Source organism: Centroberyx affinis, unplaced genomic scaffold, assembly GCF_046629955.1.
Source record: "Centroberyx affinis isolate AG114_WGS23_722 - 3 ecotype Tasmania unplaced genomic scaffold, CSIRO-AGI_Caff_v1 ptg004244l_1, whole genome shotgun sequence".
Taxonomy (NCBI): Eukaryota; Metazoa; Chordata; class Actinopteri; order Beryciformes; family Berycidae; genus Centroberyx; species Centroberyx affinis.
This window is the reverse complement of record NW_027281981.1, coordinates 40,115-328,472: the sequence shown is the minus strand read 5'-3', so window position 1 is coordinate 328,472 and position 288,358 is coordinate 40,115. Positions and strand designations below refer to the sequence as shown.

Sequence of the window (288,358 nt, the reverse complement as noted above, 5' to 3'; positions counted from 1 at the left end):
ATGTGCTCCTGCCTAGTTTTTTTTTGCATGTGCGAGTGTACTTGAGCTTGTTTTGAGCACAGGATGGGCAAGCGTGGTCAAACATGGCCTGCTCTCAGGCTGCGTTTCACACTGCGGCTCAAAGTGTCCCAATTCCTTTTTTTTTTTTTTTTTAATTCTCTTTTTATTGAGGGTTCTACATAAAGACAGAAACAGGCGAGCAGAAAAAGAACACAATTCGGTAACACTTTAGATTAGGGAACACATATTAACTATTATCTATACGTTTTCCCTAAATAGTTTAATAATTTCCCTCAATAATATGTGATACTAGCACTTTATAAGCCCCATGAGCAAAGAATACTAAAAACCCAATTCATGTGCAACAGCTTCCTTACTGACTGACTGATTACTGCTACAAGCACTAATTAGGAGGCTGTTGAGAGAAAACTCATAGTTTATGGGCTATACTTGTAGAATACAATAGTACAGAACAAGGTGCTAATAAGTGGTTTGTAATGACTAATAATAAACCAATACACTACTAATATGCACGTTAATAAGCAATTTATTAATAGATAATATGTGTTCCCTAATCTGTTACCCACAATTGATACGGACACTAAATGTACTCACACCTGTCTGCCAATTCCCACACCCCCATGCATGTTCCCAATCTCATACACCCACATCCTCGCCCCCATCCCCCCTACACATGGACTGACAAACAAACATAAAAGATTGAAAAATAATACAGATAATGGAAATAAATAACATAGTAAAAGTAATACAGAAGACTATTAAAGACTTTTAGAAAAGTGCTATACAAATAAAGTTATTATATACAAAGTTATTATTATTAGGGCTAGGCGATAATTCAATATTATCGTTTATCATCTTTCAGTGGAATCATATCGTGATGATATGAAGATATTTTGATATCGTGACACGCATTTCTGCTGTCTGAATTGATGATGACAAGCAAATTTGACTTAATAACTCTCATAAAATGAGGTATGGCAGGAATATTATTTTAATATTTCTGTTTTGTTTGACATCACACCTAACATTACCATTCGGTTCAATGAGATGAACATTCATTTGATTATTTCACGTGATTTTGCATACATGAACCATATCGTGATATATATTGATATTGAGAAAAATCCTTATGATTATCGTGATATTGATTTCCACCATATCGCCCAGCCCTAGGTTACATTCTAAAATAGATAGGAACAGTTATCCAAAAAAATCAGATATGAGTAGCAAAAAGAATTGAGCCTGAAATCCTGCAGTGGGACTGTCACCTTATAGATCATACTTGCCCCTAGCTAAATCACTACATAATGCATGTACATACATACACACACACACAGTAGCACACACTCTCCTGTCGATGTGGAATGCCAGTGGAGGACCGGATGAGTGTTCAGAGAGATTCAAGCCTCGTCTGGATCTTCCTCCCCCATGGTCTTTGGCCCAGCGCGAGCTGCCAAATCATGGATGTGCATTGTCAGAGCCCGAGCCCTTTTATCTGAGTTCACCCCCATGCAGTTAATACATGGATCATTTCCCCTCAAATCTGTGTCTGCACTCTGCGGCGAGATGAAAGCCGCTTCCGGCGAAAGTGGCATGCAGGGCAGAGGATGGCAGATGGCTGGGAAAATCTTGGTTTAAAGTTCAGAGGGAAGGGGGGTGTATTGTTCTTCCTCCATGGAGTGGCAACCTCCTGACCAGAGCATGTTTTCTCCAGATACAGAGATTATGTTGTAGTGTACTTTTGTGTCTCACACTGGCTTGGCTCTTTTCGACTCGGCACAGAGCCTATATTGTCAGTTATTACATAGAGCCTTATGGCCATTTAATTGACGGCTTGGAAATCTGTTTGAGGAAAACACACATACAGAAGCCCTTTAATCACTTGGTACAACAAATATACAGGAGGCACAGGAGTTTCCATCTGTAGCTCACACTGTCTCATGCTACAGTGTAAGGACCATGTGTGTATATTTTTGTATGCGAACATATTTTTTCACATTGTATTATGACATCAGATGTTTTTTACTGCTGGGCAGAGCATGATGTACCAAGGCTAAAAACAACATAACACCATTCCCATATGTTAGGCTCCAGGTGTGTGGCTCCTTCAGATGGGAACATTTCAGTTTCAGTTCACATGTGAAAATTTAATTTCCCATGCAAAAAGACATGTGGGTTTTCACATGTGAATTCAAGCACATGTGCTTTTTGGACAAATGTTGGTTTTCATATGGAAACATGAATTTGCCAAGTGAAAAAGGTTATTTGGTAACACTTTACAATAAGGGTACATTAATTAAGAGTTAGTTAATGCTTAATAAGCATTAACTAACCCTTAATTAACAGTTAACTAATGTGTCTGGTAATCATTTACTAACTATTTAATAGTTTATTATTTAATAGTTTATAAAGATGACTATTAAATAATGTATTAATACCTTAGCTAACATGAACACCATTAGTAAATTATACATTAATTAACTGTTAATTATGGGTTAGTTAATGCTTATTAAGCATTAACTAACCCTTAACTTAGTGACCCTTATTGTAAAGTGTTACCGGTTATTTTATTTTATTTTTTTATAAGGGACAATAATCTATAGCCAGAACACACCTATACCTGCCAGAGCTCCCATTCAATGTATCTAGGCAGGGTGCCAAACCAGGAAATGGCACAATAACATGAGAAAGCAGAATCCTAGTTTCTTGACACGCCATTCAACACAACCCCCAAACCCTCTCATCAGAGGAGTTTGCAGTGCAAGACAGAACAAAGCCATGTTTTTAACAAATGGCCCGGGCATGGAAAGTCTATTGTACGCCTGGATATCTCCTCCTCCCCTGCCATTTGCATGACAGGCCACATTCCTCTTGTGCCAAACTCCAGGCCAAAGGGGAAGGAGACTCTCCCACTGGGGGGAAACTCAACTGGTTGCTGCGACTGAAATGACAGATGGTATCATCGCGGAAAGCCATCTATCTCCCGCCACTGATCAATACATGTAATAAGAGCTATAACACCTCCTCGGTTTCCCCTCTCAGGTTTTCCCCCTTGCTATGAGCTACCTCTGATCAATGGCTCTTCAGCATGCGATGTAATGGACGCCATTCTTCTAAACAGGGATGTGTTGTCCCTCTGGGGAGCAAAGCTACCGCCGAGCTGCATAGTGTTCATACGGAGCGGAGTACACCTTTCCTCGTTGAATGGCACTTTTTTTTTTTTCTCCCGTTTTGACCGACACCAAGGAAAACCTCCCCTATGGCAAATGAGAGCTATAGAAAGCTCTCATAGCCGGTGTGATTGAGTGATGGCTTGTATTGATCCGATGATGGCTGCGAGGCCCGAGGGCGGAGGTGGATCAACACTCGAACCTGAGAGATCGAAATTTCAAACCCAATCAGCGGGTTTTTATACAGGCGGCCGATAGCTGTGGTTAGGCGATGCAGGGGTGCGTGGAGAATTGACAAGGAAGATCCTGCTTCAAATGTTTACATCTCATTATACACGCACACGCACACACACACACACACACACACACATATACACACACAGAAAAACGCAAATTCAACCCTGCAGTATAGCTAGGAGGGATGATGTTACAACCTTATATTGTAAAATATTCATGCCTTATCTTTCTGTAGCGTGAGCACTGATTCATATACTACGTTTCTTTTACACACATTTTTCACATTTTCTTTTTTTTTTACCAACTTGTAAGTGTATTTTAAAATAGCTTTTGTGTTATCTGCATGCCTGAATAATTCCTAAATGTAATAAATTGAAGGTACTACTAGTATACTTACTAGTATTAAAATGACTTAAATATATTAATTAGAAGTTGTTTTTTTCAAAATGTTATGCAGGTTTATTCATGATTCAACTAAAATTAGACAGCGGTACTGACAGATTCTTTACATTTGGTGGTATTTAGTTGAGGCAGAGTTGGAAAATAAAGCAAACGAAATAAGGTTATGCATGTCCATTCTTATGTAGATTCATACAGAACAGGGTTAATACAATATGACATGAAACTTCATGTCCCTAAACACTTAATTTCCTGGTGTCTTTTTTCTTATTCTGCACATTTATAATTTCATAACTTTCATTAGCTATGTTCAAGCAGAAATAGTCTAGTTTATTTTGGTCAAATTGGTCTTAAATTCAAGTCCTGATCACATTAAAAAGGTCTTAAAGAGTCTTAAATAGCTGAAAATCCCTTCTCAGTACATTCTTATAAGCATCGCCACATTTCATACGTGAACATTGTTTCAATACCAGCAAAATCAGCAATCAATATGAGACTTGGTGGAGTGGCTGGGTCTAGCCTGTCCTCATAGATTAGCTGCCTAGGAGCATAGCGTTCCACACGGCCAATCATCTGTCAAAGCTCTTACCGAGGAAGAAATGGCCATTTTCCTTCAGCGTTAAAAGTGAAGGTCATCCATTGCATCAGATGAAAAGCTCTGGCAACAAGCCTGTCTCTCTCTGGATGCTTATATCGAGGGATTTTTTTTTTTTTTTCTCGCCAAATCTTATCCTCAGACAGGACAGTTGAAAGCTCAAGTTGGGAGTGAAGAGCAGCGAGCAGACATAAGGCCACAGCCTAATGCCCATCTTTCACACTGATCGGGCCTCTAAGCTTACTCTCATTCAAAAATCCAATTCACCCCCTGCTCTTCTTCATCTTCACTCATGCATTTTGTAGGTACAACCCTCTTGCTCGCTGTCTGTCTCTATTGTTTTCTTCTTCTTCTTCTTTTATCTGTTTCTCCTCTCGCTTTGTACCACGGCTCGCCTTGCTTCATTTATTCCCATCACACGGACCAGGTGGATGACTCACACCACACTAACCTTTTCACTAGATAATGGTCAGTGGGAAGCAGAGGTTATGTAGCTCTGCTCACTCACTTAAGTCCGGGGTTGGCTGGGACCAGTGCTTTGGTGGAAAAGGGTAATGCAAGCTGGCTGCCTGGAAACAAACGGCTGAGAAGGAAAAAAAACACGTTGTGGTCTTCTCCTGGGGGGGGGAAGCAGATTATATATGTGTGTGTGCCTTGGCTTGAAGGCTGCCATTATTGAATAAACCAGCCATGGAAAATGCATGCATTACGTGTCGTCGTTCTGCGGCAGATTACTCATCGGCTCCCTCCGTTTCCCGTGTGGCTCAGATGTATTTTTGCATTATTTGTTATGAGATGATTACCTATTGGGAAGCAGGAATGTTTGCCATGCTTATTACGCTTGCCAGAAGGGCCAGCGTTTCCGTGTCCTGATGTGACTTACCGCTGGTTCATATACTTCACACGGACACGGGGATGCAAAATGACATTAATTGCAGCAATTGCGACTAAGTGCGTTGGCCGCGTTTGGGAGTCGCGCACCACCTGAAATTTGAAACAAAGTGGCTGGTGCCACAGTTAAAGTAAATCCGTCCAAAATTGCCATATCAATGAGGAACTGGAACCGCTGCCCGAATCTGGTGGGGTTTTTTTTATTGTTAGAGGATTTGGAGAGCTGAATTCTCCTAGAGTGGCACTAAAGAACTGGAGTTTTCGGTGCCATGCCATTGTTCCGATGGCCCATTATTCCGAAACCCCAGTAGTCCAAAAACTCCATGCCTGGCTCCATCCACAACCGTGGCTTCTGACAGCATTGACCGTAAGCTTGCTCTAACCCTAACCTCAGTGACCCCATGCCTCAACCCAACCACCTCCGGGATGACGGGCTGTCAGACAAATGGGCTTTCTGTCCAGTGGGTGGACATTTTTCGGACTATTGGGGTTTCAGAATAATGGGCCGTCGGAACAATGGGCAGTCCCCGAGTTTTCAGGGGCACGGTCATCAAGAGCACGGGAAGAATGAATTCCATGGTGTGCTGGCAGCAAGTCTGCATTCATAGGGACAGAGCATGAACTAAGCCTAAGAGCCTATAGTATTTTTATTAGGTCCTTGTTGAACTGCAGTGTCTGAAATGCCTGTGGTAGTAACATCCATGGACAAGTTGATGCTCCTGCTGATGCTAGTTTTCACTGCAGCTGCGTTGGACGATTGATTTTTCCATTTCTCTGTAATTCAAATTGCTTGTGAAAGTGTTTGGTAGGTACTAGAAAATTAATCGTAAGTTCCCTGATAAGCTAAGTTGTGTCATTGTTTAACTTACGTTTTGCATATTGTTTGTTGGAGTTTGTTGTAAGTGGGTTAAATCTTTTGCTGTCCCCCACCAAAGTCTGTTAGTTCGTTCGTTAGTTTGTTAGTCACACTGTAATGTTGATTTTGTGCCGCTAGGGGGCGGCATTGACAATGAATGGGGACTCAGTGGTAAAGCAGGTCATACAGTTATCATACAATGTGGGGGACAATGAATGGGGACTCAGTGGTAAAGCAGGTCATACAGTTAAAGTTATCATACAATGTGGGGGACAGTGAATGGGGACTCAGTGGTAAAGCAATAAAGTTAAAGTTATCATAGGTAACATAATAGTCTACACATGCTACACACTTTGAGACATCAGACTGGGTTGATGTGTTGAAGTGAGAGTCAATGGAGAATTTTTGGGCAAACCTCTAACCACAAGACACTGTAGTTATTGTACAGTTGTTGGACTGTTGTACTTTTCACATGTTTATAGGTACATTCCTTGTATGCAGAGCTGTATTGTGTTTGTCATACCAGTTTGTGTGTTCCTGGGTGTCCTTCTTCCAATATAGCTATGCTCTGAAGATAGAGGCATGAAACAAAAACCAAAAATATGAGCTTGACCTGGAGGGTCTTGGAGATTTGGTGGGATTTTGCAGTTCTTTGACTGCCTTGTTCCTTTAAGAGGCTGGGTTGCCCCTGGCAAATAGGTTGGCAGCAGTGGATTCACTATATAACTCGTAGGCATTTAAGAATAGAAGTTGCTAAATGCTGTGACAGTTTTCTAGGTCCTCCAGATGAATGATCTGAACAACATCACATAGATCTTCACATCCCACATAATGAGCTTCTCAGAGCTTAAATTCAGCTCTAAGAAGGAAGTGCTTGCCATTGCTTGATAGTATTAAGATTAAAAAACATCTAATCTTGACATTTTTGGAGATTCATATTGTAAAGATCAAGATTCTGATAGAATTTAACATATCTCAACCCACTGAGAATGAAGGCTGAATGTACGAAATATGTTTGGATGCCTGCAAAGAGGGTTGTTCATGCTGCTTTTAAATTTTAAATGACCTAGAATCAACTTGTTGTGTGTCTAACAATTTTCTGAGAGCAATTCTCTGCACAAGATTGTTACTGTGCAGTGCTGCTTCCCTCAGCCTAACAACCATAACACGATAATACACCGCAGGACAGCTTTGGAATAGGCTCTTATTGTATTATTGTGCAGAAAGTAGTTCAGCAACCACAACAAAATACTTGAAAATACCCCAGAAATACCTGACTCAGCGAGCTTAAACTCATCAAATGTCCCAGTGAATTCAGGCTGAGACATTTGTGCATTGTCTCACCCTCTTTCTAATTTCCTACTGCAAACACAGAACAGTCTTGCAGAATGAACATTAAAGCAACGGTGGGCCTGAACCATGCAAATGACAATCCAATGGACCGTTTAAACGGCGGTCCCGGTTGGCGCCGGCATCAGCATGCCATGCGTTTGTGAAGTCTAATTGCTCAAAATCCTCAAACATGTGCATCTACTCACAGTGACAGACGTGATTGGGTTTGACAGTGAGGAGGCATGTGAGGATTCACTACTGACACACAAGGGCAAAGGCAGCGTGCGGCACCGCAAGAGTCATTAACACCTCTAATGGATTTTCAAAGAGTACATCCGTGGCGGCCGCCGATTTTCCAACTGGTCCCAGTGAAAGCACAGAGAGAGAGAGAGAGAAAGAGAGCGAGAGTGAAAGCAGTGGCCTGATGTTGTCCCTGCTATATTTTGGCCTGGGATTCAGCTTTGAGCCTTGAGACAGAGAATTAGTGCTTCTGAGACTCTCCCGGGGGCAGAGAGCACTTTATTTCATGAGCATTTCAGCTCCTAAACCCAGCAAAGGAAATATTTTATCGTCCTTTGCCTGCCTCCAAATCTTCACCTCTTAAAGTTTCAACATGGCAAAAAATTGACTTGTTAGACTTTCTGACTCTTTTCCCAAAGCATTTTTTAACCTAACAGTACTTACTTTTCCCTCTAACTGACCTGAGCTGACATTTTTCAAACTAACTGTTTCATGAGAAACGTTTGGGGAAATTCTGTTTTTCTATAAAAGAAAAATAACTAAAAGTAATTCCGTAAAAAGTCAAACTCTGTGCATTTTTGATAAGCAGGGAGAGTACACAGTAGTCCACATAATAGTGCTATTACAGCTGAGGTCTTATTGGGGAAATTCTCTTTATATGCATATTCATACCCCACTCAAATACAGTATATATCTGGATGAACAAACAGTATATTTTGAATATTACAATGGAAATATACATAGACCACAAAGACAGTAAACAGAATAAGCCACAGTACCTAAGTATTCCACTTAATATTGGTACAGTACATCCCGGATATCTTGTTTGGTTTTCTCATAGTCAGGATAAGAGGTTTTTAGCATTATTCTAAATGGTATGATGAATATGATGTTTACAAGCATCCACTCCCATTCTGAATACTTGAGTAACCCAAATACGGGAAAGTGGCGGGTATGCAAATGCACTCACTGTCTTGTAGATACACCAGAGAGTTGTGCAAAGAGAGGCAAAGAACTACTTTAGTTGCAAATCTTCGGGAAAACAAGTCTGTCGCTTGGCAGGTAATTTGTGATGCAGGAGAGTGAAGAGAAATGAAAAGCCAGACAAAATATTATCAGGGCTGTTAATGAGCTCTGAGAGATAGAAAGAGATATGGAGAGATAGGTAGAGCTATGGAGAGATAGAGAGACCATTTTTATAACTTTCCATGAACATATCTGATGCCAAGAAGCAAATCTGAAAGGTATATACCAGTGATTCTCAACCTTTTTCATATCAAGGACCCTAATTTAGTCCACATTAGAGCCACAGACCCCCATTTGATGAGATTTTGTCTCTCTGACCCAAATCTGAGAATATTTTTATTGTTAGATATGATTTTGTCCAGAATCCCATGACTCTCTGTATTGTAGGTAGAGAGATAACAGAGAAACTATGATCAAAATAGTCATTCTTCTACATTCTCTAATTGTGTTAACTTCTTATAAATTAAATAATGGTGACGTTTAACAATTGATCAATTTGCTGGGGACACCCTGGATCTCCCTCAAGGACCACTGGTGGTCCCCGGACCCCATGTTGAGAACCACTGGTATATACCACCAAAGTCATAAAGAAAATAAAAGCAGACACATTTGTAATTGGCTTAAAGAAATCAACACAAACCCGCAACTTAACAGTTACAAATTTCTTTAAAAGAAAGAAAGACTTGACAGATAAAGAAGAGATGAAAACTGTATGAGGTGATGAGGTCTATTTATGTCTCAATTTTCAGACTAAGAACAGTAAACATGAACCTGTCCAACAGAAATATCCACACATTTGGATTTCACTTTTAAAGGAATAGTTCACCCAAAAATGAAAATGTTGTCATTATCTACTCACCCTCATCTCAGTTGAAACACTGGTGAAGTTTGTTTGTCTATATGACACATAATAACTGGAATGAGGAGACGTTTCCTTTAGAGCAGTGGTTCTCAACGTGGGGTCCGGGGACCACTAGGGGTCCTTGAGGGCATTCCAGGGGGTCCCCAGCAATTGTTAAACTGTTAAACTTCATTATTTTGTCATTTTAGAATGACTACTTTGATCATAGTTTCACTGTTATCTCTCTACCTACAGCACAGATCATGGAATTCTATACAAAATCATATCTGACAATAAAAAATATTCTCAGATTTGGGTTCGAGAGACAAAATCTCATCAAATGGGGGTCCGTGGCCCTAATTTGGACTAAATTAGAGGTCCTTGATATGAAAAAGGTTGAGAATCACTGCTTTAGAGTTCCAAAAAGGACAAAAAAAATGACCGTAAAATTACTCCAAACAGCATAATCCAAGTGTTCTGAAGCCAAACGATTGCACTGTGGGTCCAAAAGTCCAATATTTACCTCATTATATCCTAGTATCACAAGTATCCTGCTAATAAAGCCATTCTGATTCTGATGTTAATGCTGATTCCGTTTGAGTTACAAATATTTTGAAGCATGCTCCTAGATTTGCATAAGGACGAGATCTTTCTCTGAGGGACTAATCCAAAATCAAATCCTCTAAGCGTAACGCTGTGTGATGTACTCTCTGTGGAGGAATCCCCATGCTGCCTCTACTACAGGGAGCGTATAATGTATTTCAGACTATTATTGTCTGAATTTGAATGGAGATATTCCAGAGGAAGGCACGCCAGCAGGGAAATGATGTTTGTTAATCGCCAGGTACCACATACTTAATTCATGAATACATTGACCTAGTGAATGCAGTGCTAATGGAGCTGCTGGGTGTCATTTACATCAATCTCAGTATGGCAACGTCGATATTGTGAGGGAGAGGATAACTTACTTAGTCATTTCCTGATTTCTGACTGTGTGTTCACACTGTTAGCAACACAATCAACAAGCCGCCGGAAGTCCATTCATTTCCTATAGAGCCGAGTGACAAGGGAAGCTTGTATAGAAGCTCAATAAGCTTGGCAGGCAATAAAAAGCTGAAGTTTTTACTATCTTCATCCGTAATTGCCTATGATTACTTAACATACTGTATGCTACAGAGTTAGCGTGTTATTTACTGGAGACAGAGATGATTTTGGCACCAACCCACTCGTCACATAAGGTAAACTGACCAAAAGGCTAAACTCCCACAAAGTTAGTGTAGTCCTTTAACCCAGTGAATCTCAACCTTTTTCATATCAAGGACCCTAATTTAGTCCACATTAGAGCCACGGACCCCATTTGATGAGATTTTGTCTCTCGGACCCAAATCTGAGAATATTTTTATTGTTAGATATGATTTTGTCCAGAATTCCATGACTCTCTGTATTGTAGGTAGAGAGAGAACAGTGAAACTATGATCAAAACAGTCATTCTTCTACATTCTCTAATTGTTTTAACTTGTAAATGAAATAATGGTGAAGTTTAACAATTCATCAATTTGCTGGCGACCCCCCTGGAATCCCCTCAAGGACCCCTGGTGGTCCCCGGACCCCCGATTGAGAACCACTGCTTTAACCCTTACCCTAAACTAATTCTAATACGAAACTTAATACTAATCCCTTAACCCTTAACCTAACCTAAACCTAATGCTAATTCTAATCGTAATCCTAGACTAACCCCTTGTAAGTGAAGAATGAGCAAATTGTCATCACTCCAAAGGTCTAAAACTACAAAAACAAACACACACACACACACACACAGAGAGAGAGAGAATATCAAAACCAAGTGCACTACATCAAACTTTCATTCGCATCATTGCCATGTCTAATGTGCATTTCCATCAGCTAAAGGAACATGGGGCTGATGAATCAGCTCCAATATGGGACTGAGCACTGATCCCAGCACTGTTGATGAACGTCAACACCAATCCTACTTACTGTTCAGTTGAGTCTGTGTTCGATTCTGCCTCCTCGCTGTGTGCGCACTTCTCCCGGGTTTAGATTAATGGAGGCTTTCAGTCAAGGGCATTGCGTGTGTGTATGTGTGTGTGTGTGTGCGTGTCAGTGTTAGGCTCATTACTTTTGATACATTTATTGATGTACTAGCAAGAAAAAATGTCAGACCTTGCTAAGGCATAGGTGCTCAAACACAGACAGTGTCAAAATGGATGCACTTCCGACCAGACTAACAAGATCTCTTTTTTTTTTGCCCCTGAAAGAAGCAATGAAGATAGTAAACAAAACATCTTTATGAGTATTGTGGATAGTAAACAAAACATCTTTATGAGTATTGTGGTGTCCCATTCACAATGTAAACAAGAGCTAATATCAGTAACACTTTATGATAGCGATCACTAATAATGGTTAATTAATCGTTATTTATTAATTAAAATGTAATGGTTAACTATAACAACTAATTGTTGATTAGAATTGTTGATTAAACAATCATTGTAAACATCAATTGCAACTTTCTTTGAAGACCCAAATAATTTTTATTTATGTTTTACAATCCACTTATTAACCATTTACTAACCATTGAAAACATCAACTTTATAATAGCAGCCCACAGAATGCTTATTTATATTTTACAAATCATTGTTAATCATTTACAAATACTTAACTATTTAAAAGTATTTTAACCGGGATAGTAACAAATGACATTTAATTTTTTAACAGTTATGAAAAAATAAACATTTAAATTATAGATAGATTTGTTAATTAATTTAATAATGGCCATTAATTATTTACTGTTAGCAAACAAAATACAAAATTAACTAACTCTTTTTACTAAATATTCAATAATAAATAATAAATGCTGATTAATTAACCATTTATTAATGGTCATTATTATAAAGTCTTGTCAGTCAATACTGATGTACTTATGAACGCAAAATATCAATGAAAAGAGTAACACTGAGTAATGTAGTTATTTTGAAAATGTTACCATATTGTGATAAAAAAAAAAATTTAATTCTTTTTTTAGGGATAACAGGGATTTAAACTACCAGAGACATACATCAATACAGTAGAGATATTGATAAGCAGAGGTTTTACACAGTTTTACACAGAGGTTACACAACTTTCCTTCCCGAAATCCTTCTAAAAAATGTTTATTTATTACAACAATTGTAGGTTTCTAGAACTTTGTACAGGCTGAGAAAGGTAGGTGTGTCTATATAGAGTTGGGAGAGGTTTCATATTGTGATTGATTTAACTACAATAGTGATTCATATATTATCACAAAAAAAAAAAAAAAAAAATCTGGGTTACGCTGCATTACAACTCAGGCATTGTGTGCCTTTGCTGCCTTTTGCTGGCTTCCTCACAGCCTGTACAGAGGCAGACTGTAACCACTGGTCATTCGGTATGAATCTCACGGTGCAGCGGCCAAAAGAAAGACACAGGGGGTAGGTCACCGGCAGCCCTGGGCATCTGACCTATCTCTCCTCCTTAGATCTGCTCTCCAGTTCCTGCTGTCAATCAGAGTACGCTCACAGTGTCTGGACCCATGACTTGGTTGGTAAGGTCAGGCCGATTCGTGTCCCGTATCTTCAGCGCACACAGGAGTTTTTGGGCTTTGAGCGTTGAGCTTCATACCTTGTAACGAGCGGTTTGGACAACAATGCGCAGGCACACCCTCGAGATCAGAATTCGCAGTCAATAACAGCGGTGTTTACTGAGTGAAATAAAAAGAGCGAATATCGTGATAACTTGCCCCAGTGAAAAAGTCCCTCCGATTCGAGAGACCACGGCGGCCATTCTCTTTGCAGATAGAGCTTGTCTTGCGGCACGTGGCAAAAACCGCACCGTGGCATTTTCCCCCCGGTTCCAGAAGCTCGGGTAACAAGCTGTGAAAAGATTTATGGCACAGTTCATCGCTACTTACATCACACTCAGTCTTTCCTGGCAGGGCATTTGTAGTACAGGAGAGTGGACAGGAGTTCAGGGAGCAGGAGGCTGTGAATGTAGCCTGACACCGGTATTATCGGGACTGTTAATGAGATGGAAGAGGGTGTGCTCTCTGATAAGCTCCACCACTCCTCCCGAAAGAGAGGGAGGGGGAGGAGGCAGAGCGGGGGATCACCTTGGAATTTTGGACTTGTGGATAAATCAGTCCATTCTTCAACGGCGGCTTGAGGTGGGAGCGATGTTTCTAAGCCAGTGGGGTTCAGTCTTTTGTTTTCATTGGGTAGTTAGCATGAGCAGCGATAGCCACCATGGCGGAACAGACAAAGAAAACAGCGTCACCTACAGAAACTCAAACTGAATCAACAGAAAATGCAAGGAAAAAGGTGTGTCAGTACTGGACACCTTTGGTGGGGGAAAGGGGGGGGGGGTTGCTCTCGAGGTGAATTGTTAAAACTAACATATATTACTAACAAATCTGTGTATAATTATAATTAAATAATAGAATTATAATAATCTCTTGAAATCACGCAATGCCCAATGGCTTAGTGGGGGCCCAATATATCTTTTCATGGGACACAAAATCCCTGGTGGGGCCCCTGCTGGCCACACTGTTCGATTGAGAAATGATCTCTGGAAAGTGCGGTGCAAAAACGCTACAGCAATGAGCGCTTAGCATCAACTAAAATAGTTAAAAATAACTAAAAATGAAACAAAACAAAAAAAAAACACAAACAAACAAACAAAACTGGCAACTTGGATTACCACCAGACTTTGCTCATTCATGTTTAATTGCGTTAGTATTTCACATAGTTTGATTCTCAGAGTTTAACCGCTCCCTTTTGGGAGTCATTCCTATGTTCCCAGGGTCCTATGTTCCCCAGTTCTACATATGTGCTCTCCCAGGGTCCTATGTTCCCAGGGTCCTATGTTCCCCAGCTTTATATAGCACATAATGGGAACCTGAAAAAGATGTTCCCCAGCTTTATATTCGCTCAATATGGTTAGTTAGGGTTAGGGTTAGAGTTAAACATAGGACCCTGGGAACATAGGACCCTTTGTCAAGTTCCCATTATGTGCCATATAAATCTGGGGAACACAGGACCCTTTTTTTTTTTTGCATAACTCAACCTTTCAGAATCTACTCAAAAAATGTTTACAGTTCTCACCCACAGAATGGATCATGTGAATCCACCAAGCTTATTTAAAGATCAATACACAATGAAGCAAGCAAATAAAAGCTAATTAAGCATGCAAAAAAGTGACAAGTTTTGAATTTAGAATACAGGCGTTGATGAAGATAGCATACGGAATCTCAGCCACATGAACTGAGTCCAATCAAAATATCAATACGCTTGCCTGGGTGACTCTGATTTACAGTCGTCATCCACATTAGATTCTGCTGCAGTAAAATGTGCAAAAAAAACCAAAACACAGATCCCTATTGATTCGCTGGTGTTTTTCTTTCCTACTAGACGCCCATTGATGTGTCTGGCACTGTTTTAAGAAGAGGATTAGGCACAAAACGCTGACAGCTATCTCCAGAGCCTCCAATCAGGCTTATTCTAAACCTCTAATTTATCTCTTTAATGCATGGGGGAGTTGTGTTAGGAGGCGCAGAGATTTACGTCTGAGCATCAGGACCCGAAAAAAAACCCAGAATCTTTATCTGTTGCACACAGAGTATTAGGTTGGATAAAGTCTTGTTTGATTGCTGACTTACATAGCACTCCTCATCTCGGGGGATACTGGCGGCGGCAAGTGTTTGCGGTGCGAGTCGTTGCCACATTCCCAATCTGCCGCATAGACAACTGTGGAGTCAGCTGCAACGAAAATGTTCTCGCTATTTGAATTTATTCTGCGCCGGTTGACATAATTTGACACCATGCTTCGTTTTTTTGTCCTGTTTGATTGGGATTCAAGCTTCAGTCTTCTCTAAATTCAGATCGACTATCTGAATTTACCAGCTTTGACTGTGATTAGAGTCAGCTAATCAGCCTGGAGGATTTTGCACACCCTGATAAAGGGTGGAGTCAGTCCTATGTTCCCAGGGTCCTATGTTCCCCAGATTTATATGGCACATAATGGGAACATGACAAAGGGTCCTATGTTCCCAGGGTCCTATGTTCCCCAGTTCTACATATGTGCTCTCCCATGGTCCTATGTCCCCAGGGTCCTATGTTCCCAGGGTCCTATGTTCCTAAGGTCCTATGTTCCCAGGGTCCTATATTCCCAAGGTCCTATGTTCCCAGGGTCCTATGTTCCCCAGTTCTACATATGTGCTCTCCCAGGGTCCTATGTTCCCAGGGTCCTATGAGACCCAAGGTCCTGTGTTCCCAAGGTCCTATGTTCCCAGGGTCCTATGTTCCCCAGCTCTATATAGCACATAATGGGAACCTGAAAAAGATGTTCCCCCAAGAGTTTGAGTCAAGTTTGAGTACAATTTTATCCATCAAACCACCCAGACTCTTTAATATTCTCTACCGGTCAGATTTGACCCAGAACCTTCAAAATCAAATAAAATGATAACCATTGTTTTTTGTTGTGTTTATATAGCTGTTTTGAAGCCTTGTTCCAATAAAAACAAAAACCTGGATAATATTTATTAAAACATTTTAACTTGAAACGGGTCAAATTTGACCCGAACACAATAGGAGGGTTAATGTGTGTTAACAGAATATTGAACTGGGGAACATAGGACCTTGGGCATATAGGACCTTGGGAACTTAGGACCCTGGGAACATAGGACCTTGGGAACATAGGACCCTAGGAACATAGGACCTTGGGAACTTAGGACCCTGGGAAAATAGGACCCTGGGAACATAGGACCCTGGGAACATAGGACCTTGGGAACTTAGGACCCTGAGAACTTAGGACCCTGGGAACATAGGACCCTAGGAACATAGGACCATGGGAAGTTAGGACCCTGGGAACATAGGACCCTAGGAACATAGGACCATGGGAACTTAGGACCCTGGGAACATAGGACCCTGGGAACATAGATACACTCCCTGAAGGATCGCCATCATTGTACTTCGCAACCCTAGGAAATGAAGATGAATCACACCCCTCCTCCAAATCACGTGTTTGGCTTGATAGTTTATGAGGTCAAGTAGCGATCACCTGTAAAGTGTCTCCCAGTAAAAGAAGCTGGGTTTTGTTTTTGAGGTCTAGCTAATTGTCCCACTCAGTTGTCACCTTGATAGCAGAGTGCTGGGCTTTGTTTTCCAGGGTTTCTAAAAGGCTGCCTGCTCTCCGCTGCCTGCTCCAATAAGCTCTCATTAATCTTCCTTACAGCCTTCATTAAAGCTGCCATCACTACACCCCTTCCCCCTCTCACACCTCCTACAATATCTTCACTTTATACCTTGTAATTTTGTGTACACAGCATACATGGACTCTCTTTCCTTGTTACCATCCACTGTTGTCTTCTATACATCATGACTTACTGATTGATCAATCATCTTGGCTGGTTGTGAGATGCTTATGAATACTTGGGCTTAAATGAATAAACACAATGCATCCACTTCAGTTGGAGTATCATATGGTTAAAAATAGGAAGTCATTATTGTATTTTTCTAAAGTTCCCCACAGCAGGCGGCCAGTTTCTTTGAATTTAAGCTGCTATAAATCTATCTCTTGAAATTTCAGCTGATCACTGGAGCTATGAGAGAGACATTTTAATGATATTCTAAAGGAAGCTGGTAGGTTTCTTTTGCAGGATTTAAACAGCCAGAACCGTCATTCTTTTCTATCCAATATTTTAGGACAATTGGAAATGCTGACTTTTATATGGATTATTGCAGTTAAACTCAGTTTCATCACTCAATAAGGAAGTAGACTCATAATTTACACTTCATTTAAACATGTAGCTTGAATCAACCATAACTTGCAACCCTATCCTCACAGTAGGGAAGCCACTTTTGAACTTACCTTTCACACTCACGGTACTCATTAAGTAACATCAACTAAACTATGTCAATTTCACGCACACTGTTTAAAGGAATAGTTCACCCAAAAATGAAAATTCTGTCATCATCTCCTCCCCCTCATGCCAGTTGAAACACAGGTGAAGTTTGTCCATATAACACACAGGGAGGTTGCCAGCACAACTCCATAGCAGCCTTCTCCAAAACAACTGAAGTCAGTGGGGACCAGTTCTTCAGAGTTCCAAAAAGACCTACAGTATATTTACACCATCATTTAGTGCAAATCTTAACTACAGCTGATTGATTTGCAACAAATAATGGTGTATAGGTCTTTCTATTCACAGTGTGATTGTTTGGCTGTTTTTGTTTTGGAACTCTAAAGAACAGGTCCCCATTGACTTCAGTTGGTTTGGAGAAGGCTGCTACCAAGTTGTGCTGGCAACCTCCCTGTGTGTTATATGGACTAACACATTTCACCTGTGTTTCATTTGGCATGAGAGTGAGTAGATGATGACAGAATTTTCATTTTTGGGTGAACTACTCCTTTAACAACCAATTCAACAATAACAACTTTAACCAAATCATTTCCATAACTTAATTAACACAACTTATTTGCTGAACAATGACGGCATTCTGGGAAACATGATGCCACAGTGCCATTGGGCTAGCTGCTGTATGAACCCACTTGCTGCAAGACACTGAGCAAGAACCAAAGGATCTTCTCCGTCTCCTTGCTGCCGTAGATTGCTAACATTCTAATGTTGACTAGAAGAGCTAGAGAGAGAAGTACAGTCTTTGATAAAGCTACATTAGCCTCGTTGCTAATGTTTAGCTTTCAGCTGAGTTTTGACAGTTTGCTAACGGACATATCTGCACCGTTCTCAAGCAAGTGTGGCAGACTTTACAGCCTTAATGCCCAGACTTGGGTTGTCGCCATAGCAACTAACCCTTAAAATTCCATCATTGCCATTTTATGCTGTATAGCCAAATTACCATGGCAAATAGTGGAAGGACAGTTCTATCCATTCAATTTCTGTGGTTTGTTTGCTTTTTTTTTTTTTTACTTTCCTCCATAAAATCCATAAATCATTGAACCTTTTAAACCTGCAAGGGGGGGAAAAAATGCATTTTAAACTGTGAACAGACTGTAAAGAAACATGACACGTATCTCCCTTTGATTACCTTTGTTTTTGCCTTTTGTGCCGAGCCGAAGTTCAGCCGTTGCAGTTGTACATCATAGATTATTAAAGGTGCTCTTTTCCTGAGCCACCTGTGGCATGCCTTTATTGCTGACGCCTTATTAAATCTCGGAATTAAGGTCGCTGTGTAATATTTCTTCTGTCAGTCCTCTCTTGGGTTCTGATGGTGACAAGATACACAAGAGATTGTGAACAATGGGGTGTAAAAGATAATTTGTTTACTCTGATCCAGCAATGCACAGAGGGAAAAAAAAGAACCAGATTTTATTTACTGAATTTGTTAGAAAGTGAGGAAAAACGGGGAGAAGCATGTTTATTTTCTTACTGTTTGGCACCTTTACAGTCGAGACTCCGGAGTCCGTCGTATTCAGCAAAACTAACTCTCAGAGATGTTTTCTGAGGTGAGGCATATTTGTCACCATATTGTCATTTACCATTTCGAATCTTCCCCGGGAGAAAAACATCCTTATAATAATAATGAGAGCGCACCGTGTTATTACACCGTGTCAAAAGTGGGAATGCAATTTCATTTCTTTCCCAGCCGCTCTTTGTGCTAACACATTCGGAGAGACTACCTCACTCCCGCCAAGGCTAATGGTCTGTCTGTATGCATGCTACATTCATCCAAAGGTCATGTCTGTATGATCTCGGCTGGTTCAATTCCTGTCAAATAGGACTCAATACAACTGAACTCACTTTACACATCAACCTTGTAGCAACTAATAATGTATTAAACGTAAAGCAAGAATTGGTCTAAAATGTGTGCTCAATATTTTTTTTATTTTCAACAGTAACAAAATGATATAATACAAAATGATACAATACAAAGACCTAGAATTAAGACAAAACATACCGAAAACCACAACATAAGAGCAAACACAACCACATAAACATCTAAAAAACAAACAAAAAAAACAAAAAAACAGCAGTAGTCACTTATTCTGTTATATTTGTTACCCCCATGCTTATCACTCTTGACAATTCTTCTTTCAGGTATATTGCTATTGGGGACCAGCCCCATACAAACTCCTCAAGAGTACCTCTTAACACATGTGATAGTCTCTCCAATGCCAAAATGGACATACGTTTTTCATACCATGCTAAAATATCAGGGGGCTGTTCATCCAGCCATTTTTGTAATATTATGAGGCGTGCAGCATATAAAGCAATTCTAAGAATATACCTGTACCTGCGTTCATAATTCGAGTCTAATCCCAGTACAAAGTGATGTGGATTTAGAGGTATATCTATCCCAAATATTTTCTTAATCTCGTTTTGGACTGATAGCCAAAAAATTGCAATGTTAGGGCACGACCACATAAGATGACTATATGTACCACAGCTATTTTTACATTTCAGACATAATGGAGAGCACATAGGATCATAATTACATCGAATAGCTGGGGTTACATGTAGTCTGTGAATAATCTAATATTGGGTCTCATAGGATTTGTTAGAACATGTCATTTTCTTTGCATTCATTCAAATGTTTCACCACATCTTATCATCAAGATGGGACCCAAAATCTTCCCCCCAGGATGTTTTACTATTGATAGTAGGGATATTAACAAACATTTGATCATAAATATAACCTATAACTTTCTTCCTTCGAGAAGAAGCTTTCAATAGTATATTTTCCAAATGATTAATGTAAAGACAACTCTTATATATTGGTATGGATTGAATGTAACTCCTAAATTGTAAATAGCAGAAAAAATGGGCTTGAGGAAGGTTGAATTCAGTCCTGAGTTGTGAAAAGGATTTAAGAGTTCCTCCTAAAAAAAGCTAGTCTAAAATGTAATACAAACTGTTAAAGCTGCACTAGGCAAGATTTCTATGTAAAAATACATCCATCTTATCAACCTAAATCACAAAGTGGGGTTTGAGAGAGAAGAGCGTCCCATTGTTTTTGTCAAAATCTTCTCCATACAAGTAATGGCAAATCAAAACTTAAAGGAGAACACTGGTGTCATTTAGAGTTATAGCCCATTTAATATGGTCTACGTCTAGTTTACTTTTCCCCCAAGCATTTTCCAATGAAGGCCATATTTAATTAGGTTTACACATTTTCAGCCGTTTTTAAAATCCAAAGTTTAGTGTCAAACCTAGCTTGAAATTATCTGTTGTATAACTGTGCTAACAAAGACACCCCAAATAAAAGCAGATGGATTTCACAATAACATTTGTAAGGCGACATGTTTTTTAGAGATTATTTCCTGGCGGAGACTTCCATTTCTTTCCGTGGGTGTCAGATGATTGACAGGAAGCAGAGCGTAAATGTAATGCAGCACTGATACGCTCAACTTGGGCACAATGAAATAAGCAGAAAACAGAAAGTTTGACCAAACAAAAGGAAGACTTCATATTTACTGTGATGGATTCTCTCGCTCTGTGGAAGTTGTTTTTCATACTGTACAAGAATGAATGGCAGCAAATGGTTTCTTCTGAAGGGAGGAAAATGAGCATGTGCATCGTCAAATTTTCCTAATCTCCGACCAAACGGAAACAAAGATCAAGAAAAATTGTCTAAAAAAGGGGGCAGCCTCCATCATGTGGACATGGTTTGGATATAAAAACAGAAAGCTATCATTTGCAAGTTTTGTACCATGACTGTCACCAGCACCAGCAACCTATTGTACCACTTTAAGACCAAACATGAGTAAGAGTATTGTAAGTTTTTATTTCAAAGTTTAGGTGAGTGTTCCAAATAAAAAGTGTCAAAATACTTCGGTGTGATATGTACCTGCTTTTAAATGAACAAAATGGTGAAGTGACTGCACTGTTGAAACCTCAGGCAAAAAGCAGGCGACCAGAAAAACCAGTAGATATGAACAACACCTTGAAATTGTGATGCATATCATGGATTGTGATCGTGTTTGCCTGAAAAGATTGTGATATGATATTTTAGCCACATTGCCCACCCAGGTCCAGCTAATGAGTAAGGGGGGCCATTTCAGTTGTTCCATGTTTAAACAGTTTTCAACAGTTGTACGTTTTTTCGGCTAGTGCAGCTTTCATGTAATAAAGTGCCAGATAAAGTAAAATCAGACAAATTTTGTAATAAGGGTCACTAAGTTAAGGGTTAGTTAATGCTTAATAGGCATTAACTAACCCTTAATTAACAGTTAACTAATGTGTAATTTACTAATGGTGTTCATGTTAACTAAGGTATTAATTTATACTTTATTTAATAGTTCATAAAGATGACTATTAAATAATGTATAAATTAATACCTTAGTTAACATGAACACCATTAGTAAATGATTACCAGACACATTAGTTAACTGTTAATTAAGGGTTAATGCTTATTAAGCATTAACTAACCCTTAACTTAGTGACCCTTATTGTAAAGTGTTATCAAAAGGGGTTGTACTCCTTATAATTGCCAGTTAACATAAATTGCATATTAGGCCTACATTATTAAGAAAAAAAATATGATATCAGTGAATATCATTACATTATCAGTTGCTACAAGCTTCCACAGTATCATTGTAGCTTCCTGCAGCGATCTATCAATGTTCTGTGTGAATGGCAGAGCCAAATGAAACCTGGTTTGGCCCGGTGAGAGGCCTTAGATATGCCCCCGATCCCTGAATGACTAACACTTGCTCTGTTGTATGAAGAAGGAACACTGTGTTCAGTGAGAATGACAGGGTGAGTGAAAACAGTGGTTTTCCTGGAGTGGGTTCTATTAGAGAGGGCCATCCCTGGGACTCAAACAGAGCAGCTCTCTTGCTGCGATGCCACTCTCCGATATCAGAGCCTCTGAGCCCATTCATTTGCTTTCATTCAAGCGCTTGCTCATATAATTTCTAAGTAATGGACGTTTAGTGTAACAGCTATTGGCAGCTTATGTTATAGTGGCTGATGTTGTGCCGTAGTAAGATGTACCGCTGCCAGACATTAACACAATAGTGTGACAGTTTAGATTTCATGTTTTTATAATGAGAGTATAATGAGAATTAACAGACATTTAGATGTAATGTTCACAATTAATCACTGTAATGCGTTCCGTTCTGAAATGAAAAGATCTAGAAGCGTTTTAGGACTCCATCAGCCTCCCACTGGGTTTTCTTCGCTTGGGCTGAAGACGACATGCAAACCCACCGATCTGCACTCAGCTGTTCCAGTATTCATTATGTATCATTCTTTATGGATCTAATAAGAAGGAACATTCTTCACCCAGACCGTTGTCCTATATCTATAATTTAAATTCCTCGAGAATAACACATAAAGTAACATAAATCCAATCCATAAGGTATACACTGATGCAGTGCTACTCACAACTACCATTTTTAGATTATTTGATGATTATTCCAGCTCTTTTATTTTAGACTCCTTCATACATCCACATGCATTTGTGAGCAACTGCCCTCATCACTAGGGCCTGCTTGCCGTACCAAGTGGCAGCGGAGTGCTAGACCTCTGTAGGTGATGATGTAGGTGTGTGTCTGCTTCAAATCGCCTCGGGAACACACGGCGATGCACCGATGTGGAAGTTCTCCATCTGCTCCTATTACTCACCGTAAGGTTTGAGAACTGCTTGTAAAATTATCATCTATACACTAAAAGCCTCAGCAGCTGCACAAGGCGTGTCAGACCTCAGATTCAATAGTAACTGCCCTTGTATGGTGGTACAAACAATCCAACTCCAGGCACTTGTGTGGGTTTAAGTTATTACAAGCTATTTTTAACTAAAACCAAGTAGCTGTTTTTCTGCTTGCCAGAATGTCCAGCATGTCCATGTGCTGCTGTGACACAAGGTCCTACATGCCGTTCATCTGTTGGACAGAACATTTCTGAGAGAAAATCACTTCCTGTCAATCACATTGTCACGGACAACAATGGAGCAACAGCAGCGTATTGCGATTGCGATAGTAGCTTTGATTGAGCGCTTTTTGTGAGGAGAAATGATAACGTCACCTGATGTTAGCTGAGCAGCTGCTAGCTCAGTAATCAGCTGGTTAGCACTTCTAGCAGACAATGTTGTGGAACAAGCAAAGGCTTACCAGATATTTCCAATACATGTCTGGTATAATCCATACTGCCTTTATGATCGCTGTTACAGTAACGTAAATTCACTGATTACAACGTCCTATTTCTCCACCGGCACTTTCACTTTCTCCATATTTGTTGTTGCTATGGGAAACTGCCAGTGTCAACAGATGTCAACATCCGTTTTCAACCCACAATGCACTGTATTTTGGTTTGCTTCCTATATTAGGTCCTATACTAAGTCCGATTACGTTCTCACCTAAAGCGAACTGAACCGTGGTTCACTTGGAAACAGACTGAGTCCCGACTTTTCAGGAGGACCATGGTTCGCTTGTTTGGTCCGCACCAGAGTTCGAATGCGTGTTCTCACCTCTCCAAACGAACTGGACTTACGGAGTAAACGCACCATGGTTCGATTAAAACAGACCAAACAGGGTAGGTGTGAAAGCCCCCTAAGAGCCTGTAGGATTTTCATTAGGTCCTAGTTGAACTGCCCTGTCTGAAATGCCACTAACGTTTTGTGAAAATAACATGCCTCGATTATTTACAGTCTTTGGTCTTTGCCTGTTCTCAAACTTTGTCCCTGCTGGCTACTGTACCATGATCCAATCTCATCAAAGCAAAGCAATGACTCTGTATCAACCAGGCTCCTTATTGGCTGGCCGTTACGTTGCTCTACACAAAGCAGTAGCATCTAATCTCGTGTTTCTCCACTGTCTGGATGGTTAACTAACCTAACGTTAGTAGAAAGTTAATGTTATTCCCATGCAGTGACACATAGCAGGTGTGAGGCCACCATAAAGAAAGAAAAATAAGACAAAGACAAAAAAAGATTAATTGTATAAGCAGTGGTGGAAAGTAACTAAGTACATTTACTCAAGTACTGTACTTAAGTACAATTTTGAGGTACTTGTACTTTACTTGAGTATTTCCATTTGATGCTACTTTGTACTTATACTCCACTACATTTTAGAGGGAAATATTAGACTTTTTACTCCATTATATTTATTTCACAGCTATAGTTACTAGTTACTTTTCAGATCAATATTTTATATTTAAAACATTTGATCATCTTTATAAAATAACTATAAAATAGCATTGTTATAGATTAGACTACCCAAAAGTATAGCTAAATTGTTAAGATTAGCTTCACGTTGACAACTTTAAAATGCTGCTTACATGTACATGTATGTCAATAAATCAGTATTAATATTCCAATAATTTATGAAAAATATAACTCTCTAAATGGGGACAGTTTGCATAATGAGTACGTTTACTTTGATACTCTAAGTATATTTTGCTGCCAATACTTATGTACTTTTACTTAAGTAAGATTTTGAATGCAGGACTTTTACTTGTAATGGAGTATCTTTACATTGTTATTGCTACTTTTACTTAAGTAAAAGATCTCAGTACTTCTTCCACCACTGTGTATAAGTGAGCGAGCAAACGTTAAATTAAACTACTCATACTGTACCTGAATCTGTACATGAAAAAACTTTGAAAACAGGTAGGGTCTCCAAAATTGTATAATTGAGTTTTACCTGAAGTAGCATTGAAAATGGGTACATATGAAAACTGTTAATTACTTTTTTTTTTTTTTGTTTACTAGCCTTTTGCAGGGAAGTCAATCAGTTCATTTCAGACACTTTCAGACACATTTCACAGAGTAAAAAAAAAAAAACGGCTTGAATCCAGACAGCTGCATGTCGTCGCAGGTGAGGCTCGCCTGAAGTGTGCTGAAATTAAACTCCTCTCCTCTTTGCTTTCTCACTGGGGAAAAAAAAAAGAAGGGAAAAGCAGGGTGAGGTCACGGCGCTTCACCCGAGATCTGCCCAATTACAGCCGGCTAGGAGGGCGTCTTCTAATGAGGCAGTGTTTTCTCTCAGGCACATCCTCAGACGGGGCCTGAGTGGCGGCCAGATGAGAGAACCAGACTGAGGAGGTGTCCTTGTACAGCTGTGGAGGGAAATAGGCGCAATTATGTGTGGCTGAGGATTTCATATGACCCCCTCCTCACCACTGACAGCCTGACCTCGGGGACTGCTCATAATTAAATATCGATATGCTCACATAAAGTTTTGTGCGAAGAGGGCAATAACCCATCAGACTGGTTTCTGGGTTCTGCACTCCATTCCTGATTCACTCTGGGTTAAGAACGGAGCCATTGCGAATGTGTAGATCTGGATTATTTTTTTGCCTCGGTTTGATGGTTTGCCTTTCAGAATTAAGGTCAGAGGGAAACTGGTGATATCATTCCTAATATTTGTGATGTGCAGATTTACTGTAGAGCGGTTCCTCTGTGGGGGAGTAATGAGCAAAACAACCTTACAGGAGATGATTGCTGCCATCGCTGCCGGTGTTCTCTCTGTTTCTGGGGTTGTGTGTGTGTGTGTGTGTGTGTGTGTGTGTGTGAGAGAGAGAGAGAGAGAGAGCATCTGAATCAGTCAGTGATCAAAATAACTTCATTTCACAAAGTACACTTGTGCAATTTGTGCCGGGGGAAGATAAAACCAAGACATATAAACAGACTAATATTCTGGTGAGATTGGAATAGATTGGGAATTCAACAGAAATTGTGTCGTGGATTATTATTTTGATCTGTAGGTTAATTATCTCCTGAAGTACAGTTATTTTTGTGATGAATTTACTGTCTGCAAATTACAGAAGAATACACCAAGAGAATACAGCAGATTTATTAGCACTTTTTTTTATTCAAGGTTTGCTACCTGTGTCAAGGAAATTATTTTATTAAGATTTTTAAAATCAAGGTTACATTGTTCGTCCATTTGGTTGAAGTGTTACATTACCGCCAGTATATTTAATAAATGACGTTTGTTGAGCAGTCTAATAGTGAGCAGATATTGCTTTTTTGATGATGACTTAAATTGTAAATTCACAATGAGTGAAGAAATCAATCATGTTTTTTTTATACACGGATGAAGTTTGTATGTCCACATAACACACAGCAAGTTAGCCAGCATCACTCCATGTCAGCCATCTCCAAAACAACTGAAGTGAATGGAAATTGGTTCGTTAAGAGTTCTAAAAAGATTTACCATAAAAAAAAATCAATAAAATGAATTGTGCAGTGTTCTGAAGCCAAACAATTGCATCAAACAAGTGAATCAAGTCTTCACTAAAACTGCTGCAATTGAAGCTTCTTTTTCCATCGAAAGACCCTATCTTCATTTACCTAGGATCAATTTGATAACGTTTTATGTCAGTTTGAGAAGGTGGGTAAACTCTTTTCTGGAGAGAAAAAGGTGGGGAAATGTTTACACTGATCAAGTTTGTATGTCCACATAACACACAGCAAGTTAGCTAGTGCAGCTCCATGTCAGCCATCTCCAACACAACTGTAGCGAATGGGAATTGGTTCTTTAGAGTTCTAAAAAGGTTTACCGTAAAAGATTTCAATCAAATGAATCGTGCAGCATAATCCAAGTGTTCTGAAGCCAAACAGTTGCATCAATCAAGTTTTCACTAAAACCACTGCTTTTACGGTTTTTACTCTAAAGAACCAAGAACCAATTCAGATTCACCTCAATTGTTTTGGAGAAGGCTGACATGGAGCTGCACTAGCTAACTCGCTGTGTGTTGTGACTGACATGAGGGTGAGTCTCAACTTTCAACTTTATTGTCATGTGTATTAAAATACAATGAAATACTTGTGCTCTGGCTCTCTCTGCCTTAACACAAAGGGCACCAACAACAAAGAGAAAGACACTACAGACCTACACAGACTATGTACACAATATTTGTATGTATACATTATATACACAATATGCAGTACATGATAACATTACATATTATACAACAACAGTGTGCGGTGAATATGGGTGCATCAGCTGTTCAGCAACCTGGATGCAATTGGTGTTAAGAGACCATGTGATGGTGTCTGCAATGTGTATACCAAGAAATCTAAAACTATCAACAATTTCAACAGATGGCCCATTGATGGAAATAGGAATGTGATTTCCTCTGATCTTTCTGAAGTCAACAATGATTTCTTTTGTCTTATTGACATTTAGAGAGAGGTTGTTATCATGGCACCATATGGTTAGATCTTCCACTTCCCTCCTATAGGCCCTCTCATCGCTGTCGCCTATTGGTCCAATCACTGTGGTGTCATCTGCAAATTTTATGATGCTGCTGTTGTCATATTTGGCAACACAGTCGTGTGTAAACAGACTGTACTGACAAAATGTTCATTTTTGGGTGAACTTTTGGGCCAACAAGCGATTGAAGCTTCTTTGTCCCTAGAAAAGACCCTATCTTCATTTACCTTGGATCAATTTGATGACGTTTTCTATCAGTTTGAGAAGGTGGGTAAACTCTTGTCTTCGGTCCAGAGGTTTTTCTCTGATGTGTACATCTTTCCCTCACGGAGACGGACATCTCTTCTGACAGGGAACAGAGAAACCAGCTCGTCGGCTCGTCACTCTTCCCAGTTGACTCTCTCCGGCTTTACCTGTCTCACCCTATCGCCTTCACCTCCCTGTCTTTTGCTTCCCCCTCCTCCGCCTTTTGTTTATGCATCTGTAACACGCGTCCCTCTTGGTCCCTGTCATGTTCTCCATGCCGACTCACCCCCCTCCTCCACCCTCATCAGCTATTCCATCCGCAGTGCTTGGTTTGCTGGGTCTGGCCCTCAGGCGTTGCCTCTCCTGAGTGATTTATTGTCTTTCCAGGCTGTTCTCAAACGCTCTCCGGCTCCCAGTTCCTCCACTCCTCCTCCCAGCTCTCCTGACAAGAGAGAGGAGTAAACTTCCACCACTGGGACGCCGCTGCACAGTTTGCCGAGCTGGCGGAGGGAGCCGAGTGTTTACTTCAAAGACATGAAGGACAACAAACGTCTGATATGGGGGCTTCGGTGTTTGTTTTGTAATTACCTTGTCATTTCGAGTCAGAAGTTTTGTTTCCACTTCCACGGCAAAGAAATTATCATGATGAAACATTCGCAGCAGTGACAATCGAATACTTCCTATAAATCACTGCGAGTTACCCTGGTGAGATTCGTGATCTAAAGTTAGACTTTGAGATTGCATGAGAGGAAGAGGAAAAAATAGCGAAACACAGCATAATGTGCCCAGGGAGGGAAGACAAATTAATTAGAGGAGCACCAACCCAGCTCACTAGCTTGGCTTGCCAGCATGTTTTAATCACTAACAGTATAATTAGGAGGGGGCACGGTGAGGCACGTGAGGGTTCCCTAGCAATGAGGGAGAAGAGCAACTCCAAATTGCAATTAGAGGAAAACACTCTGCAGATTACGACCTTGGATAAGATCTTTGACGCTGCACACAAGCATATGCCTCCATTAGTGCTTGGCGAACAATGTTCTTTTTTTTTTTGTGCTATCCTTTTTCCCAGAAGATGGATAAATAATGGTTAGGGTTGTCAGCCCAGTGCCTGGCAGGTACAGTATGAGTGTTTCACACCATCAAGTGCCTACTGGTAATGGATTTGAGTCGGGGCTGCAGTGAGGAAAACCTTAGTCGAGTCTAAGTCTATTCCACAACCAGGTCCAGTTGACTTCCGAATTATGGATAACACCAGCGTAATTTTAGTTGTTTTTCCCATTGCCCATTTTGTCCAGAATTCCATGACTATCTGTATTGTAGGTGGCGAGATAAAAGAGAAACTATGATCAAAACAGTCATTCTTCTACATTCTCTAATTGTGTTTTTCTGTGTGTACTTCTTGTAAGTGAAATAATGGTGAAGTTTAACAATACATCAATTTGCTGGGGACCCCATGGAACCCCCTCAAGGACACCTGGTGGTCCCCGGACCCCACGTTGAGAACCACTGGTGTAGTATGTGCTGCAGTCAGAAGCTGCTGCTGTCTGCTCTACTGCAGGTTTGCCTTACAGAACTTCTAGGAAATCATTGTTTTCAAAAATCCATTAAAAGCAGCTTGCAGATACATACTGCTGCATTGACAAACATGATCCATCATTTTAAACAACAAGTGTATTATATATTTTTTCCTAACATGACTTTATAGCACCACAATCATTGCACCTGCAATGGTATCAAGAGTAGTTGCATTCTGCCAGAATTGAACGCGAAGAGATCATTGTGCGTATTTGCCTCCCACTCACCCACCCAAGGTTCATTTTGTAACAGTGCACAGTAATGGAAAAAGTGAAACTAGTCCCCATTAAATGTTATAATTAGCTGCGTGATAAAGCCATGTGCTGTTCAACATTATGTAATATGTTAGTCAAGGCAGCACATGTCTCTGCGAAACAATAGGAGCCTATAACTTCAAACTGTAGGGCAAACCTGCAGTGGAACAGAAAGTAGTAGCTTCTGATTGTAGCAGTGGGTTTACACTTTTCATGGGCATTAGTGGCGATAGGAAAAAACAAAAAATATCAAAAAGTTATCATTTAAGACCAGGTCCAAAGGGGGTTGAGACCAAGTCAAGACCGAGACCAGAGCAAATCAAGTCTTTCCAAATGTAAAAATAATGCTGAAGGAGTTTCTCATGGATCAACAGAGATGTAGATCTATCTGCAGGAGCTCTGCACTAGTGCCTTCAACATCCAGCTAATTAATGCATAGGACATTGAGTTACATTACACAGGTGTAATCCCATAAATTGTTTGCCATTGACATCAGAAAGGCAGAGACTGGACTTGAGTACTGCAGTCCTAAGTAATGAGTAATGAGCCGGCTGATCCAGAGAAAGTAAAATGAACTGTAAAGAGTGAAATGAACACTTCAAAACACAGCAGAGCTTAAGCAAGCGACAACAAAAGCCAGTTGGAAGATATTTGGCATGAGGAAGTCTCCCTTTGGCATTGTGCTGCATTCAACAAAAGGAGTCTGGCAGAACCCAGGATTAATAACAATCCGGAGAAGTGGGTGGTGGACCACAAAGGATTTTAACGCTCAGCACTTCCTATAAATGTTCTCCTTTTGTCTTAGGGAGACTAATCTCTGCGCAGCACCATTTGTTCTTCCTGTCGCTCGCGTTCGACGGAGTCACTCCGCTAGCAGGCCCGAGCTGCAGCCAGAGGGCCTGAACCAACATGTTCAGCTCAGTGGCTCATGTCATTGCAATATCCACATTTACTTTAAAAGGAATCTCAACATCTGATATAAAAAGTAAATGGCAAACAAGCTTTAGAAAACCGGTCAGTAGGGATGAAACAACAGATTGCGTCCATCTTTATCTCTCTACTGGTGTTGCCCAGTGACCGCTTCAGTGTTCACAATGCATCGGTCTACGCTATACCAGTGGTGCTCAACGTGGGGTCCGTGGATCACCAGGGGTCCTTGAGGGGGTTCCAGGGGGTCCCCAGCAAGTTGATGAATTGTTAAACTTCACCATTACTTAATTTACAAGAAGTTAACACAATTAGAGAATGTAGAAGAATGACTGTTTTGATCATAGTTTCACTGTTATCTCTCTACCTACAATACAGATAGTCATGGAATTCTGGACAAAATCATATCTGACAATCAAAATATTCTCAGATTTGAGTCCGAGAGACAAAATCTCATCAAATGGTGGTCCGTGGCTCTAATGTGGACTAAATTAGGGGTTCTCGATATGAAAAAGGTTGAGAATCACTGGTCTACGCTATACCAGTGCTTCTCAGCGTGGGGTCTGGGGACCACCAGGGGTCCTTGAAGGGGTTCCAGGGGGTCCCCAGCAAAATGATGACTCTGAAATGTAGACTATTTTGGTCATAGCTTCACTGTTATCTCTCTACCTACAACGCAGATAGTATCGTAGAAAAATCGTATCTAACAATAAAAATATTCTCAGATTTGGGTCAAATGGGGATCAGTGGGCCTAATGTGTGCTACATTAGGGGTCCTTGATATGAAAAAGGCTGAGAATCACTGCGCTATACTGTATGAACTATACAAATGGGTCATGATGAGAGAGGGGGGGGGGGGGAATTGATCATCTTATTTGCTTGAAATTAAATATCTCACAGAACAGAGCATTTCTGCCGTGCTTGCATCACTAATTTCCTTGCCCGGAGAACAATATTGTTAAAAGTAAATGCTTCTATTAGAGTAAAGAGAAGCGTTACGCTGTCCAATTGCGCTCTGCCTTTTTTCTTTGGATTTGCATAATAATTGCTTTTTAGCAGCGTCGGTGTAACCACGGCTGCCCGGCATCGCGGCGTTGTAATTTTTTCGTTGATTATCTCATTAATCTTGTCGTTGAAGTATGTCCTCTACTTCAGAGCCGCGCAAAGTGGAGGGTCAGGCCCGTGATTTCTGCCGGGCGAGCAGAGGCTATGATAATGCGAGGGGTTATTTGCTCTGTCAGTCACCATAGTTAAATAGATTAACCCACTTTCCCCCACCTCAGCCCGTCAAGCACTTGCCTCTGTAATCCTCCGCCGTCAGACAGCCGAGACAGGCATGAGGTCAGGATCAGATATAATAAACGATCCGCGGTTCTCGTCCCTTTCAGTTCCGTTCAGTTCATTTCGAGTAAGCTTTATTGGAAGCTTATGAATGGAGGGGAGCCAATATCGCCGAAGCCATACATCATAGTGATATAAAAGTTTAAAAAAAAAGAAAATGCTGTCAGTGCAAGAGGTGGATTGGTATAAAATCAAACTACTGAACTTAAACAATACAGGAAGTTACATTAGATTTCCATTATCCATATCTAGAGACGATATTAAAAGGTTTACATTAGAAATAAATGAAATAAATCACATTTTTTTGAGTTTGTAGCCACACACACAGTTCTTTCCACTACTGAAAAGCGGATTTTTCAAATTCAGGGTTGTACCTGTCTCTTATTTCCACATATTTCGGAAATAAAAATCAAATAAAAATGTAATTCTGTCCGTGTCTCATGCAGTTCACATTGTTGACACAGTGTCAGCCCTCTAGCCAACCCTATCAGTTCTTTTCCCTTCTACTTTGTTCTGTTGGAAAGCATAACATGGGCATTGGACAAATGTGTTTCAGCAATGGGACTCAGTCAACAGTTATTCCACTCAGCTGTCAGCTGTCCCATAATGAGGATACGCAGAAGTCCGACCACCAAACTAATTGGTGGTGCTGCTGATTGCACTGTAATTTAACTTAATAGGACCTGAAGGAAAAATATATTCATTATGCAAACACACCCCCAAGAATCAGCTCTTTGATATTAGATTGGTACTGGGAAGTCTGTCCCCCACCCATATGCCGCGCGACGTGTCTTGTTTTATTCCTGGCGTACATCTAAACAACGGGCCCAAGATAAACCCAGGGACACATTTATTAAGTGGCTGCATCACTGAAAGTGATGCTCCGAGCCTATTTGCATTTATATGCTCTCCAGTTGAATAGCTTAGAAAAAACCTGAATGTTACATTTATAGAGGAAATATATTTTCTCCTTCATGTCAACGAGCTGTATCTGATTTACGGTGATAATGGTGTGTTTCTGAAGGCGTGCAGGGGGGAAAAAAACGCAAGGCATAAATATAAGAAGCAATATGCCTGCACAGGGGAGAAGAGGCCTGCACGCAAATATAATGTAACTCGGGGAACTATGTGCGTTTGATTAAGTGGTTCTCAAGACTTTTAGTGATTAGCATTATCATAATTCACCTGAAGAAGAAGACAGTGTGAACGCAGCATGTAAATGTGACAGCCCCCGGCGATAGCGGAGTAATTAACCATTTTAACATCAGCCATGACAATCAATGAACCTTTCACTCTTTCCATAACTCAGTATTTGCATGTGCCACTCTGCAGCGCTGTGCACGGCATACTGAAAGGGGTTAGGACGAAGTTATAAAGCCCAAGGATCCCTCAGGATAATAATGGACCATGAAAGGGTTTTAAAAAATGCAGCAACCCGGCTCCCTGGTGGAAGCCATGCAAAGAGATACGATCTGATAGTTTCAGCATCTTTAGGGGACTTTTTTTCCAGGAAAGATTATGATTACAAGCATGTGAATATTTGTCTTTGTTTGTTAATTGGGTCAGATTCTGACACAAAAATAATATCCCATAATATCCTTTTATGCTTGTAACTGTATCTCGACTGTGTGTGGTTTCTTTTTATAGCCGCTTCCACAGACTCGGCAAAGAATAACTGCAAATTGGATTTCTTTGTCAGAGGAAGTCACAAACTCACTTTGATGTTCCCTCATTGAATTACCCTTCATGAATGCAATCTTGTGATCCAGCGAGGAAGAGAAGAGAATATATTGGAAAGTGTGGCAGGACATCAAAAGCCTTAGCATACTGAACAAATTGTTCCAGGTGATCGTCCGCTCGTTCACATTAAAATGTTTACACAATGGATGCAGATTGGGGTTTTAGTTACACAAAATGTTTCTCGGCAGCAGAAATAATCTCATTGGTTGAGTTAAACCCAATCTCAGAACCCATCGTCTATCGGTCTGATGATGATTAGACTCTGGGGGCCACGGCTAATATTTCGGGGTTTCCAGTGGAGCCAGCGGACATCCGGGCCAAGACTTCCTCTTCTGTTTACAGTCCGATTAGCAACTTGAGACATGAGAATGGAGTTGGAGTTGAGTACAATACACAAACATTGATACTTTTTGTAGGTGTTTCAGGTCCGGATGACATTTCGGCTAATCTCTATAAACAGATATCTGCATATGAGACGTCGTCTCTCAACTCCAACTCCATTCTCGTGTCTCAAGTTGCTAATTGGACTGTAAAAAATGACCGGCGCACAGAAGAGGAAGTCTTGGCCCGGATGTCCGCTGGCTCCACCGGAAACCCTGAAATATTGGCCATCGCCCCCAGAGTCTAAATCCGAGATTGGGTTAAACCTCAATGGCTGGAGCCAAAGAACCACAGTTTTTCGGTGCGCAAGTTAGCTAACTGGCAAACGTGAATGGCAAAGGAGGAACTCTGGTCTAAATATGAATTAAAAATATGAATGGTATTCACAACTTTAGGTCAGCCAGCTAGCTAACTAGTTCACATAGGTATGGCTTGTTTGAACTTGGAAGGTCAGCTAGGCTAACTAGCTAACCTCGATAAGCTATTTTTTCAGTTAGTACCAACAGCGTTAGGCTTCATAATATTAGCTCCCTCCTCTCTTAACCCATTGCCTTTTCACTAGGCTTCAGTCTAATAGCCAAGCCATGCAGGAGTCATCGGGTATCAGGCATTGCCATTGGGTGTCAGCCATCAAGTGAATGCTCCCTTTAAAGTCAGTTGACCCTGCTACACTGGCTGCGTTGTGTTCGATGGCAGCAACCAGAGAGCGTCTAGTAGGGTCAAGATTCACCTCAATCTATTTCCCAATGGCTGACGCTAGCATTCATTCCATTTGGTGAATGGGAAAAATGAACAAAGCAACAACAATCCATTGTTTCTAGTGGCATACTATAAACCAATTTAGCATATAGCCAACATGTAAATCCTAAGAAATGTTTAAAGACCCCATATGGTACCTTTACTTCTTTGATTTGATGCATTTCCTGTTGAAACAGGATGTTGGGGCAGGACATAACACAGGGAGGGATCATTCAAAAGTCTAAATCAATGGAATATCATTTAGGGAGAGAAAGGCATTTTTATTTGATGTGGGGGCGGAGGGGCGGGATTGTTCAAAAATATGTGATGGTTTTATTGGTTGAAATTTATATTTGTGCCTACTGGTGCAGCATGAGGTCACCATTAAAGATACAATAATTTCCAGGAAGTCAAAGAAATGGGAGTTCATTTCATGGGGACTATAAATTCAAGGCTTTCTGGTGATCTTAAATGTCTAGTATTTTCAGTTTTATGGTAACTAACTAGCAAAATGTTATATAACCTGTTGCCCATCTAGATTATGATGATTTACATAGAATGCATTAAAACATCATTACTCAGGCACGATGGGTCGAGAATAGCTGATGAAATTAGGGCAATGGAGAATCAGAACAGTGTGGAGTTGGCGCACTCTGTGTAGGAGAGGGGCGACACAGCAGTGAATACTGTCACCTTACAGCAAGAAGGTCCTGGGTTTGATTCCGGGCCCTGGTCCTTTCTGTGTGGAGTCCATCTCAAACTGTACGGAAGCTTCTCTGTGCTTCCTTTCATGAGAAGATCGTTTTCCCCAGGAGAACTTGGGAAGGACGTTCTCCACAAGGACACAAGTATCGACTTGCCGTTCTCGGACTTGATAATCAGCCACTGAATAGGAATAAAAGGTATATGGAAAATGAATCAAGCAAGTAGAGCGTCGTCACAACTAGAAGCGCTCGCTCTTGTGTAGCTTCTCTGTAACTTTGCTTAGCCAGAAAATATGGTTCTTGGGCTCCACCCACTGAGGTTTAACTCAACCAATGCAGAGGTGGAAAGTAACTAAGTACATTTACTTGAATACTGTACTTAAGTACAATTTTGAGGTACTTGTACTTTACTTGAGTATTACCATTTTATGCTACTTTACTTCTACTCCACTACATGTCAGAGGGAAATATTGTACTTTTTACTCCACTACCTTTATTTGATAACTTAAGTTACTAGTGACTTTGCAGATTCAGATTATTAATACAAAATATAATCAACTAATAAATTGTGATGTATTATTATAGATTACTGTAAGCTACCCAGCAGTATCTGAAGTAGTGGAATAGTGGATAATATAATATATACTGTATTATTCTGAAATGGGCCATTCTGCATAATGAGTACTTTTACTTTTGTTGCTTTAAGTACATTTTGATGCTAATACTTTTGGACTTTTACTTAAGTAACATTTTGAATGCAGGACTTTTACTTGTAACAGAGTATTTTTATACTGTGGTATTTCTACTTTTACTTCAGTAAAAGATCTGAGTACTTCTTCCACCACTGAACCAACGAGATTATTTCTCCCTCCAAGAAATGTTTGCCGAACTAAAACTCCAATCTGCACAATGCGTACTGTCTATTAGCCTCTGCTCTCAATCGTCCAACCCGCAAATATTAATCATTCAGCATGTGAAACAAATCTTCAAAGGGACCTTCAAATAATCTACAAATCTAGAGAGAGCAGTTTTTGGGGAAGCGATTGCGACTGAGGTAACTTGAGATTCCCGTCTTTATGTACATTGCACAGTGTTGAATATGACGACCTTCAGGGCTTCTCCTGTAATTCCTCTGCAGGGACAAGGAGGATGCCCTGCAGCATGATTAAGAATTCCCTCCTGGCTGCTGCCTGGCGCATTAGTATGGATGCCGAGTAGGTGCGAGTCCTCTCCTGACGCTGTGACCCTCCACTGCTGTCAGGTATGCAAAAGGCCTTCATCCAGACAGGGAGAAACTGCAAACACTAAAGGACGATTACAGACAGAAACTTAAAAAAGTAAGAGAGCGACGAGACCAAAGAGACAGAGCCTAAAAGTCGTCCGACACCCTATAGGCAATCTCCCCCTCCTTCCCTCCCTCTCACTTTCTCCCTCTCTTTCTTCTTCCCTCCCCACACACACACACACACAAGCTCTCTCTCTCACACACAATCTCTTTCAACCACACTATCACTCTATCGGCCCGAGTTCATTTCCATTCCGAGCGCTCCTTGCTGGTGGGTCAAAGCCCTGATTGTGTGGAGAGCTGATGGAGGCAGGAGGCTCTCACTTCCCAGTCCCTTTATTATGGAGGAGGAAGCTTCCCTCAGGCTCCCTTCGCTTACATCACAGCCTCTTCGCTGCAGGAGAGAGGATATAAAGTCATTCATACGAACCGCACCGGTCCCTGGATTGTTTTAAATGATCTCTGCTAAGGCATGATTCAGGTAAAGAGCTGGTGGAGCTGGGGAAAAAAAAAAAAATGCAGTGGGTTGGATGCAATTCAGCGAGCCAGGCGCCTTTGTTTTCCCCAGCCAATTACATTTGACCATGGGCAAAATGTGAGGAAACTGTAAACCTAAAGGGTTTTTTTTAAAATCAGGTTTATTTTCCATCCAATTGCCTTCATAGGAGCGCCAAAGAGAATGAACATGAAAAATTCAACGCAAATCGATACTCATTCAAAAAGCAAGGTTTTGGGGGAAAGTGCTACATGAATTACTTTGCAGACAAGTGTAAAAATTGGGGGGGTTTTTTTTGGTCGGTTATAGTGGCGCAGTAGTCGGGGAAAATTAACTATCGCATGTCAGCACATGTAATGAAGGGCGCCGGCCGGTGGCTGCTGAGGACGCCGGCAAATAGAGACAGATGAGGAAGGGTCGCGCCTCAGTGTCACCTCATTACTCTGATGGCTTCCTCATTATTCCGGTGTCACATCCGTGCTGGAGAAATCAGACGGTGCATCGCTCGCCTTGGACTTACTGATCATCTCCATTCGTCAATACTAGGGGCCAGAGCGAAGAAAACAAAGAGGCGCGCAGGTTTAGATAGACGTACATATGTAGATAATTCTCATTCATCCCGCAGCACCGGTGACATTCACACGAACCCATAAAAGCAAGCGAGACAATTCTCCATCCCTGACCCCCTTCCGCTGATATTTTCCCCCGGTAGAAATGTCCACAGCACACAAACACCCGCCGCCGAACAAACCGAGGGGCTTCGGGAGTCGAGTCACGTATGCAACCTTCACATCGGGCCCTCTGAGGATGTGATCAGATAGAGTGTATGCATCTCAGAGCCGTGATGATCCAACATCCCGGGTGCCCTCGCGTCCAAATGAGAGCTCTTATCTCTCGCAGTTCATGGCAGCGGCCGCTTCGAGTTGGGAGCAAAGGAGTAAAGGATTGGATTTGTTCCTTGAACTCTAGCGGGGCAAAAAAAGAACCTATTAAAGAAACTCCAGCGTTCATGTTCAGGGTCTTATGTTAAAGGAATAGTTCGCCCAAAACTGAAAATTCTGTCATCATCTACTCACCCTCATGCCAGTTGAAACACAGGTGAAGTTTGTCCATGTAACACAGTGGGGACCAGTTCTTCAGAGTTCCAAAAAGACCTACAGTATATTTACACCATCATTTAGTGCAAATCTTAACTACAGCTGATTGACTTACAACAAATAATGGTGTATAGGTCTTTCTATTCACAGTGTGATTGTTTGTGTTTTTGTTTTGGAACTCTAAAGAACAGGTCCCCATTGACTTCAGTTGTTTTGGAGAAGGCTGCTACCAAGTTGTGCTGGCAACCTCCCTGTGTGTTATATGGACTAACAAATTTCACCTGTGTTTCATTTGGCATGAGGGGGAGTAGATGATGACAGAATTTTCATTTTTGGGTGAACTATTCCTTTAACGCTATACTGTCTTGCATGCTCATTGAATGGTAGTTAGTGGATGTGTCGCTCTATTCTGACTGATTGTGGGCGGGGCCAGAGGCTCTGATTGCATCTATGTAAAGGACGGCAGCTACAAAGTTTTGAACAGGCAAATCATGTACTTTTGCTGCTCTGGTATTGCCTTTTATAACATGACATTTATTTAACAAGTAGACATTAATAGCTGCCAAGTGTTAATTAGGTAGCATCAATCAAAAATAAACAGAAAAAAATCCATAAAATCGGATGCAGCTGTTCTGGAAGCAGCGTTTTTGAGACGCTTGTCCTATAGCCTTTCAAATAAAAGTTGCAAATAACTGGGAAGGTTTGAATGGCTTTGAATCAACTTCTCGCACATTTTGTGCTTGCCAGGTGGAACTATTGTTTATTCAACAAAATCATACTGGTAGGGGAACGAGTTAATTAAGGGTTAGTTAATGCTTATTAAGCATTAACTAACCCTTAACTTAGTGACCCTTGTTGTAAAGTGTTACCAATATTTTAAGTAATTTCACTTTATAAACAGTACAAATTGCTGTCCAAATCAGAAATTGTTAACATGGCGACCAAGCAAAAAAGTTGAATACGTAAAAATAAGTCCAATATACGCCTACAGTAGCTCTGTGATTGATTTTCCAGCTCGGCTGCTGCCAGAGGCCACAATCTCTTTTTCTTCTGTGTTGATATCACATGTGAAAATCAGGGGGGCTTAAATGAATCTCCCAGTCAGAACGGAGGCAAAATCATAAGGTCGATTTTGAGGATTGCCGTCGGACTATCTGGAATGTTTGGGTGTAAATTGCTGATGACCTCCTGACCACAGTGGTTGTATCTCCCTGCCCTAAATGGTTAGCTCTATGGATAAATCCTATGAACTGGCTTTCCATTACGGCATGGGACACTTTATCTTCTCTGCAACAGCCAAACAGAATTCAATCCAAATTGAAAAGACCATAATCTACATGCTTGGCCCTTCTATGGTTTTTAGTTTTCATCCTGTTTTTTTTTCTGTTTGCTTTTTTAGTTTTGATCATGGATAGCCGCACCACTCCAAGTAAACACTCTCTAGACTCAATGAAACTTCAAAGTGGAATTGATGCAGATTAGAGAGGAATGCGATGCAATACAAAGTGGGCTGTACACTAGTTCCCATTAGGCACTTCTCTTAATTATCGTTAATACATACATAATGTTTAATTATAGCTTGTGCGCTACTGGAATGCCAGTCAGCAGAAATCCAAGATGATAGGAACCAGAGGTGGGGACTCGAGTCACATGACTTAGACTCGAGTCATAGTTTTAATTGCTTGAGACTTGGCTTGATGCATGGAGAGAAGACTTGAGACTCGACTTGACTTGGGTTCTGGTGACCTGGTACTTGACTTGACTTGGGTTCTGGTGACTTGGGACTTGACTTGATTTGGGTTCTGGTGATTTGGGACTTGACTTGACTTGATTTGGGTTCTGGTGACTTGGGTTCTGGTGACTTGGGACTTGACTTGATTTGGGTTCTGGTGACCTGGTACTTGACTTGACTTGGGTTCTGGTGACTTGGGTTCTGGTGACTTGGGACTTGACTTGGGTTCTGGTGACTTGGGTTCTTGTGACTTGGGACTCAGTTTTGACTTGGGTTCTGGTGACTTGGGACTTAACTTGTACTTTGATGACTTGAAAAGGTTTCTAAAGTCTTGACTTGAGATCTTGTGTTTGTGGTAATTGACTTAGATTGAAAGTGATGAGATTTGTTCCAGTAGACGACTGAATTTAATTTCTGTTTTTTTAATTTGTATGGAATGATTGAATTTATTGAAGTTGAAACTGATTCTAGAAATCAAACTCATGATGCTCTTACCAAGTTTTTATCCTATTAAAACCATATTGCATTGAAAAGTCCCAGATATTTTGTTTTCTCTTGACTTGATTTGTTCTGACTTGATTTGGTAATCTACATTTAGACTTGGGACTCGACTTGAGACTTGTGCCTCAAGACTCGAGGCTGACTTGAGCAAAGTTGACTTGGTCACACCTCTGATAGGAACTTAAAGATTCCCCTTCCTATATTTATAGCTTGCCGGGGCAAGGTGACTTTGCAGCGTTGGATTGCGGCAGCAGTGACTCAGTTTCATTGGTCTGGATAATAACTCACTATTACCCTGCAGGGACAGCATTTAAAACAAATCACTATCACCGAATATAAATATGTATCCCAAAATAAAGCATGTCCTCCCACGTCAGCTATATATCAGGTGTCTGATTCCTCAGCTATGCATCAAGAGTAACATCAACCAAAGCCTGAGTTATGGCTTTGAGGTGGCGTAAATTTTTTTTTGAGCATGTGTGAGTTGTGATTGTTGTTTAAAATATGACAAGGGCGATTTCAATCGGGTGGACAACTCCGGAGACTCCGCTGGAGCTTTATGACGTCGTTTACCCACAACTTTTCAAAGTCAAGGCTTCCTCTCTCTCTATTTCTAACTCTCTCAAGGATACGCTCCGTTTTTTTCCCCCTATTGGTCGAAAAACAGCATGCGGTTTAATATGTGCGTGGACCCATTCACAGCTGACATTGGGAACACATCAGTAGGCTCTTTTGTTGCGGAAAATAATTGCAGTGTTCCTCTCGGGCATAAACATAGAGATGGAACCACTGGGAGACACAGCTGAATGTGGCATGTGTTCGCATACAATACAAATGTAGCCTGCGTATGTGTATGTTGCGAAGCAGCTGGGATGATCCAGTTCAGCCAAGGCGTAACAGAGGCTTTACTTCATAAGGACGTGTCATTTCTGATTTTTTTTCATATACATTCGCCGTAATCCGGCTGCTTCCCCCCCTGCAGAAGCGGTGGCAGAATGAGTCTTAGTTTGTATTCCACTGAGGGAGATATCCATCCTAGTTATAGAGAGATAGGGGGGTGCAATAGGCGCCTTTATGAGTTTCCTGTCCAAAGCAGGGCGCTGCCATTACTCAAGCCATGTCAGCGCCGATCTCAGCTCCAACGCCGCTGTCCCCCGCTGAATGAGGAGCCAAATAAAGGAAACACACACATATCTTCCAGTTTATCAAGCCTGCCAAACACCACGGCGAAGGGTGTGAGGTCTCACCCGTCCCGGCAATGGCAGTTCTTCTCTTTCCCCTTTACGCAGCAGATTAACATCGTCGCGAGTGCCACAAGGAATAAAGGTCATATGAAAATGACGGTGAATGTCAGTGCGCTTTTACCAAGTCTCTAATGAGTGGCAGTTATAACCCGCCTGGCTGTGCCCTATTGGACAATTCTCATTCGTACATCAGGCTTAGAGGCTGTGATCAGGTAGGACACTTTTTTCTCAGGCTCAAACGCAAAGCTCAGCTGTTAGAAAATCAAAATGATCAGTTATATTCACAGTAATAAGACCAACTCTACTTACAAAAACGAGCATTCTGCCACAGTTCCTTTATGGTTGATTTTAAATTTGTAAATAAAAATGATTTTGGATATGGGTGTTCCAATGAGTTAAAGGAGTCTAAAACACAAAAACTAATTTTTTGAGATGTTAACTGATATCTAGGTGTTGTTTGAGATGGGAGACAATAATACTAGGCATTACCTCCACATATAAATATGATGACATATAGCCCCTGCCTTGTTGTAAACCGCAGCCAAAGCAAAGTGTGTACCAGGTTCTTGTAAAGCCTGTAAAGCACATATGGCCGTTGTTTGGCTTCTGAAATTGAATGCTTATCACGTACTATCTAACTGTAGTGTATCATGGTCGTATTTATTTGTTTGATCATATAAACATATCCATTTTCTCCATTTTGACTTATGTTGTGTATCTTCTCATATTCAGTTCCTTGTCTTGGGCGATCTGATTGATCAGTCAACCAGAGGATTGACACTGACGTAATGCACAGCAAGGGTAAAGTTGAGACGTGCAACTTGGAGGGGCCAGGCCAGTGTCCCAAAACGTATCACAGCCAAGATGCTAGGTGCATAGTTGGGAAGAGACATGCATGATGGCACAGTGTTTGGAACTGTTGCCTCACAGCAAGAAGGTTGTGGGTTCATTTGAATCTCCTTTCTACGTGGAGTTTGAATTTGTTTGTTTGAGTTTCCTCCCACAGTCCAAAGACATGCAGGTTGGGGGATTAGAGACTCTAAGACAAAGTTCAGACTGCCAGCCCAAATCTGAATTTTGGCATATCCAGACTGAAGTCATTTTATCAAGTTTGAACAGTACAAAAACACATGGAAACCAATTTTTGCAAATCATATTTCAGCTACATTTGTGGTTTGAAATGCGATCCAAACTGTCCTTTACGTCACTCGCAAGACAACATCAGAGACAAATTCTCCACCGCAGATAGTGCTATGGCGAGAAGGCAAAGATGACACATCTCCATTCTGCATTTGCAGCTTTTTGTTTTTGTTCCGTATTTATGTTTCCGTATTTATATAAATGTGCCATCAGTTACTGTATGTACACACGCCTACGTCGTTACCACAGCAACCAATGCAGATAGCTTAACGGTGCCTGAACACACAAATCTGACCTAAAGGTCGGATTTGAGAAACGAATCGGATCGCCTGCAGTCTGAACAAAGCCTAAATTGCCCATAAGTGTGAGTTTCTGTGTAGTATGGTATATGTAGTATGTATATATCATGTAGTATGGTATATGATTTATATGTAGTATGTAGGCTATATATGATGTAGTATGGTATATGGTTTATACTGTATGTGGTATATATATGATGTAGTATGGTATATGATTTATATGTAGTATGTATATATGATGTAGTATGGTATATATGTAGTATGATGCATGAACATGCATGATGTCCTTTGAGACATGCTTGTGATAAAAGGCAATACAAATAAATATGTTTTGGCGCATGATGTGCGGAGGGCAAATCATGCACATTCTATGTGATCATGGCTTTATATTTCACTCACTTTGTAGTCACGGGGCTATGGGCTTCTCCACCACTGAAGTCTGTATTTCATGTAATTTCCTCATCAGCCTCTTGGCCAGTTCTGAGTCTCCGGTCCCATCAGCCTGTGATAAGTCTGTAATGATTAGCCATGCAGGGTAGAGGTCTCCGGAGAGACCAAATGAGCCTTAAATGAAACCATGATTTCACACCATGACAGCGATGAGCTGTAGTCGTGCCCGTCTAGTAGGTGAGCCATGGCTCTCTCTGAACTCGTGCTCGGTGCATCTGCATAATCTGTATGGATCCATCTCTGAAATGCTAATGTTAACTGAGGGTTAGCTTCAAATGCTTTTGAATTCTCTAAAAGGTCAGCAGAAATACAACAGGCAGCGTGAGGCCCCAAAAACAAATAGGAATCGCATTAGTTTGCTTCCCTTGAGGCCTCATTAAGACTAATTGATTGATTTGCTGAATAGTTTAAGCGCTACCCATTGCATGCCGGTCCCAAATAGTATTCCACCAGAAAGACCCTCCGCTTTCAAGACATTTGTCAATCTCAAGCCGTCTGGTTTGTCCATTAATCCAGACACTGAGATCAGAGGATTGAACGGTACGGAACAGTAGGTCCATGCAGATTGGCTCTCTGTTGTCCCGGGGGGGATTAGTGTGAAACGTATGAAAGGTTGTCGGGGGAGGACGTCCAGCATCCCCCCCCCACCCCACCCCCACCCCCGTTTGAGGCTGCTGGGCTGGATCTCCCCACCAGTCTGCAACACAAACCAATCTCAGTGGGAGAGAAACCAGGGCCTGTTTACATCAGCAAAGCCCTCCTCTCTCTTTGGTCCCTCGCTATAGGGAGCTTTCATTCTGGCTGTTTGATTTAATATCACATGAGCAAGAGTGGAGTACGTGTGTGTGCCTGTGTGTGTGTGTGTGTGTCTTACACAGTTGGTTGTAATTACTCCCCGAGGGACCTCTCGTCCCCCAGAGATATTTGCCTCCAAAGGAAAACAGAAGCAACCATGGATTTCACCTGAATTACGATCAATGCCAACGAGTTTAACCACATTTAGGTGTGCTATCTGTGTCTGATTTGAGTGCGTTCTCACTTTTAATTAAACCAGAGTGTTGCAATAGTCAACATGCTTTATGCACCTTGGTTGGTCTCTTCTATAAGGCACCCGAGTGCAGAATCCTCTGAAAGTGCACTGTGGATCAAAACCTCTGCTCTGCTCTGCTGTTTCTATATGGAACAAGTGAATATCAACTATATGAACTTCTGTTCTCCTGTTTGAATGCCTGTCATTCATCTGCTTGGTGTGGGGAGCAGGAATAGTTTTTATACTCTGGATATCCACTATGTACCAATAGGATAGAATAGAATAGAATGGAATAGAATAGAACAAAATGGAATAAAATAGAACACAACACAACAGAATAGAACTGAGGAGTACAGTATTAGGAATGGGACAATATATCGAAATTCAACATATCGCGATACAAAAATGTGACAATACGTATCGTGGGGCAGAAAAATGAGTCATGATATTAGCTCCAAATATTCTGCTGTAGTAATCCAAAATGAGACGACTTGACCATCACAATTTCACAAGCTTTCAATCCAAATTGTAATATTTACACTTTATAATGACATTTTTAAATTGTTGTTTACATTCTAGCAAGACAGTGCCATTGCAAGATTTGAAACATAATTCTGCACAGTCAGACTTTGTTGTCATTTAACTTTTATTTGTGACACTGACACTGTATCATGGTTGTAGCGAATCGTGAACCCCATATGGCGTACCGTAGCGTATCGTATTGTATTGTAGCGTATCGTAGTGTAGCGTATCGTATCGTAGTGTAGCATATTATATCGTTCCATATCGTATCGTATCGTATCATATGGTAGCATATCATAGCGTATCGTAGTGTATCGTAGCGTATCGTATCGTATCGTAGCGTATATCGCATTGTATAGAGTATCATATGATATATCGTACCATACCGTACCTCATCGCATCGCACGGCACGGTGTCTTGTCATATTGTATCACATCTAACGTATTGTATCGTATCATAGCCTATCGTAGCGTATATCGCATTGTATATCATATTGTATCATATATCGCACCGTACCATGTCTTGTCGTATCGTATCGTATTGCATCGTATCGCATTGTATCGTACCGTACCGTACCGTACCGTATTGTATCGTATCGTATCGTACCGTATCATACCATACCGTATCGTATCGTATCGTACCGTACCGTATTGTATCGTATCGTATCGTACCGTATCATACCATACCGTATCGTATCGTATCGTACCGTACCGTATCGTATCGTATTGTATCGTATCGTATCGTACCGTATCATACCATACCGTATCGTATCGTATCGTACCGTACCGTATCGTATCGTATCGTATCGTATCGTATCGTATCGTATCGTATTGCATCGTATCGCATCGTATCGCATCGTATCGCATCGTAGTGTATCGTATCGAATCGAATCAAATCGTATCGTATCGTATCGTATCGTATCGCATCACATCGCATCGTAGCGTATTGTAACGTAACGTAACGTATCATATTGTATTACATCGTGCTGTATCGTGTATCGTAAACAGTACTAAACAGAATAGAATATGCCAGATCTTAATAGAACAGAAAAGAACAGAACAGAACAAAACTGACTAGTCGAACAGAACAGAACGATCTCACCTCCTGAGGGGATTACAACAGGCATGCTGGGTAACACCATGCAGAATTATCATGCATGAGCAGAAGACCAGCGTTGTTCCTCACACCATTAACCCAAGCATGGCACACATATGGTCCTATCTGCCATGACAGGCTCTGGCTTAAGATCAATTAACACTTTTTGAGCACTGATATATGCAAGCAGATGCATTATGAATTCATGTTCGCAGCGTTGTTGAGGAACACTCACTGTATTAAATATGTCTCTTTGTGTTTGTAGACTTTGTGCTATTCTTAACCAGACCCTCCGGCTGAGTCACATCCATAATAAACATTCATTTCGTCTGCATTTAATATTTTACATAAATCTGAGTCACAGTTCATACAGAATGGGGATTTTTGTTTTACTGATCTGATGTTGTTCAGTCAGGACCCGCTGTGAGAATGATTGTAAAACTATGATATGATAAGAGATGTCTTCCACATCTAAAATTGATTTTTGCAACGGCATTTTTTGCTACAGCACTGGTCTTCAGTAACTAAATTCAGCCAGGGAGAGGCATTTTACTTCACTACAGCCTTCATGCTATAAAACTTCATCACTGTGTTGTAAAAGTCATTTTGTACAAATCAACTCTGATCTTTATTGCGCTGTAATAAAACAGAGTAAAAGTTGTATTATTGTGAAAATAAATACAACAACGATCTTCACTTGGTGATGATTGGTGTTTATGTCCAAACCAAAGCTCTGTGTAGATTCAAGACTAAAAATCTATAAAACATGCATAAGAAGTCTTATTTTCAGATTTATAAAACCCTGCTTACATGTTTTGTAAATCTAAATCATCTTGAAACTAATGCACTAATTGTGCTAATGCCTACTCCCACAATTAGCCATAACTGGGAGTCAACATAAACATTTAGACATAAACAGCAATCATCATCATGAGCCAGAAAAATCTGACTTGTTCTCTGCTTCTCTAACAGCAATTACGCACCGCAATAAATTATGAGGCATAATAGCTTGATTGATCACACGAGTAGTAATTTATGATCCGATATGTGCGTTATTCTTATTTCCATATTACTGTACGATTGCCTACCATCACTGTTTTATTAACTGGACCGAATCTGCACTTATTCTCTACTTTGCCAAACCTTAAATATTAACCTTAGATAATTCAATCTGTTAACTGAATGACATGTTCATTTTCTGCTTGGAGGCTATTCTTGTTTCTGGTAATGTTCTTACTTATTAAACCCATGTAACTTGTCTTGACACTAAATATTCAATGCACTATTATAAATGGTAAAGTGATATTGTGGCAATTTTAATTGTTGCCTGTTATATGATGTCACCAGGCACAGGGCTTATACAGCAAATTTTTCTTTTTTTTAAATTTATTTAGCACAAAAGAGTAATTCAAACAAAATGTGCAAGAAAGACCAAAGAAACCCCGAGGGGCTTATGGAGTGTCTCCCTTAATAACAATCATACAGAATTACAATATAGTGTAATAAAACCCCCAAAAAGTTTAGAAAGAACAAAACAATATGAACAAATCAATAGGTAAAGTAATACTGTTAAATAAATAGGGGGAAAAGTAGAAAATAAGTAAAAGAATATTAAAAGAAAGCAAAAAGAAAAGAAATGGAAAAGCGGAGTAAAGGGATAAAGAACAAAAACAAAGAAAAAAAACTTAAAAAAAATACAAGAAAACAAAAAAAAAAAAAAAGGAAAAGATTAGTTAACATGAAGTAATTAATTATACCGAAAGAGAGACAGCAGTATGATCACCTCAATAAAAATAAACATGATGATTGTGAAATAAATACTGTTTGACAGCGTTTTTAGACAGATTTGTACTGACACTTGAGATGATGAAGAAACTGATAGTTAGCAGTGTTAGAAATCCTAGTAGCACAATGTGGCAGCTTGCCTGGACGGGTCAGCTTGTGGCTAGGTGCTGCTCTTCCATTAAATTAGTGCTAAAAATGCTAACTGACTGAACTTACGGGTCAGTCCACCTATGTGACAAGTGACAGATGCCTGGTGCAGTGAATTAACAGACCCAAAACTGCAACAGAACACAAAGAAGCCTGTAGTTGCAGGGTATCAGCCCCTGTTAGAGCACTGTTGTCCATACTGGTTCTGGTTACATAGTGGTTTATTGGAATTAATTCATATTTTTCCACTCATTAGCTTTGCTAATTCCAGTGGTGGAAGAAGTACTCAGATCTTGTACTCAATACCACAGTGTAGAAATACTCTGTTACAAGTAAAAGTCCTGCATTCAAATTTTTACTGAAGTAAAAGTACAAAAGTATTAGCATCAAAATATACTTAAAGTACCAAAAGTAAAAGTACTCATTATGCAGAATGGCCCGTTTCAGAATAATGTATATTATATTATTGGATTATAATTATTGATGCATTAATGTGTTCATCACTTTAATGTTGCAGCTGGTAAAGGTGAAGCTGATTTTATTTACTGCTGGGTAGTTTGTAAATTTCCCCCTGGGGATGAATAAAGTTTTATCTTAATCTATAATAATACATCATAATTAATTTGTTGATTATATTTTGTATTATTCATCTGAATATGCAAAGTAACTAGTAACTTAAGTTATCAAATAAATGTAGTGGAGTAAAAAGTACAATATTTCCCTCTGAAATGTAATGGAGTAGAAGTATAAAGTAGCAGAAAATGGAAATACTCAAGTAAAGTACAAGTACCTCAAAATTGTACTTAAGTACAGTATTTGAGTAAATGTACTTAGTTACTTTCCACCACTGGCTAATTCATTAGCTAAACTTTCAGTATGTGAAGTACTCAAGTATGTGAATGTTGCAAAGGGCAAAAAATCTGCTCCACCAAAGTGAATCAATAGAATGAAATAATTCAGCTACTGCTGTCTGTTGTTCTCCAAGAGTAGATGAATTATTTCAGTATGTGACAGTTCAACATGAGCTTTAAATGCATTTTGAGGCTGTAAAATGTGTTATACTTGTAAAAGGTAGAGCAGTAGAGGCTCGCATTTTGAGTTATGATAAGATAAGAAAGATACCAAAAAGTTGTTTAAATCCTATGGGAGTGAGGAAAGTGAATGAGTAACACTTTCTTTTTCTTCAACAACTACAGTCATGTTGCCCTTGAGCAAGACACTGAACCCCCAACTGCTGCCAGTGGAGCTGCACAGTGGACAACAGTAGAAGGCTGCTGTTGTACTGGGCAGCTCCTAGTGTGAAAGTGTGGAACTTTCCCCAGATAAATAAGAGTTAAAGGAATAGTTCACCCAAAAATGAAAATTGTGTCATCATCTACTCCCCTTCATGCCAGTTGAAACACAGGTGAAGTTTGTCCATATAACACACAGGGAGGTTGCAGCACAACTCCATAGCAGCCTTCTCCAAAACAACTGAAGTCAGTGGGGACCAGTTCTTCAGAGTTCCAAAAAGACCTACAGTATATTTGCACCATCATTTAGTGCAAATCTTAACTACAGCTGATTGATTTGCAACAAATAATGGTGTGTAGGTCTTTCTATTCACAGTGTGATTGTTTGGCTGTTTTTGTTTTGGAACTCTAAAGAACAGGTCCCCATTGACTTCAGTTGTTTTGGAGAAGGCTGCTACCAAGTTGTGCTGGCAACCTCCCTGTGTGTTATATGGACTAACACATTTCACCTGTGTTTCATTTGGCATGTAGATGATGACAGAATTTTCACTATATAACTATTCCTTTAAAATAAAAAAATAAAAATCATAAACTTTACTCAAATTCTGGATTGTATCTCTCACATGCAGCAGGCTAGTGTGCTTCCTCATCATGCCTATAATCATTTCTGTGATGATCCTCTCTCATCCTCTTCAGCTCTTGTCTTCTTGCTGGTGGTGAGGGGCGTGTGTGCATGTGTGTGTGTGAGGTGGAGGAGTTGGGGGTTGGGGGGGGGTCATCAGCCCTGACTGGCTCTGTCACTGGGAGTTTTAAGGCTGGATGCTCCGCTGCCGCTCAGGCGTTTCTCCCGCAGCCTTCTGCCTCGGCGACACTCTTCTGTCACGAACTGCCACTCTGAGTTAAAGCCCCATGACTGACGCGATGGCTTCCTCTACCCCCCCCCCCCCCCTCTCAGCCCCCCCCCCCCCCCCCCCCCCCCCCAATCCCCGCCTCACAATTCCTCTGTGGCATGCAGCTCTGTTAGCCCACTTAACAAATCCGTACCACTTTTGTACGCCTGCCTTTTTTTGCGGAATTGGTACAAACACCGGAGTGGGGGGGATCCAATGGAGAGGCTGAAGTGCACAATATCATCAACGCACCTGTCCCTATTGACCTGGGTGGGTCACAGTGAGTGTCTTTAGAGAGGACACTCCAAATGAATGCAATGTGTGTGTGTGTGTGTGAGAGCGTTGGAGCCGGCGCCTGAACACACCGACGCCATCGAGGCAAAAAGCCGGGCTTCCGTCCAAGTGTTTTTATGCAAATTTACGACGGATCAAATTTGAAAAAAAAGCTGAATGGAAATGGCGAATTTTGATTGAATTTACTCAAAATTGCCCCAAAAAAAAAAAAAGTTTTTTACGCTTGCTTGAGGCGGAAAAGTGTTTTGTCAATAAAGAAAACAGGCGATAAATCGAGAGATTGGAACACATTTATGGCGTGTAGGCTTAGTTCAGTCCCACCGCACAACAGCTCTGTAATTGAAATGCGGCTTTGGATATTCTGAAAGGCTGAAAGAAATGGCTTCTAACTCTCTATCGTGGCTGCATGTCCATTAGTTGGCACATTAGAATATCGCCAAGGGCATTCCTTTGTTTTCATCTTCGGATGAAAGCATGAAATATGTCCGACATTAGCTGACACCAAAGAAAAATAACAGCTCGCCCAATAGTAATCAATTATTGAAATGCTCTCCATTTTTCTGGGAAATTTGCCTTTTTTTCCTGACATTCAGCGAGCCGATTTATTCCCTTCAACCCAGCTGACGGAAACTAATTTGCATGTTATGTTTTTGCAACATTTCAGAAGTCTGCTTAAAATTCGCTTGACAGTTGGATGGAAACGTCGCTATATATTACCGAGGAATGCCTCTCCACTCTCCAGCCAGTCAAGGCCAGTACGCCATTAAAGCCTCCTCTAGACTCATTGTGTTCCCTGCTAATCGACGCTAATAGAATTAGCTTTCACCAATGCATATCATTAGGTAATGTGAGAGTCCCTTGGCCCTGTCCTTTACAGATTACAGCAGGAGTGATTGAATTAGCGAGGGCGGATGAGCGCTATAGGAATCTCCACTGGGCGCACCGCACGCTTCTCATATCAACACCATACATCAGCACTGGGTTTACTTTTACACTTGCAGCTAAGCCCTATGGAACACATGATGTAATTACACACACCTAATGTGTCCCATTTGAATGCAGAACAATACATCTAGGTAATGGACCGATCAGGTGGATTCAGACTTCACTGTGACACACCAGAGTTTCCATCATGGAAATTCTTTATTAGGAAGAACCCCTGGAGATGTACCATCTTGTTTTCAAGGGGGTCCTCACTGACAAAAATACAATATGGATCTGGTGCAATAATTACATTTATTCTAGTGCAATAATTACTTCATACTAGTGCAATAATTACATTTATTCTAGTGCAATAATTACTTCATACTAGTGCAATAATTACATTTATTCTAGTGCAATAATTACTTCATACTAGTGCAATAATTACATTTATTCTAGTGCAACAATTACTTCATACTAGTGCAATAATTACATTCATACTAGTGCAATAATTACATTTATCCTAGTGCAATAATTACATTCATACTAGTGCAATAATTACATTTATTCTAGTGCAACGATTACTTCATACTAGTGCAATAATTACATTTATTCTAGTGCAACAAGTACACTTATTCTAGTGCAATAATAACATTGTATTTATTTATTTATTTTTACTTATTATTTTAGAACCTGTGTTGTTGGCTGTGGATGTTTGTTTGCTGAGGTTGTTTTGTTTTGTTTCTGTTTTGTTCTCTGTGTCTTTTAATTGCACTGATCAGGTGTAGCGCTCCTGATTCCGTTGTATTCTGTACAATGATCATAAAGGCTTTCTATTTCTATTTCTATTCTATAAACACAATTAGACAAAACATTTAACAAAAACAAAAAATAACAACAAGATAATTAAACAAAACAATAAATATCAAATAATAAGACATACAAAATCAGGAGATCATACTCCAAGCAGAGCATGAAAGTGGATCATTCATTCATAGATTATAGAAAAGTATTAAAGTATTATTGTCAGTGAGAGCATTAAGTAATAAAGTTATACAACATAATTAAAGAGGTGTTATTTGAGTTTGAGTTTGAGTTTGAGTTTATTAGTATTCATGCTCACAGTTAACAACTGAATAGAAGCAGAATTTACATTAATAAAAATAGAAATATATCTATACATGATTATACATCATAAAAATGTAAAACTATACATATCTATATGCACACATGCGGCCATACATTCATACTCATACATGCGCATTTACAAAATACAACCATACACTTACATACAACCATGCATACAATATACAACACAAAACACAAAACAAACAAAAACAAAAACAGAACCCTATTATGGACATGTACAACTGATCCTGTAATAAGAAGACAGGGTATTTTTCATGACGCAAGCATCATACATGGACGATCTGCCAAATAATACATGAAAAGCGTCTGAACAAGACAAAACGATGTGTCATGAAATATGAAATGGTTTTTTAACACGGGGGTGTCGGTGGGCTAATGAGGCTGTAGCCCTGTGATGTCCCGCAGTAAACCGGCAGGGGCCCGCGCTTTTTAACACACCATCACGCTGACTCAGTCCCATTAGTGTCCACACTTAACCGGCAACAATCCTCTGCCTCCACCTCCTCCTCCCTAGTTCATCTCACTTACCGCGTACCACTTTGTACATGTGTAGGCTGTGGCTGCGAGTTGTAACACCCTGAAGAAAGCACTTGTAGCACCGGTGGAAGCTGGGGGCCGTGTTCACGAAGCTTCCCAGTGCTAAGAGTTGGTCCTGGTGGTGAAATTCGAAGAAGATTCTTAGAAATGATGATGTTTTCCAAGAATTTCCCCTTAAAAATAAGATTAAAGCAATATTCGACCCTTAATAAGGGTCACTAAGTTAAGGGTTATTTAAGCATTAACTAACCCTTAAGTAACAGTTAACTAATGTGTCTGGTAATCATTTACTAATGGTGTTCATGTTAACTAAGGTATTAATTTATACATTATTAATAGTCATCTTTATAAAGTATTAAATAATGTATAAATTAATACCTTAGTTAACATGAACACCATTAGTAAATTACACATTAGTTAACTGTTAATTAGGCATTAATTAACCCTTAACTTAGTGACCCTTATTGTAAATTGTTACCATATAATCTACTCACCAAGATCGGATGCAGCCGGACGAGTTTGTAGCGTTCAGATTTTTACTTCCCATTCATTTGAATGAGGCAAGAAAATAGCCTGAAAACTTACATTTAGTATTTAAAATTAAAAGTAAATCTGGTCTCCCAAACCGGAAGTATCTCTCCCAGAATCAATCAATCAATAAAAATGTTATTCAGCGAAATTATGATCTAAAATGTTGGACCCACAGTCAGTTGAAAATCACAGTTCTGTTGCCAAATAACCCCCATATTAAAAAAACTAAGTGGAATATTGCTTTAAATCCTAATAAAGATAGAAGCTATTCACAAAGCTTCTTTGCCATCAACTCCAAAGGTGAAAAGCTGTTAAGAGTCGGAAGCAGGGGCGGTCTTACCATTAGGCAAAGGTAGGGGACTGCCTTGGGCCCCGGCAGCCAGAGGGCCCCCAAAAAAAGACAAGAATAGAACTAATGTAAACTTATTTTTAATCAATATAAAATAAATGTACTTTTTGTTACAATAAATTATTTCAATCTACAGTCATGGTCACCCACCCTAATCAGTCAGGCTATAGTGGGTTATTCCACTTCTAGTGTGATTTTGCTACTTGTCTACGATTTTGTTACTATTTTGGTACTTAAGCAAATTTTTCTTGCCTCTGCATCAGTAGCTTAGAGCAGTGGTTCCCAACCCAGTCCTCAAGGAACCCCTGTCCTGCAAGTTTTTATTCCATCTTTACTCTTGCACACCTGATCCCACTGGGGCCTACACACTTTCATGCTGCTCTGTTCAGGTAGATCCGTCTCTACCAATCAGCATTAAGACCTTAACTGGATCAGGTGCGCAAGAGTAGAGCTGGAACCAATACTTGCAGGAAAAGGGGTCCTTGAGGACTGGGTTGGGAAACACTGGCTTAGAGAGAAGTAACACCCAAAACAAAAAAAGCAAGCTACACAAATGGGGCAGAAAAACAACAAAAAGTGCCCTTGCATGCATAGTTTTCTCAGTCCCAACTTGATGGTAATATGTAGAAAGGATGGATTAAAAAGGGAGAGGGTTGGGATTCAAGGGGGCCCCATGCTTGCCTTTGCCTAGGGCCCCCAAATCACTAAGTCCGCCCCTGGTCGGAAGGAGGACTGTTATAAAGCTTAGGATTTTCTTAAGGAAAGGAGAGAATGGCTGCGAGAGGCGGAGGCGGGAGAAATGTTCTCCAGACGCTGAATGACAGGGAGATAATAAAGCGCTACAGATTAGATAGTGCCGAGATGACGTTTGCGGTTGATCTCGGTCTCATTAGAGATCGCGCTCACGTCTCCCACTCACTGAAGTATTATGACGCAATTTATTTCATTCCCACTGGATGTGCACACCTTGCACTGCAACAAAAGCAGCATTTAGGGGTAGAGCAGCATCGACATCGACATTGAGCTCTTTTGCCAAATTGATAGACAAGTCATGATAAGATTGCCTCATCCACACAAAAAAATGGAATTGCATGTATTTTGTCAAAATTGTTAAGTTGCTCTAACTATTTATTATTAAACAGGGATTTTCATTTTTCACATTATGAGTAAACTAATTAATTCACATTTCTGGAGATATATAGATCCCTGTCACCTTGTTTTCCATGTGTAATGTGCGTAATGTTATATTGGTAACACTTTATAATAAGGGTCACTAAGTTAATGCTTAATAATCATTAACTAACCCTTAATTAACAATCAACTAATATGTTTGGCAATCATTTACTAATGGTGTTCATGTTAACTAAGGTATTAATTTATACATTATTTAATAGTCATCTTTATAAACTATTAAATAATGTATAAATGAATACCTTAGTTAACATGAACCCCATTAGTAAATTACACATTAGTTAACTGTTAATTAAGGGTTAGTTAATGATTATTAAGCATTAACTAACCCTTATTAAGCATTAACTAACCCTTAACTTAGTGACCCTTATTGTAAAGTGTTACCGTTATATTTTGGAACTTAGACAATGATTCACACAATAATCACACATGCAGCTACAACTAACTTGTACAATAAAATGTGTTTCCGTTATTCCGTCGGTTGCTTGCAGTTTGTTTTGTGTAAGCGCTTAAAAAGGTTGCGTTCAGTCAGACATATTTGGCTACGCTTAAATGAGTGACAAAATTGCCACGATTGCCGACACGAGTGAGCCGAGATTGCTTACTGTTTCCACATGATTGCATAAACTCAGGACAACTGCGACAACTCCCCATAATAATCCCGTTTACATGACTGAAGTACATATTTCAATTATACAGAGAAAATTGTGGAAATGTTTTTGTTAAAAAAAACAAAAAACAAAAAAAAAAATTGTTTCCTGTCCTGCTACTATCAAATTTAACCAAACAGTTACAGCCATGACTCTGCTCTGTCATGTTGCTTTATTGCAATTAAAAATGCAATACTTCAGGTGCTTCTTTTGAGCAACTGACAATGCATGCAACTGTTGATTTGCACTATAGAAACTTTGAAGCTGCTTGGAATAACCTACAGAAGTTCATTTACCTATTTTTCAAGAGCCAGGTGCTAGTTCTGCAAGATTTAATACAGCCACCCACATTGGATGAGGCATGCATAATTGCGCAGCACTTTGAAAATGCACACCACATCCCTCAAATTATTGGCTGATATGACTATAGGGATTTCATCATTCTAAAGGAATGGCCCTCATATATCCTACAAGCACTTGTGGATGACAGATATTGGTAAGAATCAAATTAATCAAACCCAATGCAGACTATGCCCTACTCTCATTAAAATCGCATTTATTATGTGCATGTAATGACGCATAATGATGCCTCCCGTCTGATTTACTAAAGCAAAAACTGCTGATTTTACACGGTGTTTAACGCCTAGTGAGGTCTTATTTTCTGGCGCTAACATGGCTGCTGCCTTAGTCATAGGGAGGGAGAGGTCAAACACAATGAGAGAAAGTGTTTCTTCCATGCATTACTCTGTTTGGGATGTCAGAGGATGAGGTGAAAAGTTGCCAAGTCATGCAATTCTATCTCTCCTGGAAGAAATAAGGCATGACTTGGAATCATAGACTATCAAAAAGTTTGCGCTCTTGACTCAAGGCTTACCAAGGAGTGGGCCAGGTGCTAGAGGCCAGCATGACAGTCCAATATAATCAGAAAAAGCCTGCACACTGACAAAAACTATTGAGGCTCATTGGATGCAAGAATAGATGATTTATTTATATAGTGAAAAAAAGTGAGAAAAAAGGTGAACGTTTCGGCCCTCAGACCATCATCAGCACTACTTCCATGTTTTTCATGTTGGCTCTAAACAGGCAACCAGCCTATTGGTGGTAGCCAATAGGAATGAGGCTGATGGGTGGAATCAATCAGTCAATCAGCCCATTACCCATATTGTGGCCAAGAGGCCTACAAGGAAATACACACAACACATACAAAAGATTATATACAGATAATCATAGATTAAGAATAGATCAAACATTGTTATACTATCTACTAAGAAGAAATAGGTTGGCTTATAGAAGAATGTCAGATACAATTCACATACAGGACTTACTCCATGAATACATATTACAATAGGCAGCTATACAAGTATACAAAAGAATCTATGACAAATCCACAAGGATGGAGGGCACGGCTACAGAATAAGAATGGAATCATAGACTGAAATAGAAAACACACCTACTCCATGAACGTCCAGATGGTTTACAATGCCCAGCGTCCCATCACAAATTCCCCAGTTCAACCCACGATTCATTGAGAACTAACAGCAGGCCGCATGAGGCGATGTCAGACAGAGACCAAGTGTGTGGGCGGTTGTTAGGTAAGTGTGAAGATGTGTAATCCCCACAGTCTCCCAGTCTCACAGATGGGACATATGCTGCCTTCAAGTGCTCCTCGGTAGGTCATGCTTACGAGTTTCGGAAGTCGGAAGGTACTTATGCTATGCTATGCTTCTTAATTGTTCTTTCATCACATCAAACAAATGCAGAACCATCTTGTGCTTCAGCAGCATAATGAAAAGGAAATGATGCGCATTAGGAGTGAAATTGAAGCTTTCTGAAGTTTGAGTCTTAATTTTAGACTACTGGATGAGAGGCACATCGCTGCCATTACAGGTGTGTGCATGCGGCAATGCGTGCGTAGGCCAGCGGTTCTCAACGTGAGGTCCGGGGACTACCGGGGGTCCTTGATGGGGTTCCAGGGGGTCCCCAGCAAACTGATGAATTGTTAAACTTCACCATTATTTCATTTACAAGAAGTTAACACAACTAGAGAATGTAGAAGAATGACTGTTTTGATCATAGTTTCACTGTTATCTCTCTACCTACAATACAGATAGTCATGGAATTCTGGACAAACTCATACCTAACAATAAAAATATTCTCAGATTTTAGTCCGAGAGACAAAATCTCATCAAATGGGGGTCTGTGGCCTTAATGTGGACTAAATTAGGGGTCCTTGATGTGAAAAAGGTTGAGAATCACTGGCGTAGGCTATCATGTGAGAAAGAGAAGCACAAAAGTGTAGACAGTCTGTATGTGTGTGTGTGTGTGTGTGTGTGTCCATGGGCACAACATCCCTGCTGGACTGAACATACTAAGAGGACAGGGATTCTTAATCAAACCAACTCAACAAGTATTTGTTTAAAACACATTATTCGTACTTTGCTGAATGTGGTATTCGAATTCTGGAGCATCGCTACTATTGACCCCCAACTATGGATGCAACCGCTCCCCAAACATCGTTTTTGAGACGTTTGCCCCTGCAGTCTTTCATATAAAAGTTGTAGCGACCAGGGAAGCTTTGAATGACTGTAATCAACACATCGGTAAAGAAACTGTGGAAATTTGATTGGCTGTTGGTGGCCATTTTTGAGACTGTCCTCCCCCAGAAAATGCCCCCATAGGTCGTTTGTACAAGCAGCTTATTACGACCTATAGTTACATTTTAAAGTTAAGTGACCTCTAGCGACCTCTTAGATTCCCAGTGTTTCCAAAGGACTTACAACCGTGAGTCACATTTTTTTTTTTTTTTATTTAACCATGACCAAACCATTTTCCACCATTTTCCACCAAACCAAGTTGTTTTAGTTGCCTAACCATAACCATAACCCAAGTTGTTTTATTTGCCTAAACTTTACCATAACCTTAACCAAACTTGTTTTACTTGCCTAAATTTAACCATTAACCAACCTTTGGGACGTAATTCAATTTGTGGCGGAGGAACGTTTTCAAATTCGTCAAGGTCGTGTTCTTTTTACGTATTTTTGTGAGATCACGTCGGAAACGCTCCTGTGGGTCTTATTATAGGGTAGGAACAAACCACCTATGTGATCGTATGGGTTGGAGGACTTGTTGCCATTTTTTCTCGGCCGATAAGCTTGTTGCGTGAGTTTCCCCCCCCCCCGGTCGGAAACGAACGGACTTCCAGTGACTTGTTGATCGCGTTGCTCGCAGTGTGACTGTCAAGGTTAGGCGACTAATTGACTGGATTACCGGCTGGGTGACAAACACATCAAAATGACACATTCAAAGCATGTCACATCTGCCTCGGCGTCCCCATGGGGCTTCATGTCTGAGGCTGAGATCAAGCGCGTCCCTTTTACCTCAACGGTCTGCCGGGGAGAGGATTGTCATGATTGGCTGCTCAGATGGAGTCTTCATCCAAAAATAACCTTTGATGTTTCTTTCAAGGGCTCCAACACAATGATATTTCAGCCTGTCCAAGAGGCACGTCGGTGGGGAAAGAGGAGTCGAGAGGGGTGAACGCGTGGTAGGTAAGGAGGGAAGGATGGGTGGATCTCCCAGAGGATTCTCGGGGGGTTAGGGAGTCCTGAGCCCCCCCCCGCCAGCCAGCGGTGCAGCTCAGAGACCGACTCCCCCCCCCCCGCTGAGGGCTTTTGAAGGCAAGCGGCGAGGCTTTAAAGCAGCCTGCCACATGTGATCCCATTGCTAGGACTTTGAGGTTGTCACCGCATCACCCGGAGCCAGCAGAGCTCCTCTTGCACCCCGTGGAATCATCTATAAATGTTGACTTCAGTTGAAAAGGACTTAGCTGCTAAGAAGAGACTTAGATTTAACCTTACGGAGGTCGGGTGAAACGTCGTCGTAATGCAGGGGCATGATGCAAAGGAAGGAGTGTCAAGGCAATGATTAACCACTCGGAGACTCACATTTCAGCACTCTTCAGTACTCATGTTAACAGTTGCTTTCACTCAGTGGTGGGAAGTAACTAAGTACATTTACTCAAGTACTGTACTTAAATACAATTTTGAGATACTTGTACTTTACTTGAGTATTTCCATTTGATGCTACTTTATACTTCCACTCCACTACATTTCAGAGGGAAATATTGTACTTTCTACTCCACTACATTTATTTGACAGCTTTAGTTACTTTTCAGATGGAGATTTGACACAATGGATAATATAACAAGCTTTTAAAATACAACAAATTGTTAAAGATGAAACCAGTGGTTTCCAACCTTTTTGGCTTTTGACGTCTTACAAAAAGCAGTGTGTAGTCGGGTCACATTTCAGATGTCTATGAGTTGTTAACAGCTCCACCAAATAGTGATTTTTCCCTCTAAACCTCACATGGTTTCATTTCAATAAATGTTCAAATGCAATATTTCAGTAAAAATCTAAGATTAGAGAAAAGGTCCAAAAACTGAAAACAGGTTTGCGTATCATAACTTTGTTTTTTCTTCTTTCCTCTCCCATTAATCATCTCACAACCCCTCAGATTTATCTGGTGACCCTTTGGAGGGGCCCGACCCCTAGGTTGGGAACCACTGGACTAAACTAGCTAACTATATATAAAGTAGTTCAAACTAGCTCCACCTCCAGCAGCTACAACAGTAACATGCTGCTTACACACTGATGCTTCAGTATTAATAATCTAATGATGTCATATATAATAAAATATCAGTCAGAGGGACCAAACCACTACTTTTACTTTAATACTTTAACTACATTTTGCTGCTAATACTTTTACTTAAGTAGGATTTTTCATGCAGGACTTTTACTTGTAATGGAGTATTTCTACATTGCTCTATTGATACTTTTACTTAAAGTAAAGGATCAGAGTACTTCTTCCACCACTGCTTTCACTTTATGGTTGTAATTATCGTTAAGTTAAATTCACCAAGGTGCTGCCAGACCACGCAGAAGCTGTTTTATTTCATTCATAGTACAGTGCTGGGCGTATATCATCGCTTCATTATATGGTTCATCAGTTGCACTACACAGTATGCTGCCTGTAAGATAAAGAGTGAACAGAATAGTTAAGAGGGACAACAGGTGTGGGCTTGAAAAAAAGATGAATTCCTGAAGAAGAGCCTTGAAGAGTCTGAATACAAGCTATGGTGGAGTTTTGTGAAGACTGTCGCCTTTTTGAAATATGCTTTGCAGTGATTTCACATTCCATACAAACCATCTCTACAACCTTCAATCTAAAATTTCTATTCCTCATCAAATAACTATAATTGAAAAGGCTGAGGATCTGGTTTACCATAAATGATCCCACTCTAATGATATTTTGTTTACTGTCTATTGAGGGCTGGAACTGTTATTTTTACTCATATCGGCCTATAGAGCAACCTTTCTTCCAGATTGCTTTGTTTTACAGTGTTCAGAATTATTATATTCCATCATGATTTAAGACATAAAGCCACTGAGAATACAAATGAGCTCTCCCTCTTCAATGCCCACACGGTTATGGAAGGTTTATGATAGTTATGAGCTAAGCGACATAAAACAGAGTGCAGTTCAAACGTAATTGATGAAATGTGGGGGTGGGTTGAACTTTGAGTAAACCCACCTTGATGTCACTATCTCGAGCTCGTATGGCAGATTTCTTTTGTATTCATACTCCATACTTTTAGAGAAATCAAACAGGATCATTGGCTCAGCGTTTTCAAATTGGTGAGCCGCACCTTCGCAACACAGCCAAAGTCGAGAAGGGAAGTGATAACTCTTACAGGCATATGTCTGGCTTGACTGTTAAGCCCATTTGAGCTGCTGCACAAATCATGTAATACAGGGTCTCTCGGGCATAAGTTTCTCTCTGATATGTACATAAAGTAGCCTAAATCTGGTGCATGCCTATGGGCGATTTCCCAGTAGATTTATTATTCCTCTCAGCTCGAGCCGAACTGTGCATCAGTATTCTTGGCAACAATTTTCCGCAGTACTAAAAAGAAAAAAAAAAAAAAAAAAAAAAAAAAAGAGAAAAAGTTTTTTGTCGATGCTATAACATGCTATGCTGTATCACCGGTAATGAATGCGTAATGAATGTGTGGCATATGGCTGTGGGCCTCTTCCAAACAGACATTCTAGAAGAATGCTGCTGTGCTCTGATGACTCAGTGCTGCTTGCAGGTGCATGGAACAAACTTCAGATGAAGGAAAAAGTAGGCTAGAAAAGTCAAAGACGCATTCCACAAGCTGCCAAAACTGAGCTGAGAGAGAAATCTAGCCAAAACAACATTGTGACAGACCGAAAGGTGCAAGTCCATCAACAAAAAAACAAAAAAAAAAAGGAAGAAAAAAGGGCTAGAGGAGGAGATGTTTCAGCTCATGCCTCCATCATCCCTCTATGGAGAGCAAACACATACTTCCTAATACATAGATCAACTTAGCTCATCAACCAGAGGTGAAGATCAGTCACTGACGTCCCCATAATCTAAAATTCAGATCCTCGTTCGTGCCACTGGGTGCCAATGACTTTAACTCAAATGTCAAAAATGGCTCTATAATATTATGTTCTGGTCACCACCTCTATGATTCTGATGGACTCTTTCAATGCCCAGGAACTGTAAATAAGAAGGAGATTAGTTAGCAGATTTGAAATATCAGCAGACCTCTCAACTTGCCTGTGAATAGCACTTACTGTAGATGTTCTCATCAAATTAGGAAGTCTTATCATAACAGGTAATATGTTTGTTCTCCATAAAGCACTTTTTCTCTGTTTTTTGTTGATGCATTTACACCTTTAAGTTTGTCACTATCCATTTGAGTTAATAGATTGATTCTTTTGGTTAGATTTTTTTCCAGCTAATTTTTGGCAGTGTGCAGAATATTTCTTTAACTTCCAAACATTACCGTTCATTTTTTACCATCAATGATTCTGCAATGATTTCCACCCCTCTGGATACTCAAAAAACACATTATGGTCACTTTAGTAATAAGTGAAGCCATGGCTGCTGGAAAAAGATGCAACAAAATTTGTAGTTTAGACTACAAATTTTGTTGCATCTTTTTCAGCAGTGTGATCTTGAACCACATGTGGTTTTTGGACACATATGGGAGCATTCACATGTGGTTCAAAAAAGGTGCAAAAGTTCCTGTAATGTTATAAAAGTTCTGCAAACGTTCTGGGAAGGTGATGCAAGGACCAAAAAATAACATTCTAGGTTGGTCCCCTAAAGGTTCCTGTAATGTTACTAAAGGTTCTGAAAACGTTCTGGGAATGTGATGGAAGGACCTAAATAGGACCAAAAAAGAACATTATAGGTTGGTCCTCTAAAAGTTCCTGTAATGTCACTAAAGGTTCTGCAAACGTTATGGGAATGTAGCGTAGAGACCTAGAGGGAACGTCCTATAGTAATGGTCCCCTAAATGTTCTGCAAAAGTTCCTGTCATGTTACTAAACATTCTGCAAACGTTCTGGGAAGGTGATGCAAGGACCAAAAAATAACATTCTAGGTCGGTCCCCTAAAGGTTCCTGTAATGTTACTAAAGGTTCTGAAAACATTCTGGGAACATGATTGAAGGACCTAAATAGGACCAAAAAAGAACATTATAGGTTGGTCCCCTAAAGGTTCCTGTAATGTTACTAAAGGTTCTGAAAACGTTCTGGTGATGTGATGGAAGGACCTAAATAGGACCAAAAAAGAACATTATAGGTTGCTCCTCTAAAAGTTCCTGTAATGTCACTCGCCACATGTCACGTCATCGTGATCGAACGAGAACGTTCTGGGAACGTTACAAGGCGACGTCCTTTACGCCAACGGGGACGTTGTCAGAACATTCTGGGAACGTACAATTTCTAGCTGGGTTGTTATTGGCAGTTGATAAAATACAATATCAAGTTTAAATTTTCACTGAAAGATAACTCACATAACAACTTTGTGATTCAGCCTGAAATCTGGAAATTTACGGTAAGACACAATTACTGCTATTTAGTGTAAAAAGTAATGTCTATTACGGGTTTGAATGGCCAATTTATTTCCGGCACCAGTCTAACTGAAATCTATGGTCCTTTCAGTCGGTGGTCCAGTCCACACTCCAATCCTCGAGCTCAACTCCGTGTTTTCCCGCCGTCCGTCTCTGGAACCGGCGCTGTGATTGGATGCTGACTGCTGGTCAGGAAGAAAGGGCTGCTGTGTTGAGGCCGAGGACTCAGACACAACCAGGACCTGGACGAGGCTGCAACGCCTCTATGTAAGGGATATATGCGCAACCGGACACATGGAAACCTAATTTTAAACTAGCAGAGCTTCGGAAGACACCCGCCGAGTCCGTTTTCATGCTGTCGAGGCCGCCGCAAGCTCTTGTTTTTCCCCTGCTGTGTGTGTGTGTGTGTGTCGCTGGCTGCTGGTCACAGTAATCCAGACCCGCTTCTATTAATGAGACTGGGAAGAGACTAAAGAGCCGCTGTGTGGCGACGCAGCCACAAACCTGTCTGAGATACAAGTCTTTATCCAGGCCCGGAGGAAACACACGTCTCAGCTGCTGTTGATGTTAGCCCGGGCTAACAGCTGAGGCCAGGCTGGCCCAGCTAAACACTGGAGCTCAAACTACATGGAACAAGTAAGCGGCGGACAGCGTCTCATTTTGCGCAAGAACAACTGTTATGACTGACCTATAGAAGCCCGTCTCCTTTTTTTGCTGTTTTGTTGCACAGATTGTTTGTGCTAGGCAGAGGCAGCACCGTGGGATCTATTCAGAGAGCGTGTTTGGTGACGGTTTCTCTGTGAAAATCACCAGTTTGAACCCCTTTCTGCATCAGGTGAGTGTTAATCCGCAGTTATTCATGAGATTGAGCCAACACGGAGCCTTCTTTTGTGATTAGAAATGCCTTAAACAGTTCGTCTATAGCAGATTTTTGCTACTATTTGTCTGTTGTGTTTTTTTCTAACTTTCCTAACCTAACCTTAAAAAGTCCTTGTGCGTAAATTCCCATTTGGGTATGGGCCTATATGCTTTAATTTTAAGGGAGTGCAGCAACGCAGCAGATTTTTGCCTCTCTTCCATCCAAACCCACAGAAACCAGGGCAAAAAAAACAAAACTGCTCCTTTAGGCTAATTCCCCCTCATCAACTACAGCAAACTGATGGGGAGAGATGGGAGAGGGATAACCGGGTTATTACAGCCCACAGAGGGGTTCAGGTCAACGTCATGAAGTTTGCCCAGTTTGCCCTGATTGGGTTTAAGTTAAAATGGATGCTTCCACCTGATGCTGCTGGCCTGGGGGGGGTAAGACAACAGCTCTATAAACTGGGGCTTCCTTGCTCAGCCATTCAAAGAAGACTTCCTAGGGAGCTGTCCAGCATTACAGACACCCAAACATCAGTGACATTAAACTTTCTGAATTTGAACTTGAAAAGAAACACATCTATAAGCTGCTGCTCCAGAGACTTTTTTTTTTCCCCAATACAATTTTATTGAATTTTAATACAATTACATTGACAGTAGAGTCCCCATCGCCCTTTCCCCCCACTCCCTCCCTCCCCCTCAAGCATATAGAACATCATCCCCCACCAACCCCAAACAATCCTTGGGTCTGCTAATAATGTTAATAATAATGATAATAATAAACCAAACTAAATTCAAGTAGCTTACAGGGCATAGATAGGACCAAATAGCCATTGGTAAAATGGACTAGTATTAATATAACAAGTACAGAATGATAGATAAGAGATGTGAAAATAAAGAGATAAGTCAAAGCTCATACACAGGCTACTTCTTAAGTTGCATACATGTAGGACACATCAACATACATATGCCACGGATCCTATATGACTTTGCTCCAGAGACTTTTCATGCAAGGTGTGAACATTTTGGCCTTTTATCTTCAATTTAATAGTTTGTCATTCATATTTTTCACCTGTGCTGGAGGCTTCTGGGCTGTAAACAATCCAGAGAATTCAGCATTTTCGGATGTAGACAATTGCGTCCGATCAGTCGATAACCTTCAGACAATCGATGGCTCCATCTGTCCGTGGGTGCACACTGTGTAGGTATTATGTCTGTTTGTCTTCGATTAATGAATGCGAAAGCAGACTCTCGGTAGGAAGCATCCGCCGTTGTAACAGCAAACAACCCCCGTTCTGTCCACCGCCTCATCGATTTCTCCGTTAAGCCCCAGCATCAAACAGCCACATTTCTGGTGATGCAGCCATCACAATGTAATCACTTTGAATATTATGGAAGGGAAATGCCTCGCCAGTGTAGGTCAGCCCAGACTCTAAATGTGGGAGGCATTATATAGGAGAACCTTTGACCTCTGCAGACTCCGAGGTGAAATCCATGAGTCAGACTCACCGTGGGGCATGATCTGAACATTTCAGCTGTTTCATTTGTATGTGTGTTGGAGTTAATAAATTCACAACAAATCACAACATTCAAAAATGCTCTACATCTTTTTGGAAAACAGTGTGCTACCTGAAGTTTATCAGGCAATATTTGAAAAACATAACACAAACGATGAACTATTTTTATAAGCAAATGTCTTAAGATTAGGGCTTCAACTAATGATTATTTTCTTTGTCGATTATGTTATTGATGAATCGATTAGTTGATTAATCAGAAAATGGTGAAAAATGTGGAGCAGTGTTTCCCAAAGCCCAAGATGACGTCCTAAAATGTCTTGTTTTGTCCACAACCCAAAGATATTCAGTTTACTGTCATAGAGGAGTAAAGAAACCAGAAAATATTCACATTTAAGAAGCTGGAATCAGAGAATTTTGACTTATTTTTCCTAAAAAATTACTCAAACCGATTTAATCGATTATCAAAATAGTTGGCGATTAATTTAATAGTTGACAACTAATCGTTTAATCGATTAATCATTGCAGCTCTACTTAAGATGACTCCTAAATTCAATACTAATGCATGATGTGCATAACTTTGATGCAAGCAGAGTGGGTGTCATGTTTTTTTCCCCCAGTGGTGGATATCTCATTTTGGAATCAAACTCTTCAAATATGACGTGCTCTGGCTTTTCCCAACCGTTGAGTCATTGAAGCAATATTCTTTAATAACTAGGCTATCCATGTCCCAGGGAAGTGATGTCCTTATTTTCAGCTGGTGTAGAATTCACTTATCAGAATAGATCACGTTGTGATGTGCAGGAGGTCAAAAATAAATGATTCCTTATTTCTAAGGGCAATTGGTATAATGATGTTTGGTAAAACCATAATTAAGAAGATATTGAGAAAAGATATGTGAGAATTGTGTGTCACTAAAAAGTTGAAGAAGCCACAGATCTCTCTGGCTACAGGTGAGATTAGATTCATTACTATTAGCTATAGAAACAGGAAGGTTCAGTGACACACCAGAGGAGAAAAGAGTCTGTTATGTGATCAGGGGAAATAGAAAATGAGATTAATTTTGTATTTTATTGCCCTTTGTACGATAATTAGAGCATAATGGCTTCTATCCCATTCATTTCTTTTGGTTAGATGACTCTGAAAGACTTGAGATATGTTTCAGAAAAGGTGGATTCGATGAGGCAAACTTTGTCAGTAAAGCCTGGGGAAAAAAAAACGGCGATGTACCTTGAGTGTGTGATAGCTGAGTTTGTTTAAGAATATGTTTGATATACATTCACATATCACAACATTGTGTATGGATGTGTCCTGTAAACCCACGTGGGCTCAATCAATCATATCAAAACCTGGATGAATCTAAACATTAGAATCACTTGTTGCAGCCGTAGGTTTGTCTATCTGTGAAATCTCGATGTAAGATGATGTAATGCAGCTCTGGAGCCTGGGCATATAATATAAAATGCATGCAAGGCTGCCTATTCTGATTCATAATGCCATAGCCACAGTGCAAAAGTTAATGGCATCAATGCAGATCAGTGCATCTGAACAACGTGGAAATAATTTACAAAACATAATGTTATATGCACATTTAAAATGCTGTCCAGTCAAAAGAGGGCTTGCACAGAGCCTGTGATCACTTTGAATTATAAGTGGGTCACTATCGGCTCAGTTTAATGTTTGTCTTATCAGAATGCAAAGGCAATATCATGGCGTGATTGCATTTTGTGTATGCCTTTTTGATGGCCCCTCCTGTTTAAATGAAATGACTTAAGTGCCTTGATAGGAATCTGGTTAGTACAATAAATCCAGTGAGGGACATGCTATCCCACAGTTCTAATTAACTCCAATAAATTACTTATTTTTCAGCTGTTCTGCATTGTTGTAGCAATGGATCAGCATCCAGTATCGAGGATAGACTGTGATGTCTGGGATTATCAGTGAGCAACTCATTTATAGGCTAAACCTGTGTGGCTTCATCCTGCTGAATCGCTGCATGGTTAAATAGTCACATCACCAGCAAGCCTTCTTTGTCAAATATGAAGGCCATTTAGCAGTGTTGGGATGCATTCTGTAACAAGGGTCCTTATAAAGTTTGACAAAGTCTTATCATAAATTATCTGACTGTAAGGATTTAAAAAGTAATAAAATGTGTTCAATCCAGTTATTAGAGGTCATATTTTTCACCATGCAGTGGCGGTTTTATTTGAGTGGCATGTCCACTCTTGGATCAATACAGAACGTGATTAGTAGTACAAAATGCGTCATTTGCTTTACTTGAACGCAGTGGGACTTCGTGTCCCTTAACTATTAATTTCCTGGTGTCCTTTCTAGTTGTAGTTCCACAACTTTCATTAGCTGTGTTCAATTAGAAACAGGCTGATTTTCACAGCTTTGTTTCTTTATTTTGTTGTGTTTTCAGTTGGTCTTGAATTCAATGTAGATCCTACTATAAAATGAGGAAAACTCTGTCTTTCTGTCTGTCTGTCTGCATCCATTTTGCTCCTCAATGGGTTGGCCAATCAATCTGAAACTGCACATGGGCATTGAGCATTGGCATAGGCAGGGACTGACGAAGCTGATTTCTCCATTTTCCCAAAATTTACGCTGTTTATGCACATTTTTGGCAAGTCTGCGCATAGTTGTGGCGTGCCCATCCCCGGGTACGGACTAGTAGAATTAAAAAGGCCTTTTAAAAGTCTGAAATATGGCTTTCTAAAGCCTGCAGACACCCTGTATAATTCAAGCCCAGCGATGGCCTGGGAAGAATAGTGTGAACATGAAATAAAAGGAGTTTCAGCCAGGTGCTAGCTACACAAAGCCAAAAAAAGAAAGAAAACAGATTACATATCCTGCTCTCATCCTGGAGAGAGTGTACATATCCAGAATAGCACGCACTATACCTAGCACTGCGTGTATTTGTAATGGTTGATGTTGTAAGCTGTGCGAGCTGACAGTCTATTGCCGGCCATCTGGCTCCGAGCTGGAAGGCCTCCCGGTTTCATGCCGAATGCAAACAGCATTCAACCGGTCCCGCCCCCCCTGCTCTACCCTGTAGGGACCGAAGCACACGCCCTCCGCTTTGACATTTTGATGACCGCAACATCGGATTGAGCCTCTTCAAACGGCGGGGCTGGCCGAACGCGTACGGGGCGAAGCAGGGGTGTCGTATTGGTTCGTCAGCTCGGATCCGCCCGGTTGAGTCGTGGCTGTTTAAATTCAGCTGGAACAATGCCCACTATTTTGGGCATCGCAGCAAACGACCCGAGGGACGGCAGATTCCGACTGAATAATGAAGTGAAGAGAAATGCTAATTCAGGACGAGTGTCACAGTAGGATACGCTTCTCATTGAGGTCAGGTATAGGCCTACAGTTAGAGTATTTTCCTGATGAGTGTCTTTGCCCCTGAGACACTCCTATAATGATGCACATTCGTAGAGGACATACACAGCTGATGCTATCAGATTAAGACGTCCTACTTTTCTTTGAAAGATGTTGGTTCTAGTAAATCAAATTTTATTTTTGAGCAAAATCCTTTAACTGTAATCTGTTCCCTCAGCTTCTGGTTGATGCCACTTTTACATCTTTTAAATAGCAATTTATAAGTCTGCTCTATTACACACATAAAGGTGCCTGCTGCCGCTAACCACTATTGCTCTTAAATCACAGACTTCCATTCTAAATGTGACAGACCCATGACTCATGACTCATGAGTCATGGGTCTGGGTTTCAGTGGAATCATATCGTGATGATATGAAGATATTATGATATCGTGACACACATTTCTGCTGTCTGAATTGATGATGACAAGCAAATTTTACTTAAAAACTGAGGTATGGTAGGTATAAAATGAGGTATGGTAGGAATATTATTTGAATATTTCAGTTTTGTTTGACACCACACCTAACATTACCATTCGGTTCAATGAGATGAACATTCATTTGATTATTTAACATGATTTTGCATATATGAGCCATATCGTGATATATATATATATATATATTGATATCGAGAAAAATCCTTATGCTTATCATAATATTGATTTCAACCATATCGCCCAGACCAGCAAGCAACATGCAGAAAGTGACCAAGTTCAACGTCAACCCAAATGAGCAAAAAAAATTCACATTATGTTATATGGCACAGTAAAAAATCATATTAAAACAGCTTTTGAAACAAAAGATATCTCGATCCTGATTTCACAAAATGATGGGAAGAGGTAGCAGCTATGGATGACTATGGACCTTGTCTCAACTTTCATTTTGGCACTTTGTTTACCCCAGTTTTCAAGATTGATGCAGGCCATCGTATCAATATCTATTCAGTGTCAAAATATTTGCTGGGCAATACATGTCCATGTTTCTCCACATTAGCTAAAAAAACGCCAACTCACTAATTTGCCACAAGGCGTTTGTTGTTCACCGTCTCCAGCTTTGACCTCACAAAGCTTTCCCTTGTTCCAAACCAATGCTGCAGTTTTCAGTGTGATCATGAACATCCTTCTTGGGCGCCCACTGACCCACTGATATTTCAACACAGTGAAATGACTCACTACCCACTCGAAAGGCTCTCTCATTAAATGTCACTATTTCACAAGACAAACAAGCAGTTGAAATGGCATCCAGCACGCGTCGACTCAAACATGGCTGAACATAAGCTGCTGTTTAGCTTGTTTCGACTACTAAAGATGCACATTTTTAGTGGGAATGAGTTGTGGGGAATGTGATGACAAAGCGGTGTAGTTTGAATGCAAATGTATGGAGCGAGGCCCGCCAGGCATTGAGAAGCGCCTGGACTCAGGAATTAGCAAGCCAAATGTTGGATAAACAAATTTGCTCTTGTTTAATTTGGACAGAAGGTGAAAGGGGATCTGCATTGCAGTCAAGCAGAGCTGTGGTAAATATGGTCCCAAGTCAGCTGGTGGGTAAGATGCAGTCCTATTAACATGTCTGACCCTCCCTCACCCCTGGTCCAGGTTCATATGTCCCTTTGTGCTCTGCCTCCGTTTATTCCTTAAAACAGTGCTGTGGTCAAGGAGCTGCACATCTACCATCTTACCAGGCTAAATGAATCAGGAGTGGGACCTCTGGGTGAGGCAAGAATCCAAAGATTGGTTCTGAAATATAATTTAATCATATCAAAATCTATTTGTATTCGTAAACCAGTCTGTTAGCTAAACTGTAGTAGGATTGTTAAAGTGCCACAAAGTTCAGATAGGAGTCATTCAGCAATTACATACTATCCAAAACCCTTTACTTATGTGTATGAATTTTGGTTCGGCATGGGTTTGATATGGGTTTATGAAGGCTAATACCAATATATTTGGATTAAAGCTGCCAATATCTTGTGCTGATATTCTGTACATTTGAAGTTGACCATTTTCAAGCTAAACTAGAAGGGCACTTGGAGAGCGCAGACCTCCGCCAAGGCCAATAGTCCAGTCTTCTATGATATGCAAATGTGCAAGCGCAACCAATATACGGATCCGCTCCAAAATTTAATAGGTTCTTCCTTGGCCCATGCTACACCCTTCCACCAAGTTTCATGAAAATCGGGCCAGTAGTCTTTCCGTAATCCTGCTGGCAAACCGCCAAGGAGGTTATGTTTTCGGTGCCGTTTGTTTGTCTGAGGTAAAAATGCCAACATATTACAAGTGTTCAGTGTTTCCCTCAGAATTGTATCGTCGTTAAAGGTGGAGAAGCCTCTGAAACAGCATTTAGACCACCATGGGACACACTCTCCATTGAAAGCCAGACTAATGAAATTCTTATAGGTGGGGTTGCAGCTCTTTAAGGCAGGGTGAGGCAGGTTTCATTGCAGGTTTTAAAGACTGACAACCCTGAAGCTGTTGAGGAAAATCACATCCTCACCTCCATAATATTGGTCATGAACAACACTGATGGACAGATATCCTTTTTGTTTTATTTTATTCTATTGAAAGACCAATATCACCCTGATATATTGACAAACTGATATATTGGTCTAACTATGAATCCTAAGGTAAAAAGGCTCATATCAGTTCCAAAATGCAACAATACTGATTGGATTCTATTGTATTCTGGCACCAATCCTGTAGGAATTTCGTATTGCTTTCCAAAAGTGTCTTTTGATGGGGGCTTTGAGAATTAAAGTCTGTGTTGTGGAGGTCTTTTTGAGTGGAACCATGTTGAAAGCAAGTGGTTGCAAAAAAGACACACATACTAATACAGTAATTAACTTGGAGTCTATGGCTAATTATTTTTTTTTTAGTTTGGCGTCTCGCCCCGAACTGTCACAAAACCTTAATATTTCTTCATCACGCAGTTCCTGATTTATTGAGTAAACAAAGAATTATTCGGTGGCTTACTCACTGACTCTAGATGTAATTGGTTATTCATTATTTCCCATCCAGTTACTTTGATTCATTCCAATTCTGTAAACATTCAATCTCGTGCATGCTACGTTGCCACTTTACACATCTTCCATTTCTCTGTGTAATTACTAAACAGATAAAGGGCTATGAGACCAGCATGCCTGCACCGGGCAAAAGCTGTGGAAATGGCTGCCGGTCGTCAGTGTAGCGGGTGGTAATATGTGATTGTCAATCTTCAAGTTGATAGAAGGGTCAGCCATGCATGAAGTCACACTTCATACGTCCTGGCCATCGTGCACCTGACACTCCTACTGTGAACAGATCAAACAAAGTCCTGTGAATGAAGTCATTTGTCATCTAGTCCAGCGCTTCCCAGTCCAGTGCTTACCCAGATGACCCCTGACGATAGTGACATATTTTATGGATATTTCATATTATATCCAATGCATAACAATAACAGCACAGAACAACTGATAACTGTACAATTAACCCAAATAGTGAACGCAATAACTGCAGGAAGTTTGTGTAAAACGAGCAATTTGGCTGACTAGTGAGTGGATTATGTGAATATTGCATCAGAGATTAGTTTTCCTGATATTTTTAGGAACGTTTTATACAATTCTGTATTATTTATTTTTTAACTATCATACACTTATTATGCTTATTTCAGACAAATTCAGTGTTTTCTTCTCCCTGATGCTCGGCCGTTGTTATTACTACTATTAGCTCTTTGGTTGTTTTAACTGTGTGCTTTTCTAATGCAGGACGAGGCTGTTTAGCAGAGAGTGAATATAGCTTGTGTTCATGTCTTCAGCGCACCCTTATCCTCTTAAAAAAACATCTAAACTTTAAAAATAACAACTACATTTCTTTTCTTCACAGAAATTAATGAAATGCTGAGATATACTGTATATATATTTTTTTTAAGTTTTCTTACGCCCCTTAAAACTGACCCCCCGTGAAGCTTTGGTGACCCCTTGGGAACCAGTGATCTAGTCTATGTGCATCAACATGTGATGTCTAAAAGTATTTTCTTTCATCTGAAGTGTCCTCCTCAGACCCTCTGTTGCCTAGAAAAGCGTGAAGACTGTCTCTGCCAAGGGCATTTGCTATTGATTTCTGCAACAGAGTGTAGATACTGACCCAGCGGGATGCCTATAGGGAAACCACCATGCCCCTTTTCTGCCCCACTGACCCCCCCAGCTGAAGAACGTTCTGCCTTATGATCGGTTCGTTCCACTGTATGTGTGTGCCATGCTGTACCCATACTGGCACGATGTGGTACATTTTTTTTTCCTTTATGTTTTGCTCACAGTGCAGTTTGGTTTGGGTATTACAGTGTCCGGATAAGGCACCAAAACATATTTAGTAGGGCTGTAGTCGAGACCGCCTTGGTCGAGTCCAAGTCCAGATCGAGTCAATGGTGAATCGAGTCTGATTCAAGACCAAGACCGAGGGGGGGTCGAGACCGAGTCGAGACCAAGACCGGGGGGGAGTTGAGAGGGTCGAGACCGAGTCGAGACCAAGACCGCAAAACTACGAGTTCAATTCAAGACCAATACCAAGACCAATCCAAGGCTACCATTGTATTTATTGACTAAAATAGCATATTTTTGTTTATTGCCTAAAATATAAGGGAGGTTTCTAAAGACATTTCAACAAAATTAGCAATTAGTTTTGAGGACAGAATTAATTGTAGGCAGCTTGTTTATGTTCATAACATACAGTAGTTGCACCTTTACTTAACCAGAAGTGGATTCATCTATTTCACCTACTTTTTCTTACTGCTCCACAACCACATGCTGCTCTCAGCACTGCTCGACTGAAAATATTCTACCTGTAATTTAAGAAGGCGAAGACGAGGTTATAATTATAAAAAGAATAATATTATGTAACGTTAATTCATCCGAGACCGATTCAAGACCGAGCCATAGTCCCAGATGAGACCAAGACCGTCATAAATCGGTCTCTCAAGTACTACACCCCTGATATTTAGTCCTGCCAGGGTGATGTACTACTTTGTGCATGCCGCTCTCCCGAACAAGCAGGACCACACCTGGTTCCTGATTCCAGTAGAAAATCCCAAGGGTGCTGCTACTGTGCCATAAACATAGAAAGACTGGTGCGCAGCTAGCGAATGCCACTGGAGCAGTAGGAAAAAAACCCTAATAGAAGACCTCTCCATCCTATCCGTCTATGACCACAATGACGCAGCTGTCCCCCCCCCCCCCCCCCCCGCTACGAGAGCCGCTCCCAGACAAGACCCAGGAAGTCCTTCTGATAAACGCAACGATAACGTTGCCGTGATGTGGATGATGTGACACTACATTAGCCGAAGCTATTGTGGGATTCTGGGACCCTATTTTCTCCCGGCAACCCCGTTAGATTGATGATTGAAACATCACAGAGAGGGATGATGGGGGGCAACATAGAAACAAATTGATGCTCGACCAGAGGACCATTTGCCTGTTGTCAAGGGTGATATATTAAATGCGTGTTGTGCAATTCAATGCAAATTGAATATGCTCGTGTGCAGCATCGCGCCCGCGCAGGAGGACCGATAGCTCACAGCGTGAATGAGGTCTGTAGGGATTCATCCACCGGTTGCAGTATCGAATTTCCTTCCATTACTCCCCTTTTTAGCTAATGAATTCAATTATAAGTGTTACTTTTTTTTTTTTTTTGTTATGAAAATGTAATATTTAGTATAGAAGTTTCAGGCATTGTGTGTGGCTGCAGTGACTATGTGTGTTCACAGTTGGACAGCTTTGGAAAGGGTTTTGCTGACAGCCTGATGATTGGCAGCTTGGCATCGGTGTATTGGCCGCCAGAAGCTGTGTGGGATGCCACAAGTGGTCGATGGTGGCAGTGGGCTGTTTCCATAACAGGCAACTGGGAATGTTGTCCTGAGCCTTGTGAAAGATCTGTGGCAAGCAATTTAAAGGGGGGATTAAGTCGTTTAGGACTTCTTTTCACAGTGGAGATGAGTAAGCTAGCTAATAAGTGCAGAGATCCAACAGAAACGTCTAGTGAAGAGGTTTATTCGTTTATTATTTGTTTATTCGGATCCCCATCAGCTACAACTTCCTGGGGTCCACACACAACAAAACATAACATATATAACAACATATAACACATGTAGGGCTGCAACTAATGATTATTTTCATTGATTAATCTGTCGATTATTTTCTCGATTAATCGATTAGTTGTTTGGTCTATAAAATGTCGGAAAATGGTGAAAAATGTGGATCAGTGTTTCCCAAAGCCCAAGATGACGTCCTCAAATGTCTTGTTTTGTCCACAACCCAAAGATATTCAGTTTACTGTCATAGAGGAGGAAAGAAACCCGAAAATATTCACATTTAATAAGCTGGAATCAGAGCATTTGACTTATTTTTCTTAAAAAAATTACTCAAACCGATTAATCGATTATCAAAATAGTTGGCGATTAATTTAATAGTTGACAACTAATCGATTAATCGTTGCAGCTCTAAACACATGTAACAAGTCTCAATAAAAACATGTTCAAGAAATAAAAAGAAATAAAAACTAAAAATCACAACACTGTTATTGTTAATGTGTTTTTTTTACTATTTTTTTTTTAGAACTGCACACTGCATCTGTTCTGGGTTTTGGTTTAACTAGATCAGTGGTTCCCAACGTGAGGTCCGGGGACCGCCAGGGGTCCTTGAGGGCATCCCAGGGGGGTCCCCAGCAAGTTGATGAATCATTAAACTTCATTATTTCATTTACAAGGGCAATTATAGAATGTAGGAGACTGATCATAGTTGCACTGTTATCTCTCTCCCTACAATAGTCATGGAGTTCTGGACAAAATCATATCTAACAATAAAGATTCTCAGATTTGGGTCCGAGGGACAAAATCGCATCAAATGGGGGTCTGTGGCTCTAATTATATTAGGGGTCCTTGATATGAAAAAGGTTGAGAACCACTACCTGCCTGGTAGTGTGACTATGTTGATCTCTCACATAATTTATTTGTGAGTACAGACAAATCAGTTGTTTACTATAACAGATATTCCTAAAGACACCCATTAGATTAAATGCCAACCTCTCCTCTACTCTGAGCCGTGAGAGACTGGCATGCATTCTCTCTGTCCTCTGCCTCACACCTAACGGACAGGGCAGTGCGAGAGGTAATATATCAGCATGCTAAATACTGGAATAATAACACTCCTTTTGTCATTAGCTTTTTTAGGCTCGAGAACTAGTCTTCTTAGCCTTCGTAGCTGGAATGTATTGTGACGGCGCTTGCTCGCTCACAGCACCATCCTTCATCGTTGAGCTGTTGAAAATGCCAGTAGTTGGTGGACGGTAAGACAAATGGGTCCAGACCATCGCACCTATTTGTCTTACTGTGTTTTCCCCTGTTGTTATGGTAAAAAACAGTTTGGTCAGCAATCGGCCAATCGAAAGTCTGCACAGCCGTCAAGCCCAGTCGCAGTGTTTTGATCAAGATGCAGGGTAACCTTACCTGGCTGTCTGAGTCTTTGATGCCAGCATGAGGCGAGACGTATATATATCTCAAAATGCCAAACTTAAATCATAAATCAGAGGTCCGAAAAACAAATGGAGCCTAGCAGAACCTGCGTCCCAGGGAGGACTGAGAAACCAACAGCATGTATTTGCCTTGATAAAATATTTTTTTTTGGCCGAGGAGGCAGGGGGGAGGTTTTACAAACAGACAAGGAAGAGACATCTGTGTTTAGATATGTTGGCTCTAATGCATTAACTTGATGTTATTTTCTGATACCTTGTTATTACCTTATGTATAACTTACTAAATAATTCAGGTGTGTATATCTTTCCACTAAATGGCAAGGCAAATTTATTAGCAAAGATAACATTCAGTATTTGGTAATGATTTCCCTGTGTTCATGGAGTGACATTGACTATGTTTACATGCACACAAAAAATGCCACTGTAAAGCAATTAATTAATTGTAAGAAGACAGGAGACAGGACCTATTGAAAACAATACTCTGATTATGTAAGTGCTATTATGCTCCTAGTTGAAGTGAATGTAATCACAGTAACATATGTGGAGTACTCTGATTATCCTGGCACTAATCTAAACCAGTCTGAAAATGGATACACCTACATCACATGTCTGAAGTGTCAGTGCTCGACGGCTGGCTAGTTGCCTTTGGCAACCAGATTTAGACCACTGTCAACCATTTCCTCCTGTCTGGTTGCCCCTATTGGCAACCACTTTTTCTGTGTAAAAAGATAATTGTAACACTTAACTTAGTGTACCCTTATTGTAAAGGGTTAGTTAATGCTTAATAAGGGTTAGTTAATGCTTATTAAGCATTAACTAACCCTTGATTAATAGTTAACTAATGTGTAATTTACTAATGGTGTTCATGTTAACTAAGGTATTAATTTATACTTTGTTTAATAGTTTATAAAGATGACTATTAAATAATGTATAAATTAATACCTTAGTTAACATGAACACCATTCGTAATTTACACATTAGTTAACTGTTAATTAAGGGTTAGTTAATGCTTAATGTACCCTTATTGTAAAGTGTTACCAATATGATAAATCCTCACTAAAAGACGATAAAGTTACTTGGCCAGCTGTGGGATTTTGGAGGTCAAAGTTCACCACACACAAACTCTGTGTGGACACGAGGGGGCAAATGATAAATAATACATGTCTCATAAATCAGGAATCAGGGAATCTGGTTTGCAAGGGAGACCTGGCCAAGGCCAGACAAAGGACACTTAAATACAAACTGTTAAAGAAACAAGTTGAATACAACAAAAAAAAAAAAAACGTGTGTTAAGTTAATGATATATAATAAATATAGTATGTAACAGTATGTATGTCTATATATCACTGTTTCATTATTGAAATATTGGTTATAATTACATAGGACCTTAATCACTCCAAATATATCAGCTGTATCAGGCAATATGGCAACCATATTGTCAATTTTGGCAACCAAAAGCTGATGTCTGGCAACCACTTTGGGCCCTGAGTGTGATCAAGTTGTTCATGTGTAGTTGTTGGTGACGTAGCTCAGGTTGTTCTATCAATTTTTGTAGAAGTTTCCATTTGAATGCTCTTTGTAGATATTAAGTAATCTATGACTTCTGTCTATTGGTGACCAACGAATTGCAACACCATGGACAGGTCTCTGGCACAGCTTGCGTTGCGCTGTAATTCACATTAATAATAAAGCCACATTTTCCCAACAGAGAGGAGTACTCTAAGCTAGCTAATTGGAGCAGAGATCCAACAGAAACTTCTAGTGAAGAGGTAATATATCACCATGCTAAATACTGGAATAATGAATACTGCTTTGTCATTTGCTTTTGACTTGAGAACAAGATGTGTTGCGATGCCGATCGCTTTCTAATACCCCCACCCTCCATCACTGAGCAGTTGAAAATGTGACACTGGGAGAGGAGGCACCTTTTAAATCACAGGAACTCTGGTGAATTATGCCATTGTAATTGTACAGTCAATCACAGCTTCTTGTGACGTCCTAAGATGCAAGCATTGGAAAAGCGTTTTTTTCTGGTTCCCTCCTCCAGGACTCTCGCACAGATGGCTGGAGGATTAATAGTTAAGGTGGTGATTGTCATTCTGTGGCAATGCAGTGCACTTTATTTTAGGTGAGGGTTTGCATAGGCTTTAGCATGCTATTTTTGTCTTTGATGATGAATGGTTACGTCATCCCAATGTTCCGTGCTCCAGCACTCGTTGCTTTTTGTTGCATCAAAATATAATCCCAGAAGTTTTTTTTTATTTTTATTTTTTAGCATTTACTTTTATTTATTTAACCACGTAGCATCAAGACAAACATACAGAGAAGTTAGGCATCTTTGGTAGAATCTAAAATCCACTTCGAGTACAAACTTGAGTGCCAGCACAACTTGGTAGCAGCCTTCTCCAAAACAACTGAAGTCAATGGGGACCTGTTCTTTAGAGTTCCAAAACAAAAACAGCCAAACAATCACACTGTGAATAGAAAGACCTATACACCATGATTTATTGCAAATCAATCAGCTGTAGTTCAGATTTGCACTAAATGATGGTGTAAATATACTGTAGGTCTTTTTGGAACTCTGAAGAACTGGTCCCCACTGACTTCAGTTGTTTTGGAGAAGGCTGCTATGGAGTTGTGCTGGCAACCTCCCTGTGTGTTATATGGACAAACTTCACCTGTGTTTCAACTGGCATGAGGGTGAGTAGACGGTGACAGAATTTTCATTTTTGGGTGAACTATTCCTTTAAGGGCCACAGAATCTGAATTCAGGAACAATTGCGTTGAAATGTGTGGATTAGAAAGATGAAGAGGAAAGAAGGGAGCAGTTGGTGGGTTTAGAAATAAACAAAGCCTTGTTATTGGTCGTTTGTGCCCACATTAGTGCAGAGAAGGAAGTTCAGATAATTGGAGATTAACTTCTTAGACACAAGTCTGAACCAGATGGCAGCATGTGCTGCATGGAATACATTGGGCTAAATATACCATGGCATCATTAAGACCACCCTTTCAGCTGGGTAGTACTCAGGCACAATTAAAGCTGACTTTTACAAAACAAGCTACTTGATCTTACAAAGCATGCATATTTGGGCTAGAAAATGGCTGAGTTGCAACATTTATTTGAGCTGTAAGTAGCTTCTTTAAACCAATCTCACTCACTAATTTGCTAATCTAAGCCAAAGTCTTCAGTAGCAAAGGATTAAAGTCATCAGTGAATCAAGCATATGGCATTGTCTTGGTCCTACACAACTCCCCCCTCCCCACACACATAAAATACACACCATTGGGAGTAAAGTAGGGCAGGGGACTAAAAACAGAAATAGAGCGTGTTCAAGGTCTTATCCCACAGAAGGTAAAGACCGTCAGAGAGGAGGGTGAGAGTTAAACATATTTTTAATAGGCAATGGCAGCGGGTTCCAAAAGTGATTATACTGCTTTTTCAGGGTTTCATTAATATATGGACACACCAGACAAAAACGTTTATGCAAAATTAATAAACTCCTTAACTCGCAATTGTTCTGTAAAAAATCAGCAGTGAGCATTCATCTCAACTAGAAAGTCTGGGCCAGACGCTCTGTTCCGAGAGTCACAACCGACAATTTGAAGATGTCCAAACATGTTGGAGTTGTGCCTTCGCCTGAACTAAAGTAGGGCTGGATGATAATTCAATATTATCGTTTATCGTCTTTCAGTGGGATTATATTGTGAGGATATGGTGATTTGGGGATATGGAGATGCACAATTCTGCTGTCTGAACTGATGAGAACAAGCTAATTTTATTTAGAAACTCAGACAAAATGGTATGTATGGTAGGAATATTATGTGAAAATTTCAGTTTAGTTTGAACATTAATTTGATTATTTAACGTGATTTTGCTTATGTGAGCCATATTGTCATATATATCGACATCGAAAAAAAATCCTTACGATTATTGTGATATTGATTTCAACCATATCATCCAAGCTAGGCGCTGCTTGGCTTGTGACAGCAACAAGGAACTCGTAGCAAGAGAGAGACGAGAAAGGAAAAAAGCCACCATGAAGATGAATATTTCAGTAGGCTGATATTTCTTCTGCTTAGCCCCCAGCTCAGTATTGGACTTGATTAATTGCTCCATCCGAACCAGTAAAGGTCTGTGTCCCTTCTGACTGTAAGCAGTAGTTCATCACATAGCTGTTGTGTAAATATATAGCACAGGGTTTACATGAACTATATGCTAAGTGTAGCTCAGAGTGGTGGGATAACCAACTAGACTACGGTGACCGGACGTCCCGGTTTGTCCGGGATCGTCCCGGTTTCAAGATGGGTGTCCCGAGTCCCGACAAATATCTGTAAAACACTAAAATGTCCCGGTTTTCACCACAGTTAAAATAATAATAATAGTATTATACTTCTTTTCAGTGCTTACATAGACGTTTATCATGTTCTGTCCTGCTTATTATTACCTAACCCAGTGACTCTCAACCTTTTTCATATCAAAGACCCTTAATTTACTCCACTTTAGGGCCACGGACCCCCATTTGATGAGATTTTGGACCCAAATCTGAGAATATTTTTATTGTTAGATATGATTTTGTCCAGAATTCCAAGACTATCTGTATTGTAGGTAGATAGATAACAGTGAAACTATGACCAAAACAGTCATTCTTCTACGTTCTCTACCTGTGTTAACTTCTTGTAAATGAAATAATGCTGAAGTCTAACAATTCATCAATTTGCTGGGGACCCCCTGGAGCCCCCTCAAGGACCCCTGGTGGTCCCCGGACCCCACGTTAGGAACGACTAACCTAACCCAACCAAAAAACATAAACAACGCAACCAACAATGCACATTTTCGGAGACAAAACATATTTTTCCGTTTGCTGGGGCGCTGTCCATGGTCCTGAAAGGTACGGCCACTAGGTGTGCTAAGCGCTGAAATAATTGCCCCCCATCCTGATTAAAACGCCTATGTGCACGTGCATGAAGGTGCGGTACACTTAAGGGTCCCAGTTTGGGGCTTTGAAAATGTGGTCACCCTAAACTAGACAAAACCTTGAATTGCCTGTCACAAGAGAGAAGAGATTGAAGAGAACAAATACAACAGTATAACAGTATTTTCTGAGCTTTCGAGGCAATAGAAATGGGGACTTGATTCGAGGCGCAGGTAGAGGAGACGCTGACTTCAAGGCAGCCACAAACAATTTATTTTTCAAGTGCACACTGTTAACAGGGATTTTAGGTCTCCATGGCGACGGGACATCACTCCCCTTATCCGAAATTAATGAATCGTCGTCTTTTAGAGCTGGCGAGGGAAAATAGCTTCGGTACTGTGGGGTAGAGGGAGCGTCCTAGGTTAGACCCCCTTAATCAAGCCACTAATTATCGTGACCTAAGGTATCTTTCTATCTCTGGTTGGAGGTAATGTGAAATCTTATTACTGCATGAGGAATCACCTCAAAGGTAGACGTCCTCGGCCGAGTAAGCTGATTTGCATGAGAAGCAGGTTGTCCTCGTCATGGTGTAAACCTTTGCCACCGAGGGTTTGATTGAATTTTAACCTTTTAAATGCCTTTCGGTGCTCATAGCGCTCCAGTGACATAGATAGGCCCTCCTTTGCATGGCAGTCCAGAAGTCCCTCCTTACTTTGACAGAATGCTAATGAGTGCACAGCTAAGGTAGCATAATGAAATGGAAGGTAACTCCCCCTGCGCGATCAATATGTTTCTTTTTTTTTTTTTTTTTCTCTCACTGGGTATTGCAGGAACCCATTTAGTCCAGAGTACACTCCATACTCCTGTCAGGATAATTGTCTACTGTTTTGACCCGTGGCCACTCTTGATTATCATGTAGAGAGTGAGACTCTCCTCTCCGCTGGCCTCCGGAGATACCAGAGGCAGCTCTTCACCTTTTTTTGCGCTTCTGCCTGACTGCATGCCCGTAATATGCACACTCGGGTCGCACTGAACGCGTCGTTATCGCCTTCTCCGCTCAGCTGATGGAAAGTTGATCCCGTTCGTCCTCCTCGGCTCCTGAGGAGGACGTAACACTGGACATAACAGACGGCGGAGGGCGCGGACTACCTCTCATGTCACCACTTCAAAGGAGACTTACGAGACGCTCCCACAGCTCAATGTTAAGGGCAATCCGGGATCAAACCAGAAGTGACAGGTTTAATAAACCGCTCTGAGGCACGGTGCACTGTTCTCCCTAGCAGCGAAGAATTTCTTACACCGGGGGATTTTTTACGAGTGCGCTTCCTAATGCACGTTACGCACTCATTACGAGGCTTCAGATTCAAATCTCGGAAGTGTCAGCTGTCATCCGGAGTTTGCCGTATCGGGAGGCGGATGGCTAAATTTAGAGAGGAGTCTTTCTTAAGCTATTGGACAGGACCGAATGTTGACCTCCCGCTGAGTGATGAGCTGTGTCACTGCGGAATATTTTTTTAAGAGAACGTGAATGCGCGCCAAGGCTCATTTATCTTGCTTCCGTGGTCTTTGTTAGACCATTTTTTTTGGATAAGATAGAACTTTTTTTAGAATTAAATTCATCCATCAGTGTCTGAATTCATCCGAGAGAGGTAGAAGTGCGCCGGTACAGAGTTTTTAAGAATCGACGCGAGTACTGAGTACTTTATTAAGTAGATACGCAGATACGAGTACTGATCCAAGTACTACTCTATTTATACTAATTCATGCTGCCTCGTTTTGCGCTATTATGAAACAATTACAGGAACAGGAAGTGCATCAGTTGTGTTTATTTATTCCCTTGATGAGATTTTGGTTGCAGTCCTCAGTCAAAGAAGAATAAGGGTAACTGATAATAAGAAAAATATAAAGTATTTTTTTTTTTTTTTTACATTAGTCAAACTCTGCTTATGAATGGACCCTCAGAAGCTGCTTATTTAGATGAGGTTAACAGATAAAACAGCCTATTCAGTCAAGGCTAACAGATAAAACATATTTTGTTTGCCCAATATTTTTATTGGGTTTTCTATTGAAATCCCACAACACATGCATAAAAGACGCAACATGCCCTCTCACCCCCCACCCCCCCTTAAATATAGAAGATAGCTCCCACAGAAAAAAGAGAAAGGGGAAAAAGAAAGGAAAATAAAGAATACATATATAACAAACAAATAATTAAACATAAAAATTGAAAAAGGTAAAAAACATTTCTGGGTTGGCTATTTCATACATTATTCCATTCAGGCATCAGCTAATGCTGTATAAGTAAGAGTTAACAAAATACAGCTTCAAGCAGCAATATGGAGGCCAGGAACAGTTTAGCTGTTTAATCATGAGGAAAAAAGGGATAATAGGAGGACAAAAATGAAATCTATTAGGCCTAAGTAACATCTTTAAACTGTTAGAGGAACTTCTAGACCATAACAATAGGCTGCACTAACATTAGCATATCAGCATAGTCTTTTAGCATGCATGATTAGCATAGTAGTATGAGTAATCAGCAGGCATCATAAAATGAGCTATTACCATAGTACCTATTAGCAGAAGTAAAAATTGTATTCAGTAGAAAAAGATCATACTGTAAATACAGCAACTAGTGACAACTTGGGGCAATAACGTTATTACTAAATCTAAAATTTATTGGCTCACCTTATTGATGAATATAGTGTATCATAATTGCATTTTGGCTAGGCTTTTGTTGACAATAAGGGCAAAGTTGAAATATTTTTCATGAATTTAATATTGAAGTGGATGTGTACAGTACCATTTACTGTCAGTCACTGCCAAAATTGAAATATAAAACCTTAAAGAAAAATTATTTCAATATGTATCAAGATGCTATACACTTATTTTGGTGAAATTTGAACAACCAACATAAAACATTATGTGATGGACTCCATAATTTCCACTAGCGGTGTACAAAAGGTTCCTCTTACCTGGCCCTGCATCCTCAGAAAATTACACACCTGCAGCAAGTACGGCTGATTTTTAACAGTTGCTACAGCGCCACCATCAGGGCAGTTGTCCCCAAACTGAAGTATATGTATTTTTTGACCGGACTAGACCACTCTGCAAAGTTTTATACGAAAGAAAGAAAGAAAGAAAGAAATTGGCTGCCAGTCCATTGGCCCAGCTGCCTAATAAAAACATCTTTTTCAGAATAGGTTAACAGATAAAGAACAGTGTAGTATGGTAGGCCTAATAAAACAGACTGGCCTTTAGCCTTCATTGTCAAGGCTTCTCGTATAACAAATAGGTGTTACGCCTATGACCTTCACAAATGGCAGCTTTGAAACATTTTTAAATGTTACACCTTTTTATATGTATATAAGTTTTATATTGCACCAAAGCCTATGTCATTCAAATATGGATCAGTACAGCTTCATTTGCTGATCTGAGTTCAAGTTGGGAGCTGGATCAGCACTGATACACAAATCACAATCACCCAGCATCCATAAATTTTAAGAAAGCCTGTTTTCATTTTTATTTTGTTCTGTTTTGGTGTGTGTGTGATAAGTGTGTATATGTTTGTGTGTGTGGGGATGCTATATTACCTGTGATGACAACCATATGTGACTTTTCTTGAAGAAATTACAATTATGTAACATGTTGAAATATTGAATGTATTGTATTCAGACCCTTACTCGCTCAATAAAAAAAATAAAAAATAAAAAAAAGGATCAGCACTGATACTACAACACTGTTGGTATTCAGCTCTAGAGAGAGGTGATTTGGCTTGGAGGCACACAGGAAACCCTTGTATTCTGTGTGTATAATAAATGAGGTTTGGGGTATTGTTGGCAAAGGAAAAGATTATAAGCTGCATTCTACATTTAGTGGTGTATAACGCTAAATTTGTACGAAGAATGTAAATACAAAAGATGGATAGCTGAAGTCTTTGGGGTCTGTTTTTGTTTGTTTTTGTGTTGTATATTGTTGTTTTTTATGACATTATAAAATGTATGCATGGTTGTATGTAAGTGTATGGTTGTATTTTGTAAATGCGTATGTATGAGTATGAATGTATGGGTGCATGTGTGTGTATATAGATATGTATAGTTTTACATTTTTATGATGTATAATCATGTATAGATATACAGTATTTTTATTTTTATTAATGTAAATTCTGCTTCTATTCAGTTGTTAACTGTGAGCATGGATACAAATATACTCAAACTCAAACTAATATACATCACAGAATCTCTCAACCAAGGTGGATCAAGCTTTATGTTCATTTTCCTTTTTTTTTTTTTTTTCAAACCTCGAATTCAGCTTGCTCCTCTGACACTCCCATAGTGTGCTGTAGAGCATAATCTTTATGCAGTAGTATGTCTACATTTCCATTGAGTCCACACTTTCATGTCTCTCCCTCTGAAAGTGCATTAAAATGCAACACGATATATGGGGGGTACGTCACACCGGCAGCGTGCAGCCCCCCCCCCCCCCCTATTGTAGCGCAGAGTCTCCTTCAGTTCACAGGGAATTGTTCTGGGAAAATCAAAGTCAAAATTGTGTTTGATCGAAACGTTCCAGGCAATATGCATGCTCAGTTGGAGATGTGCTTTCTGTTCCCGTTTAGGGCCACGGTTCCCCCCTCTCCGGTGACCTGTTTATAGGCGCGGTTCTGGATGTGACATTTTTGAGAAATGGCAAGAATGGAAATAAATGGGGAAAAAAAAAAAAAAAAAAATTGGTTTGAAGTTTTGACAGGCAAACCACCTGCTGATGTGCCTAGATGAAGGAGCATCTTTTTTTGGGTCGATTTTTTTGTGTTTTTTTTTTTTCCTCAAGTTAAGATTAGAATACTGTGCCCGTGCTGTAGTTCATTCAAAACATCTGCTGACATGGGAAGATGCTGAAATGCTGCTGTTTGTGAAGTTGGTATATAGGGCTGGGCGATGTGGTTGTAAATCAGTATCATGATAATCATAAGGATTTTTCTCGATATCAATATATATCACGATATGGTTCATGTATGCAAAATCACGTTAAATAATCAAATTACCGTTTATTGAACCGAATGGTAATGTTAGGTGTGATGTCAAACTGAAATTTTCAAATAATATTCCTACCATACCTCATTTTATCAGAGTTTTTAAGTAAAATTTGCTTGTCATCATCAATTTAGACAGCAGAAATGTGTGTCACGATATTAAGATATCTTCATATCATCACGATATGATTCCACTGAAAGACAATAAACGATAATATTGAATTATGGCCCAGCCCTATTGGTAGGTATTGCGCTTATTGTTTATCCAAGCTATTAATGATAGCTGTGGTTATTAAAGAATTTCATTGTTGTGCAGTTGGTGTGTGGTTCAGATACTGCAGATCTTGGTGAAAGCTGGCCCCCTCCTTTTTTTTTTTTTTTTTTTTTTTTTTTTTGTTGTTGATGGATTTGGATCATACACGCTCTCTCACCAAACAGACATAATTTCTTGATGTAACTGTCACTTCAGTGTGCCCTGTGCCACGGAAGATGCCCACTCATCTAATTAGCTTGGCCCTGTACCGCTGGCATACGCCGCCAGCGCTCAAAGTGCTTTAATAATTCCGCTGGAGCTCCTTTTGCGAGCCAGGCCTGTCCACTCCATTGTGCAGACAAAGCAGCTCTTTAGAGGACATTCAATTCATCCGTCTCTCTTTGTGTCATTCTATCGGTTTGTGTCTTTTTCGAGATGAATTCACAGACACCAATTTCCCCTCTTACAAATTACGACTTGCTATTCATAATCCCCTCACTCCATCTTCCTTACAGTATGAATTTACAGTGGTGTCCTCTTGCTCATTTATTTTCTGAATGGCTATTAAAAGGTTAAAGTGTAATTCCCTGTGCTACATCAGGCACATAAATAAGGCATAATCCCTTAGGGGTGTCCAGTTGCTGTCTGTGGAGTGGTTTACTGTGTAGTGTAATGCATAATCTTTGTCTTGTGTACAATTTAATTTACTCTTGTGTACAATTCAATTTACTCAAGGTACCAAAGGCTACAGTAAATATGCAATATTTTGCAGTTCCTTGAAGTTAATGGCCAGTGAAGAGGTGAAAACAATGGGCTGTTTTCCCTTGATTTCCCTCCATTATTCCTTGATATCGTTGCATATTCATTTCTCTGTTTTGTAGTCAGCATACTACAGACATGTCAAAAGGAAAACAAGGAAGCTTACTCGCAAATTTTGGATTTACCAAAAAATCGAAGCCAATTGATGAAGCAAGTAGGCCTACATGCTTGCAGCTATGAACGTTTCTTTGCAACAAGAGTCACAGTCAGTCCTCTCTTTGAGGCCCGCGCAAGGTGGTGGTGTTCATACCAGTGAAGAACACATGAAGAAGTAGCTGAATATGAGTCATCAGTCCAGACTGCGGTTCAGCTCAGTCGGCTCAGTTCTTTTTGTATGCTAGGCTTTCCAAGCATGAGGAACTGCTGGCTATCAGATGTCAACATCCATTTATTTATACCTATAAAAACCTTGTGTTTTGGGGTTGTTTGCTGTAGTTTGTTCGGATTACGCTCTCACTCCTAATGAACCGCACCGCAGTTCACTTGGAAGAGGAATCGTAATCGGCTGCAAATAACCCTGATTGGTGCTTCCCCTACTTGAAATCTTGCTAACGCTCGGTGCTGCCAGCAAGTGTGAAGTGTGGAGGATGTACAGGATCTGTCAGCGGAGGAGAGTGGAGTTTTCTTCCCGTGTCGCCGGCACCTCTTTCGTCCCCGGGATCGGTGTCAGCCCGCTTGCCCACAGGGTGTCATGAATCCTCATTACCTGGCAGGACCCGAGCACATCTCCCCTTTGAAAGGCGGCCTGCCGCTGTGCTGCGACCGGTCTGACTGGGGGGGGGGGGGGGGAGACGGGCCAGTGAACCCGTCGTCAGAACCGCATCCTGGTTCCCAGACGGGACGGGCTGTCAAGGTCAACTCATGCTCGGCACGCGGTTTTCATCTGTTCCCATAGAATTATGAAAAATTGGAGATGGGACTTTGAAATTGACTCCAGGTTATTGAAATTCAGCAAACAAAGGGGTAGTTCTATGCTGACTACACTGCAATTTTGAATTTGAATTGACTTGTGTTAGCTCTTAGCTATCTTTACCCGGTCACTAATGGTCTCTATTCTCTTTTCTCTCCTTCATAACAATTCTGACTGTCAGGCGAATTTATGTTATATGTATGACCTATATGTAGCCCTGGGGCCAGGTGCATAAAGATAGACCTAGTCTTAGACTTAAATGTGACCTTAAGTCAAACTTGCCTGACTCTTATATTTACCCGTTCCTACAACTTCTTGATTGTTGTAGATCTCTAATGTGTTGTTTCTGTCTCGCTCTCTTCTTCAGGTCTTTCCAAAAAACAGAGATTTGCCATCTTTTATGAAACAGCTTCAGTATTTAAACTTCCCACTCTGACAGTTAGGCTGACTCGTTGCCATAACAACAAAGTTCTTAACTCAAGGTTAGCCAGGGGGAAGGTGGCTATCTTTCCTACCTCAAAATAAGTCAGTCGTAATATTTAAGTAGCAGACAGTCTTAATTAGCCTAATCCAACCTGAGAATCTAAGACCAGTCTAAGGCAGTGATTCTCAACCTTTTTCATATTAAGGACCCCTAATTTACTACACATTAGGGCCACGGACCCCCATTTGATGAGATTTTATCTCTCGGACCCAAATCTGAGAATATTTTTATTGTTAGATATGATTTTGTCCAGAACTCCATGACTATCTGTATTGCAGGTAGAGAGATAACAGAGAAACTATAATCAAAACAGTCATTCTTTTACATTCTCTAACTGTGTTAACTTGTAAATTAAATAATAGTGAAGTTTAACAATTCATCAATTTGCTGGGGACCCCCTGGAACCCCCTCAAGGACCCCTGGTGGTCCCCGGACCCCACGTTGAGAAACACTGGTCTAAGGCTTAGACTAGTCTTAAACTAGCTTTATGCACCTGCCCCCTGGAATGTAAAATCTCCAAGCATTTTCCCTGCTCCACTACAATGCCTACCTTCCACAGAAATCAATTCAATCCAACTCTCTCAGCACGTTTCCCCATGGCCTTTTTCAACCAATAGACCATAGCTCCCGTAATCATCGCTCATCACTTTTAGTGTCAACACACAGCAATTTACTATTGAGCTCTGGATATTAAATTCCATTTTCTATTAACTTACTGTCGAGTCGTGAGGGAAGACTCACCGTTGATATCTATAGCAATGACTATAAACTTGAATGGAGGGTATGGATATCGCATTACTTTTCGTATTGGGCAAGATTAGAAGAGATTGAATGTGATTCATAGCTCGTCTCCCTCTCAGATTCTCTCTCAAGTGTTTGGGAAAATTAGGGAGTTGGGATGGAGGTTGGGGACAGGGACAGGGACAGGATTATGGCACAGTTGGCATTTGCCAAGCTAAATTTGACCGAAATTTGGTCGAAAGGGAGGAATGAGATAGGCTTCAGCTTTATGATTGCATCAGTTGGTGAAGAGTTCATGGACTGTTTCTCTGTGAACAATGTGAACTAGGGTTCGACCAATATGGGTTTCTGAATGCAAATACCGATATCTTTGGATTGAAGCTGCTGATAGACAATATTTATTTGTCAATATGTTGGAATTTGACCATTTTAATTCCAAACTATTAGAAGGATTCGGTATTTTTATGCAGCTGTGGTCAGGGAGGAACCTCTCTCATATCACAGATGGATGACCCTGACTGGCTGATATCTGATATTTAATATATGGCCAATATCTGCAATCCAATATGTTGGTCTAACCCTTATGTGACCCCTCCAGTCGGACTGATCCTGAATTACATATTTTTGCATTCAGACTCTGGGAGATAAAGCCTTTTCTTTTTCGCATCCTGTCCCGATCGGCTCTGCTTACTCTCTCGTCTGACATCTCACTTCCATTATGGTAATAAATGTCTTCAGTGTAGCATTAGCAATGTAGATCACGGTATCCAGTGGTGAGCTAATATCAGTCCGGGGTCAAAGGCTAAGGAACCCATTGAAATGATACAGAGCCCTGCTATCAAAGCCGCGGTTCTTGTACTTAAGAGACTTCTCTAATCTCCCCTAGCCTCGTTTGACCCAGTCCGACTCCTCGCTCTTCACACTGCCAAGGCCAACAACAAAAGCCCCATGAGATTCAATAAGCGTCGGGAACAGTGATGGAAATAAATACTTCAACATTTTTGTAAACCGCTCCCTCTCCTGCATTGTAGCGGGTGACACTATGATAATTGGCATCCTGGCTTGTGTATAGTGCCAACTTCCACTCTGCCAGCCAGAGGTATTGTGCCTTCATCCCTGGGCGGTCTCTAGTGAAGATTAAAAATCGACTGAGGTCAACCGGGTAATTGGACAAATGTGGTTGTAATGGAAAGAGGATTTAGACTAATATCATATAATGAGACTTCTATACTGTCTGCTCTACATTGTGCTAGAAATTGACCAAAAATGACTCAAGGTTATCAAAGCCAGATTTGCGCTATAGGAGACTGACAAATTTATGCAGCATTTAACGACGCGCGGATCCCTTTGAAACTCGGCTGACAGGTTAATACAGGTTGGACTTTTTCATGCTCGCACTTGACGTTGACACAGACTTTTGAGATTTTGTGTTCTTTATGAATTATTTAGGGAGCTAGATAATTTGGCTCTCGGGAGAATTGGGAATTCACTCAGTCATCTTCAACCTCTTCAAAACTAAAACGGCTTCTGTAATTCTCTATGGCTTTACTCTGTTTTTTTTTTTTTGCTCTGAATTCAAGCATAGAAACGAATCATAATTGACAGACCTACAGAATAGGAGTGAATTATTCAAAAGTTGTCGTCTTTCCTTGAACTCGGGAGTTTCAGTGATGAATTTGCCCTCCCCGTGCAAGGCAGCAACAGAAGCCGTACGCTCAGCTTTTGATGGCATCTATACAGTGTGCGCAATGCTGCTCTCCGTTCCTTCGTCTCTAACCTAGTTTTTCCTTCTTCTCCCTCCTTCCCCTCCCCCTCCCCTTTCTCCTCGATAGTGCTATGAATCACCCTAGACAACAGCTGCTGCCCACATAGAGGTCACTTTACCTCTCTTTCCGCTTGCTTTGGGCCCAGAGGATGCTGGGAATGTGTCGCGGGCGCAGGAAGTTCCTGGCGGCCTCCCTCGCCCTGCTCTTCATCCCAGCGCTCACCTGGCTCTACCTGTCAGCCGGGAACTTTCAAGGTAAGCAAATGGGCCGTTAATGTCAGTACCTTAAGAAATCTATTGGCATCAGTTTGTAACCGTACTATTAAAGTGATAATTGCTGTACTGTTTCTGCACTGCGCTTCCCAGAGATCACTTGTGAATCAAACAGTGTGTCCAGTACTGATACGTCTTTTTCTTTGGATTTTCTGTTTCTGATTTTCTGAAGTTTGAGTTTCTGTGGGTGGCGCTCTGTTCTTTGTCTGTTCAGCCATGGTGGCTATCGCTGCTCATGCTAACTACCCAGTTCTTCTATTTATTCCAAACAAACCATAAACATAAAACACATCACTTCCTGTGGGCCAGAGGATTTTTTTTTTTTATCCTACCAGAATCCTTCAAGAAAGGCCTACCAGACACCGGGTGTTTAGAACAGTAAATGTAAAAGCTTTCATGAACTGAGTATAGGTCAAACTCGGAACCCTCGGGCGATTAGACTCTGGGGGCGACGGCCAATATTTCGGGGTTTCCGGTGTAGCCAGCGGACATCCGGGCCAAGACTTCCTCTTCCGTGCGCCGGTCATTGTTTACAGTCCGATTAGCAACTTGAGACGTGAGAGTCGAACGTTTCTCCACACAATACACAAACATCGATACTTTTTGGAGGTGTTTTAGGTCCAGAGGACATTTCGCCTAATCTCTATAAACAGATATCTGCATATGAGACGTTGTCTCTCAACTCCAACTCCATTCTCGCGTCTCAAGTTGCTAATCGGACTGTAAACAATGACCGGCACACGGAAGAGGAAGTCTTGGCCCGGATGTCCTCTGGCTCCACCGGAAACCCCGAAATATTGGCCGTCGCCCCCAGAGTCTAATCGTCATCAGACCGATAGACGATGGGGTCCGAGATTGGGTATAGGTTGAATCACTGTTGTGTTATATCAATTATTGATAGAGAGTAGCAAAACAGACAGTCATTTCTATGAAAATATTGTGGATTATTATTTAAAGAGTAACTAAACCCCATCTAATCTGTGGTGAAGCCTGACACCTCATGGTGAAGAGTAGGGTACTGAACTGGCCATCTGCTGTTGGCTGGTCTTTGGTGCCAGGTAGTGTCACCTTCTATAGAGCAGTGGTTCTCAACGTGGGGTCCGGGGACCATCAGGGGTCCTTGAGGAGGTTCCAGGGGGTCCCCAGAAAATGGATGAATTGTTAAACTTCACCATTATTTAATTTAAGAAGTTAACACAATTAGTGAATGTAGAAGAATGACTGTTTTGATCATAGTTTCTCTGTTATCTCTCTACATACAATACAGATAGTCTTGGAATTCTGGATAAAATCATATCTAACAGTAAAAATATTCTCTCAGATTTGGGTCTGAGAGACAAAATCTCATCAAATGGGGGTCCGTGGCCCTAATGTGTACTGAATTTGCGGTCCTTGGTATGAAAAAGGTTTGAGAATCACTGCTATAGAGTACAACAGGTGGTGACATCACCTGGCACCAAAGACCAGCCAATAGCTGGTAACTAAAATAGGGGTTTAGTTACTCTTTTAAGCTTTTTTTTAACAGGAAACATCGGGGTAACTTCTAGCTATCTCTCCTTCTCGAGTGTTATGACACCATGGTTAGCCTGATGCTATACCACCAAGTTGTTTTCTACATCATGCCTTAATATCAAGGGCCTAACATTGCGTTCTGCTTATCCCAGAAGTTTGAGGGAAGAAGTTTCTCGTACACAAAGTCACCCTTCTCCCCCCTTTTTTCTCGAGGTGGTATATTAATGAATTACTGAGGCCTGTCCAAAGTTGATTACTTCCTCAAGACGATTTAGTCCAGGGGTTCTTGGAGCCATTTTAATGACTTTGTCTTGGAGGATTGAAATTCTGCAGCAGTGCCATTATTAATTATGATTAAATTGACAATTTTGACTCGGAGTCACAGTCACTGGAGACTGTACATGTGAATAAATTCCCATAATGCAATAGTCACCAAGGTCTGCAAAGTAATTATTTGATTTGGCAGTAAACTCCTGGCGGTAGGGAGTTGTTGGTGGGAGTATGATAAGTTGTGAAAGGACCTGGCTGGAGGGAGCGTCAGCTATAGGTGAGGCCTGAATGTGTGAGACAGCAACAATGTGGTTCCACTGGCTCGGACTCCCCCCTTTCACACTTTCCCTCTCTCTCTCTGTCCATCTCCAGTCTCTTCTGGCTGCTCTGTCTCCCATCTTGACGCTCTCTTCCCCCTCTCTCTCTCTCTCTCTCTCCCTCTGTGCTGTGTTTATCTGTCCGATAGAGAGAGGGGGGAGGGATGGCGGGTCTCTGGGGTCCTTTGTGCTTTGTCCGGATGAGCTGCCACGCAGGCCAAACCCTGGAGAGAGAGAATGAGGTCTCAGGGAGGGAAAAATACTTAAATTCTGATACAGGATTAGAAATAAAGACTTTTCATTAGGGACTGGACGATATATTTATCTCATAATACGATTCGATACGCGATATGGGGTTAGGGCTGGACAATTAATCAAAATTTTATCGAAATCGCAATATGGCCTGCTGCAATTTTCAAATCGCAGGAGGCGCAATATTTGTTAAAGGCGAAATGTGTGTCAAAATACCATTTTAAATGAAATATTGTGGTGCTGCAGAGATGTCCTGGCCTACACATCATATTCTACAGCCTTAAGAAAACATCTTTGTTTGGTACAGATCCCTGCAAAAATCACACCATAATCATTTTAATACGTTTTTCAATGAAAATGAGAATAATGATGTAAAAATGATCATTCCCTCTAATATCGCAAATCATATTGCAATTGCAATATCAGACAAAATAATCGCAATTAGATATTTTTTCAAAATCGTTCAGCCCTAGATAAAACGTAGGATTAGGAATGGGACAATATATCGAAATTCAATATATTAATATGTATTGACAATACGTATCGCGGCGCAGAAAAATTAATGGTGATATTAGCTCCATTTTATTCTGCTGTAGTAATCACAAATGAGACGGCCTGACCATCACAATTTCACAAGCTCTCCATCCAAATTATATTATTTACACTTTTTTATATGACAATTTTAAATAGTTGTTTACATTCTCGAAAGCCAATGCCATTGCTAGAAAGATTTGTGTCTCCGAAATAAATATAATTCTGCAAAATCATACGTTATTGTCATTGAACTTTTATTAATTACATCGTATCGTGGTTGTATTGAATCGTGAACTCCATATCGCATATCGAATTGTGAGATAAGCATATCGTCTCATCCCTACCTTTTTTTATTTATATGATTTATTCATACATGGACAAGAACATCGGTTAAACACAGTGATATATTTGAATTTATTTATGCTTATTTATGCTTGTCGTGCTCAGCCCAGAGGCAGCTGCAGAATCATAGTAGGGTTTTTTTTACATTTCAACAAAAAAAAATGCGTCAGTCTGGTGCACTTTGACATCAACATATACATAGGTCTGAATGAAGCAGCATAGAAAACACTTTCAACAGCAGTGTGCATGCCTACAGTGATATATTGTAGTGTGTCTTATCTGCTGCTGTCTCTCTCCTCACTCCTCCATTTCTGAATTCTCCTCTTATTTCTCTCCTCCCCTCGCCTCTCTTTGTCTCTGTCCTCTTGCCCTCCCTCTTGTTCAGTTCAGGTTGTGCGAAAGATAAAGAGAGAGACACAGTTATCAATGAATATATGTATAAAACTGTAAGGGCTATATATGTTATACCAGTGGTTCTCAACGTGGAGTCCGGGGACCACCACGGGTCCCTGAGGGGGTTCCACGTGATCCCCAGGAAATTGATGAATTGTTAAACTTCACCATTATTTCATTTATAAGAAGTTTACACAATTAGAGAATGTAGAAAAATTACTATTTTGATCATAGTTTCACTGTTATCTCTCTACCTACAATACAGATAGTCATGGAATTCTGGACAAAATCATATCCAACGATAAATATATTCTCAGATTTGGGTCCGAAAGACAAAATCTCATCAAATGGGGGTCCGTGGCTCTATTGTGAACTAAATTAGGGGTCCTTTATATGAAAAAGGTTGAGAATCACTGTAATACAGTATGTACTCATCACTCCTCAGCTGTCTCTTTACTGTAAAAGAAAAAAAACAAATCCAAAATGACCAATGAGTTGTATTTATTCAAAAGTTATGCTTCTATATATACTGTATCACTAACTCATAATATTATTCCAACCTAATAGTAAGCTATTGATGCCAGTGGCTTCAACTTTTCATCTTCTATATCAATCTTCTATTAGAAAGCTGATATCTTTCCATGCTCCATCATTGCTGTAGTGACATAGAGCATTATGCCATGGAAAGGCCTAATCTGTTCTGAATGGCTGGGCGAGTCTACTGCGCATCAGTAAAATATATGGAGCCACAAATTAAAAATCTAAATTTTAATCGCATTTTCTCACATAAAGGGGAAAACGGTGGCTCAAGTTGGGAAATGTTTCTTATGCATTTAAAGTTCAGCAGCCCACACAGATAGAGCTGAAAGAACTTGACAAGGCCGTACTTCAGTAACTTACTGACTAACTAGCAGGCAGACTGGAGACACACGAGACATTTTGTTTACGCTGATCCAATACTATATTGACTCCAAGAAAGACGTTGTGCTCTGGTAGATGTCAAGCCTTTGAAAAGCCATTTTGCATTTGGAAACAATGAAGGGTTTAAATATAGCTTGCAGGCATCTAACCATGAAGCTATCAGCCAAGTCACAAATCAGTCCAAGCAAGCGCTCCAGTGTCTGTCTGGCCACTGGTGGTAGTCGGCTCAAAATGCATCTAGTATATCTAACTGGCATTTAAAAGATCTTGAAAAGTCTCAAATTTATTTTAGATTTATCTTGATGAAACTAGCAGACACCGTGATCTTCACATAGCCCCACAAGCACAACTAATCCTGATACTGAAATCTTATTTGGGATAAGTTCAGGCAATGAAGACTTATTTTTGAGGCCATCTTGGTGATAGTGTAATTTGCTGACACCGATGGTCATAAAATTGAAAATAATTTAATAGAAAGTTGTTTACTTCCCTGACTCACGGTGCAGAAGCCAAAATACCAATACACATAGCCCAGTTCTCAGCACTATAGCCCTGAGCCAGCCTCGCAGAGGAACATGGAAACACTAATTTCAGAACAAAGGGTTTCCTCATGAGTGCTAAATACTGTCTCTTCCTCATTAATCACATCTCCTGTTCATTGCCTCGTTAGTTCGACCTTCTTGCAGAATTCATTTAAGTTCCTTTCAAGGCTGTGAGTGGAACCTGTGAGTTGAACCTTTCAAAAATGGATGAGAGAGTCTTTAATATTCACAAAAAAAGGAAAGGTCCACTCTAGGGGTATCATTCTAAGGAAAACATTCCCTCTGGTAGCTCAGAAGTGGAAATGAATGTTTCTGTATCCTCAGCATGACTTAGCCCTTCAGGCGATTATACAGAGCAAGCGACCAAGAGTATTGTGCAGTTATTACCAAAGAGTTTGTTCAGCAGACGGGAGAAGACGGGAGAAGGACACCATGAAACAATCAAACAAAAGATGTTTCTGAGAGTTGTGTCCCTGCGCTCACTTCCTTCACAATCCTCTCCAGATTGCCCTTTGGGATAATGCACATCGACATAGAAGCATTGATGCCCCAGGAGACTGCAGAGCTAACCTTCATAACCCATGTCGGCAAGCTAAGGGCAGAGACACAGTTTGATGGATGCCTCCTGACCTTTTTTTGTTTTGGTTTGGCTGTTCATCAGGGAATGGTTGCAGAGTGTGTGTGCGTGTGTGATTTGGAAGCCGATGGTGTCAATGTCACGGCAGACCGAGGAACTCTGGCTCTGAGACGGTGGGAGTGTATTATTTGTTGTTGTTGATCGCAGCCGTTGGCGGTGACAAAGACTCTTTCAACATAAGCCTGGAATGAGGAGTTCCCCGGTCATCCTGACCATGACTCGGACATGACAGGAATTCTGGAGTCAGAGGCAACTAAGTAAATTTGAAAAACAACTAGAAATAACCGCCTCGCGGTTGTATGCCTCCGCCAATAAACTTTGTTTTATCATTGCAAGGACAGTCTTTATTTATTGAACATATATAATTAATCTGATTATTAGGTCAACTTAAAGGATTTTGGCATCTGCAAAAGTAAGTGACAGCACTTCCACCGTTTTTGTAGAATGACCCAAGATCGTTTTCTCAGCTACAGTGGTAAGCAAAACATTATGATGTCACAGTGAAGTTGACCTTTGAACTTTAGGATATAAAATGTCATCACTTCATCATTCTATCCTAGTAGACATTTGTGTGAAATGTTGTTATAATTAGCGTATGAATTCTTGAGTTATGACCAAAAACGTCTTTTGTGAGGTCACAGTGACCTTGACCTTTGACCTTTGGCCACCAAATTCTAATCAGTTCATCCTTGAGTCCAAGTGGACGTTTGTGCCAAATTTGAAGAAATTCCCTCAAGGCGTTACTGAGATTTCACGAGAGACGGATGGACGGACAACCCAAAAAAATAATGCCTCCGGCCATTTATTTACTTAATAACTTCCCTCACTTATTGAGTTTTTTTGCCTGTTATTATTCAACAGTCACTTCGTTGTTTTAACTTTCACAGGACATTGTACTTGTCCAAGTTCTGCTGTGACTTAGCCTAATCTTCAGACGGTGCAGGACCACTCTACAGCACTGGAATCCCCTGCCATTTGAGCCATACAGAACATGACAGTTCCAGGGCTCTGTAACTAGATTTAGCTCTGCTCTGAAACAACAGGCTCAGGGAAGATGAAAGGCTCTCTGCTTCACCAATATCAGATGAGGTTTTGCCTTCCAATAAAAACATTGACTCTCGTGTACTGACAGTTATACCGTGTTTCCTCATATAATGCTGTGAATGGGAACAAAAGTAGTCCGCTGTTGTTTCTAGGGGAATTTATAGTGATGGAGAATCCCAAGAGAACGCTGGTTTTATCTGTAATGTGTAGAACCTGAGGACCCGCTAAAGCATGAGTCAGCGAATTAAGAGAGAAAAACACTGACGGGGTGTAGACTAAATATGCTTACTCAAACGAGGTGACCAACCATGGTGACTGCAAGCTCCTCCTCATAACTTATTTACATTCTCCTCATGAATATGCCGAGTGTTGATGCCCGAAGCAAAACAAAACATCGCCTTTTTCCTATTAATTGGGACATTCATGTTTATGGAAACTTCATTATGTCACTGTGGTAAAGCCCCCACTAGTGAATCATAATGCAAATTTACACCCCATAGTTGCTCCAGATAACAGCAGAGAGTGTTCTGAACTCTGAATAATCAAAAAGTATGGTATAAACTGTAGAAATCGCTCATATGCATGAGAGCATAACAGTGAGAGAATCACTAACAATCATCAGGGCATCATACCATACCTAGTTTGCCAAATTCACGTAATCCTTTTCACTCTGTGGTGTTCAACTTGCTGCACTACAGCATCTTGTCCTCCATAGGTATCTGGTTGAAAAGCTACCCACTATACCGTATTTCCTCTAATAGTGGCCGGTATATAGTCAATTAAAAGCCGGGTCTCCGATAATGTCCAGGGCCGTGGTCGACACCGGCCGGCCCCAAATACAGGCCGGGGAAAAAAACAAAGGAAAAAACAACGGTGGATACCGGTAAACTCCTGGTGCCTGTTATATAATGTAACTGTAGTTTGTAGTAACGTACAAGTACCACAAGATGGCAGCATGCCACAAGATGGCTCGGCCGATGGAAGTCTCTGGAACATGCCCTCGTCGGTTAGCGTAATTATCGGTAATGCATTGCAGTAACAAAAAAACGGCTACCTAACGAACCCCAACAGAAGCAGATCAGAAAACAAGGAGTCTTCCTACTAAAATATGAGCAAATATACTTATCAAACAGAGGGAATTAGAAATAAAGGCCTGTCTCTAATATAAGCCTGCTTCCAATAAAGGCCTGGTACCCTCTGCAGTTGAGGTAAATATAGGCCCGGGCCAATATTAGAGTAAATATGGTAAATGACTGCAGTGTCACAAGTTCTCAAATAACAAATGCAAACTACCTTACAGCTTGTTGCATGCTAGGTAGACAGCATCTTGGCAAATAGTTATATAATAAATTAATAATAATAATACATTTTCTTACCATCCACAAAATATAGAAAATTCAAAACACATTTGCACTACTCTCAAGTACATCTACTGCTAGCTAGCTAACTCAACCTAGTTGTCTAGATTACTGCAAATATAGCAATGACTGCACACAACAATGGTGACCTGCCACAGATGATAGTAATGGAGCTAAACACAAACAAAAATAACAATAGACATCATATTTGCAAGTTTTCAAAAGCAACATGAAAAGTAAAATCAAATGACCAATAATAGCTCACTGCTGCAACTAACAATGCTGCTAACATACACTTAGCAAAGCCTACTACGCTAATGTTACATCCTTAACAAAGGATTCATTCCAATGCCAATTCATGGTACGCTTAGGCAATTCATGGTACACTTAGCCAATTCCTGACACCATTGGCCATTCCAAAATTGTAGCTTATGTATGATTTCACCCTTGCCTTTCAAAATCAAGCACTTCAAAACCGTTGTGCTGAAAGAATGGAAATCACATCAAAGAGTGTTTGATGAGAATTGGCCAAGGTTGAACGGAATTAGCCACCGTTATGTTAAGCCGAACGAAGAAGTCCAACAAACAATCAGCAAAACCTAAATCAATCTAATGTTGTAAAATGACATGACATGCCTATCAGGAAACAGGGAACTTGAAATTAATCTTCCACTTGCTAGCCAAACACTTCCACTAGCAATTTGAAATTAGAGAAATGTGAAATGGAAAACTCAGTCTTCCAGTGTAACTGCAGCAAAAACTAGTGGTAGCAAGAGCAGTAACTTAAAGGCTGGCCTATAAAGGTTACTACCACAGGCATTTCAGACAGTTCAACATGGACCTAATGAAAATGTAAATGCTTGCCCGTCTGTGAAGCATAAAAACTCTGAACAATTCTACTGCAAACTGAGAATTGCCCATGCAAAGGAAGGGTTGTAATGGAAAAGCCCCCCCCCCCATTATGTTCTAAACCCTATAGCTATGGCAGTGTAGTTGTCATGACTACAAGGTCATTCTTTCCAAAAGCTCTGTAGCACTTGTTGAACCAGGGAAATAACTCTTGATCATCTATGGTAGTTGAAACAATTCTAAAGCTATACCAAACTGAACACCATCTATCCAGCTGGGCAGCACAGACCACTGAATGGTCCCCGACCCAACTTGACATTGCACATACATAATGTAGCATTTTATTTCTATATTTATGCCTTCATATGCCAACAATCTTTTATGAAAAATAATGTAAACTTAAATATGTAGTCAGACTTTGCCTATTCATTGTATAACTTTACTTGAAGTCAACAAAGGTTGTTTTTGATACTCTAACATATTTATATTAAGGTCCACAAGTGATAATTTTAGCATGAAGGTTGAAATGTACATTACTACTTTTACTGTATATTGCATGGGTTGTATGTCCTTGTCCATAGTGGTTATACATCTTTGAATCTGGTACCATCCATCCCCCTCTGTTTTTACCACTTGCCAATATGCTCCATTATTTTATTATTAGAAGTAGCAATAAATATTAGGACCACTTTCTCTTTCCACGAAATGGACTGACCAGGTGAATCCAGGTAAAAGGTACGCTCCATCATGGATTCCACCAATGAAATCCTCTTCAGTTTTTAAGAAGTATCCCCGATGAGGATTGGAAGAGGATTTTATTGGTGGAATCTGTGATGGATCATAGCTTTTTCCTGGATTCACCTTTTCACTGTACTTTATGGAAAGAGAAAGTGGGCCTAATATTGTACACCCTGTGTATATTGCTGTTTAATGAAAAGCTAAAATCCCTGCAGTTTCATCCAGTGTTTATGTCACAAGTATTAATGAAATTTGTCTTTCCATTTAATTTAATATACTGTCAAGTGCCATCCATAGGCTTTGGGTTAGCCGTGACAAACTAATTTGCATAGTTTTGTGTCATTCTGTAATTATTCTTTAAATCAAATCTAAATATCTGGAGAATAGAGAAAAAAATAGAAATGTTTCATTGGCAAAATAATTATGGGGGCCAATATATGTTGTTAATTTTCTTACTATCATTTTATGCGATACTATGAACTGACACTGTTTTTAAGACTTAATAAGCTCAAAGGCACACAAAAACGTTACCAAAACATGTACTGACATCTAGTGGACTTTGCATTTTAAAACAACAAAAACAACAACAAAAAAACACCTATCTAGTCATTCTAGGGAGACTTCTTGTGGGTAACTCGGACCACTGAACAGCCTAGAGCTACCCAATTCGACAGTGCCTGCTTTCCAAATCGATAGTGCGCACAACCCAACTCAATATCGTGAAGCTATCCAATTGGACATCACGTGATGTCCACTGAGTGTCGCAACGTGACTGGATAAGTGGTATCGTTAACTGGACATATCTCATTTAACAACTGTGTAGCACACGACAGCTGGATAGGTTGTGTCCAGTTTGGCAAAGCTTTTGAGTTGTTTGGCTCGCCATAATCGTCAACAACATTAAAGGAATGAAAATTCTGTCATCATCTACTCACCCTCATGCCAAATGAAACACAGGTGAAATTTGTTAGTCCATATAACACACAGGGAGGTTGCCAGCACAACTTGGTAGCAGCCTTCTCCAAAACAACTGAAGTCAATGGGGACCTGTTTTTTAGAGTTCCAAAACAAAAACAGCCAAACAATCACACTGTGAATAGAAAGACCTATACACCATTATTTGTTGCAAATCAATCAGCTGTAGTTAAGATTTGCACTAAATGATGGTGTAAACATACTGTAGGTCTTTTTGGAACTCTGAAGAACTGGTCCCCACTGACTTCAGTTGTTTTGGAGAAGGCTGCTATGGAGTTGTGCTGGCAGCCTCCCTGTGTGTTATATGGACAAACTTCACCTGTGTTTCACCTGGCATGAGGGTGAGTAGATGATGACAGAATTTTATTTTTTGGGTGAACTATTCCTTTAAGATAAGGTTGTTTAAAGCAACATCACATCCAGTGGCAGTACACTTTGGGGAACATTGACCTGATTGATTGTATACTAATACTGTATACTGACTAATGTCCGGTGAGTATTCAAATGAGCCAGCAGCTGTCATACAGAATACCATCCATCCAGTCATCTAACAACAATTCAAGGTCACTGACCCAGATAACTCATCAGCTTTTATTAATATGCTGTGGTGGGTATCTGGATCATACCATCACTGTCATCACCAAGATTAAGCAGCTGACACTGGGGAGGTTGGCGTATCCATCTGTCCTGACACCTGCACCCCCCTGTTGGGTACACAGAAGCCCTGCTCCCGCCTATCCTCTTCCAGAGCTGCAAACCCTGATCAAAAATCACATGTGGTTGCCAGTAGCCTGACAGTTGGTGAAGTGGACTTGTAACCGAAAGGTTCCTTCCTTGTTCAAATTCACCTTAGGGCTGAACAATTAATTGAAGATTTATCAAAATCGCAATATGGCCCACTGCAATTTTCAAATCGCAGGAAGCGCAATATTTGTTAAAAGTGAAATGTGTGTCAAAATACCATTTTAAATGAAATATTGTGGTGCTGCAGAGATGTCCTGGCCTACACATCATATTCTACAGACTTAAGAAAACATCTTTGTTTGGTACAGATCCCCGCAAAAATCCCACCATAATGATTTTAATATGTTTTTCAATGAAAATGAGAATAATGATGTAAAAATTATCATTCCCTCTAATATTGCAAATCATATCGCAATTGCAATATCAGTCAAAATAATTGCAATTAGATATTTTTTCAAAATCGTTCAGCCCTAATTCACCTTGCACCGGTTGGGAAAATGAGTAATGTTCTTCCCCCCCTCCTTCAGAAACTACCTTTGAAGTTCCCTTCAGCAAGGTGTTGTACCTCTTACATACTGATACACTGTTCAAAAAATTCAGAGTAAAGCCCACAACTCTGACGCATACTCCCAAAGTTAATAACAATGTTTTATTCATTAAATTTTGGGAACATTCATAAAACGTGTCGCTTTATTCTGCAGTCTGCACCGAAATGATGTACGAATAGACCTACAACTTTGAGAATCTATGGGTGCTCTGTGCACGGCCGTGCTACTCATCCAGGGTGCAGCTAGAGCAGGAACAATACAACATTCAAGATCAAAGTAATCCAGCGCCCACCAGGATTGTTCAAATCGACTTTTTAGTTTAATTCATATAAAATATTTGGGCGAACAACACGTTTCGCATTGTGGCTTCCTCAGGTTCACTCTTCACTTGATTGGCATCAGGTGTGGGTTTACAAAGACTTTCTGTGCCAACAGGTGGTAATAATTTCAGATCATGTGACTACAGAAGTCATCCAGTGATTCTCAACCTTTTTCATATCAAGGACCCCTAATTTAGTCCACATTAGGGCCACAGGACCCACATTTGATGAAATTTTGTCTCTCAGACCCAAATCTGAGAATATTTTTATTGTTAGATATGATTTTGTCTCTAATTGAGTTAACTTCTTGTAAATGAAATTATGCTAAGGTTTAACAATTCATTCAACTTTCTGGGGACCCCCTGGAACCCCCTCAAGGACCCCTGGTGGTCCCCGGACCCCACGTTGAGAACCACTGACTTACAGTATTTGACGAGACAAACACACAAGGCAACGATAACAAATATAACAATAACAAATATCATCATGGTCGAACTGTCAAAATATCAAAATATCGTGGTCAAACTATTTCTACTTCACAAACTACAAGTACCATTTCCACAGATGGGGTCACAAATTGGCAACAATATCATCACAACACAACTCTACATAGTCATCTAATGCCTTATATTAGGTAGGGGAAGGGGTCAGACCTACATCCTTAAACACAGTACCCCCACAGGCCACCAAATGAACAACATTAATTTTTTTAATATTGAGTTTCCTATATTTATCTTCCAGAGTCCTTTTCTTACGGAAGGATGTCTTAAGTCTTGCCATGGGCCATCTCCTCTCGCTCCTTTCCCTTCTTGTCTTTCTTGATGCTACTCACTTCAGCCTCCTTATCCAAGCGATGAGACAAAATGGCGGCCGGCCGGTCGTGCTCCTCTGCAGGTGATTCACGCCGTCTGCCAGGTGAACAGCTGCCGTCACATGATGGATGCTTTGTCGGCACACAACAGATGTCTCCGTGGAAACTGGAGGGGACGTACGGGGCATTACGGCCGACGACAATTAAATCTGACATACATGAACGCACTGGGAGCTCGGCATCCAAACAGTCCATGAATCACCCTCAGCAAGTGGCACGAGTGTCTCCGATATTTGGCTAAGAGGTCGGCTGGGTCCGCTAAGAGCATGGGCACATGAGCTCTAATTATCACACGGAGCTGACGTACTCTGAACTTATTTTAATGTGATAGTTCTCAGTAAAATCAGTAGACTCCCGCACAGTCTTCACTTAACAAGAATTTATTAAATGACACAACATTTCGGTCAAGCGACCTTCGTCAGGTATCTGAATAAACAATACAATGGGGCCAGTTTATATAGGGGAACAGGAAATAAGATGGTCCAATCATAGGGCCAAGATAATCAGGTAACCTCCTGGTACAAATCAGTGCCTAGTGAGGTACAAGGGTCCATCCAGGTGGCAAGGTATGGCAATCAAAAAATTAATTAACAATCAGAAAAGTTTTTTTACATCCATAAATAGCATCCAATATCACGACTACAAACAACATATATCAAAAAGGAGTAAAGACCACAGAAATGTGGGTTTATACAAAAGGAGGAAAGTCTATCTCAACTGAATCATACCTAAAGATGAAGCTACACAGGAGTAAAATCCCAATGGGAGATAGGCAGATCCAAGCCGTATAGTAGTTTAGGATAATCTTTGGTCAAGTGGACCATGTGAGGACATTGGTAGATGCTCACATCACAATACAAAGCATACATAATAGCAAGAGGGGTGCCAAAACATTAGAATACATATGACAGTTCTCATCATTTTTGTCATGCATTGTGCATATCTGCAAATGAAGGTTACATGTTATTAAGCCCATATGGTAGTTCACCTTTTACGCATTCAGATTTCATACAGGGTGTGAACATTAGATTACTGGTATTTTTCACCAAGATGTGAATTACAGGACATCGTATTATGTTGACATACTGTTATTTTTCCTACACCAAAGGGGAAAATCTGATTCTTGTGCATCGCTAAAGCTTTTGTTTGCATGTAGATGAGGAGCTTCATGACAAATATCTAAAAGCCAAATGAATTGGCTCGGCTGCATAAAAGACCAGGTGCATCTGCTGCCCTGCAAATGCCATATGCAATCTCTGAGCAGCGCAAACAAATGGCCACTCAGTCCAGTTCAGCGGGATTAGGCCCAGCAAATCCACTCAGCAAATTAATTACAGCTTGGACGAAATGGAGTCCAGAAGGTGCTTTGGTTCTCCGGGAAGAGGGTTTAGTGGCCCTCCGTGGTTGAAAGGCCCATGTATATGCTGGCTTTATATCTTATGGCCACGGGGGACCATAAATCTGAAGGAAAACAAAACGGTGCCACTTCATTAGTACACTTGGTTAGGGAACAAACCAAGCCAAGGCCAGCGTTAAGATAGGTTTCATAACATTACTTCAGTTCATTCTGGGCTGAATTTCGAGCCTGTTAACTTCTCAAACCTGCTAAATGTGAACAAAAATCAAGTTCAATAACTTTATTTGTCCCCGGTGGGGCAATTGGTTATGCAGCAGTGGGATGCACACATTAAACACAGGGCACATAAATACAACACTAGACCAAAAGACATAAATACACAGTAAAAATACACAGTTAATTAAAAAGATACAACATTATGCAAATATCTACCTTTTCCTCCTAGAGTTTAGGAGGGAGATGGCAGAGGGTATAAAGGAGTGTTTGTATCTGTTGGTTTTAGCTGGTGGAAGTCTGAGGAGGAACCAGACGGCAGAAACCCTAACCCTAACCCTAACCCAATGGAAACTGTTGATGTAAAGCAGTAATTCTCAACCTTTTTTATATCAAGGACCCTTAATTTAGTCCACATTAGGCCCACGGACCCCCATTTGATGAGAATTCGTCTCTCAAACCCAAATTTAAGAATATTTTTATTGTTAGATACGATTTTGTCCAGAATTCCATGACTATCTGTATGGTAGCTAGAGAGATAACAGAGGAAACTATGATCAAAACAGTCTAGAGCTGCAACGATTAATCGATTAGTTGTCAACTATTAAATTAATCGCCAACTATTTTGATAATTGATTAATCGGTTTGAGTAATTTTTTAAGAAAAATAAGTCAAAATTCTCTGATTCCAGCTTCTTAAATGTGAATATTTTCTGGTTTCTTTTCTCCTCTATGACAGTAAACTGAATATCTTTGGGTTGTGGACAAAACAAGACATTTGAGGACGTCATCTTGGGCTTTGGGAAACACTGATCCACATTTTTCACCATTTTCTGACATTTTATAGACCAAACAACTAATCGATTAATCGAGAAAATAATCAACAGATTAATCGACAATGAAAATAATCGTTAGTTGCAGCCCTAAAACAGTCATTCTTCTACATTCTCTACAGTGTTAACTTCTTGTGATTGAAATAATGCTGAAATTTAACAATTCATCACTTTGCTTGAGACCCCCTGAAACTCCCTCAAGGACCCCTGGTGGTCCCCGGACCCCACGTTGAGAACCACTGATGTAAAGGATGGGAACAATCAGACAGGATGGATTCTTGCTTTCTTATATAACTGTTTGCTGTGGCAGTTTTTACTAATCATGTGCTGGAGTTTTCTGAAAATGACAGTCCATGTTCCTCTAGTGCCAATCTCCAGGTCAAAGGGGATGGCGACTCTCCCAGTTGGGAAACTCAACTGGTTGTTGAGACTGAAATGACAGATGGTATCACACTGAAAAGCCATCTATCTCCCGCCACTGATCAATACATGTAATAAGAGCGATAACACCTCTGGTTCCCTGCTATAGTGCAACGTCCATAGTTCTCTCATGCTGTCTGTTTCCCCCAGTGAGTTCCTGTATAAGAAACCCATTGTGTTCCTTAATGGCCTTCATCCAAGGCTTTCCGCTCCCCTTAGGGAGCTGCTGAGGTTTCTAAGATGTACTCAGAGAGAGAGCTTCATCCCCTCTCTAAAGACTTTTCTCCCCCTAAAAGATCCAGGGCCGCTTGTTCATATTTGAAGCAGTCGGAGAAGAGGGGAGGAAATTGCTACTGACTCGAATTAGATACACAGAGCGTGTGTAGCCCTGCTGTCAGCAGTGACAATATTGATTGAATGGTATCTGTGTACTCCCTGGCTTGAGATGCATCAACACTTGGATCTGACTGCTAATTTGAAACCCTCCACGTAGGCTGTGGGGCTTGTTGGTACAATGTTGTGATCAGAGAAACAAAGCTAATTATAATGACACAGTGGATAAAATATTTTGGCCTGTAATGCTTTTTACTTCTGAGGATACACAAGTGTGCATGTTCCTCCCGTCTTATATTTTTGATTTTCTTTTTGATCATATTCCTTATCTTCCCTAACATTACTCATAGATAAAAGTTGAGCTCAGTTAAAAATCTAGTGCAGTGATTTTTATGGATTTCTAAGGAGTGTCTAAGGAGTGTCTTTTTTTCAGTTTTCAACAGCTTTAGTGGTCCTTTAAGCCAATTCTCAGTAGGTTGAGGACGTGAGGAAAAACTGTTTTTGATACCAGTTGCAGACATAGCTTGTAAGATAATAATAATAAGACAATAACAACATAAGTTGTTGGATTATGAAGGGTTACTGTATTTCTTGGGCTTCTGTCTTTGATTATCATCGACTTTTTAAAATTTAGATATGGGAGATATGGGCCCCTCCAGTCTAGTCTTGTTTATTTATATAGCCCTTTACCACAGTCAAGTCTCAAAGGGCTTTACATACCATCATATACATGTCATATACCATAATACATATAAATACACACCATATACATCCTATAATATGTCATGGCAATTTTTGGTTTTCTGGGCCCATTTTGCTGTTTGGTGGTGTATTTTTCTTATTCCCATGGATAACTGGCCAAACGTAGACAATGTAATGCCACGTCAAGATATATCCAGCTTGGGCTGGGCAATATATCGATATTATATTGATATTGTGATATGAGGCTAGATATCGTCTTAGATTTTGGATATCGTAATATCGTGATATGGCATAAGTGTTGTCTTTTCCTGGTTTTAAAGGCATTTTCACCTATGTGAAACATCAACAGTAAACATCAGATTTTGGTGTCAGCCCCTCCGATTTAAAGAGCGAGGGCTTTTTTGCCAGACCCACCATTTTCCACTGTCACTCAACAGTCATCCAGGGAGAAATCCATCATAGGAAACGTACAAAATCATTTTCTGAAGTAGACAGGGCAGGTTGAGGGAAAGCGGGTACACCAAAATAGTAAATTACAACACTTCATCACAAAGTCACTCCTGGAATGCACTGACTATCACAAATTGATATTGAACAGTATAAGAACATGTGAGGTGTTGATGTTCCTTTAGGTTTATTCCTCTCTCTCTCTCTCTGTCTGCACCCCCCCACAGTGAAGCCACTCCCTCTGTCGCCATTGGAAGCCCAGTCGACCACGCCGGTGGGCGGGGCCGGGGAGCGGCAGGCGCTGGAGCTGCGGGTCCGGGCGGTGGAGGAGGAGAACCGGGCCCTGCGCCGGGAGCTCAGCCGGCCGCCCAGGAGCCCGTCGGCGCGCCTTCCGCACGCCGGTCACCGCGGCAACCAAAGCCGGACCCATTCCGAGGAGGGCACCGGTGACAACGAGGGTCAGAAAGCGGCCGCGGCGGGAAACAGCTCAGACTGTATGCAGCAGCCAGCAGTGGACAAGTGTGAGGTGAGGTGATACGCTGTGCTATGGATTACTATTGATTTTTAACAGCAGAGTGGTGCACATTATAACAGAACACTGTATGCTGCTGGCCACCAGTAGGTTTAATAATAATAATAACCTTTATTTGTATATCATACACAACATGCAGCTCAAAGTGCTTTACATCAATAGAAGGTAGATAAAAGATAGCAGATAGAAGGCAGATAAAAGACAGATAAAAAGATAAAATTCATATAAAAGAACAAGCAAAATGCATTGCATTAAAAGAATCAAATCAAGTAAAATAGAAAGATAAAAGAACACAACAAATACTCCCACTTGTAGATGCACATTGTGAGTGAACCCATATGTTTTTCTTGAATTTTCTTTTCCCCTGTCCGTCCTGATTCTACTCTTGATCTGATATTTACGTCAGATCTCACTGCCTAAGGCAGACGAGAATCGTAGATTGTCCTCTTGGTCAAAAACCTCACCATCCACAGATGGATGAGAATCATACAGGGTAAAGCTCTGTCCCCCCCACATATAGTGTTCACACGTGCAAGTAAGCATTACCCGGACAAGACCAATGAAAATTCGTACTTGCCCGTGTCAGCTCTGTTGGGATCCTGAACAGAAACAGTTAAAATGAAGGCTATTTAAAAGCTAAGATGAAAATTTACGTTTTTAACAGTTGTTTTTGGTCCAAGACGTACACTATGTCATGGTTCCTGGCAAGAGAACAACATGAATGTGAATGTCAACAATCTTTTTTGTTGAAACTACAAAATGTTCCAGTTGTAATGGACCAATAGGGCTGGGCGATGAGAGAGAATAATATCACAATATTGCAATCAAGAAATATCACGATGCAGGATACTACCGAAAGGCACAGTGGCCTTCGTGGGCTGAAGCCGATCAGAGGAGCTCCCACTGAGGCCCACTGTAACGCGCGATGCCACAATGCACTTTGTTTTTTTTAAACGTATTTTTTATTTGGTTATTTCTCACATCCCCTTTTACATCAAAAATATTTCAACATAGGCATTGACAGTTTCCTTTACAAGTGGTTACAATTTTTGTAGAATGTTATATATCCGAACAATTCAACATGAAAATATGTATAAAAATAAATCGAAATAAATTGAAATAATAATAACAATACTGAAAATAACCAATGTAAATAACACAAACATATCAAAACAAAACTAAACATGGGTTATATACAAGTTCACCTTACATAGACATACATATTCAGTCCAATATACATAGGAAATTTTATTTTTTATTTTTTGATAAATAATATGGATATTTTCCTGTTTATTTTGTCTCACTTTAAAGAAGACACAGCAGACTACCTCAGAGCATCACCTGCAGTCCAGTTCCTTACTAAGTACATGTTCCTTCAGTTATCAATGCCAATGTTGCCTCCATTACTGGTGTCCATCTTTCTATAAAAAATTCCCTCTGTAGTCTTAGCATATTTGTAATTTTTTCCACTCTATAAACGCTTCTTAGAATTGTTAACCACTCATCATAGGTGGGGGGGTACAATGCACTTTCTGATGTGGGACGCCACACTACACGTATTGTTACTTTTGCTGTTACTGGCTTAATTTCTCCCGGACCGTGGTCCGAAAACCGGAGGGAAATTCACTTGAAGTTCCATGGCCAGAATCCATCTTCGCTAGCTTAGCTGGCCTCGGGCTAGATTCTGGAGTAACCCCCCAATCATGTCTTTCTGCGGCATGCAAAAACTCACGGGAGAAATGATGAACTGCAGACAAAACCGTTCCTGTAGCGTGGCAGGTTTGATTCAGCCGACTGCCTTTCATATTAAGTGCATTTGTGCTCTACATGGGGCAAAACGCCTGAACGAAGCGGGAGACGCCATCAGTACAAACAGACGGAAAGCAAACAAAACATACGACCAAAACAAAGATGACCCCCAAACTCCCATAGAGCAACAGTCTTAAAGCAACAGTGCCCCACAGTATCTGCACTGGGGTAGTGAAAGCTACTGTAGATATCGTCTGCCACGATGTCCAGCTTCCATTACAATGGCCATCAGTCATCTTCATATTTCCCAGCCTTATATATTTCCGGCCACTCGTCACTCACGTAATTTCTGGTGTTTACCGGCATTTTTATCCGGAGTTCCCAACCGAAAGCTAAGTGACGTAAATTCATACACATTTCAGAAGCTAGGTATCAAATTTCATAAATATCTATACACATTTAAGCATATAAAACACTAAGTTACGAACTTGAAGCGGGAAGCCTTAAATCCCACTTTGGGCGACAGTTACTTCATGTAGAGAATCGGTATTGGCTGATAAGTGGAAAAATAAGAGCTTTGAGTATATAGCCTGCACTTCTTACAAGTATCTGTAACATTGTGAAGGTACAGGAAGGGTTAATAAAGGGTTAATATCGAGTATATGAATACACCAATACGGATGAAAGTAAGTGTCCGGAATTGGATACGAATTTTGAATCTCAAAAATAGGTGCGCTATCATCCATTTGCAGGGACTGGAAGAAAATCAATTACAAGTTAAGGTAAAAGCGATATTACACTTTAAAAAAGACAGATGGAGGATTGTTAATTTATGAGAAACTTCAGCGAAAACAGTACAGGATGAAATATATTGGTATATGATTGTGATTTTTTTTGGTCATATGCTTGGATTGGATTGGATACCCTGATGTTAAGTCACTTTTATGAAGTAGTACAGTATGACCTTGGTGATAGTTTCCAGAGTGAGATCGGGGCCTGACCATATTATAACTTGGCTTAAGGTTCCTATTAGCCTAATCCCCACCCAATTATGATATTGGTTTGCTGTTGGGATATGGCTCTGTCAGAGGTCCCGGTAATATGAGAGATTTAACCCGGCCATGCTGGGATCTCCACACTGATTGCACTCTTGAAGTGTTGGTAGCACACTGCCTCAGCACCAGAGCAGGCCACCTTTTCTCTCACAGCCCTTTTTAGATTAGATTTAGATGCATTCTAGATGCGCGAACCGAAACGGAACCCGTTCCATGTTGGTGGAGAAGGGGTATCAGTGGGAGTTTGACTGGATGGCTGGAAGAACCCATCCTCCATAGATGGAGGCAGGATCACATCAGGCAGTCAGCCGTCTTGGTCCAGACTCAGGATATTGGCTCAGTACTGTGATAAGAGCTTATGCATTTACACAAGCCCTGTCCAATTTCCTTCTAGTGGAGTAGTCATAGGGCTGGGCGATAATTCGATATTATCATTTATCGTCTTTTAGTGGAATCATATCGTGATGATATGAAGATATTTTGATATCGTGACACACATTTCTGCTGTCTGAATTGATGATGACAAGCAAATGTTACTTAAAAACTCTCATAAAATGAGGTATGGTAGGAATATTATTTGAATATTTCAGTTTTGTTTGACATCACACCTAACATTGCCATTCGGTTCAATGAGATGAACATTAATTTGATTATTTAACGTGATTTTGCATACATGAACCATATCGTGATATATATTGCTATTGAGAAAAATCCTTATGATTATCATGATATTGATTTCAACCATATCGCCCCGCCCCAAGTAGTCAGTATTTCAGTTAAATTTCAACAAAATAATATTGTGATGAATCAGATTGTTAATACTAGAGCTGCCATAATGATGATATCATAATTAGTGTCAGACCGATATATCGGTTTGCTGATATATCAGGAAGATATTGGCAATTTATTGAATATCGGCCTATCATGTTGTCCACTGTCAATATGGTGGAGGTTCCTCCATGAAATTCTTATTTATTATTATTTATTTGCACATTTTATTTATCTATGTAATTGTTCAAATATGTAAATCCATTCTTCATTTAAAAGCCTAACATATCCCAGAGTTTTCCACTATCGTTGAACAGGTGCAGGGGAGAGATTTTGTGTCACATGATCTAACGTCTAAATGCTGTTTCAGAGACTTTTCCACCCTGACAAGAATACAGTTATGTGGGAAACAGAGAATACTTGTAATGTTTAAGCATGAAAATTGGCTAAAGGTATAATTTGAAGTTTGTATGAAGTTTTGGTGACGTTTGTATGTCCACATAATGCACAGTGAATTAGCGAGCCCTACTACATGTCAGCCTTCTCCAAAACAACTGAAGTAAATGGGAATTGGTTCTTTAGAGTTCCAAAATGGAGAAAAAAATGAAAATGATAAAATCACTTCAACAGCTTGTGTAGCATAATACAAGTGTTCCGGCGACAGTCTAATCGCAGTACTGCTATCTTTCAAAACAATTACATAAGAAGTTATTTTTAACTTTGACATTATATTGCAGTGGTTTATTTTATAAATGGACAGCTCAATATGCTCATGCATGGATTCAGAAATTGATGTTGAAACAACAAACAAATGAAATGGTAGACAAATACACATAAATACACAGGTTAGCAAACTAAACCATGAGACAAATATCCACATCCTACTCTATCATGTTGCTATTTAAATACATTTTTTAAAAAGTTTTTTTTATTTATGTGTAGTAGTTTTGTACATTACAAGCAGCCTTATAAAGCCAAGTCATTTTCTTGCTATTAACAGTATACATTAATACTTTGGTGTACTTAGTACAGTGATTCTCAACCTTTTTCATATCAAGGACCCCAAATGTAGTCCACATTAGGGCCACGGACCCCCATTTGATGAGACTTTGTCTCTCTGACCCAAATCTGAGAATATTTTTATTGTTAGATATGATTTTGTCCAGAATTCCATGACTATCTGTATTGTAGGTAGAGAGATAACAGTGAAAATATGATCAAAACAGTCATTCTTCTACATTCTCTAACTGTTAACTTCTTGTAAATGAAATGAAATGAAATTCATCAATTTGCTCGGGACCCCCTGGAACCCCGCCAAGGACCCCTGGTGGTCCCCGGACCCCACGTTGAGAACCACCGACTCAGTATACTAATAGTTTAATTCTCCTTTAGCAAACTTTAAAGGTTCATATGTGTCGTGCCTGCAATTATCAGTTTTAATTGCCACTGAAACCAGCGGGATGTAGGTTACTGACACCAGTTCTGTCCTGGGGGAAGAGAGTGTGCATACATCAAAGGGTGAAACAAAAAAACCGACGCATATTTTGTGGATTAATATTGTGAGTTTACACAAAAATATCAAGATGCATCGTCAAAACTGGGGAACTGTGACAGCCCTCGCTAATCTCCTGTTGAGCACCTTTAGGGGAAGAGACGACTGTAATATATTTCCGTTCTGCTGATTAGTAATGACTAAGCATGCACCGAGAATTCTAGGATTTTCCTCTCCCGCACATTCTGTCAGTCGTTGACCAGACACATACCTTGTGCTCTCTCGCTGGCGGTAGCATGGTTTTTTGTCTCGCGCTCTGAAAAAGGATATGCCCTCAGATGGTTTCTTATCACCGCCTTCTACTTTCCGCCCACGTTGCCTGTCACTCACGCGCGCTTCTCGGCCGTGGCGAAGCGCTATTCAAAACCCGCGGAGAAAGCAAAGAGCTCCTTCAGGGTCCGGAGAGGCGAGTCTATCTGCAGTACATTCCCCCCCCCCCCGACTGGACGGTTAGCCTGGATGCCCTGACCCCTGCAGGGAGAACACATCAGACGCACTGAGAGAGAATGGGGAAATGGGACGTGGAAGTCTTGACATGTCATGCATGGCGTCAGGGAAAGAAGTTTGGAGCTAAAACTGAAGCTATAACCTAAGACTTAATAGTTCCCACCCTAATCCGCCCTAAAACACTTAAAGGAATAGTTCACCCAAAAATGCAAATTCGGTCATCGTCTACTCAGCCTCATGCCAAATGAAACGCAGGTGGGAGGTAACACACAAGGAGGTTGCCAGCACAACTTGGTAGCAGCCTTCTCCAAAACAACTGAAGTCAATGGGGACCTGTTCTTTAGAGTTCCAAAACAAAAACAGCCAAACAATCACACTGTGAATAGAAAGACCTATACACCATTATTTGTTGCAAATCAGCTGTAGTTAAGATTTGCACTAAATGATGGTGTAAATATACTGTAGGTCTTTTTGGAACTCTGAAGAACTGGTCCCCACTGACTTCAGTTGTTTTGGAGAAGGCTGCTATGGAGTTGTGCTGGCAGCCTCCCTGTGTGTTATATGGACAAACTTCACCTGTGTTTCAACTGGCATGAGGGGGAGGAGATGATGACAGAATTTTCATTTTTGGGTGAACTATTCCTTTAAACACTGTTAAAAAAAAACAGCTATTAGCGATGTGCCTTGAATTCCTTGGCCCATTTTGTTTTTTTGGTGGTGTATTTTACTTATTCCAGTGGACAACTGGCCAAATGACATGACGTCACGTCAAGATATTTCCATGGCAACTGCAACGTAGTTTGAATTTTCTGCTATCTAAAACATCAACCGTAAACAGAGTTCCCACAGGCCATGAAAAGTTTGTGGATTTAAGAAAAATTAAATAAGGCCTTAAAAGTTTTTGAATGAAGTACTTGATTTTTTTTTATTGAAATATAGCACCCGATCACCGTTCATCAGCATGCCTCAGTTCTCTGTTCGTCTCTCCATCCTGAGGCAAACCCTGTGATGGAGATTTGCACTCGGAGCAGCAGTTTAAATGGTAAACAGCAATTTACTGTGCTGCAGATTTTGCGCTGTGCGAACGCTGTTGCCCCTGAATTTTATGTATACAGTTTTATGTATACAGGCCATTGTGTTTTTGAGAAAAGGGGCAAAAGTCATTCTGGGAAACATAGGAAATCACTAAATGAAGTAGAAGTAGATGAGGCAGGCGGAGGGAAAGTGGGTGCAAAAAAGTAAATCACAGCATTTGTAAGAATATCTGAGGGTGGATTTTTCCTTTAAGCAGCTCCGCTCCCCTCATTTGTCTCAGTTGAACAATATGACTGGCTGAAATGGATTTATACCTTATATTCTGGCATCAAGTGCGGTCTGATAATAGGGATTGAATTGTCCGGTCTCGCTTCAAAGGCTTTCATGCCTCGTCTAAACACTAATATTGAACACTGATTGGCTCCAAGAGGACTATAGACGATAAGCAGTTGGCTTGATATTGTAGTGGTTAATAGGAATTCTTCCCTTGATGCTGATGAAGCAGGTGAGTGAATGTTCCAATGTGTGATTTGGTATAAACACCATTCTCCTTGCTGAAAATAAAATGGTGCTTTGTGCTTTAAATCTACCAATTAAAACTGTTGATTAACTCTACTTCCCAAATTCAAAGCCACTAATACATTTGTACACTGTATCATGCGGGGTGGCAATGTAAATGTCTTTCTCTTTCCTCACTTGTATTGTTTTTTTAATGACTCTTTATCCTTTCATTTTTGTCCTGACCTCCACAGACCATCCATGTGGCCATCGTGTGTGCAGGTTACAATGCCAGTCGGGACGTGGTGACGCTGGTGAAATCTGTCCTTTTCCACAGGTACAGCATGCTCTCTCTATTATACACTCCTTTTTCCTCTTATTACACACACACACACACACACACACACACGGTTGTCTTACCATACTTGTGAGGACCTTCTATTGACTACATTCATTCCCCAACCCCTTATCCTAACTGTAACCAAATCCTAATACTAATCTTTATCTTAAACCCAAGCCCTAACCCTAAACTAACCTTAACCCTAGCATCCTAGAACTAGCCCCATGAAGAAGTGAGGACCAGCCAAACTGTCATTGCTCTGAAGGTCTAAAACTCAAACTAGTTCTCACAAGGATAGCAGTAAAAGAACACACACACACACACACCAATCTGAATATGCCGCCTACACTCTGTTGCCTGGCAACACCACCACTGTGAACAGGGAGGATGGCCTCCGGCTCGGCCTCCGTCCGCTTTCTTATACAGTAACACAGTGTTGGTGGAGGATACTGGGAGGGGAGCAGTTTAGTTTCAGGGTGCGCTCAATCTATATGTTTTTTTTTTATAGAAAAAGCGCTGCCTCAACAGCAGTTTGTGCTGATAATTTGAAAAAGCTTACCACACAGTGCACAGTTTGTTTCCATAAGGACCAGCTGTCACTATCAGTAACAGTACTGATGTACAACTCAGACACTCACAACAAACCACCACAACACAGCCAGTGTGCTCCATACTGACTCTTTATGATCAGAGGAACAACTACTAACAACTTTACTACTGCTATTTGCAGCATTTTCAACATAGAGTAACATGTACAGTGCCGCCAACTGTACTACTGCCAATTTCAGCATTTTCAACACAGTAACAACTACTACCAACTTTACTACCACTACCTCCATCACTTTCAACAGAATAACATGTACTTCCAACTAGGATTGGGCCAATTACCGATCCGAATCGGTAATGTACATTAAGCCCCTGAGCTATTACTACTCCTAAGGACAGAGGAAGATAGAAAGTCAGCAAAACTTATCAGAATGAAAAAACACTTCTAAGGCCATGGCACATACGCATACCATTTACAGGGGAAGAGACAGAAGAAGCAGAGGTAACTGCCAGCAAGAAGGCAGAAAAAAAGTACTGAAACTCAAAAGCTAGCCCAAGATGTACGTATCTGACTTAAAGAAACAGGTTGCTTCTTTGTGTGAACAGCAGTTGAGAGTGTTGGAGATACAACAGCTGACGGAGAATCAACAGGAGAGTCTTGTGAAAGGACACTGAATGATCTCTCAAGTGTGTCTAACCACAGAGCGAATGTACGTATCCTTGGCATGCCCAGAGCCTGGTTCTGCTTTAAATGTGGAGAGGATGTTCCTCCATCTAAATGAGGTACTGATGTTTTTGGATGATCTAGTTGTCTACTCCAATACTCTAGAACAGCATGAGGATAGACTGATGAAAGTGCTGAATAGACTTAAGGATCATGGGTTGAAATTAATCCCACACAAATGTCATTTCTCCAGTCATCCGTGAAATATCTGGGACATGTTGTAAATGCTGGTGGAGTTCACATTGACCCAGATAACATATCTGCATTGAGGGATTGGCCAAGACCTTCCAATCAGAAGGAGCTGAAATGTTTCTTAGGTTTCCCGGATACTACAGGCGTTTTGTTAGAGGGTACTCAAGGCCACTGAACAGACTTACTGCTGGATACACAGTGGGAAGAGGGGCAATAAATATAAGAGGGAAGCCCCACAGAAGACTGTAAACACCACTGAGCCCTTTGGAGATGCATGGATGCCTGAGTGTGAAACGGCTTTCAGGACTCTGACTGACAATTGGCCTTTGCACCCGTGTTCACACAGATGCCAGCCAAGAGGGACTGGGCACGGCTCTCTACCAAGAGCAAGAGGGCAAGTTCAGAGTCATAACATATGCAAGTAGGGGACTCTCAAGCTTGAGTATCTTGCATTGAAATGGGCTACATGTGAAAACTGTCATGATTATAACAATCCTTTAACAATCCTTACAATACTACAATACTTATGTTTTGACCTCAGCAGAACTATGCAGCAGGATATTGTTGGCTAGCTACCCTGTCTACTTACAAGTTCACCATTACTTATAGGGCAGGTAACACCAACCAAGACACACAAGATTGTCAGGACGTCCTCAAGACCCCTCCCTGGAGGATGTTGGCTTTCTGTAGGAGAAAGCAAGGATAGATGAACTCCATCAGCGAGTGTTAGACAGGAACTGCCATGTATTCTCAGAAGATAGTTTTGCTGCTTTATGCCTGCGACACTCTGTTGACATCAGAGGTAATGGATCCCCTCAAGGGTCTCGTATTCTGGTGGAAGCTCTAGCAGTCAATGTTTCTGCAGTTCCATCCAGCTACACATGCTTGAGACAGAGTGTCATTCCAGGCATGATGCATAATGATTGGCTCAGCTCCAAGCTGGAGCAACCGGGCATGAGGCTCCATCTCCGAGAGTGGAACCTGCTTGAGATCCAGGACGGGGTACTATTCAGCAGGTACTTTTACAGAGGCAACCCAGTTTTCCAGCTGGTCCTACCTGAGGAATATAGACCCATGGCCATCGGGGTTCACAATGGGGTTGACTGTACTCTTGGCCTTGCTCGCAATAATAGGTATTGGGTAACAATACGGTAACAACATCACCCGTCTTCTGAACTAGAATATGGATGTTCCATTTAAGAGAGAGGAAAAGGACCAGTAAGCCAAAGTTTTACATACTAATTATTCAGTAATCAAAAGAAATAATAATCATAATTTCTCTGTAATTACACAGTTATTAGCCTGTAAATTGTGTACCGTAATGTAAAGTGCTACCCAAGACTTTTTATTCAAGATGTTTGTTGTGATGATCTGTAACATAAATACAATATTGTGATCATTATTTCTGCTGAAAATATGTTCTCCCCCCCATTTTTGGTGCTAGTTTTGGTATGAATAACCATCCTTTACAAGAGGGATTATTTTTTAGAGCAAGCTAGAGCTAGTGCTAGTTTGCTAGCCCAAGCAAAACTTTAAATAGTGTACAAGTCAGCGGCCAATCTTATTATGAATATTTATGTTTGATAATAAAGAGAACAGAACAAACTACAGTGAATTGAGTGTATTCCTATTGCAGTGTGTTACTTGTATGGAATGCTCCACTCTGCATAAAGAGAAGCCAGGCTTAGTGCCTTTCCAAAGCTGCTGTTTTCCATCCGCCTTGCAGCTGCTCCCCATTGACTTACATATAAAAAGGCGCTGGCAGTTTGAAAAAAGCCAAATAGTGTGAACACGCCTTTAGACCAGCTTTACCAGTGACCAAGCTACAATAACAAGTATTTCCTCAGAAACACACACACACAGAAATGACATCTGCCTATCAACTCACCGCTAAACCACAGGAAACTAAAAAATTAACAAGTCTGTCAAAGAGCCCAAGATACTTAAAGCAGATGAGGAAATATGTTAAATTTGATAAAGCACATATACTGTTAAACCTGGGGTTTGCAAAGTGAGTGCAAAGTCTGCACTCACACAAGTTGACTTATGAGCACTTAAGCATTAAATAGTGTGAAACATCATTCCATTACACTTATATAAACATGAATAATGAATGGTGTATTATTGCGTCGGAGATGGAGTATTCAGCCAAGAGTTCTGATTAGTAATCAGTCAGTGTGCATCAAGCATCGCAGCTTCCACAGTTAACAGCACTACTTCTTAATTAGCTACAGAGTTACAGGTGAATTAATCATAAGTGCAATGATGATTCCACTTAAACTGTTGCAAAGTCGCCTGGAACTCCTGCTGACAGCCACACTTGATAGCTCTCAATGTTTATTTTCTCCCAAAGCACACCCTCTTAAGATTGGGCCATTTTTCATTATTTTTTTATTTTTTTTTTTAAATGAACGAAAAGCAGCACAATCCCTCTCTAAAGTTTTATTCTGTTTGCAAAACCATTCGTCGTGGGGTCAGGTTAATCACTGAGGCACTTATTTCAAATCGTCCCAGTTTTGTTCATGCTTGCAAATGTGTCACAGTGTGGTTTTAAATGAGGATCAAATCCAACTGTGCCTATTCATTACTGAGCAGATATAAATTAATTGAAGTGTTCTGGGGATGATAGCTGAGAAAGACGGGAAAAATCAGGATAATACTTAGTTGGAAACAACAAGGCCTAAAAGTCACTCCTCTCCCCAGTTTTGGTTTACAAATTGGTGCTAATAATGCAGTCTAGATGCTAAAATATGAAGCATGCAGCGTAGAGTTTATGCTTTCTTTCTTCTGCTTCTCCCATAATTCATTGTGTGTCCGCTGACATCGTGTGTCAGATGACAGGAATGACCTTTTTTCTTAGGGACGGTACCTAAGCAGCATGGCTAATATGCTAGGCCCTTCAGGCACTGTTTAATCAGAGGCCATGTTTAAATGTTGACTTGTTTTTGCCACAGTGACAAAGAGAGGAGTGGACGGACTCCTGGGAGGCCAGGCTGTTGGACTGCCATCTGTTAGTATAGAGCAGTGTGCTGACTGGCTGAAAGAATGTGATGGCTGCAATAGTCTCAAGGGGCAGTCATCGTCAAAACACCACCTGACCCTTCAATGAGCTGACCTGCAACTTTTATCAAGTAGTTTCTTAAGCAATATATTTTGCCCCTATCTCTATTTGTGATGAAATATTGAATATGCTATTAAAATCCCTGTGAAGCAAGTTCTAAATGGCATGTATGATGTACTATTCTATTCTTTTCAGTTACTTTATGTCGTCGGTCAAGTGCCAGAGGTGGTGTGTTGTTTAGCCTGCGCTGTAAATCAAACCTTTGCCATCAGTTCATCTCTCGCCTCTGTGATGGAGAGCCCAGTGGGTCCGCCCTCACTGTGTGACTGATGTCGTCCGATCTCAAAGATGACATCTCTCCTCTTCTTCTCTCTATTCAGTCGGCACCGGGGCTTCTCATCATTCTGATCTGGTTTAGAGTCCAACAGCAGCTATCTCCCCACTGGCCTGACGGTTTCCATTAGAATAAGTGGGAGGGGGAGATTGCGTTTTGGTGTCGCTCAGAGTATGTTCTCGCTCCTGACAAACAGTGCTGAACTGCTGCCACATTTTCAGGTGTCTTGGTGCAGTTATTTAGTGCAGTGATTCTCAACCTTTTTCATATCAAGGACCCCCAATTCAGTCCACATTAGGTCCACGGACCCCCGTTTGATGAGATATTGTCTCTCTGACCCAAATCTGAGAACATCTTTATTGTTAGATATGATTTTGTCCAGAATCCCATGACTATCTGTGTTTTAGGTAGAGAGATAACAGAAACTAGGATCAAACAGTCATTCTTCTACATTTTCTAACTGTGTTAACTTCTTGTAAATGTCATATGCTGAAGTTTAACAATTCATCCATTTGCTGGGGACCCTCTGGAACCTCCTCAAGGACCCCTGGTGGCCCCCGGACCCCACGTTGAGAACCACTGATTTAGCATGCAGAGTACAAATGGCATTGTTCTCACCGTGCCAAATGAACCAAACTAAAGGAGTAAACACTTGACAGTTCAAATAAACCCCTTCAAACATTCTTGCACCCTTAATCATAAAGATCCCACTGTTGGTTTCAAAGGCAACCATTCTCTTCTAGAGACACTGGGATTAAGAAGGTTCTTTGTTGTTACGTGAAGCTGAAAGCTCAGGTTTGGTCATTACCTACTCACCCTAATGCCAGTCGAAGTTGCTGGTGAAGTTGGTGTATCCACACAACACACAGTGAGTTTGCTAGTGCCGCTCCATATCAGCCTTCTCCGAAAGAATTGAAGTGGCCGGGTCCTGGTTCTTCAGTGTTCCAAAAAGGGCAAAAACTGACCATAAGCCAAGTGTCCCGAAGCCAAATGGTTGCACTGTGGGTCCAAAAGTCCAATATTTTCCTCATTATCTCCTAGATTTTCCGCACTTGTTCTGCACTGCGCCAAGCGTCACAACAGTAGCAAGCAGATGCCTTCAAATGCTGTTGGACATATTGTAATTACGGATAGAGCACACATGATTAACCCAATAAAGTGGTACATACAAATAGGAGTCAGATTTTACATGATACCCAAGATGCCAAGATGTGACATTCTCACTCTTTCTTTAACTTTTAGGTGTCACGCATATAATATAATAATAATAACTTTACTTATATAGCACCTTTAAAAACAGAGTTTACAAAGTGATTTGACAGACAAAATAAAAGCAGAATACTCAAATTATGAATTTAAAAGGCAATAAAACAATAATAAACAGGGATTCAATTCATAGCAGGACAGAGGTGGAAAAGAGCAAACATTCAAGTAAATAGTGGTATAATCGTAGGATGAAAACCAAAATAAATAAAATATGTGAATAAAAGTCAGATAAAAGTAAGATAGTTAAGATAAAAGACGTAAACAGACAATAGAAAGAAGATAAAAAGTTGATAAAAGATAAAAAGATGATAAAAAGACATCACATAAAAGCAAGTCTATAAAAATGGGTTTTAAGAAGTTTTTTCTACATGGGTTAAAAATGGTTGCCATATAGCATAAAACTTCTGAGCACACCCTCTTGTAGAATAGCAAATTTTCTCCAATGTCAAATGTTTTGGTAATTTTTTGCCCTTTTTGGAACTCTAAAGAACCAGGACCAAGCCACTTAAGTTCTTTTGGGGAAGGCTGCTAGGGAACAGTTCTAGCAAACTCATTGTGTGTTATCAGGATATACAAATTTCACTCGTGTTTCAACTGACATGAGGTTGAGAAGATAATGTTCATGTTCCAAATGTTCATTTTTGGATGAACTTTAAGGACAGACTTTACCATTCCTTTCTGGAGCCGAGCAGATGGGAGCACAATGAATGTCAATTTGAAGTCGCTGTGACGATCTTTCTCCACAGCACTAGAACAAGATTACAATAATCCATTATGAAGATTAGATTATTAGATTACCATGGGCCCAGCTCTGATAATCAGGATGTACTTGACATGTTTTCTTCTTCTTGGGCATAATCCCAAGTGTCCAGTAAAAGGGCTCATTGCTGTTTGTCCAGAAGATGTGAAGACCCTTCCGTTTGCGCTACTGCTGACAGCTTGTTTTGAACCCAGAGCTCCGATACATTTCGAGAGCTCCCAGCCTCCACTACTCGTTATTGAGCAAGTGCAGCTGACACATTCATTCCCAGAGTCATTCAGCACAAGACGCCCCGGGGTGCATCCTCACGGAAAACCAGCTCGGTGCCGCTATCTCTCGCCCTGATTTGGACGTTCTGAATACATATTTTTAACCCCCTCATTCTGTTTCCCTGAAGGCTAATGTAACATAACAGCTCATACTGGGGCAGAATGTACTGTCTTTTCTTGGTCAGGCATTGGTCGTCCTGTCTGCTGATGAGTCATCTCCTTAGCTGCACTGTCTGGCTCTACCAGCCTCAGGGCTGACTGCACACACACTCACAGCCAGTCTGAAAGTGTGAATTCTACCTGTTGTCTTGGTCATGTAGTTCATATGGAAATGTACAATGAATAGAATATAGACAAGTATAGAAACACATGAAATATTCATCTTTCAGACGTTGAAAGGCCATACTACACCACCGGTCCAATTTTGATAAAATTTTAATTCCAGAACTGCCTGGGGAAAAAGAATGAGTAGCACTCCCTTAAAAACTGTTGTGGTGTCCTCGAGCAAGGCACTGAACCCCCGGACTACTCCAGTGGATCCGCTCAGTAGCCACCAGTAGAAGACTGTGGTTTTACTGGACAACTCCCAGTGTCCAACAGCAGAGGACTGTGGTTTTACTGGGCAGCATGTATATATATCCTTTATTTAACCAGGTGAAAGTCTCATTGAGATTAAAATCTCTTTTTCAAGAGTGACCTGGCAAAGAGGGCAGCATAAACATTGTTACAACAAGAGACACAAACAGTACAAACAGACAAATACAACTGTTACACACTACAAACGAGAGAACACAGTATCCAGTTAATATGCAATACAAGGTCAAGGACAAAAATCCAGTTATGATGCATAAACAGATACAATTTTTTAAAACGATTTCAGTGAAATTTTAGGAGCAATCACACTGACCAAGAGTGCTATTTTCTCGATCCTTCAAAATTGACTTAAATTCCCCCATAGTAATCAGCTCTGACAATTTCAGGTCCTTCTGTACATTATTCCAGGAAGAAGGGGCAGCGTATTTAAAAGCTTTTTTGCCTAATTCTGTTCCAACTCTGGGGACCAACATCTGTAGAATATCGTGAGAGCGCAGGCCATATTGATTTTGGTTTTTACACATGTATGAACACAGATAAAGGAGGAACCAGCCCGAGGAGAGACTTATATATAAAAGCCAACCAATGCGAAAGTCTGCGGACATACAGAGATGGAGTACAGTGGTGTACGCGACTGCCACAGCCAGTAATAAAACATAAAGCACAATGGTATACAGTATCCAACCTCTGTAGGCACTGGTGCATTCATAAAGAGCAGATCACCGTAGTCCAATAAAGGTAAAAAAGTTGTGGGAAATGTGAGGGAAATATATGAATGTGACTCAGGTTTTTGCTGGGAAAAGGGCATGGAGCTCATTCGACTTGTGTGTGTGTCCACAGGCGGAACCCCCTCCATTTCCACTTTATCACGGACTCCATCGCCCAGCAGATCTTGGCCTCTCTGTTCCATACCTGGATGGTCCCTGCCGTCCGGGTCGACTTCTACGACGCCGACGAGCTGAAGGTGAGGAAGGCCGACTCCTCTGCACCTCAGCACTTCCCGGCTTCCCTTAGAACCGATCGGAACTGCATTAAACTTCGCTCCAGTAGTTCACGATCCGACTAGTACTTTCTTTGAGTCTTCTGAGAAGTTATGAGCATTATAAACCCTCTATGATAATGCTGATCCCAGCATATACCCAGAGTGGTTTTATTATTGAGGGAGCAAATTTTTATTGAAAATGATTGATGACTTTGTACACAAGGAGCTGGAAAGCCAGCACTGGTGGCCAGGGATGGGATAAGTTCATTTTCAATTCAGTCAATTTAGGAAGTGAATGTTATTCTCTAACTGGAAATCTTCCATAAAATGTTCTTTTATTCAAACTGTAACTGCATCTAGAACCCAGTCTCTATCATTATTATATAAATTGCACTTTTAATTGAGTGATTTAATTTTCATTTGAATTGAGTGAACTGAAAATCAAATGATCCCAACCCTGCCTATGGTCAGTGGTGGAAAGTAACTAAGTACATTTACTCAAGTACTGTACTTAAGTACAATTTTGAGGTACTTGTACTTCTTGTACTTGTACTTGTACTACTACTTTGTACTTATACTCCACTATATTTTAGAGGGAAATATTGTACTTTTTACTCCATTACATTTATTCCACAGCTATAGTTACTAGTTACTTTTCAGATCAATATTTTATATTTAAAACATTTGATCATCTTTATAAAATAACAATAAAATAGCATTGTTATAGATTAGACTACCCAAAAGTATAGCTAAATTGTTAAGATTAGCTTCACGTTGACAACTTTAAAATGCTGCTTACATGTACATGTATGTCAATAAATCAGTATTAATATTCCAATAATTTATGAAAAATATAACTCTCTAAATGGGGACAGTTTGCATAATGAGTACGTTTACTTTGATACTCTAAGTACATTTTGCTGCCAATACTTATGTACTTTTACTTAAGTAAGATTTTGAATGCAGGACTTTTACTTGTAATGGAGTATCTTTACATTGTTGTATTGCTACTTTTACTGAAGTAAAAGATCTCAGTACTTCTTCCACCACTGACTATGGGACATGGCAACATCTAAGTCATTGGTTATTATACTGATGGATTGTTCTGGAAACCGGTCAGTGTATGAACTGGTTTGGTCTGCTGTGTTTCAGTCTGAGGTGTCATGGATCCCCAACAAGCATTACTCCGGAATCTACGGCCTAATGAAGCTGGTGCTCACCAAGACGCTCCCGTCCGATCTGCAGCGAGTCATCGTTCTCGACACTGACATCACCTTCGCTACCGACATCGCCGAGCTCTGGGCCGTCTTCCACAAGTTCAAAGGTAAGATTATTCCTATTTTCTGACTTTATGCAATTGTGTGCACATGCGTTCGCTACACACAAGGTTTCCACCACACAATTATTAGTTCTAGTTCCACTGAATTCAAATTTGGATGTGCTTTTGGTAGTTTATTACTTTTTGCCAGTATGAGGTAGGGCTGAACAATGAATCAAAATTTTAGCGAAATCACAATATGGCCTACTGCAATTTTCAAATCGCAGGAGGCGCAATATTTGTTAAAGGTGAAATGTATCAAAATAGCATTTTAAATGAAATATTGTGGTGCTGCAGAGATGTCCTGGCCTACACATCATATTCTACAGACTTAAGAAAACATCTTTGTTTGGTACAGATCCCCGCAAAAATCACACCATAATCATTTTAATACGTTTTTCAATGAAAATGAGAATAATGATGTAAAAATGATCATTCCCTCTAATATTGCAAATCATATCGCAATTGCAATATCAGTCAAAATAATCGCAATTAGATATTTTTTCAAAAACGTTCAGCCCTAGTATGAGGCATATTTAATACTGCAGCTACCAACTATTTTTGGTGCTAAAAGGAAAAAAAAAGATTAGTGGTATTTTGTTTTTGCAGTCATGTGATTTTGTATTAGATATCCACTAGGTAGATGTATGATATGAAGATATGCACATTTTTTAAACTAGTTTTTCTGAGTAATTTTATTAATATTATTTATTATATATGCCTTGAGGGTAGCTTTTAGGGCTGAACGATTTTGAAAAAAATATCTAATTGCGATTATTTTGACTGATATTGCAATTGCGATATGATTTGTGATATTAGAGGGAATGATCATTTTTACATCATTCTTCTCATTTTCATTGAAAAACGTATTAAAATCATTATGGTGTGATTTTTGCGGGGATCTGTACCAAACAAAGATGTTTTCTTAAGTCTGTAGAATATGATGTGTAGATAAGGACATCTCTGCAGCATGACAATATTTCATTTAAAATGCTATTTTGACACACATTTCACCTTTAACAAATATTGTGCCTCCTGCAATTTGAAAACTGCAGTACCATATTGCGATTTCTTTGCTGTTGTTCAACCTATTCCAATTTGAAGTAACTTTTCGCTGGGTAAATTAGACTTGCAAATGAGCTTCCCCATCACTGCCAATGACAAAAGCAAAGTGCCACATAAAAGGTCAGTCAGACTGGGGATTTGTCCAGAGGTTTACCTCTTGCTCGTTTCTAATCCCTAGTCTCCCCACACTTTCTCCAGCAATGGCTGAATCATCGTCCGTCTGGAGAAAATCAGCACCATGTCTCGCCATGTAGGACTGTTCCTTTTAAATCCATGTGGTTGCCGTGTATACTGTAGATGCAGATGGCAGGAGGATAGTGTTGTAAGTGTGTGCGGGTTACACTGGTGAGATTCCAGTGATGAGCCTGGAAGATTAACTAGGTGTCTGTTCACTTCTAACAAGCTTGGCAGGCCTTTTCACCAGGCTGTGGAGGTCTGAAGGGAACGGGAGATGAGTTTGAGGGAGGATATTAGGAAACCTGTTTTCTTGTGGTCAGCATGGTGTAAACAAATATTCAAATATAGGGCTGCAACTGTCGGATTATTTCCATTTTCAAATAATCTGTCCACTAACTTTTTTGACCAATGCACAAAAGTTCCATAGGGAAATATAGCTCTATGCAATGTGCCGAGGACAAGATATGGGAATGATCTGGTTGTTATTGGTAAATGTTTGGAGCATATGGAGTTACACTTATGTAGTTGTGCAGAGCAATTTTACTTCCACTCAGAGGTGAAGTGTTAGATGAATGTTGACATACTAAGTATTGACTAATAATTGTGTTCCATATTTCCAGTGATAAGCAGTCTGTTACCGTTTGGGCAGAGATCCATAGCATTTATACTTATGAAAAAGGTGGTGAAATAGAAGTGCATATTAACATGGGTCTTTGATTTCACAACAACCTTTTTCATATCAAGGACCCCTAATTTAGTACCATTAGGTCCACAGACCCCCATTTGATGAGATTTTGTCTCTCAGAACCAAATCTGAGAATATAATCTTTATTGTTTGATATGATTTTGTCCAGAATTCAATGACTATCTGTATTATAGGTAGAGAGATAACAACTATGATCAAAACAGTCATTCTTCTACATTCTCTAATGTGTTAACTTCTTGTAAATTAAATGATGGTTAAGTTTAACAGTTCATCAATTTGCTGTGGACCCCCTGGAACCCCCTCAAGGACCCCTGGTGGTCCCCGGACCTCACATTGAGAACCACTGGTATAGAGTATGTGGCTAGTTATAGTAGATTGAGAAGCATTTGGAATTGTTCACAATGCACTGAGCGAAAGGGAAAATGTCAAATGATATAGACTCCAGCATTCACTGCACATATGGCGATGTTAGGTTAACACAAAGAAAATTAGAGTAGAAATGCTGCCTGGTGGGAGGAGACAGATATTGTCGGTGCTCCCAGTGGATAGTCAGTACCGGCTAAGATGGATTTACCAGTGAATTCAGCAGTCATTGGCAATCGTTTTTCCTCCATTGATTTGGATTGTTCGAAGCATATTTTCTCCAACGCCACATCCTGGTAATAAACAGTTTACACAGCTATGCAAACTCTTTGAATAACAAAATATTTGGGTCGGACAGAGTTGATTAACCAGCACAAATTGCAAAAACTTGACATTGATCCCCGCGAACAAATATTTATATGACTCATCTCTAGAGCAGTGGTTCTCAACGAGGGGCCCGGGGACCACCAGGGGTCCTTGAGGGGGTTCCAAGGGGTCCCCAGCAAATTGATGAATTGTTAAACTTCATTATTATTTCATTTACAAGAAGTTAACACAATTAGAGAATGTAGAAGAATGACTGTTTTGGTCATTTTTTCACTGTTATCTCTCTACCTAAAATACAGATAGTCATGGAATTCTGGACAAAATCATATCTGGCAATGAAAGATATCGTCAGATTTGGGTCGGAGAGACAAAATCTCATCAAATGGGGGTCTGTGGGCCTAATATGGACTAAATAAGGGGTCCTTGATATGAAAAAGGTTGAGAATCACTAGCTCTAGAGGATATAGAAGCTGCTAAGGAGTTGGTGGGAGGTGACATTAGGGAGCCCACTATGTCCTCAGAGAGATGGAATGGAATGGGGAGGAAAGAAAGGAGGCAGGCAGGAGGTATGAAGGAGCTGGGACATAGAGTGGGTGGCTGAGGAGGGGGGGGGGGGTGTTACATATCGGGGGTCTGCTGGGAGGTAGGGAAGAGCGGGGGGGGGGGGGGGGAAAGGGAAGTAGGCAGGAGGTGGGAAGGCGGTGGCAGCGGAGTGGCTTCTGAGATTTATGGGTAGCGCTGTCCCATAGTGCACCGCAGCCAGCGGGGGTTTGGATCAATCTTAATTAACAGTTGACTCCAATGCGGCACCTCTGCCACCCACTCCCTTTGCTGTCCAGTCTGGCTGAACTGTCTAGCCCCATTTACTTTTAAAGTGGTACAACAGCCCGCTAAGACACACTCAATAAATGTTACTCCGAAGCTTTAGCTTTCTGCAAATTACCAGCTGATACACAAGCTTCTAAGGATGCCAAAGAGAGCGGATACAGTCCCACGATTTAGCCGACACTATTAATGTTATGCATGGTCATTTTAACTTCTTTTGGCACCATGTATCCCACCAGCATATAGGGCTGAACGATGTTGAAAAAATATCTAATTGCAATTAGGGCTGGGTTTAAAATGTCGATTTTCCAATTTAAATCGATCTTCATTTGAATTATCCAACATCGATTCATAAAATCCTGAGATCGATCTTTTAATATATGCCTTTTCCCGTGGATGCTTGAAGCTTGAAGCTACACTGCACTAAAGAAAGCACTTATCTGCTCACTCTCACTGACTGTAGAGTCTGTAGAGTTGCACATCTTGCACTATATTGTGTTGACTGCTGTAGTGTGCTGGTCATGTTAAATAAAAAGTACATTAATGTAACTGCTTTGGGGTCAATTCTAAATGTAAACATTAATATTTTTAATAATGCACCAGGTTAGAGGATTCCTTGTACAATTCACAGCATTAGTTCTCTGAGAATCTCTTTCATATCCAAGCAAAATTGGTATTGTAACACAAATATCCCTAACCAATCGATATTAAATCGAATCAAATAGGGAATCGAATCGAATCGGGAAATCAGTGGCGATACCCAGCCCTACTTGCAATTATTTTGACTGATATTGCAATTGCGATATGATTTGTGATATTAGAGGGAATGATCATTTTTACATCATTATTCTCATTTTCATTATTCATCAAAATGTATTAAAATGATTATGGTGTGATTTTTGCAGGGATCTGTACCAAACAAAGATGTTTTCTTAAGTCTGTATGTGTAGGCCAGGACATCTCTGCAGCACCACAATATTTCATTTAAAATGGTATTTTGACACATTTCACCTTTAACAAATATTGCGCCTCCTGCGATTTGAAAATTGCAGTAGGCCATATTGCGATTTCGATAAGATTTCGATTAATTGTTCAGCCCTACCGGCATATCAGGGATGATAAAACTGCTCATATTTGTTTGAAGACTGTATTCATACATGTTGGTGAGGGCTCTGGCTGGAGTTTACATGTCCGCACACCCCTGAAGATTTATCATCCCACCCACGACCCAAAGCCAAACTCTATACTTCTGTGTCATCCCTACACTGAAAGTAAACATTTCTGCTGTGTTGTTTTCCGGCCCTTTATGATCTCTGCCATTTCAGCTGAAACATTTGGCTGCCACTGCCGTCAGCTGCCAGTAAAGTAGGAAGAGCCGATAGCTTTGTAATGCTGACAGCCATTAAAAAAAAAAAGACGGGTAGAATCGCTAGCAGTTAACTTTGCCCTAAAAAGTAGTCTGATGCGCTGTGTGTGGGACTGAGTCGGTGGGATTCTCTGTAAGTCAAATATTGCAGTCTCCTCCGCAGTCAGCAGACAGCAGCTTGTCTCTCCGCCTGCTCAGGTAATAGTGCTGCTGCTGCAGCCTCCTGCTGGGAGCTTCTCTCACTTTTTCCTCACTCTGTTTCTGTCCTCTCTCTCTCTCTCTGTCGCTTTCTCTCTTACCAAGTCTACTTCCTTGCCTTTTCATCTTCCTTTTTGTCCCTATTCTCCCTCTGCCAAACTTCCTGTGGTGATTATATTCAGACTCGGTTTGTTTTCATACACCCATCAGGGAACCGGCTTCGTTATTGGAGATAAAAAAATATGAGGGTGAATATTTTAACGCTGTTTCTCCGATTCCCCTGTCAATGCGACGGCAAGAAAGAATCGCGATCTAATGGCGTACCTGGTTCAGGATGGACTGCGGCGACTTGTTCTGATGTGGAGTGCAATTATGGGCTACATCCTGGTGTCTGGATTGCACTCCACTCCATGTCAGTCTTCTCCAAAAAACTGAAGTGGCCTGGAACTGGTTCTTTAGAGCAGTGGTTCTCAACCTTTTTGGCTCATGACCCCTTAAAACGAAGCAATGTCTACTAGCAATCCCGGTCACAAGCATACCGAGTTTAAACCAACGAATGATTTTCCCTTTTCAGGTTGTTTCATTTGATTCATTATCAGAGGAGGCACAGAGGCTAAAAACAATTCAGTATTTTACAAAAAAAAGCAAAAATCAGAAAAAATAGACATGATAAAACATTTGTATAGTATAAATATGTTTTTTTCCTATTCCATAAATCACCCCGCGACCCCCCAAAATTATCTTGCGACCCACTGGGGGGGGTCCCGACCCCCAGGTTGAGAACCACTGTTTTAGAGTTCCAAAAAGGGCAAAAAAGAAATCACCATAAAATTATTACATACAGCACGTGTAGCATAATCCAAATGTTTTGTACCAAACAATTGCACTGTGGGTCCAAAAGTCCAATATTTACTTACTTTAACAGCCTCCCCAACCCCACCCCCTCCTCCCTCCCAGTCCCGACTAACCCTGATAGGACGATCCAGTCAGGCTTAGAATCACCGTTGAGATCGTCTAGTGTGACCTAGGCTTTCTGCTTGGAATCAGTTGCAAATTTACCTGAATCTTCGGGAGCCGGTCTCACTGGATGCATTTAAAGTGTTTCTAAATGACTTGGAAGCAAGCACATCTGGCTGTAGATGTTTTGAATGCTGATGAATGTTTTTTGATATCTTATGATTCTGATTCTGTAATTTGTTCTTTTGTTTTCTCTCTAAATTGTTATATGTCTGTTTTACGCAACCGTGTAACTGTGCTGCTGCCTGTCTTGGCCAGGACACTCTTGAAAAAGAGATCTTTAATCTCAATGAGACTCCACTCCTGGTTAAATAAAGGTTTAAAAAAAAAAAAAAAAAAAAAGAAAAAATCCATTACTCCACAGAACAATAGTGGAGACAGCTCCTACCTCGCCTCTCTCCCGCGGCTCTCCATTTAACCCCGGCAGCACTCGGGGAGGTGAAAGGTTTGATGTGTGCCACTTCTCTTCCCTGATTGCTAATTGTATGTTCTTGCTTAGGGGCCCCGGGGCCACACAGAGGCGGTGACGCACGCCGTTCATTCATCCATTCTCAGCAATCACCGGTCCCCCGCTTGTACTTCATTGTTGTTAAACCCCCAATGCTAATCAGCAGACATTCTGGGGTTAGGTGTGGAACCCCCCCCCCCCCCCCCCCCCCGGGGAAGTTAGAACGCCACTCAAAAGACCTCATATTTCTTTTTTTTTTTTTTTTTTTTTTTTACTCCTTCCCATATACCTCCAGGGAGTGCGTTCCATGACCCCCGTTCCACTCGGACAAATTCGAGGCCTGCGGGGTTGCGTGCCGTGTGGGGGGGAGAGGGCAGGTATGACAAGGTCGGGGTGCTTCATGTAGAGGTGGGGAAGAGAGAGAGAGAGAGAGCAACGTGCCGCACTGCACTGCATGTGACCTCATTTACATCTGAACCAGCTCTCAGGAGTTTGTGTATCGCTCCTAGGCCCCATTTGTCTTCGTCCCCAGCTGTGGCCAGGTATGAGTGAGCGATTTGAGCGAGTGCGTATGTGCGCAAAGGGTCATGTGAAGCTCGTGTGCTGCGTGTACATTTATCTTTTTTTAGAGAACAAGTGGTGCCTCAACCTTGCCACCATTTTGTGCTGATGATTTTGAAAAAGCGGGTTACCTGACTTGCACTTTGTTTCCATAGTGACCAACTGCTACTATCAGCAAACCACACTGATCTCCAGCTGTCTGACCCCTTAGAAACTACCACAATTTGCTGCGATAATTGCATAATCGAGTGGTCACGATTATAGGATCGCACTGCAATTATTTTGCATAACAGTGATCATTGTTTTGTTTTCACCTTAAAGGGTAACACCGGTGTAATTTTAGTTTTTATGCCTCCGCGCCGGCAACAGCCGTGGCCAGAGGCATTTTGTTTTTTCGGGTTGTCCGTCCGTCCGTCCCATTCTCGTGAACGCGATATCTCAGGAACGCCTTGAGGTAATTTCTTCAAATTTGGCACAAACGTCCACTTGGACTCAAGGATGAACTCATTAGATTTTAGTGGTCAATGGTCAAAGGTCAAGGTCACTGTGACCTCACGTCCGTCCCATTCTCATGAACGCGATATATCAGGAACGCCTTCATTACATTACATTTGGCACAAACGTCCACGTGGACTCAAGGATGAAGAATTTGGTGGTCAAAGGTCAAGGTCACTGTGACCTCTTTTGGCCATAACTAGGGTGACCACATTTTCAAACCCCCAAACCGGGACCCTTAAGTGTACTACACGTTCATGCACACGCACATGTATGCGCTTATGCACGCACCATAGGCGTTTTCATCAGGATGGGGGACAATTATTTCAGCGCTTAGCACACCTAGTGACTGCACCTTTCAGCACCATGGACAGCGCCTCAGCAAACCAAAAATGATGTTTTGTCTCCAAAAATCCACCAAAACATAGTTTATGTGGTGCATTGTTTATGTTTTTTGATTGGGTTAGGTAATAATGAGCGGGACAGAACATGATAAACGTCTATGTAAGCGCTGAAAACAAGTATAATACTCTTATTATTATTTTAATTGTGGTGAAAACCGGGACAATTTGGTAGTGAATGTTGAAAACCGGGACATTTTAGTGTTTTACAGATATTTGTCGGGACTCGGGACACCCAAACCGGGACAATCCCGGACAAACCGGGACATCTGGTCACTGTAGCCATAACTCAAGAATTCATACCCTAATTATGACAAAATTTCACACAAATGTCTAATAGGATAAAATGATGAAGTGATGACATTTTATATCCAAAAGTTCAAAGGTCAACTTCACTGTGACATCATAATGTTTTGCTTACCACTGGAGCTGAGGAAATGATCTTGGGTCATTCTAAAAAAAATGGTAGAAGTGCTGTCACTTACTTTTGCAGACACCAAAATCCTTTAAGTTGACCTAATAATCACATTAATTATATATGTTCAATAAATAAAGACTGTCCCTGCAATGGTAAAACAAAGTGTATTGGCTGAGGCGGTTATTTCTAGTTTCCTATTGCCATTATTTCCCATGAAAGTTCTAAACCCACCAATGTATTTGCCACAGTTAGAAGCTACTGTCTGTTTGCCTGACCTCCAGGATTTCATAGTAACTCATTGCTTTCAGCATGTGTCAATACACATGCTGAAGTTTTTCCTAACATGACTATCACACAGTTAATTATTGAGTTTAATGGGGACTATTTTCACTTTTTTCCACTGCACACTGTAACTTACTTCTAGTGGCAGTGAAGAGGCAAAACGAAACGGAGAGTGTCAGAGTGGGAGGCAACAGCACTTCTGTTTTTCCGTGCAATATATGCAGTTAAAAACATATAACAGATATCGACATTTACTGGTCTGAAAAAGTTTGAGCAGATGTTTTTTTTTCAGGGAACCGCTTCAGAGAGTGTGTGCTGACTTGGGGTCAGAGGAATATGAGGAGAAGAGAAGAGCATTTGCTAGAAAAGCGGTTTTAATGGACTGAGCTCATTTTATATCTATCCATATTTGACATTAAGCAAATCTCATCCACACTGGTTATCTCCTGTTATTTTCTATTACATAAAAGCGCATTCCAAGAATTCCATGCAGTAAATTCACAATGATTGAAGAAATCTGTCATGTTTTATACCTTACACTTTGTTGCTGTTAACCATGTAACTGCTTAGTTCTTTTTGGTGTTTTGCTTACTCAAGTGCTTGCTCATGTTATATAATCAAGTAATGACTGCACCAACGTTTTACCTCTATATATCGTCATATTTTAGGAATAAAAATGCAGATACTGATTTGGTTGAGGTGTTTTATTCCAAAGATTAAGTTGTACAGCATGGCGTTTTATATCCTTTATACATTAAGTCATTAGATTGCTGTGGATGCAGACATCAGCTGTAACATTGTGCGGCCTATTGGCATCTTTGCTCAGCTGGTGAAGGGGGTTCAAAAGTTCATCAATGCTTGTTTCCGCTGGGTCTAATATTGCAATGTAGCACAGTGAGCAACATGGGTCTCATTGCAAAGCCACATATAACTTCACCCATCCACACATCATTTATTTTTAATAACGTGTACCTGTTTGTTTATTTCATTTGCTCAGTTTCATCACTCACTCTCTTTGGGTAAAAAAGACAAATTTTGACTTTAATGTAAAAAAAAAAAAAAAGCCCTGGCAGTTTGAAATGCAGGGTAGTGTGGGTTGAACTCTACTTATGAAAAGTGAGCAGTGTCTGTTGCAGTTAATTCATGGTTGATTTTCAAATAACTTAATAACAACAATAGGGAGGGAAAGTCATCATGGCGCTCCCTGCTGTTTGCCTTCAAAACTGGCCATCAAAATTAATTGGACGGTTGGCACATCAGGTGCAATTACACTTCTCTTTCCTGTGAAATTGATGAAGTGTTTGAAATTGATTGATTGAAATTGATGAAGAGTTTGAAATTGGTTGAAGTGTTTCAAATGGGCTGGCGACATTAAAATGCAGCACTACAGTTTTCATTGAGATTTATCCAGAATGCGCCAATGATGTCACTGCCACAGTCCAATCCAGTAAGCTCCAGCGATGGGGTATTTACAAATTCCCATCGGCATGCCTATATCCATTACCTGGCTTGTCAAATACTTTGGATTCGATCAAAAAGCATCCAGCATAGTGAAAACCTGTATGAGTCAGGGTATGTAGAACTCCATCTTGATTGCTGTCCATCATTCTAAAGATGTGACACAATCATACACTGCAGTAGCAAGGATGTGGTTCTTTTGTACAAGTGTCTGCACACTGTTATGCTATTGCAAAAAAATATAAAAAAAACAAGTTAAAGGGGCATTACGTAATTATGACTTTTATCAACCTCTATTTGTGATCAACAAATTACAGCAACATTGACAGGTCTCTGGCACAGCTTATGGTGCCCAGAAATACAAAAGACACATTTTGACAATAGAACGAGTTAGCTTGCTAATTAGAGCAGAGATCCAACACAAACTTCTTGTGAAGAGGTAATATGTCCCAATGCAAAAAATACTGCTTTGGCTTGAAAATTAAATGTGTTGCGATGCTGATCGCTCCCTCATTGCACCATCCTCCATCTTCCTCCATCTTTGAGCAGTTGAAAATGCGTGGGCTTGTTCCAAAACAGAGTACGGGCCAGAAAGTGAGCTTTGAAAGCCCAAAATCTCAGGACCTAGATATGTAATCATTGGTATCATTCACCAACCCTGTCAGCCGCCCACACATAAAGTCATTTTGTGCTATGGGACAGTAGACATCTTGCTCATTGCACCCTTAAACATGTGAACACTTCCAAGTTGTAGCAACAAGATGTCACCCTGTTCTTCCGCTTTGACCGGCATACGGTCAGACTTGGACCGGTGTTAGCTGGTGAGGAGCCTCAGTGCAGTGTTTCTGAAATGGCCGACTTCACCGGGGGCTTTTATTTCAGCAGGAAGCCAGTGTTTGGAACAAACAAGGCTCATGAATAGGATTTCTCATGCATGCACACGCTCTGTATCTCTCTCTGTCTTTCTGTCGCTCTCTCTTTCTACAGCCATCCTCACACTAATGCATATATAAACTAACACATGCACATGCAAGCACCTGCAACACACACATACACACACACACACACACACACCCATGCACCTGCGATTACAGGGCTACACAAATTAACCATTAAAAGGTTTTATCTTGCTTTGTCATTGAATAATCACAAGGTCATCGTAGGTATATGTGGATTGTGTTCTGAATATTCCACAAAAATATTCGTGCCTCCAAGTGAATTAGAGCAGTCTGAGCTTGAGTCAGATTTCCATGGAGTTTTGCAGAAGTATCGCCCCTAGTGTTTGCTAAATAATCCTTTTCAAAGACAAGCCGATAGTCCACCATGTTCTATGTAACAATGTTATATAAATCATTGACCAGAACATTAGTTCATCTGCTGTCTCAAATTCTGGGAATTTGCTGAGGGTGACCTATTTTCAGCCTGCGCTCAGCAACACGGTGTCGGACAAGCTCTTTGCCTTCCAAAGCGACACGCACACACGGTGCTTTGTGGGCCCTTAAAGACATCTAAAAATGCTCAGTGGGTTTATAGGCCAATGTAAGTGGGGCATTAAACAGCAGATGTACATTTGCTTGTGCTGCTGGGTGAGACACGTCTGCCGAGTAAATCAATAATGCAGAGGTGGGCTCTGCTGATGAGAACCTGGCACTGGAGACACAACAGATTGACCGGGGGTGGGTGGGTAACAGACAGGTGCCGTAGGTGTTGCGCACACCAGCTTCATGTCCTGACTGTATGTTTGTGCTAGTGAGTGCAGGAGGGTGTGAACATCAGCCTGTTGCACCGGTTAAACTTGTTCAGACTAAAGTTCAAGCTTTAGTCTCACTTATGACACCCCAGTGACTGAATTACATAGTACTCTAGGGTGGTTGGCTGTAAATGACACCACTGACAAAAGCCTTTTAGGTTTATGTGATAACGTACATCAGTGGTTCTCAATGTGGCGTCCGGGGACCACCAGGGGTCCTTGAGAGGGTTCCAGGGGGTCCCCAACGGATTGATAAAGTGTTAAACTTCACCATTATTTGATTTACAAGAAGTTAACACAATTAGAGAATGTAGAAGAATGACTGTTTTGATCATAGTTTCTCTGTTATCTCTCAACATACAATACAGATAGTCACGGAATTCTGGACAAAATCATATCTAACAATAAAAATATTCTCAGACTTGGGTCCAAGAGACAAAATCTCATCAAATTGGGGTCCGTGGCCCTAATGTGGACTATATTAGGGTCCTTGATATGAAAAAGGTTGAGAATCACTGACGTACATCGTACGAAGAAACCAAGAGCTATTTATGACCGACTCCATTTGGTGAGAGACAGACATTCTGTCAATACGAGAACAACTACAGGCACAGATTATGTTATGCCAAAGACAAAATTAGAGCTTGGTAAAAGAGCATTATCTTATCAGGCTTGTCCAAGGTGGAATAAACTACCTGACACCACTAGGGTAATGGCTATGAATAAGTTTAAAAAATATCTTAAGTTAATGTATGTGAGACAATAGAAATATGTAGTTAATGATGATATAGTTCATTGTATATAAGGTGGGTTCCCTGCTGTATACAGGACATCAATTGTTGTACTTTGTTGTTTTAATGTTTAAATGTTTTTTTTGTGTGTGTTGCACAATGTATGGGGCTATTTGTGGGTTTTAATTGTACAAATATTGTTTGTTTCTGTTTGTATCTATTAAAGTGATGGTTTTATGTTGAGGACTCTTGGAAGAATAGCCTAGTTGCTAAAGAGACTAAAAGAGATCCTAATAAAAAATCGAATCAAAATCATTTCACTAATAAGCCTTTTCCAGTGTCCTGCCCTGCCGCTCTGTCAAACAGGTTCTGGAAGTGTTTCCATTACCAGCAGACAAGTTCAGGACATACTTCTTGGAACTAAATTACGTACAACCTCAGGAGCAGACACCTTCACGAGTCTAGCAATAACAAAATATAAAAAAACAAGATGGTAGCTTCAACCTCCTCCATTTTGCCGGTGTTGTCGTAGCATTACCCCAGCTTTTTTGTTTTTGTCACTTCCGGATCTTTTTGGATTCTTGAAGTGCAAATTGCGAACAACCAGGAACAACTGGGAACCCATCCCTGGAGCCACCTATGTCCCGGTTAGTTCTCACCATCAAAGGTTCCTGTGCAGTGGAAGAGGGCAGGACTGCTAATGAGGAAGAGTGTGGGTATGCTGTTGGATAAGCTCCCCCACTCTCGTTGCGACCTGAGAGAGGGAGAGAAGAATTACAATTGGTCACATTAGGTTTGACCTAAATGCATGGGCACTCTTAGATTGATTCAGAACAGGGTTAATACGGTAAGACATGTTGGATATCATGTCGATAAACATTTAATTTCCTGGTGTCCCTTTTACTAAACTGCTAATTTCATTCAGGAACACACTAGTCACAAGCTAAAACCATTTATAGCAACAAAGGAAGATTATTCATCTGGCTCAAAGCAAGACCTGGAACTGGTTCTTTAGAGCAGTGATTCTCAACGTGGGGTCCGGGGACCACCAGGGGTCCTTGAGGGAGTTCCAGGGGGTCCCCAGCAAATTGATGAATTGTTAAACTTCATTATTATTTCATTTACAAGAAGTTAACACAGTTAGAGAATGTAGAAGAATGGCTATTTTGATCATAGTTTCACTGTTGTCTCTCTACCTACAATACAGAAAATCATGGAATTCTGGATAAAATCATATCTAACAATACAAATATTTTCAGATTTGGGTTCAAGAGACAAAATCTCATCCAATAGGGGGTCTGTGGTCCTAATGTGGACTAAATTAGAGGTCCTTGATATGAAAAAGATTGAGAATCACTGCTTTAGAGTTCCAAAAAGGGCAAAGAATGACCATAAAATTATTACATATAGCAGGTGTAGCATAATCCAAGTGTGTTTTATACCAAACAATTGCACTGTGGGTCCAAAATATCAAAAATACTCCAATATTTACTTACTTTAACAGCACCCCCCCCCCCCCCCCCCCCCCCCCCACCCCCTCCTCCTAGTCCTAACTAACCCTGATAGTCTAACCCCAATTGGAGTTTTTACTGTACCGCTCCAGCCATGTGATTGGATGGGACAGCTTTCGGAATTGAACGAAAACGTGTGCTCTTTTTTTCCTTTGCGGCGAGCGGTTTGCCTGGCTTCACCGAGGTCCTCCTCGCCACTCCACGCCCTGCTGGGAATGTGATGTATGGGGTTTCAATGAGGCATCGAGGCTCAAAGGGCTGTGTTATAGATCACCCTTTAAGACACTTTGACTGAGTTCACTGACCGCGGTGTCAATAGAACCCATTTTTACCAGCATTCCTACTGCCTCTGCTTTCATGGTGCCCCTCTGCTACCTACCATTCACCCCCGTTTTGAAATGTGCGTTGATTTGAGAGAGAGACAACAGAGATGGAGACAGACCGAGAGGAGACAGTAGTAGTCAGGCAGAGGGAAGCGCACAAGTTATCACAGTGCACAGGGGCTTGGCTTCATATCAATTTGATTGACACAAGCAATAATTGCCCATCACTGGTCTGATGAAGTCTTTCCAAAGAGGTGCTGGGCTGGAACGAGTCCCATAGACTGATACGACGCTGGTACTCTAACACGTCCAGCATCCTGCAGCCTTGGGGCCCAATGGTCCTTAAAAAAGGAGGGCTTGGCGGTGTTTTCCCCGCAGAGTTGTCCTTCCCCGGTGACGAGCCTCATTTGCGAGTAGTCAGATAGATTTAACACCGCACCTCGCTCTCCACTAAATCAACCGTCAGCGCCTCTGCCCTGCTTTAGCCAAGCAAGGATCCACTCCACGAATTCATCTTGACGAGGACAAATTCCTGTTTACGAGGAAGTCCTATGTACATATATCCTTTATTCAGAGGTGGTAGAAGTACACAAATTCCCTACTCAAGTAAACGTGCAAATACTCATATAAAAATACAATCTGGTAGAAGTTGAAGTACCATTTTGAATCCTTTACTCAAGTCAAAGTATAAAAGAATGTGGACTTAAGTTTGCTTAAAGTATAAAAGTAAAAGTCGTTCTCTAAAAATGTAATTTCTAATGTTCTAAACTGGTTTTCTGTTGAGCGTTCCTTTGAATCCCAGATGAGAAAGAGTCTGCAGCTGTTTTGAAAATGTAGTGAGTAGAAAGTACAGATTTTTCTTTTGAAATGTAGTGAGTAAAAGTAAAAAGTCTTCAGTGAAAGGAAAACTTGAGTAAAGTACAGATACTTGAAAATCTTACTTAAGTGCAGTAGTGAAGTATTTTTACTTTGTTACATCCCACCTCTGCCTTTATTTAATAAGGTGGTGACTTGGGTGATCAAAACCAATGTTTTGATTATTTGTCTCTTCTTTTTCAAGAGAGACCTGAGAAGAAAAAAAATATATATATGACAAAGAAAATGCACAATAAATTTTTGTCAAGCAGCAAAAGTCTATGCAAAAGTCTTAGGCACCCTAGATTTTTTATATATTTTTCTTAGGAGTCTTAGATGTTTATTTGTTTTCTGCATTAGTGTGTGAGTAGACTGCTGTTTATTGTAAATGTTTGATATTCAGTAACTTTTAATTTCATTAGTTTTGAAATCTTCGCTTTATGGATTTCTTTTACATATGCCTAAGACTTTTGCACAGTATTGTACATTATAACAAAGCAATCACAAAGGTCCTAGAGATGTGAGATATCATTGCTTTAAAGTCATTTAGGCAGACAAGAATTTCAAAAATTAAAGTGCAGTCTGTTCCATTTATAAAGTGCATAGTACCAGAAACCAGCCTTCCCGATATCAGAATTTATACATACAGTAATTAAGTCTAACCAGTCTGTGATCTGGTAGCATAGTTACTGGATTTAAAAGACAATAGAGAAGTAGAAGGGAGCTTCACAAGTAGATCATAGATTAGAGTATAGATAAATATTATGCAGTGCATTTCCCATCTCGTTGTTCAAGGACACAAGCCAATTTTTTGATATGATTCACATGCATGTGATGGATGCAAGTGAAGGGATGAGGAAATTAAACATCAGATTTGAATTGTGCTAGAGCACAGAGCATCAATCCTGGGGAGATAGTGCCACGCTTGGATGTATGAGGAGTGTTTGGTTGTACCAAAAACCCTATTTTGCACTGGACTAGTATTATGTTGGTAGTTAATGAATTACCCCTTAACGTCTGAGCTTCGTGAAATACAATTGCACAGCATAATTTAATTTGCTGAAACCAGTGGTGCCCCAGATAGGCTTGTATAATCAAGACTGCGATTTTACACTTCTTGATTCGTTTGTGTCAAATGCATTCAAAGCCTTCCTTTTATAGATTCCACTACTGCTTCCATTTTTCATGATGGGAGAAAGATAGAAACTGCATCAAGAAAAAGAAATTGCGTGGCAAATTCAAATTATAGTTTCAATTACAGAGAGTTTGATCCGCATTATACAGTATTGGCATTATCAGGGGACCTCTGTCTTCACCACAACACAGTAGATAATTTGTGCTGGAATTGTTACTTTACACATTACACAATCTCTGCAGTTATTACAAATCACTAGACATCCACATGGTCGGGCTGGGTACCGAATCATGTCGGTACTACCAACTGCCAAAATATGCTTACAACATTCGATGCCAAAGTTTGGTATACTGTAATGCCTAATCTCGCATTATCTTTCATCCAATGAGTGTATAAGTGACTGCTGATTGGCTCGCTAGGTAACAACTTGACACAGGCAGGAAAAACAAATTCGACTGGTGCAGTCTACATGTAATTGGAGCCATGTATACAGATGTGACTGTGATTGTGTATAATGCATGTGTAGTGATGGTACAGTGACAAACTAATTGAGATCTCTCATGACCCTCTCTTCTTTAAGATCCAGAGTTTCCCAACGGACATATGAAGAAGTGTATGGTTAAACATATGGGTGATTGCATATTGAAGGAAGGAGGATAGAAGGAGGTTAATTGGGTGCCTATGTCTGTGATGCCTCTATGAATAGAATCTGAATAAGATAGGTTGATGCGATGCTTACATTTGTTATATGATTTTTGTGTCTTGTTTGTATGTTCACTTCTATATGATCGCATATGGAAATAAAGGTTAAGTGCAAAAAAAAAGTAACGTTTTGGTACTGGTATCAAATTCAGTTGTACTGGTATTGGTACCGGTACCAAAAAAGTCCAAACTGTAGCCAGCCCTACCCCCAGATAATAATGTTGTGAGAGCTGTATAGACCACGTAGAGAGTTGTGACCAGCGTCATCAATAGCAGCGGGCAGATGTGCTCGCTGCCTTATCTCCTCTCTCATTCTCTCTCTCTCTGCTCGGACAGAGAAGGCTGATTAATCATGAGAGAAACACCGGAGTTTTCACTGAAAATGGAGGTCAGAGGCACTAAAGGGAGGTAACACTCTAAAGGCCAAGCTGCCGTCCATTAACCATTGAAATATCTCAGCTTTCAAATTGTCCATCCAAAAAACACTTTCCACACAAGCCAGTATTAGGTTTACCCCTCTCCGTCGACGGCTTGGTGGCCTGTTCTTATACCCCCAAAAAATCCATAGGCCTTTATAGTGTTAAAACACAAGGAGCAAAGGAAGGAGAGAGGCATGAATGAAGGAAATGAGAGATTTGGTGAGAGAGTTGATGATAGGTGGTAGAGGGCTTTGGAGATACCGTATCAGACTTTTCTCATCCATTATCCTTTAGATTCTGAGTATGAGATTTGGCTCTTCAAAGTATATCTCCAGGGTATCTGCGGGTCTAAAATAGCCTAAATTGTCTCCTGCATTGTTTTCCCATTAAACTCACTCTTGCGACTGCGGAAGTAAAAAGGTGACTGATCAGACCCTTTGGATTTTTTGCCCACTCCCAAATCTTCAATTATTCATCCAGATTACTGATTAGGTTTACTCAACAAATGGTGGTAGTCTGCAGGCAGAATTTCCAGAGCACTATATAATGCATGATTTGTTTGAGTCATGGACTGCAGTGGCTGTTGCTCTCTGCTTGAGAGCCGCTTCGAAAGGAAGATATGCAAGATATGAAACCCAGGAAACCAAATTCAGACCTGTTCCACTCCTGCAGTCGACATGCAAAATGCTGTCCTGCTTGGTGACAGAAATGCGTCACCGTGACGACACGCTCGTCCACATCATGACGTACCTTCCCTTGATCCTCCACTGTCTGCTATCGACAAAACGAATGGCAGATGATGCTTTGGCAGTGCTAAACCCCCAGCATCTGCCCTTGAATTATGAACACTTAAGTGTATTACCGCTCCCTGAGTGCATGAAGCATCATGTCTCTCTTACTCAGCAGATCAAACCTTTGGTGACAGTAATGCTTTTTAGTTGATCACTTGGCCTTCAAGGACACCGGGACAGATACAGCCGCTTGCTTGGTACCGCTAACTCACTAGCTAGCCTCTCTTTTTGCCTGTTAGCATTCCAAAGTTATTTAATTTTTTTGCAATTATACAGTATGTTGAAAGCAGATAGGCAAACGGGTAAAAGTGTACATGGCTTAAAATCATCAAAAATAGGTGGTGAGCTTTGGTTGACTACTGATCTAAAGCATAATGATCTGGATCTGAATGTGCGAGCAGGGGTTTTCCAGCTTAGCCCTGCTTTCATGTGTCTTTCTGGGACACCACTTGCTTTATGTATTCCTAGTTTCCTTTGAAAAGCACAGGTCTTCCTCAATATGTGTTCTTGTGTCCTCCATAATGCCTTTGATGTAATATTTAAAAGCTGCAGTATACTTCGAAAACAAAAGAACAGAGTATGGGTTTCTGGCACAACTTCACCTACTTCCAAGGTGCATGGAGAAGGGTGCACTTCTCCAGTTTATGACCCAATATGGTGTCACCCATGCCCCTTATTGGACACTCCCCTTGCCTGTCTGCCAGTCTGGGACTACAATTGGCCTGAAGCCACATGACCATATACCCAACCCATCTTTGTAGGTACCCCATTGGCTGATATGTGTGTGGATGTATATGATAGGTTGTCTTTTATTTTTTACCTTTTTGAATTTTTTCTGTTACCCTATTTAAATGTTGTTTGTAATGTGTTTCATGATGACCCTGATGAAGGCCACAAGCCGAAACTTGTTGGTCTAACAACAGAATTGAAATAGATGGGAAAATGAACACCTATGCATCTTAATTGATGACACAACACCAAGCACACAGTCCATTTGGAACTGTAAAGATGCGTTCTCTGTTCTTGCGTTCTTGATAAATTTGTTCTCTCCCTGGCGACTTGGGAAGAACATTCTCAAAGTATCGACTTGGCATTCTTGGATTTGATAATCACCTTGGGGATTTCTCAGGTTTTGCGTTTTGTTTCACATACTAATAAAGTTGTCAATCAGTACTGCCATGTAAGGGAATGGGTTTGTTTTTGTAGAAGATGAAGCGATGGGGTGAAAACCGAGTAATGTCAGGACCGGTGACCTTGGCTTTTGTCTTTCGCCTGTAGCAGCACCATCGGATCAGCAGGAAAAAATCTCAGACTGATGGAGATTTCCTTCTACCTCTCCACACCTGATTTAAGATCCGATAAGATTCCCCTCAGCTGCTTATATGGTGGGAGATGGATTGCTTCTTGAAGACCTTGGGCTTGGGTTTGCTGTCTGGGTTTGCTGTCTGAAGACCTTGCTTAGCGGCATATGCATACTATTATGTCCGACTAGCTAATATATGCTGTCCAGACTCTAATCTATAAATAAAGCTATTGGCTTTAATCCGTTTGGGGCTGACAAGCCAGATCAAGCCAATCAGTGAAGTGGAAGATCAATAGTGACTAAACAGTGCAATGTGAACTAATGTGTTGTGAAACTGAAAAGTTAGTGTAGTGGCCGTGGCTGGCAGCTGGGTGCTTTGTTTGAAGGTTTGGAAAGGTTTGAAGAAGCATGGTGATTTTTTATTTTTTTTTAAATGGGATATTTTCATTGTGATGTTTGTCTGAAACAGGGCATTTCCTTCTTTTTGTTGAAATAGAGTAGAGCTGTATTGATTTTGTTATCTTTCTCTCGCCTGTCATGGCTGTCTGACTTAGAAAGGGAGGATTTGACAGTTTGCTTTGGAGAAAGCTGGTAGTTAAGGCTTCACAGGCAGTTGCCGATCTGTTTTTTTCTCATCATGGATGTCAAAACAAAAGTTTGAATTTAGTCAAAGTTTTTTGGTCTGCAAAAAGATTAGGTAGAATATGAACGGGAAGGTCGTTCTCCATGTAGTTTGTGGTGTAGCTTTCTTCACAGCACCGCTTGCACCGAGGTTTGATTGAGTTAAAGGAATAGTTCACCCAAAAATGAAAATTCTGTCATCATCTACTCCCCCTCATGCCAAATGAAACACAGGTGAAGTTTGTTAGTCCATATAACACACAGGGAGGTTGCCAGCACAACTTGGTAGCAGCCTTCTCCAAAACAACTGAAGTCAATGGGGACCTGTTCTTTAGAGTTCCAAAACCAAAACAGCCAAACAATCACACTGTGAATAGAAAGACCTATACACCATTATTTGTTGCAAATCAATCAGCTGTAGTTAAGATTTGCACTAAATGATGGTGTAAATATACTGTAGGTCTTTTTGGAACTCTGAAGAACTGGTCCCCATTGACTTCAGTTGTTTTGGAGAAGGCTGCTATGGAGTTGTGCTGGCAACCTCCCTGTGTGTTATATGGACAAACTTCACCTGTGTTTCAACTGGCATGAGGGTGAGTAGATGATGACAGGATTTTCATTTTTGGGTGAACTATTCCTTTAATCGACACTGCTTTGATTAACACAAATCAAGCAGAACCGCTTCTAAAAGTGTCTCCCAGTAAAAGAAGCTGGGTTTTGTTTTTGAGGTCTAGCTAATTGTCCCACTCAGTTGTCACCTTGATAGCAGAGTGCTGGGCTTTGTTTTCCAGGGTTTCTAAAGGGCTGCCTGCTCTCCGCTGCCTGCTCCAATAAGCTCTCATTAATCTTCCTTACAGCCTTCATTAAAGCTGCCATCACTACACCCCTTCCCTCTCTCCAGGCTCCTATCTCCTCCCTAATGCCTATCTCCTCGACCTTTATCTCTGCCCAGCCTGCCTTCCATAATCTCTCGCCCCAAAGCCCACATACATCCCCTCCTCTCTCTCATCCCTTCATCTTCTGGATCTCTCTCCTCTCTTCTCTTCTTTATTTTGTTCAGCTTCTTTTCCTGTGCGCTTTGTACGTTTGTCTAGTGGCTCAAGAACTTAAAATTCATGTGAACTGAGGGAGACTCACTGTGGGCTTATTGAATTCAATTTGCACCATTTCTCTCGGCTTTACTGGTGGTAGTAGCGTGCTGCCCTTACTGAGGCGGCAGTTAAAGTTCATTCCAGTTTGCAGTTGAATCACGCATAAAACCCCACTTTATGAGGGGATTATATTCCTCCTGGCGCTGTGTTGAACAAGTTGACCCAGAAATGGCTGCTGTTGATCCCCTCCCACCTCTGTTTCTGTCCACACACAATCCACATTGTGTGCCAGTGTGCATTTACTATTTGATGGTTGTCAAAAAGTGGTATGAAATGGTAAAAAAGTAATGGTATAATGACAAATTTGCAGGGGTATTGAACCATGGACCAGTTCTCAAGTTTAAAGGAAAATCCACCCGAAAAGCCTAAAAATAGCTAGTGCTGGTGTGCCTTGCATTCCTGGGCCAATTGTGTTGTTTTGGTGGTGTATTTTTCTTATTCCAATGGATAACTGGCCAAAGGTAGACAACGTGATGTCATGTTGAGATACTGCCAGTGCAGCTACAATGGTGTTTAATAGCAATAGCTAAAAGATCAGCGGTTTTGGTGTCAGCCCCTCAGAATGAAAAAGCAAGGGCCATTTGGCAGTGATGTTCAACAGTCATACAGGAAGAAATCCATCGTAGAAGAGGCAGAGAGACCAATTGCTCCACCGACAGTAGCCTCAATAGCCCACAGTGTTTCCCACAGGTTGACAATTTGCTTGTGGCGGAGACGGGGGGGGGGGGGGGGGATTTCAATAGGATTAATTACTTGTCCATACAGCGACAGCAGTGTGTCCAGTGGAATCCAGTCGTAAACAGGGACAATATGCTAGTCTTGCACTCATGTTAACTCTCTGAGTTTCAAGCAGTGTTATAAATCTCTGATTAAAAAGTGTTACTGTTTACAGTACCGTTACTTAGGGCTGGGCAATATATCGATATTATATCGATATTGTGATATGAGACTAGATATCGTCTTAGATTTTGGATATCGTAATATGGTGATATGGCATAAGTGTTGTCTTTTCCTGGTTTTAAAGGCTGCATTACAGTAAAGTGATGTCATTTTCTGAACTTACCAGACTGTTCTAGCTGTTCTATTATTTGCCTTTACCCACTTAGTCATTATATCCACATTACTGACGATTATTTATCAAAAATCTCATTATATCGATATCGAGGTATTTGGTCAAAAATATCGTGATATTTGATTTTGTGCATATCACCCAGCCCTACCCTTACTAACACATGCAAGTTTGGAGCAAATTGTAGAATTTTAAGTTTCACTTTAATTTTGAGTGTGATGTGGTCTACTGGTTAGGGCACCAAATTCTGTCATTTGACGATGATGACGTCATGTGTACATTAGGCATATTAGAGATTGATTTAGATCAATTTCTTTACATTGACCAACTTCTGATTTTGTGGCAGCTATGCCAATATTGTGGCGGTGCGCCACAGATGAGCCTATATTTGGCAAACATAGGCTATTTATTAAATGCATCCCCTCGAACTCATGTTGGTAGTGATGAATTCAGAAGGGTAGGACTGCTGCCAGTACAGCTCAGAGTAGAACAACAGAAGCTGCATCATATGTACAATGTTATCAGTGGATATGCTCCTCAATACTTGTTCTCAGATTCTCAGATAACAATGGTCCATACTCAGCATAACTATAATACCAGGGACAGTGTGCGTTCATGTAAAGTGCCTCGAGTGAATAATGTAGCCAGAAGTTCTTTTTTTTACACTGGTGCCATGTTGTGGAACAGCCTTCCATTACACATCAAGTTTTTAAATATGAGAGGGGCTTATAGAGGTCAGGTTAGGACTTTTTTACGGAACAGGATAACAGATTTATAATGAAATCTGCAATGACATTGTTACTTTAGCTGTCCTTGTTTTGCTGATGTGGGAGTTATTTTTTATCTTTTAAATTGTAGTGATGTGTTTTTGGTTTTTCAGGATTGATTTCTTTGTCTTTTAACATCTTGGGACCATGTTGGAAATATGTGTTTCATACAAACATTGGACTTTTTGTAATTTGAACAACCGGCACACTATGGCCTTGTTCTCTATCTCTCACTTTCACTTTTTCTTGACTGGCTCTCTTGCTCTTACTATCACTATTGCTCTCTCCACCGACATGTATAACCCACAGCTGAATGATCTCTCTTTCAACCTGTTTATACAGTATGCCCACATACCCATTGACTGAAATGCAAGTAGACGAGGCAAGTTGAGGGAAAGTGGGTACACCAAAACAGTAAATTACAACACTTAATCATAAAATAACTCCTGGAATGTATTGAACATCGCAAATTGATGATATTTAAAAATAGTAGAAAAACAGTAGAAAAATACCCAAGGTGGATTTTTCCTTTGAGGTTATTGCCATGTGCACCAAGTTAAAATGAAACACCTACTTGTACCAAAAGCCCCCAGACACAATAAATAACTAGAAAACACAAACTAAGACGACCACATCAATTTAAACTCCACGATAAATTAATTTCAAATTGATGGCCAGAACATATATATATATACATGAGTAGAGAATGTGATAAATCTAGTAATGAGATTGTGTTTGCTTTGTTCAGGTCAGCAGGTTCTGGGTCTGGTGGAGAACCAAAGTGACTGGTACCTTGGGAACCTGTGGAAGAACCATCGGCCCTGGCCGGCCCTGGGCAGGGGCTTCAACACAGGTAAATAACTGAACACTTATGATAGGGTGGTGTGGTTGTATATGATTTCACTCTTTTAATGATTATATTTTTCATGTGCGTGTGTGTATGTAATGTATATATCAATGTATTTGTACGAATGTATGTACTTATGTGTGTATATATTTGTGTGTATGTATATATGTATATACAATACTGTGCAAAAGTCTTAGGCACCCTAGATTTTTTATATAAGAATATTTTATATTAGAAGTCTTAGATGTTTATTTGTTTTCTGCATTAGTGTGTCAGTAGACTGCTGTTTATTGTAAATTTTTGATATTCAGAAACTTTTCATTTCATTAGTTTTGAAAGCATCTTCGCTTCATGGATATCTTTGACATATGCCTAAGACTTTTGCACGGTACTGTGTATATATATTCTAGTATTTTTTTTTCTATGTGTATTATTTTTTAGGTGTCTCATAACTCTTAATGAGTGGTCCTCAACCTTCTTTTTTTTTTTTACTGTATTGTGTTTGTTGCCCTGTTTGTCCTGTATGTTGTCATGGTGTTGTTGTGTTTCAAAACATATTAGGTGATTTCATTTAGATTTGTACCTTCCATAACGGGAAAACTTTTGATTGCTTTCCGAGTCTTCCCCCCCCCCCCCTCCCTCCGTTTTTAGTTTACCTCTAAGGAGTCGCCACATTTCAAAAGCTTAACAGTGGAGCGCGTTGAGTAAGGGAGTTTATTTCATGCAGGAATGGATTGCATTTGCGCCGGCATTGATGAAATATGCAGGAACCCCACAATAAACTAACGCGGGCTTGTTAAAAGTTGTATGGGGAAAAACATTTCCAGAACGGAGCCGGGTATAATTTCAGACAAAGCCTCAGAGCGGCTGATAGCGAAATTGATTGGATTCCATTACACCTTGTTATTATTTTCTCCTGCCTTTTTTTTTTATTTTTTTTCACCATCAAATCCAGCAGGTCTTTTTTCCTCCAGGAAGACTTACGGGGCCCTCTCTCACTATACAAGCTGTCGGTAGGAAGGCCGCGAAGTAGGAGGATAATCTTTTTTTTTTATTGACTGTAACCCAAAACAAACAGCAGTGGGCTTTTCTTTATGGCCCGGTGCAAGAGGTGCTCCTGTGAATTTCGCAGTAGACTTACAGGGGGGGGGGGGGGGGACAGTGAGCCATTCAAAGAGACCACACAGAACCCCCCCTCCCACCAAACAAGGTGACGGCACGGCTTTATCGCCGACGCATTACATAGGACGACAATTTGACAGGAAAGCTGCGGTCGGCCGGCTTTTTGTGGCGGCGGCCCCGGCAACAGATGGAGCACAGCGGGGTGTCAAAGACGGTTTGTTTGTTCCGATCCGAAAAAATTATTCACCGTGTCTCTTCCCTCCGCAAAAAAAATTGGCCCCCGTCGATTTTATTTGTACCAGCCGGGGGGATTTCTTTTATTAGCGAGGGAACTGGGAAGACTCTAGGAAGATTTTCTTTTTTTTTTTTTTTTTTTTTTTTTTTTTCACGTCTGTTTGGCAGAAGAATTTCCTTCATTTCCGGGAGGAGGAATTCGACATGTTCTCTCCATCCAGAGGCCCGAGTCTGGGAGATTCTTGTCTTTTAACCTTCAGCCCACAGCTTTATCACCAAAAACACAAGGTTACCATACAGAGCCTTGCGATGGGAATTTATCATCTTCGCGTCCAGCAGGCAGCAAGATGGTAATCTGTGTGCTCCTGAAGCCACCGTAACGTGTGTGTGTGTGTGTGTGTGTGTGTGTGTGTGTCCTAGGTGTGATTTTGCTTCTTCTGGATCGGCTACGGAAGCTGAGATGGGAGCAGATGTGGAGGTTGACTGCGGAGAGGGAACTAATGAGCATGCTGTCTACCTCCTTGGCAGACCAGGTAGCGCACACACACACACACACACACACACACACACACACACATCTTCATACCTGTCCTCAAGGTCATAAATAGGTCTTATTGTAAATCGCATCGGGTCCCACCTCTAACATTGCAACGGCATATAATGACGCCCCGACAAAGGCTCTCCATTACTGAAAAGCTATTCGGAGCTCATCTAGATGAGAGGCACGTTTTATGGGATTTTAATTAAACCTTCATTAAATAAAGTCCCGCAAGGTATGCAGTTTGGAAAATGAACGGGGCTTTTCGGAAATCGTTTCGCTATTCCATCTGCCTTCTTGCTGTATCGGCGGTGGCTCCTCCAATGGACTGTCAGCCCTCTTTATCGCGGCGTTCATTATGTGGCTATAGAGTTTTTTTTTTTTATGCCTCCCATTAGGGAAGGTGGGAACTTTTCGCTCAAGACCCCTTTTTTTTTCCCGCGAACGCACAAAGATCTCAAAGTCAAAGAGTCTCTCAAGTCGCTCCGCAACACACAGCTAAAGCACATTTCCTCGAAGCGGTGTTTTCAATTTGACAAGTGTGATTACATATGAGCGAGGAATGAAGCCCCCCCCCCCCCCCCTAACATCTGTAGTCATGCGGAGCACTTAAAAGACGGAAGGAGAGTCATTACTGCTCCCAGTCAAAGGCTGCAGAAGGAAACTGGCCTCATATCAGTTATGTCTGGAGAGAATATATTACCGTATTATTTTACTTGGGAAGTCTAATACAGCATTTGCCAATCTAATGATATCCTTCCCCGCGTCTCACGACAGAATAGAGATGGTGAAATTATACAGGGAATCCACAGGTCCCTTTTTAAAAAGCCTGAAAAATTACATTATCTAAATTTAAGGCCTTAAAAAGCGTTAAAATGTCTTCAATACAGGAACAAAATACAGTCTTCATTTTCTTTTTTATTAAGTTTCGTTTTAACTACAAAACTCGCTAGAGGTATGGACAGATACTTTACATTCAGTGATATATAATAAGGCAGAGTCGGAAAGTAAGGCAAGCAAAATAAGACAAATGTCATGAATTGTGTCGTTCCACCAAAAGATGTGCATGGGACCAGCAGTAGTGTTGGTTTGATTTTCTTATGTAATAACATTACTTCAACATCCAATTGGTCGCATTCAGTTTGATATCACATATGACATCATGTCCCGGAACATTTAATTTCCTGGTGTCCTTTTTCTTATATTGCTCATTTGTAGTTTCAGCACTTTCAATAGTTATATTTAATGTTCAATATATTAAACGTTTTTCTTTTTCCTATTCTTATCTTTTCCTACACTGTATTGGTTTTTATACACCAAATTGTTTTAATCTGTTTTCTTTTAAAACCTGATGATTTTATGACTTGTCTGTTTTATTTTTTATTTCGCTGCCTTTGTGAAGCACTTTGTAACGTGGATTTTGGAAAAGTGCTCTATAAATAAAGATTATCATTATTATTATTATTAGTAGTAGTAGTATTAGTATTATTTGGTCAGAAATAGGCTGTTTTTCACAGATTTTTGTTTCTTTACTGTGGTTGTTAAATCGGTCTTAAATTCAATTTCATGTAGCATGAAAGTCTGAAATGCGGCTTTCTGAATAGATACCCTGTTATACATAGTTTGGTTGATGGATTAGATGAGGTGAGCTTCTAACAACAGTCAAATAGTCAGGGAGCAGGGTCGGACCGGCCTCTCTGGTCCGGAGCTGTGGATGATGTAACATAAGGCAAGCTCCGTCTGTGTGTCTGCAGGACATCTTCAACGCTGTGATCAAACAGAACCCGTTCCTGGTTCACCAGCTGCCCTGCTTCTGGAACGTCCAGCTGTCCGACCACACCCGCTCCGAGAAGTGCTACAAAGATGTGTCGGACCTCAAGGTGAGATCCTGCTGTCTCAGCTTTCCATGCACTAATTGGACTTCATTCACACCTGAACCGGGCCAAACAGCATTTGCAAACATTTTCCGGGGGCAACAGTAGCCTAGAGCAGTGATTCTCAACCTTTTTCATATGAAGGACCCCTAATTTAGTCCACATTAGAGCCACAGACCACCATTGGATGAGATTTTGTCTCTTGGACCCAAATCTGAGAATATTCTTATTGTTAGATATGATTTTGTCCAGAATCCCATGGCTATCTGTATTGTAGGTGGAGAGATAACAGAGAAACTATGATCAAAACAGTCATTCTTCTACATTCTCTAGTGAAGTTCAATAATTCATCAGTTTGCTGGGGACCCCCTGGAACCCCTTCAAGGATCCCTGGTGGTCCCCGGACCCCATGTTGAGAACCGCTGGCCTAGAGGTTTCATCTAGTAAAAAGATCATATATCACCATGCAAAATCCTGGAATAATAAAAATTGAAAATTAGGTTTTTACCCTTCATAGCAGAAATATTTCATAGCAGCCATCCTCCATCGTCGAGATCACTGAGCAGTTGAAAATGCCAGTAGGTGGGGGAGGGGGGGATTGGGAGTGTCATGAAATTCGAATGGACAGGGAGTTTTTGTTTGAAAACAAAGATATACAGTATTATGGTCATTCTGTGATATAAGGCACTAAAAATCATACTTGTTGCCCCTTTAACCTCTTGTTATATTTCTTCAACTCTGAGTGATTAGACGAGTGGATTTTGTCATAAAGAACACAATAGTGGCAGAATGTAAATGTTAACTTGTGAGTGAGGTCATGTTTTCCCAATGTTGCCCACGTTTTCTCTGCTGACCTTCGCAAACTGAAATTCCTGCAAGACAATAAATGGTATTTTCTCATACAACTCTCTTTTTGTATCCCTTATTTATCCAGGGAAGTTTGACTGAGCTTCATGCTCTTTCCAGTAACACCCTGCTTCACATTCATACAGTTCCACACATTCACACCTGTGTGTTGCCCAGTACAGCCACAGTCTTCTACTGTTGGCCACTGAGAAGCTCCAGTTGGAGGTTAAAGGAATACTAAAGAACAGGTCCCCATTGACTTCAGTTGTTTTGGAGAAGGCTGCTACCAAGTTGTGCTGGCAAGGATTTTCATTTTTGGGTGAACTATTCCTTTAAGTGGCTTGTTCAAGGGCACCTCGACTGTAGTTGTTAAGGGAAGGGAGAACGTTACTCATGTTTCCTAGCCAGTCTAGGGAGTCAAATCGGCAACCTTTTGGCCAAAGGGGGTTCCTTTTGGCCTTCTCTAGCTTGTAGGCTAGAGCCACCCATTGCGGAACCTCTTTAATACTCTGTCTCTCTTTCTCTCTCCTGTGTTTCTCTCCGGCTCGTTTGCCCAGGTCATCCACTGGAACTCTCCGAAGAAGCTGCGCGTGAAGAACAAGCATGTCGAGTTTTTCCGTAACCTCTACCTGACCTTCCTGGAGTACGACGGCAACCTGCTGCGGCGCGAGCTGTTCGGCTGTCCTAGCGAGGCCGACCACAACAGTGAGAACGTAAGTGGAACCGCTTCCTTCCTACAACCGGATTAGCCGGCGTCCTATCGGGCTACAGAGGTTAAAATGTGGCACTGCTGTTAGGCTTCGTGGTTCTAAATAATGTAGTAGTGTGTGACTCTCAGCACATCGACCACCTTGCCACCTGGTTTGACAGCAGCTTCCTTGACCTTAATGTCAGTAAGACCAAGGAGCTGTGTCTGGGAGGTAGGATGGGAGCAGGCAGCATAGGGCCTGTCTTCAAGCCAGCTATCATGAAGGGGCAGGAAGTGGAACAGGTCACTCACTTTAAATATCTGGGAACAATCATTGACAATAAACTTACCTTTCAACCCAATGCAGACTACATTTATAAAAAAGCAAGGCAGGAAACTGAGGAGCTTTAATGCCAGCAAACACACCCTGACCATGGTCTACAGGTCACTCACTGAGAGTGTTCTCACCTTTAACATCATCTCCTGGTATGGGAACCTCTCAGTTAGACACAGGAACAAGCTGACCCAGGTGGTCAACCAGGCCAGCAAGATCATCGGAGACAAACAATTGCAACTCCAGAACCTATACAATCGGTCCATAACCAAAAAGGCAACCCAGGTCTATAATGACCCCACCCACCCCCTTCACTCATCATTCCAGGAGACTCAAGGTCCCACTAGCCAGGAAATCTGACCATTCTAAACTGGGACATAATAAAATACCCCCCCTCCCCCCATAGCCCATGAGCACTGAAAATTTATTTTATGTATTTTAGTTGGTCTTCACTGTCTGTTCTATACTGTGTACTGTCTGTTTTATACTATGTACTGTCTGTTGTTATTGTGTTGCCAGATTGCTGAAGACAAATTTCTATTTTATGTAAATTTAATGGACAATAAAGTTTTCTTATCTTATCTTACTGTATCTCTGGCCATGTTGTCTTAATAGTGCTGTAGATAGGGAGGGTGGTGATGTTGTAGTGTACCCTAGTGTAGCAGGACATGAAGCCTTAAGGCCAACTTATACTTCTGTGTCGAATTGGCGCTGTAGCTATGCCGTAGATGATTTTGGTCTTGGATTTAAGTGGTGGGCTAGGGTATCACCTTGCATCAGCCTCATATGAGAGAAACCTTGCTGGGATTGTCAATCCATGCAGAGCCATATACAGTGGAGACATACAGCCCCATTTGCGGCTATAACAGCCTCCACTCTTCTGGGAAGACTTTTCACTAGATGCTGGAACATTGCTGCGGGGATTTGCTTCCATTCAGCCAGAGCATTGGTGAGGTCAGATCACTGATGTTGGGTGAGTAGGCCTGGCTTGCAGGTGGTGTTCCAATTCATCCCAAAGGTGTTTGATGGGGTTGAGGTCAGGACTCTGTGCAGGCCTGTCAACAAGTTCTTACACAAACCATTTCTGTATGGACCTCGCTTTGTGGTCCAGGAAAGGGCCTTCCCTAAACTGTCGCCACAAAGTTGGAAGCAGCTAGAATGTCATTGTATGTTGGAGTGTTAAGATTTCCCTTCACTGGAACTAAGGGACCGAGCCCGAACCATGAAAGACCTTATTGCTCCACCACCAAACTTTACAGTTGGCACTAGCTATTCGGGCAGGTAGCGTTCTCCTGGTATCTGCCAAACCTAGATTAATCCATCGGACTGCCAGATGGTGAAGCGTACTTCATCACTCCAGAGAATGCGTTTCCACTGTTCCGGGGTCTGATGGCAGTGAACTTTACACCGCTCCAGCCGATGCTTGGCATTGCGCATGGTGATCTTAGGCTTGTGTGCGGCTGCTCGGCCACGGAAACCCATTTCATGAAGCTCCCACCGAGTAGTTCTTGAGCTGACATTGCTTCCAGAGGCAGTTTGGAATTTGGTAGTGAGTGTTGCAACCAAGGACAGATGATTTGTACACACTACGCACTTCAGCACTCGGCAGTCCCGTTATTTTAACTTGTGTGGCCGACCACTTCTCACCTGAGCTGTTGTTGCGCCTAGATATTTCCACTTCACAATAACAGTACTCTAGGGCAGCTCTAGCAGGACAGAAATTTGATGAACTGACTTGTTGGAAAGGTGGCATCCTATGACGGTGGCACGTTGAAAGGCACTAAGCTCTTCAGTACGGTCCATTCTACTTCCAATGTTTGTCTATGGGGATTGCATGGCTGTGTGCTTGATTTTATGCTTGATCTGTCAGCAATGGGTGTGGCTGAAATAGCCAAACTGACTAATTAGACGGGGTGTCCGCATACTTTTGGCCATGTAGTTTATTAGTATATTAGGGTATGCCTGTTGTTTTGAAATAGGGTATGCCTGTTGTTTTGAAATCATATCAAGAAGAAGGAAAGAAGAATTTGAGAATTTAAGTAGTATGAAGCAAGCGAATTGGCTTATCATATCCATAACTTTTTTTTAGACCAAGACTGACTATTACACAAAAAAATAGTGTGCTTTTCCTCAAAACACTGCTGGGTTCCCTAGAGTTGTTCCACCTCCTCTCAAGATATAATGCATCCAAAAAAAAACCTTATATGTAAGTCTGGAAGTCGAGAAAATCTCAGGACATGCATGTATTTTAGGCTAACCTGAGAGGTGTTTACATTACAGGTACTCCACGCCTGATGTCTGAATACCAATGCGCATTTTTGGTATTTTTCCTGCTCCGTGGACTTAACACAACTCTGAACTGCAGCTTTAGTGAAGTATTGAATTGTTTGCTGTCTGTGGGGCTGAACGGTGTATGGGATACTGAACAGCCAGCTGCAGTAAGTTGTCTGCTATGCTATGTTTGAGGAACTGAAACAAACAACTGCAAAAAAAATCAGCCGCAGGTTACTGGAAGTAATGTAGACTCCACACTGTGCAACACAAAGTACACACACACACACATCGTGAGAGCAGTGGGTAGTGTGTACTGCCTAATCCAAAGTCATAACATGCTATCTGGCTGTTTGATGGGGCCGACTTTGTCAGCTGGGATATGATTGCTTAATTTGGGTCTCAGTGGGAGGAAGGTGTCGGGGTGAGGGGTTAATGGGCTGAACCGCGGAACCTGCCACTCCAAACAGACAGATTCCCTCCATCCATCTCTGCCTGTAGGAGAATAAGGACAATGTTAGCCAGGGGGGGAAAAAAAACACACCCCTCACCTCCCCACCACAGGGTCCAGGTCACACAGAGATTTCCAACGGGATGCTTCGTCCCACTCGGGGGCCCGGCCAATCACAGGGAGCCGCGGGGGGTCCCGCATAACGAGGCGACTTCTCCTTTCGGGCACACAGGCATGGAGCCCCGCGGGGTCTCGGGATGGAGATCAGGAGGCAATCTGTCAAGCCCGGGTCGGGGAGGCGCCCACCTCATAAACTGGACCCGGCGCTTGGATACTTGGCGCGGGGAATACATCTCTGTCAGAACAGTTAGAGGAAGGGCTCGTCACATGTGGAGCATATGGCCTCGCTGTCAGTGTTTTATCATCCAAATAGAAGTTGATCCTCCCCTCGCCCCTCCTCAAGCTCCTAACCCGCTGAAGGTCACCACTGATCCGGAGTATGTTTTTTGTTTTTTTTACGGAGAGACAGCCCGCCTCGTGCGGTGGAATTATTAAAGTGTCAGCTCTGTGGTCAGTTAATTAATCACGTTATAATTTTCCATCATGGAGTCTTTTTGCCACCAGTCAACTCCAATGTGTCCTTAACTCAGGAAATAGTTTGCTCACTCAATTTTTCAGAGTTTGAGCAGCGATTTAAATCCCATTAAAGTGATGATTAGCCTAATGAAGTCACTCAGGGATTGGCTCCAGCAGCACACTTCAGCCCGGGGTCCTCCAGGAGCCTTGATGCCACTGCAGCTCAGTCACTCGCTAAGGCTAAACTAATCACACTGTTCAAAGTAGAGCAAAGCCACAGACACTAATGCTGTGCTGACAACTCCGCAACCTTTTTTAGTGTTCCAGCAGAGCCACGAGGCAATGAAACGTTGATTTGTTGAGCTTCTGCAATGAGGAGATCTTGGCTAGAGCTGAAATGAAGTTAGATAGATCTGGGAACAGCATGTTAAAGGAATAGTTCACCCAAAAATGAAAATTCTGTCATCATCTACTCACCTTCATGCCAGTTGAAACACAGGTGAAGTTTGTCCATATAACACACAGGGAGGTTGCCAGCACAACTCCATAGCAGCCTTCTCCAAAACAACTGAAGTCAGTGGGGACCAGTTCTTCAGAGTTCCAAAAAGACCTACAGTATATTTACACCATCATTTAGTGCAAATCTTAACTACAGCTGATTGATTTGCAACAAATAATGGTGTATAGGTCTTTCTATTCACAGTGAGATTGTTTGGCTGTTTTTGAACTCTAAAGAACAGGTCCCCATTGACTTCAGTTGTTTTGGAGAAGGCTGCTACCAAGTTGTGCTGGCAACCTCCCTGTGTGTTATATGGAGTAACAAATTTCACCTGTGTTTCATTTGGCATGAGGGTGAGTAGATGATGACAGAATTTTCATTTTTGGGTGAACTATTCCTTTAACATGTGTCCGCATTGCGAGCAACTTCATGGGTCTCACCGATCGCTTCTATGTAGTGGTCTGTAGCTACAAACATGCAAACAATGTATTTTTCACTGCTTTAGTATTGCTTTTCATAACATCACATTGTTTTGATGAGTTAACATTGATAGCATTAATTCAAAATAAAATGAAGAAACTAAAAATGACTTCAGAGCTTGCCATCAACCAAAACGATGGATGCAGCTGTTCTCCAAGCATCACTTTTGAGATGTTTATTCTTGTAGTCTTTCAAATAAAAGTTGCAGAGAACTGAGAAGCTTTGTAATCCGCTTAACGTCCATTTTGCACTTGCCAGGGGGAACTATTGTTGATGAAACAAAATCACATCAGTAGTGAAACAAGGAAGTTTCTGAGATGATGTTAGCCTTTTGGCATAAATGAAGAACTGAATATGTCATGTTTCCTCTAATCTGTCATATTTGCCGGATATTTGTTCTTGTACTTTTTGTACCTTTATCTTTGTAACTTTAAGAGAGGTCTATGTTTCTCTTTTGTTTCTGACATTGTTGTTAGGGGTGTGGCACTTGGACACTGACTATGGCAACTCCCACCCTTGGATTCATTATCCAATAGATTTGAAACCCTGTTCCACCAATTATCCAATGACAGTTGTACATCTGGTCTAGGTTGACTATATATGTTGTTTGCCTCATGTCTTTGTCCACTTTGACTCTGATGAAGACAGAGAAGTGTCAAAACGTTAGTCTGTTTGAACAATTCAAGGCTGTGAATATATCAGTGTGCTCCAGTCCCTTTTGTTTTCTGGAAGTTTGCTGTCCTCGAGCTGAGAAGCACCTGATTCAGCCGCATTTTGCTGGAAGATGCGTGGAGAACCCTGTTTCAAAAGGAAGTACGCAAATCTGATGTTGACATCTGATGACTGTGAAAAATTCTGTGGGCAGCTTTTTACAGCCAACAGGCTTGTTGGCTGTCCACGCATCAGCCACGTTTCCCTGGTCGCTCAGCACTATAAGAAATGAATCAACTTCCGGTGACTTGTTCTGCTGCTTGCAGTGTGAATGCACGGTTAGGCTCTACTCCACTCCACTGTTGCAGCAGACCCCCGAGGCAACAAAACATTGATTTGATGAGCTGCTGCGATTTTAGTGGATTCGATGTGCAGATCTCTGCTGCAGATGAAATCAAGTTGGATAGACCTGAGAACAGCGTGTGGTCTCATCACAATTTTGTTTTTGTGTTTTTGATAGAATACACAAATTCCAAAAAGATCTGCCACTCGTGACTGCAGGGAACATCAGCCCATCAGCTCTTCCTCTCCTCACTTAATCCGTACAGTTCTCCGCTCCAATAAGAGTTTTTTGATTAAATACAGGATCTTTTAGGTGGCTGGTGGGAGGGCGGGGGCAACTGTGCTTCATGTCCCTGTGGAAACAGAGCTGGCGTTTGATCCATATATTTCCCTCTCATCTCCCCCCTAATTGCGTCAAAGATTGCATTAAAAGTTGCACCAAAGAGAAGTACACAACTCACACATAACTCGGCTAGCTCTCCCCAGCGCGTTCGACAGCTGAATCTGAATACTGATCAAGTATCATTAGTGTGAGAGTTGGCCTTCCCCTGAGAGAAAGACATCAATAACATAGTGTGCTGATGTAGTGGAATGGAAGAGCTATTATTAGATTGGGATGGTTCGTTTATGGAAAAATATATTTTGAGCTTTGTTGTGTGAAAATGAAGGTTCATAAACACAAGCATAAATTGTAAGGGCACATTTTATAGTTTTATTAATATATTCAATTAAAATATGAATGTACTGATATTTCATCAGGGATGTTTCCATAAGTCAATATTTAATGCCTCCGCCAATCAGGGTCCAATATAATGAGGGTGTGAGAATTTAAAGGTGCTATATGTGCCATTTTAGCATCAATAAAGCATTACCACATTAATTTTGAGACATTAGTGTAATTACCATAAACAAAGAAACCACTGCTGAGAAGTCTGGCAGCTACCGGCCTGCATTTTATACTGTGTGCCGCCGGTTCGGATTTGGCGGGAAGTCTGCCGAATTGCTTTATGGTACAAAGGGAGATTGCTTTGTGGCATTTATGAAAAATATAACTCTCTAAATGAGGACAGTTTCCATAATGAGTATGTTTACTTTGATACTCTAAGTACATTTTGCTGCCAATACTTATGTACTTTTACTTAAGCAAGATTTTGAATGCAAGACTTTTACTTGTAATGGAGTATCTTTACATTGTTGTATTGCTACTTTTACTTAGTAAAAGATCTCAGTACTTCTTCCACCACTGCTTATTATTGCTGTCCTAGCTGCACAATTGTTTATCTCTTCATAGATTGCATTAAACTCTCTGACTGTTGGTGGCGCTCTCCTCTCTGTCCACAGCTCCAGAAGACTCTGTCGGAGCTAGACGAGGACGATCCATGCTATGAGTTCCGTCGGGAGCGATTCACCGTCCACCGAACACACCTCTACTTCCTCCACTACGAGTACGAACCCAGCGCCGACCACACCGACGTCACCCTGGTTGCCCAGCTCTCCATGGACAGGTACGGTGCAATACAAATGCCTGATGCTCCAGCAGTGCTCAATGGCTCATATTCAGAGTTGAGATAAGCGATTTATCCACAAAATTGTGCGGGTTCGGCATTCAGACTTCAACCTTCTTTGTGCACCGAAGCTCTCACTGGGTGCTTCTTGAGCAACTCCGCATTTCCACAAAAAAGAAGTGTTCCCCAACATCTCCAGGATTCTGACTTACAATATATTTTCTTTTCAATTACTCAATGTCTGTCTGACTGTTCTGGAGTAAATGTGACTCAAATACAGTGACCACTGTGTGTTTCTGATTAGGCTTGCATTTAAAGGTCCCATATTCTACACTTTCCAGTGTCTTGAGGTCTATTCAAAGCTTTGTGTGTGGTGTCATGTACCAAAAACACTCTCAATCCATTTTGACACGTTCATTTTCCAGCATCTCTCTGAGCCTTAGAACAGGCTGTTTCTGTCGCTGTGTCTTTAAGGCTCATTAATATTAACGACCGCTCTGTTTTGATTGGCTAACCATTTCAAGAGTGAAAGTGAGACACCACCGCCAGGCAGCTACAGGTAGGGAAAACTCTCTGGTTAATAAACAATGACAACCTCTCAACTGCTTTGAAAAAAACACTTTGTTAGTCTATTATTTCTTACAAAAATGATAACGAGCGAACCTTTGTGACGCCACAAAGTTACGGGAGTCCAAACGGCTCATTTAGAGGCTCGCTTTTCTAATATGGATTGTGTGGATTTAGTTGGCGACCGTGCGTTTTGATACTTTCACCATGTTTAGATAGACCATCCAACTCCTTTATCCCGTTTTCCACAATATGGGACATTTAATACCGACTATACATTTTTTTATTACTTGTAAAGTGTAAATGCTATCATTATGAGTTTGAACACAGTTGATAAGCATGCCACACTGAGCTTGAGCTTTATCCAAGGAATCTATGGAAAAAATAGTTTTGTTTCCAGGTCAAACCAAGACTCCAAGTTCAGAAGTTATTGGCCAAAACGTAAAGTTGCTTGTTATAGCGCCACCATAAGGCCGATCCGTATATATTTTTAGTAGCATTTTGAGTAGCAGCTGAGATTTCAGACCTATCTGCTAAGTTTGGTTTGCCTGGGTCCACACCTTTGAATCCGCCCACTCCACCGAGTTGACCTATCCTATTCTGGCATCGTGACATGAAACGGCGGTTTCTCGGTTGAAAAATGATCGGTCCAATGAGCGCCAGGGGGGACTAACGATTAGCCAATCAGCACCACGGGCAGGACAAACACCATTGTCAAGCTGTTGTCAAGCTGTGCGCCGGAACCAAGCAGGAATAATAACAACAATGGCGACTGGTATAGACAAGATAGACGCTGCTATCGAGGCTGTTCTAAATCGATTAAAACTACTAATTACTTGTTTTCACTTCGCTCCGTGTTGTCAAAGATGCTCTATACTTTCTGAACCATCTCTGGTGTTGTCATGGCTACGCATCAGTGTCGACTTAAAATGACGTTGGATTCAGGCGGATACGTTGGTCTGATTGGTTAGGGAAAATCGAATTGTTAGAGTGGAGGCAATGTCAGACTGAAGATGGAAATGGAGTGTAACGAGTTGACAATTCTGTCTGATATCAGGCTAAAGTTTTGTTGCTGTGGATGATACGGTTTCTGAGCTCCAGGAACGTTTAGATGAAGAAGAATCTAGCCTAACCTAATCTAATGTAACAATTACAATTGGCTTCCCAGCACTTCATGCTTGGACCCCCAATAAAAACACAGATTAGCCTATTAGGCCTAATGAAGGAACAATGCAATGATGCATGTCCATATATTATGCAAATTAATAGAGGTAATTTAAATATTCTCCCCTGTGCCGGCCTAACTCTGAGCTACGCGCCCATGTGGCACAGGTCAGCATACGAGTATCTTGTCTCACATAGTTTTTGTCTCAGCCGAAGGATGTTGGCGCATGACTTGTGTGCCAACTCTAAATCGGAGCCAATATGCCAATAATCAATAGTCTAATATTACATTTATTAACAGTACGCTGCATACAGGGATGTAGTGGAGTGTAAACCCATATAAACTCAGTTTCCCAGCCTTTTTATTTGCAGAATAGTAAAAAAAAAAGTAACCACCTTTTCAGGCTGGTGTAAATCTTTGATGTAAATTCATAAAATATATCATGGTATCAATTTGAGGTAACTTAATGACGATGGGGAATAGGCATAAATGAATACTCTTCTGATAATAGAATTAAAAATATAGTAGATTTTTGTTCATATTGATAAATGTGATGATCACCGACTGGAGGTCATCGTACAACATTTAATACGGATATTTTCTCGTTTTTGATTTCTTGTGCAGTGTTGACCTTTGCCAAACTGTTACTTTTTCAGGAGCTATGTTCTGTCAATTGAATTTTAGGCAAACTTTTGAAACGTCGCAAAACCTAAAATGTAAATTACGTGAATTTCCATCAGGTACATTGATGCGAATACCTTTGTTTCCTGAATGTCCAAAAAAAGGATAATATCCACCAAGTCTTAAGAACTGAACAGGATTGAGTTCTTAAATGTCAGCTAATGTCGGCCATATTTCAGTCTTCAAAAACAAAAAGATGCACATAAGTAACACTTTTCTGGGAGGTCAGGATGTGCAACATAGACAGCATTTCATAACTTCCAAAACCACTTTTGAACTATTGTGCATTGAAATTGATCATGCCAAGCCTACATCATTATTTACTCAACCGATGCATTTTCCCACCTATCTAAGCATTTTCAAATATATTTTTTTTTGTCGACCTTGTCTACGTTTGTTTATTTTCTCCCCAGCACTACAAACAATTTAAGGCAGTGATTCTCAACCTTTTTCATATCAAGGACCCCTAATTTAGTCCACATTAGGGCCACAGACCCCCATTTGATGAGATTTTGTCTCTCGGACCCAAATCTGAGAATATTTTTATTGTCAGATATGATTTTGTCCAGAATTCCATGACTATCTGTATTGTAGGTAGAGAGATAACAGTGAAGCTATGATCTTCTACATTCGTAATTGTGTTAACTTCTTGTAGATTAAATAATGCTGAAGTTTAACAATTCATCAATATGCTGGGGACCCCCTGGAACCCCCTCAAGGACCTCTGGTGGTCCCTGGACCCTACGTTGAGAACCACTGATTTAAGGGATTACACCTGTGTGTATATAGTATGTAATGGCCCTCAAGCTTGCATTGGTTAGTCAAAATCCTATGCATTGATTAGTTGCATGTTGAAGGGCATAGTACAGAGTTCCTGCAGATAGATCTACATCTCTGTTTGAAGAAACTCCTTTAGCATTATTTTCACATTTGGAATGACATGTACACCATTTATTGCCTGTTTCGGTCTTTGTCTTGAACACGACTTGATTTGCTCTGGTCTCGGTCTTGACTTGGTCTCGACCCCCCTTTGGACCTGGTCCCAACTCAAACTCAACCGGAACTGGCCTCGGAATTGACTTGACTCGACTAAAGTGGTCTTAGATTTAGACTTACCAAGACTTAGAAAATTTTAATGTCCTTTAATGTTTGTGGTACAAACCAGAACATATAGACATCACATCAAATAGACAGAAACGACAATAATCCAAATCATCTATAGCAGCCATCATAAATACCATCACAGTCCAGGCAGACATTTAAAGTGCATATCGATAACTGTATACCTGAGCATATAAACCATTGAAAGCACATCAATAAACAGAAACCACAATAATACAAAATCATAATCACATTATGGCAGCCATCATAAATATCCAGGCAGTCCAGGCAGACATTTAAAATGCACGCTGATAACTCTATACCAATAATTATAATAAAAAATAACTAGTGAGTATACTACACATCCCCTATGTATCCATGTATTCACATCCACTAGTCCATTGTATTCCACATCCCCTAGTCCATGTATTACCCCAGACTCCCCATGGCTACCACATCTTGTTTAATTGAGTTATTGCCATGGGAATAAATGAGTTTTTTGCTCGGTTGGTTCTGATATTGGGGTATCTATACCTCCGACCAGAAGGGAGTAGCTGGAACTCCACTGAAAGTGGATGGGATGTATCCAAGCAGACCTTGTCTGCCTTCTCAGTCAGCCCGGTCAGGTACAGGTTGTACAGGTCAGCCTGCTGCTCCCCCATGATGTCTTGACTTCAGCACTATTGTAGAACAGAAAAAGGGCAAGGCGGGTTTGTTGCTGCTGCATCTTCAGCGTCTATTTTTGTTCACCTGTAACATTCAGAGACAGGAGAGGGAAGTGATTGCTCATATGTCATTTCCATTTCAGCTGGACTCTGTCTGTCTTGGTTTGTGTTTGTGTGTGTGTTGCTTCTGTCCAGACTTCTCTATCTGCGACTGACTCATCCAAGCCTCAATAGAGTGAAAATGAACAGTGTGGCTGGCTGTATGAGCCATGAACACAGTGTTGATTGAACATGGAGCATTTCAGAGGAGAGGTCTCTGAAGTTTACAAGTTATTAACCTCTGCATTTGGGAGTCTTGTCTACTGTCTAGTCCACAGAAGCTACTATAAAACAGCTACAACAGCCCATACAGGCAATACCTCAGCGAATTCTGTGCAGCCAACATAATTAGTCCCGTTTTAGGGAAATTATTAAGATAATTTGTAATGAAATGCTAGTGGAAGAAAGAGGATTTTCACTTCTTATTGAGTGCGGGATTTGGGGTAAAGGCCTTGAGAAAGAGTTTGGGCACTTGGAGTGGACTGGAATGAAAAAATGAGTTGTGCTGTGACTCAATTAGTAGAATTAAGCACATGTTCAGTCTTCTCCTTAACAGGTTCAATGATATTCAAGCTTCTGGCTAAACTCAGAAAAAAAAAGCTAGGACCGTTTAATTCAAACTGCTCAAACAGCTAGCCACTGGCAACAAATAACTCGTCTTCAGAATTACTCTTCTGCCTTTTTATACCTTAAGCTGATTAGAGTACTGAATTATTGGACGGCCTACATTTGCTTATGCTCCATAGCGCCACCATCAGGCCAACCTTGCAATGGCACCTATTTTGTTTTATTTGTCCTGCAATGCCTCAATCTCCACCAAGTTTTACACACAGCATGTTTCAACTGCCCACATAATCCTTCTATCACAGAATTTTGATACTTGTAACTATTTGGCCATGACATACAAAAGAAGTTGATGGTGAGACACGCAAACAGGAAGGGATTCATAATTCCTTAACACAGAAATGTTTACGCAACCAAACTTCATATAAATGTTTGCGAAGGGCTTCAAAGTATGTCAGCACATTTGGATGCGCTCTACAGCTTTATCATAATGCCAAAATGCAGTTTTTGGCAATATGTCAGTTACCATTTCAACAACTTAATTGGCTTCCAGTTGATAAAAGAGTCATACAAATCAAATTGGGACTTACTCATAAAATTGTTCATAATGAGGTCCCCAAATATCTGTCCAACTACTTTAATCGCTTCAGGGACATTCACAACTATGCAACAAGAGGCAGCTCAACAGATTTTATTCTTTTTAGATTCAAGAGTTCAATGGGCAAAAATACCTTTTTATACTCGGCTGCAATTGAATGGAATAAACTTCCAGTATCGTTGGAACTCATTGAAGCCGAGAGAAATTTTAAGCAGGCAATAAAGAAAAGGCTAGCAAATAGTCTCTCAGAATAGGGACCTTGCACAAATGAACTTAGAGTTGTCCGTTTATGTTATTTCTGTTATGTGATTAAATGGATATTGTATTTGCACCTGTCAATCTTGCCGGCCTTGGCATCTTGCCCCCCCCCCCCCCCCTCTTTAGAGGATCACAATGGTAATAAGCCTGTGGGCTTTATTATGTAATTTAATCCTTGACAGTTTGTAAGTATATGTGATAACTGTCTTCAGGTGAAGCAGTATTATGTGTATTTTAAGATTGTCAAATCTATCTATCTATCTATCTATCTATCTCTCTATCTATCTATCTACCTACCATTTTACCTGAAGTTGCAAGAGTTTTTGGACCCCGCCAATGGCCGCTGGTGGCTATATTTTCACATTATTATTGCGTGGCTCACATTGGCACAGCGGTAGCCTGAAGTTTCGGGGTAGCAGGCTTGTGAAGGTCGCTGGCTTGAGTGGACAGGGAAAGTGAATGAGTAATGCTCTCCCAAGCCTCAAGAATTACTATCAGGCTGTGGCGATTTTTAGGATTTTTTAAATGGGGGGAGGGAGGGGAATTAGTGCAAGAACGAGGTTGAAAGTGAAAAGTGAGCCTCTATCGTATGATTGATTGTTAAAGCTAAACATAGTCATAACTAAATCCACACAGAGATGCACTGAAATGAAAAAAGGATTTAAAGAGAACCTTGCAATTGGATCAAACAGTCTGATGTTTTTAAGTTGTCCAACCTTCTTTGCACATCAGGAATTTTGACAAAATATCAAAAATAATTATATTAAAGCTGCACTGTGTAACTTTGGGTGGAAAAATACCTTTCAGAGCAATCATTGGACAAATCTAAGAATTCTTCTATCTTAAGTCATCACAAGTAAATGCTAATTTGTTTTAGGCAATGTACGCCAACTTTAAGTATTGAATGTGCTTCTTTATACTGTAAATAGGTTGTGTATTGGAAACGAACACTAGGTCCTGCTCTTGTAAACAACAAAGTGAAACAGGAGAATTGGCGCCATTGGAGAATTGGCTGTGTACAAATAATGGCTAAATACAGGCTGGAACAAGAGAGATATCTGAAAAAGATTGTTGCGGTGTGGTTGTAGGCCAATTCAGTAAAACCGAATAGTCTGATAAGGTGGCTTTGTTTCTAAATGTAATAATAATAATAATGCTCTTGAGATTAACACAAAGAAAACGGAAGATACTGTATTTGGCTCACCATCTGACTCTCATACAGTTTCTATTGTTATCCATAATTAAAAAATCAATCAGGTATTTTCATATAAATACTTGGGTGTAATGATAGACCATCTGTTATCTTGGAAAGACCACATTGAAACTGTCTGCAAAAGGACAAAACAAAGAATTTGGTTTCTCCGCCACCTTAGGTCTTTTGGGGCGAGTAGACAAATTCTTCTTTTGTTTTTTACTTCTGTGATCATGAGTGTTCTACAGTATTGTGATAATACATGGTACAAGTGTTTGTCCACTACTTTAAAGTCAAAACTGCTCCACCAAATAAAAATCTGCTCAAGGATTGTAGGCCAATCACTTGAGAAACTCTATGAATCAGCCTGCCATAATAATATATTAAGGCTGGCCAACAACATCGTCTCTGACCCCAACCACATCCTGAACAGTGAATACAAATTGTTACCATCAAATCGGAGATATAGGGTTCCACGATTTAATAGGGTTAGACTGAAGCACTCTTTTGTACACCAGTCAATCCTAAAATTAGTTTAATCCCAGATCAAATGTAAATTGAAGGGACTTGAATATTGTCTTTTGTGATTGTAATGATATGTTGAATGTATGTATCTTTGTGTCCTGTCTTAATTTTTGTCTTTTCTGTGATGTTGCAAATGGAGCTGCTATGATGCAAGAAAAATTTCAGACTGGATCTGACAATAAAGTATTATCATCATCATCATCATGTAGGTTACTGTGACACAGTAATCTGTCTTGTCTTTAGCCCTAGTCTCTATTCCAAAACACTGAGATGTAGCTTGAAGGAAAGTCTCCTCAGTCCAGTTGTTTTTTGGCTTTGTTTGTAGGCTAACTAGCCAGCAGTCTAATTCAGCAAAGCAACTGATGTTTACATGTGTTTATGATCTAGGCTAACAGTGGTGAAGTGATTAATTTGCAGTCAACAACAGCACAGAAATGAACCGGTAACACTTTACAATAAGGGTCACTAAGTTAAGGCTTAGTTAATGCTTATTAAGCATTAACTAACCCTTACACTAAAGTGTTACCAATGAACCATGTTAATTCAATACTGTTGAGATGGCCAAGTTGTACGTTTAGAAGCGCAATCAGTTGTTATCGGCCATAGTTGCCCAAGAGCTGAGGACCTCCAATATCGCTGCCAGAGGGTATGTTACATCTGAAAGCCCTCTATACCTTTTGGACTTCAAACGGTGTTCTAGGGACCCATTTTTCCTCTGAGGACATCTTATCTGTCCAAATAGTTTCGGCAACCTGAAATGGGTGAACCAATTGCAAAAAACAGCAAACATAACAAAACAGAAACACAACCGAGTCTGTTTTGGACATTGATCGAGGCACCTTACCACCAAATGAGAAGTCTGTGGCTGTACTAGGTATTTACCGGCAGTGAATGTATACGTTATGAACGTGAATCTGGGAAGCACAGAAAAAGCAGCACTTTTGCCTCAAAAGCACTTGGGCCATCAAACAGCATGGTTCGTAAGTATGTGAATAGTGAGGAAGATGTCTGCAGCTGTCAGTATCCTACCGACACCATGCTGAGAGACAATGGGGCGTATGGAGAAATCTATCTGATAAGCTATGCGAAATTGAGCTTTTAGTGGATTTTAAACACCCCACTGAAGTCAGATATGGTTAGATTTAATAAAGATCATTACATTATCTTTGAAAATACACAGAAAATCCCAAGATTTTACCATGGAACTTATCACTTTGCCATTTATATGCTAATTTTGCTGTTTGGTTTCATCATTCACAGTGAGCGGCGTTGATTGTAAGCAAATTTCTACAGTGAACACTGTGTTTATGTGAACATTCAATTCCTCTCCGATTCATAAAGAACCGATGTCTCCAAGGTTATTTAGTCATAAACTTATCTGTTGCCTCTTTCTCCCTCGGCGTCTCTCTCTTCATTTCTCATCTCGTAATGCCATTGTTTTGTTTGAGTGACTCAAGGTTATTACTGCAGCCTTGTTTGAATTGGACTGAATAAATGTGTAAATTAAAGTCAAACAAGGGATTCGGACTTGTCCTAAGCAGGGAGGACACTGGAAAATATTAAATCGGCTAACTTCACTGTTATTTCATTATTTCTTTCCTCTCACCAGCACTCTGCAGGCTCATCAGCCAAGCAGAGCTTCATCTAGCAGCATAGTTTATTGGCCCTGTTAGCTGTAGAATACATATTTTCCTGTGGATTGGCAGCGAGGCCACTGATATTGATATTTGATTCAAAGCAACCATCTCATTAGCATTAAACATATAGAACACCAATGGCTTATTTGGACTTGATTTTGCAACTCGGTATGTAAGGAAGCCTAGACAGAGTTCTGAAAGTGGACAGAGGATTTAAAGATCACAGACACTCACAAACACACACTGTCTCTCTGATGTAAATACAGCAGTCTCTAATTGCCTCTCAAGCTACTGGTCTCATACAAAGAAGTGAACTCCTCACTGCTTCTCAGATGTCATTGACTAGATGGAAACAGCAGCAGGGATGGCATTGATTTCATATTTGGAATGGCAGCTCCAACCCCAAGCTATTGGCATCTCATTCTAGCCAAAGTGGAACATCACAGTAGGTAGCGAGGTTTTTGATCTGCACAGAGCAGGATTACAGTGACAGACATTTAACCATGCCCACCTCTGACTGACTTTCTTTTATTTTTTATCATTTCTTTTTTATTGTAACACCGTCAAGTTACAGACAATACAACAGGTTGACGAATACATTTTGATAGTTTAACCGAACTATCCCTCTAGCCCCATCCCTATCCCCCCCTCCCCTCCACCAACCAACAGGATAATAATACACACACAAACATAGCATCCTTATTTAGCCAGAAGATCTTTTAAGTTAGATATCAAATTTGTCCACATTAAAATTGTGTTTGGTCGTGCATCATTGACTCTCGCTGATGATAGTTCCAGGTAAGAAATGTCCAAACAGCTCCGAAGCCAGTGAGTACTTGAAATATCATGAGGAGGTTTCCAACGCTGGACTACAATCTTCTTAGCTGCAGTCAGGCCTGCCAGCCAGACTTTGCGTGTTTTTTTCTGTAAAGGAAAGGTGGGAATCATCATTTAGAAGATGTACAGCAGGGTCCATTGGCAGTTGTACCCCTGTTAGTTCTGCAAGGGTACTTATTAACCTTCCCCCAAAAATCAAAAACCCCTAGACACTCCCATACAACATGTATAAAAGAGCCAACGGTTCCCTGGACCTCTGACTGACTTTCTGACTGATGACACCTGAATCCACGTAATAATAATAATAATAATAATAATAAAAGTTTTTTGTATAGCACATTCATGAACAACTGTTAGAAAGTGCTTTCCAAAACAAATAATATAAATAAATACAAGAAAGAGTACAGGAAACAAGAGTAAATAAAAAGGAAACCAGACATGAGAATAAAGTAGGACATAAAACAGCATTATAAAACCACTTTCCTGTACAAGTGTGCTTTGAGAATTGATTCAAAAGACGCTACTGATCTTACACTATGACACTTATTTTCATTAAGTTGGAGGTAATTTGTGACATCCACTACTGAATATCAAAAAGGCAATCTTTGAGGCAATTTAGGGTCCTAGATTCTCCTGGGTGTATGGGTATGTAGATGTGAGTGTCATCTGTATAACAGTCAAAGTGAATAGTATGTTTGCAGATGTTCCCAAGCAGAAGCATGTAAATGGAGAATAATAGAGGGCTTACAATTGACCCTTGTGGAACACCATATTGGCTATAGAAGACGTGGAGTCGCCTAGCACAGAGAAAGTTCCATTCACAAAATAAGATTTAAACCAATTTAGAACTGTGTCTTTGAGTTTGAGAACTCACAAAATTGCAATACTGTAACATGTTGCCACTCCTGTCAGTTTTAAAGTTGTGAAGTTGCAGGTTTTGTATGGAGGAATAGAATAGGGGATTGTTCAAAAATCTGATGGTATTATTGGATTTTTATATATATACGACCACTGGTACACCATGACATACGCAATTTTTCATTTCATTGTGATCAAACTCTTGAACAAATAGATGAAACATTGCCTCGCGTCCTGTCTGAACATAGGGCTGGACTTGCATAGAATACAAGATTAGTTGACCCTTGTTTTTTGTATTGGTTTACTTATGGTTCCCCCCCGCCTCCTCCTCCTGCAGGCTCCAGATGTTGGAGGCCATCTGTAAGCACTGGGAAGGCCCCATCAGCCTGGCCCTGTACCTGTCAGACGCCGAGGCCCAGCAGTTCCTGCGCTACGCTCAGGGCTCCGAGGTGCTGATGAGCCGAGGCAACGTCGGTTACCACATCGTCTACAAGGAGGGACAGTTCTACCCGGTCAACCTCCTGCGAAACGTGGCCATGCGGCAGGTCAACACGCCGTACATGTTCTTGTCCGACATCGACTTCCTGCCTATGTATGGCCTCTACGAGTACCTCAGGTAAGAGGGGAGGACGAGCCAGGGGCCGGATTCATCAATGTGTTCTTAAGATAGATCTTAAGAAATTACATAAGAGGAAATTTTAGGAAGTTCTTAAGAAGGCTCTTAAGTGCAATTCCTCAATATTTTCTTAGTAACAGTGTCATTTCTTACGAATTTCTTTAATTTTCCTACTTAAGAACTTCTCAAAATAGGGCCTGATTTAATTCTGGTTAATAAACTTTAGGCTTACTGCAATTGAGGCTAGGAGACAAGGCTAGGAGGCAACCCAAAGTGCTTCCACAAAACAATTGGGGAAAAACCTATTTAGGGCAACTAGAGCAAAGATTTAAACATTGGTTGCTGCTGGTAACTGTAAAATTTGCTAGCTTATTTTCAATAAACATGAGACAGAGGCCTATCTGGCCCTACACCAAATATAGCTTTACAATAAATGTTCATCTTAATGTTAGGTGTAGGGGAACCTATGAAGACTTTGAACCTACTTGTCTAAAATGTGTTTAAATATATGATATTAGAGGCTTACCTTTTCACTGTAGGAATTGTAAGACAGGTGAAGGGCTGTCTTAAAGTTAAGAAAAAAATCAAGAACAAATTTGAGAACTTTCATTTCAAGAATACCATTTATTCATAAGTTTTTTCTTAGGAAGAAACATAAGAAGAAAGTTAAGAAAATATATAAGAACTGTTTTTGAGAATAGCATTTTTTCTTATTTTTTTGCTTAAGACTAAAGTTAAGAAAAAAATGGCACTTGAGAAGATTTTTTTTCTTAAGAGGGTTTTGTGAATCCGGCCCCAGATCTGCTGGTAGTGGTGTCTGAGACCTTGGTACTTAGCATTGTATGAGGCCATCCAGGGTATCTGCAGGTTTCTGAAAGCCAAATTAATTATTATGAATTCCCATGAATCATGAAGTCCCATTGTGTTTAGTAAAGCAGATACGATGCATGCATAGCTCAGCTGAGTGCCTCCATTCAAGTTCAAAGCAATTTTTAGGAGCTATTTGCTATTTCAAATCCATGGACTTCCAATCTATAATAATGTCTGTCTGTCTGTCTGTCTGTGTTTATAGGAAGTCAGTGGTGCAGCTGGATATGGCCAACAATAAGAAGGCTCTGGTGGTTCCAGCCTTTGAGACACTGCGATATCGCCTGTCCTACCCAAAGTCCAAGGCTGAGCTGCTGTCCCAGCTGGACATGGGCACACTCTTCACCTTCAGGTGAACCACTTTTCTATATCGCTGCCACTTGCTCTATATTGGTTCTCAATCATGTGCCATTGATGTCCAAGGGTCTGCAGGTTTTTTATTCCAAACAAACACTACAGCAGCTGATTTATAGGTTGAATTACTATTGTGTTATAGCAATCAGCCATAGAGATTTATTAATAGGGATAGGACAATATATTGAAATTCACTATATCACGATACAAAAACGTGACAATACGTATCGTGGGTCAGAAAAATGAATCGCGATATTAGCTCCATTTTATTCTGCTGCAGTAAACACAAATGAGACGGCTTGCCCATCACAAATTATACAAATTATATTATTTGCACATTGTAATGACATTTTTAAATTGTTGTTTACATTCTAGCAAGCCAATTTGTGGCTCAGAAATAAACATAAGTCTGCACAGTCACACTTTGTTGTCATTGAACTTTTATTTATTACATCGTATCATTATTGTATTGAATCATGAACCCCATATCGAATCGTATCGTGAGGTCAGCATATCGTCCCATCCCTATTTATTTATATGAAAATGTCACAGATTATAGCTGTTATTAACACATTTCTCCTTTCTCCTGCTAGGTACCATGTGTGGACCAAAGGCCACGCACCAACTAACTTTGCCAAGTGGAGGACAGCCACCACGCCCTACAGGGTGCAGTGGGAGGCTGACTTTGAGCCCTACGTCATGGTGAGGCGGGACAGTCCCGAGTACGACCGCCGCTTCGTGGGCTTCGGCTGGAATAAGGTGGCTCACATCATGGAGCTGGATGCACAGGTAATGAACACACCTCTTTCTGCAGCTTCTATCTATCTTTTCAAACTATCCATCTGCTTGATGTCTCCATTTACACTTTCCGCAGGGTGTATGCAGCTGCTGAAAATGTCTTAAAATGTATGAAATTAACTGAACAAAAATATAAACGCAACACGTTTGGTTTTGCTCCCATTTTTCATGAGTTGAAATAAAAGCTCTAAGACTTTTTCTATGCACACAAATGGCTTATTTCTCTCAAATTTTGTTCACAAATTTGTTTAAATCTGTGTTAGCGAGCACTTCTCCTTTGCCAAGATAATCCATCCACCTGACAGGTGTGGCATATCAAGATGCTGATTAAACATGATTATTGCACAGGTGTGCCTTGGGCTGGGCACACTAAAAGGCCCAAAAAAATAAAAATTTGTGAACAAAATTTGACAGAAATAAGCCTTTTTGTTTGCATAGAAAAAGTCTTAGATCTTTTATTTCAACTAATGAAAAATGGGAGCAAAAACAAAAGTGTTGCGTTTATATTTTTGTTCAGTATATATATTGTTTAAAGCAGCAATAAGCGATTTTCCGACCACTAGAGGGTGACAGAAACTGCAACACATTTGTAAATAAAGCACAGCAAAAGTACTGCACTATGGAGGCCTAAAGTGCATAAAGGCTAATAGCTAAGCTAAACGTACCTACGGAGAAGTGTCACCGGTTACCAGTCGCACTTTGCCAGATCTTTACTTGCTGTTGTGTTTTTCTGGTGAGAAATCAGTTCAGTCCAGCAGACCTTTGTTCTTATTTGTTTATTTCAATTGCCAAACTGGTCTAATATTTCATACTAACTGGCATTTAAAAAGGTGTTAAAAAAGTCTTAATTTTATCTCACGTTTACCTACACATATACTGTACATAAATACACCACGACTCAGGTTAAGAGTTCATGTTAGTCTAATCAGTCTTTGTGAACATCAACTGTTTTCCAAAGCCACAAACCAAGGAACAAAGACTTTTTGTGAACCAGAAAATGTCTGCATGTCCCCAGAAAATCCCCCTGGGCGCTCTCCCAGTTACCTTTACCCATCTTTCCCAAATCTGTACCCGTGGGCCAGACTTCATAGATGATATCATTACAACTCTTAGTCTTATTTGTCTGATTACAGGCTATGGGAGAGAGATGTTCATGCTCACAAACATTGGTCAGACTGTCCTAAACATTTGGAGTAATTGGAAATCCTGAATTGAGTGGGTGTTCCCTTTTAAATTCAAAGTGCCCTTGTCCTAGAGTCCTCAGAGTGAAAAATTGTTTAGTTTAGTTAATGGGGTCTGAAAAAGTTGAATAATCCCTGAACACTACATATAACTCCATTATTATGATGTGAATCTCAACTTTCTCCATCTTGTCTCACTCTTCTTAATCTACCTGGTCTCCAGTGCCTCTGTAGCAAAGTCTTTCTTGAGCTTGAGCTTGACCTCCTTTGTGCACTTTTTACATGTCTTCATGCTTCCTGGCTGTTGGATAACCTCTTTCATCATGAATCCAATTAATCAAATGACCCTGTAGTCTTTGTTAAGTTGAGTTGGCTCAGGTTTGGATGAAGAACTCTCACATCTCTCTTGGGATGACCTCCTACACTTAGAAATGAAATCCCATAAAAGCCTCCGCTGCCCTGTCAAAGTATTGTGTGATTGCTAAAAACCTTGCTAAAATGAGTCGTGGTTCATTTATTTTTTAACATTTCCATGGGGTGGTTTCTGGATCACAGTAATTGATGGGAATAATATTATATTAATGTATGAAATATTTCGCTGCAGTTGGTCTTGGATCAAAGAAGTCAGTGATTAGGTTATAAAGTAGTAGTGTTACACGCCAGTTTAGACTGCAAATCATTTGTTTGACTTTCTCTCTTTACAGGAGTATGAATTCGTGGTTCTGCCCAACGCATACATGATCCACATGCCCCACGCGCCCAGCTTCGACATCACCAAGTTCCGCTCCAACAAGCAGTACCGGGTCTGCCTCAAGACCCTGAAGGAGGAGTTCCAGCAGAACATGTCGCGGCGCTACGGCTTCGCCGCCCTCAAGTACATGACGGCCGAGAACAACAGCTAGCCACCACTGCAGACCCTCGCCACCCTGGCCCTGGACTACTGACGAGCCCCGCGGGGGCCGGGGGAGGGGGAAGGGGGCCGGGAAACGGGACAGCTCGTGTTTGGCCATCCGGAGCGTTTTCAGATACTTGCAGCGTGAGACTGGAGTCCCTCAGACTCTCTTAACAACCTTTGACCCCGAGTATAACACCAGGCGGGACTCCGAGGGGGGTCGTCATGTCCATACTTTGCCCTCCGCTGGGGACGAGAGAGATGCTAGATCCAGGACCGGATCGTTTTCTGCCAGGGTGTAAAAGCTGTGAAAGACAACGTGGGTGACTGCTTCCCTTTTAGAGCGGCCTGGCTCGGGCCCAGGCTGCTTTGGGCCCCCGAGGCTCAGCACTAGAGTCGTCCTGCTATCTGACAAACAGCAGAACTGGACTGCGCAGCAGGCAAACCCAGAGTGACAGACTTGACTGTCGCCTTGGAAAGCAGACATTCATTGCCTTGCCGTATTTGTAAGACCAGTGACTGAGTTGTGGGCTAAGTGTAACGTTGTGTGTGTGTGTGTGTGTGTGTGTGTATGAGCGTGCGTGCAGATGAAAGCGTGAGTATGTGTGTTCCTCTAAGGACAATGCTTAGCAAAAAAAAAAGCTTAGGGAGAGCTGAGAATGAAGCTTTGAAGCATTGTTGGGCTTACATTATGTTCGCGCGCCGCAAACGGGAACGTTTTTTCCAAGTGCCACGAAATGACAAAAAAAAAAAAAAAAAGCAGCGGTTTGACTGACAGCACACCCCGGGATCCACTTTCACAGAAAATGCAAATCATCACAAAGCGGGCGAGATAAGACAAAGCGGTAGTGCCATAAGTAAACATGTCCGCGCACATTTTGAAAAATCTCATTTCGGTGAGTGACACACACTAAGATATTCAGGCAGCCAGCCAGCCAGCCATCTGCTATTGCTTAATTTGTTTCATAGCTGATACTGATCAAAATAAATCTTCTTACTCGTATGACAAGGGAACTTAAGTGCAAGGATGGCTGGAGGTCAAACAAACAATTGATTTCCAGGATACAGCAGCCTCAGTGTGCTGATAGGGATTGTTTTTCGTTTTCGTTTTTTTTTTTTTTTTTTTTTTTTTTTTCTGACGAGAAAATCCGACAGAACGCCTGAAAACCGCAGTGGGTGAAATGTGCTTTTTTTTTCCTGTGTACTTTTAAACGGTTACAGATCTACATACCATGCGCACACACAAAATCTCACACCTAACGTGGAAGCTCCCACCCCATGCTGTACACCAAGAAGCGAGGCAACCAATCATTCAGCTCACTCTTTCCTTTTCTTTCCAACAATCAGTATTATTTATCAGTGTGTTTACAGTCCCGATGTCTGAAAGCAGGAGAGCGACGTCTCCCACTCGCGGGACAAGGGAGGATCTGTGGAGGGACGGAAAAGGGATTTTAACTCCAGAAACAGCATTTCTATGTAAATCAGCCACTTACAAAACGGTCAGAAGGAGAGATGTTCTGTCTCTCTCTCTCTCTCTCTTTCTCTCTCGATAGTGGTCTCTCACTCTGTCCAGGAAAGCTGCAAGCGGCGAGACTCGGCTGGACCGGCCCGACGAAGCGCCGGCCGGTCCGCAGAAGGGCTTGATGCAGTCATGCACGCGCGTGTTTGTGTGTGTTGTGTGTGTGTGTGTGTGTGTGTGTGTGTGTGTGTGTGTGTGTGTGTGTGAGAGAGTGACTGTGGTGTGTATGCGTGACTGTATAGTGTGTAGCTGCGTGTGAAACTTGATTCTGAGCGTGTGTGAATGCGTGTTCGTGTGTGTGGCTTTTTGCAAGTGATGAATCCCAAAAGGGACTGGGAGGAGAAACAGTATGTAACTAGGACAGTGCTGATAGACATGCTGCTACCTGAATAAAAAGCAAATGAGTGAAACAGACTTGTTTCTGTCTTTCATCGCATCCATAAATCTTCATGAAAATAGATTAGGCGTGTGAACGTGAGATGAATGTGAGATATTCATGACTCATATGCTACCAAACCAAAGTGTTGCACCTGACACACAAAAATAGAAGTGTAGTGGAGGATAAACCCATGTGACCCAAAAAACTGTTTACCCACCTTTTTATTTACAGGAATTGAGTTTACCACCTTTTTGGCAGTGGTGGAAAGTAACTAAATACATTTCCTCAAGTACTGTACTTAAGTACAATTTTGAGATCCTTGTACTTTACTTGAGTATTTCCATTTCATGCTACTTTATACTTCCACTCCACTACATTTCAGAGGGAAATATTGTACTTTCTCCTCCACTACATTTATTTGACAGCTTTAGTTACTTTTCACATGGAGATTTGACACAATGGATAATATAACAAGCTTTTAAAATACAACACATTGTTAAAGATGAAACCAGTGGTTTCCAACCTTTTTGGCTTTTGACGTCTTACAAAAAGCAGTGTGTAGTCGGGTCACATTTCAGATGTCTATGAGTTGTTAACAGCTCCACCAAATAGTGATTTTTCCCTCTAAACCTCACATGGTTTCATTTCAATAAATTTTCAAATGATCCAATATTTCAGCAAAACTCAAAGATTAGAGAAAAAGTCCAAAAACTGAAAACAGATTTGTGTATCAGAACTTTGTTTTTTCTTCTTTCCTCTCCCATTAATCATCTCACAACCCCTCAGATTTATCCAGTGACCCTTTGGAGGGGCCCGACCCCTAGGTTGGGAACCACTGGACTAAACTAGCTAACTGTATATAAAGTAGTTCAAACTAGCTCCACCTCCAGCAGCTACAACAGTAACATGCTGCTTACACACTGATGCTTCAGTATTAATAATCTAATGATGTCATATATAATAAAATATCAGTCAGAGGGACCAAACCACTACTTTTACTTTAATACTTTAACTACATTTTGCTGCTAATGCTTTCATGCAGGACTTTTACTTGTAATGGAGTATTTTTACATTGCTGTATTGGTACTTCTACTTAAGTAAAGGATCAGAGTACTTCTTCCACTGCTTTTTGGGCTGACATAAATACATAACTTCATAGTATACATCATGGTAAGGAGTATCAAACCAATGCAAGATATATGTGGATAGGGTCTTTTAAGGGAAAGAACAATTATTTTTTGAAAATATTACAGATTGTTTGTTCTGTTGGTTGTTTGCCTCATGATGATCACTGACTGGAGGTCATAGTTTACCCCCTGTTTATTTACCACTATACCACTGATCCAAAGCTAATTCTGTATTCAGTATTATCTTAAGGAGTATCTTAAGTCTTCTAGGCCTGTTTATATAATCCGAGTTGTTGGGATATTTCAGAATAAAGGGACAGAGGGCTGACCTAACTCCAAATGAAATTAGAGCAGGGAGAGTGAAGCACCCAGTTTATCTGTTCCCTGGTGTCAAACTGTCCCCAGTAGAGCCATCCCTTAACTTCCCTCTAATGAAGGTCCCAGGACATCATTTCTCTTATCGGATAGGCTATTAAAAGTTTTAGAGGAGCTGCTCATTAATTCAATTTAAAATTTAATGCTTGAATTTCAGCTGAGGTTTCAGATAATAAATTTAGGGAATTGGAGAAAGTTAGCCTTGCAGTGATGTACTGTGGCCTTCTGGTATACCGACTGGGCCCAAAGATCCTTAAGGGTGCAATCCCACCTACAGTTCATTTCCTTTGGCCCGAACCATAGTGGAATAGTTTACTTTGTTGTATTTTTGTATTTGTTTCATTTTGGTTCACGCTGCCCAATTACAAGCCAACCAGGGCTTGTAAACAAAAGTCACATGACTCACACGTAGCTTGTTTATTGGACAGAGTTTTACAGAGGTTAGAGGATTGGGTGGAAACAAATCTGATTCCAGTCCTTATAACTTTAACTAAGCATGATGGACCTGTCTGTGCTCTTCTTCTCTGGTGTTCATACCAGTTAAGAACGCATGAAGAAATAGTTGAATATGAGCATCAGTCCAGGCTTTCCAAGCAGTAGGAACTGCTGGCTATCAGATATCAACATCCTTCTCCTTATACCCATAAACCGAGGACCGAGACTTGCATTGTCAGGCGTCAGTTCGGTTATTTGGGGTTATATTTCGGGAGTTTGAACGCACCCTCAGCAGGCCTAAAAGTAAGAGAACAGTTTATACCTTAAAGTGATGTAGAACTTTGGTAGTACTTTGGGTTGTGTAGCTTTCTGGCTATGATATAACCCCAAAATCGGAAAAAGCGAAAAAGACTGAGTCTCGTTTTTATATATATTGGCAGAATCTGCTCTGCTGAAGTCCTGTGTTACACTTGTTCAAACTAAAAGGGTTTTATAAAGAGAAAGAAAGCGATTCACTTAAACACAATTCAGCAGCATGACTAGTTGTATTATATATTGTCGGAATCTGCTTTGTTCGTGTTTGTTTACGTGCTAGAAGTAGGTCTGTAGTCAAGACCGCCTTGGTCGAGTCCAAGTCCAGATCGAGTCATTGGTGAATCGAGACCGAGTCGAGACCAAGACCACAAAACTACCAGTCCAATTCGAGACCAATACCATAGCAATGTGTTATCCAAGGCTACCATTGTATTTATTGACTAAAATAGCATATTTTTGTTTATTGCCTAAAATAGAAGGGAGTTTTCTAAAGACATTTCAACAAATTAGCATGTTTTGAGGACAAAATTAATTGTAGGCAGCTTGTTTATGTTCATAACATACAGTAGTTGCACCTTTACTTAACTAGAAGTGGATTAATCTATTTCACCTACTTTTTCTTACTGCTCCACAACCACATGCTGCTCTCAGCACTGCTTGACTGAAAATATTCTTACCTGTAATTTAAGAAGGTGAAGAGGAAGTAAAAAAGACAGAGAAAGACAGAGCGAGAGCAGGAGTAACGTTACATATGGACATGGTGAGTTTTTTTTTTTTTTTTTTTTATCAAAACAAAGTCATTGGTTGGGTAGTTGGCATATCACCAATCAGCAGTCACTAAACCTTTCGGTGGGCGCATAACTTTATCAACTGTGAAAATTGTATCATTCGCTGCTGGTCCCTTTCTTAGAAGAGATTATAATTATAGAAACAATAATATTATGTAACGTTAATTCATCCGAGACCGATTCAAGACCGAGTCATATTAACTATGAGTCCGAGACGAGACCAAGACCGTCAAAAATCGGTCTCGAGACCAAGACCGGACTCGAGTACTACAGCCCTGGCTAGAAGTGTGATTTTCAGACCTGTTCCTCCATACAATGGCAGTGAATGGAGAGATAAAAAATCTCCAATCTCCTCTACCGGAGCAACAGATGACAGAGAATCACCGATTTTCGGGGGTTAGATCATGGCCAGGAAGCTACACAACCTAAGATACTACCAAAGTTCAGCATCAATTTAACATCAAACACGAGATGGCAAGAAAGCGCCAGAAGTCTGCCTGTGATATTCAGCATCACCCGTAATGCTCGCAGTAGGGTGCACACAAGGCTGGCGACATTTATAGAGGCCCTTTTCGTATGATCACAACGCATTTGGACAAGCGTGGCCTTCCTCCTCGGTGTCCTCGGGCCGGATTTTCGCCGGGTCTGAGGAGCATCCGAGGACAAGTCACGAGGGAGAGGGAGAGAGAAAAAAAAAAGAGCCGCAGCCACAGCCGACGTGTTGTGTGATCTTTATTTATAGAGATGACTGACACCGGGATCCTGCGCCTCTCTCATACATAGTGAGGGAAAAAAACCCATCGTCTTATTGTGCTGTCTATATTCTCTGGGCTGGCGTTTTAATAGAGTGGAGGCGCAGTGTGGATGAAAATTCGAGACCCGTAGCTGAGAAGCCAGACAGCTTGGATGTAAAAGAAGTCATCTGCTGTAGTATTGTTTGAAAATCACGACATGAAAAGATCTATGTAGAAAAAGCTTGACTATATCTAAATATGAAAGTGCAAACAGCCAAACACAACAGGTGATTACTCATTTTATCAAAACTCTATCTTCCTTTGCATTGGGTTTTTATAATACAAGCACTTTGTCAAAAGTCCCTTCCAACATGCTTTTTCCTTTAAAAAATATTCATTGTTAAATCTGAAATATGTTTGGACATTTAAAGAATGTCTGAGAGAGATCTAGCCATAGTCTTCACACACACACACACACACACACACACACACAAACACACAGTCTTACTTATGCCACGTATTTACATAGACTTACATTCATTTCCTGGAGACTTACCCTAACCATAACCATAACCACTACTTGCCTAAACCTAACCTTAACCTAACCTTAACCTAACCTTAACCTAACCTTAACCTTAACCTTAACCTAACCCTAACCCTAACCTTAACCACTGACCCCAAAATCAGCTTTTTACCAATTGGGGACATGGCTTTTGTCCCCAATTGCACAAGCCGTCCCCCATCAACTGGTGTTAAGTCTGGTGTGTGTCACTGAAAGTGACTGAATCATACCCACACACACACACACACACACACACATTTCTAGATGTCACCCCCAGACCTTTAAAGCAGATCTTCACGGTTAAATCCATCCAACAGCCCCGGGCTGCGAGTGGCGCGCTGAAGACATTGTCTCACCTTTTTTTTTTTTTTTCATGAAAAAGAAACAGAAGATCTGCGAGGAAATGAGGGATGTGTGAGAATATCTGTTAACCGGTGTGTATTGGTGTGAAGAACAATTCCAGCCATTACCTTAGAGGACCAGCACCTACATCACTTGACACTGGTTTATGTGTTAGAGGATACCTGATGCTTTTTCTCCAACACATGTAACCGTCTCCCTTGAAAAACAGCCTAACCCCAGGTTCAATAGCAGAATTTTCAAGTACAGACAAGCATGATTCACCTAGCTTGCCAAGTAAAGGCCCTGAGGAGAGTGTGAGATGCCCTAAATTAGGGCTGGGCGGATCGATCCCAAAATATCGATACTACTACGTCTCGTTTTTGAAGCTCGATTCTAGCGTCAATAGGATCGATACCAGTTTCAGTTTAACTTTTTTACAAACTGCTACATAAATGAATGAAGCCAATTTTTTTTTTCTTTGCTTGCTACACACATGCTTCAGTTGGGAATCAAACCCAGGTCTCACAGGTGGCAGGTAGAAATTCTACCACTCGCCTTACAATGATTGCTATACCTTTGGCAAATCATTTAGTGGTCATGAAAATGTATTCAGATTTAGCCTATTGATGATGCATTCACCTCATAAATTATGACACACTGCTCTCCCCTACATGAAAGTACATAAGCCGCTTTTATACTGAACAAAAACGTAAACGCAACACTTTTGTTTTTGCTCCCATTTTTCATGAGTTGAAATAAAAGACTTTTTCTATGCACACAAAAGGCTTATTTCTCTCAAATTTTGTTCACAAATTTGTTTAAATCCGTGTTAGTGAGCACTTCTCCTTTGCCAAGATAATCCATCCACCTGACAGGTGTGGCATATCAAGATGCTGATTAAACAGCATGATTATTGCACAGGTGTGCCTTGGGCTGGGCACAATAAAAGGCCACTCTAAAATGTGCAGTTTGATGAGAAGAAAACGTTTTTAAGTGTTGAAAAGGAGTTTTCACACGTTGCGGTAGATGCCCCCAAAGTTAGGGCAAGGGTATAAGCTATGATGACAGTCGGCATGGCCTGGAGTACACAGTGGAATGTACTGAGAATGTTGGCTATTGTCCATTTTCCATCTTTGGGAGGAATCGAGGTCTCCGTCATCTTCTTCACCAGGAACTCACGAGCCACAGCATATTATATTCCAATTCAACCAGGCTAGTAGTCGGGCTACGGTGACCAGACAATCCCGGTTTATCCGGGATTCAACACACAGAAACGCCGCCTTCAACTTTACTGAGATAGAGGGAGAACGAGAGAGCTCCATTCAGAGTACGTTCAGATTGTGTGTGTGTCTCTGGGTTGGGTGTGGTACTAACAGCCAGGGTTAGAGGTTTGATTCCCACTGGGGCCACCGTGCCAAAAAAAACTGCTCTCATTTGCATAGAAACGTACACCACATGGCATAAGAAGTCTCATTCCACTCTATATATTGAACCGATCTTGGAGCTAAAACATCTAAAACATGAACGGTAGGCAGAATCCTTAGAATCAAAGAAGGAGGGCTTCTCTATAAAGCGGCCATTTTGCACCAACGTTCAACAACGTTAACGTTCTATCACCCTGCACCCTGGCTTTTCTTTATTCAGTGCACATTTTCTTACTGAATTAAATGAATATTGAATCAAACACTTGTCATTTCAACACTATACCGCCGACCTCTGCCTGTAGTTTCCTTGAATGATTAGCTCTGTTTCATTTTGCCTTTCCAAGCGTAGTTACATTTGCTGTTTCTGAGAGTTAGTATATACACTAGACCCACACAATATGAATCAATTCTGTTCATATTTTATTCAGTTTAGTAATGGTCTACAGATTGGATGGATTTGGTGGGATGTGATCCACTTCAACGTAACCTTTATCCCCGTCTTCGCCATAGGAAAAAGGCCTTGTATGACATACAGTACTAAAAAGTAGAAGACTGAATTTAGTACATTATATTTCAGCATGAAATGTTTTTAAAAGAAACCGGACCAAATCACTTTCTGTATGTGACCCCACTGTAACATGTTGCTAGAAAAATAAAAAAGATATTGACAATCCAAAGCCTCTTTATACCACAAGTGACTCACTTCTCACATTTGTAGCTTGAACTGGGAAGCCTTTTGGCCAGCCAGACAGGAGTGTTACTGCCCTGATTACATTAACCTGCCACTTACTGAACTAACATAATACTAAACTTGGACATTTTCATACATACTTTTACACTTTTTTTTTTTTTTTACATATTCTACTGATTAGGCCTACATATACATTAGTAAATACAAGTGAATATTATATCCATCCAAATCCCCAGCCCATCAACCATGCCCCGACCCCATTCAGATCTATTTTTACTCTGAGTATGTGCCAACAACTCCAATGTTGAGGTGTTCAGCCACGTCAGATGAATTTAAATCTCCATCCTCCTGCTGTTCCTGGAGTGATCTCCTCCTCTTCCGGACTGCTCATGACGACGATTCCCCCGAAATCGGCAATACGTTAATTTCCTAATGGTAAAGCTCCTGGCCCTGATGGGTTTGGGATCGAATTAATCACACTCAGAAACAATAGCATTGCTGCTTCGAATGATCAACTGCTCCGTAATTTTTCCTGGCACAATATATGAAGCAAACATATGTATTTTATTGAAAAAAGATCGGGATGGAACTAATGTAGCTTCTTATAGGCCTTTAAGCTTTCTAAACAACGACCAAAAGATAATTGCAAAGGTTTTAGTTAACCGATTGAATAAACATATTGGCTCCCTCATACATCCTGATCAATCAGGCTTTATTCCTGATAGATACTCTTTTTTTCAAATGTTCGCCACCTGTTAAATGTAATGTACTCGGCTAAAGCACCTAATTCTGACATAATTTCTCTAAATGCACAGCAGGTGTTCGACCAAATTGAATGGAAATATATGTTTGCTGTTCTTGAATGTTTTGGCTTTGCTTAGAATGCTTTATGCCTGTCCCAGGTCTGCTGTGTTAACCAACTATGATAAATTCACCCAGTTCCTATTACATCGTGGGACTCGACAGGGATGTTGTCTTTCTCCGATTTGGCGCTCGAGCCTTTGGCGATTTCTATTAGGAGTAACCCACAAATAACAGGAATAAAATTGGGCACTGTGGAGTCCCTTATTGGCTTGTATGCCGATGATGTGATCCTGAGTCTCTCTGACATCCAGACCTCTCTTCCTCCTCTTCAAGTCTGATTGGGGATTTTGGTAAGATATCAGGTTTCTCTATTAATATTTCCATTTCATATTGTAGCGGATTGCCTATAGGGTATTGGGGTGCCAGCCGGAGTTTAGTCCGACAATTTTAACGTGTAAGATTTTTAAGGTCAATCCCCCACATGGATATATGATTGAGTGATCCATACACTCTGCCATGGACCCACATAACATAAATCTAAACCACCAAGCAGAATGCAAACAAATATTCAAAGCAATAATCAGAGTGACAATGCAAACACAGGGGAGTTCATTATAAATCAGTGTATTGGAGGTACAATGAAATGAATCAGATGTTATTCACCAAAATAAAGAGTTCAGAGTATAACAAAAAAACACCACTCTTTGAGGATACAACAATAAACAACAAAAGTTAGCAATTCAGTTTGTTCACTTCAGTTCAGTTCTCAAATCTGTCCCGAGTAAACCCTCTTCCCAAACAAATCAATAAAGAGTCTCTCCAAAAAGAAAATTAACCAATCATCTCCGACACTGTCGGAGATGATTGGTACTGGTCCGGTACTGGTCAGTTGGTCGACTTGAGCACACAGGATATGAGTGCCTGGGCGAAGTCTGCTACTGGGCTAAGGCCATTTGGGTGCCAACTTAGCAGTAAAGGATTTTTCTGCTTTAGAGTAAGGACGGGAACGCAGCCAAACTCTGTCATTTCCATTTAGTTGCATCTCTCTGCGTTTTTTGTCATAGTTGAGTTTTTGTCTCCTGCGTCCTTTGTCTAGATTTTCTTGTACAAAATCTTTGAGCTCCTTGAGTTCTGTAATTTTCTTGTAGGCTGGAGAGTCTGGAGAAGAATGCCAGGGCCGTAGCATCACATCCAGGGGTCCTCTGAGGGTCCTGCCCAGATTCAGTTCTGCAGGTGTGACACCTGTGGTTTCATGCACAGCAGAATTCAGGGCAAAACAAATGTCTGGAAGGTATTTATCCCACTGTTTGTGGTTGTCAGCAACATAAGATGCAATCATGGTTTTTAACGTCAGGTTGATTCTTTCTGTAAGGTTGGTTTGTGGATGATATGCGGAAGTCATCTTCTGTCACAGGTTCCATGTATCACAAGTCCCTTTGAAGACTGCAGAGACAAATATAATTGTATCGCTGACAGATCTGACAGTTTGCACATAGTTCTTGACCTCCAAGCTCAATCCCGGCCAATATACCAAAGCTTGCATCCTTTTATAGGTCTTGTATCTACCAAGGTGGCCTGATATCGAGTCTTCATGGAACATCCGTAGAAGGGGTTCCCGGAGACGTCCTGGTATGTAGACCTGATAGATTGTTTTATGTGGAAGCTGCAATTATATTGCAGAAATCCAATACATGTCTTTGCTCCTCCCATCAACCCAGAGGGAAAGTCCACTCTACTTCACAGTCAGCTTCCTGATGACTGTGTCCAGGAAAGCTCTGTCCTTTTGAGGGACCGTCTTTCCCACCTCACTTCCACTGCAGAGTCCAGAGATATTTTGCTGACCGCAACCAGGAAGCGTTCAGCGAAGTTCTTCCTGCCTGTTAGGAGTCGAGCGGCTCCGAGGACGTCGGCCAGCTGGTGGAGGTGCTGAGCTGCACTCCCCCTCACTGCAGCACTACGGTGGCTGAGAAGGGACAAAGACATGGGGATGTGAGATTTACAGAAGCTGGTGACTAAGCTCGTGTCGTTTCATTTCATTTAATAAATTGCGATAACGTGAATGCAGCCTGTTCTCTCCTCTCTACCTCAGCCCTCCATTCAGCAGAACGATCAGGACCCTGCCGGGGCTGCAGTTGTGCACCAAGGCGTCCAGGGCGAGGTTGGCCTGCTGCTGGATGAAGACATTGGACTGGCCCACTTTGAGCAGCAGAACGCGGGCCGTCTCCTCCGCCTCGCAGTCCATGGCCCTCTGGAGGTGAACGAACAGGTCCCCGAGGGTCGCCATGGCAACGCGGGACACTGCAGAGCGCAGGTTTTTCACCTGGAGAGTGACAATGAAGATCACCAGCGATGGCAAGACTTCTAACGCACATGCACATGAAAAATAAATGAAGCACAAAGACAAAGAGGCAAAGAAAGAGCCAAAGAGGCAAACGGCAACAATACCTCCTTGACGACGGCCTGACACACTTCATGCAGTTTGGCCTCCAGTGTTGCTGAGTGGTGCTGTGCCAAAGCTCCAACAGTTGTCAAGCCATCGATTTTCTTCTCCCTGTGTTTCAGTGACAAGAATTATTGAATTGTACTTTTACATGACTTCAAGTACAACACAAATGTTCCTTGCAAACCTGGCAGTTAAACTCAAGTTCAGATGTGGGCTTGTTTGAACGTAAATGCTGAGTCTTAGTCGAAGTCTGAGTTCACACATTATTAAACATTTAACAGTCGCAACAACTGAAATAGTCTTCTGTAAAATTAATCCTAAGACTTTGTACTAGAAAAGGTATTTGTTGACGTTTGGTGATGTTAATTTCCTCTTTTTCTCTCACTACCCTGTAAGTTAGCTGACATTAACTAGACTGCTGTTCATTTGGACAGGAGAAACTGATTTTGGCTCGAACTCTATTGGCCACAGAAGGTGAAAACATCATGGTCTATGACAATGATTTGGTTAGTGGTCTCTTAATGCTCTGATAGAAGATGTACCTTACATGGTGCAATGAAACAAAGACGCAGCTTTAGTGTCAAACGGGTTTCAACAGAACATTTAGTGTAGACTTTACACCCTAACTGAAGATTGAGTGTACTGTAGGTTCAACAGGCTGCTGGCTCCTAGCAGGTTACAGTATGTTGATCAAAACATGAATCTTTCTCTTACTACAGTAAAATCCTCACCAGTTGTCTGAGCTGAGCAGTTTGAAGCTCAACTCAAGGCTTCGTTCAGGGTTGGCCAGGGGCTGCAATCTGACCTGGACCTGCTGGACCTGATCCTGATCCTGATCCTTTATTTATATAAAGGATCAGGATTTATATTCCTCATAAATGAAGACATTAAAATAGAGAAACAATGGTGTGTTTTTGTTTGACAGGGTTCTGTTATGTGAGCAACAGCCTATCACGCACGGCCGTACTGAAAAAGGAAGTTACGCCAATGTAGCGGTTACCGCGCGATTTCAGTTGGGAGTTGAGCCAAACTGTTTTTTACCAGTAGGATTGTTTTTGCTATTTGCTTAACAATGGACATTCGTAAATGGTTTAAATCGCCAGTCTCTTCCAACTCCTCTAACGTTATATTGGAGGAATGCAGCGGTCGCACCTGCGGCGGCTGCGGATCTGGGAGTAGCCCGACTTAGGGTGACCACATTTTCAAACCCCCAAACCGGGACCCTTAAGTGTCCCGCATGTTCATGCACGCACACATGTATGTGCTTATGCACACACCATAGGCGTTTTCATCAGGATGGGGGACAATTATTTCAGCGCTTAGCACACCTAGTGACTGCACCTTTCAGCACCATGGACAGCGCCTCAGCAGAACATGATAAACGTCTATGTAAGCGCTGAAAACAAGTATAATACTATTATTATTATTTTAATTGTGGTGAAAACTAGGACAATTTGGTAGTGAATGTTGAAAACCGGGACATTTTAGTGTTTTAGATATTTGTCAGGACTCGGGACACCCATCTTGAAACCGGGACAATCCCGGACAAACCGGGACAATCCCGGACAAACCGGGACGTCTGGTCACCGTAGCCCGACTACTAGCCTGGTTGAATTGGAATATGCTGTGACTTGTGAGTTCCTGGTGAAGAAGATGACGGACACCTCGATTCCCCCCCAAGATGGAAAATGGACAATAGCAAACATTCTCAGTACATTCCACTGTGGACTGAAAGTCCACTCTAGTTCACTATCAGCTTCCTGATGACTGTGTCCAGGAAAGCTCTGTCCTTTTGAGGGACCGTCTTCGCCCACAGTTTTGGGAAGCTGCTATGGAGAGCAAGTTTCTGGAGGATGTTTCGTCCGTGGTGCCTGTGGAGAAATTGACTCCACATTACTGTTTGTCTTTAGAGTGTAAGCACAATGCACAGATAAGTGGAACTGAGATTCCTAAAAGGTTTAAACAAACAAACATGATTTCATGGTGGAGCCCCAAACCACAAATCATAAGAAAATGCATTTCTTTTTTAACTTAACAGTTCAGTCATCCCACCTCACTTCCGCTGCAGAGTCCAGAGATATTTTGCTGACCGCAACCAGGAAGCGTTCAGCAAAGTTCTTCCTGCCTGTTAGGACTCGAGCGGCTCCGAGGACGTCAGCCAGCTGGTGGAAGTGCTGAGCTGCACTCCCCCTCACCGCAGCACTACGGTGGCTGAGGAGGGACAAAGTCATGGGGATGTGAGATTTACAGAAGCTGGTGACTAAGCTCATTTCATTTAATAAATTGTGATAACGAGAATGCAGCCTGTTCTCTCCTCTCTACCTCAGCCCTCCGTTCAGCAGAGCGATCAGGACTCTGCCGGGGCTGCAGTTGTGCACCAAGGCGTCCAGGGCGAGGTTGGCCTGCTGCTGGATGAAGGCATTGGACTGGCCCACTTTGAGCAGCAGAACGCGGGCCGTCTCCTCCGCCTCGCAGTCCATGGCCCTCTGGAGGTGAATGAACAGGTCCCCGAGGGTCGCCATGGCAACGCGGGACACCGCAGAGCGCAGGTTTTTCACCTGGAGAGCGACAATGAAGATCACCACCGATGGCTAGATTTCTAACGCACATGCAAATGAAAAATAAATTAACCACAAATACAAAGAGGTAAACGGCAACAATACCTCCTCGACGACGGCCTGACACACTTCATGCAGTTTGGCCTCCAGTGTTGCTGAGTGGTGCTGTGCCAAAGCTCCAACAGTTGTCAAGCCATCGATTTTCTTCTCCCTGTGTTTCAGTGACAAGAATTATTGAATTGTACTTTTACATGACTTCAAGGACAACACAAATGTTCCTTGCAAACCTGGCAGTTAAACTCAAGTTCAGATGTGGGCTTGTTTGAACGTTCACACATTATTAAACATTTAACAGTCGCAACAACTGAAACAGTATTCTGTAAAATGAATCCTAATACTTTGTACTAGAGAAGGTACCTATTTGTTGACATTTGGTGATGTTAATTTCCTCTTTTTCTCTCACTACCCTGTAAGTTAGCTGACATTAACTAGACTGCTGTTCATTTGGACAGGAGAAACAGATTTTGGCTCGAACTCTATTGGCCACAGAAGGTGAAAACAATTTGGTTAGTGGTCTCTTAATGCTCTGCTAGAAGATGTACCGTACATGGTGCAATGAAACAAAGACACAGCTTTAGTGTCAAACTGGTTTCAACAGAGCATTTAGTGTAGACTTTACACCCTAACTGAAGATTGAGTGTACTGGAGGTTCAGCTGGTGTAACAGGCTGCTGGCTCCTGGCAGGTTACAGTATGTTGATCAAAACATGAATCTTTCTCTAACTACAGTAAAATCCTCACCAGTCGTCTGAGCTGAGCAGTTTGAAGCTCAAGTCAAGGCTTCGTTCAGGGTTGGCCAGGGGCTGGAATCTGACCTGGACCTGCTGGACCTGATCCTGATCCTGATCCTGATCCTGATCCTGATCCTCTACCTGGACTCTAGGCTCAGTGGCTGCCTGCTTATCTGTTCAGATGAGGAGCAAGATGCTCATCACTCACCTTTCTACCCATTCATCACATTTATCTATCTTCACCTAGTTCTTTCTCTCCACCTGAGGAATTGTGCTGACAAAATTAGTGATTCTGTGCAATAATATAATGTGACTTCAAGACAAGATGAAACTTAAATAAACTGCTTGAGGAAGTTGGTTTGCTGCAGCAGCAAATGGTAATGGGATACAGAAAAGAACATAGAATATAAATATGAATATAGCTTAAGCTATAGGTTATGTTAACATAGCAAGCTGACAACTCCAACACTAAGACATGTTAAGGAGAATGTATGAATCAAAAGTAGGAGAAATGTATCGATTACAGCATCAAGTCAACAGTCATTTATAATTGAGGAAGGGTGGGAATTCACTTCAGTAGAAGTTCACAGAAACAGTATGTGCATAGAGGGACTCACCTGCTGCACCGGCAGCCTTTGGCAGCTTCAGGAACCTCCCGGGACGGGCCAGTTTCCTCCTGGCTGTGGGAGCAGGAGGAGGAGGAGCGGGAGTGTGAGCCGGCTGAGAGCGGGACACCTCAGCAGGGCTCCTGACCTGCAGATAGCCCCGCAGCTCAGTGGGAGTCTCGGTGTCCACACAGTCCAAACTGTGCAGAGAGCTGGTGGACCTCCCGTCTCTGGCTATCAGCTCAGCCACCTTCCAGGCCTCCTGCCTCAGATGAGTGTGTGTGGCCTCATCTTTCATCATGGACCAGAAGTCGTCCTCGTCGCCCCTTTCGGGACTTCTGTGGACATTCTGGGTCCTTCGTCCCGCCGACATCCTGACGCTCCTCTTCCTCTGGTTGTCCTTCACGGAGCCAGTAGGAGGAGGAGCAGGGATGCGGGCTACACCGCTGCTGGTCCCAGTCTGGATGGGCTCAGCGGGGTGAAGCCACTTGTTCTGGACCAGGTTCCTCATGGGGGCCAGAACAGCATTCCTCATCCTCCTGAGGACTGAAGGTCGAGGTGAAGGGGGCCGCTCAGGCTGGAAGGAGCGTCCCACCCTCTCCAGAACAGCCTTGGTGCGTGCCTCCTGCCAGGCACACATCCTGTCTGCTCTGGCAGCCAGAGCCTCCCGCTCACTGAGCTCAGGTGACTCCACCTGTCCTGAGTGGCTCTGCATGTAACACTGTAATGCAACGTGTAGTTTTTCAGTTTAAACAGTTAAGACTCAGCTGACAGTGTTCACTGATTACAGTTGTTATGAACCAATTCCAATTATTGAAATAACTTACAATGTCAATATAAAAACATAATTAATATGGCATAATTACAGAGGTGAACAAGTTTATTTCAAAAACTAAAAAGATGAGAATATTTTTCTAGGAAAATGTCTATGAAAGCAGACTTTGAGATGTGAACAGCAGGACGGTCAGAGCATAACGTTAGTAAGAGCAGGTCAAACTTACATCAGCATCATTATCAGAGCCGTGCAGACTGTGGTGCCGTTTCTTGTCCCCCTTCTGGAACTGAAAATAGTTGTTCTTTGGCTCTCGATCAGCCATGGTAACGCTTGGGAAAACTAGCAATAACTATGTAACTGAGTAATAAGTAATAACTCCAAGAGAACAGATCGCAGTGTGTGTCTGAGTAGCAGTGGTCAAATTATGCCCATTGCTTCCAGAATGATATCATCCATGTTCCATTTGCACTGTGATGTCATAGTGAGAACAGGAGCCACAGGGAAAGAAAATATAAGTAATATAATAAACACTTAGTAACTTGATTTCTGTTGTTTTTTAAAACAGAGTTTACTAAATTCAGCTTACTGTAAGTCTGCCTATATAGTTCAAACAGAGGCTAGGTCCTATTTCACTTCTTTACACAGGAGAATGTGATATCAAACTGAAGTACATTATCCAATCTTTCAATAATGACAAAACTTGTACTTGATAATCAAAATTTATGAGAAAAACAATGATTTCAGGTAACAGGGAAAGGTGTGTCCAGCCTAATTATGATATTAATAGTTAATCACTCCATTAGTCAAGGCTAATGGTAAAGTGGTGTGTGTGTGTGTGTGTGTCTGTCAGTTTTTTTTTTTTTTTTAAAGAGCGGTCGGCTGCTTTGCACTTCTGATGTTCTAGTTCAGTGGTTCTCAACGTGGGGTCTCAATGCTGAAGTTTAACTATTCATCAATTTTCTGGGGACCCCCTGGAACCCCCTCAAGAACCCCTGGTGGTCCCCGGACCCCAGGTTGAGAACCACTGGTCTAATCAGTGAATGTCTGCATTGTGAATGCGCCAGTTTTGTTGCCACTCTCCACGTTATAATCGTAACATACTGCATTCGAATAATTTTAGGCCTAATACATCGGGACATATTAAATCTATCTGATATCTGAGACCAATTTGGTTACTATGCGACCTCAGTATAGTTAGTATGTGTCAGTGCTGCACGAATACAATAGCATATCGGATTATCAAAAATATTTAATAATAATTGTGCCCCCTCATGCAGTTCATATGCCCCCCTTAAGACTGAGCCCCGGCTCAGTCAATCACTTGGAAAACAACCCCATTTTATAACCATTATATCCCGTTAATGACGCAATTATTTTGAAAATCGCCATATAGACACATATCAGAAGAAGTGAAAGCTACTGAATTTTGAAGCCAAAAAAAGTGTCTGAAAGCTGCAGTTCCTCTATGGTCTGCTAGATGCTGGCTCCAAAAAGACTTCAAATCCAGCCCAGCTACGTGCAAGTCAATGGGACCACAACCTGACTTCTCACTGAAAATATAATTAGCACTGATAAGATTGTGTTAGTTAAGTTATGGGAATGATTTGGTTAAGGTTGTTATTGTTGAGTTGGTTACTAAACAGTGTATAGCTGACATAGTTTAGTTGATGTTAGGTAAGTACCTGTAGGTTCAGAAGTGACTTCCCTGCTGTGAACATGAGTTATTAAGCGTGACCGATACAAGTTGCATGTGTCAGTAAACTTGATAAGCAGCACTGACGACTAGTTGTCAATGCTGCTAATAAACTTTACTGAACAGAGATGACCTCTGTTAATGAAGGAATAAATTGCAGCTTACTATATTGTATTAGATCTTGAGTTGTTGAGGTTTTGTTGCTATGCCCACTACTGCCCACACCTGTTGATGAGCCTGGGGTTAAGATAGCTTCCAAGGCAGACTTTTATAGATTACTAAGGTGAAAACTTTCTAAAAGACCATTTCCTCAAAAGCACGAATGTGTACATATTACAGTTTCTTTTCAATTGCTAACACACTAAAATGACATATAAAGCACAATTATTGAAACTGACACTCAGAGAGCACAACCTCAGCTAAAGTTTCCAAAACTCTAAACACATTTTCTGCTTTGCACTTGAAATGGCAAACAAGTCACTTGTTTGCCATTTCAAAACACTGCCATTCAAAATGCCACATCCATGGACCAATTAGCCAATACACGTGCCACATGGCCAAACACCTCATTGCTTAATTGTCGACTCATCAATCAGGATGTAAGCACCATAAAAAGACCACAGGTGAGTGCCTTTTTACAACAACAGTGGAAGCCAACATAGCAGTGTATATATTTTCCTCAAAATTTTATTTTCTAGAAGCTTATGCCTCTTGTCAGGCCATCATTGTAAATAAGAACATGTTCTTAATTGATTTCGCCTGGTTAAATAAAGGTTAAATAAAATAAAATTTTCTGTTTGCTATATTCGATAGAGAGCATATTTTTTTGTTCACACAATTGTAATGTATACTGTATGTGCTGTGCATATGTTGCACTGATTTGTTGTGGAGAAAAATAAAAAGGTTTTCTTTCAACAGTATATTTGTGTTTCTGCACATATTTCTGTAGACTTGAACAATCTCTCTCTGCAGAATTCTCTACATACAGAACTATTATTATGACAAAGCCCACCAAGGATGAAAGTGCTTTTGACTGAGCACAGCAGTGTATAGTTGGTTGGACAATCATCTGGTAATATGAATGAAGTGTATGCCATTTGGTGCAAAAGATTGATTTTGATAAGTGTTTATGTAGTTTTGAATGCAGTGCTTCATTTTGCAGGATATATGAGGTGTTTTGCACTTTGGGTGTGTGGTTTTGTGAATTGTGTTAAGTGTTTTGAAAAAATGAGCCCTGCTTTCAAAATCGTGCAATCGTAAAAAAAACTATAAATCTAGTGTAGCATAGTCATCTGTCCCTACATTCTTTCATCTTTGAGGTTTGGTCATATCTGACCAGTACATTTAGGAATTTGTGATTTTGCAATTGCAATAATTTATGCAGATTCAATTAGTTTGTGAGATTTTGAGCAATTCTGCAAAACTATCGCAAATCTTTCTGGCCAAATCAACAGAACACTTGTAATTTTGGCCAATCATCACACTTTTTCACGTAAAATGGTCCAATCAAACCAGACTTCAACAAACTATGTCTACCTTGATCTTCTACTACAACCAATGGAGCTTTATAGAGGGAGATGGAGGAGGAGTTTTGCTCACCCTACACATATACAATAATATAATACTAATGAGTTGTAATTGTATTCACCCTACTGGTGGAAGAAGTTGAGTCACTTTGTTTTTCATTTAACCTGCTTTATTATAGTTTCCATTGATCCTGAGCCTTCGGTTTGCATCCTGTTAATCAGAAGAACACAAAGTCTACCTCAAGCATAAATGGAGACCTTTTACATGAAATTATAAGTTTTATAATCTTGAAACATATTCAAATGGACTGATTTTATTTGGTGCTTGGTGTGCTGATGTGGAGTTGAAGGTATATTCATAACGACTGGAATCCAAGGAGAGTATTTTCCTTTGTTGTAACTTTGAGCACATGTTTTTTTTATTCTGTTCAGAAAAATAAAGGACAATCGCTTAAGTATCCATTAGTGTTTAGCAGTTTATAGTTTGCCAATGCTTATTATCACAAGAAGTGACTGTTGAGGTAGTTATAAAAATCTTTTTTTTTTGGGGGGATATTTCTGTATTGCAACTTTGGTACCACTTTTTCCTTGATTTGCGATACCAGTTCCTGCAATTTTACTGCAAAAAACACCCAAAACTCTGCAAACTGCATCACAATTTTCGAGAAAACATGATGCAAAATTAAGTATTTTGTTTGCAATAATCTCAAAAAATCAGGTGGGTCTGGTTAAGAGATCTTGGTCTGACACTAGGTACAGGAGGCATTGTAGGAACTGCTTCTCCAGGATAATGGCTGGGAATTGTACTCCATAGGTTTGGTGGGGTGTCACGCACACTGTGTTAGAGTGTGTGTGTGTATGTGAAGTGATTAGCGATGCGGAGCTGCTCTCCCTCCCCGTTGTTTGTTTCCTTATCAGAGTCTCTCTCTGAGCGCCGGGACTCTCGCTGGCTCTCTGGAAGTCCCTCTCTGCGAGGCGGCAGCAGGGTTATTACCTTGTTTGAATAACAGCGAGGGGGCTGCAGCCTCGAGATTCCTCCGGCTCAGCCCTGTTTCTCTAGGCCGCGGGAGGGAGAGGAGGAGGAGGCGATGGATGGAGGGAGGGAGGGAAGAGATTCAGGGAAAAGGTTTTAGGAAATAGCGCAGGGTCTCACTAGCTGGCTTTATTTTTTATTACGATGGGTACGGAATTAGAAAAGCTGAATGGAAACGGCAATGAATGCTTTTTCATTGCACAGCAGTTCAAAAGTGTCTTTGGACTCCCTGAATGGGGTCATTCCTATGTTCCCAGAGTCCTATGTTCCCCAGATTTATATGGCACATAATGGGAACATGACAAAGGGTCCTATGTTCCCAGGGTCCTATGTTCCCCAGTTCTACATATGTGCTCTCCCAGGGTCCTTTGTTCCCAGGGTCCTATGTTCCCCAGTTCTAGGGTTAGGGTTAGGTTGGTTGTGTGTGGTTAGGGTTAGGGTTAGAGAGATAGTTCAAAATCAAATAAAATGATAACCATTAGTTTTGTTGTGTTTATATAGCTGTTTTGAAGCCTTGTTCCAATAAAAAAAAAAACTGGATAATATTTATGAAATATTTTAACTTGAAACGGGTCAAATTTGATCCGAACACAATAGGAGGGTTAATGTGTCTCAACAGAATATTGAACTGGGGAACATAGGACCCTGGGAACATGGGAACTTGGGAACTTAGGACCCTGGGAACATAGGACCCTGGGAACATCGGACCCAGTTAACATAGAACCTTGGGAACATAGATACGCTCCCTTCTGAATTGTTGTCTTATGTAATATCTGTCCATCATGATTTCCAGAAATGTCAAACCTTTTTTTCCAAGTGCATTTCTTTGTTTTTGCCTGAAAAAAAATGAAAGCAGAAATATGGCCAACATTAGCTGACACTAAAGAACTATAACAACTTGCCCACTACGAATCAATACTATTCAACTCTCTCCATTTTTCTGCTGGATGTGTTTTTGTGACATGCACAAAGCTGATTTATTCACTTCAACCCAAATAATGGAAATAATTCACAATTCATTTTTTGCGACATTTCAAACGTTTGCGTAAAAATTCTCTTTCTCAGATTTTTGATGGAAACCTCACTACAGTCGGTTGAATCAATGCAGGCATACAGTGACATGTGTGAGCTAAAGGGAGAGGTGGGGGAACTTCTTCTGTCAAACATTTTTTTCCCTTCAGTATCGATCCCTCTCTGAGGTCCTGGAGTGGGTTGTGTGTGTGTGTGTGTGTGTGTCAAGATGCAGTCAAGGCCTAATCCTCCAGTCCGCAAAGCCCAATTAAAAGGGAATGTGTAATAAGAGCAAGTGCAGCAATTCCACTGCCACAGCCTCCCTCCTGTCTGACTTAACCACCTTACTGCACTTCTGTTCACTTGTTCACCAGGAAATTCACTGAGACATGAAACAACAAGGGGAGGACAGAGAGCAGAAAGCCACAAAAAGGTTTCCAATTAGTGTAAAACCCTTAGTGACCAAAGTAAAGAGACTGGAAACGAAGTGGGGAGACGGACTGAAAGCTTTCGGCATTTAGCTGCGAGTGTGTGTGTGTGTGTGTGTGTGTGTGTGCGTGCGTGCATTGTGGATAGGTCTTTATGTTGCCTTGGCAATAGAAAGGGTGTAATTATGAAAGTACTGTTGGATGGAATACATAGCATGAATGAGATGCAGTTCCCAGAAAAGGGCTTGCAGTTTTAATACATGATGCAAAGCCGGGCCTTAAAAGCTTAATAATACTCTAGTCTATGGATGCTCATATTTCATAACAGGTTTTCAGGAAGTTACTATAGAGCACTGCTGTGATTTAGTACTGTATGTAAGCGTATGCAGATGATGATCAAATATTTGTTTATATCTGCATGTTGGGATTGAGAGTGAATTTCGTTGAGACATGAGACTTAAGCCCTATTCGCATGTGACTAGTATTAGGTGGGGATGAGGGTTGGCCGATCTATCGATTGACCTTTCAGTAAAAACAAGCAAATAGTAAACATGTTGTCCCCCACCAGTGATGTAGTTCCACCCTTGGGTCAGTCAGTGATTGCTGAGTGAACTTGAAATATGAGTGAAATTGTATAAGCATTTTGGTATGGGACAATGAAAGGACAGATTGACCATATATTTCTGTTGCCTACTCTCCTCAGAATTAGGCTTACAAGTTATATCTTGAAATGTAGTAACTGTAATTGTCCTGTTTTTACTCAATACAGTACAACATATAAGAACTACAATATGCAATAAATACAATCCATACATTACACAATGTACACTACAATACAATTTATAATACAATATACAATATAACATACAACACCAGGAGCGTGAGTGTTATGAATAATATAAATGCTAAATGATAAGTGATATATGGTATTGCACAGTATGACATAAGTAGTCAACACTGAAGGCACAGTGGTAGTGCAGTGATGAGTGCAATAACAGTACAACAGTCCAACAACTGTACAATAACTACAGTGTCTTGTGGTTAGAGGTTTGCCCAAAAATTCTCCATTGACTCTCACTTCAACACATCAACCCAGTCTGATGTCTCCAAGTGTGTAGCGTGTGTAGACTATTATGTTACCTATGATAACTTTAACTGTATTGCTTTACCACTGAGTCCCCATTCATTGTCCCCCACATTGTATGATAACTTTAACTGTATTGCTTTACCACTGAGTCCCCATTCATTGTCCCCCACATTGTATGATAACTTTAACTGTATGACCTGCTTTACCACTGAGTCCCCATTCATTCTCAATGCTGTCCCCTAGCGGCACAAAGTCAACGTTACAGTGTGACTAACGAACGAACGAATGAACAAACGAATGGAGACCGATACATGTCCAGTATAATCCATACTGCCTATATGATCGCTGTTGCGGTAATGTAAATTCACTGATTACAACGTCCAATTTCTCTACCGGCACTTTCACATTCTCCATTTGTTGTTGCTATGGGAAACGGCCAGCGTCTCCGTCATCGGGATTGGACGGCTGGGAAAAAGCGGTTCACGTCACCGGGCGCTTTTCTGAAAAGTTGAACATTTCTCAACTTTTGAAAGCGCTCCGCTCTGATGAAAAAAAATGACGGCTGCAGCGCTTTTCGGGAGCGGCCGCCTTTGTGCGCCTTGCGGCCGCTTCCCATTACTTTTGATGAGAAAAGGACGCTGGCAGTTGGTGAAAAAACGCTGTGTGTGAACGCGTCATTCCTATGTTCCCAGGGTCCTATGTTCCCCAGATTTATGGCACATAATGGGAACATGACAAAGGTTCCTATGTTCCCAGGGTCCTATGTTCCCCAGTTCTAGGATTAGGGTTAGGGTTAGAGTCCATCAAAATCAAATAAAATGATAACCATTGGTTTTGTTGTGTTATAGCTGTTTTTAAGCCTTGTTCCAATAAAAGAAACTGGATAATATTTATAAAATATTTTAACTTGAAATGGGTCAAATTTGACCCGAACACAATAGGAGGGTTAATGTGTGTTAACAGAATACTGAACTGGGGAACATAGGACACTGGGAACATAGGACCTTGGGAACATAGATACGCTCCTGTGAACGTGGCCGAAGAGATTTGTTTGGCTTTCAATGGAGAGTTTTAGTGTCCTATGATGGTCTAAATGCTGTTTCAGAGGCTTTTCCACTCTGACAAGAATAAAATTCTGCGAGAAACATAGAATACTTGGATTTTTTATGTTTTTTTTGCCACGGAAATTTGCCACAGCCTTCAAAAACTCATATCAGTCAAACCCTTGTAGGGACCTAGGGAATTAATTAATCACCCTCTAACCTCCGGACACGATTGTATTAGGATTAAGATTTTACAGTGCTTCACTTCCCGATTTAGCAAAGCAAAACTTGAAGTTTGTGCATTCAAAACATAGATTCCACCTCCATTTTCCATGACAGGAGGAAGATAGAAATTGTGCATCTAGAAGAAGATGAGACAAATTATGGTGGAAATTCTGACCATCGGGGCACCTGTCTTCTCAAAAATATGGCAGGTAATTTGCACTGTCATTTTTTTTTGCTTTACAAATTATAGATGTGGCAGATTTGCACGGGGTTAAAATCACAGAAAATCACCACGATTATTACGATTATTACGTTGGTCCTGTGCCACTATAGGACGTTAAAAAGGAATGCGAGTGTGTGTGTGTGTGTGTGTGTGTGTGTTTGGGTTCCGTGGTAAACTGTGTGCACGGTGCCGCTCCGCTCTGCCGTGCTGTCCGTGAGGAGAGGCCCCGGCAGACGGTGATTGATCGCTTCAATCGGGGCGCTCCAGACAATCTCCATTAGGGCTCTACGTGAGGAGACTGTGCTCGGCCCTCCGGGGGGGTGGGGGGGGGGAGATACGGTGCCCCAGCGTCACGCCAGCTTCGCCCCTACCTGCCTCTGTCACGGCCATCTGTAAACATTCGTCAAAGCGAGGAGGAGGAGGAGGAGGAGGAGGAGGAGGCCCGGGGAGGGTGGGCCCCGGGGCCGCGACTGCTGGCGCCCGAACCCTCGGCTGCTCCCGCTCTCCAACGCCAACACTCCCCCTCCCCTGCTGCTTCTCCGCCGGCTCGCCTCGCTGCCTCCGTTCGTCCTCCACCTCCGGCTCTCCTCCAGTGGTCCTCACACCGGCATTGACCCCCCACCCCCCCCACCCCCATGCCTTGTGTTATGACCCATTGGGTGTCATGTATGCTGGCATGCTCTGTGGTAGCCTATGTATGTATATTGGCATATTCTGTTTTCTCTCTCTTACTGGAGTGTGGGTAATCGCTTGCAGGTGGGGGTTTTACTATTGGATGAAGCAGGTGATTGGAGGTGTGTGTCCTGTGTGCTGATTGGCCTGTGGATGACAGCTCCAGGGATATAAGGCCAGAGGACAGCTGCAGTGGTGGAGGAAGTACTGAGATCTTTTACTTAAGTAAAAGTAGCAATACAACAATGTATACTCCAGTATACTCGATTATATACTTGTAATGGAGTATATACAGTATACTCCATTACAAGTAAAAGTCCTGCATTCAAAATCTTACATAAAAGTACATATATTGGCATGTACAAGTACAGGTATTGGCAGCAAAATATACTTAAAGTATCAAAGTAAACATACTCATTATGCAAACTCTCTAAAAATTTAGAGAGTTATATTTTTCATAAATTATTGGAATGTTAATACTGATTTATTGGCATACATGTACATGTAAGCAGCATTTTAAAGTTGTCTTAACAAATTTAGCTATACTTTTGGGTAGTCTAATCTATAATAATGCTATTTTATAGTTATTTTATAAAGATGATCAAATGTTTTAAATATAAAAGTGGAGTGGAGTATAAGTACAAAGTAGCATAAAATGGAAATATTCAAGTAAAGTACAAGTACCTCAAAATTGTACTTAAGTACAGTACTTGAGTAAATGTACTTAGTTACTTTCCACCACTGAACAGCTGATACCATGGGCTCTCTCTTCTTCCCTGCTCCCAACCAGCCAGACCATGTTGTGATGCAGCTGCTGACTTTGTAACTAAACTCCAGTAACTTGTACGCAGTTGCAGTATTTAGGGACTCTGAGTTATCTGTAAATACCTGTTCCAGTGGCAGCTCCAGGCCTGTAGGGGTGGGTAGCATTTTTGTTTAAGTACTGTTTTCTCATGTTTTGGTTTAGGGAGTTAGGTTAGTTACCTATGTTCTTTTGTTTCTCTTTATTTTTGATAGGTAAGTTAGACCTGGTTTTGGCTATATGCCCACCCTGAAGCAAAAAGACACCGGAGAATAAACCTGCTACTTTTGAATGTTACACAGTTTTTCTGGTCTTCCTTGGGAGCTGGGGAAAGTGGGGAGTCACACTCATTTCAGCTGTGTCCAGTTTCCCTACATTGGGCATAACATGAATTGGGGGGGCTCGTCCGGGACACCAAGACCCACGGCATGAGCCCACAGCTATTTCCAGTACCCAACGCTCTGTCGCTTTTATAAGCTGCAGTTGGGGGGTAATTTTGAGTTTTAACTGACAGCCCTGTAACAGAAAGGAAAGTGCCTCATCCTCATTGTTAAACCTTTTCGAGGCCTTCATGCTAAGACCAGGGTCAGTTGTATAAGCATTATACTTTGATCCAACTTTAAGTCAGATGCACTATCAGGTTATAATGTTGGTTATTATTTAAATATAGAAAAGATAATAGCCATTAGGGGTGGGCGATACGGCCCTAAAATAATATCACGATATTTCAGGGTATTTCTGCGATAACGATATTCTTGACGATATGACAAAATACTGAAAAATATTTTATTATTAATTTCAAGAACATACAATTGCAACAAAATATGTGTTATAGTTTTATATGTCAGCATAAACGTAACAGTTTGCCTTAAAATATTCAGTAAAAACTAAACAAAAATTATCTCTCAGTTCTTTATTTGTAAACAACAACAGTGAACTCAGAGTGAGATTCAGATTCTGTATAAAATATAAATAGCAGGGTCCAGCTTTTTAATAAGCTGTTTGAAGCCTTCCTTCTCAGCTGTTTGGATTGGCATCATATCTTTAGCCAAACAAAATGTGACGGCTTCGGTAATATCTTTCCAGTGTTTGCTTTTTCTGTCATACGGAGTACAACTTGCCAAAGATTCTGATGCTGTGCTGAACCAATGTACGCAGCGTAACGGTGTGACGTCATTACAAGTTGGAATATTGCCATTATCACAATATGATTTTTTTTTTATCATATTAAAAATTATCATGAATGATACGATATGGCACACCCCTAATAGCCATAGAAAATAACAAAATAGCACAATTTGAAGCTATATGGGATGGAATAATGAAGGCAGTAGCTAAGGGGCACTCATAGTTACAGTTAGTAACTGCTTAGGAGGTTGCTTTTTGTTTTTGTTTTTTGTTTTTTTTATTAGGTGTGCAGAAAGTTATAGAGGAAATAAAGAGTATTAATCAGGTGGATTCCATAAAAGAGGTGATAAAAATGAACAGATAATGTGTTAATTTGCAAAAGAGGCTGTGTGAAAAGGTATTGGATAGCTGAGGTGTTAAAATGAATAGGTGGTATGATTTGGGAATATAGCAGATATGTAGGACTGAGCAAATAGGTTGATTTATATGTTCTGATATAAGTCTAGTAATGTTGGATTTTGTTTTGTATGGATGTTTTGTATTTATGTTAGGATGTTTTGTGTGTGATTATTGTATTGTATAAGATGTCATGTTTTGTGTCTATAAAGAAACAAAAATAAAATCATACAAAAAATGGTTATAAAGTTGGTAAGACCAGACAATACAGGCCTTTGCGAGTATTAAGACCCAGGTGCATACTGCAGGCTATAAAAATGCAATCTTATTAGTACCAGCAATGTTATCAAGACAGTGCCTCTAATGCAGGAATTTATTGAGGACTTCAAGAGAATTTGTGATATTAAGGCTGATGTATTGTGCTCTAATAGGTTGTGTTTAGATGTGACAAGTTATGGTATCATCTCCTTAACACAGTGGTTCTCAACCTTTTTCATATCAAGGACCCCTAATTTAGTCTACATTAGGGCCATGGACCCCCATTTGATGAGATTTTCTCTCTTGGACCCAAATCTGAGAATATTTTTTATTGTTAAATATGATTTTGTCCAGAATTTCATGACTATCTGAATTGTAGGTAGAGAGATAACAGTGAAACTATGATCAAAATAGTCATTCTTCTACATTCTATAATTGTTCTTATAAATGAAATAATGCTGGGGACCCCCTGGAATGCCCTCAAGGACCCCTGGTGGTCCCTGGACCCCACGTTGAGAACCAGTATGCTGAATGAAATTAATACATGACCTATACCTTTTTGAGCAAGACACCCAGACACAAAGCTACAGGTCAATATGTTGGGCTTTTACTTGTAGTGATTTGTTACAGGCCTGCTGTGTTCAAGGTTCAGCTTTATACAACAGCATCTGAAGAAAGTGGCAGCTAAGAGTCTTACTTTTTGATATTTTGTATAACCCTATTGAACTGTATTTGTAGAGTCTTGTATTAATACATGTATGCACCCCCAAATGTCCTAATTTGTTGTTTGTCAGTCGGCTTGTACAGCATTGCGGCTTATTGATATCCCAGCACCTCTTCATTTGGGGTGCAATCAGCCGTCCAAATGTTCTTCATTAAACTGAAGACATACTCAGGGCTGTAGCCAGAAGAAAATTGGCAATTTCAAACCAATTTCTTGCAATTTTACAATAGATTTGGGTAATTTATGTCCATCTGAAACTGCAAAAATGACTTGCTGTCATGCAATTTCCGTGATCACAACAGCCTGGTTATTATGTTAAAATTAAATGTGGGGCTTTGCCAGGAAGGCCTCCTGAAGAGCTACTGCCTATAGAGCATTTTGAGCCTGGTTCATAAATTAACATGAACAGAGGAATCTTTTAGAAGGTAATTTATTCTATTAGATTGCGCCAATATATTCCTCCAATTACTCACAACTGCTTTGTTACATGCCTGAAAACTGAAACCATTGGCTCCCTGTCAACCATCAGTAGGCCTAGCCTATGTGATCAAACCCTTATTTGCATAATACAAAGACACAATTAGATTTTATTGGCACAGAAAAAATAGATTTTTGCAAAAGCCTTTTGGTTTGAACCTTTTTTGGCTAACCTATAATATAGTGAAGGTATACTGGGTAAATTCATTGTAATTACATAAAAACCTACACTTGTACATTTTACAGCCTTTTTTGGAAGCCTTTTACACAATGTGTGTTGACATGGTTTTTAGTGATGCTATCTTGCCATTAGTGGTGTCCTTATGAGACCAATTCAATCAAGGGGGGATATTTCATTTCACTGTTGGGGGGGGCAATAAACAGAAACATTTCTCAAGAGCAATTCCTGAAGGGGACACCAAAGGTGCCGCCAAAAGTACTGTTGTATTAAATGTATATAGAGGTCCATTGTGAAACATTTCCATAAACACTTCATTCCTTTCTTATGAAGATTTTATCAAATTGCCTTTGATTTTACTGGGGTCTTTCTACTTACTTGCCGTTTCGGTGCACTGAAAAATGATCGGATGTCTGTTTTTCTTTTCTCTGCCATTTTAACTGACCTGGCTGGCTGACAAATAGACACACACACACACACACACACACACACGCCTAATTAGATTTAGTTTTCCCGAAGAAGCAGATCTCTAATGTTTTGCTGTCAATGTGTAAAACTCCAGAACGCTATGAAGCCTGCCAGAAACGTACTTAATATTTTAACATAGTGTTTGTTGTAATTATGTCTTTTTTATGAATGAAGTTTTCATTTATTTCCAAAATTATAAACAAAATTACATAGTGGCAGCCATTTTACATGCAGTAAGAAGAGTATATAGTTATGTTTACAATGATATATAGAGGGGGGCAACTCAGTTTTCCCAGGAAGTCCCCCCCGTAATTTCCGCCCATGAATTCAATACGCATCTTGGTAGGAGACCAAAAATACATTTTAAGCATCCAACAATTCAACGTGATTCGAGTCAGACCTGTCTTGATGCAGTATGATTGTGGTGCGATACGACACAATTAAATTGTGAAAACAGTTCAATTTTCCTTCTGCTGTATACTGTAGACTTGGGCTATGTCTTATATATATATATGTATATATACCACTAACCTGAAAAAAATGTTTTGCTTGTTAGTAATATCAAAAGGATTTTGAATGTGTACGATTATAGATATTGTATGTTTTGACAGCTGTTGTGTGGGATCATGGACACACCTCCAACACAGCTGTGGACTATTATGCAATCATGGGCTGTATTTAAGCACTATGTCACTTTATGATTCATATTTCTTGAGAAAGCTCCTTGTGACTGAAACTTTGACTCTTTTTAATAAATCAATGCAGAGGTGATAAGTGTGTGCGGGAATTTCCTTTTTTTTTCTTCTTTGGAACACGTTTTACATGTTGCCACACTTTCAGAAAATGTTTGTATTCTCTTATAAAACCCAAAGCGGGTCTACACTTGCGATGTGGTGTTTTGATGCTTGGTGCGGCATTTATTTCCTCTCCGTCAGTAGACTTTCTTGACAAGACAACGGGCAGAGAAGCACAGAGGAGTTTGACAACACTGGCAGAGACAAGCATATGAACTGAGAGGGAGAAACACACACAAAGGAGTAAACCACATTATTAGGCGCTGAAATAAAAACAAGATACATCTGTCATATCGGGCTTTTCCGATAGAGAGGAGCCGGCATCGATTCAGCTGTGATTCCCTCCCAGCTCTGGCCCGATTCAAGCTGTTTGAATCGATGCAGCTGTATCTTAGACATTAAGCCTGGTGCATCGATTTGAATCGGTCAATCGTCACACCCGGACTTGCTATACTTGGGAAGCTAAAGGTTGCGTTACGCTGTAGTGAACACGGCTCGGCCAGCACGATTTGAGTGACAATTTCCAAATATACAGGACAAAAAAATGAGATCTGGACCACGGTGTCCTCTTGTTGTGCGCTCTCCACATAAATGTTTTCCCGAGTAACAGTAAAGATATGCTGCTTCGGCTTTCTCAAACAATCTCTTGAGCTTTTGTGGCTGTTGGGCTGCCGCTGAAGGAAAGTATGTCTTTGTGCTTCAGTGGAGGGAGGGACTTCCAATTCGGGACGCACCCCCTCAGAGAAAAGAGCGTCGCCCTCTCCACCTTCATGCGCAGATGAGAGGCAAGATCAATTATGTATTCACCTTCAGAGGTGCATCCAGGCTGAAAGGGGCACAGAGCTAACTGAGCTCTCTGAAAAATCAAACTGCTTCTCCTGGAACTCCACAATGTGGCAGCATCTATGGTAAAGACAGCCTGCTGCATTGGCTCCAGCTTTCTGAGGGCTCTGGTAACTTTGTAACCATAAAGTCATTGGTCAGCCTGCTCTGGATCTCTTTCCACATACTACTGAACACTGAGCACTAGGGCTGGGTATCGATACTCGATACCTTTAAGGTTATTTCGACCGAAATAACCCAGAACCAAGTAGTATCGAAACCGCTCCAGTCAAACGATACCTGCATTCGATACTTTTTGTACACAGATCTAGAAAAAAAATGACTATTTGTATGGTTTTGTTCGCAGCCAATCACCGCAAGCGTTCTTCGATTTAATGCGACGTGTGATTGGCCCACTGCCGCAGCAGCTACAACCCATACAGTCTGTGGCGGTGAAGTCGAGCTCGGTGTATGTGACGGAGTTGGCAGTTCAGCGAGCCGAGATGCCACCAAAACGTAAAAAAAAAAGGTATCGAATGAAGTACTCTATTGGTATCGGTATCACTTTCAGGGTACTGGTATTGGTACTGGTATCGTGCGTCCAATGGCATTCCAGCATTTACAGGAGGTGGAAGTTTTGTTGGCGCTGGAGCACCAAGGAAAATAAATGAAATTAAAAACATATTGGAACCTGGCCAAAAAGTCATAGCCATGGTAGATAATATACGAAAGGATGGGGATACCAGGTTAGAAAAAATATATTGCGTTATTTACATATTCGAAAGAAGCCTAGATAGCGTCATTGGTCAATTATTTCAGCTGCTTTGAACGATGTTAAGACCTGACAGCATTAATGTAGCACATTATTCATGTCAATAGTAAAACTATCCACACCATTTCAAGCAGACTATTTACAGAAAACTAACCCATAGGCTGTTGAAATTGTTTAATAAACTGCTGGTGACTCCGCTAGTGCATCTGGAAAGGCGAAAATATGTTTCTGTAGCCTACCGAGATTCCAGCTTGCGTTCTACCTCGCGCAAAATATGCGCATTGCCGCTTCTGGTGTGAAAGCCCCGTGAGATGAGTAAAAGCATGCTGTAAAAGATTCATGTTGCCCTTGTTTGATGCATCAGTAGCAGCAGACACAAGTGCAGACTCATTCTGATCCATAACAGGTCTGAGGGAATGAGGAGCCAACACGTTTTGCACCAAAGCCTTGGCTCTGGTGCTCCCACGGACACGTTGGAAGCAGTGATTGAGTCAGAGAACATTATTTCTGACAGCCTACTGCCCCAGTCATAGCTGGGATAATGTGATGATGCTTGACCCCCATAGAAAGTGGCAAATAGCTCAGCTTGGCTCACGCTTGTTTCATCTGATGTGTTCTGCTTCACAAAGAACTTGCTGATGGTGTTTGAATGAATGGCAAAGCGTGCATTGGTTTTATGGTCATCTTGCATGCATGAAGCATTTAGGAAGTACGCCAAAAAAAAAAAATCGGTGAAAGCAGCTCAATCATGCTGTGTGTAAAAGTCAATTTTTTAGGAGAATTTTTTTAAAAGTTGCTATTGCAAGGTTAGCCTGATGGTGGCAGTATGGAGCATAGCATCAAGCTCTAGCATCAAGTGTTCAGGAATTATACTTCACTTGCTGTTTGTGTCTTCACTGTCAAAATCCACAGTTTGGATCGTCAAAATATAATAATAATAATAATAAACTTTATTTGTATAGCACCTTTCATACACAACATGCAGCTCAAAGTGCTTTACATCAATAGAAGGCAGATAAAAGACAGATAAAAAGATAAAATTCATATAAAAAAACAAACAAAATACATTGCGTTAAAAGAATCAAATCAAGTAAAATAGAAAGATAAAAACTCTGGGTACTACTACTCTGGGTAGCCATAATCTAGGAAGTCCATATATGCTGTGTGCAAAATTAAATTTTATTGAGAGTGGATCAACCTTGAAGAAATTGCGAAAAATAGCTTTTGCATAAAATTCAAAATGGCAGAAAAACTATCATGGTGGAAATGAAAACCAGCATGTGCAATGGATTCGTTTTGAGCAAAAATTGTAGGCCTTATGATTCAGCAGTTATTAGCCAAAAGGTTGCTTGTGATAGCGCCAACATCTGGCCTATTAGTGTATTTTTTTGTTTTTGTCTCAGTAGTGGAGAAGATCTGAAACCTATCCACCAAATTTGATTGCGCTAGGAGGCTGAGCTAGACTGGTTTTACAGCTTTGTTCATTTTGGATTTTAAATTGCTCCACTGCACCGACTGTAACACAGAATCTAAGTTCACACTACTTTGTCTTTCGTTTTGGTGTTGGCAGGCCATACTGATCAAACAAAACTGCCCCCTTAATTCTATTAGTGGCGAGTATTAATTGTACAAATTAGATATAAATTTGCCTGTAACCACATGTAATCACCCCTCCCCTCTCTTTCCAGAGTCTGCTGGGCTCCAGAAATGCTCACTATAAATGGACAGTGGATGAATGAATAAATAAACCATAAATGGACTTCCAACTGTTAAATTTCTCCACTCTGTGAAACCACATGCACTTTTTAAATGTAGTCTTCATTGTATCAGTAACTCACTTTTTTTTAGCCCAGGTGTACCTTTATGAAATATTATTGTAATTTTGTTATGTCATTATGTTTTGTTTTCATGTAGCATAGTGCAATATAGTATTATAAACAATAAATATTTGTTTTGCCAAATAGAATCCAAAGAGTGAATGTTAAGTTTGTAAGAGTCATTGTTGCAATTTAAAAAACCTATCAGTGTGACATATGTTGTACTTTTTTTTTTTTTTTTTTACATCAAAGGTAATAAAAAAGACATTTCAGTTGCTGAACCTACATTGTCCCAGCACAGTTAGTTATAAGCCGAATTCTAACATTGGCTCAAATAGTTGGCCAAGTGAGTTCACCAGACAAAATTTTGTTGGCCCGACACAACAGTTTATATCGGCCCAACATTGGGCCACCACTGGCTTACTACTTGGTACCATCATTAAAAGAGCCTGGCTGTTACAAGTTCCATTTTCACAGTAAGAACATGCCATGCAACAGCTTTCCAGCTGAGGAAATCATTGCGGGAATGTGGCATTTCCCATGACAGTGATGGCATTCGGAAAGCATAATAGAGTGATGCTTATGCAGCTCTGTTAGTGGGATCTTGAACACAAGTCACACAAATCCTTTTTTCCCCTCCTCCGGCGTGGCACTGAGAGGGACACGGAGAAAAAACAGAAAAGGAAGAGGGGAGGGATGGAGAGGAAACGACTAAAAGATACAGCTAGACGAGCCTTGCTGGAAATCACTTGTCTACCAGCTTGGGCATCTGCTGCTGTGAGATAAAGCATCACTCTTCAAGACACCCTATGATAATCAGCTCTCAGAATGAGTGGAACCGAAAAGAGATGGCCTGCTTTATGCAGGGTGTTCCTTGCAATCACAAGGCCTTACCTATTTTTCCCCAGAAACCAATAAAAAGGTCCTCGAGTGGATTCCACTGTTTCATGTGGAAATAACATCAGGTCAAGTTTATATAAAACAGCGCTAAAATACAATGACAAAGAAAAACGTAGAAAGAAGAGATGCAAATGATTTTTTGTATTTAGGGTGGCCTATAGTGGATATAGAAATTATTCACATTTTTCAAAAAGATTTCAGCCTCTGTTACAAGGCTGTGTTATACAGAAAAATATAAAATATGGGATATGGGATGAGTCATTGCAATTGCCATTTTCCCCATGGGTATAGTAACATAAGGCACAAACTGTAGTGTTGGGCAATTTCCATGGATTATATGCCTTTCAATCGGAGAGATGGACATGAAACATTAGTTTGAGAGGAGATACCAGGGTGCGTTATGCTTCTCCAAACAATAAGTCTGTTTGACAAGAAAAAGGTGCTCATTGGAGTCAAGGATAAACAAGCAAATAGTAATGTTGTCCCTCACCAGTGATGTAGTTCCACCTTGCCTACTCTGCTCAGAATTAGGCTTACAAGTTATATCTTGAAATGTGTGTAGTGTGTGTAGACTATTATGTTACCTATGATAACATTAACTGTATTGCTTTACCACTGAGTCCCCATTCATTGTCCCCCACATTGTATGATAACTTTAACTGTATGACCTGCTTTACCACTGAGTCCCCATTCATTGTCAATGCCGCCGCCTAGCAGCACAAAGTCAACGTTACAGTGTGACTAACTAACGAACGAACTAACGGACGGAGACCGATCCATAGTCCCCCCTTTGGTGGGGGACAATTAGGTGGCAAATGCAAAGATAGACAGACAGAAGAAATAGATAGAAAGACAGGCAACATACAAAGTATACAATCGGAGATAATTGGCAAGAATCAAGTGGCTTTTCGACGGGGAAGCTCGAGATGAAAAATTTCAATTTCCAAAAGTGAAACCCTGCTCTCACACCCATTTTTTACGATGGTGTATGTCATCTGTTGCCTCTTGCCATCTTGTCACTCGTGAAAATGAATTAACTCATCTAATCAACTCCCTAAATCACTCTCCGTGGTAAAGGGGGCTGAGTGGCTGCAGATCTATGAGACAGTGTCACGGCATCCCTGATTACCGAGGGAACAGAAGTGCCAAGTCCTGCAGCCCCGGCTAGAGTCGCGGGGCAGCCGTTAATCACCGCCGACAATTTTAAAGACAATGAACAAGAGAGAGGGGGGCTCAGCAGAAATGAGCAGAGACTAAATACGCTGCAGCTAGAGGCCGAGGTTTTATTCGGAGCCAATAGAGGAGCGTGCGTAAATCTGCTGGAGCTGCCGCTCATTGAGAACATCCCAGCTCAGGAATGAATGATTAGTATTCCCTACAGAGAAAGAGTTAAACTGATTATACACACCCGTCAAGCACGAGGATGTCGGGTACAGAGCTGATTGATGACCAAGAGAGGAGAGACTCATCCATGGCTCTTCTTCCACATCTGCCTCCTCCTCCCTGTTGTATATCCCATTTCAACACAATCTCGCAGAATTTCATGAAATGCGCATGACCTCTGAAATGCACATTAGGTATTGTGGCCACGAATAATGTGAAGATTGCATTACTCCAGTTGTTGGACATGCCATTTTCACCTTTTCGTCACATGAAAAGGTTATATATATATATATATATATATATATATGTAACCTTTATTTAACTAGGAAGTCACATTGAGATTAAAACCTCTTTTACAAGTGAGACCTAGCCAAGACAGGGTCAAATAGCAGCATCAAACACATAACAGGACAACAACATCAAATCACAACAGCAACAATAGGTACGACAAGAATACAAGATAGCGATTAAGTTTAGCCAATGGTGGAAGAAGTACTCTGATCCTTTACTTAAGTAAAAGTACCAATACAGCAATGTAAAAATACTCCATTACAAGTAAAAGTCCTGCATGAAAAATCCTACTTAAGTAAAAGTACATAAGTATTAGCAGCAAAATGGAGTTAAAGTATTAAAGTAAAAGTAGTGGTTTTATTATATATGACATCATTAGATTATTAATACTGAAGCATCAGTGTGTAAGCAGCATGTTACTGTTGTAGCTGCTGGAGGTGGAGCTAGTTTGAACTACTTTATATACAGTTAGCTAGTTTAGTCCAGTGGTTCCCAACCTAGGGGTCGGGCCCCTCCAAAGGGTCACCAGATAAATCTGAGGGGTCGTGAGATGATTAATGGGAGAGGAAAGAAGAAAAAACAAAGTTCTGATACACAAATCTGTTTTCAGTTTTTGGACTTTTTCTCTAATCTTTGAGTTTTGCTGAAATATTGGATCATTTGAAAATTTATTGAAATGAAACCATGTGAGGTTTAGAGGGAAAAATCACTATTTGGTGGAGCTGTTAACAACTCATAGACATCTGAAATGTGACCCCGACTACACACTGCTTTTTGTAAGACGTCAAAAGCCAAAAAGGTTGGAAATCACTGGTTTCATCTTTAACAATGTGTTGTATTTTAAAAGCTTGTTATATTATCCATTGTGTCAAATCTCCATCTGAAAAGTAACTAAAGCTGTCAAATAAATGTAGTGGAGTAGAAAGTACAATATTTCCCTCTTAAATGTAGTGGAGTGGAAGTATAAAGTAGCATGAAATGGAAATACTCAAGTAAAGTACAAGTATCTCAAAATTGTACTTAAGTACAGTACTTGAGTAAATGTACTTAGTTACTTTCCACCACTGAGTTTAGGTGGGTAAACAATTTTTGGTTGAGTTTAGATTTAAGCTTAGGCTTGGGTGTAGGCAACTAAGACTTTGGTTGATGTTAGGGTAAGGTTTTGGTCATAAGATAAGATATCACTTCATTGATCCCCTTGGGGAAATTCAGGTGCCGAAACTGGCAGAACAGTACCAGGGAAAAATAAGTACAGAAGATAATAAAGAGAAGAGGTAATAAGATAATAAGGTAATAAGATAAAAAATAAAGATAATGTACATAATTCATTCAAAAGTCACCTTGTATGAAAATAAAAACTTCACAGTAGAAAACTTCTCATCATGAGTTGGGAATTAAAACCGGGTGGTTGGAGTTGGAGGTAAAGCCCCATCCATTTGCATTTGAAGACATTGCACTCATTTCATGAAATTTCATGAGACCAGGCTAGACCATTTCAGGCAGCAGTCCTCTCGGTCGATGGATCCATCCTCCTGGAGCTGCAGGTGCTGATGGAAGATACCATAAACCTTATTTTACACTGCACAATGTATGAGGTGGCAATGTGTCAATCCAGTGCAGTAACACAGTATCTTTATCTCACCATCTAGCCATCATTCATTTTCTCTACTTGCTCACTCCTTTTTGGGTCACGGGGGTTGTGGGGGGTGGTGTGGGGGGGTGGGGGTGGGGGGGGGGGGGTGGAGTCTATCCCAGCATGCATTGAGACACTCTGGACAGGTCTCCAGTTCATCAGGACGAACACAGATAGACTCCCATTCATAGCTATAGGCAATTTAGAGTCTCAAATCCAGATCCAGACTGGCAGGGCGAAACCCAGTAGAACATGGAGAGAACATGCAAATACATAGTCTGTCAAACATATTGCTGAATTCACATTTCGCCCCAATCTGACTTGTCTCACAGTATAGAACAGTGGTTCTCAACATGGGGTCCGGGGACCACCAGGGGTCCTTGAGGGGGTTCCAGGGGGTCCCCAGCAAATTGATAAATTGTAAAACTTCATTATTTCATTTACAAGAAGTTAACACAATTAGAGAATGTAGAAGAATGACTGTTTTGATCATAGTTTCACTGTTATCTCTCTACCCACAATACAGACAGACATGGAATTCTGGACAAAATCATGTCTGACAGTAAAAATATTCTCAGATTTGGGTCCAAGAGACAAAATCAGATCATATGGGGGTCCATGGCCCTAATGTGGACTAAATTAGGGGTCCTTGATATGAAAAAGGTTGAGAATCACTGGTATAGAATATACGTAGTATGGAGGAATAACATCATAAAGGTCGCTTGAGGTCGGACTGGGATGCTCAGATGACTCACACGGTCCAAGTGAGGTAAACAGCATCATGGACTCATTGCTCATTTGGCTCAGTAATAAGGGTAAACACTGCCATCCTGTGGTCGTATGTCATCCCTGCTGGGTATGGATGTGCAGTGGAAGTATACTGCGTTTGTCCCCAGACCTCCTCCCAACTGCGGGGCGCCTCTTCATTGCCAAGAACAGCGTCTGCAGGCGGGAGAGGATAAACACAGAATGTAAGGCTCATTTAATACACCAGGCATGAAATTCGATGGTTATTATGTTGCCTTATTATGGTCTGCTCAATGTACTGAGATAATCACACTCACCATTTAAAAGCAGCAGTCTGCAGAGGGGAACGTTCAACTCATGAGGCAATATTTTGGCATGATTCAGGATCCTCTGCAAGCAGTTTTGTTTGAACGGCAAGATTTACCATCTTTAACATCTGATCTTACCGCACCAGAGCAAATCATTTCTACCATGAAAGGTTTTTGTCTGTATATTTTCCAGTGTTGTTACATTGTTGATTTGTATAGACACCCCAGGGCCAGTGTACGGACATTTCTTGACATTTTGGCTCAGAAACAATGTACCGAGGTCTTGTTAGATGGCGAACTCTTAGAGCAAGTGAGAGATTGGAATTTTATACTTTCACATAAATGTCTTGAATTTCCACTCCAAGGGCGGTGACCACTTTTTATAGCCAATCTATTGCTTTCAGGAATGTATAAATTCTGATGAAACTAGATAGCAGTCAGTAGAGCACATACCTCCGCCAACGCTATGCAATTGTCAAGATATGACAGTTCCACATGTTGAAGTTTTAGCTAAAGTAATGCCCCTTTCCATGCCCCATTACCAACTTGTTTCACATTAGGAGATGCACACATTTTCATGACTGAACCTGAAATGGGACATGAGATCTGCCTGTTCAAATTCTTGCCAATTTTGAGCATTTTAGCCGAATATTGCAACAGCACATGGCCAATAAGATCTGTTATATCTATTCAACAGTGGCAATTGGAGCTGCCCTTCTACCACTGTACCACTGTAAGTTTTGGAAAAATTGGCAGGGGGGTTATGTCTAAACTGGAAATGAGCTCTCCAGTGTCCCCATGTTGTTTGATTGGGCCAATAATGAATGGTTTGCCTCTTCTTTTGTCTGCTGATATAGGCACACAAACTTTTAGTCCATGGGCCAAAGCCCAGAATTTCACTTGTCGGTACCACTCAAGGTGGCAAATTCTAATCTAAGATTTTGAAAATGTATATGTCCGTAGATGATATTTTGGTATGATAACCATTGCTGAATGGTGCCTTTGTCACAGTAATCAGCTCATGAAGTTAACCACCCCCTACAATAAATTGGATTGTAGGCACTGATGCATATCCTATTTTAGGCTCATTTTCAGGACCTTTATTCATGTTTGATGAGAATATGTTTGATATCATTTTAAAGGGTAGCTTCTTAGCTTTCATTCAAGCCCAGTTGTGAGTCTGTCTGACAAATAAAGAGGTCACATGGGCTCTTCAAAGTGTCAGTGACATTCATTTTTCCACAATTTTCACCTAAACTATGGTCTTTATTTGAGCACTGTGACATCTAGGAACATCACAGACACAAACATCAAAAACTGGAATACTCACAGGACTGTAAGGATTCAGAAAAGGTATCATCTATCCCATCGTGAGGGGTGATTTTGGGCCTTAAAAGGAGAAGAATGACTTCTCGAGGGAAATCTCTTACTTATGTTCTTGATTGTGAGTAATATGGTGATTATTTGATGGTGTAACATGTATGTTGTTAAAGACATGTTTCTTTGCTATAAGTTGTATTACATTTTAGTGAGAGTTTGTGGATGGCATGGTGTTGGATTCCCCAGTGATCAAATACATGAGCACTGTTGACAATCTCCATCTGTAGCAGTGGAATTATCACATTAATAACCAATATAAATAGATGTGTGTGACATAATTACTTTCCTTTTGCAAAACAAGCAGTACCTTGCATGCTGTGCCTCATCCAGTTGGGGAATTTTGAATTAAGCTCTCAGTTTGTCTTCAAAATGTGCTGTTCTTACTGCGCTGATTCCCCATTGACTTTCCATTACACTACATAATAAAATGTATTGATTTGCTTTCATTTGGTTTTCTCTCTTTATCTCTGGCACCAAACAGAGGAAGCAATTTCATGCTCTTTTCAGCTTTTGTCTGTTCAAAAGTTTGTCTGTTTGTATAGGAGATACAAATGATGACAGTGAGGATGACAGAAGTGTTCATCAGCATAATGAAATAATAAAGCAAATGCCAAAAGAGCAAACTAAAATTTGTCACATTTCTGCTGAATTTCACATAATCTTGGCAGGTTGTCTGAATAGTTGAATTTAGCTGAAAATAATAACTTTTAGTTTTTATTCTGTGTCGCTTTAGATCTTTGTGTTTCTCAAAAGTTCAACTAATGGTAGGACAAAGTGGTTTACATTGATTTGGCACATGATATTGAAGATGTATTACACACAGAAATTGCTCTGTCATGCTCTTTATCTTAAATTCAAACACATTTCCACTGCATATTAATGTCAGGTTGTCCATTTTCCTTACTAATGTGACATCTCATGACAGAGGACTTCTGCCTAATGAGAGAGACTGGAGGGGTGGTGAGTATTGGTAGCATGTAGAAATGTCATGCAATTACCTGCAAGTAATTATTACTGTGCTTGATATTCAGTCTGTACTGTAGCTGGATGTAATGGATCAAAATTTCTGTGTGGAGCATTGCCTAAGAAATCATTTGTATGCATATTTGTTTTCTTTTCGCTGCTTGAGGAGGCATCAGTACTTCTTAAATCGGATACTGAAAGCCAACTCATGACAAGTTTAGACAAGATGTCAAGTCAGCTGGTTGATATGGCAAACAACAGCAAGCTGAAGGATCTCTGCCTGAAGTCTGTGATAGAATGCCAAGCCAATGTGGAGTGAAATGGTAACTTATTGTGGGTGTATGTGTGAAATTGGAATTGAACTGTGGGCCAGATGGTGAAGCATCTATATTTCTCCTGCCATTTATTGTCAAGGAGGATCCTTCTTTGCTCTCCATGATCAATGAGGCAAGTGTTGCACTAGGCTGCAACTAATGATAATTTTACTATCGTTCAAGCTGCTGATTATATTGCCATTTAATCCATTAATCTAAACTTAGAAATGCTCCAAGGAACCCAGTAGGCAGTGGGACCTCAGTAGCAAGTAGGACTCCAGTAAACAGTGGGACTCCAGTAGGCAGTTGGACCCCATTAGGCAGTGGAACCCCAGTAAGCAGTGGGACTCCAGTAAGCAGTGGGACCCCAGTAGGCAGTAGTGGGACCCCAGTAGGCAGTAGTGCGACTCCAATAGGCAATGGAACCCCAGTAGGGAATGGGACACCAATAGGCAGTGGAACCCCAGTAAGCAGTGGGACTCCAGTAAGCAGTTGGACCCAATTAGGCAGTGGAACCCCAGTAAGCAGTGGGACTCCAGTAAGCAGTGGGACTCCAGTAAGCAGTGGGACCCCAGTAGGCAGTAGTGGGACCCCAGTAGGCAATAGTGGGACTCCAATAGGCAGTGGAACCCCAGTAGGGAGTGGGACACCAATAGGCGGTCGGACTCCAGCAGGCAGTGGGACCCCAGTAGGAGGTGGGACGTCAGCAGTGGGACCCCAAAAAGCAGTTCTTGCTTTTCAGGCCCGATGGTGACTCCAGTAAGCAGTAGGACTTCTGTAGGTAGTGGGCCCCCGGTAGGCAGTGGGACCTCAGTAAGCAGTGGGACTACAGTAGGCAGTGGGATGACACTAGGCAATGGTAACACACCAGGCAGTGGGACCCAGGTAGGAGCTGGGAACTCAGCAGAAAATGCAGTTCTTCCTTTTTTTTACTTTCTTCAATGCCAGTTTGGTCTGGAAGATTATGAATGTGGGTGTGCTGCTTTGCCTAATATGGCTTTTCTGAGGTGGTGCCACTATATTAATTCATGATAATTAAGGTCCCATGAACGTGCTTCCAATGATTGGGATTCATCAACATATGCACGTGGATACGATCAAAACCATGTGCCTCCGAACATTTGATAAATATGGTGGCAGTTGTTAGTTCGTAAAACGAGGAAACTTACACACATTAAATTATTAACACGCAAATAACAACTGAGGAAATCTTAAGAGTTTATTAAGAAGTTATCAATGGAGAAATTATCTGGCCCAGGCAAGTACTAAGAAATTTTACTTGCCCCAATACTACTGCACATGTACTTAGGCCCCTCTGAAAATGGTCCACTAACACTTTCCAAAACACTTAACCTTAAAAAATAAGGTTCCAAATGCTGCAAAAGTTAGAGACCCATCTCATATTGGTAAATCACTTCCCTTACACCACATTAACACGGTGGTTGCACTGAACACATTTTAAAAAGCCATGGGTTTACCTTTATCCAGCCAGGTGTTTTGTGATGCTGGTGAGAAATAGATGTGGACTAATTTGTCACTTAAGAGTGGGGCATCTCCTCAAAGTGATAGTAGGTGGATTTGTAAAACTATCTTGTAATGAAGGCTCACTTTGGATAATTCTTCAGCTTTTTCACAAGCAGTGACTGTTCAAAAGTGGGCGGGTTGGACCAGAACAAACGTAGAAAGAAAGGCAGTGAATCTATAGCAATCCACTATGAAAGGCTTTGCTCATAATCTTGAGCTTTACAAACCCCAGTTTTTTCAAAATGAGTAAATTCAGCAACTGGTACGCAACCATTGTGTTTTCACCTTCGTAAGATGTTGTCACTCTGTCATTTGAAAGTTGTGAAGTATCAGGTTTTATGCGATGGGAGGGGCGGAGGGGGGCCAGGGTGGGGGCTCAAAAGTCTGTGATGTATAATTGATTGGAAATTTTATGTACGCTTTATATTTAAAAATACACAGTAAAAGTAATGAGATTGAGATCTAAAAATATGTGAAAATAAAAAAAATCTTTAACATTTTTGCCATTAAATAGGAATATGTGATAACATGGAGAATTAGCAAACAAGGTGAAAAAGTCATTTTCATTTCATTGTAATTTTAATGTGTTTGATCTTGTGAATCTCTGTTCTGTATTTGGTAGCAAAATATGGAATATGTTTTATCTGAAATCTCTTGTGGTGTCCTTGTTAAAAGATCCTTCTGTTGTAATTTGGCCTTGAGCATTTTTTTTGCATTTTGCAAAATCTGACTGTTGTATCCTTTGTTCAAGAATCAAGCCTTCAGCTCATTTGACTTTAAATTAAAATCATTGTCATCATCAGATGTTCTCTGTATTCTTTGATACTGTCCAAATGGGATATTTTCGTTTAACTTGTTGGGATGGAAACTTTTTGTGTGTTCTATATCCTGTGGTTTACCAGAGCATTTCACAGTGTTGTATATACTTTGCTTTGTTTTCAGGTCATGTCAGTGTTGAGCTACACACAGAAAAATAAAAGTGCGAACTGGAACTGAAAAGTTCTTCAGAGTGATGCCAAAGAAGAACTATTTCTGGATCCACAAAAAACCTTTCAAGAACCTTTTAAGAAATATATGGTTTCAAAGAACCATATAAGGTTCTTTGGGATAGGCTATTAAAAAGTTCTTAATTCTTAGTTAGGCTATTGGATGGTGGGTGATGGTGTAAATGTGGAAAATAACCAAACCCCTCTATATTGTGCAATTGCAAATGAGGCTAGAAGGACAGATAAAAACACAATGCAGGAGTCTAGTGCAAAAATGGTTCATTAAAGAACATTCTTTGTGGAACCAGAAATGGTTCTTCTATGGCATCACTCCCAAGAACCTTTTTCAGCACCTATTTTTTTCTGTGTGTACATTTGAAATGGGCCTTTGCCTGTCTACCATCATGCTCTTCATACAGTTTGGTGTCTGACTCTCTGATTAAGGCCACAGCATGGCCAAAATGCCTCGGAGTTGTTTTGAATATGTTCTTTTGAACTAGAAATCAAGGCTACATTTTTGCCTGAAGAATGCCTTGTAAGTCCTCCTTTTTTGATTTAGCAACTGACTGTTAGATTGCAGCAACAAATTTCAAAGAACTATATACTTGTGAGGCAGACAGAAGCAACACTTGATGCTCCTGTGGCATAAAAGTAAAGTCAGATTTGTAGAAAACAACTAGCACTAAGAATAAGAACCTCCAGTGAGAAAGAAAGCAAACTCTTAAGCTGTATCCTTATTGGATTTAGAATGCCTTGGATGTTGTGGATACAGCTCAAGAGTTTACTTTATTCTCACTGGAGGTTCTCATTTTTAGTGCTATAGTATCTCAGTTGTTGGCCATGGAAAGCGATTGGAATTGCACAATAGTAAAGAACTTCCTCATGCTATCTGTGACAAAGAATAATGGCATAGTATTTTTTCTTGCCACATGTAATATCCAATGTTTAGTGTGGGAGTTTTGTATCAAAATTATGAATAAATAGTTTTGGAAGATACATAGGGTCTTTATGGAGGCACGAAGCATAATTGGATGATTGGACCCTGTGTGCTTTGCCCAGTGCCTATGGTGAAGCCCAGTAACCATGGCAGAACCAGGGGAACTCAAGTACCTGTTGTGCCAAGCCTTCGTTTTTACAGGCCAAGAATCGCCAAATGCAAATAATTCTGGGTGTGTCATATGTAAATAGTCAATTCTTTGCACACAGTGCTCAATCAATGGCTGCATCTGATTTAGTAATCTAATCTGAGCTCATTTTGTTGGTGTGAGAAAGTTTCATGAATCAGACTTGCAAGTGTCTTAGGATCATTTCCATGATATCTTGTAGAATGAGGGCCATTGACTTTTTGCCTGCAATTCAATTTCATCGCCACTTGAGGGTGCTGTTTAGCAGCTAAGAAAGTTAGGCCAATCCATACAGGAATGCAAAAAAGAGCAATTGCCGTTACAAATTATATGACATGATTTCACATTTTAAAAAATATGTTTTGCTTGGAACTTAGCTTAGAGGGAGCATTAGTCCTGAATGCTCTCTGATGTGAGTTTTATATCTTCCAAATAAATTTCTTGAATTTCTTCTTTCTTTAATGACTTTTGCTTTGCCTGTGCTCTCCATAATAATGATAAAAAGTACAAGATCACTTCAGCTAAGATGTGGAGACTTTACAAATTTGACATTCATGTATAAGACTTCGGTAACACTTTACAATAAGGGTACACTACGTTAAGGGTTAGTTCATGTTTAATAAGGGTTAGTTAAAGCTTAATAAGCATTAACTAACCCTTACTTAACAGTTAACTAATGTGTAATTTACTAATGGTGTTCATGTTAACTAAGGTATTAATTTATACATTATTTAATAGTTTATAAAGATGACTATTAAATAATGTATAAATTAATACCTTAGTTAACATGAACACCATCAGTAAATGATTACCAGACACATTAGTTAACTATTAATTAAGGGTTAGTTAATGCTTATTAAGCATTAACTAACCTTTAATTAATGTACCCTTATTGTAAAGTGTTACCAAGATGCCAAAATGTGGTAAATGGCACCATCAAGTGGCAAAGAAATGTAGTGCTGCCTACCTCATTGCTTCTCAATCAACCGCAAACAACCACATTTTTAATTGTTTCAGTTTATTTCATAACTCTTCTGCATATATTAACAATTTAACAAATAGGATTTTTGTTAAAAACACAATGTAACATTAAAGGGATGAGGTTTAACATGTGAAACACTTAAACCAGTTATACACAGAGAACATCAGAAATTTGGCTTCAGACCAATTTGGCAGCGTTGTTTTGGGAAACGACGTCAATAAAGGTACTTAATGGATGGAGGCAGCTTCACAGATGATTCACACTCACAGGCAGCATACTCTATTGACTTCTCACAGGGAAAACTACCTTGATTACTGTTGGCATAACACAACATCCCTGGGTGAACATGAATGTAGGGCTGGATTCAATCAAAACCATGCATTTTCTTTTACAGTTACACTTTGCAGGTATCCCTAAAAACAGTTGTTCTTCAAGAAATATGTCAAAATGTCAAAAAATGCTGCGGTGTGGATTTGATTGAAACAAGCACATTTGTGTGCCACTGGCGCATGGAATGATTTCAACTCTATAGTCCAACTGTGAGGATCAACCAGACTGCATCTGATGAACCTAGAGAAAGAAGTGTGTGAGGTATATGGAGAGATAATGGAGGATATTTTGTAGGACTGAAAACTTTCAGGGATAAGGCTGGACATCTCCAATCTACACAGTACGGGGATAGCAGCTTTAAGGATACAGATAACACACTTCACAATTTGCAGAAACAGGATTGAAACAATAAACAGTCTAATTATTTATCCTCCATTCCAGCAAGCGCACTCACTCATTGACTCACTCGCACACATACTCATGCCACTTAGTTCCTTGATATGTAGGAAGAAGTACAAAATAACTTGACGTTCAGCAAGAAGAACAGGCCACACAAAGGTAGAGAATAACTAACTACTTCAGATTTCAGCCCCTGACATAGAAACCAAAATATCGCTCAAATCCAACGCCTTGTTTTAAAAGGAGCTTCCAAGAGGTGCCTGTGGTCTCAACCCAAAACTTTGAGACCTAGAAACCGTCTTAGTCCTTGCTGTTAGGGACATCGGTGTGTTTGCTAGCTGTGTAACACCCCCTGTGCATTGTATCTGAGATAGGCTATGGCTTTGGCCCTGATTAGGGTAGGAGGGGCTGCAAGTTGAGGAAAATGAAACTATGACACATTGTCTTTTACAACCAAGTGTCCCCTCCTCCTTGTGTGCTCAGATGAAGATGTATATATGTTTTTTTTTTGCCATCTGTCTGAGACCATTATCATTTTAGAAAAATAGAAATCAGGAAAACATCATTACAAAAATAAACAAAATGAGCAAAGTTATCCAAAGTCTACATCCACATGACAACTTCACACAAATATCGACTGATATTGCACAGCGAGGGATTTCTTCCAATATGAAGTAAATCACTAACACAAGTTGTAGAAATTGAAAAACACAGAAGTTAGGACGTTTGAAATGATCAAAAGTTGCATGTCCTGGTTCGATTTTTTATTTTTTATTTTTTCGTCCAGAGAGCGAGAGAAAGCGAGAGAGCAGCACAATCCCCCGGCCCCCCAGCGTCCAGGCAGGTCCTCTGGCTGGTCAGATGGGGCTTTGCACTGAACCGTTTCTCAGAGTCCTGCCCAAAAATGTAAAATAAAAAAAACGTAAAGAAAGAAAAGAAAAGTTCAACTGCTTCAAAAATATCACGGAGTGGAGTTGGTTGAAGGCACAGATTTCCAAAAGGGTTAGTAGTTTGACAGTTGTAGATGATCTTTTGAAGTGTTGTAGAGGAGGGGATTCCTGCTGTCTGGTTGACTCTCCTGATGGTCGGAGGGCTGGGCTTTAACTCTCTGTAGGTACAACGACAGAAAAAGACGAGGGAGGGGGAGACAAAACAGAGAGGGGGGATACAGGAAGAGACATATTAAGAAAAAGAGAATGAGAAGGGTATCCTACACAGGGGAGTGTATCCATGTTTCCAGGGTCCTATGTTCCCAGGGTCCTATGTTCCCCAGATTTTTATGGCACATAATGGGACCATGACAATGGGTCCTATGTTCCCAGGGTCCTATGTTCCCAAGTTCTTCATATGTGCTCTCCCAGGGTCCTATATTTCCAGGGTCCTATGTTTAACCCTAACCCTAACCCTAACGAGTTGAAAGGCCCATACCAGGGATTTCATCTCGGAATGTCCTCCTCCTAGGCTCCGGCACACGAGTTGAAAGGCCCATACCAGGGATTTCTTCTCGGAATGTCCTCCTCCTAGACTCCCAACCAACCTAACCCTAACCCTAACCCTAACTAACCATATTAAGCAAATACAGAGTTGGGGAACATCTTTTTCAGGTTCCCATTATGTGCTATATAGAGCTGGGGAACATAGGACCCTGGTAACATAGGACCCTGGCAACATAGGACCTTGGGAACATAGGACCTTGGGAACATAGGACCCTGGGAACATAGGACCCTGGGAGAGCACATATGTAGAACTGGGGAACATAGGACCCTGGGAACATAGGAATGACTCCCTACAAGGACTCAAAAAAATTAATGAGCACATATGAAAAGTAATGAGCGTGAACTCAGAAACGCAGATTACATGTTGTGGATACGGATAATGTGAAGATATACAGTATGTTCCTCCGCCCCAAAAGGATAATGTGACGATAGAAACACCATTTTCACCTGTTTGTCACGTGAAAAAGTTAGCTAACAGTTAAGTTTAGGTAAGTAAAACAACTTAGGTCAAGTTTAGGGTTAAGGTTAGGCAACTAAAATAACTTTTTGGCGTGGATTGGGACACTGGGTCATTGGAGTTTTTTTTTTTTTTTTTTTTTTTTATGAATATATTTATTGCATATACAACACAGAACAAAACAGCTCAGACATGTCATGACAAATAAAATGAGTAGGTAAAAATAAGAAATAAAAATAAAAATAGTGGACATTATATCCCTCCCCAACCCTCACCACCCCCTACAACAAAGAAAGGCAACATCAGATAGATAAATATATAAACAAATAGCAACATTACAGGAAAACTGGTTTGCAGTGAGGAAGGTACAGAGACAGGCTAGGCCGATTGAGGAAACCCTTGTAATATGGAAGATGACAGCGTAGGTCCAACATATTCTAAGTAAGGGTCCCAAACTTTATAGAAAGCGTCCACTGAGGAATGAAGCATACATGAGATGTATTCATTGGGAATACACTCCATTATAAGATTGTGCTACGACTTTTTTGTTGGAGCAGCATCCTTGATCCAAAATAGCAAAATATCCTTCCTAGCGGCAAAAGTCAATAAATTGAATAACCTCTTGTGTTTGATATTTATAATATGACCCTCTGGAAGACCAAGTAGGAGGCACATAGGGACTAACCATATTGGAACACCAAAAATAACACACAGTTCATCCACAATACCAGACCAATAGCTTTGAAGCTTCACACATGACCAGAAACACTGAATGTAATTGCCGGTCTCAGAGTCACACTTACAGCAGAGCGGAGATGCATTAGCATCCATTTTGTTTATGAGAGCAGGTGTTATATGTGTGCGTACAATTCTAGGGTCATTGGAGTTTAAGGTAAATGTAACCTTACCCAATATGATGAAAGGATTGGTACCAAAATCTTGGTCTCTGTCTCCAGTAGATAGCTGTGTCCAGTGTGCACGCTAACGCTTTAGCATAGCATGTTAAGTAATCATAGGATTATCCTAAAAGTGATAAAATGAGAACTTGTAGCAGTGCTTAGGCTGGATGGTTAGTTAATTTTAATGACACACATCTAAACTTGCCAAGCTTGCTTAGGGCAGTGGTTCTCAACGTGGGGTCCGGGGACCACCAGGGGTCCTTGAGGGGGTTCCAGGGGGTCCCCAGCAAATTGATGAAAAGTTAAACTTCACCATTACTTCATTTATAAGAAGTTAACACAATTAGAGAATATAGAAGAATGACTATTTTGATTATAGTTTCACTGTTATCTCTCTAACTACAATACAGATAGTCATGGAATTCTGGACAAAATCATATCTAACAATAAAAATATTCTCAGATTTGGGTTTGAGAGACAAAATCTCATCAAATGGGGGTCCGTGGCTCTAATGTGGACTAAATTAGGGGTCCTTGATATGATGATTATAGACATAAAAGAATGCACTCTTTGGAACTACTTTCAATGGCAAGAAATCTCTCTTCCCGTGACACTGCGAGCATAACTTGTTTTGTTTATATAGGAAGTGTGCAAAGTTAGCCAGACAGCTATAATTTTTTGCGCTGCTGATTCATAATGGACTTCACTAATGACGAAGATTGAGATTTTGTTTTCAGAAGTTAGGGATCTAAAGCCCATAGGATAAGAAACAATGCCAACTTTGGATTACTAAAAGGTCTATCTTCATACTTTGGAAGTAAACACAGAGACCATTTTGGTGCTGATCCCCTTGTCACATATTGGGTAAGGACCAATGGGCCAACCTCCAAAAAATTCAGTGTAGTCCTGAGAAGTAGAAGTAGAAGAAGTAGAAGTCTCAGTTACTAGACATGTATCACATCATGTTGTTTTTCAAATCCCTTTTCTTGTGCAGCCTAACCAAAGTTGCACATGGCCTTACAGTTAAGCTTGCAGAGCTGTCAAATGCACTGATGTTGTTTGAGAGAAAGTCAATGGTCATCATTATTACTGACCCCTAGTCGAGCCCATAGTGCCACATGACCTCATCTCAGTACCCTACTTTCTCTAGGGTCAGTAATGATTAATGATGGTGCTGAGAGAGAAAAAGTAGTGCTTGGCTCAGGCTCAAATACAGTAAGAGAAATATCTGCCCATATGTTCCCACTTGAAATTCCTGGATTTGTACAGAGTAGGGAAGATAAATATAACATATTTTTGGCATGGCTCTAATTCTTTTTTTTTTTTTTTTTTAATGCAGATAGCTGATGGAATGCAGATAGATTTAGCCAGCTGTAGTGCATCTTCATCTGCTGTATAACATACTGTCCAGAGAGTACTGTGTTGTTTTATCTCATATGAGCACTTGACAAACAATCTTAAATGGTTTGAGCTCTTTCAATCATATGAACTACACACACAGCATTGATTATTGCTTAATATGTATGAGGCAGATACATTATTTTAATGTACGATCTTGTCAGATGAAGAGTAATGTATGGAAAGATATTAGTGCCAGCAGAGCTGTATTTGAATTGCATGAATCTGAATTTGTCATGCTGATATAGAATTGTTGAATTCTTAAATTGAATAAGGCACACTTACAAATTGAATGCAACTGCTTGACAATGAACGTAATTATTGAATTTTATTATTTTTTCAATTCAATTTCAGTTTTCTTAATTCAGATTCAACTTCCTGAGGCACACACCTGGGCACAAGGGACCATGATCATCGACTAGAAGGTAAGGCCGCCAACAGTGGCCCCGTGCCAGCTCCATCTGAATTAAGAAAAACTGAAATTGAATTGGGAAAACCGAGCTTGAAATTAAGTTGAATTCAATAGTAATCACATTTAGTTATAAGCCATTGCAATCAATGTTAAATCGTGCCTTAAAATTAAATTTTTGGCTTTGACTTTTTGGCTCCTTTATTGTGATGCTCTGTCCCTGTATATCCATTGTGCAGACTGAAGTTGTTAAATGGGCATCCTTGACTCTAAGGTAAAAAAATATTGTGAGGGTTAGAGGCTGAAATTGGCCTTTTATCAAAAGTAGTCAAATATTATGGATATGATACCGTTTTTTGATTACACATGTAGAATAACTGGTTCTAGAACTGATTAAATGCAACATTTTGACCGTAATCCACACAAGTATGCATCAATGTTTTCTTCTTATTATTATTTGAATTCTCCTGGATTTCAATAGGGAGTTTTAGTGTTCCATGGTTTAAATGCTGTTTAAGACAACCTAACAAGAATACAATTATGGGGGAAACACTGAATATTTAATTTTCCAGATTTTATTGGCATGAAAATATTACAATATGCATCTTCTCTTCTTGAGACAGGAAGTGTATTGTTAGGTCCGCCCTCCTCCATGCATGCATCCTCCCCTCAGCTGGTCAAGTTCCTGCCCTAACACTAGTCACTCATCTTGATGAGCTGTCATTTAGCCTGAGGCTGAGGTAACCAGCATCCATAAAGCCTCCACAAGAGCTGAAGAAACAGATGGAAAAAGCAGCCAATCTGCATTTAAAAAGCAACACTGATGTTCACCGCATTCAAAAGCTTCACTGTTCTCTCTTTTCTTACTGCTTTCCTCCATTGATGTTGTTGCTATGACTTCCCTGCTCTGTGGCCGCTAGCCTCACCTTGATAGCCACAACCCAGCTCACTACTAGTCATGCTCATAAGACACCCACAGCAAATGGTCCAAAGCCCCAAAACATCCCAACATCATTGAAAAGCCAATTTTAGGCAATACAAGGGGATTCAGAGGGGAGTCAGAGACACACACAGACTGAAAATGTGGAATACATCCCATTTACATATTGGTATTTTAACGTGGAAAAGTTGCATACTGTAACTTTAAAGATCAGCAGAAAATCCCAAAATATCGGTAAAAGCCTTCAAAAGCTGATATCGGTCAAACCCTAGCGTGAGGTGTCGATAGAACGCAGGGATCCCGAGGGTGGGTGGTAGGGTGGGTGAGTGCTGCAGGGTGAACAGCAGTGCAGCTAAAGCGAGGGTCTATGTGCCTCTGGTCCAGCTGCAGCATTAGAGCCCACCCCCACCTTTCCCCATCTTCCTCGAAGTTAATCCGACCCACAGCGGCAGATGGTGCCGGGAGCATCCATGGCTGTGCCCTCAACAGCTCCTGTAGTTATGAATGATTGCATGGTCTTAGGCATTAAGTTGGATCAGTGTAATCCACCGCAGCATATGCAGCAGCCTGCAGGGCCAAATCCACCATGCAGGAGAACTTTCTTCCCTGCCCCTGTTGTCCCTTCACTGTCCCTCTCCGATCGCCCCCCCAAGGAGGCAAGGAGGTCTTCATATCGCCTAAATGTTCTTCTGTCAGTCCCTTGTACCTTCGTGCTGGAAACTAGACACATCGGCGGGCCACCTTGAGTGATACGGGGAGCGTATCTATGTTCCCAGGGTCCTATGTTCCCCAGTTCAATATTCTGTTAACACACATTAACCCTCCTACTGTGCTCCGGTCAAATTTGACCCGTATCAAGTTAAAATATTTCATAAATATTATCCAGTTTTTTTTTTATTGGAATAAGGCTTCAAAACAGCTATATAAACACAACAAAACCAATGGTTATCATTTTATTTGATTTTGAAGGTCTCTAACCCTAACCCTATCTACAAGCAAACAACCTAACCCTAAACCCTAATCCTAACCCTACTAACCCTAACCCAAACCCTAACCCCAATTCCTAGAACTGGGGAACATAGGACCCTTTGTCATGTTCCCATTTTGTGCCATATAAATCTGGGGAACATAGGACCCTGGGAACATAGGTCTTCACGAGCTTTCGAGTCACTCCTATGTTCTGACACTCAGAACCTCATAACAGAGTTCACATATAAAAGGTTTCATTCCAAACCCATTTTATTTTGGAAAACCAGAATACTGCAATGCTGAAGACAATGTTAAAATATTTTGCAGTGGGGCATCCTGGTAGTTCAGTTGGCTAAGGTGCATACCATGGACAAGTACTGTCCTGTGTTCCAATACAGCCTGTAACTTTTGAGCATGTCAGATCCCTCTTTCTCCCAGTCTTTGCTGTCTCTCTCTCCATGATAGACTCTCTAATAAAGCAAAAAATGGAAACAAATAATCTTTAAAATATGTCCTAGCCACTCATCTAAGGCTAGGAAGGGATCAACACTCAGATCTTTGGGTGGCAGTTTTCCAAGAAAGTCTCCAAAAACTTTGTGAAATTATCACAAACTCTGAAACGCAGATGTGAAGATCAAGGATTATGTGACAATACCACAAATTGCACATGCCATTTTCACCTGTTCATGATATGAAAAGGTTAACTAACAAGTTAAGGCAAGGTGAGTAAAAAAAAAATTCAATTAAGGTTTATTAGGCAATTCAAACTTTTTTTAAAGCTGAAATGCAGGATTTTCCTGATTCCCCCACTTTGGCTAGTATGCTAACTAGCATTAGCATTTGGCTGCTCAGGCAACCTGTGTTGGATAACGTTAGTTGGATAGTTAGTCATCCTACCCTGTCAAAAATTTCAATAGCTGTCTTATCAACTATGGTAACTGGTATTGGTACTATTTATTACTGGAAAAAAGTCCCGAATTCCAGCTTTAAGGTTAGCATAAGGTTAAGGTTAGCAACTAAAACAATTTGGTTAATATTAGGTTAAGGTTTTGGTTAAGGTTAAATAAGAAAAACATATGCTAACTTATTGGAGTTGAGAATCGAACCCAGGTTGCCACAGTTGAAAGTGAATGTATCTGCCCATCCACCCCCCGAACTCCACACCCTATTTCCATCTCACTATTTCAATGTCAGTGTTTCTAGTCTTGTCTCCTCCAGCTAATCTTTTCCTGGTGGGGAAACAGATTTCTCTCACTGACATTTTAAGACATTGTACTATTTTCACAAAATTCGATGAGAGCACACTGCAGATTTTACATTAATATTTCAGGCATTGAACTGATGTTGTTATCCAGAGTGACTGAGTTGGGGTTCAGTTAGGGGCGGAACATATCATTATTGATGGACACATTGGCTAATGTGGAGATCAAACCTGTGATTTTTCATTTACAGGATGTTCTTTTAAACAACTAGGCCACCCAGCCATCACTTTTCACAGGCTACCTGCACAGCAGTCACATGACAACAAAATACATTGCCCTATGTAACCTTGCCTTTTACATTTGGCCACGCCACCTCAAGGCATTGCTGCTATGAGTCACATTATTACAACACCATAGTCTTCAACGGGACATCTTGGTCAGGCCAGATGAGAAAAGGTTCCCCTTCAGAGCAGTTTCTGTGTATCTTTGCCTTATTTCCGCTCTCTCGGGTCAGCAGGCATGAAGAAAGTGGATCTGGACATTGCTGGATGTGACTTTGCCCTGTGATTTTTTTTTTTTCTGTTCCCTCTCACACAAAGAGACTAGCGATGTGTCAGGAGTGCTATATGCTGAAGTTAAGTGGCCCAGCTCTGCCTGCAGGAGGGCCCAGCATCCTACACTTCCTCTCTTCTGTCCACCAAAGAAAAGATGTTTACTTTGCTGAAGGCTTAGATTCAACTCCCATCTCCACCATGAGCTAGTTTTACACTGTCATTACCAAAGAGAAATGTTGTGAACTACTGTAACACACCGTATGAACCTGGTGACAGCTCAGGAAACTCCTGACCTCCTGACAAAAGTCCTTTGAACACAGAGCACATCATTTTAATCGCCACTTTAAACTGGATTAGATCATAGTTTATCAATAAATTCTGCTGCACCAAATTTTAGACCTAATTTAAGACTAAACAAGATTACATTTAAACCTTTTAAATCTCAGTTTAGTTTTTACTTTAAACTTAGATTACCTTATCATCTAACTTTTGTTTTTATTTTATAATAAATTTAAATACCCATATACTAATTGTGTGTATTTTACTAAATTTCAATATTTTTATGATCCTCCATTCTCCATCATGTAAATGTATCAACTAATTGAATGCAACTCTCTTATAAGGGCCTTGTAGCCACTGATAGTGTAATAACTGCCAAAGAATATAATAAATAAATGAGTCAAAAAATGTGATAAAACCTGATGTTGTGATGTTTATTTTCCTGATAATGTAACAAATGATTGCATTAGCCAGCAATTATTACATTATAAGGGGTGTAACTTTCTTAAATATTACTACATCTGTCTGAAGATGATATAAGGTTTAATTTTTAACCCATTTAGTTGGAGATTTTATTACATTTCGATAGGTTATTACATTATCCAGCAGTTGTTACAATACGAACTGCTTCATACACACCTCCTACTACTTTTCCCCTTAGTAGAATCTCTAGCAGAGGGAGAAGGATCAAGGCTGCTTTCTATAGCAGTGAAAAGACTGACTGCCAAAGGTTAACGTAACATTTAATCTCTCCAACAACTGATCCAAATGGTCACCAGCGCAACCTTGGAGAGCAATACACAACCAAGGAACAGTACTAAAAACAGAGCGCATTATAGGACAGTTTGCTATAAAACATAGAAAAACACACACACTCAAATCACGATGCAGCACAATGCCCAAGCTGGAGTTTCCACCAATCCCTCCCGTTTTCTGCCATTTATCTCTATTACATCATTTGCTTCCTACTCGAAACTCCCTCAGCTGTTGTGTCTCTGTGAACAGAGCATTTTGCCTTTCCTCTGGGCTTCAAGTTTCTGTTACAGAGTGAAGAGCAGAAGAGGCTTTGCCTTCAGGGTCGAACCAAACATGTAATAAACACAGAAATGTAGGGGGCTCCCCGACTCAAGGATGGGAGCATGGTACGGGTGGTTGTGGACTATCCACACACACACACACACACACACACACGCAGACACACACAAAAACACGGACAGCTGTACTTACAGCTGCACTATAGGCAAGATTTTAATGTAAAAATATCAGCCTAAATCAAGAAGTGGGGCTGCAACAGAGGAGAGCGTCTTATCCCCATTAATTGAGACACTGCAGATTCACTCTATTTGCACAAATCAAATTCAGTGTCAGTATGATCACTGGTGAGTCACAAGTATTGACGAAGTGCTGTTGAACTTTGGTAGTATCTTGGGTTGTGTAGCTTCCTGGCCATGATATAACCACAAAATCTGTGATGAATTGCGTTTTTTTTCTCTCTCCATTCACTGCCATTATATGGTGAAACAGGTGTGAAAATCACACTTCTAGCACATAAAAGAACTCGAACAAAGCAGATTCTGACAATATATAAAAAAAACTAGTCATGCTGCTGTATTATTTAAATGAATTGCTTTCTTAATGTTATTAAACCTTTCAGTTTGAAAAATGTGACACACTGGGAGGAGGAAACTAATGCCAATGGAACGAATTACCAATAATTGTAAATAGGCGAAAAAAAGTGGGAGACAAGACTTTGACAAAGCAGATTCTGCCTATATATAAAAAAACGAGTCTCTAATTCTTTTTCCCCTATTTACAGTTATTGGTAAACATACTATTTTCTTTATTCCATCGGCATAAGCTTGCAGGATTTACAGGACTTCTGGGTATTGAAATTCAAATTCAATCAATCTGCTGCCATTTGGAGCCGCCAACATGTGAAGTCGCCTGGTGCAGCTTCAAATCATACACAGCTTTCATGCAAACAATGTATCTGCAGATTCTTTTTTCAACCCCCCCCCCCCCCCCATGCATCCTTTCAAATTTCTCCTCAGCGACTTCCAACGACTGACTTCCAATTGAACACGTGCGGCTCCATTCATAACGGAGGCTCGGCCCGTACAGAAATCCCTCGCATTCCTGTGACCTCGCGAGGCCTCCAGCCTTATGTCTGCTGGATTTTTCTGAATGGCTTAATCATTGATTATCCTGCGGTCGCTCCCTCCAGTCTGCCTGTAATCACTGTAATGTCCTCAATAGGTTGTTGGCTCTATCCTCTCTGACAGTCATCAGATGATTACTCATCTCACTGTCTGTGGACCTTGAAACCGAGCTTCGCGTTGTCCGACAGCGGAGGGTAGAATTTGGTGTATGAAACGTGAATCAAAAGATGCGTTTAGGATATTTGCTCGTGTCAAACCCTCTCTCTCTCTACTTTGTTACAACTAATTAATTTCTGTTTGGAGATGTATTGATTCTCACACCATCTCTTCCCTTCGTTTCCAGGGTATTGAGCAAGTACAATTGCCAAGAGGAGGAGACATTGACAAAAGACTGTGTCAAAGGAAACTCTTTTAGATACACACCCTTGGATCCTTATATCCTATGGGTTTAAATGTCGATTTAAATGTCATGTTATAATGTGGAGTTCTTGTGAGATTTCATCTGAGATTTTATCTGATAACCTAGGGCTTTAAGAACTGCACTTTATGACGGCCTTCCTGATGTCTGTGCAGTTCCTTTACCCCTTAAATACATATGTTAAGTATTTTTTCTTTTCTATTTTATGGTTGTTTGTCATTTTTTTGCACACTGTGCTTGTTGAGTGTTTGCACTTGTGATGCGGATTATATATCCTTGTGTGTTCCATCTAGTTAATGTATGTATTCTCTTGTGCAGGGGCGGTCTTACCATTAGGCAAAGGTAGGCGACTGCCTTGGGCCCCGGCAGCCAGAGGGCCCCCAAAAAAGACAAGAATAGAACTAATGTAAACTTGTTTTTAATCAATATAAAATAAATGTACTTTTTGTTACAATAAATTATTTCAATCTTCAGTTCTGGTCAACCACCCTAATCAGTCAGGCTATAGTGGGTTATTCCACTTCTAGTGCGATTTTGCTACTTCTCTACTATTTTGTTACTATTTCGGTATTTAAGCAAATTTTTCTTGCCGCTGCATCAGTAGCTGAGAGAGAAGAAACACCCAAAACAAAAAAAGCAAGCTACACAAATGGGGTAGAAAAACGACAAAAGGTTCCCTTGCATGCATAGTTTTCTCAGCCCCAACTTGATGGTAATATGTAGATTTGTAGGTTGGGATTCAGGGGGCCCCATGCTTGCCTTTGCCTAGGGCCCCCAAATCACTAAGTCCGCCCCTGCTCTTGTGTGCATCGAGAGAGGACTACACACTAAATATCTGCTGAACTACACTTCCCATCTGAGCAAGAGCAATACAGCACAGTTGTTATCTATACAGCTGATTGCATTGATGATCATATGGACCTAGTTCATTGTGAAGGCTGCTTTGCCCTGATGAAGGTCTTGTGACCGAAAGCTTGGCACTTGATTTATTAAAGAAACTTGCATGAATCTAAGTGTGCAGAACCTTCTTCCTTAATAGATGTATTGATTTCGAATGTGTTTCAGTGAAATCATTCAGTTTGACTATACAGTTCATCAATTCCCAAGCTGCCTCAGCAGCTGGCCCATTCTGCAATTCCGCAACATGCAACTTAGACTATTCAGATAAATCAGTGGTTCTCAACGTGGGGTCCGGGGACCACCAGGGGTCCTTGAGGGCATTCCAGGGGGTCCCCAGCAAATTGATGAATTAACTTGATGAGTTAAACTTCATTATTTTGTCATTTTAGAATGACTCTTTTGATCATAGTTTCACAGATAGTCATGGAATTCTGGATAAAATCATATCTGACAATACAAATATTCTCAGATTTGGGTCCGAGAGACAAAATCTCATCAAATGGGGGTCCGTGGCCCTAATGTGGACTAAATTAGGGGTCCTTGATATGAAAAAAGGTTGAGAACCACTGAGATAAACGATGCTCATCTTTGCCTTTATTTCTCTGTGAGCCAGTCTCGTTAATATCCACTAGGTGGCGCTCCAGGATTTCCCCCAAAATTCCCCTCTCCCCTCTCGTGTGGGAGGCTGTGTTTTTTTTTTTTTTTTTTTTTGGTCTCCGAGGAGGAAGCAAGGCCCGGGTTTTTTGTTTACTTCACTCGGTGCCGTTTCCTCTGGTACAGCGGAGTGGAAAAGGTTTTTTTTTTTTGTATGGTAAAGACTAAAAGACAGGTTTTTCTCCCAGATCCACCCCTCCTCCTCCTCCTAGATGCTTGTTGATGCTTGTTTGGAAGAACAATTTCTAGAAAGCCTCCCTAGACGAAGGGGGGGGATTGATGGCGTCTGGCATATAGCCTATTGTAAAAAAAAAACACAAGGAGACAGAGATTTGTCTCTTCCCAGGGAGGAGAAATCACGGTACGCATGACTTCACCCAGCCAGCTCGTCGACTCGCAGTCTGTCACCCGAACTGCGATTTCCCCTTCACACACACACAGCTCGCCCTCTCTCCGGATGAGATGTGTAATCTATATAAAGATGAAAAGGTGACATTCGGGCCCCGCTCTCCCCCCCCCATCCCCCCCACCACCACCACCACCACCAGACTTATTCCCTTCTGGACTATTTTTGAGCGTGCATTTGCCCGCGATGCAAAGCAGATTAAAGCTGCAGCTTGTATGTCGTTTGTTTTCAGCTGTTTTCATGCTCGTGTGTTGCGAAGGCATCGTGGGAATACGCATCGGAATACTGTATGTTCACAGTGGAAACAGTGGTGAGGAATGCCGGGGAGTGTCTGTGTTTGTCTCTTTGGTTCGATTTGATGATTCACTATGCCGGGGTTGGGGGAAAACGTCACGCGAGCCTGGAAGGTTTTTTTTTACACACAGTAGATGATTTTGAAGATTTTTTTTAAATTAGAATTAGAGGGATTTTTTATGCCATATTTGGTTGGTTGTCCATTTTTCCATATCTAGAGCTAGAGTTTGCGATAAGCTCTCTGACCTTGCCCTCTATTTCAACTCGGCGCAGAGGTGAAAATAGAAAGATTTGAGTAGACCCAGATATTTACTGTCAGAGTAATTGGCTGCTGAAAGCCATTTGCAGTGATCACTCCTTCAGTATTCAGTATTTAGGAGTATATATAGACTAGGGTTAGATACATTGACCTGCCGATACATAGGGATACATTTTGGAAAGCCTGACATTTGATTTTCTTTGCACATTTTATCTGTTTAACCATTCAATTACATTTCTTGTTTTTTATTTAAGGTAATAATGTATCCCAGAGTTTCCCTACCATTGAATAGGAGGGGGGAGGGGGGGGGGTGTTACCCTGCCTTAAAGAGCTGCTAACCCTAAAAGAATTTCATTAGTTTCAGTGGAGAGTTTTAGTGTCCCATAATGATCTACATGCTGTTTCAGAGGCTTTTCCACTCTTTTTTTTTTTTTTTTTTTTTTTTTTAGTGATAATAAATATATGATGTAACAGCAATATCATTATAATAACAATAATAAAATAATATGATAATAATAATGTAATAATCCTATCACTAAAAAGAGCTGCTAACCCTAAAGGAATTTCATTAGTTTCAGTGGAGAGTTTTAGTGTCCCATGATGATCTACATGCTGTTTCAGAGGCTTTTCCACTCATTTTTTTTTTTGTGATACTAAATATATGATGTAACAGCAATATCATTATAATAACAATAATAACATAATATGATAATAATAATATAATAATACTATCACTAAAGAGTTTTAGTGTCCCATGATGATCTACATGCTGTTTCAGAGGCTTTTCCACTCTGACAAGAATAATATTCTGGGGGAAAACACTGAAAACTTGTAATTTTTTTGGCATGAAAATGGAAAAATGATCAGCCCAGCAGCTTCAATACAAAAATATCAGCCTTCCAAAACCCATATTGGTTGAACCCTAATTTACTCTCTGATAACTGATAATGGGTGGCTGTTTTTTCCACACAAGACCCTCGCTGACCCGTGGCTGTGAAGATGGCCGACGGATCACACAGTGCCGGGCATTATGTACTTAGCAGACACTGCAAATCCACAGCAGGACAGTGTCCAGCATCATCTAGCACAACGCTGCAGCCAGGACTTAAGATGAACCAAAGTGTTTGGTAACGCTTTATTTTCCGGGTCCGCGATTTCCCAATAATTTCCTAGAAAGGAACTGTTCATGTTTTAGGAAGTTTCCTGGAAAGAACCATGAAATTATGTCTAAGTACAGGGAAAATAGAGAAAGCGTTCAATAGTAGTTGGTAGTTGGTATACCTGGTAGTTTCTTCAGAACCATGAAATTATGTAGTTCCTATGCCTATGAAATGATGTAGTTCCAACTGACCTATGCCTATTAGTTTTCCAATAAATAGTTTATATTTTTGCAGTTCTTTCCAGGAAATTCTTTTAGAAGTTTACTGTATCATATCGACTCCACTCCTCTCCATCATTTCATGGCTCTTTCCAGGAAATTATCTGTTCCTTTCTAGGAAATTATTAGGAAATTAATTGTGGACCGAGAAAATAAACTGTTACCAAGTGTTTTGTGGCCTTTAGACACATTTTTAGACACGTTTAAGAACTGAGAGAGCAAAAAACAAAAAACATCCGGCAAATCTGGATGCACAAATTGACCGTATCCAAATCTGTTTTCGCAGCCAACCATCATAATCCTCGGTCGGTCTGGCCAGATCTTGTCTGGGAATTATGGGAAATCTGACATGTCATAGAGGGAAACACCAGTGCTGCAGCTCTTGCATGTACACAAATATGCACATGTCGTTTTTGAGCTCAATCAGTGATGTAGTGGTAAATAAAAAGATCCTATCTTCGTATAACTTACTCCAGTTTGATACTACTTACTGTATACTATGAATTTACCACATTTAGATGAATGTCAGCCTCAAAAGGTGAATTCTGCAAACATAAAACAGTACAAACTGAGTTTCGGTGGGTCGTCCCTGGTTCTCATCGTTAGACATGAATGAAATAATATGCAGCCTCGCTCGGTGGCAACCCGGCCCACACGGCTTCACACCTTCTCCTCACTGAGTGGGGAGTGTGAGCGAGATCGAGACTAAAGCAGGACTGCCTGCTACAGTAATGTTCAACAGAGTCACCGAGATCTTCCCTGGTGGAGTGCAGCCATATCGGGCTTCTGTTGCTCTATGGGCGCTGCCTCGGTATAAAATAAAAGTTCAATGACAACAAAGTGTGACTGTGCAGAAATATGTTTATTTCTGAGATGCAAATCTTTCAGTAACACTTTACAATAAGGGTCACTAAGTTAAGGGTTAGTTAATGCTTAATAAGCATTAACTAACCCTTCATTAACAGTCAACTAATGTCAACAAATACATTATTTAATAGTCATCTTTATAAACTATTAAATAAGGTATAAATGAATACCTTAGTTAACATGAACACCATAAGTAAATTACACGTTAGTTAACTGTTAATTAAGTGTTAGTTAATGCTTATTAAGCATTAACTAACCCTTAAATTAGTGACCCTTATTGTAAAGTGTTACCAATCTTTCTTGCAATGGCATTGGCTTGCCAGAATGTAAACAACGATTTTGAAATGTCATTACAAAGTGCAAATAATATAATTTGAATGGAGAGTTTGTGAAATTGTGATGGGCAAGCCGTATCATTTGTGATTATTACAGCAGAATAAAATGGAGCTAATATCGCGATTCATTATTTTGCCTCACGATACGTATTGCCACATTTTTGTATCGCGATATGTTGAATTTCAATATATTGTCCCATCCCTACCGGTCAAAAAATAAAGCCTATTTGCTCCTGTCATGGCCATGCATATGTAAATGATCTATAAATCTCATTACTTTTTTCTAATTGAATCATTTTTTTTCCATTCAATTCCATTCTCCCCTTATTTATTGTATCATGCTGCTTAGGTTGTCAGCTTAAATTAAAATGCCAATAAGTGTGTTCTTGATAAAAGATCAGAGAATGTTCCAATTATAAAAGGGCTTAAAGGTGCCAGCCTTGGTGGATTAATCTTACAGCTGAACCTATTTGTGCTTGCAATTGCTGATGAAGGGGCTATTTGCTCTTTTCTCTTTTCGAGGGCTTGTTAATGCCACAACTTGCTCTGAATAATTATCTCAGTGAATAAGACAAAGGCAGCGCTCTCATTTCGAGCAACCGAGGCACAAAAATAGCGCTTTTACCCTCCCAGCGCTATCTCGGTGAATCTGGAGTGTGTCGGCAGTAGGGTTAGACCCATATGTCGCTTTTTGCCATTTATGAAATATCAGATATCAGTCAGTCAGTGTCGTCCACCTCTGATACGATGAAGGTTCCTCCTTGACTACAGCTGCATAAAGGAAATCCTCAGGGATCTGGAAAATCACATTTGATTTATATCTTTTTTTATTTTCTTTTAAATGCGATTCTAATGCACTTTTCACTTTTTTAAATCCTCTTGCACTGTCTTTTCTTTTATCTTTCTATTTCACTTGATTTGAACTGCACTCGTTTACTTTTTAAGTCTTTTTCTTGTGGATCTCTTGTCTGTACCTTTGCACTTTTTAATTGTAATTTTTTGAAATTAATGAATAATATATAAAGAATAATGAAATAATTTTGAAACATTTTGAAATGTGCTATACAAATAAAGCTGCCTTTCTTTGCATTCATCCGATAATGTATCCCAGAATGAATCAGTGTGCTGGGTCACCCTTAAAGAGCAGCTAACCCTAAAATTATTTCATTAGTCTGGGTTTCAATGGAGAGTTTTAGCGTCTAAATGCTATTTCAGAGGCTTTTCCACCCTGACAAGAATAAAATCCTCCGGGAAACACTGAATACTTCTTGGCATAAAAATGGTCCAATGTAAAAAATCTCGAATAACGCCACAGAAATATCAGCCATCAGCAAGCTTCAGTGCAAAAAAAAAAACACTGGTATCGGCCTTCAAAAAACCCATATTGGTGGAAAACTAGTGAGCGAGCCTTCATGTCTTTCCAGCCTAATCCATGTTAATGTCTCAATAAGAGCGTAGTCAGCCCCAGGGTTTAGCCTCCACATCCACTAATACAGTGATGGCTTCCACCTCCACAAGGATGATGTTGTTTAATAACCTGCGTCATCCTCCAGTGGGGTAAAAGCCACCCACATGTCAGCAAAAAAACCACAACACGCCGGACCCAGATCACTTATTATTGTCATCGGATACTAAAGATAGACCAGACCGCATAGTAGTGGATTCGTTATTCAGCAGTCCGGAGTGTGTGTGTGTGTGTGTGAGCCTTCATTGACACACACACACTGGCTTGTCTGAAATGCGTCTATGAACATGATCTATTGCAGCATGCTGGAGGGCATGGTGGGAGCCATGTAGTTACCAAAGGAATTCAATCAACAAGGCCTGCTGGGATTGGCCAGTGGGAGCAGATGACCCCGCCTCTCCCTCTCTCTCTCTCTCTCTCTCTCTCTCTCTCTCTCTCTGACTTCTCTAGCCCACATACAGTAGCGCCGTTCCGATGGCTACTACAACCGCAAAAACAACACGACACCAACCCCTACCCACACACACACACACTTACATACGATCTATTTATAGCTCGGTTACACATAGCGAATATTATTACCGAGTAATTAAATCAGTGTTTTCATGCGTGGATGATGCGGGCACATGGAAATCGAACGTGCTCGCCTGCTGTCAGCTCACCGGCCGGCTGAAAGGGTTACATGACGCAGTTGTGCCCCCTCGTCTGTAGATAATGAAACACCGTGAACAGGATTTTCCCCTCTAAGCCCCTAAAAATAGCTTCCCAATTCAGGGGGGGTCCGTTTACCGGCCAAACGGAGAGCCGAATCCCAGCTATCGGATGAGTGGATGAGGACTTACATCATGATCTTACATTACAAATTTGTGTTATGTGTCATTATACACTGAATGTACAAAATATTCGGGACGTATTCTTGATATGAATTTGCAGCCCCTTGTGCACAATCCACATATCAGCAGAGGTGGAAAGTAACTAAGTACATTTACTCGAATACTGTACTTAAGTACAATTTTGAGGTACTTTTTTTACTTGAGTATTACCATTTTATGCTACTTTATACTTCTACTCCACTACATTTCAGAGGGAAATATTGTACTTTTTACTCCACTACCTTTATTTGATAACTTAAGTTACTAGTGACTTTGCAGATTCAGATTATTAATACAAAATATAATCAACTAATACATTGTGATGTCTTATTATAGATTACTGTAAGCTACCCAGCAGTATATAAAGAAGTGGAAATCAGCCCCACCTTTTCCAGCTGCAACATTAAAGTGATGCTTACACATTAATGCATCAATAATTATAATTCAATAATATAATATATACTGTATTATTCTGAAATGGGCCATTCTGCATAATGAGTACTTTTACTTTTGTTGCTTTAAGTGCATTTTGATGCTAATACTTTTGTACTTTTACTTTTAACATTTTGAATGCAGGACTTTTACTATACTTTACTTTTTAGTATTTTTATACTGTGGTATTTCTACTTTTACTTAAGTAAAAGATCTGAGTACTTCTTCCACCAATGCATGTCAGTCGTCTCAAAGCTTAAAAATCTTTCTCTAACTTGTCTGCTTCTGTTTACATCTCCTCCTTTGTGATTGGTGTAGATCTCATAAGGGAAATCAATAAGAGATAATCACTTGGATTCATCTCATCAGTGTACTTGAAAAGAGTAAGTGTCCCTAATATTTTGTACATTTGTTGTATTTACTGGAGGTGTTTATCAGAGTCAAAGCAACTAGAAGGAATTTAGACTTTTCAATTCATACAATTCACACATTCATACATACTGACAATAACATCAGATACCATAAGAGTGTAGTCATTACAATCAGTGGTGGAAACAGTACTAGAATGTCCCACTCAAGTAGAACTACTGTTACTTTGCTTATATTTTACCTCAGTATAAGTAAAAGTACTGGTGTAAAAATCTACTGAATAAAAGTAAGAACTAGTTCATTTAAAATGTACTCAGAGTAAAAGTTACTGAGTTACTTTTTTAGACAAGAGAACGGTGTTAGCTGTGATCTTTTCCATGCAATTCTAATAGGATAAGAGGACAGAGATCAAACTAGATTAATTTAATTGAAAAATTTGGAAATTGCAAAATAAAGTGCACAACCAAAGTAAAGCCAGATTACTCTTTTCTTCTCAGCTGACTGATCGCTCACTGTGAATGGCTCCACAATTTGTCAGTTTACGATGGTCTAGTTTCTGATGCTAATGGAGAGACACAAAATCTGCACCCTGTAATGGATGTTATTTAAAATGTATCTAAGTGCAATACTTAAGTAAAAAGGGTACTTAGGTAAAAGGATAACACTTTACAATAAGGGTACACTAAGTTAAGGGTTAGTTAATGCTTAATAAGCATTAACTAACCCTCAAATAACAGTTAACTAATGTGCAATTTACTAATGGTGTTCATGTTAACTAAGGTATTAATTTATACATTAATAGTTTATATGATGACTATTAAATAATGTATAAATTAATACCTTAGTTAACATGAACACCATTAGTAAATGATTACCAGACACATTAGTTAACCCTTAACTTAGTGACCCTTATTGTAAAGTGTTACCAGTAAAAGTAAAACTACTGACTAAAAAATACTCAAAAACTACAAGTACACAAAAAAGCTACTCAATTACAGTAACATGAGAACATGTAATTAGTTACTTCCACCCTTGATTACAATTCTATCAGTTAATACAGAGACATGATGATACACGAGGGAAAAGATAAAGACCCGGCACATCATTTCTGATCTGAGATGTTTGACATTGATCAGTACAGACTGTGAGCTGGAAAAGATCCTCCTCAATTTGACCTTTGGTCAGAATGAATTCATTATGCCATCCTGGCATACCACTGTACATTCAGCCTTCCTAAAAAACACAAATTTGTGTAGACGGCGCACCCTCCTGTGGGCATAGCACAGGCCTCAGGGCCAACTTAATGTATCTGTCATCTCTCCAGCATGGTTTGCATGTTTGAGAAAAGCCCGGGCCTTGCAGTCCAGCTACCTCTCTGACCTACCTTGCCTCAGTATTCACAGAAGGCAGCTGAAAAAGTCTGAATAATCCAGTTTTTTCAGATGACTAGCTGTCTGTTTTGCTACTCTCTTGCAGATTGATACCAAACAATATTCAACCTATAAGCCAGTTCATGAACGCTTTTACATTTGCTGTTCTAAACACCTCTAAAAAACCCTCTGCTGCACAGGAAGTGATGCGTTTTATGTTTACAGAAGCAACAACACCGGTTTGGAATAAATCTAAGAAGGCAGAAGAAATATAAGAAGCCGCGGTCTACATCGGTGGTTCTCAACGTGGGGTCCGGGGACCACCAGTGGTCCTTGAGGGGGTTCCTGGGGGTCCCCAGCAAATTGATGAATTGTTAAATTTTCGCATTATTTCATTTATTTCAGAAGTTAACACAACTAGAGAAGGTATAAGAATCTATTTTGATCATAGTTTCACTGTTATCTCTCTACCTACAATACAGATAGTCATGGAATTCTGGACAAAATCATATCTGACAATAGAAAATACTCTCAAATGGGGGTCCGTGGCCCTAATGTGGACTAAATTAGGGGTCCTTGATATGAAAAAAGGTTGAGAATCACTGGTCTACATTGAGTGTCTTTATTATTAAAGCAAGTCGGGCCAGTGCCTATACATTGAGTGCGAAACACCGAAGCGATATCACCGAAGGTATCACAAAAATGAAGGAAAAGAAGACGTTAACATGTAGAGAAAATGATGTCCCTGTCTTTCTTTCCCTCTCTCCGTGTGTTTCCAGCCTGGGAGACAGACGGCCCAGCTGCAGCTCGCCGCGCAGCCTCACTGCCTGATATGTTTCTAGAGCAGCCAGAGTGAAGCCATGCACACTGACCTTTATGTTCCCACTGTTGTTTGGAGTATATCAGCAGCCTATCAGCAGCCGGCTCCATTATGTAAACGCGTCACGTTCACATGTCAGTTTTCGCGCTAAACATCTCCATGTGACCGTATAGCGTCTGCTGTCATTTGACCAGGGCTTCGTTGCCTTAACATGCAAGCTGGCTTTTCGTGTTGATATACAATGTATAAAATATTAGGGACGCTTACTCTTTTCATGAAATGCACTGATGAGGTGAATCCAGGTAAAAGCCATAATCCCTTATTGATTTCCCTTATACCAATCACAAAGGAGGAGATGTACATAAAGAGAAACAGACAGATTTTTAACCTTTGAGACAACTGGAATGTGGATTTTGCAGAAGGGGCTGCAACTCAAAATCGGAAAAATGTCCTGAATATTTTATACATTCGGTGTATTTCGCTATTGTAATCTTATCTAAATGTATACAACGCAATGCAATGCAGCAGTGGCTTCCATTTCCAAAGGCAGCGCCCCAAAAGGAAAGATACACCGACAGCGCAAATGCCACAGGACAAAGACAGTCATGCTACCGCTCAGGTTAATTAATTGACCAGAAACCCCCTATGGCTTCTGCCGGTTAGACATCTGATTGGCTGTAAGCAGTAAGCACCCAAGGGGGACATCAGCAGCAGCCTAGGTGCTGTGGGTGCCCATGGCGGACAGATACGGTCCTGGCACAACGGCACATGATGCAGAAGTAATGGCAGCGGCTGCTCATGTGGAACCATTGCAACGTGTCTGGTTAGATAACGGCCGAGTTTGCCTGATCCCTCATTGTTTCCGTGCTTTCCACGTATTTGATTTGATTTTTCACTGTTTGCAGAAGCAGCTCCGTCTTTAGCGGCCAGAGCGGCTGAAATGAATCCGTTACAAACAATGCTAAAAATGTCGAGATAGCATTTTTAACCCATGAGTCTCCCATGTAATCCCATCTCACTGTATGCAGTTTTCTATCGCATTCTATAAGATCCGCAACATTCATATAGGGATAAATTATGTGAGTTGGTGCCCACCCACTTAATATACAGTGGTGTTATACCACAGAGCACAGCTGAGTGACTAGATCAGTAATGTATTAATAATGTCTGTACAGTGTGGTCTTTTCCATATAAAGGTAAAATTTATGTTTTAAAATATCCTCCTTTTTGTTATTGAATTCATATTTAATGCTATAATTGATATATAAAGCCTTTAATAGATACTGCATACAACAGTGGCACTTTCCTTTGATATTCATGAATTATAAGTAGGAATTTACCGTTTTGGTAACACTTTCTATGACGCCCATGTCTATAATGCATTATAAACATACTTATAATGCGTTATAATCTGCTTATAGCACTGTATAATTATAGTTATAAGAACTCATAAATATTCATAATGCTTTATAACAATAATCACAACACATTACAAAGCATTTTATAATGACTTATAAGGTCAAGTGTCATAATACTTCATAATTGCTGGTCACTCACTGACATTTTTTGCAAGGATCATAGTGTATTATAATTCAATTAAATTTAAATTTAATTTAAAAATAATACAGAGTTTTCAATCAATATATTATGGGCTTGGCAAATTTTGGCAAACTTTACAGGAGAGCCAAAACAAAAAAAAAGCTGGACCTATCAACTGTTGTGAATATGTTTTGATCACATATGATTGATCACATAAATACACAAGTAAAGATACTCACACTTACACTACTAAATAGATCACAAGAGCTTTTACTTGATATACTGTAGATATATATAGATCTCATTTTCACCCAAAATGCCAGTTATCCCCTCTGGCTCCAAGCCTTCGATATTCCACTGAGCATAATTAGGAATTTGTCTATTTGCATGGCATACATTGGCTATAATGCAGCATGCATTAAACATTCATAAACATGGCAGTATAAATCAGTATAGCTTTAATGTACGGAAGTGATGTTACTTTATGAGTGTGAAGCAGAGGAGCCCAATTAGAAGTCAACCCTCCCCTCTGGTAGCTTGACGATTACCATAAACACAACAGCAGAAGAACTCATCCATTTGCATGGAAGGAGATGGCAGGGGAGGGTGGAACACGGAGAGGGATTAATTAGCATACTCAGTAGAGTTTACATATATTTGATTAATTCAAGCCCTCACGATGCTTTCCGTTTTTAAGATAACTGCTCTTCTCTGAGGCTAAACAATTAGGTTACATAAGCTCATCTGAGTCTTACATTTCCATGTCACAGACCTCAAGCCAGCTGAGCAGCTCAGCTGAAAACCTTTAATTATCACACACCAATGAGGCAATCATTTTCTATTTAGTCGTGCACTCACATCTACGCAAATGCGTGTCGTTAATGACCCAGTGCAGCCCAGGTTTAAAATAGCCGTATAGGAGGTAGTAGTGAATTTAGTGGGTGCGATTGCCGGTTTGATTCATCTCATTGTAGGAAGTTTGCATGGTTCATCTCAAGCAAAATTAGGGAGTCATTTGCTGAAAGGTCAGAGGGGGAATGTTCACTATCATGAGAGACAGATTTGTAGCTTGTTTATGGGTTTATCATGGTGTTCACACTGGCCCTCATTCATCAGTCTAACGTAGAAACCAGCGCAGATCCGAGCGCAGAAATCATCTTACGACAGGGTTCACGTGTGATTCATGAAACGTTCGCATCTCGCCGATCACAGCGTAAGAATGATCGGGCGTTGATAAATGCGGCGGCTGAAAACAATCGTCATTTAAATATCACGCCCCTAGATATTCTCGGTTTAGAGGCCTCGCCCCCAGAGTTTACGACATGGAGATGCGTAATACGTCCAAGAAGAGAAACTTCTCCGACCTCGAAATAGAAACTCTAACGTCGCAAAGTCCAATTGAACCTATTAGTTCTATTTGGCAGCCTGAAAAGTGGCATCAAGTCGGAAAAATGCAGTATGGAAAGAAATCACTGCTGCGGTCAACAGCTTTGCTGTCAACAATCGAACTCCAGCTGAGGTTTGAATATTTCATTTTTATATCCATGATATGTATAGCCTATATATATAATAGTAATATAATCGCTTATATCGCAATTCTTTACATTCGAACAAATCTCAAAATTAGAGTTGTTCCGATACTGATACCAGTATCAGAATTGCCTCCGATACAGCCTAAAATGCTGGATCGGGTATCGGCGAGTACACGAGTCCATGCACCGATCCGATATCACGTAATTTATTAGCCCCGAAAAAAATCTACTTTAAAGTAGTTTCACCCGGATAAAACGGCCATTTTCCCGGAAATCTATACTTATATACTAAATTTATACTGTTACTGTACTATTTAAAATTTTAAATGTCTTTTATTTTACTAAATTGTGGCTGCGCTTTAACAGTTTTTTAAAGGAATTGTTATTTATTCCTAGATTTATTTATTTATGCTCTTTTTCTGTTATGACTGGCTGTCAAACTAGATAATGAAGTTCTATGGCATTCATTCTCTGTATGTATTTGTTCATGTTTTACAAAGGGTTTAACCTGAGCCAGGCCATGCAACAATGATAGCAATCATATCACATCCATACAGGGTTAGTAGTATACAGCTGTTAAAAAATAATAATATATATATATATTTTTTTAATGCACTGGTATCGGAATCGGTATCGGGAAGGAAAAAATGGTATCGGAACATCTCTACTCAAAATGAAAGAGAAATTAATCTTACACCAGAAAACTGTTAACCCCGTTAATTGCAAACAATTTGAAAATACCTATTTATGTTAGGGATAGGCTATATGTATGTATGTATTTTTTAGATATGCATTGTTGGTATTGCAAAGGTCTGTAGCAATAGCTTATCCACATTTATATCCCCTATAATACTGTAAATCGAATCCTAACAGTATAATAGCTAAATTAAAAGTCTTTAAGTCAATTGCAATGACAGGTGATTTCACATGCTGCCCCTTGACATGACTTTGTCCCTGAATACCTAGTGAGCGGAGTTCCGATGTGCTCCTCTCCCTGCTACTGTACCTCCATACAGAAGATTGGTTCTTATGCAACTGGACGCTTAAATCCTTGTCGAGAATGAACATCCCCATCAACAGGAGAGATTAGAGTGAGCGGTGGATGGCAAGGAAGGGAACTAGGTGGACAAATCAGTAAGAACGGGAGAGCCAACATGAGGGAAAAATAACATTATCTGCTACTGTTTTACTGTATACATACACATTTTGAAAATTTTTGCCATAATTATGGCATTTAGCTGATGCTCTTATGCAGAGCTGCTTAGAGTGAGGTCAACAGTAAAATGAGCTATCATTTCTGGATGGCCAAAATGACAAGGAACCTATATTAAGGAGGACAAAGGTCAGTCATGTGACCCTAGAAGGCCGTGATGCATTTCTTACATGGATGAGTTTTAAGCTTACAACAGAAGATAGGTAGTAATTCTGCTGCCCTGACTGGACTGGGCAGGTCATTCTACCAATAGGGAGTCAGAAGAGAATGTTTATATCTAATATAGAGGGCTTTCAGGTGATGTCATATCGGAGGTCCTCAGCTCAGTTACAATAGCTAGTAACAGCTGATGCCGTTACTAAATGTACAACTTGTGTGGAGGAGCAACTCAGAATAACCTGTGTATGACTACTGATTTATTATAGAGATAGACAGAAATCAGTAAACCATACCTTTTAATCATATCTGATGTTTTACCTATACGACCATGATAATAAATGTGCTAAAGATGAATTATTATGAAGCCAATGAATTAGATTAATCTACCTCAATCTTAGGAGATGACCAAACCAATGTGTTATTAACATGAATTTGAGAATGTTGAGCAACACCTGACTATCTGTTCACTCTGTATCTTGCTTTAAAGCAGTGGTTCTCAACATGGGGTCCAGGGACCACCAGGGGTCCTTGAGGGGGTTTCAGGGGGTCCACAGCAAATTGATGAATTGTTCTTCACCATTATCAACTTCACCATTATTTAATTTACAAGAAGTTAACACAATTAGAGAATGTAGAAGAATGACTGTTTTGATCATAGTTTCACTGTTATCTCTCTACCTACAATACAGATAGTCATGGAATTCTGGACAAAATTATATCTAACCATAAAAATATTCTCAGATTTGGGTCTGAGAGACAAAATCTCATCAAATAGGGGTCTGTGACCCTATAGTGTGCTAAGTTATGGGTCCTTGATATGAAAAAGGTTGAGAATCACTGCTTTAAAGGACTCTCTGAGCCTAACAATTGCTGACCTGTTTATTCAGGATTTGCTAAGGTGCCTCATTTGTCTCACTGCATATCAAAACTAACAACCTTGGCCATGTTAAAATATGACCAGGCATGTTGTTCTAAAACTGATTAGAAATGAACACTTTGCAAGGTTGAGTGATCTCAGGTCAGGCGATGCTCTTGTTAGTTACACTGTATAAATTGGCTGCTCCACCTCCGTTTAGCAGCAGTCTACTTTGTGAGATCCTCTTGCTCTGTACACTGTTCCATGCATGCACGTGCAATAAATCGACCATACTTTGGACACTCCTGACCCGAGTCTGAGTCGTGCTGATTTCCTCGACACTTGACTGTCTCGGCGGGACTGAAATGACATTGTCTGTGCCGTAAACGGCACAGATGCGGACTCACTAGCCAGCTATAGCTTTTATGTTGCCATGGCCATTTTATATTAATTGCTAATGTTACCGAGTTGGCTAGTTAGCTGATGTAGCAAACAAACCCATTATGGTTCACATCACATCAGCCAAAGTGGTGATAAATATAATTCCATAACTGGATACTACTTCATTTCCAATCATATATGTTCACCAAAGCTAGCTAGCTAGCTTACGTACTTATCAGGAGTCTCTACTCGGAGTAGAGACTAGGGCTAAAGACAGTTTACTGTGTCATCATAACCTACAACAAATCTACCTTATCACACTATTCACTTTTACTTATAACATTACTGAATGGACCTATACCCACATCACCACTATGTTTTCAGGTATCTCTCTTTTTCTAGCCTGTGTGTTACTTAGACATTATTTGTGCACAGCCAATTCCAATGGGCCTTCATGATGCTGCCAGCTGTGGTTGATAGGAGATTTGTGACATAACTGCAAAGCCTCTAGACACACCTGAATCTGCAGGACAGAACAGCAACCAACACAGTAACCCTTCTCACACTTAGAACTAATTATCCTCTAATATACCTATATAGTATATATACTGTATAAGGACACAGATCCGCTGAAATTTGTCTCTTGAATGTCACACAAATAATGTATCATAGTTGTGACTGGCTTTTTCCCATTAGATTATGTTCATTTTTATTGCTATTCAGTATTGTGTTACGGAAGCATTGCATTCACAAACAGATTTAGCTGGACAATAAAGGGACACAGGCAAGTGGTCATAAAGCCCAAAGCCACAGAGGTTAGGACTCTACCCAGTTGTGACAAGCTTGGGTCTGGCATTATGCAAAAGAATTGGCCTTCAAAATTGGCATCAGAAAAAAAGCCTTAATATCGCATTTCAAAATCCGCCCCTGATCCCTGATGTATTTTTTTACCTTATTAAATGGTGCTTCAACAGGTGTGTAGTTTTTGCCCTAGAATTTTATTGTTGTTGAGGTTTTACAGTGTACAGTAGCGGTCTGTGCCCTTTATAACAGGCTTCAGAAAGCCAATTTAAGACTTTGCAATTGGAATTGGAATTGATTTCCTGGTGTCCTTGTTCTTATACAGCCCATTTATAGTTTCAGAGCTCAGAAACAGAGTTAGCTAGTTTGTGCCAATGGTCTAGTTTGCCCCTCTCCTTTCCATTATTCCTGCTGGTGTCTGCACACGGTATCAGGAGCTTGTTTTTCTCCCTTCAGAAGAAGCCATTTGCTGCCATTCATTCTTGCACAGTGTGAAAAACAACTTCCACAGAGCGAGAGAATCCATCACAGTAAGCCAAACTTTCTGTTTTATCACTACTTCATTGTGCCCAAGTTGAGTGTTTTCATATCAGTGCTGCATTACATTACATTACGCTCTGCTCCCTGTCAATCATCTGACACCCACAGCAAGAAATGGAAGTCTCCGCATCCATCTCACATCCATGTCTTTTTATTTAGGGCGTCTTTGTTAGCCGGGACAGCAGTTAATTTCAAGCTAGGTTTGACACCGTAAAGTTTGAATGATAAAAACAATGAAAAACAATTCAATGTTAAAAAAAATAATTACATACAGCACACATTGCAGAATGATTGGGGGAAATGTAAACTAGACGTAGACTCATTGTTAGTGGCAAGAGGCCTAGCAACGGGTCGGAGTCATTCCTATGTTCCCTGGTTCCTATGTTCCCAGTGTCCTATGTTCCCCAGATTTATATGGCACATAATGGGAACATGACAAAGGGTCCTATGTTCCCCAGTTCTACATATGTGCTCTCCCAGGGTCCTATGTTCCCAGGGTCCTATGTTCCCCAGTTCTACATATGTGCTCTCCCAGGATCCTATGTTCCCAGGATCCTATGTTCCCAGGGTCCCATGTTCCCAGGGTCCTATGTTCCCAAGGTCCTATGTTACCAGGGTCCTATGCTCCCGAGCTCTATATAGTACATAATGGGAACATGAAAAAGATGTTCCCCAGCTCTGTATTCTCTTGATATGGTTAATTAGGGTTTAGGGTTTAGGGTTAGGGTTAAACATAGGACCCTGGGAACATATGACCCTGGGAGAGCACATATGTAGAACTGGGGAACATAGGACCTTGGGAACATAGGAACCAGGGAACATAGATACGCTACCAACGGGTCTTGCCATTTCAACCGACTCTGGAGTCAGTATTCTCTGTGGGTCCAAGTACCACAGGTAGGTAAGAGACAAATTATATATAGGTCCAAAAGCGCCAAAGTTATCCTTTAAGGACCCAGAGATGGCCTGTATAAAGGAAGGTGGTATAAGGTATGAAAGTTCACCCAGCAGTCACCCATAGGAGACCTTCACCTCAGACCATCAGCCTTTCCTCTGGCTTGGCCCAGACAGTAGGGCATCTCATACCCACAGCCTGATGGAGGCGTTGGGGCATTGTTTGTTTGTTCGTCCGTGTATGTGTGTGTGTGGACAATGTCATCTGTTGACAAGTGTCGTTGCTGCTCTCAAGCAATGAGATTCAAAATAGACTCAGCACCACTTTAGAGTCACGTTCATTCGACTCAGGGGAAATACATTTGATGCCGTTGGAGAATGCTACGAACTCCTGTTTTTTAAGGACGAGCGCTTCGTGACCCACCACAAAGAGGCTGAAACCGCCCCGTTACAAAGATACAAGCATGCTGGTGTTGGTGGAAAGAAATGTTGCCATGTCCAGTCTACCTGATATCATACTATAAAGCGAGAATCTCTGTCTGTATGTGTGTCCGCATATCTCAAGAACCGTTCGTCCGATCTACTTCACACTTGGTGGGTGTATTGCTGGGGACCCAAGGACGTGCAGTGTCGAATTGGACACGCAACACGTTCAATATTAATAAACTTTGAATAAACAAGCTAACAGCACTCTGTGCAGCAGCGGGGCTCAAAGCAAGCGACTGGAAGCGCAGTGTCGAGTGTGAAGTTGTTTGGATGAGTGGTTCTCGAGAAAGGAGGCCAAGCAATCGGCCCGTTCCGAACAGGCATGTTTTGAACGGGCACTGCACTAGTTAAAAGAAAACATCACCCTAAACCACTTTAACAGTCTTAAAAACACAGCTAATGGTGATGTACCTTGCATTTCTGCGACACGTCCCAATCTTCATGAACTAGTTGGCTAGCTACCTAGATTTATAGCAACAAGTTCCTGATCCTTCTCTGGGGGTTGTCGAAAGGCATTCTGGGAAACGTTGGAATTCAAGTAGAAGCGGACGAGGCAGGTTGAGGGGAAAAAAAGTAAATTGCAACACTTCATCATTAAATAACACCTGGAATATGTTAAACATCACAGATTGATGATATGTAACAGTGGAATTTTGCCTCCTCTAACAAACTGTCACCATTAGGTTTCAGTTTTTTTTGGGTTCCTCCATCTGTTAATGTCAGTACTATCCTGTTTGCATGCTGTATAATATATATATGTATTTTTTTTACATTTTCATTCATACATTTCTACTTATTAGATATAGAACTTTCATTAGCTATGTTCAGTCAGAGACAGGCTGATTTTGTCAGCTTTGTTTCTTTATTTTGGTTTTTAAATTGCTCTTAAATCCAAATCCAGGAAGCATTAAAAAGCTCTTAAAAAAGTCTGCAAATAGACTGAAAAAGACTCATAACAGAGAGACAAATAACATATACTCTAAAGTCATCCCCTGTAATTCACACCGTTAGCCAGAATGAGCAGTCCCATCTTTCCTCTCTCGTCGCCGTTCAACTTTTTTTGAGCGGCGGCGGAGGTTGCAGCTGAGGACTGCCACTGTGCGTCTATGTGTGTGTGTGTGTGTGTGTGTGTGGAGGCTTATGTAACCTCCTCCTGCATTGTCTCTCCTGCTTCCAGCATTTTCCTCTATGCAGAACAGGGCAGCATCGGGAGGTTAGGAGGAGTCAGAGGTTGCAGGAAGAAGCTCACCCGAATCTATAGCATCCTCCCAAATCACAGTAAATGCTTGCCATGCTTTTAGCAACACGGCCTACAATTCCCTACTGCAGCACTACTGGGTTGGAACATTCCCTGAGCCTAAAGCCTTCTCTGTCTCCAGCTGTGGTACAGTGTCAGATGACCATATTTACTTTTGACAGTCATGTTTTAATAGTCCCAATCATCGACGATTGAGCTCGTGTAGCGAGAGCGATGTGATTGCTTACGTTGCAAGCAATTCCCTTGCAATATTTTTTTTATGTTATTCCCCTGTCATGCAAGGCATTAGACGCCCCGGGATTAAATGCATTTACGGGGATAAAAATAGCAACATGAGAATACATGGTATTTAAATATTGTACATCTCGTGTGTTTATTTATATGAATAGCAAAACTCGCATCAGGCCCCAGATTACATACGCTGTTAGCATTTAGGATTAGACACATTTTTTACTCTGAAACCCTTTTTACAACTTTCACTAAAATCAGCTGCCTATCACGCTGCCAGCTAAGATTGAATATTTCGGTCATGATGCAAAGTTTGTTAATCTCTTCCAAGTCTGTTTACATGATTAGTTTGACAGCTATAATGACGAGGAAGCGGCTCAGCTTAACCTTGGGCTGAAGTACTGCCTCCACATCAGCACGAGGCATGCAGGGGTGGACAAAATAATGGGAACGCTACATGAAAATGGACTTTTAACTTTGATGTAACTGAATCGCAATTACGAAGGCAGCTTTTCAGGTGAGTCACATGAAGTTGGAGGCCAATTAGTAGTATGCAGCGGCCTTAAAAGAGCCCAACAATCACCGATTTTATGTGAGTTTTCAAAGTAACACGAAGGCAAACATTTTATTGTCATTATAAATATTTGTAAGTATGTTTCTGTCGTCATCTATAGCAGTGGTTCTCAACGTGGGGTCCGGGGACCACCAGGGGTCCTTGAGGGGGTTCCAGGGGGTCCCCAGCAAATTGATGAATTGTTAAACTTCACCATTATTTAATCTACGAGAAGTTAACACAATTAGAGAATGTAGGAGAATGACTGTTTTGATCATAGTTTCTCTGTTATCTCTCTAACAATACAGATAGTCATGGAATTCTGGACAAAATCATATCTAGCAATAAAAAATATTCTCAGATTTGGGTCTGAGAGACAAAATCTCATCAAATGGGGGTCCGTGGCTCTAATGTGGACTAAATCAGGGTCCTTGATATGGACCCCACGTTGAGAACCACTGATCTATAGTCACCCACAGCAGGGCAATAGGACAGGACCAGGCTCTGTCATTGGACCTACATTCAGGACTGTCCTACAGTTCTTGTGGGCCACAGTGCCTTGAAAAGGTGCTTAGAGGTATAGTATTTTGTGTTTATTAAAGTTCTCATATTATAGGATTTCAAATTTTTGGGGGTGGTTAAATTGAAAGTTATTGCATTTTCAAACATCCACCCTTTTTTCCAGGCAGTTTCAGACTAACTCCAGTAAACACATCACAACTGGACTTGGTCCTGATTGGCTCCCTTCACTAAAGAATGACCAGTCAGGCCAGTTTGCAGCATTTGAACTGGAAAGCTTCCAGTCAGCAGGTTTACCTCACATTGGAATTAGAGCTGCTGTCGGCCAATCAGTAAAGCTCCAGTATTGTGAGGACTTAGTTTTCACATTAATTCAATTTAAATAATTCAATTTAACTTTTGGTAGCTCTTTGCATTACAGTACACAAATTACATTTCTATGTAATTACATAGAAATGGTCAGGAAGTAAATGTTAATTTCTGGAAATAACAAGCAAATATTAGTACTGATAATGTGCTCTTTCTCGGTTAAATGCAGGTAATTTGTGGTAATCATAACATGATAACAGTCATGGATGGATTACTGAACAGGCCAACCGGGCACAGGCCCCTGGGTGGGAGGCTCTGGAGAGAAAGATGGAAAAGAGGTGGGAGAAAAACTCCACCAAAAGCCCAAGAAGCCTTCCCTGATTAGGAGACGGATTAAGCTCTTTACCCCTACTCAGAGGACGGAGAAAAAAAAGGAGAGGAGAAGAAAAAGGAGAAGATGGCGTCTGCTCGAGTTGCTTCAAGCCAAGAACCTTAGCACCCTGACACCTGTGCTCACTCCCTCTCCTCTCTCCTCCATCCCCACACACACCCCATCACCCATCTGCAACCATGTCCTCTTCCTTTACCTTCTATTTTCCCTTAATAAAATATATTACCAACAATATCTTTAAAATAATGCACTGCCTGTATTGTTTTAATTCTGTAAGTGGCTCTACAGCCAGAAAATGTAAAAGTTGTGTTGGATCTATAGTTGTTTTTATCGTATCAATTGTTGGCTTTGTTTGTGTGCAATTTAAATGCTGTTTTCAAACTCCGAAATGAAGTGGAACTGCTGTGGTACATTTACCTCATCCTGTCACATCATGACCTTGGAATAATAAGGTCCCATCTGACATTTTAATCAAAAATAAGTTATTTATATAATTCAGCTCTAAAACATGTCATATTGCTGAATATACCTAGATAGGATAAGTATATTTGACATAAAACTCTGTCCGACCAAGTAACTAATGGTCAGTTATCTGTTAGTTGTTGCAGTGGGTCTAATGGTTAGGGTTAGATATGAAGCTGCTTGGCTGATGGAATGTGACCGTAACCATAACAACTCTCATTCTCTGAGATCAGTGATTCTCAACCTTTTTCATATCAAGGACACCTAATTTAGTCCACATTAGAGCCACGGACCCCCATTTGGACAGTCCACCATTGAGATTTTGTCTCTTGGGCCCAAATTTGAGAATATTTCTATTGCTAGATATGATTTTGTCCAGAATTCCATGACTATCTGTATTGTAGGTAGAGAGATAACAATGAAACTATGATCAAAACAGTCATTCTTCTACATTCTATAATTGTGTTAACTTCTTGTAAATGAAATAATGAAGTTTAACGATTCATCAGGTTGCCTGGGGACCCCCTGGGACCCCCTCAAGGACCCCTGGTGGTCCCCGGACCCCACGTTGAGAACCACTGTCTTAGATGGCTTCCTGTTTGTGGAGGACCTCCTGGCTTATAGTAATAATTATGTAACACTATTCAGCAATGTTACCGGGTTTGAATGTCAATGTAGGCTAACTGTTAGCAGTAGTAGTAGTTATATCAGTAGTAGTAATACTGCACCACAAAATTCTACCTCATTGTACTAACACCAAAGCTTATAAATGCTTATAAACTAGATATAGCGTAGGCCTACTGTGCAATGAAAGGATTCCAACTCCTTAAAACTAAAATATCTGTGCAATTAAAAACACATGTATGCATGACATGAAAACACTAGGGGGCCCAAGAGCTCAGGGGGGCCCCTAAGCCAGATACATGATGATGCTGTCACTAACTTTACATTTGGCTTAGTCATTTATATCAACACCAAAGCCCCAAAATCCCCCTATAATAACCTAAACATTTGTTTTTGAAGGTGTCACCATGGCTCTGTCACAGTGAGTGTTCCCCTCAGTTTATCTATAGCGCTTTAGCAGTAAAGCTCTGCATCATTGTCCAAAGGCCTCGTAATGTAAAGTCATGGTTTATGAAGACCCCAAAATGTTGTTTCCCACTCCTGATCTGTCAGTAAGACCCACTGATTCATATACCATGCAGCTACTGTGTGGCCATACAGTAGATTTTGGGGCATTGCAAATATGTTTTTTAGGCCTAGAATAATATGCGTTTGCACCTTGTAATTCCTTTGTAATTGTTTATTTAGTTTTCTCTCCCATAAGTGCAATAACAAAAAAAGATAATAGGCATGGCAATATTATACACGCAATGAGGGCATACAATATTTTTTTTATGTTCATCTCACTTTTGTTTTGAATATCAATTTGAATGCAATCTTTAATAGCCTAGTATCCCTACGTATGTTATCATCATCTTTCTTTAGGGGCCTGTGGATAGAGGGCGCTGTTAAAGTTTATGGACTGTAGACAGAGGACAGATTCGTTTAGCCTTCAGAGGTCTACCTGTTTTTGCTATTTAATTTTTTTCTTTTTTTGTTATCAATTGTTTTTATTTCAAAAAGTAAAGCAATAGTCATTGCAATGACAAACACAAAGTATCAGAGTATATTTTCCCCCACTAGGACCAAGAAAGGTCCTTCCCTCCCTCCCACCCATGTGGCGACCAGTTCCCTCCCCTCCCACCCCACACTAGTTCTACATGACATAGTACATGAATTCATAAATTTACAACAATACAACAAAGTGCACTTAGATACACTGTAATGCCAAACTTGAAGATGTCCTTTCTCTAGCCCCATGTATTCTCGCTATAGATTGTTCCATGTGTAGTATGTTCAGAAAAGACATCAGCCATTGCGTACAGGTAAGTGGATGTTTTTGCTATTTAATTTGCAACATGACTTGCATTCAGTTGTTAGACTTAAACGGATTCCAAAATTATATGTAGATAGGTATTTTTCTAACGTGCTGTTGGCTTTGAGTGTGTAAATTCTGAGCTGTAAATCCTGAGTTGAAATTCAGCCGATATGTTTTGATATTTTGTGCCGTTTACAGTAATTTCTTGTTGTGGTGGTTGGGGGCCCTTACTAGGTATCTGTACCCAGGGGCCCTTTGTCTCATAATCCACCTATGATAACAGTGCTACATTAAGTTGTGCAATAATGACTGAATAATTACTACGTAATACTTTGGCAACATTTGCTTACCAGCCTTTCCAATACCTATTATGAAAGTATTAGTCAGGTTTGATACCTCAATATTACACTGTTTTTACTCTGTAGTTACTCTATTCATTGGTTCAATACGGTGATAACAGCCATTATGCATTCAGACAGGTAAGCTTAGTTGAAACAAGACTGTTAGAATAGTTTTAATAATTACTTGCAAAGTAAACCAGTTCCTGTTTTGTGCCATAAAGCAATCCATCACATTTCCCACCAAATCTGGTCTGGTGGTGCAAAATGGAAAATGCAGTGTAGAGGCTGGTAGAGACTGACAATCAGCTAATTATACTAATATCTCAAAATGAATGTGATAATGACTTATTGATGTTAAAATGCTACATTTAACACCTTTACATTTTTCAAGTACATTTAACAAAAGGTATGAATAAAAACCTTGAACATTTTAGAAAGCGTGACCGTTCTTACACAAGTACACTGAGATACTATTTTGTTTTTATGTGTATGCATACTCTATATGAATGTGGAGAAATGACCTCAGTGTAACAGCCATGCTCTGAAGTTTTTGAGGGCCATTAAACTGTCTCAACTGTCAGAACCTACTTGCGTCAGAACTTCTAGTACTCCTGGTTAAACGTTGGAAAGTGACGTGAAAATGTTCAGAAAGCCCCCCTTTTTGACTGTTTCATTGTGAAAAGCACACCTCCATATTTACCTGATGCTACCTGCTGCGTCATCTCTCACCCTTCACTGTTCCTGCTCCTGGTGAAAATTGTTCTCTGAGAGCGCGAACGGCACAAGCTGGCTAAAAGAAAACTTGAAATGAGCTTTCCAGTTTCGAAACTGAAGAAGATGGAATGCAGATTTGTGTTCTAAAAGAAGTCTCCTCTTTGAGTCTGATCATTATTATTATATTATATTATCATTATAGTCGTGTTTCTCCAGATTGAGTTAGTCGCTTATCTTCACAAGTGTTTAAGGCAATGTTCATTCTTAACATGTATACTGTGCCTACACAAGAGTTCAAGAACAGTTAACAACAGCATTCAGGATATTAAACAGGCAAAATGAAAATATCTGTGCTGATATTCCATATCTTTAAATTTGACTATTTCTGTGTCCAAACATTACAAGGATTCAGCGTTTCCCCCAGAATTGTATTCTTGTCAGGGTGGAAAAGCCTCTGAAACAGCATTTAGACCATCATGGGACACTAAAACTCTCCACTGAAACCCAGACTTGTGAAATTCTTTTAGTGTTAGCAGATGACCCACCATACCTAGTCAATGGTATAGGGAAACTCATGCATACATACATACATTACTGAACAATTAAATCCATAAATAAAATGTGTGAAGAAAATCAAACGCCATGTCAGGTTTTCCAGATGCTTGGAGATTTCCTATATATATATAAGCCTTATTATCAGACCGGCATTTCAAAATAAACCAAAGCGAGTGATGCCAAATATTGTCGGTTGACTGACACCAAACGCTCAACCTCTGTTGTTTCTGACCTATTTGCGGCCTCCTTAGCCTCCCTCCTTGGCAGTATGGGTCGAGCTGTAGCCATCAGCCGCCAGCAGCAGACGGCTTCCCCTAATTGGGATCTGCAGAGAAGCCGGCGGCACACTGGATCACATGCGGCCACGGGTCTGCCAGAATTTATGACTATTGGACCATGTCCCAGCGCTAGTGGATAGCCCCGTTTTATCTGGCTAATTGATGCGTTCAGCAGATAATGAGAGTTGTAATGCAGTTTTGGCTCATAAGGCAAAGTGAAAGCGGATGGGTTGGGAGTATGACAGCAGCATCAGGGTGGTTGCTTTGGGAGGTGTCTTATGGGTTTTTGGCACTATTTTATATTATACAATCTGTGGGTCTTAAAAAAGTCTGGGAGAAGTCTTAAAATCAATCTACATTTAAGACCTTAAAAAGTATTAAAATGTCTTAAATCCAGTTATTACAGGTCTTATTTCTTAATGTCAGGTTTCTGTCCTCTCTTAGATGAATACAGAACAGGGTTAGTACTACACACAGTTAGACTTTATGTCCCTGAACAAGTCAAGTCAAGTTCATTTATATAGCACATTTCATACGACAGGCGTAGACTCAATGTGCTTCAAACTTAAAAGCAAAAAATAGGCAAAGATCATACATGGCAAAAACATATATGATTGGAATATATAAGATAAGAAGGTATTACATAAATAAAAGCATATAAAAAAAGATAAAAACATATAAGGTATTACAATAAAAAGGAATAAGATAAGAAGGTATTATTATTATTATTAAAGAGGGAATAATAGTAATAATACTGATTCTAAAATAAGTTTTCCCATTAACCACACACTTTAAACCGAACTAAAAGCTTGTGAAAAGAGATATGTTTGATTGATTTCTTGGTATCCTTTTTCTTTTTCTGCCCATTTATAGTTTCAGAACTTTCATTAGCTATGTTCAGTCAGAAATAGGATGGTTTTACAAGCTTTGGCTTTAAATTGGTCTTAAATCCAATTCCAGGCAGCATTAAAAAGCTCTTAAAACCTCTAATATTTGGCTTTCTGAAACTGGCAGAAACCTATTTTATCGTCATACTACTTTGTTATATGTGCCTGCTAATGGGGATCCTAATAAACCAAACGATGATAATAAACTGTTAATATTAAACCCAATAAAACCTGATGAACCCTATGAATCCTGATGAAACCCGGTGAATCCTGATGTTGCTTTGTGTCTGACTGTTCTCTCCATTAACATGTCTGACTAACCACTTCACCATCACTATCATCATCGCCTGTCCTTACTATCCTCCTCCTCCTCTTCATTGTCATCATCAGAGGGCACTTCAGGTCAGCCTCTGTCCTCAGTACAGCTGCCTGTGTAGCGGTCAGCTCCCAGTAAATGTCTCAACTGGCTGCAGCACAGTGTAAAACAGATCTACTGGACCCAAATGTATGATAAGGCATTGCAGCCCACTGTATTACATAGAAACCTTGCGGGAATAAAAATGCATACAATCCTGGCTTAACAGGGTTTTTTAATGAGATATTGTCTCTTGGACCCAAATCTGAGAATATTGTTATTGTTAGATATGATTTTGTCCAGAATTCCATGACTATCTGTATTGTAGGTAGAGAGAAAACAGAGAAACTATGATCAAAACAGTCATTCTTCTACATTCTCTAGTGTGTTAACTTCTTGTAAATGAAATAATGAAGTTTAACAATTCATCAATTTGCTGGGGACACCCTGGAACCCCCTCAAGGACCCCTGGTGGTCCCCGGACCCCACGTTGAGAACCACTGGTGTAAGGGATTACAATTTCAAATTCAGAAATTAAATTACAGTTACTAACCCTGTAACGCTGTCTTACTTAAACCTTAACCCCCTTCAACCTTTTCTTTTCTCTTTTTTGAAATTTTCACCGTTTTTCTTTTTCCAAATCCCTGTCGTCATAGATATCTTAAGGACATGCAGCAGGTTTATGTCGGCTACTAGCTAAAAAAAAGCAAAACAAAAGATGAAGGGTGAGGGAGAGACTTTCAGCGGCTGGAAGTTTTCCCATTACTTTGAATTGATCTCAGTCAAGGATGCAAAGAACATTATTGTCATTATGTGTTTTATGCTTTCCACAGCGAAAAACACAACATCCACTTTTGCAAAGCATCTGATAGCAATGTGAAACTCGGGGAAAAAGCAAGGAACCTCTAGTGCCAACGAAATGGCACGTAATGGAACAAATAATGTAACTAATTACTGCTCCTGTTGAGTAATTAATAAAGTAATGTGATTACATTTTCAGAGTAACTTGCCCAACACTGGTCCCTATACACATGACTCGATACATTGTAGACCCGACAATCATTTCACATTTATAATCTTCAACTCTAAATATATATGATATGGCCTAGTTGACATTCATATTGCCCATGCAGCTACTATCAGCATACATCATCTTTAAAGGATAAGGCTGGTGTTTTTTAATGCATTTCTTATTGTCAACAAATCCTATGAAAATAACAAAATCAGCAATAAATTTGTTTTGCTAACAAGTCTCGTCCATGTAGCCGGTGCCAATACAGCCATGTCCCAGCAGCCATAGAACTCCATTGTATTAAAAAAACTATTAAAAACACGTCAAAGAGCCATACCGTTGCTCTGGGCAGCATATTTCAACAATTTAATAAGCCGACCGTAAACACGTTTTCCATCTCAGGAAAGTAGTTCCGTAGCACCGAAAATAGTCCCCGGGATAATGAAGAATTTGTTCCCATTTGAATTTGATTTGCTAATAACTACAGCAGCCTGACTTTTCATGGTAACAGTTAGCGATTTTTAAAATTGAAACTATGTCTTTGTGAGCTGTATTTCAAGGTTTTTAGCTTACAATTGGAGCCAATGAATTGGAAAAAGAGGTTACGCTTCAACAATGGGATTCTCAGTGGAGTGCTAAGCCCAAAAATCCAGAGCATGTTATGAAAGTCAAGGAGGGCAAAATACTAACATTTCACTTATTTCCCGAATAGGAATTTTCCTCCCGGTGTGAGGATTTGATTGAATGATTTTGTATTTGTTGTATTGTTGCAGCAGGCACAGTCACCACACCTATACATGCCTGTTGTTGTCAGCCATGCGGTCTTGGTTTGAGTCATATTTTTGTACATGACAGTGTTTTTAATTTAATTGTGGGTGCTCTCCTGAACGAGAAAAGGGGGCGGGGATTTGCAGAAGTCCTTGAAAGATTCTTCTGCTCGAAGCACATGCCAGTGTCTCTTGAGTGTCTCTTTTATTTGTGAAGCACAGTGATTTATATTCAGTAGAGAAACAAGCCCTTAAACTCTTGGATTCTTTGTTTTTTGCATATTAGACAGGAGATCAGAGAGAGAGGTGGTATTGGCACGTTGTATGGCTTTATGAATAGAGTTTCGGAGCCAATGACTTCTGGGTTGAAGGCTAAAAAGGGAACGTGGGAAGTCAGAAAGTAACGGGAGTAGAGCAAACGCATTGTTGATTTTGTTATTTTCATAGGATTTGTTGACGGTAAGCAATGCATTAAAAAACACCAGCCTTATCCTTTAATGATGAATCTTTAAATGCAGTAAAGAAACGAAAGAAAATCTAGAATTCAAGAACAGAAAATATGTCGAAATCTACAGCAAATAAAGTCGAGTGCTGTTGAAATTGCAGGAAAAAAGGGAAAAATCAATCAAGTCGTGTTAGATAGATATTAGAGCCTCGAGTCAGCCTCCCTCACATGAGACGGCACTGCGAGTCTTTCACGAGCGCACAAAGGTCTGGCCTTGACAAGAGAGAAGAGAAGAGAGAGAGAGAGAGAGAGAGAGAAGCGCGGGGATACGGCACACTGCGGCAGCCAGGGAGAGAGGAGAGAGGTGATGTAAGCTATAATTACCAAGTGAAATCAAATAAAGATAATGAAAGATGCAGGATAGCACGTCAATTGGGCCGCGCACGGCCGGGTCCAGATGTTGCACCGCCGGCGATATGTCAGCGTATAGGTAGAAGCCACGTGGATCTGCAGGGACGGATATCACCCCCGGCTCTCCGGGTTACCGATACAAGCTGCACACCGAGATGTTTAATTACTCTTTTTTTTTTTTTTTTCCCTTCTTTAAGCAAAGGCAATTGTTGTCATGGTTATAAAGTCCACGTAGCGAGTGGAAATATATATAAAAAAAACACAACAACCCTTACATAATCTAACCAGATTCAGGCAGTGAGAGGGGGGGGGAGGGGGGAGGAGGGGGAAGCGGGTGGGGGGGGGGGGTGGGGGTGGAACCTGGGCTATGAAAAATCAGCACAAGATCCGCTGGAGTGAGCTTTATATTAAGGTCCTTGTAATAAGCGTTAATTAATAGGTAATAAGGCCCTTATAAGTCCTTATAAGGTTATGTGTTAATAAGACTATATACAATGCAAAAGTCTTAGGCATACGTCAAAGAAATCCATAAAGCGAAGATGCTTTCAAAACGAATGAAATGAAAAGTTTCTGAATATCAAAAAATTACAATAAACAGAGGTCTACTGGCACACTAATGCAGAAAACAAATGAACATCGAAGACTTCTAAGAAATTTATATAAAAAATCTAGGGTGCCTAAGACTTTTGCACAGTACTGTAAGTGTTAGTAATAGCATCATAAACACGTTTATTGTTAGATTATAAGACATTTATAAGCTCTTATAAGAAACTTGTTGGCTGCTATTTACGTGAAAATGATGGAAAGTTAAACTTTTTTTTTTAAAGAGTTGTCTTAAAGTGTGTTTTTGTGCTTCACCTCTAAAACATTGTATTCATATGTAATTTTTTATTCACATTTTATCAACCTTGACCACATGTAGTGCTCATTCCAGATGGGGGAGCTGCGAAAAGCATAGTTAACTGTTAATAAGTGCTTAATAAAGGATTTATTAACCTTAATAAGGCCTTGTTCTCGCTTTAGATCCGGTAGCTGCAAAAAGCGTAGTTAACTGTTAATAAGTGCATAGTTAACTGCTAATAAATGCATAATAAAGTATGTACTAATCTTAATAAAGCAACAAAAAAAGCTTAGTAAAGGCTTAACAATGACATAATAGGTAAGTTAGTTAAACTCAATAAATGTGTTTGTAATGCTATTATAAACAATTATAAGAAACTCATAAGGCTTTTATTGGCGTTCTTAAGCAGTCTATAAATTGTTAAGTTTCTTATAAGTGCTTATAATCTAACAATAAATGTGTTTATGATGCTATTATTAACACTTATATAGTCTTATTAACACATAATAGTGTTAATAAGCACCTTATAAGGACTTATAAGGGCCTTATTACCTATTAATTAACGCTTATTACAAGGACCTTAATATAAAGTGTTACTGTGAGCGGATGCGATGTCGCGGAAAACTGCGATTCGTGCTTTTCGTAAACCTGAAAAGTCGGATTTGAATGTGTAAAAGTCAAATTATTGTGTATTTTTCTGGTGCATTTACAGTTTGGGGAGGACCGTTGGCTTTTGTTTATCTTATAATAAACTTTGCAAGGTTTGAAATAAATATTCAAAACACCTGATTATTGTATCCACTTGTATCCAAAGCCACATGACATCTACATATTGACATGATGGAAGACAAGTGAATCAAACCAGTTTCGTGACTATATGACGGTATCTACTTTCTCTTGACGGGATCATTTTAACTTCTATCCCCTTTTCTGCCTGTACACACTGATCGGACCTCTATCTCTCCTTCTCTACCTTCTGGATGCTCTTCCCCTTCGTCTTCTCTTTTTCAGTCTCTCCCACTTCTGTCTTTGCTAGCCTTCCTGTCCTCTCCAGGGTCCAAAACACCCACCAAGTGCAAAAATTGCGGACAAATCAACAACCCGCCACGCAAATCAAAGCAAAACAATGGCTCTGTATCAAACAGGCTCCTGATCGGCTGCCCGTTATGCTGCTCTACACCAGTGATTCTCAACCTTTTTCATATCAAGGACCCTAAATTAGTCCACATTAGAGCCACGGACCCCCATTTGATTCTCTCAGACCTAAATCAGAGAATATTTTTATTGTCAGATATGATTTTGTCCAGAATTCCATGACTATCTGTATTGTAGGTAGAGAGATAACAGAGAAACTATGATCAAAACAGTCATTCTTCTACATTCTCTAATTGTGTTAACTTCTTGTAAATGAAATAATGGTGAAGTTTAACAATTCATCAGTTTGCTGTGGACCCCCCTGGAACCCCCTCAAGGACCCCTGGTGGTCCTCGGACCCCACTTTGAGAACCGCTGCTCTACACAAAACTTCTGTGGCGAGTCACTTCACGATGAATGACAAAATCGATCCATTGTATAACTGAGCGAGGTTTAAATTAAATCTCTATAAAATCAAAATCTGCTGTTGTTGTTTCACACAGTACCTGATTCTATACATAGAATAGCACTGAAAATAGGTAGGGCGGCATACTGTATATGTATGAGAAAGTCCATTGATTCATTTGACATGTTTCAAATAAAAAATCTACAGCTTGGCAAAGTACTGGCTGGTAAAAATGATTCTTGGCAGTTCACCAGCCCATGCGAGGTGACACAAAAAGTGAATTTGGGACACACTAGCCCTCTCTCTCTCTTTCCTTGTGTTTAGTGATTTTTTCCCCCTCCCAGCTGATGGTTTTTCGGGAGTAATGGTGTACCGCTGTGAACCTATCCTTCTTTCCCTGGAGAACGGAGCAGCCTCTCCGACTCCGGCTGGCAGCTCTCCAGTCAGATCTCAGCAGGGCCGATTATCAGCAGCCACTTAGCCAGATGTAATAATCGCCGCGCGGGCCCCGCTTGTCCTTATCCAGCTCAGAGGTGGGGGGGGGGGGGGGGGGGGTTGTGGAGGCTGGAGGAGGGGGGTCCCGGCCCATGTTACGCCCTCACATCATCATCCTCTAAATAGCCATAAAGTATGCCTTATTGACTTTGCAGCTGAGAGGTGCTTTGGGCTGATAGATTGGGTACATATATGCTGTGATCCGGTCAGTCATCAAGATGCAATTAGGCTCACTGTGTTCTTAAAGCAATGCAGACAGAGTTTGGACCCAAGTTAACAATGTGGCAATAATGCTTGATCTTTGCTTATCTGAACCTCAGACCCACAAGTCCACATAGATAGTCCAATTTTAGCAATGCAAAATGTATTCGATTATGTTTGCTGTGTAGCATTTGCAGCAATTGTGGAAGTCTGTGCCTTCTTTTAAATCACAGCTTAAAACATTCCTCTATATTAAGGCCTTTTCATAACGTTTTATTCCACTACCCCTGCTCTTTTCTTTTGTGTGTTTACGATGCTGCTTTGATCTGTTTATCTTTACTTTGTTTAATTGGTTCTTGCCTATGCTGTGGCTCTTATTTGCTACTGTAAAGCACTTTTAACCCTGCCTTGTACTGTATTTCTATTATTCTGTATTGTAAAGCACTTTGTAACCTTGCTTTGAAAAGCGCTATACAAATAAATTGTATCATTATTATTATTATTATTATTATTTTGAATCCTGCAGCAAAAAGTAAGCTGCAAATTTGACTGTATGGATAATTTCAGAATGCATTCATAGAAATAAATGTCCGTTTTCCTACTCTCTATCACGGACTGATAGAACACAATAGTGATTCAACCTATTGCCAGTGCATGAAAGCTTTTACATTCGCTGTTGTTCTGGTAGCTCTTTCCTGGGGGAAAAAACCTCTGCCACACAGGAAGTAATGTGTTTTTCTGGTTTGTTTGGAATAAACAGAAGAAGAACTGGGTATTTAGCATGAACAGCGACAGCCACCATGGCTGAACAGACAAAGAGAAGAGCGCCACCTACAGAAACTCAAACCGCATCGACAGAAAATCCCAAGCTCCGCCCACGCGGTTTGATTGACAGGTGATCTCTGAGAAGCACCCTCCACGTTAGCTTTGGCCTTGAATTTCAGTCTATTTCATTGTGTTGAACCTCCATTCCTGAGGCTCATAACACAAACGTTAGATAACTCACTCAGGCATTAATCCTCATCTCCAAATAGCTATCATGACACCTAATAAACCTTCACTGTGAACTATAGTGACCCCTATTGTCAAAATAGATTGCCCTTATAGCCACGCAGAGGGCTACTATATATCACTGTGAGTTACAATGCATCTACTATACTATACTATACTATAGAGAAGCTGTCATGCCATTCATTGGAGTGCCATACATTATCTCAGCAGCTCTGCCAGACCTTGAACATGAAGCTCTCTGCCATTCCTTTGCACAGTGGGCCGCTGATTGGGATTATGTTCAATGGTAGCCATTCCAACCTATAGTACATCACCAGCCTAATTCCAGATGACCCTTTGAAACATAAGGAGGGTATACATCAAAGCCCCCCCCCCCCACCACCACCACCCCCAACACACACACACACACCCTGCTCTATTGTGCAATGACAGTGTTTGAGTATATCCAACCAAGTAGCAAAATGGCCAGGAGCTGAAGTGTTATCTAACTTCTCATTCTTTTTTTCTTTTTTTTTTTTGTGCTTTTTTTTTGTTTGTGGTTGTTGCATTTTTTTTCTTTCTTTCAAATGAAACCATCAAGAAGGAAATCTGTTGCGTGGAATGTCACACTTAGCTTTGAATGGCATGCTGAAGCCTGCGTCTCACGAAATGTCACGAAATGAAATGAGCACGGTGTCTTCAAACGCAAATAAGGTGGGAGAGAAAAGGGAGAGAAATCCGTTTCCCCCCCCCCACCAGGAAAGGATTAAGTGGAGGAGAAAAGTAAAATAAGGGTGTGGAGGTCGGGGGGGGATGGATGGGCGGATACATTTATCCTCAGCTCCGACGACCCGGGGTTCAATTCCCAACTCATGCCAAGAACTTTTCTACTGGGAGTGAAGTTTTCGTTTTCTGTGAAATTTTACCTTGTTTAACCATGACCAAAACCTTCCCCTAAACTTAACCAAACGTTTCGTTGCCGAAACCAAAGCCTAAGCTTTACCCTAAACTGAAACCCTACTTTCCAGGAGCAGAAAATGACGTGTCCAATCTTTCATAGTCGAGGAACGTAATCTTCACATTACTTGTTCCCACAACACGTAATCAGCAGTGGTGGAAGAAGTACTCTGATCCTTTACTTCAGTAAAAGTACCAATACAGCAATGTAAAAATACTCCATTACAAGTAAAAATCCTGCATGAAAAATCCTACTTAAGTAAAAGTACATAAGTATTAGCAGCAAAATGTAGTTAAAGTATTAAAGTAAAAGTAGTGGTTTGGTCCCTCTGACTGATATTTTATTATATATGACATCATTAGATTATTAATACTGAAGCATCAGTGTGTAAGCAGCATGTTACTGTTGTAGCTGCTGGAGGTGGAGCTAGTTTGAACTACTTTATATACAGTTAGCTAGTTTAGTCCAGTGGTTCCCAACCTAGGGGTCGGGCCCCTCCAAAGGGTCACCAGATAAATCTGAGGGTCGTGAGGTGATTAATGGGAGAGGAAAGAAGAAAAAACAAAGTTCTGATACACAAATCTGTTTTCAGTTTTTGGACTTTTTCTCTAATCTTTGATTTTTGCTGAAATATTGGATCATTTGAACATTTATTGAAATGAAACCATGTGAGGTTTAGAGGGAAAAATCACTATTTGGTGGAGCTGTTAACAACTCATAGACATCTGAAATGTGACCCGACTACACACTGCTTTTTGTAAGACGTCAAAAGCCAAAAAGGTTGGAAACCACTGGTTTCATCTTTAACAATGTGTTGTATTTTAAAAGCTTGTTATATTATCCATTGTGTCAAATCCCAATCTGAAAAGTAACTAAAGCTGTCAAATAAATGTAGTGGAGTAGAAAGTACAATATTTCCCTCTGAAATGTAGTGGAGTGGAAGTATAAAGTAGCATCAAATGGAAATACTCAAGTAAAGTACAAGTATCTCAAAATTGTACTTAAGTACAGTACTTAGTTACTTTACACGACTGGTAATCAGTGTTTCATGAAATTCTGTGAGCATGTTTTGCATGTAGATAGTAGAATGCAATGCAATTACATTTCATTATAATATACAGCATGCTCTGTATCAGTGGTCTCTAACCGTGTGCCATAGAGAGACATGTGTACGCATGTTTTCCTTCCAGCTAATCACTACAGCAACTGATTTCACTGATTAGTTCCCCCTCTCTGGATGAAGGTGTGTTAATCAGTGAAATCAGCTGCTGTGCTGTTTGCTGTGCACGTGGCTCTCATGGGCAATGCTCTACATTTTTTTTCATTACACTGTAAGCCTGCCATGTCTTTTAGGTAAAGACCGGTCCGTCCCAAGGCGAGAAGCACCTGCCACCCCCGCCAGCGCCCAGTGGGACAGCTGAAAGGCAAACACCCCTCCCGACGGGCCGCGCATGCCTGTGGTCTCCGTGCGTCGGCCCCGCAATTTTCCACTGACCTTTTTAACAAGTTCTCATTTCCACCTTCCACACTTCCGCGGTGGGAGGCGGGAGTCTCGCAGGGCGCCTCTTAATTCCTTCAAAATCATGGAAACGAAATGCAGTGAGTTTTGGCTTGTGCAAAGTTTGCTGCGCCGAGTTTACTCCTGACCTTTCTGAGTTGCAAGATACTAAGAGCTTCTAGGACAGTGGTTCTCAGCCTTTTTCATATCAAGGACCCCAAAAGTAATCCGCATTAGAGCCACGGACCCCCATTTGATGAGATTTTGTCTCTATATTTTTATTGTTAGATATGATTTTGTCCAGAATTCCATGACTGTCTGTATTGTAGGTAGAGAGATAACAGAGAAACTATGATCAAAACAGTCATTCTTCTACATTCTCTAATTGAGTTAACTTCTTGTAAATGAAATGATGCTGAAGTTTAACAATTCATCAGTTTGCTGGGGACCCCCTGGAACCCCCTCAAGGACCCCTGGTGGTCCCCGGACCCCACGTTGAGAACCACTGTTCTAGGAAACCGCTAAATGGCATCTTCCCTTACGCTGTTTGTCTGGTCAGAATACAAAGACTTGAGCTGAAAATCAACATTGAAGTGAAAATGTGGATTCCAGAGGCAGACCCAAAGTCAGCTGTTAGGGTTAGGGTTAGGGTTTCATTAAAGGGACTAATCTTACTTAAGGTCTTACTACAGACTTCTAAAACATGATTATGATGATGATGATGATGATGATAATGATGATGATGATGATTATTATTATAATTTATCCTAGTATTAGTATTAGTATCATTAACTGGCCTACTGCTGACACAGACATGACAAAAGAACAAGAGGGAGAGTGCCATGCTAGAAAAGCCCTTGTCCAACCCCCTCATTCCCCACACACACACACACACACACACGCGCACACACACACACACACACTGCAAAAGGTACGAGGCAAAACCCATTGTAATCTGCTTTGAAAGGTTGGAAACTCGACATCCAGTTCAAACATATAAAAACCCAACATTTCTCTACAGAGACACCTGCTGGCTGTTCCCACACTTTAGGTACCTTCTGAATGAGGGAGATGGGGGGGAGGGGGGTGGAGGGGGGACCTACCCCCCCCCCCCACCAACCACTGTACCAAGGTGAAATGGGTTCAGCTTGAGGACTGTCAGCTTTATATCCACAACTAATCCACCAGCGAATTCCTAAATGTGGGCCGTAAGACTCAAAGCTTTCATCATGGGGTGAGTAAAAGGTTTCAGGCGTAAAGTCCCTCGTCAAGCCGCTTTACGCAACAGCAGTTAGTTAGTTTATTGTCCTTAAGAGGAAAATTATTTTTTTTCACAGCCATAAAACATGCTTCACAAACTAGGGTCCCGGGACAGCCAGGGGAGGGGGGGTCCTTGAATGCGTTGCGAAGGGGTCCCCCAGAAAAAAATGAGCAACAGTTTAATCTCACTATAATGTCTATAACTAGAAATCTTCTCCTACATTATCTCCCACATACAGTAAAGACAGCTAGTAAAAAATGTTTCCAAATGGGTTCCTGGGACTGTATCTTATCAAATGGAGGTCAAGTGGGTTTATTTAGGGATTATGGGATAGAAAAATGATGAAGATGAAGCCCTGATTTCCAGAGGCAAAACCTCAGTCTCTTTATACATTCCAGTGTGGTGCTGAAAGGACAGCTCCTCACCTGAATCTCCACTGTCACTTTGTTTTCTTAACTTATTTTTGATAAAACCACCAAAGGCAATATATCAGTGATTATTTTCGCGTTTTGAATGACTATTTTGAACGCACCAAATCAGTCAAATGCATCGCTGCACCGCACTAACCTGATGTCTGCGTGGCTGGCTCTCTCCAGATGGCCTCTGCGCTGTCCTCTTTACGGCCGCGTTCGCTTTCGTCCCTCGGTACTTCCAATGTTGTGTCCTTTTTTTTTTTTTTTTTTTTAATATTTCAATGTTCTGTAGTTCGCATGATCGGTAACAAGGCTGCTGTTCAACAAATCGAGTCCCAGCGCTTCTTTTTTTTTTTTTTTTTTTAAAGTCTGTCAGCACAGAGAGTGAATCAACTCTCGTTAGAAAAAAAATGGAAAGCAAGAATCTCACTTTTACAGAACCTGAGTAGAGGAAACAGGTGCCTGTATCTTAAAAATAAAGTGTTTTATTTCATTTTTTTTTTCAGATCTACAATAACACCGTAATCCAATTCATAAATAGTAGGCCTATAGGAAATATGTACATATTTGCAGGTGCATTATATGCAACGTTTTTAGAGTAAACATACGACTAACTGACGGTACATACGAAAATAAAACACCCATTTGGCTTTTTCTTTCTTTTTTTCTTTTTCTTTTTTTTGTACTATGGACATAGGCTACTTCATACAGTATGTACAAGAGCCTGGTTGGTTTGCTGGAGCTCCGTTAAGGCCTAACAGCCTCACAACATAATCCTCTCCGATGTCAAGCGCGCAAGTAATTATTTCTAGTCCTGCCGGCCTTGATTAGTGCGCTATCTGTAGCGTAGACGCCCTACTTTTTCTCACTAATTTCCACCATGAGTTTGATTCGGGTGTGATGATCAAATACTGGAGGTGTCTCCTACTTTAAAGGGCCACTATGCATGCATGCGATGTGGTTTTGTTCTGTAACTCCTCATTTTCATGTGCGCGCAGGGTTTTCTGGCGGATGTGCTTACCAGATGAGGGGATTATAATGTGCTTTTTATAAATCAACCCCGTCGCTCTAAAACTTTTCAGGATTGCAACGTGTTGATCCTTCGACTGTGCAAAGACTTAGAGCCCATTAATGGGGGTATTTTTACACAACTGACACTATGGGCTTTAAGATATTGTGGCTTAACAGTATCTTAAGGAAACAAAGCAGACCGAGGCTACAGGTCCGTCTCCCGTGTGTCCAAGCAGAACGCGTAAAGAGACCTCTTGATGTCCATGCTGCTGTTTGCCTTGATATTCGCCTTTTCCACCGACGTGGCCCCGTCGTTGTTTTCCACGTCCTGCGATTTGACAGAGGATTTACTCCCTCTCCGTTTTAACTCCGGGCTCGCGCGCCCACTGTTCGGCTCGTCTTTTAGAGACGACTGGTCCTGGTCCGTCTCCCTGTGATAAAAGTAATTGAAGTTAGACACGATGACTGGCACCGGCAGGGCGATGGTCAGCACGCCGGCGATGGCGCAGAGCGAACCGACGATCTTCCCCCCGACCGTCACCGGCCTCATGTCGCCGTAGCCAACAGTTGTCATGGTGACCACAGCCCACCAGAAGGCATCGGGGATGCTGGAGAAATGAGACTCCGGCTCGTCCGCCTCTGCGAAGTAAACGGCGCTGGAGAACAGGATGACTCCGATGAAGAGAAAGAAGATTAAGAGGCCGAGCTCTCTCATGCTGGCTTTGAGCGTCTGGCCCAGGATCTGGAGACCTTTGGAGTGTCTGGAGAGCTTGAAGATCCTGAAGACCCTGACCAGGCGGATGACCCTCAGGATGGCCAGAGACATGGCCTGCTGCCCGTTCTGGTGCTCCTGACCCTGCTGCTCCGCCAGCTCCGTGCCCACTGTGATGAAGTAAGGCATGATAGACATGATGTCTATGATGTTCATGATGGTCTTAGAGAACTCTGACTTACTGGGGCAGGCGAAGAAGCGCACTATTAGTTCAAAAGTGAACCATATCACGCATGTGGTCTCTATGATGAAAAAGGGGTCCGTGAAGGTGAGAGACGGACGGGGCGCCGTGCTGTTGTCGGGTCGGCTGGTCACCGGCAGCTCCCTCTCATCCCGGAACTCTGGTAACGTTTCCAGGCAGAATGTGATGATGGATATGGTGATTACAATCACAGAGACAATGGCGATGCCTCTCGCAGGACTGGAGCTCTCCGGATACTCGAATATAAGCCAAACCTGCTTTTGAAATTCATTTTGAGGCAATGGCTTTTCTTCCTCTTTGATAAAACCCTCATCCTCACGAAACCTCTCCATGGCCTCCTCGCCCAGCTGATAAAACCTAATCTCGTCTGCGAACACATCAATTGACACGTTGACGGGTCTCCGGATCTTCCCTCCCGACTGATAGAAATACAATATCCCATCAAAACTTGGCCGGTTGCGGTCGAAAAAGTATTCGTTCCTGAGTGGATCAAAGTATTTTATCCTCTTAGCGGGGTCTCCCAGTAAAGTATCAGGGAACTGGTTCAGGGTCCCCAGCTGCGTCTCATACCTCAGCCCGGCTATGTTGATCAGCACCCTCTCGTTGCTCTCCGTGTCCATGTCCATGTCCAGCATGTCCTCGTCAAACAGATGGGGACTGTGGTCCGCGCGTAAAAGCGCATCCATGGCATTCTCGCTGCAGCTGAAGGTGTTGTTCATGTCGTTGATTTTCCAGGAGCTTTGCTGATGACTGCCGAGGGTGTTCAGCTCTTTAGTGTAGGAGTCCGCGCCAAGTCCGGTTTGGACCAAAGGTGGTTGAGGGAGATCCAGTGCGTTCCGGCAGGTCTCGTCGGCATTGCCACCGCTCCCCTTAGCGCCGCCGTTCTCAAAACTCACCAAGGCTATCTCCATTCCGAAGCCATTAAAAAAGCATTTGGAAAAGATAAAAAAAGAAGTTGAAGAGTAAATATCCGCTCTGTTTCGCAGGGAAAGTTAAAATAATCTGCAGCAGACGAAACTGGGTAAAGTCCGGTGTTCCAGCCGCCGTTCCCCGTTACATATATGCATATGTATTGTAAAGGCTTAAGCCGCCGCCAAGCTCTCCGGTCTGGATAAAGTAAATATTACCACAAGAGGAGAGAAGACCCGGATGAGAAAGTAATGATTATTCCTGACGTCAAAAGTGCTGTTCAACCGTTGCTGCCTTTGAAAATGTCTGTGGATGCGAGACAAGCTGTCATCCTCCAACTCCGAGAGAGAGAGAGAGAAAGAGAGAACGAGAGAGAGAGAGAGAGAGAGTGAGAGAGAGAGTGAGAGAGAGAGAGAGAGAGAGAGAGAGAGAGACTCCACCGTGTGTTGGATGGGGGCGGAGACGCGCTCGGCTGCAAGTTACATTTTATTCCCTGTTTGCACTGGTTTGGATATGGCAAGGTATGCGCAATAGCCATACTATACCAAATTTTATTTTGTGTTTATTATTATAATGGAGAGCAAAGGTCAAATACAAATTACCAGAAATGTATTTGGAAGCCATATCTAAAAAAAATAAAAAAAATTAAAAAAAATCACATTATGGAGCATTCAGGACCAATGTTCCCTCTAAAGTAATAGAATGGTGACCTAAGTCTAATACTAATTTATCATACTGACCAAATAATATCTTGTCAGTTATGAGTCAGAAATAGTGGATAAGCCTATAAGCTGGAAGCTGTGGTAGTAGTAGGCCTAAATCATATTAGATCCAAGGACTTGGTTTATTGACAGTTTATTTGTGATAAAGTGATAAATAAATGATTTACCAACTGATTGAAATGCACTAATTTCTTTAGAGCATTGTTGATTTTCTTTTGTTTGGCGGCAACTGTCAAGATAGACTTATTCCACAGTGTTTTTGGCATTACAAATGGATAGTACAGTTATGGATGAAATATGGATGATTGGATGATTTTGGTGTGTGTTCTCTTCACTTAACAGGGAAGTTGACCAATGGGACAATCTAGCAAAACCTTGATGTATTTAACCATTGCATTGTGGCAAAGAGTTGAGCTGTCTATAGACTTAAGCAATGAAGAAACACTAATAATAATACAATTAACAAATTTCCATTATAGCATGATAAGACACATTATTGTCACTTCACAAATATTTTTGTGAAAACATAACGTTTCATCTCTATTACCATGAAACATAAACAAAACAGCTAATGTTGATTATTATTACTGTACTAATGACAATAGTAGAATAACAGCATAGGCCTATACTACTGTATAGATTGGGTCAAATGTGAGTCCAGTCCCTGTAACTTTAGATAAACATGATGCTCTTCTTCTCTGGTGTTCATACCAGTTAAGAACATATGAAGAAATAGCTAGATATGAGCATCAGTCCAGACTGGTCAGGGGCGGACTTAGTGATTTGGGGGCCCTGGGCAAAGGCAAACATGGGCCCCCCTGAATCCCAACATTCACCTTTTTTTATATAATTTATTCTCTCCTCTTATACACTTTACAGTATTATCTCTTTAATATATTTTTTAATTTATGTTATCCTGTATTTCTTATCTAATGTATTATATACCTTCTATTTTCCACCACTTCCCACCATCGACAACTATTTTGATAATCGATTAATCGGTCTGAGTAATTTTTGAAGAAAAATAAGTCAAAATTCTCTGATTCCAGCTTCTTAAATGTGAATATTTTCTGGTTTCTTTACTCCTCTATGACAGTAAACTGAATATCTTTGGGTTGTGGACAAAACAAGACATTTGAGGACGTCATCTTGGGCTTTGGGAAACACTGATCCACATTTTTCACCATTTTCTGACATTTTATAGACCAAACAACTAATCGATTAATCGAGAAAATAATCGACAATGAAAATAATCGTTAGTTGCAGCCCTATTCTCAAGGAGAAACCACTCCAGAACATGCTCAGAACCACTCAGAACATGTTTGGTGCCCTAAGAAGAGAGAGAATAAACGTACACAACTGACAATTTCAACACTCAGACATATTAAGTAGAAGTAGCATCGGTATCATCAGAATTTACTGACACAGAAAGACAATGTGAGAAGGTGGAGAACTACAGAAGTGCTACAAATATCAAAATATATGCCTTATATACCAATGAGAGGAATATGAAAGTGTTTGAAAGACAGCAGGTGAAAGATTACAGCATAGAGACCGTTTTTACCGAGTATTCAAGTAGTCAAGTTGGCAGGTGAGTTCACCGTAGATGAAGGGACTGTTCAGACCCATGTTTAAACCCATGTGGTGCGCAGTTACTGAAGTAGTTAAGAACAGACATGACTTAAATCCTTATTAAAGCACATGGCATTAGGCGCCTGAGGAGGATTTTAAATAGGTTAACCTCCCTTGAATGAAATGTGCGAGGAAGATGAATCTTCGCAGCTCCACTCGTCTTCATTACCTCATTTTAATGTAAATCTGCTTGAAAGAAATGGAGAAAAAAAAGATGTCCGACGATGGCAAATACACAGCACATATTTCATATGTAGTAATCCATATTTCAGTACGCAATTTGAGACAGTGAGTGACAACTGTAACTAAATCCATACATGTCAGTAATCCATACTCGTTCCCACTCTTACAGTGTCATTGAATTTTCAGCAGCATATGTTTATATAACCCCACAATTCTTGGTATTCTATTTTTATTGCTTTTTTCTTTCATTATTTTAGGATTTCTACTGTTTCCATTGCTTATTTTATATTCTATTGCTGAATCCTATTACTTTTGCTTATTTCCCCACAGAGATCCATACTGTTTCATCTTATCTGCTTTGCGGATTGTAACGTCCGTACACATCATTGTAATTTATATAAAATGGTTCAATGGACTTCTCTGTGTCTAAGGAGAAAAACCCATATGTTAATTTTTATTGCAATAGCTTTACTGGGTAAATTACCGCAGTACATATCTAGTTTGCTGACATATTGCCACAGTAGCTATAACACTAGATCAGTGGTTCTCAACCTTTTTCATATCAAGGACCCCTAATTTAGTCCACATTAGAGCCACGGAATATTTTTATTGTCAGATATGATTTTGTCCAGAATTCCATGAGTATCTGTACTGTAGGTAGAGAGATAACAGTGAAACTATGATCAAAATAGTCATTCTAAAATGACAAAATAATGAAGTTTAACAATTCATCAATTTGCCGGGGACCCCCTGGAATGCCCTCAAGGACCCCTGGTGGTCCCCGGACCCCACGTTGAAAACCACTGCACTAGATCATCAGAAAGAATTCTCCTCATGGTCCCAAACCACCCGAACAGAGCTGGGTAAATCTGCCTTTTCCTTTCATGCACCGCAAACTTGGAATGAGCTGCAAGGCATACTTACCTTGGAATCTTTACCCTCTCTTGACATATTTAGAAATATTTTAAAATCAGTTCTTACAGATCATTGCTTTTAACATGTGCCATTATTTTCCATGATTCTTTCCTGTATGTTTTGTGCCTGTTTGTTGTGTTTTGGTATGTTTTTGTGGTGTAACCTGTCCCCGTTTGTATTTTTATATGAAACCTTTTTCTTTTTTTTTATCTCATTTTGCTGCCCATCTTGACCAGGACTCCCTGGCAGAAGAGATATTGTATCTCAATGGGACCTTCCTGGTTAAATAAAGGGTAAATAAAAATAAAAATAAATAAAAAATCGTACAATCGTACATGTATCTTAGGGTGAATTCAGCAGCAGTGCACGTTTGCACATGGCTGGTAGCTGTGTCATTTCAAAAGCCGACAACAGCTTAATGCACACAAATCCATTTTCCTTATGGACTGTGCACAAAGGCGTGATTTCCACATGACGAGAGCCATGGACGCTTCTCATTTGGACCCTTTTTTGTTGCCTTTGTGCCTCCCCGGGCCACGTGACCACGAGTCCTCTTCATCTGTGTCGGGAGTGCTGTAGTGCTGGATGGAGGGTCGGGCCCCGGGGCCACGCACTGCACTCTGCTGGTATCTGGATGCTTCCTCGTCCTGCCGGCTTTGAAGAAGACTGACAGGGGCCTTTCTTTACCTCTGCACACACACACTCGCTCACACACACATGCACTCATGTGGATCTTGCTATACTTATGGGGACATTCCATTAGCTACACTCATTCCCTAACCAAACCTACTAATGTAACGTCAACCCTCACCACTGCATGGCTAACCTTAACCATTATCACATTACCTCACTGCTTAAGACACTGCACTGGCTACCTGTATCTTTTAGAATTGACTTTAAAGTTCTTAAAGCTTTAAATGACCTTGCTCCTCCCTACATCAGAGATATTCTTTCATTATATGTTCCAGCCAGATCACTAAGGTCCTCCACCGCTTTTCTTCTAAATGTTCCTTATGTGTCCCATTAAAGTACCGCTGAGAGTGCCTTCTGTTTTTATGCCCCTGAACTGTGGAACTCACTGCCTCTGGATATTAGAACGGCAAGCTCTCTCTGTGTTTTTAAAAGGAAATTAAAGACCTATCTTTTTAATCTGGCTTTTAATTTGGAGTAATGTTATAGCCTTAGTTTTTAAATTCTAATTATTGGTTTTGACTTTTATCCCTGGTGTTTATTTTATTGTATGTTTTTTTTTTTTTTTTTACATTTTATAGTTTTATTGTTGTAATTTTGCTATGTGAAGCACTTTGGGCTGCATGCTTGTATGAAAGGTGCTATATAAATAAAGTTGAGTTGAGTTGAGTTAACCTTTACCTAATCCTAATTATAATCCTAAACCCAAGTCCGAATATTAAACCAGCCACTTGTAGAAGTGAGGCTCAGCCAAAAATTCTTATCTCACGATACGATACGATACGATACGATACGATACGATACGATACGCGATACGGGGTTCACGATACAACCATAATACGATGCAATAAATAAAAGTAACAACAACGTATGACTGTGCAGAATTATGTTTATATCTGAGACTTTTCTGCGATGGCATTGGCCTGAAAGAATGTAAACAACAACTTAAAAAATGGAGCTAACATCGCGATTCATTTTCCTACCCCACGATACGTATTGTCACATATTTGTATCACGATATATTGAATTTCGATATATCGTCCCATCCCTACCTAAAACTCAAACTGGCTCTCACAAGGATAGTATGACTGTGCAGAATTATGTTTGTATCTGAGACTTTTCTGCAATGGCATTGGCTTGAAAGAATGTAAACAACTTAAAAAATGGAGCTAACATCGCGATTCATTTTCCTGCCCCACGATACGTATTGTCACATATTTGTATCGCGATATATTGAATTTCGATATATCGTCTAATCCCCATCTAAAACTCAAACTGGCTCTCACAAGGATAGTATGACTGTGCAGAATTATGTTTATATCTGAGACTTTTCTGCAATGGCATTGGCTTGAAAGAATGTAAACAACTTAAAAAATGTAGCTAATATCGCGATTCATTTTTCTGCCCCACGATACGATACACATTTTTGTATTGCGATATATTGAATTTCGATATATCGTCCCATCCCTATCTAAAACTCAAACTGGCTCTCACAAGGAGAGCAAAACAAGTACACACACACACACACACACACACATACACACACACACACAGACAAAGCAACCGGACACTGAGAGCCTGAGTGCAATTACAAAAGAAAAGAAGGTGACCTATTTAAAAGGTTAGTTTCTTAGCCCCGTGGGTGGATTAGGAAAACAAAGCATGAGTACTATATTTATCCTTTTCCTTATCTAATGCCCTCGCCTCATCATGATAAGAACTATGTGCATCTCCCCGCCCCTGGATTAGTGCACTGTCCTCAGACTGTAGCCATGAAAAATAACTCAGCAACTGCGTGTAATTGGCCCTTGGCAACGCTGTGATTTCATGCACTGGATACAGCCATTAGGGTATTTTTTTTTTTTTTTACAATCATTTTCTGATATTTTGCATGTGGACCGCATCTTTGAAATAGCGCTTGCACGTTAAATCGGAGCTACAGTGTGGCCTTAAATAGGGGGTGGGGGGGGGGGGTGGCAGTTCCTTGTGGTTGTACATGAATAGTACAAGGGCACAAGAACAAGCAAATTCTAAGAAGTTGGTTCGGAGTTGCAGCCACCATGTTCAGATGCATCTATGTACCATGTGTACCATGATTATTTGTTGTGTGTGTGTGTGTGTGTGTGTGTGCGAACCAGACTGTGAGGACATTTTTTGTTAAGTGATCCTCGCCATTTTCGCCAATCCGCACTACTTGTAGTAAAAAGCCTGAAAAAAAAAATGTAAAAAAATCCACTCTCTTCTTCTAAAATGCTGTATAGGCAACTTTGGAGAAATGAGCAAGAATTTGAAAATGCACAACGAAAAAAAAAAACCCTCCTCCCTCTCTGCTCCCTCCCTCCCTCCAGTAACTCCTCCCATGTGCATGAGAGTGGAGGCAAATTTCATAAATTCCAAGATTTTACGGAAAACACAGCTCTGCTAGCTCAATCTAGTTGTCGCTAAAATATTCACCAGAGTCAGGATTAGAATTAGGATTAGTTTAAGGTTAGGGTTCAAGTTAAAAGTGCAGTGGATAGTGGATTCCTTGCTTCCTTATAAACAAACAATCCAAGATAAACACGGAAGGAATAGAGGAAAGGCTGGCAGAAGAAGTGAGAGAATGTCGTTTAAAATTTTCTTTGCCATATTTGCAGGGGATGCAAACAGACCCGACAGCGTCTTGTTACCATGGCGATGACAGAACCCATCGAGTACATCATCGCCAAGATATAATGCAGGTTTTGAACAATTAACTTTGCTGTTCTTTCTTTTCTTACTGCTTTTCTCCATTGTTGTTGTTGCTAGGGCTGAACAATTAATTGAAATGTTATTGAAATCGCAATATGGCCTACTGCAATATTTGTTAAAGGTGAAATGTGTGTCAAAATACCATTTTAAATGAAATATTGTGGTGCTGCAGAGATGTCCCGGCCTACACATCATATTCTATAGACTTAAGAAAACATCTTTGTTTGGTACAGATCCCCGCAAAAATCACACCATAATCATTTTAATACGTTTCTCAATGAAAATGAGAATAATGATGTAAAAATGATCATTCCCTCTAATATCGCAAATCATATCGCAATTGCAATATCAGTCAAAATAATCGCAATTAGATATTTTTTTCAAAATCGTTCAGCCCTAGTTGTTGCTATGACTTCCCCTGCATGCTCTGTGGCCACTAGCCTCACCTTGATAGCCACAACCAGCTCACTACTGGTCATGCCCATAGTAAATGGCAAACATCCCAACATCATTGAAAAGCCAATTTCAGGTAAACAGAGATTTAGACATGAACACACAGACTGACAATCCTATTTATTTATGATTTTAATGTCAAAAAAGTTGCTTATTGCATCTTTAAAGTTAAGGGAAATTTAAGATTATGACCTAGGTTTAGGGATTAGGTGAGTTAGGATTAGGTTTAGGTTTAAGGATGGAGTGACAAGGGTTAAATTTAGGGTTGGGTTTTAGGGAATGAATGTAGTCAGTAGCACTCAAAAGTATAGTAAGAGAAACATGTGCGTGTGTAGGTGTGTATGTGTGTTTGTGTGTGTGTGTCTGTGGGAGAGGGCTGAGCCTCTGTGCGGTGCTTCAGGTCTTGTTGCCAGTTACAGAGGGAAACGGTAACCATAACAACAGGTAACCACTAACAACCAGCATCCATAACGACTGCAGCTCACAAATTAGCTCTCTAATTACACAGACACAATTCAGTGCTTGGAATGGTTGAGCTGGTCCCAGTGATAACAGCTTGGTGTTTTCCAAAGCACCGAAAAAAACAACCACAAATCATTCCTCCAGTTCACCTCAGTCACATTGACTGGGTCAGAAGCTAAGGGAGAAAATAGGAAAGTGCCAAGTCACATTCATTATCTTAAAGTGGTAATCCTCTGGTTCCTTGTTTTCTTTTTTCTTTTTTTTATTTAGTCTCCATCTTTGGTGCTGTGGTGTTTCTGTTGCACCTCCCAGAGATCAGCTGTCAATCAAACAGTACTGTAACATATTTTTCCTTGGATTTTCGGTTAATAAAGTTTGAGTTTCTGTAGGTGGCGCTCCGAAATCAATTCCTGTCCGCCAGAGGATTTTTCCCAGGAAACAGTTACCAGACACAGAACATGACCTGGCTATAGGTTGATTTAGTATTGTGTTATATCAATCAATAATAGAGAAG

At 40.6% G+C, this 288,358-nt stretch overlaps 2 protein-coding genes across 2 annotated transcripts; one reads left to right on the top strand and one right to left on the bottom strand.

Moving 5' to 3' along the window:
• The first annotated feature begins 64,873 nt into the window (after nt 1–64,873).
• large1 (LARGE xylosyl- and glucuronyltransferase 1) lies at nt 64,874–180,079 on the top strand. The gene is made up of 16 exons (XM_071543152.1): nt 64,874–65,011; nt 92,405–92,592; nt 106,336–106,343; nt 110,314–110,607; nt 117,972–118,054; nt 126,644–126,767; nt 127,938–128,109; nt 152,087–152,191; nt 153,962–154,074; nt 155,834–155,959; nt 157,357–157,512; nt 164,433–164,596; nt 175,681–175,959; nt 177,032–177,178; nt 177,774–177,969; nt 179,864–180,079. The coding sequence occupies exons 2-16, from the start codon at nt 92,487–92,489 to the stop codon at nt 180,059–180,061; spliced, it is 2,271 nt and encodes a 756-aa protein (XP_071399253.1). The 5' UTR covers nt 64,874–65,011; nt 92,405–92,486; the 3' UTR covers nt 180,062–180,079.
• A 98,300-nt stretch (nt 180,080–278,379) lies between these two features.
• On the bottom strand, nt 278,380–280,059 carry LOC139664356 (potassium voltage-gated channel subfamily A member 1). The gene has a single exon (XM_071543151.1). It carries the CDS (start codon nt 280,057–280,059, stop codon nt 278,380–278,382), a length of 1,680 nt encoding a protein of 559 aa, XP_071399252.1.
• Between the last annotated feature and the right edge of the window lie 8,299 nt (nt 280,060–288,358).

Excerpts from the sequence above, each read along its gene's own strand:
- LOC139664356 (XM_071543151.1), bottom strand. The coding sequence starts at position 280,059 with ATGGAGATAGCCTTGGTGAGTTTTGAGAACGGCGGCGCTAAGGGGAGC.
- large1 (XM_071543152.1), top strand. The coding sequence starts at position 92,487 with ATGCTGGGAATGTGTCGCGGGCGCAGGAAGTTCCTGGCGGCCTCCCTC. Across the intron at positions 110,608-117,971 it reads CAGCAGTGGACAAGTGTGAG|ACCATCCATGTGGCCATCGT; the intron begins GTGAGGTGATAC and ends TGACCTCCACAG. Across the intron at positions 154,075-155,833 it reads CTACCTCCTTGGCAGACCAG|GACATCTTCAACGCTGTGAT; the intron begins GTAGCGCACACA and ends GTGTGTCTGCAG.